Source organism: Drosophila miranda, chromosome XL (assembly GCF_003369915.1).
Source record: "Drosophila miranda strain MSH22 chromosome XL, D.miranda_PacBio2.1, whole genome shotgun sequence".
Taxonomy (NCBI): domain Eukaryota; kingdom Metazoa; phylum Arthropoda; class Insecta; order Diptera; family Drosophilidae; genus Drosophila; species Drosophila miranda.
This window is the reverse complement of record NC_046673.1, coordinates 728770-1008712: the sequence shown is the minus strand read 5'-3', so window position 1 is coordinate 1008712 and position 279943 is coordinate 728770. Positions and strand designations below refer to the sequence as shown.

Here is a 279943-nt window from a genome sequence, read left to right as displayed (position 1 = left end):
CACCTAGAATATTTGTCATAAGGTGGCAGGAGGATAGAAATATGTACCTATGTACATACATATATTATAATATCTAAAAATAAAGTCGAATTGGGGAAATCATACTTTTTAAAGGTGAAGTTAATGAAGATGTCTTCATGGAGATAATAATCATATATGTACATATGTATGTAGACTATACAGACTTATGTATACCATAGGCGAAATAAGCTTTACTGTTCGGAGGGTGTACGATTACATATTGGGGTAAGTGTGTGCTTGTGTGTATCCGTTTTGGCACCCTCGTCGCGACAAGGCAATATTATAAAGGGCCAAAGCGGGCAAACAATACAAACGATGACTGTGAAGAGCGGCGTAGTGAAGAGGTGGGTGCGATGGAGGAGGTTTTGTGCGAAGGGACTGGGGAGTGCTTGTTTGTAGTTAGTGGTTAGTGGCGGAGGGTTGTCATTTCTGTGTCCCTCAAACCGGGAAGCAATTAAGCAGGGATTATGCTAAAGAGACGGGAGAGGTGCTCCCGGTCGACCAAGTGGGCTGGGTGGGGTGGGGTGTGGTGTGATGTTGTGATCTTTGGGCATTGCTATTAACTTAGCCAGAGAAAACCTGGCTTACCGAAATTTCGACTATGATCTTATTTCTTGAGCTGTAAGAAACCGATAAAGCTGCAGTTCTTCACGTGCGTATTATCTCTAGAAAACCCAAACATTATCCTTACAGTCGTGCTTCTTCGAGTCTTACGTTAGCACTCAAACTTTATCGGCGTAGCATTCCATACTATATTTCACTCAATTCATTTTGGGCATCGTTTGGATTGGATTTGGTTGCCGGTTTTTTGGCCCTTCATGCAGACCTCTTGTATGAACTACATTCACACATACATACATACATATGTATGCATGTTAATGCAACAATATTTAGATAACCTTTTACATACAGTAATAATTTTCATAGTCTGACAAAAAACTGCTACGGAGGGTATCTGGCTTTTGGGGAATTTTACTATACAGTGTACACTGTAAATGTGTATGTATATATGTATGTATGTATGTACATATGCCTGTATTGAAACCAAGGATAATCTCTCGGCGCTTCTCTCCACCTATCTATGTATGTGTATGTGTCTTCTTCTCCTTATTTATTTACTTCTCATTCTGCTTCTTCTTACATGCGCAGCTGTTCCCGTTTAGTCAATTGTCAATCACAGGTAGTCAAGACACAGCACGCACACACACACATGGAGTGGCACAATCGTCAGCTGTTATCACTGCACTGCACTGAATTGCAAGAGACACGCAGGAAAAGAACAGAACGTAAGGTAACATGGAATTTAGCGGTGACAGTGGGGGGGAGACAATGCAACAACTGCTATGGCAAGATCAGACATCGCTCTGCTTCTCGCTCAGACAGGCACTCGGAAGTGGTTGTGCCGAACCGATCCCAGCCTCGCAACAAGCACACAACTGGGAAAGGTAAGACAAAAGAGAGCAGTAAAGCATCGGTCTCGAAGCGAAGAGCGCCTTCCGCATGAAGAGAGTCGATAAGTAAGAGAGTGCGCCTAGACGAAACATGAGGAGCGAGCAGCGACTACGGCTGCGGCAGAGGCTGTGTGTGTTCAACGTCAAAAATTTTAAATGCTATCAGCTGTCACAAATTCATACAGCTGCTGCATGCAGCCAGCATCTCACTCTCCATCTCGCAGTCTATCCCTCTCGCTATCCATCTCTCCCTGCTCCACACAATCTCCTCCTCTTGGCACACACAGGCACAAAGTGTCATTGCCGCTGTGGTCACTCTGGGGGGTTGCTCAGAAACCAATCGTGGAAAAACGCATTTTGTTTCATTTGCCGACTCTGACGCTAAGGCAGACAGCGACGTCGGCGCAGACGCTGACGCTTCTTATCGCCGTTGATAAAATCATTTTCAGCTTGTGATTTTTTAATTGAAAATCCCTTTCGAACCAGCCCAAAAATGTAGTAAATACTTCACCTTTGATACGATATCGCTTAGATTTCGGTTTGTATTTTCGGGTAAAAGGAATTTTTTGGTGTACGGGAAACGCGGAGCGTAGTAGGGTGTAGTGTAGGGAAATGCTCGATCAAAACAAATGCTTTTTCGACCATGTCTCCCCAAAGAGAGAAGTCTTACTTTATGAAGGTCCACAATTTCGGCCCCATTAAATAGTCTCTCAGGTGTAATACGAAAACACATGGTAAATACTTTTGCACATAGTATGCTTATCTAGTGGATAAAATCATTATCGTCGGATGACTATTTACATCACAGTAAATAGCAGCCACAAGAACGAGTGCATAAAAGTTTAAGTAAATACATATGTATGTACATACATTAGAGTGTCCCTTATATGGGGGAAAATTTTTTTATACCCGATACTCAAAATGAGTATTGGGGTATATTAGATTTGTGGTAAAAGTGGATGTGTGTAACGTCCAAAAGGAATCGTTTCCGACCCCATAAAGTATATATATTCTTGATCATCATCAATAGCCGAGTCGATTGAGCCCTGTCTGTCTGTCCGTCTGTCCGTCTGTCCGTCCGTCCGTCTGTCCGTCTGTCCGTCCCCTTCAGCGCCTAGTGCTCAAAGACTATAAGAGCGAGAGCAACGATGTTTTGGATCCAGACTTCTGTGATATGTCACTGCTACAAGAATATTTCAAAACTTTGCCCCGCCCACTTCCGCCCCCACAAAGGGCGAAAATATGTGGCATCCACAATTTCGACGATACGAGAAAACTAAAAACGCAGAATCGTAGAAGATGACTATATCTTCTAGAGTGCAAGGTCTGAACCAGATCGTACAATTATTATAGCCAGAATCAAGAAAACAATTTCATTTTTTCTCGCCCTGTCTCTCTCTAACACACACGTAGCATAGCCGGCTTTGCTTAGAGTAAAACATTAGCGCCTAGATCTCAGAGACTATAAAAGCTGGAACAACCAAATTTGGTATCCACACTCCTAATATATCGGACCGAGACGAGTTTGTTTCAAAATTTCGCCACACCCCCTTCCGCCCCCGCAAAGGATGAAAATCTGGGGATATTCACAAATCTCAGAGACTATTAAGGCTAGAGTAACCAAATTTGGTATCCGCACTCCTGTTAGATCTCACTATAAAACGTATATCTCAAAATTTCGCCCCACCCCCTTCCGCCAACACAAAGGACGAAAATCTGTTGCATCCACAATATTGAGGATACGAGAAAACTAAAAACGCAGAATCATAGATAATGATCATATATATCAGGTTGCTGAATCTGGATCAGATCAGATCATTTTTATAGCCAATAGAAACAAATCAATTTGCACTGGCTACGCAGCACCCGACGTCCCGCTCAGACTGATTTTCTGTCTCTCTCGCACGCACTCCTTGTCGTGTCGTTTAATATTAGCGGCGTCTGTCGGAGGAGAGCCATACTGACTTAGTATCGGGTATAATTGTAGAGTTGCGGTCTCCGCAGCAACTCACAACGTTCCCCCTCGTTTTTTTTCGATTCATATTTTTTTTCATTTGCCTTAAAGTATATGTGTTTTAAATATTATTTGAAAATTTTTTCATTAACCCATGCCGAATCACACTCAAAGTTTTACATATGTGAAAGGCTTTTGAGATATTTTACTTAGTAACCGATTTTTCATATAAAATAAATTATAGGTAAAATTTTAATCAGTTCTAACATTTTATTGGGAATATTTTCTTTTTAAAGTCTCCTTTTTACAATCCGGGTACATTTTTCTATGTTCCTGAACGCAACGTAACAAAAACTGTTTATGTTCCTCATCCACTGTTAGACGCCCGTGAAAGTTTTGCATCAATTTCACAGCTCTTTCTGCTGTATCATTTACTGCCTTAGGTAATGAAAGACTCTTCTTGCTTTTTAAGTAAGATGGGTTACTGTTCCATGATGAAGGGCACAGTCTGTCATAAATTTTAAGGCGATCAAATGATGTCCTACTTTTATAGATATAAAATCGTCCATATGTTTGTCTAAAATGGAAAGAAAACAAGAAATTACATATTTGAGTTAATAATTGAAGTTTCTAATATTACTTACCAAAAAGTGCACCGTTAAGATCTTCCATCGATGGTACATATCGTTTTTCTAAGCTGGTTCTATTTTGTTTAGTCAAATTTGTGACCATTCTTTCCTTTACATCAAATGTAACGTCTTCATCAAAAAGTGAGAGTACCGATATTTCATCATGTAGATACCATAAATGATGACAAAATTTCTTTAAAGCTGCTTTTGCTATAGCTTCATCAATAGTTTCATATTCGTTCAAGGATTTTAAAAAACATAAATCCTGATACGGTGCTTTCACAGCCGAGGAACTTTCCATTTCCATTATTTCCATTGCTTCGGAATGGGCAATATCAAACAAATTGTCCAAAGTTTGAACAAAATTCTCTCGACGGGATCTCTGATACTTTTTTAGCATCTTTTTGAAGGTCTCTTCAAGCTTGATGTAAGCATAGTAGCTTCTTTACACAGTTAGGCAAAGATTTTGTGGGTATTCTTGCTTTTTCCCAAAAGATAATGCATTTGCGAAGCGCCAGATTAGCACTTTCATTTGTTGTCATTTTTACTTCACGCGTATTGTAGAACAGAACCGCAAGCACTTGGCGATTCGACGTAAGTTTTGCGCCAACAATTTGATGATTTATATCACCAACTAGAAAAATTTGCGCTTTGGAGCTGCGTAACACTTGAGCCATTGTTAAAAATATTATATTGTGTTTTATTACTTGGTAAACGCTTTGCCGCCAAAAACACAAAAGTAACGGGTTCTGCCATATGTTTAATGAACAGAGATGCCACATTGCTTTATAAAAACCCAAGTATTCGTTGTGATTTAAATTTAACCTTTTTGTTATATATGTATGTTATATAGTATATTTAAAACATATACTTTTAAATGTATATATGTAGATGTTTTATATATTATATTTAGTCAAACAAGGGATACAAATTAAATTTACAAATTTACAAATTAAATTAAACGTAGAAAAAAGAGCCCAATTTGTAATTGCTAATAGAGACGGCCACTTAATTGATATTGTTTTCAAAACATAGTCTAAATATATTGTAAAAAACCAAACCAAATAAAAATACCTCACTTATGGAAATCGGCTGTTTTTTTTAAAAGTTATTCGATGTTCCCATACCGTACTAAAAGATGGTAAGTTAAGTTGGTTTAGCAACAAATTGGTAGGGGGGAAAAAGCTCCCTCCGGCGTATTCCCAAAGGTTTATATACATACATACATTTATACATACATACATATGTATGTATGAACAACACTTTTTCGGAAACCCTCAATGCATAAATTCAAATCGCTTATTAAAATAGTAGACAACATTCTGAAATCTTGTTTATACAAAATTTGTTTGCTTGCACATACATACATACATATGTACATACGTAAGTATGTATTTGCACTAACCCTAACACCGTGAAATTCATAGTTAAGTCAATTTGTACCCACAGATACACATTTCTCGTTAACTTTCTGGACAAAACCTTTCGACTAGAAAACAGAGTGTCAAAAGTTTGTATATACCCGGTACTCAAATAGGGAATATTCGATTTGGGTAGATTTACATACATAAGTATGTACATATGTATGTAACAACCCGAAGGAAGCCTTTCCGACCCCATTAAGAGTACATGAAAACATAAGTATGTATGTATGTATGTGGATACATATTTGTATGCTGTTGTTTAGCTACTCCCAAAATCAAAGAGCTGCCTTAAATGATTTAGTTTCCCTTTTGCTCAAACTTTTGCTTTTAATTAGAGTTTATTTTTACACACAACTTACTACACTTCCGGACTTATAGGAACCTAAGGCAAAGATAAAAAATGGGGAGAAGGGAAGAAAGATGTCCATCCAAGACACTGAACAACATTTTTTCCATTTGTTATTGGACAAATCGTATGATTAGGGACAGGGATAGGGGTAGGGATTGGGTGCTATATGTACATACATATGTACATATGTATATGACAATTAAGTCGTATGTACATTCATACATATGTGCATACATATACATACATATGTATGCGTTTCTTAAAGTGCGATCAGGAATAGATACGATTACACATGTACATACATATGTATGTACATGTCAAGAAACTCTTTACACACTGAAAATAAATTTAATTTTTTGACTAGATAAGAAAATAATGGCCTTTGATTCAAATTTATCAAATTTTTTAATTCATAACAATTCAGTGATTAATTAAAAAGTAGTAAATAGGTAACTTAAACGAGGGGGAACGTTGTGAGTTGCTGCGGACACCGCAACTCTACAGTTTTACCCGATACTTAGTCAGTATGGCTCTCCTCCGGCAGACGCCGCTAATATTAAACGACACGACAAAGAGTGCGTGCGAGAGAGACAGAAAATCAGTCTGAGCGTGACGTCGGGCGCTGCGCGGCCACTGCAAATTGATTTCTTGCTTTTGGCTACAAAAATGATCCGATCTGATCCAGATTCAGCAGTCTGATAGATATGGTCATTATCTATGATTCTGCGTTTTTAGTTTTCTCGAATCTGCAATAGAGTATTGGGGTATATTAGATTTGTGGTAAAAGTGGATGTGTGTAACGTCCAGAAGGAATCGTTTCCGACCCCATAAAGTATATATATTCTTGATCATCATCAATAGCCGAGTCGATTGAGCCCTGTCTGTCTGTCCGTCTGTCCGTCTGTCCGTCCGTCCGTCTGTCCGTCTGTCCGTCCCCTTCAGCGCCTAGTGCTCAAAGACTATAAGAGCTAGAGCAACGATGTTTTGGATCCAGACTTCTGTGATATGTCACTGCTACAAAAATATTTCAAAACTTCACCCCGCCCACTTCCGCCCCCACAAAGGACGAAAATCTGTGGCATTCACAATTTTAAAGATATGAGAAAACCAAAAACGTAGAATTGTAGAGAATGACCATATCTTTAAGACTGCGGAATCTGAATTGGATCGTATTATTATTATAGCCAGCATCAAGAAAACAATTTCATTCTTTCTCGCCCTGTCTCTCTCTAACACACACGTAGCATAGAGCACGTAGCAAAAATCTCAGAGACTATTAAGGCTAGAGTAACCAAATTTGGTATCCGCACTTCTGTTAGATCTTACTATAAAACGTGTATCTCAAAATTTCGCCCCACCCCCTTCCGCCCACACAAAGGACGAAAATCTGTTGCATCCACAATATTGCAGATTCGAGAAAACTAAAAACGCAGAATCATAGATAATGACCATATCTATCAGACTGCTGAATCTGGATCAGATCGGATCATTTTTGTAGCCAAAAGCAAGAAATCAATTTGCAGTGGCCGCGCAGCGCCCGACGTCACGCTCAGACTGATTTTCTGTCTCTCTCGCTCGCACTCTTTGTCGTGTCATTTAATATTAGCGGCGTCTGCCGGAGGAGAGTTATACTGACTTAGTATCGGGTATAACCGTAGAGTTGCGGTGTCCGCAGCAACTCACAACGTTCCCCCTCGTTATTGTTGCCCCCAACGACAAATGATAAGACCTTCCTTTTCTTTAATCGAATTTCTCTTTATTCGTAATTATATTAGGGCTTAGGGCTAGATGCTACAATTCAGCTTATCTATGGATCTCCACCACGCGTGGGCTCTCGTCGGGTGTGGCAGCGTTGAGGCTAATGATTGGGGCAGTTTGACCTCCGCTATTGCTTTGGCCCGCCACGCAAATCCGCACTCTACGTCTCGCACTCCCCTCTTAGCTTCCGCCGGCAACTGTGGATCACCTCTTAACTTAGACTCACTCTGGGGGCAGGCGGGGCCTGTCTTCCTGTTGCTATTCACTTCACTGCACTTCTTCGAACCGTACCGGGTATCACTCTTACGTTTCGGCGGGGTTTCAACGTGCGCGCGCGATCACTTCTCCACGGAAAAAGAGACCCGCTTCGTCGCCGCAGCCTCCTTTTATAGCCCCTTGACGGGCCCCGGCTCGGCGTTGGTAGTTTTCCATCGCCGTCTCCTGGTTTCCACGGCCTTTGTAACGGGGCCTGGCCGGTGGCGTGATCCCATGCCCATATTTGGTCATGCGTCGGATCGCTGCCGGCCCGATCCCGCCGTCTCCTCTGCCTCTCGCGTTTCTCTCTCTCCGAGAGCGGGACACTTCTCCTCTCGGGGCCCTTGGCCTCTTCGCCGCATCCGGATATCCGTGGGTATCTGGGCTGACCTTCGCCTTATCCAGCCAGCCATCAGCCTTTATCCGACCGTCCCACCGCCTTTATCCGGCTATGCTTTGGTCGAATTCGGCCTGTGGGAACCGCGGTTCCTCACATTCTTTATTCAATATTCATTGAATAATAAAATTGCTTCATTTAAAAGTTAACCAATCGAGCTGAAATTTTAGGCGATGAATTATATTTTAATATTCCAAATCATCAAAAAGATTCAATCCGATAAGAGCGATATCTAGTATAGCTGTCATAGGAACCATTGGCCAAATATCCAACTTTGACCTCAAAGGTCTCATGGGCTAAAAATGTTCCTTTTGACTGAAAAATAAATAATTGTAAAGTTATAGGTCGATTCGACAACTTTTTGAGGTGAAGACTTTAGTTGAAAGTTGAAAAATACTATTTGTTTGCCAATGGCAGCTAAGCTATACATATATCAAATACAAATCGCTCTGATCAGATTGCATTTTGTTCATGTTTTCGAACATTAAAGTATGCTCCGGTTTTTTATACCCGATACTCAAAATGAGTATTGGGGTATATTAGATTTGTGGTAAAAGTGGATGTGTGTAACGTCCAGAAGGAATCGTTTCCGACCCCATAAAGTATATATATTCTTGATCAGCATCAATAGCCGAGTCGATTGAGCCCTGTCTGTCTGTCCGTCTGTCCGTCTGTCCGTCCGTCCGTCCGTCCGTCTGTCCGTCTGTCCGTCCCCTTCAGCGCCTAGTGCTCAAAGACTATAAGAGCTAGAGCAACGATGTTTTGGATCCAGACTTCTGTGATATGTCACTGCTACAAAAATATTTCAAAACTTCGCCCCGCCCACTTCCGCCCCCACAAAGGACGAAAATCTGTGGCATCCACATTTTTAAAGATACGATAAAACCAAAAACGCAGAATCGTAGAGGATGACAATATGTTCTAGAGTGTAAAATCTCAACCAGATCGTATAATTATTATAGCCAGAATCAAGAAAACAATTTCATTCTTTCTCGCTCTGTCTCTCTCTAACACACAGGTTTCATGGTCGGCTTTGCCAATTGCAAAATATGAGTTCAAGGATCTCAGAACCTATAAGAGCCAGGGCAACCAAATTTGGTATCCACACTCCTGTGATATCGGACCTTGACCGTTTTGTGTTCAAATTTCGCCACACCCCCTTCCGCCCCCGCAAAGAACGAAAATCTGGGGCATCCACAAATCTCAGAGACTATTAAGGCTAGAGTAACCAAATTTGGTATCCGCACTTCTGTTAGATCTCACTATAAAACGTATATCTCAGAATTTCGCCTCACCCCCTTCCGCCCCCACAAAGGACGAAAATCTGTTGCATCCACAATATTGCACATTCGAGAAAACTAAAAACGCAGAATCATAGATAACGACCATATCTATCAGACTGCTGAATCTGGATCAGATCGGATCATTTTTGTAGCCAAAAGCAAGAAATCAATTTGCAGTGGCCGCGCAGCGCCCGACGTCACGCTCAGACTGATTTTCTGTCTCTCTCGCACGCACTCTTTGTCGTGTCATTTAATATTAGCGGCGTCTGCCGGAGGAGAGCCATACTGACTAAGTATCGGGTAAAACTGTAGAGTTGCGTCGTCCGCAGCAACTCACAACGTTCCCCCTCGTTTTTTTAATTTTACTGTTTGGCATCCATCGTGTTCTCTATAAATGCTATATTGCCCACTCCCCGGCTAGAGATATACCCCCAAAATCATTGCCGAAACTTTTCCAAGCTTTACAGTCGGAATGAAGTTTCGGTTATCCAACCGACGAAAGCTGCGGTTTTTTTTGTGCAACTCTGGAAGAGTACTTATGACGTAGAATGGCCTGGCGTACTGTTTCGTGTGACACAAGCAAGTCAAGTCAAAATTTCGCAACCAAATCAAAGGCAATGCAAAATTAGGGCAGCACTGAGCAACGCCAAAAGCAGTTTACGGTAAAGTCACTTTTTTCTAAGAACGAGATCAAAACAGAGCTCGAAAACGAAATGTGTAAAGAGTTTCTTGACAGTGTCAGAAATGAGTAATCATTGTTTTTGTTGATTTGTAGTTACCTATTTATAGTTTTGTTATTTTTATACCCGATACTCAAAATGAGTATTGGGGTATGTTAGATTTGTGGTGAAAATGGATGTGTGTAACGTCCAGAAGGAATCGTTTCCGACCCCATAAAGTATATATATTCTTGATCAGCATCAATAGCCGAGTCGATTGAGCCCTGTCTGTCTGTCCGTCCGTCCTTCTGTCCGTCTGTCCGTCCCCTTCAGCGCCTAGTGCTCAAAGAATATAAAAGCTAGAGTAACGACGTTTTATATCCGGACTTCTGTGATATGTCACTGTTACAAGAATATTTCAAAACCTCGCCCCGCCCACTTCCTCCCCCACAAAGGACGAAAATCTGTGGCATCCACATTTTTAAGATACGATAAAACCAAAAACGCAGAATCGTAGAGAATGACCATATCTTTTAGACTGCAGAATCTGAATTGGATCGATTTATTATAATAGCCAGCATCAAGAAAACAATTTCATTTTTTCTCGCCCTGTCTCTCTCTAACACACACGTAGCATAGGCGGCTTTGCTTAGAGTAAAACATTAGCGCCTAGATCTCAGAGACTATAAAAGCTGGAACAACCAAATTTGGTATCCACACTCCTAATATATCGGACCGAGACGAGTTTGTTTCAAAATTTCGCCACACCCCCTTCCGCCCCCGCAAAGGATGAAAATCTGGGGATATTCACAAATCTCAGAGACTATTAAGGCTAGAGTAACCAAATTTGGTATCCGCATTCCTGTTAGATCTCACTTTAAAACGTATATTTCAAAATTTCGCCCACCCCCTTCCGCCCCCACAAAGGAAGAAAATCTGTTGCATCCACAATATTGAGGATACGAGAAAACTAAAAACGCAGAATCATAGATAATGATCATATATATCAGATTGCTGAATCTGGATCAGATCAGATCATTTTTATAGCCAAAAGGAACAAATCAACACGCTCAGACTAATTTTCTGTCTCTCTCGCACGCACTCTTTGTCGTGTCGTTCAATATTAGCGGCGTTTGCCGGAGGAGAGCCATACTGACTTAGTATCGGGTATAACTGTAGAGTTGCGGTGTCCGCTGAAACTCACAACGTTCCCCCTCGTTTTTTTTACAAACTACTTTATAATTATTCACTGAATCGTTATGAGTTAAAAAAATTTGATAAATTTAAATCAAAGGCCATTATTTTCTTATCCAAAGTTAAAAAATTAAATTTATTTTCAGTGTGTAAAGAGTTGCTTGACATACTGTATGTCCGCCCAAGAGAGCTGTGCACCAAAGCAAGCTGCCCGTTCAGAGTGCAGTGGAGCTGGAGATGTAGCAAACACTCAGCATGCATTAAAAGCTTCCCGTTCGCACTAAATCAATTGAAATGCTTGTAAATAATATCACCAGCCATGTCCACAAATTCTAAGCATCACACATACATATGTACATATGCATATGTACTATGTACTCGTACATGCACTACTTACCCGGGACGGTACACAGGACGCACTTAAACTAATTAATCCCCGTGATTTCCGGGCAACCAGATGGTACGGGGTACGGGGGGGAAAATGGAAAACGGTAGGGGAGGGTGATTGAATAAGTGCGTGTGCGTGTTGGTGGTAGAAAAAAGTCCTGAGTGTTATGTTAGACGAAAGCAAACGCCCTGTAAGTGCAATCCATCTAAAACTAGAGCAACAAGAATCACAATGGGTATCAGTAAAGGCAGATACATACATCCGGATGGGGAGCATACGATTTACAAATGTAGATACCCTGGAAAATTCATCTATCCAATACCCGCCAGAATGTGATAGGGAAAGTCCAGTCAAGAGTATGTATCCTCCTTAGGGTACAATTCTTCCGCCAGATACCCAATATTTTGCGCGAAATTTGCTGCAGAAAGTATACCCCTTCCTCCTCCTCCTCCTCCACATTTTGTTGGTTCACGGGTGCAATGATAATGATGGTGATGATAAGGAGAGGCTGCCTGCTGCTGCTGCACCGATTTTGTTCTATGGCAGAGGGGCTTAGCTCTCACACTCTCTCACACTGAGTCCCAAGGCTCTAATTGCGTTTTATATTGGCTTTGACGAGCAGGCGGAAGGATAGGCGGACAGCCTTCAGTGTCGCAGAGTTGACGACGACATCTCCCGTTGCTTCCAGGTCATTATACTGCGTTGTTGGTAGTCGTGTCCTCACAAATGCGTTGTCGTCAGAGCAGAACCGCATTAGGGATGTGAGCGCGTGCGGGAGGGAGAGAGCCTGCGCTCGTTAGAAAGGGATGCCGTGGAAATGTACCCGCATGGGGAGTCCCCATTGGGGATTCGCTGCAAATTGATTCGATTAGATAAATGTTTACGAACCGATCCTGGCTTATCCGAAAGGAATCGGAAGATTAGAAGAGTCTGATGATGATCGGGATCTGAATCTAAATACAGTTATGGGAGATTGAGTTGCTAAAGTTGTTACTGTGACCTAGTGGACTTCAAATTAGTAGAATTCCATTTTGCTGGACGTCGAACTGCAAGGGTATTTCTGCATACACACATGTGGCGAGCACATGTGGATACATGTTTATCACTTTTCACTTTAAGCGCCTGTAAAATCTTTAAAAATGAATCAATCCTGGTGATTTTTATTTTAAAGGTTCTTTAATTTAGTGAGAATGACAAAAGACAATAATTTTAATTCAAACAGATCCTTTTCCTTAAGAGATTTTAATTTGTTCAAAAAATGAGCATGTATCCACTTTTGCACGTTTAAAATTTTTTACTTTAATAATTTTAAAAAAATATTTGTTCCAAAGGGCTTTAGCTTTTATCATATTCCGAATAAGTATTGGCATACTCTCGACTAAATTTAGTCGACTTCACGACTCCCAAAGACGGGAGGACCCAATCCCTTTGGTGCAGACTCGTACTTTTCCAATGTTTTTTAAACAGAGCCCATCGATTTTCAATGGGATTTAGATCTGGGCTATTGAGCAGGCCACTGGATTAAGTGAAAACTCGAGTTATTGGGACGATTTTTCACGAATTTAGCCTTGTGCGTCGGGCTACCGTCTTGCTATAAAGTGATCTCGGATGTGGGGAAGACACATTTCTCTATAAAATTTGACAAAATGGGTTCCTAAATATGAAAATAATATTCTTTCTTCATTATTCCATCGATTTTAACCAATTGAAGAACGTTCCATGATTGGACGCTCTGCGTACGATCGGCCTGACACCGGCAGATAGCCAGAGAAAACCTGCCCTCTCTCACAAAAAGTGGCTGCGCATCTTATATTTAGCGAGGAGCATAGGAACTGGACCACGGAAGATTGTAAGAAGGTAATTGGGTCAGATATACCAAAATAAATAGTTTTAAGTCTGATCGAAATGAAAACTACTGATACCGCTCATGTGGAAAGCTGAAAAATCATCAGGTCAAGGAAACAATAAAGCATGGACGAGAAAGCCTGACGGTGTAGGGCTGCTACACTTGGTGGAACGTTCTTCAATTGGTTAAAATCGATGGAATAATGAAGAAAGAATATTATTTTCATATTTAGGAACCCATTTTGTCAAATTTTATAGAGAAATGTGTCTTCCCCACATCCGAGATCACTTTATAGCAAGACGGTAGCCCGACGCACAAGGCTAAATTCGTGAAAAATCGTCCCAATAACTCGAGTTTTCACTTAATCCAGTGGCCTGCTCAATAGCCCAGATCTAAATCCCATTGAAAATCGATGGGCTCTGTTTAAAAAACATTGGAAAAGTACGAGTCTGCACCAAAGGGATTGGGTCCTCCCGTCTTTGGGAGTCGTGAAGTCGACTAAATTTAGTCGAGAGTATGCCAATACTTATTCGGAATATGATAAAAGCTAAAGCCCTTTGGAACAAATATTTTTTTAAAATTATTAAAGTAAAAAATTTTAAACGTGCAAAAGTGGATACATGCTCATTTTTTGAACAAATTAAAATCTCTTAAGGAAAAGGATCTCTTTGAATTAAAATTATTGTCTTTTGTCATTCTCACTAAATTAAAGAATCTTTAAAAAACGAGGGGGAACGTTGTGAGTTGCTGCGGACACCGCAACTCTACATTTATACCCGATACTAAGTCAGTATGGCTCTCCTCCGGCAGACGCCGCTAATCTTAAACGACACGACAAAGAGTGCGTGCGAGAGAGACAGAAAATCAGTCTGAGCGGGACGTCGGGCGCTGCGTAGCCAGTGCAAATTGATTTGTTCCTTTTGGCTATAAAAATGATCTGATCTGATCCAGATTCAGCAATCTGATAGATATGATCATTATCTATGATTCTGCGTTTTTAGTTTTCTCGTTTCCTCAATATTGTGGATGCAACAGATTTTCGTCCTTTGTGGGGGCGGAAGGGGGTGGGGCGAAATTTTGAGATATACGTTTTATAGTGAGATCTAACAGGAGTGCGGATACCAAATTTGGTTACTCTAGCCTTAATAGTCTCTGAGATTTCTGAATATCCCCAGATTTTCATCCTTTGCGGGGGCGGAAGGGGGTGTGGCGAAATTTTGAAACAAACTCGTCTCGGTCCGATATATTAGGAGTGTGGATACCAAATTTGGTTGCTCTAGCTTTTATAGTCTCTGAGATCTAGGCGCTAATGTTTTACTCTAAGCAAAGCCGGATATGCTACGTGTGTGTTAGAGAGAGACAGGGCGAGAAAAAATGAAATTGTTTTCTTGATTCTGGCTATAATAATTCTACGATCTGGTTCAGATTTTGCACTCTAGAAGATATAGTCATCTTCTACGATTCTGCGTTTTTAGTTTTCTCGTATCGTCGAAATTGTGGTTGCCACAGATTTTCGCTCTTTGTGGGGGCGGAAGTGGGCGGGGCAAAGTTTTGAAATATTGTTGTAGCAGTCACATATCACAGAAGTCTGGATCCAAAACATCGTTGCTCTAGCTCTTATAGTCTTTGAGCACTAGGCGCTGAAGGGGACGGACAGACGGACGGACGGACAGACGGACAGACGGACGGACGGACAGACGGACAGACAGACATGGCTCAGTCGACTCGGCTATTGATGCTGATCAAGAATATATATACTTTATGGGGTCGGAAACGATTCCTTCTGGACGTTACACACATCCACTTTTACCACAAATCTAATATACCCCAATACTCATTTTGAGTATCGGGTATAAAAATCGAGTTCGTCGGCAAGGTTATTGTTTGTGCAACTCCTTCGGCTCTTCTCTCAAATCCTCTTCTCCATCCACTGGCGTACCATTTCTCACCCATCCATTCAGTCATCCGTCCTGGCCTGCGACACCTCTTGTTGGCCTTTGCAGGGGAAAACATGTCCCGGCAGGCATACACATACATACATATTCCACGTACATATTCCGCTGCGAGGTCTGTCGAGCGGGTCGTGTCGGTTCGCTTTCAAATTGAAATACTCAAAATATGGATGTAATTATTGCCACCCTTAAGTGGTGATGGGAATAACAAATCCGATAAGTTTTCTGTTCTTCTCATCTCTCCTCCTCCTCTTTCCTTATTCCTTATAGTTTCTTATATCCTTGCGGTAGGTATTTTAAGTTTTACGTGTTTTTTGCGGCGCAGAGGAGGGTTTGATTTACATTCATATGATTTATACTTACATTGTGCTATGCCGCTTCGCATGCTTATTAGTAGTCAAACGATACTCAAGAAGATTATTGGGGTATATTAGATTTGGGTGGAAGTGGATGTGTGCAACACCCAGAAGGAAGCTATTCCGACCCTTTTAAGTATATGTATACATGCATAATTCCTGATCACCATCGATAGCCGCGTCGCTATACATAGTCATGTCTGGCTGTCCGTCTGTCCGTCTGTCCATCCCTCTGTCCCGATGAGTGCCTAGATCTCAGAGACTACAAGAGCTAGAGCAACCTTATTTTACAATATATCCAGACTGTTGTAATATCACAATGTTGCAAGCGTATTTCTAAATCGCGCGCCGCCCCCTTTCGACAACACAAAGGCCAAAAATCTGTGCCATCCACAATTTTAAAGATACTAGCAAACCGCAGAATCATAGAGAATGACCATATTTACCAGTCTGCCAGATTACCAGATCTGGATCAGATCGGATCGGATCGGATCAATTTTATAGCCAGAAGGAAAAATGAAATTTGCAGTGGCTACGAAATGCCTTTCACGCGCTTGTTCATTCTTTCTCTCTCTGTCACACACTCTGCCTGGTGCAGTGTGCGACCTCTGGCGCAGGGGGGACCATGCTGACTGAGCATCGGGTATAAATCACAAAGTTTCCTCTCGTTTTTATACCCGATACTCAAAATGAGTATTGGGGTATATTAGATTTGTGGTAAAAGTGGATGTGTGTAACGTCCAGAAGGAATCGTTTCCGACCCCATAAAGTATATATATTCTTGATCAGCATCAATAGCCGAGTCGATTGAGCCATGTCTGGCTGTCCGTCTGTCCGTCCGTCCGTCTGTCCGTCTGTCCGTCCCCTTCAGCGCCTAGTGCTCAAAGACTATAAGAGCTAGAGCAACGATGTTTTGTATCCAGACTTCTGTGATATGTCACTGCTACAAAAATATTTCAAAACTTCGCCCCCACAAAGAACGAAAATCTGTGGCATCCACATTTTTAAAGATACGATAAAACCAAAAACGCAGAATCGTAGAGGATGACTATATGTTTTAGAATGTAAGATTTCAACCAGATCGTATAATTATTATAGCCAGAATCAAGAAAACAATTTCATTCTTTCTCGCTCTGTCTCTCTCTAACACACAGGTTTCATGGTCGGTTTTGTCAATTGCAAAATATGAGTTCAAGGATCTCAGAACCTATAAGAGCCATAGCAACCAAATTTGGTATCCACACTCCTGTGATATCGGACCTTGACCGTTTTGTGTTCAAATTTCGCCACACCCCCTTCCGCCCCCGCAAAGAACGAAAATCTGGGGCATCCACAAATCTCAGAGACTATTAAGGCTAGAGTAACCAAATTTGGTATCCGCACTTCTGTTAGATCTCACTATAAAACGTATATCTCAGAATTTCGCCTCACCCCCTTCCGCCCCCACAAAGGACGAAAATCTGTTGCATCCACAATATTGCACATTCGAGAAAACTAAAAACGCAGAATCATAGATAACGACCATATCTATCAGATTGCTGAATCTGGACCAGATCAGATAATTTTTATAGCCAAAAGGAACAAATCAATTTGCAGTGGCTACGCAGCGCCCGACGTCACGCTCAGACTGATTTTCTGTCTCTCTCGCACGCACTCTTTGCCGTGTCGTTTAATATTAGCGGCGTCTGCCGGAGGAGAGCTATACTGACTTAGTATCGGGTATAACTGTAGAGTTGCGGTGTCCGCAGCAACTCACAACGTTCCCCCTCGTTTTAATTTACGTTGCATATTTTCTTAAAGTTTATTTTTGTTATTAAGCATGTGATGTGATTTTTGAATAGATCCCCCTTTTCACCAAGGCCCAATGCAAATTATTGAAAAGATTGTTATCTTTATAGACAACATAGAATATTTAGTTGAAATGGATCTAGATAGGATATATTTTGACTTTTCAAGTCTAAAGCTTAATTTGGTAGAAAGTGACTTAAAATGAAAATTTCGAGTCAAATTTCTACGCAACGAATTGTTTGAAAGCAATCAAATAGATAATATCCACCCTTACATCGTGCCAATGTATTACCAGAGAGCAACATGAGTTTTAGCCGAAAATGGTTTTGGAGAGACTCTGTCCTATGACTTTTACCTGAATCATCTGTGGTCGAGGAGATAATATTAGAAGAAAACATGGTGTTAAAAATACTCAAACTGAATATTTGCTGATTTTAATATGTTTTCACTTCAAAGCTAATGTAATTATGCCTTTTCATTAAATTCGTCAATTAAGTTTCAAAAGGCTTAGAAAATAATATCGGGACAGTATAACATATTCTTTCATATAAAAAATGTGTTTTTGCCACTCAATTTGCAGAGTCTTTCAATCTTGTAACCCAAGCTCAAAGACCACTTCTGTTTTTTGGTAACGTAACGCCAGATCATATTTTGGATATATTTATCTTTAGAAACGTACGTTCGATTGTTGCTAAATATAGGGCTACTCGATTACTATGCAAAAAGGAAGACCACGTTTAAAAAATTTGAAATTTTTTGTATTATTTTTTTTTTTAACATTATGACGTACTGCAACGCATTGTAAGTTTACGCCAGAATGAAAATTTCCATATACATATGTACATACAATTGTACATATGATTTTCATAGTTCAACTGTATGTACATACATCGTCATGTACGAGTCATTTTTAGAAATAGCTTTCCCAAGTAGTTATGTTACAGGACTTCATACGACACGACCGAACATAAGTAATAGTATATGTATGTGTGTATGTGTATATATGTACATGCATATGTACATAAGTATGTATGTATGTGCATAGGTTTCTGGCTCTACCTTTGGTAGGGTCGACATTTCTTGACTTCTGTGTCGATACTCAGGCACCCCCTCCCCCCGGCGGGCACACAATTCGTGTTTATTTCCATATTCGTATCCCCCCTCTGCTTCTGCCCCAATCCCCGAACTTGTGGTGCGTTTGTCATCTCCTCACACCGTTTCCTCTTCTTGTTACTCCTTCTCGGCTCTACGTGCATACTTTCGCCCTTAGATTATCTTTTGTGAAACGAGATCTTTAGACCGAAACAGAATTCCACACGTCAAATTGATTTTCATTTATTTTATTTACAAAATAAGAAAGAAAACAAATAACGTAAAATAAGGCGAATTATGCATGTAAATATGTACATATGTATGTATGTACATATGTACGAGTATGTACGTATGCATATGCATGTGTATATGGAAAGAAATGGTTATGGTTAGAAATGTCAGGCGACACGTTTGCGTATGGTATGTCGGCAACTGGGTGCGTGTGCGTGCGTGTCGAGCCATGTACTTTGCTATTCGTCCTCCCATCCCTCCCGGGCACAGGCCACACTCAGACGCGCACACACACGCGTGGCGTATGCATGTAAAACTCTCTTGCGGCAACGGCCTCCCTCCATCTCGTCTTCACACCGAGAGGCGGAATCAATCAGCAGAAGAGGTGGGAGAGCGGGTTCGGTGCTCTCGTTATCTTTGAGAAAACTAAAAGATTATTGGGATTAGCCTTGTCGCATGTGTGAGCTCGTCTTAGTTCTTGATGTGTCTTAAACCTCTTCTCCTTTCAGCTTTTCTTGTTGTTGCTCTGGCAATGATTCTTCTCCCGCCATACGGGGTCTGAGGGTTAGTACATACATACATACATATGTACGAATGTATGCACACACTACCATGCATACGTACATTTCCGACACCCTAAAATATGGTAGAAGTATGCATTCGTTTAACCCCTTAAAACCAAACCTATTTTCAATCTAAAGTCAAGATTTCTATGGGATGGGTCATAATTCTCCACATTCTCATTCACATTCCTCGAAACCTCAACTGACTGATATTTTAACTCCAGGCCGCAATAAAAAAGCCGTTATTAACATTAGCATCTATGTTAGAAAACTAAAGGTGAATTTGATCTTTGAATTATGCTTATTGGAAAAGTTTTACAAGACGTGAAAGAATTCACATAAGCGTGTACTTCTTTTTTTGGCCAGTAGTGTATGTACTATATGTATCTACATATGTACCTTGCACTACGATCCATCGATGCATCATTGATGTCAACGTAATTGGCCCTGATGACAATGGCGATGACATTAGCCTGGAGAGGTCCTACGGCATAGGCCTAGCACTCATTCGAGTAGATGTTCATATAAACGATATAACATGCACACATTAAGTCAGTTGGATTTTCAAAACAGTTATTTCAAAACAATGCTCTCGGTAGATCAGCGATGGGCAGTGCACTTGTCCAAAAACAACGAAGGGGAACGTTGGGAGTTCCTGCTCCGACAGAAACTCTACATTTATACCCGATACTTAGTCCGTATGGATCTCCTCCGCCAAACGGCGCTAACATTGAACGAACGAGGGGGAACGTTGTGAGTTGCTGCGGACACCGCAACTCTACATTTATACCCGATACTTGGTCAGTATGGCTCTTCTCCGGCAGACGCCGCTAATATTAAACGACACGACAAAGAGTGCGTGCGAGAGAGACAGAAAATCAGTCTGAGCGTGACGTCGGGCGCTGCGTAGCCACTGCAAATTAATATCTTGCTTTTGGCTACAAAAATGATCCGATCCAGATCTGATCCAGATTCAGCAATCTGATAGATATAGTCATTATCTATGATTCTGCGTTTTTAGTTTTCTCGTATCCTCAATATTGTGGATGCAACAGATTTTCGTCCTTTGTGGGGGCGGAAGGGGGTGAGGCGAAATTCTGAGATATACGTTTTATAGTGAGATCTAACAGAAGTGCGGATACCAAATTTGGTTACTCTAGCCTTAATGGTCTCTGAGATTTGTGGATGCCCCAGATTTTCGTCCTTTGCGGGGGCGGAAGGGGGTGTGGCGAAATTTGGACACGAAACGGTCAAGGTCCGATATCACAGGAGTGTGGATACCAAATTTGGTTGCTCTGGCTCTTATAGGTTCTGAGATCCTTGAACTCATATTTTGCAATTGGCAAAACAGACCATGAAACCTGTGTGTTAGAGAGAGACAGAGCGAGAGAGAATGAAATTGTTTTCTTGATTCTGGCTATAATAATTATACGATCTGGTTGAGATTTTACTCTCTAGAACATATAGTCATCCTCTACGATTCTGCGTTTTTGGTTTTATCGTATCTTTAAAAATGGGGATGCCACAGATTTTCGTCCTTTGTGGGGGCGGAAGTGGGCGGGGCAAAGTTTTGAAATATTTTTGTAGCAGTGACATATCACAGAAGTCTGGATCCAAAACATCGTTGCTCTAGCTCTTATAGTCTTTGAGCACTAGGCGCTGAAGGGGACGGTCAGACGGACGGACGGACGGACAGACGGACAGACAGACAGGGCTCAATCGACTCGGCTATTGATGCTGATCAAGAATATATATACTTTATGGGGTCGGAAAAGATTCCTTCTGGACGTTACACAAATCTAATATACCCCAATACTCATTTTGAGTATCGGGTATAAAAAGAGTGCAGAGAGAGAGACAGAAAATCAGTCAGAACGTGTCGTCGGGCGCTGCGTAGCCACTGCAAATTGATTTGTTTCTTTTGGTTATAATAATGATGCGATCTTATTCAGATTTGGCAATCTGGTAGATATTGTCATTCTCTGTGATTGTGCATTTCTAATTTTCTCGTATCCACAGATTTTTGTCGATTTTCGTTACACATAAGTGTAACAGTGACATTTCACAGAAGTGTGGATACAAAATGTCGTTGCTCTGGCTCTTATACATGGTCTTTGAGCACTAGGTCATAGTGACGCTCAGACAGACATGGCTAAATCTACTCGGTCATTGATGATCAACAATATATATATGGGGTCGGTCCACTTCCACTTTCACTATAAATCTAAAATACACCTATGTATACTCATTTTGCGTATCGGGTATAAAAACAAATACCAAATACCCGCCAAAATATGTACATATGTACATACATATGTACCTGCTCGACTCTAGGCGTCTGAGGCGTCTGAGGCGGCAGAGGCAACTCGATGAAAGGGTGGCAAGATGGAGTACTGCTGGATTATGAGTACTGCATTATGAGCTGATCAAGTTGGGAAAGCTCGGCAACGCCCCCATTCAGCGTATTTTGAATTGGCTCTCACAAAACGCAGGCGATACTAGTTATTACTCGAGCGATTGTGGAGACTGTCGTTCGATGGCAACTGATCAAGGGATCAAGGGATCAAGGCACCAAGGGATGATAGGGGACGCTGCGAATGCCGCCCGAATGAAGGTATTCCGCAGAAGCGAGCGGCAGAGCAGGGTGGCAACATATGAGGAACGGAACGGAATGGAACGGAGCGTAAAGAACCATTGTCCCTGCGAAGCAATGTCTTGCGGCCGTTCCGCAGACACTCGGAGCTGCTTACGATTCTTCACGTTTCTAGGCGTTTTTTAGTTATTGTTAGTTAATAGCTAATTATATATCAGTTCATTTCTCTTAAGGATCATTTTATAACGGAAAAAAATACAGATGTACATGTAATGAAAAAAAAGACTACAGAGTATAGAGTGAGTAAACTTACTGCCCATTGTTTTTGTCACAAGCCATGGCGACCTGTATATTAATTAAGACCTGGTCTTATCCCTCATTTCTAAGATCTACATACATACTATACTGGCACGATGCCCCACAGTTTAAGCTATCTCTATATCCCAATTTATAGCAGCATATGTACATATGTATGTACATGTACATACATATGTACAGGCATGTGTTTTTATGTATCAGAGTAGCGACCACAGAGTATATTGTAGTCGACTATTCCTCCTTCGCTATAATAATAATAATGTTCTGGTTTTTTCTGTTACACTTCTCCTGTTCTGCTGCTCCTGCTGTTGCCTTGATGGCTCTCCTCATCTTTGTTCCCCTTTGTTGCTCTGACTGTGAGTGCGAATGAGAGATTTTGATGGCAACAATCCCATTCCTATTCCCTTTCCCTTTCCCATTCCCATCACCATAGCAACTTGTTGGCCTTTGCCTGTAAACAGACAGACACGCAAACATACATAGACTCACTATATTTACGTACGAACACTCGAACACACACATGCAAATGTGAGAGTTTAGGTTGTTCCTGTCTTTCAGCTGCTCAAAGATTGTTAAATATCAAAGGAAACCTCCACTGGAGGAAAGGAACTGTGTTTTCCCTGCTCCCATTGAAGAAACAATTTTGTTTTTGTATACAGACATATGTACATATATGTATATGTACATACATACATACATTTTAGGTGTAGGGTGAAGTGTGACCGGGGACGGGTGCGATTGAGACGAGTAAAAACCATTTGGTGTGAGGTTATTGGTTCTGGGATAATGGGTCCGAAGATCCCTGGATCTTTCCATAAGTAAGCTTCCCCCTCAGCGTAAGGCAATAAGCTCTTATATTTGTCAGGTCTAACACTCATAGAAACTACTTGCTTTGAATCTGTGCTCGCCCAAAGGAAATAAGCTGCGGAAGGCAAGGGGCAATGTAAAAGTATTAATTCCAGCAAAGAGCGCAGCTGCGCGAAAGCGCGGCCAACCTGTCCTTGCATTGGTTTCAAAACTGTTGGCTCTGTGAATGTCCAGAACACTCTAAATATTGTACATACAAATATGTATGTACAAATACCTTTCGTACTCTAGAAGCGCTGGGCAATCGGCCTGAGCACAAGGATATTCTGGAGGGCGATATTGATTCCAGTTTTAATTGTATATTAAAAGTCACCTGAATAAAATCATTTGTGGGAAAAACTTTATGGATTAATCCTTTCATCGACCCCAGTAAGTTGTCGTTGTACTCATATCCATCTATCGCTTTCCATTCCATTCCTACCCCTATATTAGTGCTCTTCTGACTCCATTCTGTTTCTTTCCATTATCCTCGACTTGGTCCCTGCAGGCTCAGATTCAATTCATCGCCAATGCCATCATCATTCATCCGTCCTGCCCGCTACGCCCCCTGGGAACGGACTGACGACGGTCCCACATGTGTGGGACATATTTCGCTGAAAAACTAATTTGCTAAAATTGAATTCATTTTTGGGAATGATTAAACTCTGCCACAGTCAATCAAGCCCTGCCTTTTTTATAGACTTTCGGCTCCTAAAATTTGATTATAATGAATTATGGTTCTCCTTTATAGATCCGGTTTTTTATACCCGATACTCAAAATGAGGATATGTGCAACGTCCAGCAGGAAGCGTTTCCGACCCCATAAAGTGTACCAATTCTTCATCAGCATCAATAGCCGAATCAATTGAGCCATGTCTGTCCCTCCTTCGCTATGAGCGCCTAGTGCTCAAAGACTATAAGAGCTAGAGAAACGACATTTTGCATCCAGACTTCTGATAATTCACTGTTACAAGTTTATTTAAAAATTTTGCCCCACCTTCCTTCCTTCCTTTCCGCCCCCCAAGGACGAAAATCATAGAGAATGACCATATCTACAAGATTGCCGAATCTGGATCAGATCGGATCCTTTTAAAAACTAAAAGGAACAAATCTATTTGCAGACACGTTCTCACTGGCTTTCTGTCTCTCTCGCACGCACTCTTTGTCGTTCCATGTTAGCGCCGTTTGGCGGAGGAGAGCCATACTAACTAAGTATCTGGTATAGATGTAGAGTTGCGGTCGAGGGAAAGAGGGAAGCCAAATTTTTTGAAATCCGCAAGTCCGAAAAGCTGATTAGTCCAGTTATCAATGGGCTTTTCAAATTTTTAGCCTAAGCATACCCTCTGGAAAATTCATAATGAATCAGGAACAGCTGAGCTACATTTTTATACCCGATACTCAAAATGAGTATTGGGGTATATTAGATTTGTGGTGAAAATGGATGTGTGTAACGTCCAGAAGGAATCGTTTCCGACCCCATAAAGTATATATATTCTGGATCAGCATCAATAGCCGAGTCGATTGAGCCATGTCTGTCTGTCCGTCCGTCCGTCCGTCCGTCTGTCCGTCTGTCCGTCCCCTTCATCGCCTAGTGCTCAAAGACTATAAGAGCTAGAGCAACGATGTTTTGGATCCAGACTTCTGTGATATGTCACTGCTACAAAAATATTTCAAAACTTCGCCCCGCCCACTTCCGCCCCCACAAAAGACGAAAATCTGTGGCATCCTCAATTTTAAAGATATGAGAAAACCAAAAACGCAGAATCGTAGAAAATTACCATATCTTTTAGACTGCGGAATTTGAATAAGATCGTATTATTATTATAGCCAGCATCAAGAACACAATTTCATTTTTTCTCGCCCTGTCTCTCTCTAACACACACGTAGCATAGGCGGCTTTGCTTAGAGTAAAACATTAGCGCCTAGATCTCAGAGACTACAAAAGCTAGAGCAACCAAATTTGGTATCCACACTCCTAATATATCGGACCGAGACGAGTTTGTTTCAAAATTTCGCCACACCCCCTTCCGCCCCCGCAAAGGACGAAAATCTGGGGATATTCACAAATCTCAAAGACTATTAACGCTAGAGTAACCAAATTTAGTATCCGCACTCCTGTTAGATCTCACTATAAAACGTATATCTCAAAATTTCGCCCCACCCCCTTCCGCTCCCACAAAGGACGAAAATCTGTTGCATCCACAATATTGCATATTCGAGAAAACTAAAAACGCAGAATCATAGATAACGACGATATCTATCAGATTGCTGAATCTGGATCAGATCGGATCAGTTTTGTAGCCAAAAGCAAGAAATCAATTTGCAGTGGCCGCGCAGCGCCCGACGTCACGCTCAGACTGATTTTCTGTCTCTCTCGCACGCACTCTTTGTCGTGTCGTTTAATATTAGCGGCGTCTGCCGGAGGGGAGCCATACTGACTTAGTATCGGGTATAACTGTAGAGTTGCGGTGTCCGCTGCAACTCACAACGTTCCCCCTCGTTTTTCCTGTTTTACATTTTTATTTGTATTGAGCGATGTTTAAGGTTGGTAAAAATAGATTTTTTTTCAGATCAAATAACTCCTGATTTTCTTCAGTAGTGTTAGCACAGCTCTCACACACCCATGCCCATGGCCTTGGCAACAAAGGGTCCTTCAAGTAGAATTAGTTTTTTCGATGGAAGTGTGTGAGAGAATCAGTCGGCACTGCTCTTTCTTTTGGCAGGCGTGTTGCTGTCAATCTGCTTATTTTTAATGTGTTGGCCGCTCTACATACAATACTGCTCTTTCTACATTAAGCAGAAAGAGACCCAGGGGTAGGACTGCCATTTTAGCTTTTTTAAGGCTGTATGCATATATATACATAGGTATATGTACCTCTTTCGTTCTGAATAGAATAGTTGATAGCATGAAGGCGATACAATTTATTCACTATGTTCGGAGCACAAAGACTACGAAAGTAAGTTTTGGGCAGTTTTGGAAAAACCACAACAACAACGAGCCCCTTGCACTAATTGCGATTATCTCTCCCTTCCCTGCGGTACTGGCGGTGGCGATTGAACTTGACCATGCCCGAACTACCTACTCCGCTGGTTCGTACATTTGTTCCATCGGTACAAAGCAGCCCGACGGTGAGCACGCGAAAACTATACTGCTCTGCCGCTGCTCTGTTTTCCGTTAGCATAGTGCTAGGGCAGAGCAAGTGTCGTGCAATGAAGTGGAAATGTGGAGGAAATAGTAGTATTAGTTGTAGAAATAGTAGTTGAGAAAAGAAGATGTTTTTTTTATATACGAATACCTGTAATAATAAAACCATTAATACAAAAATAGTAAAACTTACATATATATTCTTTAAGGAAACTACTAAATCCAAATAAGTAAAAATAATAATGAAATTGTGAACTGTGAGAGTTTTTAACGAGGGAGAACGTTGTGAGTTGCTGCGGAGACCGCAACTCTACATTTATACCCGATACTTAGTCAGTATGGCTTTCCTCCGGCAGACGCCGCTAATATTAAACGACACGAAAAACGCACGCACCCTTGTGCGAGAGAGACAGAAAATCAGTCTGAGCGTGACGTCGGGCACTGCGTAGCCACTGCAAATTGATTTGTTGCTTTTGACTATACAAATTATGCGATCAGATCCAGATTCCGCAACCGGATAGATATGGTCATTCTCAATGATTGTGCATTTTTATTTTTCTTGTATCTTCAATATTGTGGATGCCACAGATTTTCGTCCTTTGTGGGGGCGGAAGGAGGTGGGGCGAAATTTTGGGATATACGTTTTATAGTGAGATCTAACAGGAGTGCGGATACTAAATTTGGTTGTTCTTGCCTTAATAGTCTGAGATTTGTAGATGCCCTAGACTTTCGTCGTTTGCGGGGGCCGAAGGGGGTGTGGCGAAACTTTCAAACTAACTCGTCAAGGTCTGATATCAGAGTGTGTGGATCAAAAATTTGGTTGCTCCAGCTTTTATAGTCTCTGAGATCTAGGAACTCATATTTTGCAATAGGCAAGGCTGACCATGAAACCTGTGTGTTAGAGAGAGACAGAGCGAGAGAGAATGAAATTGTTTTCTTGATTCTGGCTATAATAATTATACGATTCAGATTTGGTTCAGATTTTGCATTCTAAAAGATACAGTCATTCTCTACGATTGTGAGTTTTCAGTTTTTTCGTATCTTTGAAATTGTGGATGCCACTATGACAATGTGTTTCTTCCATCGTCCTTCTGGACGTTGCACACATCCATTTTCACCACAAATCTAATATACACCTATACTCATTTTGAGTATCGGGTATAAACCCTCTACGAGTAGTACTGGCGGTGGCGATTGGCCATGCCCGAACTACTGATTTGGCTGGTTCCTACATGGGTACTTCCCGAACTAACCCTATGGTAAACGAGCGCCGAACCACTCAAAGACGAGACAAAAAAATGTTGCTCTGTATGCTTTACAACCCACCGCGCACCAGCCGCCGAAGTAGATCGGTTGGGATGAAACGTCTCACCAGTAGACGAAGAAACGAAAAAGGATGAGAGCAAAATGAAGAGAGCAGGTAGCTAAAAATGATGCTGTCCTGCTCTTCTCCTTCTCCTTTCCCATCCCTTTTCTGTTTTCGGTCATTGCATTGCTGGAATGTTCTTTTGCGTTTGGCGTTTGTGCAAATCAGTGCGGCTCACCAAGTGATTATAATTATTCAAATTTAAACAGTAAGGCAAAGCAATTAATTAAAAATGTATAGCAAACGGCATTTGCGTAGGCTTAATAAAAACGAGGGGGAACGTTGTGAGTTGCTGCGGAGACCGCAACTCTACAGTTATACCCGATACTTAGTCAGTATGGCTCTCCTCCGGCAGACGCCGCTAATATTAAACGACACGACAAGGAGTGCGTGCGAAAGAGACAGAAAATCAGTCTGAGCGTGACGTCGGGGGCTGCGTAGCCAGTGCAAATTGATTTGTTCCTTTTGGCTATAAAAATGATCTGATCTGATCCAGATTCAGCATTCTGATAGATATGGTCATTATCTATAATTCTGCGTTTTTAGTTTTCTCGAATGTGCAATATTGTGGATGCAACAGATTTTCGTCCTTTGTGGGGGCGGAAAAGGGTGGGGCGAAATTTTGAGATATACGTTTTATAGTGAGATCTAACAGAAGTGCGGATACCAAATTTGGTTACTCTAGCCTTAATAGTCTCTGAGATTTGTGGATGCCCCAGATTTTCGTCCTTTGCAGGGGCGGAAGGGGGTGTGGCGAAATTTGGACACGAAACGGTCAAGGTCCGATATCACAGGAGTGTGGATAACAAATTTGGTTGCTCTGGCTCTTATGGGTTCTGAGATCCTTGAACTCATATTTTGCAATTGGCAAAACAGACCATGAAACCTGTGTGTTAGAGAGAGACAGAGCGAGAAAGAATGAAATTGTTTTCTTGATTCTGGCTATAATAATTATACGATCTGGTTGAGATTTTACACTCTAGAACATATAGTCATCCTCTACGATTCTGCGTTTTTGGTTTTATCGTATCTTTAAAAATGTGGATGCCACAGATTTTCGTCCTTTGTGGGGGCGGAAGTGGGCGGGGCGAAGTTTAGAAATATTTTTGTAGCAGTGACATATCACAGAAGTCTGGATCCAAAACATCGGTGCTCTAGCTCTTATAGTCTTTGAGCACTAGGCGCTGAAGGGGACGGACGGACGGACGGACGGACGGACGGACGGACAGACAGACGGACAGACAGACAGGGCTCAATCGACTCGGCTATTGATGCTGATCAAGAATATATATACTTTATGGGGTCGGAAACGATTCCTTCTGGACGTTACACACATCCACTTTTACCACAAATCTAATATACCCCAATACTCATTTTGAGTATCGGGTATAAAAAGACAAATATGCAGCCAAGCCTAATCGTGCTAGCGGAGAAACAGTGTCGTGCAGCAAAATAGGAGAGGAAATCGAAGTTAAGGAAAATGACATTGAAATTATAAATGTAGCATTCACTTTCACCGCAAGTGGTTAGTCCTTAAATATATATTACAAAATTCAAGTACACCGAAATGATCAAAATTGTACATTTCAAAGAAAAAACCAAATTGCAATTGTGCTGGTTTGGTGACTGCTGCTGTGGAGCGCCTTGAGGCCTCAGTGACTGCTGCTGTGGAGCGCCTAGAGGGAACGATGACTGCCCTTCTACCTGAAATGAGCACTTTGCGGAGTATGATTTCTATTAACTTGAAATATGAACTATGAACCAAATTGTACATTGGTTTTCAGCTCAACAAAATAAATCTATTCAACAAATGCCTGTGCTGGTTGAAGCAGTCGCAGAGCAGGCTGGCACGTTAAAAAGTCTAGGAAGGCAGCACGGACAGGGGCAAACAGTCGCCAAATATTTCCCTGTTTTAACAGACCAGGGACCTACAGAGCTGGACATGCAAATAAACAGCACAAATAGAGATATATACGTAAGTATGTTTGAAATTACAATTTCATTGCCCATTTGAAAGTGTTCTTTTTACAGATTGATGCAATAAGGAAAATGTTATTACCGAGCGGCGTTTCAAAATATTTTAAAAATTTTTTGGCCAATTAAGTTGTGTTGGCATATAACGTGGCTGCAAGGCAAGTTTGCTCTAAAAAATTTAAAGAAGTTTTATGGAGTTTTGATTGGTAGGCTATTTTGTTTTTTGGTTGTTATACCCGATACTCAAAATGAGTATTGGGGTATATTAGATTTGTGGTGAAAATGGATGTGTGTAACGTCCAGAAGGAATCGTTTCCGACCCCATAAAGTATATATATTCTTGATCAGCATCAATAGCCGAGTCGATTGAGCCATGTCTGTCTGTCCGTCCGTCCGTCTGTCCGTCTGTCCGTCCCCTTTAGCGCCTAGTGCTCAAAGACTATAAGAGCTAGAGCAACAAAGTTTTGGATCCAGACTTCTGTGATATGTCACTGTTACAAGTATATTTCGAAACTTTGCCCCGCCCACTTCCACCCCCACAAAGGGCGAAAATCTGTGGCATCCACAAATTCAAAGATACGAGAAAACTGAAAACGCAGAATCGTAGAAGATGACTATATCTTGTAGAGTGCAAAATCTGAACCAGATCGTATAATTATTATAGCCAGAATCAAAAAAACAATTTCATTCTTTCTCTCTCTGTCTCTCTCTAACACACAGGTTTCATGGTCGGTTTTGCCAATTGCAAAATATGAGTTCAAGAATCTCAGAACCTATAAGAGCCAGAGCAACCAAATTTGGTATCCACACTCCTGTGATATCGGACCTTGACCGTTTTGTGTCAAAATTTCGTCACACCCCCTTCCGCCCCCGCAAAGGACGAAAATCTGAGGCATCAACAAATCTCAGAGACTATTAAGGCTTGAGTTACCAAATTTGGTATACACACTCCTTTTAGATCTCACTATAAAACGTATATCTCAAAATTTCGCCCCACCCCCTTCCGCCCACACAAAGGACGAAAATCTGTTGCATCCACAATATTGCAGTTTCTATCCGGTTGCGGAATCTGGATCAGATCGGATAATTTGTACATTCAAAAGCAACAAATCAATTTGCAGTGGCTACGCAGCGCCCGACGTCACGCTTAGACTGATTTTCTGTCTCTCTCGCACAAGATTGCGTGCGTTTTTCGTGTCGTTTAATATTAGCGGCGACTGCCGGAGGAAAGCCATACTGACTAATTATCGGGTATAAATGTAGAGTTGCGGTCTCCGCAGCAACTCACAACGTTCCCCCTCGTTTTGTATGCCTATTATATCTGTATTATATATTTATAGATGCCATAACTGTAGATACAGGGACTGGATCAGCTGAAGTCCAGCTTAGGAAGCCTCTTCAGCTGCAAAAAAACGTTATTTTAAATTTAGTTAATTTAGTAAATTTAAAAATTAAAATGAAAAATATAATACAAGAAAAAAATTAGAAATATGAAATGAAATTCAGATTGATAACCAACTACCCATTTCACTAGCTACTAGACGACCCATATCACTAGTTCGGGGGTAAACGATGTGGTGTCGCTGGTCCCCATGTCCTAGGACATTGCGGGTAAAAATGGAAATGATGAAAAGCATTGTTAAGGGTAAGTAAAGAAAGTACCCCTGGTCTGTTAGTGAGTGGTGATATCACCACCTCCGAACTAGTTCCCAGTGCTGCTGGGAAAAGAGAGCGCGTTGAGTCAATTTGCCGCCTTGTATAATGCCATCATGAGCGGGCTCACTCTCGCACACACACACATATGAAGCTCAGGGAGCTTATACGGGAGAGAAATGAAATGAAAGACTCCACGCAGGTCAGTGAAGCAGAAGGAGGAGCATAGCACGTCCAGGAAGCACGACCAGGTGGACTACTACCTCACACAAGCGCTGAGCGGAAATCAGGCAGAAGACGCACAACATGTCCTCTTCGAGTGCTACAGTGTCACGCCACAGATTCTATCACTATAGTGATAGTGAGATATAGTAAAGCTATAGCCTCAGACGGTGGGCAAGGATCAGCGCCGAGCCTTTTTGAAGAGCGTTTTGGCACTTGCCGCGGCTCACAACTCTCCCGCTCGTTTTGACTTCTCATCAGATGCTCTGCGCTTGCCCACAATTGTACAAATTGTTTAAAAACGTATATGTACATACATACATATGTATGTACATATGGAGTTAATAAATTTGCGGAACTTATTTGGATTCCTTAGGGTCAATGTGTTATGGCCATGGCATCCAGCACATTATGAACCATTTTTTCTGAAAATTTAGCGCACTGAAACACTCAAACACCCAATTTGGCAATTCGCTTCGATCAGTTGTGCCTAGGAAAGGATTAAACTAAGTTATTTCAAAAACTTGACTATGTTTTAGTAATAAAAAAATAATACGCTGCAGCTTAATTCTGACGCCAAATGAATACATGCTTAGGATGTGGCAGTGTTGATTGAAAAATGATAGCACTCTTTTTTATTTGTGGGCTATGGCAACAACCACACGAAATTTTAAAATAAACGAGGGGGAACGTTGTGAGTTGCTGCGGACACCGCAACTCTACGGTTATACCCGATACTAAGTCAGTATGGCTCTCCTCCGGCAGACGCCGCTAATATTAAACGACACGACAAAGAGTGCGTGCGAGAGAGACAGAAAATCAGTCTGAGCGTGACGTCGGGCGCTGCGTAGCCAGTGCAAATTGATTTGTTCCTTTTGGCTATAAAAATGATCTGATCTGATCCAGATTCAGCAATCTGATATATATGATCATTATCTATGATTCTGCGTGTTTAGTTTTCTCGTATCCTCAATATTGTGGATGCAACAGATTTTCGTCCTTTGTGGGGGCGGAAGGGGGTGGGGCGAAATTTTGAGATATACGTTTTATAGTGAGATCTAACAGGAGTGCGGATACCAAATTTGGTTACTCTAGCCTTAATAGTCTCTGAGATTTGTGAATATCCCCAGATTTTCATCCTTTGCGGGGGCGGAAGGGGGTGTGGCGAAATTTGGACACGAAACGGGCAAGGTCCGATATCACAGGAGTGTGGATACCAAATTTGGTTGCTCTGGCTCTTATAGGTTCTGATATCCTTGAACTCATATTTTGCAATTGGCAAAGCCGACCATGAAACCTGTGTGTTAGAGAGAGAGAGACAGAGCGAGAAAGAATGAAATTGTTTTCTTGATTCTGGCTATAATAATTATACGATCTGGTTGAGATTTTACACTCTAGAACATATTGTCATCCTCTACGAATCTGCGTTTTTGGTTTTATCGTATCTTTAAAAATGTGGATGCCACAGATTTTCGTCCTTTGTGGAGGCGGAAGTGGGCGGGGCGAAGTTTTGAAATATTTTTGTAGCAGTGACATATCACAGAAGTCTGGATCCAAAACATCGTTGCTCTAGATCTTATAGTCTTTGAGCACTAGGCGCTGAAGGGGACGGACGGACGGACGGACAGACGGACAGACAGACAGGGCTCAATCGACTCGGCTATTGATGCTGATCAAGAATATATATACTTTATGGGGTCGGAAACGATTCCTTCTGGACGTTACACACATCCACTTTTACCACAAATCTAATATACCCCAATACTCATTTTGAGTATCGGGTATAAAAAACAAACACTCGATCACTCACATACACAAACAGAGAGAGAGAGAGAGAGAGAGCCAGGGAGAATTTCTGCTTTGGAAAGATGAAAAAAATGTCCACGCTCCAAAAAGGCAAAAAGGAGGCAAGCGAAATGAGCCATACTAAGCAAAAATATTTGTGTGTTTCCTTCACGCAATTTGTTTTACCGTTTTACCGAGCCAGCCATTGATGTGGGGCAATCGTAGGGAGGGCAGATGCGTGTGAGGGATTGACCTGATGTTTTTCATCGGGCTGGAAAATGGAATACCTTAGGGGAACATTAATTGCGGCACTTTTTGGATATATTTACAATGTCATACAATATATATGTGTCCGAGAAAATGACCATCATGCTAAAGCATATTAAAAGTCAATAAGAACAGCTTGCCATATACTTTTGCCCCGATATTATCATTCAAATTTATTGAAAACTTCACGAATTGACATATAATTTAATTAACTGTGATGTAACTTTTTGACTTAAACTTTTTTAACTTTAAAACAAAAGACGAAAATTAACTTTTTCGGTAATTTTATAGTCATGTTTTCCTTCACTGTTATCTCTTATAATATAACTATAAACTACCGAAAAATACAGAAAAATTTAGCTTTAGGTGATTTTAATAGTTTTAACATAGAAGTCAGTGAAATGATGTGTCTATTAGTAGAATTTGTTTTGTTCCAACAGATATATTAAATAATATTGGGACAAAAGTATTCGAATTTTAGTTTTCTGGTCTCGCTGAATCCTTCCATGGCCATTTCCATGAAAGTAGAGGGGTTATGAATCTTCATATGGTATTGGTTTTGGCATAAAGCTTTTTTACCCTTGCAGGAGATATAATAAAACTGAGGAGAAGTTTGTAGCGCAAATATCAGAGCCCATAGCCTTGTACATCTTTGTACCGTAATATCATTTAAACCATTTAAACAATACATTCAATATCTGTTGTAGTAAATAAAAATTGATATTTTGTTTCAAGCAAATTCAAGTTTTGTAAATTTATTGATTAAAAAATTTGTACATATATATACATGTGTATACTCAATTCTGGATCTATTTTGTATTCGGAATTTTGCTAGTTCTTCTCGGACATCCAAGCCAAGCCAAGGTCTCTCAATGTGATCGCGGGACAAGCGGGGCGGGCGCCAAATTTCCAAGGAGGGTTATTAGCTTTAAAAAATATTTATTTTCAAGATTTTGAGATTGCTTGGGTTTAGCTCGGTGGCATGTGGCATGTGTCATGGATATTTGGTTACTTGGCGAAAGTACGTTTGGGTAAGATAGCAAGTCATTCTTTATCTTAACCAATAACCAAAATATGTCTGCAATCTGCACAGCGAAAGATCAATTCCGAATTGATTCTTCAAGGGAAAATTTGAGTAGTCGAAGAATCACGGAATTTATGGGGCTTTTTATGCGACATCTTGCCCAACGCACAATTGTAAGGATTTCTAGATTCAATCGAAAAATACACTTTTGTTGTCAAAATGTAGGCAGTTGACATATGCAAACGAATTGAAATATTTACGGCGTAGCAACAGGTTTTCCATCAAAAGCTCTTCAATATATCGTCAAGAGAACTGTAACATGTATCGTGCTGCTTCACAAAGTAGGTTCAACAATTTTGAAAAGTAAACCGCTTTATTTTTCCAACTAACCTACCGATGCTGATGAAATAATTTGTGCATTGTATATTGATTGATCGTTAATGAAGCAGAAGGTTTACGGACTTTCTTTTTAGAAACAAAAATAGTACATATATGTACTATCAGAGAGGGGACATGTAGCGATGCCGATGGCCAGGTGCAGGATTTTTTTTCAAGAAATTTTCGAGCTAAGCGTGAACAGGCGATGGCAACAAACTATCACCTGTAGAACTTGACGAGCAAAATGGCCTTTAAAGGGGGATTGTTCTCTCTCTCTCTCTCTACTAGTTCAAAGCTAAGCTGATTATATAAATATTAATTAGACAATTAAATATAACTGTATAACTACTTTGACTTTATTCCCGATCAATCCTACTCAAAGAGAAGGAAAGTACACACATACTGTTTGAGTACCGGGTGTAAAGACCAATGGGAACGGGAACGCTGTTATTTAAATGCCATGTGAGACTAAATTCCCGATGAAATTAGCCGTGCCGCTTGCAGAGGATTGCAAATACTCTCCACGAAAGTTAAGCCCAGTTGAAAGTTTGAAATTTGGGAAAACTTGCCGCTAAACTATACGAACTCGGCTATTGATCAATTATATGGACTCTCGTATGCGATAAAAGCTAAATGTGCCACAATATAATGATGCAGTGAGGATTCTAAAAAAATTTTGCATCAAAAAGTAAATTTTGAAAGGTGGTGAGTGCTTTATGGGCTACAGGCCACTACATAAATGTACGCGAAATTAAAATATGAAATGGATTTCCTGAATATATGTACATACATACAAACAAACAAACATATATATATTATATACATAAATGGTACAATGAAACAATGGTACGGTTACAATTAACTTTGTTATAACGGGACTTTCTGCTTATTTCTAGACAATTTCGGATTCATTTAATTGGCTCGCGTCGGCATCTTCGAAGCAGCCCATATCGGCCCTGTACAAGATTCGATTGATTTGGAACTGAACCGTGTGCTTGGTGCGCGTGGAATAGTTTCCAAACTTGTTACCCAGATATTGAAGAAAGAAGGCGTCGTCTCCAGACAGTGTCGGGGACGGTCGGAGAGCTACAGAGGAAGTCCTCGGAGCAGAAGCAGATGCAAAGGGTGTACTGGTCATCGTCATGGCTGCTGTAATGGGCGGCTGTGACTGGTTCAGTGATTGTGAGTAACGCATCTTATCGTGATCGATCAGTTGGTCGCCTTCCACTTCCACTACATCCGGCACCTCCGACTTTCCAATGAAGATGCTCTCGAACTGGTCATTGGAGAGCCGGCTACTAGAGGCCTGCTCATCCTCGTCGCCCGTTTCCATGGTGGTGGTCATTATTGTGGCAGGGTCCTGCAATGAATTTAAAACGAAGAGATCAATAAACTGATGATATCCTGAGGGAATTATAAAGTAGAGTTTTCCGATATACGATACACATGGATAAAGGACATATATGTTGCCACGGTTGCACCACGTCGGAAGGACTTCGTCAGCCGCAGGATCTGCTCCATCAGTTTGTGTCCTGTAACGACTCGTAGTCGCTCATCTCTACTCTGCTCGCGACACATGCATATATACATATGTAAATTTATCGGCCCACTGTATATTTTTGAACTAAAAAAAAACTTTATCCGGTGCAACATGTTCGATGCGATTTCTCTTAAAATTAAATTTAACGAGGGGGAACGTTGTGAGTTGCTGCGGAGACCGCAACTCTACATTTATACCCGATAATTAGTCAGTATGGCTCTCCTCCGGCAGTCGCCGCTAATATTAAACGACACGAAAAACGCACGCAATCTTGTGCGAGAGAGACAGAAAATCAGTCTGAGCGTGACGTCGGGCGCTGCGTAGCCACTGTAAATTGATTTGTTCCTTTTGGCTATAAAAATGATCTGATCTGATTCAGCAGATTCAGCAATCTGATAAATATGATCCTTATCTATGATTCTGCGTTTTTAGTTTTCTCGAATCTGCAATATTGTGGATGCAACAGATTTTCGTCTTTTGTGGGGGCGGAATGGGGTGGGGCGAAATTTTGAGATATACGTTTTATAGTGAGATCTAACAGGAGTGCGGATACCAAATTTTGTTGCTCCAGCCATAATAGTTTTTGAGATTTGTGGATGCCCCAGATTTTCGTCCTTTGCGGAGGCGGAAGGGGGTGTGGCGAAATTTTGACACGAAACGGTCAAGGTCATATATCACAGGAGTGTGGATACCAAATTTGGTTGCTCTAGCTCTTATAGGTTCTGAGATCCTTGAACTCACATTTTGCAATAGGCAAAACCGACCATGAAACCTGTGTGTTAGAGAGAGACAGAGCGAGAAAGAATGAAATTTGTTTCTTGATTCTGGCTATAATAATTATACGATCTGGTTCAGAATTTACACTCTAGAACATATAGTCTTGTATCTTGTATCTTTGAAATTGTGGATGCCACAGATTTTCGCTCTTTGTGTGGCGGAAGGGGGTGGGACGACATTTTTAAATAAACCTGTAACAGCGAATAACCAGAAGTCTGGAAGTAAAATGTCATTGCTCTAGATCTTTTAGTCTCTGAGCACTAGGCGCTCATAGGGATGGACGGACAGACATGGCTCAATCGACTCGGTTATTGATGCTGATATACATATGTATGTATGTACATACATATATACTTTATGGGGTCGGAAACACAAATTTTATACGTGCTCTTTTTGAGTATCGGGTATAATAAAATATTAAAAAATTGTAAAGCCCCAAATCTATGAGAACAGTCGGTTGGGTTCACAGCGAAAAAAGTTCAATTTTGTTGTTCGGTGTCTTACCATTTTGATCATTAGTTTTTTTGCTTCGGACGAGAACTGAAACATGGACGACAACGGCATGGCAGAGGCCTCATCAGCCTCAGCATTGTCATCGGAATTGGCCAGCGACTGGTTCAGGCGATTGTGGCGCAATCGCCTCATCTCCATGAGGGCCGCGTATGTGTGGTGGTGCCTCCGTTTAAGATGGCGCATAAGGTTCTCCGAATGCTTGCCGGCCATGTCGAAAAGGCACTGCAGGCAGGTGCTCTTCCGTGTTTCCTCGTTGTATACGAAGTATTTATTAACGGGGTTCGAGTACTTTTTTGGCATTTTATCGGGGAAAAACGGGCGACGTATTGCGTTCTACCCGACGTTGCGTTCGAATAATAAATAAAGCAGTCTCAGCCAAGCAAAACCAAAAACCACACACACACACACACACGAGCACAGATACGAGAAGAGAGCAGAAAACAGCGTAAACCAGAAACAGAACCGAACCGAACCGAAACTAATTTGCCTTTCGCTCGTGCTCTGAGAGCGGTTCAGAGAGCGGTTCAGAGAACGACGAAACACATGGACATGGGACGACGCACGACATATGTATGTATGTACAAATAAAGTAAACTGGTTTGAAACGGTTTCGGTCTGTCGGGACTGTGTGCGAAACACTAATCAGATCTTGTTGTTGTCGTAGAGGTTTATACTTGGTTTGCGTCGGTTTTTACTCTCGTTTTATGACACTTCGCGACTTTCGTTGCCCCCGCCTTGGTTCTATCTACCTCATCATACGCACAGCTCAAGAGAATATTCTATTCGCATGTTTGAGAATCGAAATTTAGTATGTAAGTATGTACAGTACGTATGTAAAGTAGTTTAAGAAGATGTGAGCTCCGCCCTGACAGGATTATGTATGTACATATATACATAGTTATTATGTACCGATTCCATATTTAGTATACATACATACATATGTACATATGTATTGAAATCCCTTTTTATAATATTATAATACTCAATATAGTTCCTGCAGAACTTCAACTTCATTCCTAAAGAGCATACATACATATGTACAAATGCATTTACATACATGCATACGTACGATATGATATCTTATAGCTGAAATATAGCTAAAGAAGTAACGCTACATAGTACATATGTACATATGTACATATTTACTTCTTTTTGTTCTTTGGTTTCGTTTAGCATGACACAGCTGCGCTAGGTTTACGTTAATAAACCATGAATATTGTGCGAGAGTATTAAAAGAGGAAGTTTACTTACTATAGTTAGATCCGCTTTTTTTCGACTGCGATTCAAGTGCTTCCTATTCTCGGCTGGAGGAGTGTACGACGGCCGATCCGGTATGTGCTGGGGGTGATAATTCTTGTAGTGACGCCGCACATTGCCCGAGAGGAAGATGAGTGTCTTGTCGCAGATCCGGCAACGGCAACGCCTTCCATCCGGCTGCAAATTAACCAGAGTTCGTGTGTCCATAATCGGTGTTCGTCCCATCTTTGATACCTCTGTAACTAAAACAAAAACAATTATTAATGACGTTTTTGTACCTCTTTAAATATATCAAAACTTTTTACATATCGAAACTAAGGTAAATGTTTAATATTTAGCTTTGTTACAAGCGTGTCGGTTCGTAAGATTATTTTTATTATCCTTTATTATTTATTTAAAAAAACACCTGTCCGCCTCTGTGTATATGTATATCCAATATTGTAATTGGCTTATATACAAAAATAAAAAAAATTTTTGTAGTAGGGGTGGCAAGCTTCTTGCAAAGTTTCATAATACTTTATTTATTTCAAAGAGTATGTATAGCAATGGAAAAACTGTACTTTCCGACAAGAAAGTTTTATTTAATTGTTAAATGTTCCTATGACGCCTATAGTGTACATATTCGTATGTATGTATATGCATGCGTAAACAATTATACAATGTGGTGGTTAAGTAAAATTAAAATTTAATTACAAAAATGTATCAGAAAAATCATACAATTTTAAATGGTTCTTATCAATTATTGGTTCTTTCTAGGGTTAACTGTTGATCAGCAACGTCAACACAAATTAACTCCACACAAAGCGAGGGCAATAAGTACAGTTTCGATTGCACTGCGAGAGAGCGAGTGTGAGAGGGGCATTTCACTCAAAGTGCGACTCGTTTGGTGCATTGGAAAAATTACGCGTGCCTTTTGAATTAGTGTCTGTCTTCGTTTCTTATGTCTGTGATTGTTATTTATTATTTTCACACGGGTTTCAAATTTAAACCAACCTGATTTTTTGGTCTGTCCGGTTGGTCCTGTGTCTTGGGGTCGTGGCAAGACGACTTCTGGATGCAGGCGCTGGTAATGCCGCTTGATGTTGCTCCGCAAGCAGCCAGCGAGGGTCCTATCGCAAAGCACGCAGCGGCAAAAGTTCTTATCGGGGAATATTACCACCAAGTTGGTTACGTCAATGGTGCGCGGACGTCCCATTTGTTAGTCGCAGAGTTAAGTTTCACAAGTGAACTAAACGCGAACTCGAACGCGAATGAAAACGCCCCAAACGGAACGAGTAAAACGAGACGAAACGAACGCCGGTACGAAACACCCGGTCACTCTCTTTCGAGGCTCTCTTTGTTGTCGGCCTCTCTTCCAGCGAGGTGGAACGATGGAAACTTTTTCGAGCACGTGTGTGAAATCTGAGTGGCTTTCTGTTCAAACGAGTTTTCTTATGCTCTCCGTTTGAAAAACGCGAGAGGCTCTAGTGCCAGAGAATAGGCTCCGAATGGCAACGCAGTTTTTATTGCTATTTTTCACAGAAAGAAACACAGCCTAACGATTTAAATGATATATTCGCGAATATTTCGAGCAGCTCGTGAAAACATGACGTATAGGCGGTTTAAAATGAGGAAATATGTACATATGTATTTATAACGCGGTTAAAGTCTACATGCTCATACTACTATCTGCGTGGATTAGTGTGTGTTGTGAAACTGTAGATGGCACGCTGTTGCAGTTCAGATTAAATTGGTCGTATTCTCTTCGGGCTCTTCTTCTCTTTTGCACACAGTCACACACACACACACACATAAACAAATACAAATAGACATCCACTTCACTCTTGAATTCGTACCCTTAAACCTTAAAAACGTACATATCAAAGAGAAGTATGAAATGAAACGAGAAGGGAGGGTCGCAGCTGATGATTGATACTCTTGCAGATCGATTGTTCTTATTTCAGAACGCACTGCGCGCCATAAGGTGAGTATATGTACATACATACATACATACATATGTATGTATATTCGCCTATTTCTTAAAATTATATTTTAATCATCTTAACTGAAACTGAACTGAAAAGATTCCGTGAAATATTATTTGTTGAGGGCGAGCAGCAAATTCCCAAATGGCAACGGATTCAAATGGCAATGCTGTGGTAATCCTTCACGAATTCTTTTGATGACAAGGTGGCTAAATGTACATAGATAATATAGCAACTATTTGAGCATTATATACATATGTATGTACATATGTACAGAGGCATGCTCAGAAAAGAGATATTTCTGCATACTGGATATCTCATGTTCCATTCCGAGCAGAAACTTTAGCGTTTGCATCGATCAAACTTGAATTTTCAAAATCAGTTGGTAAAAAGCAGATACTAAAATGGTTGATTATTTTAGTCAGATTAGAGGCCAAATATATTGCTCTCTGGTAATACATTGGCACGATGTAAGACGTTCATTTTATCTATTTGATTGCTTTTAAAAAATTCGTGGCGTATTAATTTGACTCGAAATTTTCTGATTTAATTTTAAGTCACTTCCTACCAAATTAATCTTCAAAAAGTCAAAATATATTATTTCCGGGCTCCTGTTTTACGAGGGCTGCTATCAAGGCCTAGGTCACTTTTATCCTGAGAGAAATAATTGATCAATAAAAATCGCAAAAAGTTACGAATCGACTGTAAAATCGAACTGATTGATCGAACGGCTTTCACAAATCGTAAGATTCTTACGATTCAAAAACAGTTGCTAATGAGCTTGTAATTTCAATATGAATTGCACATAGTACCTACGTAAGTAAAAATTTGTATGAGCGGGGAAGGTAGAGACGGCCGCCAAGCTCGCTCGGAGCCCAGCACACTTAGGCCGGTTTCGGCCCGTTGTGATCCCATGAGCGGGGAAAAAATATACAAATATTTGCTGATGCTCTAATTGTATATTTATATAATTGGAATTTTTTGTATAACTTAATATATTTAATAAATTTGTTTCTACTGTCACCTCAAATAAATCTCAAAACAACAACAAATTGAAAATTCCCTTTGCCAGATAAAATATCGGTATCAATAGTTGGCAAGGGTTGGCAAGTAAATGTAAACTCCGTATTAGTTATTTGAAGTATTTACAAAATATTATGCGAGGTACGCAAAGCTTGCAAGTACATTCAATGCAGCAGGACCCCCAACTAGGCAGCCATCCTCTACCCGGATGGAAGGCAAGTATTTCAAGTTTACATTACGAATGTTATTAAAGTTCGCTTTTTTTTAAAGGTATGGTCGGACTGAAAATTTTAGTAAGCAAGAAGCTAGCCCGAAACGAGCAGGATGAAAAGAGTACAGGAGGCGGGACACACTCCCAAATGGCTATACAACCCATCGAGGACGAGTTTATGCGGCCTTTCTGAGATGGTAAGTAGAATAGGCGGCTTAGCTTTCGGGACAACACCAAAGCAAGAGGCAGAAATCCTCAAAGTATCGCCGTTGTCTCCGATGTCTATGACCCTGCTTGGTGATGAATTGGAGGCGGAACCAAAAGCGAAACGTGCTCGGCTGTCTACTCCTCATTCTAGTTTTAAAAATCTCTGCTCTCTAAACAGAAACTTTTATTCAGTTTCCTCCGAAAGTAAATCATCTGCGATTGGCGACTCAAGTCGGCAGATACTGTGCAAGGCGAAGCAAACCTAATAATAATAATAATAAATAATATAAACATAAAACATAAAATAATTATTAACATAATAATGCTGAATAAAGAAATCAAGGCAAGATCCTGGAAGGGTGCTGCCAATAGCCAATATGTATATCCATATTGCAATTGCAAACTAAAAAAAAATAAGAAGGGAAACGTTGTGAGTTGCTGCTACGGTCGCAACTCTACATTTAGAGCCGATACTCTCTCAGTATGGCTCCTCTCCGCCAGAGGTCGCACACATTCCACTACAAAGAGTGTGTGAGAGAGACAGAAAATAAGTAAGCGCGTAAACGGCATGCGTAGCCACTGAAAAATGACTTGTTCCTTCTGGCTATAATAATAATCTGATCTGATCCCCATTCGGCAGTCTGTTAGATATGGTCATTCTCTAAGATTCTGCGTTTTTGGTTTTCTCGTATCTTCCAAATTGTCGATGGGAGATTTTCGTCATTTGTGGGGGCGTGAATCAGTGTGAAATCACAGGATACAAAATTTCGCTGTTCTACTTATATTCTCTGAGAACAAGACATTAAACAAGACGAACGGATGGATGGACGGACGGACGGACAGTCGGATAGACAGACATGGCTGTATCGGCTCAGCTATTGCTGCTGATCAATAATATATATACTTTATGGTGTCGGAAACGCTTCCTTCTGGGCGTTACACACATCCAGTTTCCGCACAAATTTAATATACCCCTATACTCTTTTTGATCACCGGGAATAAAAATGAATACTTCATTATAAACACATCGTACATTTAAATAATAATTTTGCGCCTTACCACCATGGCATTTAAGCTAAAATGCCATGCCCCTTCCTATTAAAGAATATGGGTTCATTCATGGACGGTATTTAGTCCGGATGTGCGTTCCACCTACACAGACAATAGTGCTAGGCAGTTGCTAATTAAAAAAAAAAATTAGTAAAGTAAAGTAAAAAAGTAATGCTTTGCAGCAACGTCCCAAACGCTTCCCAGCTCCTCCCAACGACCTCCGACCTTTAGCAATTGTTTACTGGTAAGGGCCGGCCATTGGCAAGGTAACGTAAAACAACTGAAAGTTGGGTTGCATTGGAAAGAATCGAAATGATTCCAAAAATCAAAGCAATGGTTTTATGTGTGTTTTACAAGCTGTATTTATTGCTATCATTGTTTAGTATAGTTTTCTCTGAAGCAACAAAAGTTGACATTGATTTTATTGATAAAATGGGCAATCCAACATTTTTTAATGAACTATGTTTCATGGTTCTTTTTTAATGGAATTTCAGAGTTTACATTCAAAAGAGTGTAGATTTATTTATTTTTGTATTTAGTTAGTTAAGTTAATTACTTAATTGCTAATAATGGCTTAAGAACTAACTATAAATACAAGAGTGTATGAAAGAATAGAATTTAAAAATTTTCTAATTTTAGGTGATTATAAATATTAAGTGCTATAATCTTAAGGGATAGTTCAGGGGATAAGGTATGACAAGGTGAGTTATAATTAAAGGTTCATGTTCACCTGCATAGGGGTAATCGGTAAGGCCCAAAAGTAAGGGTAGGTCTAGATGGAACGGCAAAGTCAATCTGCCTCAAGAGAGTTTGGGAGTCAACAATCCCGAGAAGGAGTTTATGCACGCACATTACTCCATAAAATGAAGGTGCAATGGTGCAATGAAGGCAGGTCTCTAAGTCCCAGCTTAGATTGCTTTTGCACTGATTCCATAACACCCTGCTGCTCTTTATACTGCGGGCTCCGCACACAAGAAGAATACTCCAATATCGGAAGCACTAGCGCGATGTAGAGTTGTTTGGTCACATACGGGTCGTCAAACTCCTTGGACCATGGCTTGATGAACGCTAAAACTCCCATTGCTTTATTACCAGTTATAGCTATATGGCTGTTAAAACACAATTCTTGTTTTTCGTTTCCAAGGACTCCAAGGGCATTTGAACTCGAAATTCGATCCGGAACTTGATTTCCTCGATGGCATGAAACAAAATGTGGAGCGCGACGGTAAAATGTTATACGATTGCATTTAGAAAGGTTCAGAAAAAGATGATTAGTTGAACACCACAATAGTAGTTCATTTAGGTCCAGTTGAAGCCGTGTGTGCAAGTACCAATCGGAGTGAGGCAGACAGATTTTAGCATCATCAGCAAACATTAGTGTAGTAGAGTATGTTATAGCTTGAGGAAGGTCATTCACAAATAAAACGAGGGGGAACGTTGTGAGTTGCTGCGGACACCGCAACTCTACGGTTATACCCGATACTAAGTCAGTATGGCTCTCCTCCGGCAGACGCCGCTAATATTAAACGACACGACAAAGAGTGCGTGCGAGAGAGACAGAAAGACAGTCTGAGCGTGACGTCGGGCGCTGCGTAGCCACTGCAAATTGATTTGTTCCTATTGGCTATAAAAATGATCTGATCTGATCCAGATTCAGCAATCTGATAGATATGGTCATTATCTATGATTCTGCGTTTTTAGTTTTCTCGTATCCTCAATATTGTGGATGCAACAGATTTTCGTCCTTTGTGGGGGCGGAAGGGGGTGGGGCGAAATTTTGAGATATACGTTTTATAGTGAGATCTAACAGAAGTGCGGATACCAAATTTGGTTACTCTAGCCTTAATAGTCTCTGAGATTTGTGAATATCCCCAGATTTTCATCCTTTGCGGGGGCGGAAGGGGGTGTGGCGAAATTTTGAAACAAACTCGTCTCGGTCCGATAAATTAGGAGTGTGGATACCAAATTTGGTTGCTCTAGCTTTTGTAGTCTCTGAGATCTTGGCGCTAATGTTTTACTCTAAGCAAAGCCGCCTATGCTACGTGTGTGTTAGAGAGAGACAGGGCGAGAAAAAATGAAATTGTTTTCTTGATGCTGGCTATAATAATTATACGATTTGGTTCAGATTTTGCACTCTAGAAGATATAGTCATCTTCTACGATTCTGCGTATCGTCGAAATTGTGGATGCCACAGGTTTTCGTCCTTTGTGGAGGCGGAAGTGGGCGGGGCGAAGTTTTGAAATATTTTTGTAGCAGTGACATATCACAGAAGTCTGGATCCAAAACATCGTTGCTCTAGATCTTATAGTCTTTGAGCACTAGGCGCTGAAGGGGACGGACGGACGGACGGACGGACGGACGGACGGACGGACGGACGGACGGACGGACAGACGGACAGACAGACAGGGCTCAATCGACTCGGCTATTGATGCTGATCAAAAATATATATACTTTATGGGGTCGGAAACGATTCCTTCTGGACGTTACACACATCCACTTTTACCACAAATCTAATATACCCCAATACTCATTTTGAGTATCGGGTATAAAAAACAAACACTCGATCACTCACATACACAAACAGAGAGAGAGAGAGCCAGGGAGAATTTCTGCTTTGGAAAGATGAAAAAAATGTCCACGCTCCAAAAAGGCAAAAAGGAGGCAAGCGAAATGAGCCATACTAAGCAAAAATATTTGTGTGTTTCCTTCACGCAATTTGTTTTACCGTTTTACCGAGCCAGCCATTGATGTGGGGCAATCGTAGGGAGGGCAGATGCGTGTGAGGGATTGACCTGATGTTTTTCATCGGGCTGGAAAATGGAATACCTTAGGGGAACATTAATTGCGGCACTTTTTGGATATATTTACAATGTCATACAATATATATGTGTCCGAGAAAATGACCATCATGCTAAAGCATATTAAAAGTCAATAAGAACAGCTTGCCATATACTTTTGCCCCGATATTATCATTCAAATTTATTGAAAACTTCACGAATTGACATATAATTTAATTAACTGTGATGTAACTTTTTGACTTAAACTTTTTTAACTTTAAAACAAAAGACGAAAATTAACTTTTTCGGTAATTTTATAGTCATGTTTTCCTTCACTGTTATCTCTTATAATATAACTATAAACTACCGAAAAATACAGAAAAATTTAGCTTTAGGTGATTTTAATAGTTTTAACATAGAAGTCAGTGAAATGATGTGTCTATTAGTAGAATTTGTTTTGTTCCAACAGATATATTAAATAATATTGGGACAAAAGTATTCGAATTTTAGTTTTCTGGTCTCGCTGAATCCTTCCATGGCCATTTCCATGAAAGTAGAGGGGTTATGAATCTTCATATGGTATTGGTTTTGGCATAAAGCTTTTTTACCCTTGCAGGAGATATAATAAAACTGAGGAGAAGTTTGTAGCGCAAATATCAGAGCCCATAGCCTTGTACATCTTTGTACCGTAATATCATTTAAACCATTTAAACAATACATTCAATATCTGTTGTAGTAAATAAAAATTGATATTTTGTTTCAAGCAAATTCAAGTTTTGTAAATTTATTGATTAAAAAATTTGTACATATATATACATGTGTATACTCAATTCTGGATCTATTTTGTATTCGGAATTTTGCTAGTTCTTCTCGGACATCCAAGCCAAGCCAAGGTCTCTCAATGTGATCGCGGGACAAGCGGGGCGGGCGCCAAATTTCCAAGGAGGGTTATTAGCTTTAAAAAATATTTATTTTCAAGATTTTGAGATTGCTTGGGTTTAGCTCGGTGGCATGTGGCATGTGTCATGGATATTTGGTTACTTGGCGAAAGTACGTTTGGGTAAGATAGCAAGTCATTCTTTATCTTAACCAATAACCAAAATATGTCTGCAATCTGCACAGCGAAAGATCAATTCCGAATTGATTCTTCAAGGGAAAATTTGAGTAGTCGAAGAATCACGGAATTTATGGGGCTTTTTATGCGACATCTTGCCCAACGCACAATTGTAAGGATTTCTAGATTCAATCGAAAAATACACTTTTGTTGTCAAAATGTAGGCAGTTGACATATGCAAACGAATTGAAATATTTACGGCGTAGCAACAGGTTTTCCATCAAAAGCTCTTCAATATATCGTCAAGAGAACTGTAACATGTATCGTGCTGCTTCACAAAGTAGGTTCAACAATTTTGAAAAGTAAACCGCTTTATTTTTCCAACTAACCTACCGATGCTGATGAAATAATTTGTGCATTGTATATTGATTGATCGTTAATGAAGCAGAAGGTTTACGGACTTTCTTTTTAGAAACAAAAATAGTACATATATGTACTATCAGAGAGGGGACATGTAGCGATGCCGATGGCCAGGTGCAGGATTTTTTTTCAAGAAATTTTCGAGCTAAGCGTGAACAGGCGATGGCAACAAACTATCACCTGTAGAACTTGACGAGCAAAATGGCCTTTAAAGGGGGATTGTTCTCTCTCTCTCTCTCTACTAGTTCAAAGCTAAGCTGATTATATAAATATTAATTAGACAATTAAATATAACTGTATAACTACTTTGACTTTATTCCCGATCAATCCTACTCAAAGAGAAGGAAAGTACACACATACTGTTTGAGTACCGGGTGTAAAGACCAATGGGAACGGGAACGCTGTTATTTAAATGCCATGTGAGACTAAATTCCCGATGAAATTAGCCGTGCCGCTTGCAGAGGATTGCAAATACTCTCCACGAAAGTTAAGCCCAGTTGAAAGTTTGAAATTTGGGAAAACTTGCCGCTAAACTATACGAACTCGGCTATTGATCAATTATATGGACTCTCGTATGCGATAAAAGCTAAATGTGCCACAATATAATGATGCAGTGAGGATTCTAAAAAAATTTTGCATCAAAAAGTAAATTTTGAAAGGTGGTGAGTGCTTTATGGGCTACAGGCCACTACATAAATGTACGCGAAATTAAAATATGAAATGGATTTCCTGAATATATGTACATACATACAAACAAACAAACATATATATATTATATACATAAATGGTACAATGAAACAATGGTACGGTTACAATTAACTTTGTTATAACGGGACTTTCTGCTTATTTCTAGACAATTTCGGATTCATTTAATTGGCTCGCGTCGGCATCTTCGAAGCAGCCCATATCGGCCCTGTACAAGATTCGATTGATTTGGAACTGAACCGTGTGCTTGGTGCGCGTGGAATAGTTTCCAAACTTGTTACCCAGATATTGAAGAAAGAAGGCGTCGTCTCCAGACAGTGTCGGGGACGGTCGGAGAGCTACAGAGGAAGTCCTCGGAGCAGAAGCAGATGCAAAGGGTGTACTGGTCATCGTCATGGCTGCTGTAATGGGCGGCTGTGACTGGTTCAGTGATTGTGAGTAACGCATCTTATCGTGATCGATCAGTTGGTCGCCTTCCACTTCCACTACATCCGGCTCCTCCGACTTTCCAATGAAGATGCTCTCGAACTGGTCATTGGAGAGCCGGCTACTAGAGGCCTTCTCATCCTCGTCGCTCGTTTCCATGGTGGTGGTCATTATTGTGGCAGGGTCCTGCAATGAATTTAAAACGAAGAGATCAATAAACTGATGATATCCTGAGGGAATTATAAAGTAGAGTTTTCCGATATACGATACACATGGATAAAGGACATATATGTTGCCACGGTTGCACCACGTCGGAAGGACTTCGTCAGCCGCAGGATCTGCTCCATCAGTTTGTGTCCTGTAACGACTCGTAGTCGCTCATCTCTACTCTGCTCGCGACACATGCATATATACATATGTAAATTTATCGGCCCACTGTATATTTTTGAACTAAAAAAAAACTTTATCCGGTGCAACATGTTCGATGCGATTTCTCTTAAAATTAAATTTAACGAGGGGGAACGTTGTGAGTTGCTGCGGAGACCGCAACTCTACATTTATACCCGATAATTAGTCAGTATGGCTCTCCTCCGGCAGTCGCCGCTAATATTGAACCACACGACAAAGAGTGCGTGCGAGAGAGACAGAAAATCAGTCTGAGCGTGACGTCGGGCGCTGCGTAGCCACTGTAAATTGATTTGTTCCTTTTGGCTATAAAAATGATCTGATCTGATCCAGATTCAGCAATCTGATAAATATGATCCTTATCTATGATTCTGCGTTTTTAGTTTTCTCGAATCTGCAATATTGTGGATGCAACAGATTTTCGTCTTTTGTGGGGGCGGAAAGGGGTGGGGCGAAATTTTGAGATATACGTTTTATAGTGAGATCTAACAGGAGTGCGGATACCAAATTTTGTTGCTCCAGCCATAATAGTTTTTGAGATTTGTGGATGCCCCAGATTTTCGTCCTTTGCGGAGGCGGAAGGGGGTGTGGCGAAATTTTGACACGAAACGGTCAAGGTCATATATCACAGGAGTGTGGATACCAAATTTGGTTGCTCTAGCTCTTATAGGTTCTGAGATCCTTGAACTCACATTTTGCAATAGGCAAAACCGACCATGAAACCTGTGTGTTAGAGAGAGACAGAGCGAGAAAGAATGAAATTTGTTTCTTGATTCTGGCTATAATAATTATACGTTCTGGTTCAGAATTTACACTCTAGAACATATAGTCATCCTCTACGATTCTGCGTTTTCAGTTTTCTTGTATCTTTGAAATTGTGGATGCCACAGATTTTCGCTCTTTGTGTGGCGGAAGGGGGTGGGACGACATTTTTAAATAAACCTGTAACAGCGAATAACCAGAAGTCTGGAAGTAAAATGTCATTGCTCTAGATCTTTTAGTCTCTGAGCACTAGGCGCTCATAGGGATGGACGGACAGACATGGCTCAATCGACTCGGTTATTGATGCTGATATACATATGTATGTATGTACATATGTACATATATACTTTATGGGGTCGGAAACACAAATTTTATACGTGCTCTTTTTGAGTATCGGGTATAATAAAATATTAAAAAATTGTAAAGCCCCAAATCTATGAGAACAGTCGGTTGGGTTCACAGCGAAAAAAGTTCAATTTTGTTGTTCGGTGTCTTACCATTCTGATCATTAGTTTTTTTGCTTCGGACGAGAACTGAAACATGGACGACAACGGCATGGCAGAGGCCTCATCAGCCTCAGCATTGTCATCGGAATTGGCCAGCGACTGGTTCAGGCGATTGTGGCGCAATCGCCTCATCTCCATGAGGGCCGCGTATGTGTGGTGGTGCCTCCGTTTAAGATGGCGCATAAGGTTCTCCGAATGCTTGCCGGCCATGTCGAAAAGGCACTGCAGGCAGGTGCTCTTCCGTGTTTCCTCGTTGTATACGAAGTATTTATTAACGGGGTTCGAGTACTTTTTTGGCATTTTATCGGGGAAAAACGGGCGACGTATTGCGTTCTACCCGACGTTGCGTTCGAATAATAAATAAAGCAGTCTCAGCCAAGCAAAACCAAAAACCACACACACACACACACACACGAGCACAGATACGAGAAGAGAGCAGAAAACAGCGTAAACCAGAAACAGAACCGAACCGAACCGAAACTAATTTGCCTTTCGCTCGTGCTCTGAGAGCGGTTCAGAGAGCGGTTCAGAGAACGACGAAACACATGGACATGGGACGACGCACGACATATGTATGTATGTACAAATAAAGTAAACTGGTTTGAAACGGTTTCGGTCTGTCGGGACTGTGTGCGAAACACTAATCAGATCTTGTTGTTGTCGTAGAGGTTTATACTTGGTTTGCGTCGGTTTTTACTCTCGTTTTATGACACTTCGCGACTTTCGTTGCCCCCGCCTTGGTTCTATCTACCTCATCATACGCACAGCTCAAGAGAATATTCTATTCGCATGTTTGAGAATCGAAATTTAGTATGTAAGTATGTACAGTACGTATGTAAAGTAGTTTAAGAAGATGTGAGCTCCGCCCTGACAGGATTATGTATGTACATATATACATAGTTATTATGTACCGATTCCATATTTAGTATACATACATACATATGTACATATGTATTGAAATCCCTTTTTATAATATTATAATACTCAATATAGTTCCTGCAGAACTTCAACTTCATTCCTAAAGAGCATACATACATATGTACAAATGCATTTACATACATGCATACGTACGATATGATATCTTATAGCTGAAATATAGCTAACGAAGTAACGCTACATAGTACATATGTACATATGTACATATTTACTTCTTTTTGTTCTTTGGTTTCGTTTAGCATGACACAGCTGCGCTAGGTTTACGTTAATAAACCATGAATATTGTGCGAGAGTATTAAAAGAGGAAGTTTACTTACTATAGTTAGATCCGCTTTTTTTCGACTGCGATTCAAGTGCTTCCTATTCTCGGCTGGAGGAGTGTACGACGGCCGATCCGGTATGTGCTGGGGGTGATAATTCTTGTAGTGACGCCGCACATTGCCCGAGAGGAAGATGAGTGTCTTGTCGCAGATCCGGCAACGGCAACGCCTTCCATCCGGCTGCAAATTAACCAGAGTTCGTGTGTCCATAATCGGTGTTCGTCCCATCTTTGATACCTCTGTAACTAAAACAAAAACAATTATTAATGACGTTTTTGTACCTCTTTAAATATATCAAAACTTTTTACATATCGAAACTAAGGTAAATGTTTAATATTTAGCTTTGTTACAAGCGTGTCGGTTCGTAAGATTATTTTTATTATCCTTTATTATTTATTTAAAAAAACACCTGTCCGCCTCTGTGTATATGTATATCCAATATTGTAATTGGCTTATATACAAAAATAAAAAAAATTTTTGTAGTAGGGGTGGCAAGCTTCTTGCAAAGTTTCATAATACTTTCTTTATTTCAAAGAGTATGTATAGCAATGGAAAAACTGTACTTTCCGACAAGAAAGTTTTATTTAATTGTTAAATGTTCCTATGACGCCTATAGTGTACATATTCGTATGTATGTATATGCATGCGTAAACAATTATACAATGTGGTGGTTAAGTAAAATTAAAATTTAATTACAAAAATGTATCAGAAAAATCATACAATTTTAAATGGTTCTTATCAATTATTGGTTCTTTCTAGGGTTAACTGTTGATCAGCAACGTCAACACAAATTAACTCCACACAAAGCGAGGGCAATAAGTACAGTTTCGATTGCACTGCGAGAGAGCGAGTGTGAGAGGGGCATTTCACTCAAAGTGCGACTCGTTTGGTGCATTGGAAAAATTACGCGTGCCTTTTGAATTAGTGTCTGTCTTCGTTTCTTATGTCTGTGATTGTTATTTATTATTTTCACACGGGTTTCAAATTTAAACCAACCTGATTTTTTGGTCTGTCCGGTTGGTCCTGTGTCTTGGGGTCGTGGCAAGACGACTTCTGGATGCAGGCGCTGGTAATGCCGCTTGATGTTGCTCCGCAAGCAGCCAGCGAGGGTCCTATCGCAAAGCACGCAGCGGCAAAAGTTCTTATCGGGGAATATTACCACCAAGTTGGTTACGTCAATGGTGCGCGGACGTCCCATTTGTTAGTCGCAGAGTTAAGTTTCACAAGTGAACTAAACGCGAACTCGAACGCGAATGAAAACGCCCCAAACGGAACGAGTAAAACGAGACGAAACGAACGCCGGTACGAAACACCCGGTCACTCTCTTTCGAGGCTCTCTTTGTTGTCGGCCTCTCTTCCAGCGAGGTGGAACGATGGAAACTTTTTCGAGCACGTGTGTGAAATCTGAGTGGCTTTCTGTTCAAACGAGTTTTCTTATGCTCTCCGTTTGAAAAACGCGAGAGGCTCTAGTGCCAGAGAATAGGCTCCGAATGGCAACGCAGTTTTTATTGCTATTTTTCACAGAAAGAAACACAGCCTAACGATTTAAATGATATATTCGCGAATATTTCGAGCAGCTCGTGAAAACATGACGTATAGGCGGTTTAAAATGAGGAAATATGTACATATGTATTTATAACGCGGTTAAAGTCTACATGCTCATACTACTATCTGCGTGGATTAGTGTGTGTTGTGAAACTGTAGATGGCACGCTGTTGCAGTTCAGATTAAATTGGTCGTATTCTCTTCGGGCTCTTCTTCTCTTTTGCACACAGTCACACACACACACACACATAAACAAATACAAATAGACATCCACTTCACTCTTGAATTCGTACCCTTAAACCTTAAAAACGTACATATCAAAGAGAAGTATGAAATGAAACGAGAAGGGAGGGTCGCAGCTGATGATTGATACTCTTGCAGATCGATTGTTCTTATTTCAGAACGCACTGCGCGCCATAAGGTGAGTATATGTACATACATACATACATACATATGTATGTATATTCGCCTATTTCTTAAAATTATATTTTAATCATCTTAACTGAAACTGAACTGAAAAGATTCCGTGAAATATTATTTGTTGAGGGCGAGCAGCAAATTCCCAAATGGCAACGGATTCAAATGGCAATGCTGTGGCAATCCTTCACGAATTCTTTTGATGACAAGGTGGCTAAATGTACATAGATAATATAGCAACTATTTGAGCATTATATACATATGTATGTACATATGTACAGAGGCATGCTCAGAAAAGAGATATTTCTGCATACTGGATATCTCATGTTCCATTCCGAGCAGAAACTTTAGCGTTTGCATCGATCAAACTTGAATTTTCAAAATCAGTTGGTAAAAAGCCGATACTAAAATGGTTGATTATTTTAGTCAGATTAGAGGCCAAATATATTGCTCTCTGGTAATACATTGGCACGATGTAAGACGTTCATTTTATCTATTTGATTGCTTTTAAAAAATTCGTGGCGTATTAATTTGACTCGAAATTTTCTGATTTAATTTTAAGTCACTTCCTACCAAATTAATCTTCAAAAAGTCAAAATATATTATTTCCGGGCTCCTGTTTTACGAGGGCTGCTATCAAGGCCTAGGTCACTTTTATCCTGAGAGAAATAATTGATCAATAAAAATCGCAAAAAGTTACGAATCGACTGTAAAATCGAACTGATTGATCGAACGGCTTTCACAAATCGTAAGATTCTTACGATTCAAAAACAGTTGCTAATGAGCTTGTAATTTCAATATGAATTGCACATAGTACCTACGTAAGTAAAAATTTGTATGAGCGGGGAAGGTAGAGACGGCCGCCAAGCTCGCTCGGAGCCCAGCACACTTAGGCCGGTTTCGGCCCGTTGTGATCCCATGAGCGGGGAAAAAATATACAAATATTTGCTGATGCTCTAATTGTATATTTATATAATTGGAATTTTTTGTATAACTTAATATATTTAATAAATTTGTTTCTACTGTCACCTCAAATAAATCTCAAAACAACAGCAAATTGAAAATTCCCTTTGCCAGATAAAATATCGGTATCAATAGTTGGCAAGGGTTGGCAAGTAAATGTAAACTCCGTATTAGTTATTTGAAGTATTTACAAAATATTATGCGAGGTACGCAAAGCTTGCAAGTACATTCAATGCAGCAGGACCCCCAACTAGGCAGCCATCCTCTACCCGGATGGAAGGCAAGTATTTCAAGTTTACATTACGAATGTTATTAAAGTTCGCTTTTTTTTAAAGGTATGGTCAGACTGAAAATTTTAGTAAGCAAGAAGCTAGCCCGAAACGAGCAGGATGAAAAGAGTACAGGAGGCGGGACACACTCCCAAATGGCTATACAACCCATCGAGGACGAGTTTATGCGGCCTTTCTGAGATGGTAAGTAGAATAGGCGGCTTAGCTTTCGGGACAACACCAAAGCAAGAGGCAGAAATCCTCAAAGTATCGCCGTTGTCTCCGATGTCTATGACCCTGCTTGGTGATGAATTGGAGGCGGAACCAAAAGCGAAACGTGCTCGGCTGTCTACTCCTCATTCTAGTTTTAAAAATCTCTGCTCTCTAAACAGAAACTTTTATTCAGTTTCCTCCGAAAGTAAATCATCTGCGATTGGCGACTCAAGTCGGCAGATACTGTGCAAGGCGAAGCAAACCTAATAATAATAATAATAAATAATATAAACATAAAACATAAAATAATTATTAACATAATAATGCTGAATAAAGAAATCAAGGCAAGATCCTGGAAGGGTGCTGCCAATAGCCAATATGTATATCCATATTGCAATTGCAAACTAAAAAAAAATAAGAAGGGAAACGTTGTGAGTTGCTGCTACGGTCGCAACTCTACATTTAGAGCCGATACTCTCTCAGTATGGCTCCTCTCCGCCAGAGGTCGCACACATTCCACTACAAAGAGTGTGTGAGAGAGACAGAAAATAAGTAAGCGCGTAAACGGCATGCGTAGCCACTGAAAAATGACTTGTTCCTTCTGGCTATAATAATAATCTGATCTGATCCCCATTCGGCAGTCTGTTAGATATGGTCATTCTCTAAGATTCTGCGTTTTTGGTTTTCTCGTATCTTCCAAATTGTCGATGGGAGATTTTCGTCATTTGTGGGGGCGTGAATCAGTGTGAAATCACAGGATACAAAATTTCGCTGTTCTACTTATATTCTCTGAGAACAAGACATTAAACAAGACGAACGGATGGATGGACGGACGGACGGACAGTCGGATAGACAGACATGGCTGTATCGGCTCAGCTATTGCTGCTGATCAATAATATATATACTTTATGGTGTCGGAAACGCTTCCTTCTGGGCGTTACACACATCCAGTTTCCGCACAAATTTAATATACCCCTATACTCTTTTTGATCACCGGGAATAAAAATGAATACTTCATTATAAACACATCGTACATTTAAATAATAATTTTGCGCCTTACCACCATGGCATTTAAGCTAAAATGCCATGCCCCTTCCTATTAAAGAATATGGGTTCATTCATGGACGGTATTTAGTCCGGATGTGCGTTCCACCTACACAGACAATAGTGCTAGGCAGTTGCTAATTAAAAAAAAAAATTAGTAAAGTAAAGTAAAAAAGTAATGCTTTGCAGCAACGTCCCAAACGCTTCCCAGCTCCTCCCAACGACCTCCGACCTTTAGCAATTGTTTACTGGTAAGGGCCGGCCATTGGCAAGGTAACGTAAAACAACTGAAAGTTGGGTTGCATTGGAAAGAATCGAAATGATTCCAAAAATCAAAGCAATGGTTTTATGTGTGTTTTACAAGCTGTATTTATTGCTATCATTGTTTAGTATAGTTTTCTCTGAAGCAACAAAAGTTGACATTGATTTTATTGATAAAATGGGCAATCCAACATTTTTTAATGAACTATGTTTCATGGTTCTTTTTTAATGGAATTTCAGAGTTTACATTCAAAAGAGTGTAGATTTATTTATTTTTGTATTTAGTTAGTTAAGTTAATTACTTAATTGCTAATAATGGCTTAAGAACTAACTATAAATACAAGAGTGTATGAAAGAATAGAATTTAAAAATTTTCTAATTTTAGGTGATTATAAATATTAAGTGCTATAATCTTAAGGGATAGTTCAGGGGATAAGGTATGACAAGGTGAGTTATAATTAAAGGTTCATGTTCACCTGCATAGGGGTAATCGGTAAGGCCCAAAAGTAAGGGTAGGTCTAGATGGAACGGCAAAGTCAATCTGCCTCAAGAGAGTTTGGGAGTCAACAATCCCGAGAAGGAGTTTATGCACGCACATTACTCCATAAAATGTTCTGCAATGGTGCAATGAAGGCAGGTCTCTAAGTCCCAGCTTAGATTGCTTTTGCACTGATTCCATAACACCCTGCTGCTCTTTATACTGCGGGCTCCGCACACAAGAAGAATACTCCAATATCGGAAGCACTAGCGCGATGTAGAGTTGTTTGGTCACATACGGGTCGTCAAACTCCTTGGACCATGGCTTGATGAACGCTAAAACTCCCATTGCTTTATTACCAGTTATAGCTATATGGCTGTTAAAACACAATTCTTGTTTTTCGTTTCCAAGGACTCCAAGGGCATTTGAACTCGAAATTCGATCCGGAACTTGATTTCCTCGATGGCATGAAACAAAATGTGGAGCGCGACGGTAAAATGTCATACGTTTGCATTTAGAAAGGTTCAGAAAAAGATGATTAGTTGAACACCACAATAGTAGTTCATTTAGGTCCAGTTGAAGCCGTGTGTGCAAGTACCAATCGGAGTGAGGCAAACAGATTTTAGCATCATCAGCATACATTAGTGTAGTAGAGTATGTTATAGCTTGAGGAAGGTCATTCACAAATAAAACGAGGGGGAACGTTGTGAGTTGCTGCGGACACCGCAACTCTACGGTTATACCCGATACTAAGTCAGTATGGCTCTCCTCCGGCAGACGCCGCTAATATTAAACGACACGACAAAGAGTGCGTGCGAGAGAGACAGAAAATCAGTCTGAGCGGGACGTCGGGCGCTGCGTAGCCAGTGCAAATTGATTTGTTCCTTTTGGGTATAAAAATGATCCGATCTTATCCAGATTCAGCAATCTGATAGATATGGTCATTATCTATGATTCTGCGTTTTTAGTTTTCTCGTATCCTCAATATTGTGGATGCAACAGATTTTCGTCCTTTGTGGGGGCGGAAGTGGGCGGGGCGAAGTTTTGAAATATTTTTGTAGCAGTGACATATCACAGAAGTCTGGATCCAAAACATCGTTGCTCTAGCTCTTATAGTCTTTGAGCACTAGGCGCTGAAGGGGACGGACAGACGGACGGACGGACAGACGGACAGACGGACAGACGGACAGACAGACAGACAGACAGGGCCCAATCGACTCGGCTATTGATGCTGATCAAGAATATATATACTTTATGGGGTCGGAAACGATTCCTTCTGGACGTTACACACATCCACTTTTACCACAAATCTAATATACCCCAATACTCATTTTGAGTATCGGGTATAACGAGGGGGAACGTTGTGAGTTGCTGCGGACACCGCAACTCTACATTTATACCCGATACTAAGTCAGTATGGCTCTCCTCCGGCAGACGCCGCTAATCTTAAACGACACGACAAAGAGTGCGTGCGAGAGAGACAGAAAATCAGTCTGAGCGGGACGTCGGGCGCTGCGTAGCCAGTGCAAATTGATTTGTTCCTTTTGGGTATAAAAATGATCCGATCTTATCCAGATTCAGCAGTCTGATAGATATGGTCATTATCTATGATTCTGCGTTTTTAGTTTTCTCGTATCCTCAATATTGTGGATGCAACAGATTTTCGTTCTTTGTGGGGGCGAAAGGGGGTGGGGCGAAATTTTGAGATATACATTTTATAGTGAGATCTAACAGGAGTGCGGATAAAAAATTTGGTTACTCTAGCCTTAATAGTCTCTGAGATTTGTGAATATCCCCAGATTTTCATCCTATGCGGGGGCGGAAGGGGGTGTGGCGAAATTTTGAAACAAACTCGTCTCGGTCCGATATATTAGGAGTGTGGATACCAAATTTGGTTGCTCTAGCTTTTATAGTCTCTGAGATCTAGGCGCTAATGTTTTACTCTAAGCAAAGCCGGCTATGCTACGTGTGTGTTAGAGAGAGACAGGGCGCGAAAAAATGAAATTGTTTTCTTGATGCTGGCTATAATAATTATACGATTTGGTTCAGATTTTGCACTCTAGAAGATATAGTCATCTTCTACGATTCTGCGTATCGTCGAAATTGTGGATGCCACAGGTTTTCGTCCTTTGTGGAGGCGGAAGTGGGCGGGGCGAAGTTTTGAAATATTTTTGTAGCAGTGACATATCACAGAAGTCTGGATCCAAAACATCGTTGCTCTAGATCTTATAGTCTTTGAGCACTAGGCGCTGAAGGGGACGGACAGACGGACGGACGGACAGACGGACAGACGGACAGACGGACAGACAGACAGACAGACAGGGCCCAATCGACTCGGCTATTGATGCTGATCAAGAATATATATACTTTATGGGGTCGGAAACGATTCCTTCTGGACGTTGCACACATCCACTTTTACCACAAATCTAATATACCCCAATACTCATTTTGAGTATCGGGTATAACGAGGGGGAACGTTGTGAGTTGCTGCGGACACCGCAACTCTACAGTTATACCCGATACTAAGTCAGTATGGCTCTCCTGCGGCAGACGCCGCTAATCTTAAACGACACGACAAAGAGTGCGTGCGAGAGAGACAGAAAATCAGTCTGAGCGGGACGTCGGGCGCTGCGTAGCCAGTGCAAATTGATTTGTTCCTTTTGGGTATAAAAATGATCCGATCTTATCCAGATTCAGCAGTCTGATAGATATGGTCATTATCTATGATTCTGCGTTTTTAGTTTTCTCGAATCTGCAATATTGTGGATGCAACAGATTTTCGTCCTTTGTGGGGGCGGAAGGGGGTGGGGCGAAATTCTGAGATATACGTTTTGTAGTGAGATCTAACAGAAGTGCGGATACCAAATTTGGTTACTCTAGCCTTAATAGTCTCTGAGATTTGTGGATGCCCCAGATTTTCGTCCTTTGCGGGGGCGGAAGGGGGTGTGGCGAAATTTGGACACGAAACGGTCAAGGTCCGATATCACAGGAGTGTGGATACCAAATTTGGTTGCCCTGGCTCTTATAGGTTCTGAGATCCTTGAACTCATATTTTGCAATTGGCAAAGCCGACCATGAAACCTGTGTGTTAGAGAGAGACAGAGCGAGAAAGAATGAAATTGTTTTCTTGATTCTGGCTATAATAATTATACGATCTGGTTGAGATTTTACACTCTAGAACATATTGTCATCCTCTACGATTCTGCGTTTTTGGTTTTATCGTATCTTTAAAAATGTGGATGCCACAGATTTTCGTCCTTTGTGGGGGCGGAAGTGGGCGGGGCGAAGTTTTGAAATATTTTTGTAGCAGTGACATATCACAGAAGTCTGGATCCAAAACATCGTTGCTCTAGCTCTTATAGTCTTTGAGCACTAGGCGCTGAAGGGGACGGACAGACGGACAGACGGACGGACGGACGGACGGACAGACGGACAGACGGACAGACAGACAGGGCTCAATCGACTCGGCTATTGATGCTGATCAAGAATATATATACTTTATGGGGTCGGAAACGATTCCTTCTGGACGTTACACACATCCACTTTTACCACAAATCTAATATACCCCAATACTCATTTTGAGTATCGGGTATAAAAAACCGGAGCATACTTTAATGTTCGAAAACATGAACAAAATGCAATCTGATCAGAGCGATTTGTATTTGATATATGTATAGCTTAGCTGCCATTGGCAAACAAATAGTATTTTTCAACTTTCAACTAAAGTCTTCACCTCAAAAAGTTGTCGAATCGACCTATAACTTTACAATTATTTATTTTTCAGTCAAAAGGAACATTTTTAGCCCATGAGACCTTTGAGGTCAAAGTTGGATATTTGGCCAATGGTTCCTATGACAGCTATACTAGATATCGCTCTTATCGGATTGAATCTTTTTGATGATTTGGAATATTAAAATATAATTCATCGCCTAAAATTTCAGCTCGATTGGTTAACTTTTAAATGAAGCAATTTTATTATTCAATGAATATTGAATAAAGAATGTGAGGAACCGCGGTTCCCACAGGCCGAATTCGACCAAAGCATAGCCGGATAAAGGCGGTGGGACGGTCGGATAAAGGCTGATGGCTGGCTGGATAAGGCGAAGGTCAGCCCAGATACCCACGGATATCCGGATGCGGCGAAGAGGCCAAGGGCCCCGAGAGGAGAAGTGTCCCGCTCTCGGAGAGAGAGAAACGCGAGAGGCAGAGGAGACGGCGGGATCGGGCCGGCAGCGATCCGACGCATGACCAAATATGGGCATGGGATCACGCCACCGGCCAGGCCCCGTTACAAAGGCCGTGGAAACCAGGAGACGGCGATGGAAAACTACCAACGCCGAGCCGGGGCCCGTCAAGGGGCTATAAAAGGAGGCTGCGGCGACGAAGCGGGTCTCTTTTTCCGTGGAGAAGTGATCGCGCGCGCACGTTGAAACCCCGCCAAAACGTAAGAGTGATACCCGGTACGGTTCGAAGAAGTGCAGTGAAGTGAATAGCAACAGGAAGACAGGCCCCGCCTGCCCCAGAGTGAGTCTAAGTTAAGAGGTGATCCACAGTTGCCGGCGGAAGCTAAGAGGGGAGTGCGAGACGTAGAGTGCGGATTTGCGTGGCGGGCCAAAGCAATAGCGGAGGTCAAACTGCCCCAATCATTAGCCTCAATCAGCCACACCCGACGAGAGCCCACGCGTGGTGGAGATCCATAGATAAGCTGAATTGTAGCATCTAGCCCTAAGCCCTAATATAATTACGAATAAAGAGAAATTCGATTAAAGAAAAGGAAGGTCTTATCATTTGTCGTTGGGGGCAACAATAACGAGGGGGAACGTTGTGAGTTGCTGCGGACACCGCAACTCTACGGTTATACCCGATACTAAGTCAGTATAACTCTCCTCCGGCAGACGCCGCTAATATTAAATGACACGACAAAGAGTGCGTGCGAGAGAGACAGAAAATCAGTCTGAGCGTCACTTCGGGCGCTGCGTAGCCAGTGCAAATTGATTTGTTCCTTTTGCCTATAAAAATGATCTGATCTGATCCAGATTCAGCAATCTGATAGATATGGTCATTATCTATGATTCTGCGTTTTTAGTTTTCTCGAATGTGCAATATTGTGGATGCAACAGATTTTCGTCCTTTGTGGGGGCGGAAAAGGGTGGGGCGAAATTCTGAGATATACGTTTTGTAGTGAGATCTAACAGAAGTGCGGATACCAAATTTGGTTACTCTAGCCTTAATAGTCTCTGAGATTTGTGGATGCCCCAGATTTTCGTCCTTTGCGGGGGCGGAAGGGGGTGTGGCGAAATTTGGACACGAAACGGTCAAGGTCCGATATCACAGGAGTGTGGATACCAAATTTGGTTGCCCTGGCTCTTATAGGTTCTGAGATCCTTGAACTCATATTTTGCAATTGGCAAAGCCGACCATGAAACCTGTGTGTTAGAGAGAGACAGAGCGAGAAAGAATGAAATTGTTTTCTTGATTCTGGCTATAATAATTATACGATCTGGTTGAGATTTTACACTCTAGAACATATTGTCATCCTCTACGATTCTGCGTTTTTGGTTTTATCATATCTTGAAAAATGTGGATGCCACAGATTTTCGTCCTTTGTGGAGGCGGAAGCGGGCGGGGCGAAGATTTGAAATATTTTTGTAGCAGTGACATATCACAGAAGTCTGGATCCAAAACATCGTTGCTCTAGATCTTATAGTCTTTGAGCACTAGGCGCTGAAGGGGACGGACGGACGGACGGACGGACGGACGGACAGACGGACGGACGGACAGACAGACAGGGCTCAATCGACTCGGCTATTGATGCTGATCAAAAATATATATACTTTATGGGGTCGGAAACGATTCCTTCTGGACGTTACACACATCCACTTTTACCACAAATCTAATATACCCCAATACTCATTTTGAGTATCGGGTATAAAAATACGTTGCGACGAATCGGCCGACCGCTGAGCGAGCCCAGCAAACTCAAGCGAACCAAGAAGCTGGTTCGTTACAACTGGCGCCCAACGTGGGGCCTACAACGACAAATATTAGGACAAAGGGAGGAGAAATATAGACGAGAGAATGGGGAAGGGACAATGGATCCACCGGTTGAGAAAGGAGGAGCTTGTCCAATGCGGCCACGCCTTCGGCGTGCGGCTGGAGGGCACAGTGGACGAAATGAGAAGAACATTTAAGGAGTGGATGAGGGAACACGAGGATGAGTCGGAGTGGGCCGATCTGATTGAGGTATGGGAGTGTCGGGCGGACAGGTCCTCGCCGACACCCCGGGCGGACGACAAACAAGCCGCGTACGAGCACCTGGCACCCCCACCCGGCGCAGCCGCGGCGGCGCTGTGGAGGTCCCCAGTCGACATACAGAGAGAATTGATCGCGAGTCTCTCAGTGCCAATACCGGAACTCTCGCACACAGGGACGCCTAGCAGGCCCCGCCGCCAAGGAAGGGATCGAAGCCGAGAGACCGAAAGAGGGAGAACCGAACCAGCCACCATACGGCCAGCACACCTGGACTACGCTAGAGTGGCGAAACAGGTGAGAGAGTGGTCGTTCCGGTTCGACGGGACGACGAAGCCTCTCGAGTTCTTGGAGCAGGTCGAGTGGTCCGCCGAGACGTACGGTCTGGATCCGGATCTGATCCCAAGGGCGATGCCGGAGCTGCTAAAAGGGCGCGCGCTGATGTGGTTCGTGGCGAACAATCGACAGTGGAGAACGTGGAAAGAGTTCTCGTCCAGCTTCCAGGCTTACTTTCTGCCGCGGGGATATTTTGAGAAGTTGCTGCAGGAAGTGTTTCTGCGGAAACAGAAATGGGGCGAGCCATTCAAAGAGTATATGGTAGAGATGCAGACACTTATGCGACCCCTGAAATGTCCCCAAGAGGAGCAAACGGAGCTGATTCGTGAGAATAGCATGCCCGATCTGAGAGCGTATATGAGGCCGCACCGGTGCAAGGACCTCGACACCATGATGGAACTGGCAGACGAGTTCGAGGCGTTGGAGAGGGACCGCCTAGAGTTCCAACGGGAGAATCCAACCGTGAAAGCCCGGGCAGCGAATCCCTTCCACAAGCCAGCCGAGACGACGGCATGTCGGCGATGCAAAGACGGCCCGCTGGACGGAGCAGCACGGGAGGAAAGGGGAGCGCGTGTCCTTATGACGACACCGACCAACGGCAATATCGAGAACGGATATGTCAAGAATCCGGCCCAGGCGTGCCGAAGGTGTGGGAGCGCGGATCATTGGAGCCGGGAGTGCAACGGCCGACCTCTCACCTACTGCTGGAGATGCGGAAAAGTGGGCATCTCGGCATGGCAGTGCTGCAGGAAGACGGGAAACCCCGACCCACGCCGCGGAGGGCCGTGCCAGGGTCGCAAGAAACGGTCCCTCAAGCCTAGTCGGCAGGCTGACCAGCGAGGAGGAACAGTTATCCGCAGTAGTGGAGGTCGCGGGCATGGAGCTGCAAGCCACGGTGGATACAGGAGCTACCAGCAGTTTCGTGAGCCGCGAGCTGGCGGACCGACTAAAAGGTGAAGGCCGGGAGGCGGCGGCAAGGAAAAGGGTGAGGTTGGCGGATGGCCAATGCCAGGAGGTCACGTGCCAGATTGATCCTTTGGGAACAAGGAGATCCCAATGGTGCTACTCGTATTGCCGGGTGTGATTGATGAGTTAGTGTTGGGATGGGATTTTCTCCGCGCGGTCGGGGCAGTGGTGACCTGTGCAGGGCACAGGGTGGTGATCCCTGCCCAAGATCGGGAACGAGGAGACCAGGAGGAAAGACTGTCCGTGGCGAAGGCCGAAGCTGGAGACACGGCTCCGGAGTCCGACAACGAAACGGACACGACCCTAAGAGAGGCCGCCAGAGGGGTGTCAGCGGGCATGAGGCAGAATGAGGGGGCGAGGGAAGAGCCAGTGGAGGACTTCCTAGCCTGAGAGTTGGAGGCATTTTCCAAGATCGAGGGGGTGTCTAATGTGGCGGTGCACACAATCACCATGAGTGACCCGCAACCGATTAAGCAAAGATATTACCCGAAGAACCCCAAAATGCAGGCCGAGATTAACCAGAAAGTGGACGAACTATTATTAATGGGATGCATAGAGCCGTCAAAGAGCCCTTACAGTTCGCCTATAGTGATGGTAAAGAAGAACGAGGGGGAACGTTGTGAGTTGCTGCGGACACCGCAACTCTACAGTTATACCCGATACTAAGTCAGTATGGCTCTCCTCCGGCAGACGCCGCTAATATTGAACCACACGACAAAGAGTGCGTGCGAGAGAGACAGAAAATCAGTCTGAGCGTGACGTCGGGCGCTGCGTAGCCACTGCAAATTGATTTGTTCCTATTGGCTATAAAAATGATCTGATCTGATCCAGATTCAGCAGTCTGATAGATATGGTCATTATCTATGATTCTGCGTTTTTAGTTTTCTCGAATGTGCAATATTGTGGATGCAACAGATTTTCGTCTTTTGTGGGGGCGGAAGGGGGTGGGGCGAAATTCTGAGATATACGTTTTGTAGTGAGATCTAACAGAAGTGCGGATACCAAATTTGGTTACTCTAGCTTTAATAGTCTCTGAGATTTGTGGATGCCCCAGATTTTCGTCCTTTGCGGGGGCGGAAGGGGGTGTGGCGAAATTTGGACACGAAACGGTCAAGGTCCGATATCACAGGAGTGTGGATACCAAATTTGGTTGCTCTGGCTCTTATAGGTTCTGAGATCCTTGAACTCATATTTTGCAATTGACAATACCGACCATGAAACCTGTGTGTTAGAGAGAGACAGAGCGAGAAAGAATGAAATTGTTTTCTTGATTCTGGCTATAATCATTATACGATCTGGTTCAGATTTTGCACTGTAGAAGATATGGTCATCCTCACCGATTCTGCGTTTTTCGTTTTATCGTATCTTTAAAAATGTGGATGCCACAGATTTTCGTCCTTTGTGGGGGCGGAAGTGGGCGGGGCGAAGTTTTGAAATATTTTTGTAGCAGTGACATATCACAGAAGTCTGGATCCAAAACATCGTTGCTCTAGCTCTTATAGTCTTTGAGCACTAGGCGCTGAAGGGGACGGACGGACGGACGGACGGACGGACGGACGGACGGACAGACGGACAGACGGACAGACAGACAGGGCTCAATCGACTCGGCTATTGATGCTGATCAAGAATATATATACTTTATGGGGTCGGAAACGATTCCTTCTGGACGTTACACACATCCACTTTTACCACAAATCTAATATACCCCAATACTCATTTTGAGTATCGGGTATAAAAAACCGGAGCATACTTTAATGTTCGAAAACATGAACAAAATGCAATCTGATCAGAGCGATTTGTATTTGATATATGTATAGCTTAGCTGCCATTGGCAAACAAATAGTATTTTTCAACTTTCAACTAAAGTCTTCACCTCAAAAAGTTGTCGAATCGACCTATAACTTTACAATTATTTATTTTTCAGTCAAAAGGAACATTTTTAGCCCATGAGACCTTTGAGGTCAAAGTTGGATATTTGGCCAATGGTTCCTATGACAGCTATACTAGATATCGCTCTTATCGGATTGAATCTTTTTGATGATTTGGAATATTAAAATATAATTCATCGCCTAAAATTTCAGCTCGATTGGTTAACTTTTAAATGAAGCAATTTTATTATTCAATGAATATTGAATAAAGAATGTGAGGAACCGCGGTTCCCACAGGCCGAATTCGACCAAAGCATAGCCGGATAAAGGCGGTGGGACGGTCGGATAAAGGCTGATGGCTGGCTGGATAAGGCGAAGGTCAGCCCAGATACCCACGGATATCCGGATGCGGCGAAGAGGCCAAGGGCCCCGAGAGGAGAAGTGTCCCGCTCTCGGAGAGAGAGAAACGCGAGAGGCAGAGGAGACGGCGGGATCGGGCCGGCAGCGATCCGACGCATGACCAAATATGGGCATGGGATCACGCCACCGGCCAGGCCCCGTTACAAAGGCCGTGGAAACCAGGAGACGGCGATGGAAAACTACCAACGCCGAGCCGGGGCCCGTCAAGGGGCTATAAAAGGAGGCTGCGGCGACGAAGCGGGTCTCTTTTTCCGTGGAGAAGTGATCGCGCGCGCACGTTGAAACCCCGCCAAAACGTAAGAGTGATACCCGGTACGGTTCGAAGAAGTGCAGTGAAGTGAATAGCAACAGGAAGACAGGCCCCGCCTGCCCCAGAGTGAGTCTAAGTTAAGAGGTGATCCACAGTTGCCGGCGGAAGCTAAGAGGGGAGTGCGAGACGTAGAGTGCGGATTTGCGTGGCGGGCCAAAGCAATAGCGGAGGTCAAACTGCCCCAATCATTAGCCTCAATCAGCCACACCCGACGAGAGCCCACGCGTGGTGGAGATCCATAGATAAGCTGAATTGTAGCATCTAGCCCTAAGCCCTAATATAATTACGAATAAAGAGAAATTCGATTAAAGAAAAGGAAGGTCTTATCATTTGTCGTTGGGGGCAACAATAACGAGGGGGAACGTTGTGAGTTGCTGCGGACACCGCAACTCTACGGTTATACCCGATACTAAGTCAGTATAACTCTCCTCCGGCAGACGCCGCTAATATTAAATGACACGACAAAGAGTGCGTGCGAGAGAGACAGAAAATCAGTCTGAGCGTCACTTCGGGCGCTGCGTAGCCAGTGCAAATTGATTTGTTCCTTTTGCCTATAAAAATGATCTGATCTGATCCAGATTCAGCAATCTGATAGATATGGTCATTATCTATGATTCTGCGTTTTTAGTTTTCTCGAATGTGCAATATTGTGGATGCAACAGATTTTCGTCCTTTGTGGGGGCGGAAAAGGGTGGGGCGAAATTCTGAGATATACGTTTTGTAGTGAGATCTAACAGAAGTGCGGATACCAAATTTGGTTACTCTAGCCTTAATAGTCTCTGAGATTTGTGGATGCCCCAGATTTTCGTCCTTTGCGGGGGCGGAAGGGGGTGTGGCGAAATTTGGACACGAAACGGTCAAGGTCCGATATCACAGGAGTGTGGATACCAAATTTGGTTGCCCTGGCTCTTATAGGTTCTGAGATCCTTGAACTCATATTTTGCAATTGGCAAAGCCGACCATGAAACCTGTGTGTTAGAGAGAGACAGAGCGAGAAAGAATGAAATTGTTTTCTTGATTCTGGCTATAATAATTATACGATCTGGTTGAGATTTTACACTCTAGAACATATTGTCATCCTCTACGATTCTGCGTTTTTGGTTTTATCATATCTTGAAAAATGTGGATGCCACAGATTTTCGTCCTTTGTGGAGGCGGAAGCGGGCGGGGCGAAGATTTGAAATATTTTTGTAGCAGTGACATATCACAGAAGTCTGGATCCAAAACATCGTTGCTCTAGATCTTATAGTCTTTGAGCACTAGGCGCTGAAGGGGACGGACGGACGGACGGACGGACGGACGGACAGACGGACGGACGGACAGACAGACAGGGCTCAATCGACTCGGCTATTGATGCTGATCAAAAATATATATACTTTATGGGGTCGGAAACGATTCCTTCTGGACGTTACACACATCCACTTTTACCACAAATCTAATATACCCCAATACTCATTTTGAGTATCGGGTATAAAAATACGTTGCGACGAATCGGCCGACCGCTGAGCGAGCCCAGCAAACTCAAGCGAACCAAGAAGCTGGTTCGTTACAACTGGCGCCCAACGTGGGGCCTACAACGACAAATATTAGGACAAAGGGAGGAGAAATATAGACGAGAGAATGGGGAAGGGACAATGGATCCACCGGTTGAGAAAGGAGGAGCTTGTCCAATGCGGCCACGCCTTCGGCGTGCGGCTGGAGGGCACAGTGGACGAAATGAGAAGAACATTTAAGGAGTGGATGAGGGAACACGAGGATGAGTCGGAGTGGGCCGATCTGATTGAGGTATGGGAGTGTCGGGCGGACAGGTCCTCGCCGACACCCCGGGCGGACGACAAACAAGCCGCGTACGAGCACCTGGCACCCCCACCCGGCGCAGCCGCGGCGGCGCTGTGGAGGTCCCCAGTCGACATACAGAGAGAATTGATCGCGAGTCTCTCAGTGCCAATACCGGAACTCTCGCACACAGGGACGCCTAGCAGGCCCCGCCGCCAAGGAAGGGATCGAAGCCGAGAGACCGAAAGAGGGAGAACCGAACCAGCCACCATACGGCCAGCACACCTGGACTACGCTAGAGTGGCGAAACAGGTGAGAGAGTGGTCGTTCCGGTTCGACGGGACGACGAAGCCTCTCGAGTTCTTGGAGCAGGTCGAGTGGTCCGCCGAGACGTACGGTCTGGATCCGGATCTGATCCCAAGGGCGATGCCGGAGCTGCTAAAAGGGCGCGCGCTGATGTGGTTCGTGGCGAACAATCGACAGTGGAGAACGTGGAAAGAGTTCTCGTCCAGCTTCCAGGCTTACTTTCTGCCGCGGGGATATTTTGAGAAGTTGCTGCAGGAAGTGTTTCTGCGGAAACAGAAATGGGGCGAGCCATTCAAAGAGTATATGGTAGAGATGCAGACACTTATGCGACCCCTGAAATGTCCCCAAGAGGAGCAAACGGAGCTGATTCGTGAGAATAGCATGCCCGATCTGAGAGCGTATATGAGGCCGCACCGGTGCAAGGACCTCGACACCATGATGGAACTGGCAGACGAGTTCGAGGCGTTGGAGAGGGACCGCCTAGAGTTCCAACGGGAGAATCCAACCGTGAAAGCCCGGGCAGCGAATCCCTTCCACAAGCCAGCCGAGACGACGGCATGTCGGCGATGCAAAGACGGCCCGCTGGACGGAGCAGCACGGGAGGAAAGGGGAGCGCGTGTCCTTATGACGACACCGACCAACGGCAATATCGAGAACGGATATGTCAAGAATCCGGCGCAGGCGTGCCGAAGGTGTGGGAGCGCGGATCATTGGAGCCGGGAGTGCAACGGCCGACCTCTCACCTACTGCTGGAGATGCGGAAAAGTGGGCATCTCGGCATGGCAGTGCTGCAGGAAGACGGGAAACCCCGACCCACGCCGCGGAGGGCCGTGCCAGGGTCGCAAGAAACGGTCCCTCAAGCCTAGTCGGCAGGCTGACCAGCGAGGAGGAACAGTTATCCGCAGTAGTGGAGGTCGCGGGCATGGAGCTGCAAGCCACGGTGGATACAGGAGCTACCAGCAGTTTCGTGAGCCGCGAGCTGGCGGACCGACTAAAAGGTGAAGGCCGGGAGGCGGCGGCAAGGAAAAGGGTGAGGTTGGCGGATGGCCAATGCCAGGAGGTCACGTGCCAGATTGATCCTTTGGGAACAAGGAGATCCCAATGGTGCTACTCGTATTGCCGGGTGTGATTGATGAGTTAGTGTTGGGATGGGATTTTCTCCGCGCGGTCGGGGCAGTGGTGACCTGTGCAGGGCACAGGGTGGTGATCCCTGCCCAAGATCGGGAACGAGGAGACCAGGAGGAAAGACTGTCCGTGGCGAAGGCCGAAGCTGGAGACACGGCTCCGGAGTCCGACAACGAAACGGACACGACCCTAAGAGAGGCCGCCAGAGGGGTGTCAGCGGGCATGAGGCAGAATGAGGGGGCGAGGGAAGAGCCAGTGGAGGACTTCCTAGCCTGAGAGTTGGAGGCATTTTCCAAGATCGAGGGGGTGTCTAATGTGGCGGTGCACACAATCACCATGAGTGACCCGCAACCGATTAAGCAAAGATATTACCCGAAGAACCCCAAAATGCAGGCCGAGATTAACCAGAAAGTGGACGAACTATTATTAATGGGATGCATAGAGCCGTCAAAGAGCCCTTACAGTTCGCCTATAGTGATGGTAAAGAAGAACGAGGGGAACGTTGTGAGTTGCTGCGGACACCGCAACTCTACAGTTATACCCGATACTAAGTCAGTATGGCTCTCCTCCGGCAGACGCCGCTAATATTGAACCACACGACAAAGAGTGCGTGCGAGAGAGACAGAAAATCAGTCTGAGCGTGACGTCGGGCGCTGCGTAGCCACTGCAAATTGATTTGTTCCTATTGGCTATAAAAATGATCTGATCTGATCCAGATTCAGCAGTCTGATAGATATGGTCATTATCTATGATTCTGCGTTTTTAGTTTTCTCGAATGTGCAATATTGTGGATGCAACAGATTTTCGTCTTTTGTGGGGGCGGAAGGGGGTGGGGCGAAATTCTGAGATATACGTTTTGTAGTGAGATCTAACAGAAGTGCGGATACCAAATTTGGTTACTCTAGCTTTAATAGTCTCTGAGATTTGTGGATGCCCCAGATTTTCGTCCTTTGCGGGGGCGGAAGGGGGTGTGGCGAAATTTGGACACGAAACGGTCAAGGTCCGATATCACAGGAGTGTGGATACCAAATTTGGTTGCTCTGGCTCTTATAGGTTCTGAGATCCTTGAACTCATATTTTGCAATTGACAATACCGACCATGAAACCTGTGTGTTAGAGAGAGACAGAGCGAGAAAGAATGAAATTGTTTTCTTGATTCTGGCTATAATCATTATACGATCTGGTTCAGATTTTGCACTGTAGAAGATATGGTCATCCTCACCGATTCTGCGTTTTTCGTTTTATCGTATCTTTAAAAATGTGGATGCCACAGATTTTCGTCCTTTGTGGGGGCGGAAGTGGGCGGGGCGAAGTTTTGAAATATTTTTGTAGCAGTGACATATCACAGAAGTCTGGATCCAAAACATCGTTGCTCTAGCTCTTATAGTCTTTGAGCACTAGGCGCTGAAGGGGACGGACGGACGGACGGACGGACGGACGGACGGACGGACGGACGGACAGACGGACGGACGGACGGACGGACGGACAGACAGACAGGGCTCAATCGACTCGGCTATTGATGCTGATCAAGAATATATATACTTTATGGGGTCGGAAACGATTCCTTCTGGACATTACACACATCCACTTTTACCACAAATCTAATATACCCCAATACTCATTTTGAGTATCGGGTATAAAAATGGCAAATGGAGATTGTGCGTGGACTTTCGTCAAGTTAACGCGAGATCAGTAAAGGACGCGTACCCAATGCCCAGGATCGATTACATCCTCGATCAACTGCGGGAAGCGAAATTCATAAGTAGCCTAGATCTGAAGGATGGATATTGGCAGATCCCCCTGGCCGAGAGCAGCCGGCCGATCACGGCGTTCACGGTGCCCGGAATTGGGCTATACCAATGGAAGGTGATGCCGCTTGGGTTACACTCCGCGTCGGCCACCTTTCAACGGGCGTTAGACCAAGTGATTGGGCCAGAAATGATGCCGCACGCGTTCGCGTACCAGGATGACATAGTGGTCATCGGGCGAACAGAGGAAGAACACCGAAGAAACCTGGAAGAGGTGTTTCGACGGCTGCGCTTGGCTAACCTGCGGCTGAACGCAGACAAGTGCGAGTTCTTTAGGAAAGAGCTGCGGTATCTGGGCCACAAGGTGACCGGCGAGGGGATATGTACAGACCCCGAGAAAGTCGCAGCCATAGCCGAACTGAAACCGCCGACAAATGTCAAGGAGCTGAGACAGTACTTGGGAGTGGCCTCATGGTACCGGAGGTTCGTGCCCGACTTCGCCACCCTCGTGCAGCCCCTGACCGGGCTCCTCAAGAAGAAGACGGAATGGGTCTGGACACAAGAACGGCAAGAAGCGTTCGAGGAGGTGAAAAGACGACTAGTGGCGGACCCCGTGCTGGCGTGCCCCGACTTCTCGAAGAAGTTCATTCTGCAGACAGACGCCAGTGATTACGGGCTGGGTGCGATTCTCACGCAGGAGACGGAAAGGGGCGAACGGGTAATATCATATGCTAGCAGGACGCTAAATGGACCCGAAAGGAACTATTCGGCGACCGAGAAAGAATGTCTGGCCATTGTATGGGCCATCCGCCGGTTGAGGCCATACTTGGAAGGATATCGCTTCAAGGTGGTCACGGACCACATGGCTCTGAAATGGCTAAATAGCATAGAAAGTCCGTCGGGAAGAGTGGCGAGATGGGCATTAGAGCTACAGCAGTACGACTTTGAAGTCGCGTACAGGAAAGGACAGCTCAACGTGGTAGCCGACGCACTCTCCCGACAACCGGTGGAGGAGCGAGGCCGTCGGATAAGAAATGAGGAGGGAACACAACCAGTAGGCGAGCCGCCCTGCAAGTGGTTAGAGGGCATGGTAGAAAAGATCAGAAAAGAATCCCCGAAGTACCCCGACTATGTGGAGAAGGGGGGAAACTTGTACCGGCACATTCCTCACCGGGCAGGGAGCGAAGAAGTCGCCTCGTGGAAGTTATGTGTGCCGAAATATGCCCGAGAAAGGGTTTTAAAGGAAAGCCACGATAGCCCGGAAGCAGGCCACGCCGGCGGAAGGAGAACCGCGGCACGGGTGGCGGCAAGATATTACTGGCCAGGGATGTACAGGGACGTGAGGGCCTACGTGCGGAAGTGCGAACTATGTCTTCGTTTTAAGCCAAGTCAGCTACAAGCGGCAGGAGAAATGTTGACACAGGTGCCGGAAGAACCATGGGCAACGGTATGCGCCGACTTTGTGGGTCCTCTGCCGAGGTCGAAACATGGGAACTCGATGCTGTTGGTGCTGGTGGATCGATTCTCCAAGTGGACCGAGTTGGTGCCGCTGAGGAAGGCCACAGCAGAGGCACTAATAAAGGCCTGTCGAGAGCGCATAATAGCCCGTTTTGGGGCGCCCAAAGTCTTCATTACGGACAATGGGGTGCAGTTTGCAAGCAGGGCATTTACAAGATTCCTGGAGCAGCTAGGAGTTCGCCACCAGTTTACGGCGCCATATACGCCGCAAGAGAATCCGACAGATCGAACGAACAGAACGGTAAAGACCATGATAGCTCAGTTCACCGAGGGTGATCAAAGGTGTTGGGACGAAAAATGGCCGGAGCTAATGCTGGCCATGAATTCGGGAGTGTCGGATACAACGGGATATTCACCGGCGTTCGTGGTGCAAGGAAGGGAACCCCGGCTGCCAAAGGCCCTATATGACGAGGAGACGGTAGGCACGGGACAAGGCACAGAGACGCCGGATGAAAATGCGAAGAAATTAAAGGAGCTGTTTCAGTTGGTTCGACGCAACTTGGAAAGGGCAGCCCAGGATCAGGCCAGGCATTACAACCTGAGAAGAAGACCGTGGAGACCCAAAGTGGGAGAGGTCGTGTGGGCCAAACAGCACCACCTTTCCAATGCAGCGGAGGGATTCGCCGCGAAGCTGGCACCAAGGTACGATGGGCCATACCAGATAGCGGACTTTATATCCCCGGTTATCTGCAACCTAAGAAAGGAGGGCGACAGGAAGAAGAGAACGGCACACATACGAGATCTGAAACCCCAAACCGAGGAGCGAGAGACACAGGGGTGAAGGAGAATGGCTGTAATAGGTCGCCCTAAAGGGTCACGCAGGCCCAGGAACGGTAGAGTGCAAGAAGAAAGGAAAACGAGGGGGAACGTTGTGAGTTACTGCGGACACCGCAACTCTACAGTTATACCCGATACTAAGTCAGTATGGCTCTCCTCCGGCAGACGCCGCTAATATTAAACGACACGACAAAGAGTGCGTGCGAGAGAGACAGAAAATCAGTCTGATCGTGACGTCGGGGGCTGCGTAGCCAGTGCAAATTGATTTGTTCCTTTTGGCTATAAAAATGATCTAATCTGATCCAGATTCAGCAATCTGATAGATATGATCATTATTTATGATTCTGCGTTTTTAGTTTTCTCGTATCCTCAATATTGTGGATGCAACAGATTTTCGTCCTTTGTGGGGGCGGAAGAGCGTGGGGCGAAATTTTGAGATATACGTTTTATAGTGACATCTTAAAGGAGTGTGTGTACCAAATTTGGTAACTCTAGCCTTAATAGTCTCTGAGATTTGTGGATGCCCCAGATTTTCGTCCTTTGCGGGGGCGGAAGGGGGTGTGGCGAAATTTTGACACAAAATGGTCAAGGTCCGATATCACAGGAGTGTAGATACCAAATTTGGTTGCTCTGGCTCTTATAGGTTCTGAGATCCTTGAACTCATATTTTGCAATTGGCGAAACCGACCATGAAACCTGTGTGTTAGAGAGAGACAGAGCGAGAAAGAATGAAATTGTTTTCTTGATTCTGGCTATAATAATTATACGATCTGATTGAGATTTTACGATCTAGAACATATAGTCATCTTCTACGATTCTGCGTTTTTAGTTTTCTCGTATCGTCGAAATTGTGGATGCCACAGATTTTCGCTCTTTGTGGGGGCGGAAGTGGGCGGGGCAAAGTTTTGAAATATTCTTGTTGCAGTGACATATCACAGAAGTCTGGATCCAAAACATCGTTGCTCTAGCTCTTATAGTCTTTGAGCACTAGGCGCTGAATGGGACGGACGGACGGACAGACGGACAGACGGACGGACGGACAGACGGACAGACAGACATGGCTCAATCGACTCGGCTATTGATGCTGATCAAAAATATATATACTTTATGGGGTCGGAAACGATTCCTTCTGGACGTTACACACATCCACTTTTACCACAAATCTAATATACCCCAATACTCATTTTGAGTATCGGGTATAATAAAACGAGAAGAGGAAAAGCTCAGCAAACCTGAACAGGAAACGCGTCACCCAAAGCTGGGAGGCGAATCCAGGGTCGGGGAGTGTAATCTCAGACAGCGGATGACCAGGAAAAACCCAGGGGCCAGGCTCACGCCTCAACGCGGACTCACGGGGCAACTACGAGCGTCGGGCCGGAACGACGGGTGCCGCTCATGCGTGGACTACCGGGCGAGGAGTCGGATGATCCTCGGGTCCGAGCCACTGTGTAAGGGAGACACCTGTCAAAAGAGTCCGGCCGGTGGCGCATAGGAGTTGCCCTGGGATGTGAGCCCAAGATTCCAGCCCGGGCGGAGGGTCGGAGGACCCATTGTTCACGAGCGGAATCGCGGCAAGCGGCCCGCATTGAGGGCAGAGGGCGAGCTGGAAAGGGAGAAAGGGTTGAGTAAAAGTCATCCGGGTCGGGAGAACTCACCCAGGCCAAGGAGGGTCCGAGCAGCACGGGATGAAGAAGACAGGTCGGCGGTGGCATGTAAGAATAAATAGCAATTTACATAACAAATAAAAATAAATAATTAGCAATCCATTAATCCATTAAATAGCAATTAAAATAAACAAAAACGAGGGGGAACGTTGTGAGTTGCTGCGGAGAACGCAATTCTACAGTTATACCCGATACTAAGTCAGTATGGCTCTCCTCCGGCAGACGCCGCTAATATTAAACGACACGACAAGGAGTGCGTGCGAGAGAGACAGAGAATCAGTCTGATCGTGACTTCGGGGGCTGCGTAGCCAGTGCAAATTGATTTGTTCCTATTGGCTATAAAAATGATCTGATCTGATCCAGATTCAGCAATCTGATAGATATGGTCATTATCTATGATTCTGCGTTTTTAGTTTTCTCGAATGTGCAATATTGTGTATGCAACAGATTTTCGTCCTTTGTGGGGGCGGAAAAGGGTGGGGCGAAATTCTGAGATATACGTTTTATAGTGAGATCTAACAGAAGTGCGGATACCAAATTTGGTTACTCTAGCCTTAATAGTCTCTGAGATTTGTGGATGCAACAGATTTTCGTCCTTTGTGTGGGCGGAAGGGGGTGTGGCGAAATTTTGAGATACACGTTTTATAGTAAGGTCTAACTGGAGTGCGAATACCAAATTTGGTTACTCTAGCCTTAATAGTCTCTGAGATTTTTGAATATCCCCAGATTTTCGTCCTTTGCGGGGGCTGAAGGGGGTGTGGCGAAATTTTGAAACAATCTCGTCTCGGTCCGATATATTAGGAGTGTGGATACCAAATTTGGTTGCTCTAGCTTTTGTAGTCTAATCTAGGCGCTAATGTTTTACTCTAAGCAAAGCCGCCTATGCTACGTGTGTGTTAGAGAGAGACAGGGCGAGAAAAAATGAAATTGTTTTCTTGATGCTGGCTATAATAATAATACGATCCAATTCAGATTCCGCAGTCTTAAAGATATGGTCATTCTCTACAATTCTACGTTTTTGGTTTTCTCATATCTATAAAATTGTGGATGCCACAGATTTTCGTCCTTTGTGGGGGCGGAAGTGGGCGGGGCGAAGTTTTGAAATATTTTTGTAGCAGTGACATATCACAGAAGTCTGGATCCAAAACATCGTTGCTCTAGCTCTTATAGTCTTTGAGCACTAGGCGCTGAAGGGGACGGACAGACGGACAGACGGACGGACGGACAGACAGACAGGGCTCAATCGATGCTGATCAAGAATATATATACTTTATGGGGTCGGAAACGATTCCTTCTGGACGTTACACACATCCGCTTTTACCACAAATCTAATATACCCCAGTACTCATTTTGAGTATCGGGTATAAAAAGGGATAAGGCGAAATCGGATAGAGAGCGGAGAGCGCGACGGCACTCACACAACCAGGGCAAAGATGCCGTTAGAGAGCGCGGCCGGCAGAGAGACGAGGCTGAGGGCCATGAGTACAAACGCAACAACCGTTAGAACCAGGCAAGAGAGACCGAAACACGGAGCACCGGCACCGGTAGAGGGAACGATTGGTAATGCAACGCGTGTATATAGGCGGGTGGAAAACGGAACAACGAACACTTGAAGGTAATTATCACCAGAAAGAACGCAAGAAAAAGTAGCAAGAATAAAAGATGGAGATGAAACGCGGGCTCAACCACGAGGATGGCAGGAAGAAGATGGAGGATATTAGGGCCTTCCTGGAGGAGCAACAGGCGATCGTGGGAGAAGGGGGCTATCGCGCCGGTACTTCTCGTCAGCGACGGGCGTCTTTGCTCTCGCGTAGCGACGAGGAGGATTGGTGCGATGGCTCCCAGTTCCTTCAGCTGCTGGCCTCGCCGTTGGTGTCACCGGCGCCATCGGGGCACGACTCGGTGTCGCCGACGGTGTCATCGGATGAGGGCGCCGAGGAGGGCGACGATGCACCGACGGCCCGCGCGCGCCAACCGCTCAAGAGAAGGCCAGGTGGAGACGGCAGCAAGGGGCGGAGCCGGAGACGAGGAATGGAAGGCCGCTGACCCTGCGCGACAAAATCGAGGCGGTGAGGCGGAGATTTCAGGAGGCGACGCCGGAGGAGAAGCGCCGGATGCACCGAGTGCTGGAGAGGGCGCGGGCGATCAGGCGGCGGAGGGACGAGCGGATGGAGGCGCGGCGGCGACAGGCGGAAAGAGCCGCCAGTACGGAGGAGCACGGCCAAGAGAGCGACGAGGCGCCGCCACCCCCACCATTCCGGGTGGTGCTGTCGCCGATGCAGCCCCGGACCGACGAGGCGGAGACCGAGGGAACGCAGCCCCAGGCCACGGGCAAGCAGGCTACGAACCCCGAGGCCGAGTGGCAGCGGCGGCTGCAGCAGGCCGAGGAGGAGGAGGGCGAGCTGTGGCAGCCTACGCCACCGGCCGAGGATGACGAGGGCCTCGAGAGGCGGCAGCCGCAGGCCGAGGAGGAGCAGCACCAGCAGCAGCAGCAGCAGCAGCACCAGCAGCACCAGCAGCACCAGCAGCAGCAGCACTAGCAGCCGCATCACCAGCAGCAGGGGCAGGAGCAGTGGCAGCAGCAACCACAGTGGAGGGGACCGGAGGCGGCCGTAATGGGACCGTACGTATCGCAGGAGGTGCGGACCGCCGTGCGCCAGGGGATGGTGTGGCACCACCAGACCCTGCACATCACGTGGGCCTCGGGGCCCGCCCCGAGCGAAGCCCAGCCAGAGGCCGGCGCCCGGGTGTGGGAGGAGAGTCCACGCGGCAGCAACAACAGGGACCCGCGGAGGAGGGACCCCAAACCCGCCCCCACGACCTCAAAAAAAAAAAAAAAAAAAAAAAAAACAGTTGTAACGAACCAGCTTCTTGGTTCGCTTGAGTTTGCTGGGCTCGCTCAGCGGTCGGCCGATTCGTCGCAACGTATTTTTATTGTTGCCCCCAACGACAAATGATAAGATCTTCCTTTTCTTTAATCGAATTTCTCTTTATTCGTAATTATATTAGGGCTTAGGGCTAGATGCTACAATTCAGCTTATCTATGGATCTCCACCACGCGTGGGCTCTCCTCGGGTGTGGCAGCGTTGAGGCTAATGATTGGGGCAGTTTGACCTCCGCTATTGCTTTGGCCCGCCACGCAAATCCGCACTCTACGTCTCGCACTCCCCTCTTAGCTTCCGCCGGCAACTGTGGATCACCTCTTAACTTAGACTCACTCTGGGGGCAGGCGGGGCCTGTCTTCCTGTTGCTATTCACTTCACTGCACTTCTTCGAACCGTACCGGGTATCACTCTTACGTTTCGGCGGGGTTTCAACGTGCGCGCGCGATCACTTCTCCACGGAAAAAGAGACCCGCTTCGTCGCCGCAGCCTCCTTTTATAGCCCCTTGACGGGCCCCGGCTCGGCGTTGGTAGTTTTCCATCGCCGTCTCCTGGTTTCCACGGCCTTCGTAACGGGGCCTGGCCGGTGGCGTGATCCCATGCCCATATTTGGTCATGCGTCGGATCGCTGCCGGCCCGATCCCGCCGTCTCCTCTGCCTCTCGCGTTTCTCTCTCTCCGAGAGCGGGACACTTCTCCTCTCGGGGCCCTTGGCCTCTTCGCCGCATCCGGATATCCGTGGGTATCTGGGCTGACCTTCGCCTTATCCAGCCAGCCATCAGCCTTTATCCGACCGTCCCACCGCCTTTATCCGGCTATGCTTTGGTCGAATTCGGCCTGTGGGAACCGCGGTTCCTCACAAGAACAAAAATTCTTTCTTATCGGTCTTCACATATGTATTTGTTTTTTTTGGTGACTCTGCGTTTAAGAAAAAAATTTTAATTTGTATAAATTAGGCGTGCGTTATTTTAGAGAAATATAATAGATACAAACTTAATATGTCTGAACTTCAGTCATCTTTACTCTTAAAGAAACAATTGGCTGAACTAAACAAGAATCCAGTGTATCATGAAAATTATACATTCCGCTAATAATAAGTCCTAATAATTGGTCCACCTGATACGCTTTATGAAGGAGGCTTTTTTAAAGCACATCTTTATTTCCCCAAAGAATATCCTTTGCGTCCACCTCGAATGAAGCTCGTCACAAAAATTTGGCACCCTAATATTGAAAAAACGGAGACGTCTGCATTTCAATTTTACACGAGCCGGGAGATAATAAGTGGGGATACGAAAAAGCATCTGAGCGCTGGTTACTCGTGCATACAGTGGAAACTATCTTGATATCAGTGATATCAATGTTGGCTGATCCCAACGATGAGTCTGCAGCAAATGTAGATGCCGCCAAAGAATGGCGAGAGTCTTATCATGACTTTAAACGGAAAGTAGCTCGCTGTGTCCGAAAAAGTCAAGAGGAGTGCTCGTAGAAAGGGGATTTGCCCTATATTTGTATATTTATATTAAAAATTTGATACATTAAAAAGAATAACTAGCATTTGCTTTTGCGACGTTTATCAACTTCTGAAACTAATCTTCATTTTTGGTTAGTATTCGGTTATAGTCTTGCATAAGCACGTTCGGCTGTATCATTAACCACTTTTAAGTGTCTTAATATTTTTAAAGCATTTTGAAAATCTTCATTACTATGACATTCTGACATTAATACTCTGCACGTGTAATTGCACATTAGTCTGAAAAGTTGAATGTTGACTTTTTATTGTTGGCTTAAATATTAATCAATTGAACTGATATTACATGGCCTGGGTTATATTTTAATATTCTAGATCACAAAAAAAAATTCAATCCGATCAGAACGATATATAGTATATGTAGCTGCAATAGGAACCATTGGCCAAATATCGTATTTTCCAACTTTGACCTCAAGTCGGCAACTCTAAACGTGCTCAAATCGGGCTGAACAGTTATATTATACTGTTTTATACCAAAAGAAATTACACATGCCCTGAGACCTTCGATTCCGACCCTTTCTTTTTCGCCCATTCAAACAAGCCCAACCCTAATAACATACATATATGTACTGTACTTATATTTTAACTGCAGATGTGATAGGTTTTAGGCGTTTGAAAATAGTTTTAATGTGCTTTTTTTATGCTCATTGATTCACTTTTTTTTGTTCCCCTTGTTCCGTTATGTTAAATTTTAGTTTTTAACATTTATTTCATTCCATTTAAGTGGGTTTCATTCTTCATGCTCTAGAAAACAAACGCACTCTTTGGGGCTGAGTGACTGACGAGATGGGACTGCTCTGGCGCCTTCAAAACACTCCGCCATATGCGAGATGAATCTACGTGGCCAACTCTTAGTTGTGTGGGTGGAATTTTCCTATCGGTTTTTGTTTTTCGAGCTTCTTTTGGGGTTGAATGTATCCTTATATGACTTCTGTTGACTCGCCTGTTCCTTTTCCCCGCCCTCTCTCTCTTTGAAGACTGTTTGGAAAAGTCCTCCGAACACTGTTTTGCCTTACAACCCCGTGAGCAAATGCCTGGGACCAGTGTGGGGTTGGGCTGTTCTGGGTTGAGTTCTGAAAGATTTAGCTGATGTTCTAAGGATTCTAAGAATGAAAACTGGTGAACCGTCCCAGCCTGGACTTTAAACCCAAAGCCGGCTAATTTTGTCTGGTGTCATTTATCCTTCCACTGTGCTCTCACCTTCTGCTGCACTTCTGTTTTGACCCAGACATGTTATGTTATGGCCCATCTTCCAGTTTGTCCGTTGTCAAAAACCCCTTGCGTTGTGTACTTAAGGACAATTGCTCTTCTGGAAAACTTTTAACAATATTAGTGTTCATATTTTCCGAGGCTAATGAAGAAAATTTGAAATGCCGTTTCCTATATCGTTCAAGTGCGTGCACGAAAAATAATGCTCCACTGACATGTTCAATCGGACAACTTCCAGACTGAGACTTTTCACAGTCATATTGAAACGTTCCAGAACCTAGTAGTCCATATTCCAACAACATCAAATTCCCAAACACCTATCCGACAGCACGGCACTTTTTAAGTTCAGTATAGTGCAAACAGTTGACGAGAGAGGTCGGTCCAAAATATAGAAATTTATTTGTTCTTTTGAAAAATCGAAAACAAAAACAAGAAAATTAAAGCTGTTCTAAGGCTAAGCTACTGTCATAAACAGTCATTGTGCGGGATTCCGTAATGGCCCAAGTGGGAAAACTCAACCAGTGGCTTCGGCAATCATTTTCGAGTCTGAAGCGGGTCTTTCAGGGAGATCTTTTTATCAAGGGAAGAGTGCACGGGCCTCTGCCTCCGACTAAGGTAGGTGACACAGCTCTTATCTTTACGCAAAAAAGATTTCCAATGGGCTATATCCCAAAACAGATCAAGAATCAAACGCCATCGGGAGAAGGAAAGACCAGCCCCGAAGACAAAGAGCCCACAGTACCAATCCAAGGAAGATCGTTTTTCCAAAATCTGTTTCGCAAGCCCAACGCGGATTCGGTGGCCGTCGAGACGGCGGTTGAAAAAGCCATGCCTTTTCCCCGAATGAGTCGGGTTATACCACCTTGCCGACAGGATTTCGAGGTGCTTTCTACCCCAAAACAGGATTCGATTGATAAATCGTCATCGACAAATGCCAAGGACGATACGGTCACGATAGCACCAGTATCTTCAGTAGACCTTTTGGTGGATTTCTTCGATACGAAATACGGCAAACGAGCTGTCCAACGAGATTCAATGGAAATCACAACTACAACAGCATTAACAAATAGTCCGCATCCAGAAATGTGGGATCGCAGGCTTCGGTTGAAAGCGATTGCTCAGTCAAACAACATCTGTTTGTCGAAAGAATTGCCGAAGAAAGACGGATTAGAGCAGGAAACCCTGGATGACAATGGGAAGCCCTCGAAAGCTAGGTTTTGTCGAACCATCTACTACAAGCGGCTCGGCCCCAAGCCATAGGTCGCTAGCAGTGATATCCAAATTCCAGTAAAAAATAATTTTTAAAACAGAGTAGCCCTGAACTGGGCTAGAAATTTGTTCTTTTATCTTCCATTTTTCGTTTTAAAATATTTTCTTTTTGGTTTCAATTGAAGAAGAGTAACTTTACAGTAAGAAGTAACAGTAGGAAACTGATGGGCCCCGTAAGGAAACTGTCAGAAAATCCCCAACCGTCGATTGCGGTAAGCGATGATAACTGCAATGGAAGTGGTTGTTCCCGACAAGCAAACAAAAAAAGTCTACATCAACGAAGATGATGAAGATTCATAGGCAGTTGACCAGAAGGAGACCGATCTCCTACAATGCTGCGTTCTACCGAGGAGCAATAGAAGATGTGTAGAGTTAAACAACTATTAAATATGTGAAATTCAATCAAAGCTCTTGTAGTGGTCAGCTATTAAGTATTGCACTATCTTTCTGTCTATGGCGTCTCCAAGGAATGCTCGAAGGTATTCCCTTCTGTGTCTGATTTGCACCATCATTAAAATCCTCATCGTCAGCGTTTGTAATCTAATTTGTAGTCATCATCCTCGTGACCCCCATTCAGCTCAGTCCAGACCGAATGTGTGGGAATGGGTAGTGGTGCTTTTCAAAGGTCGAATAGCATGACAGGAACGAACGAGCACGGGGATAGCAGAGTGTTATGCATTTTGCATGACCCCAACCCTCATCCGAACCCCAACTCAAACCGAACCCAAGCCTTGACAATCTCCTTGAATGCCACTCCGAATGGCTGTCCCGTTTTGTGTGCTATAAAACCAACAATGGAGGCGTCAAATGAAGAGTGGCAGATAGTGTCCTGACATAGGATATTCTCTATGAACTCGATATGAGGTTGTCTAGGAAAGTTTTTTCAAGTGGTTCCGTTTCGGTTTCGGGAGAGGAAATTGAAATGGAAATAAACTGGGTAATCAATAACACCACCATTCGAACTCTCATTCGAACAACTGAGTTTGGGAGAAGGCAGTGGAAAAGCTCAGTTCAAGGAGAAGAGGTTTCAAAGTAGACCATAACGAGCATATACACAAGAGTCTCAAATGCATACAGTACATGAGAAGTAAGCATATATTTACGATTATTTATACGTATAAACAAATATCAGATGGATGTGTCCATAACAAAGTGGGCATTTTCCTAGAAGGATTTCTCGCATGCGCATGTTTATTTTTACAAAGTGCAATTAGAGCGTAATTTAAATTAGTGGAATATACTAAGTGTATGTGTACTCTATGTGGTTGTAGATGCTGGTGCTTTTCTGGATGCTGCTACTGCTGGTGCTGCTGCTGGTGCTGGTGGTGAACAGTATCTGGATGCTGGTGCAATATTTATGTATGCAACTGTACGGTACGCCTAGCTTGAAAGGGTATCTGGTGGTTAGTACTAGTGATGGATTTCTCATTCAGTTTTCACTTTCAGGGGGAGCGCAGTACTGCTTGAGTTCCGTGTAGTTGCACGGACGGCTGCAACAATCGTGGGTGGGACCGTTCTGCAGTGGTCTGTAGAATATCTCGTCGGGGGAGAGGCGCTTGTTGCGACGCCCAAAGCTGTTGGCTGTTCGGGGGTAAACGCATTGATTATTTTATCTGTATGGAACTTTCAGGGGTGTCGGTATCGCGACATGTCGGTGGGAACTTATAGAAACTTACGATAGGCATCGGCCAGCGAGCGAGTGCGATTTCTGCAGATAAGTTGTATGGACTCGGCTAGGATGTCGGCACAGCGCGTGCGCACCCCACCATCATCGGTGGTCACAGGACTCGCCTCGGTCAGGGGGCTGCCAGACAGCGTCAGGCCCAGCATGACTGCAGCCAGCACTACGATAACTTTAGATGTTGGCACTGCGAGAATCATCTGCAACGAAAGAAGGGTTAGGTTAGGGATTCTTGAAAAAGTTTTCTCAAGGGTTCTCTATGCTTCTATCCATCTCCAGTATAAATTTATTTAAGGAATATTAAAGCGAATGTATGGTACATTAACAAAGTCATATTAACGATTGCTAGATGTTAAGACAACTCGTAATGTGCAGCTTTCGAGATTTAACTATGGAAGTTTGGCTTACACCTGTTTTATCTGTATTTTTCAAATTTGTTATCTGTAACGCTTTTCCGGATACCCTTACATATATCGCACGGTACCACCCGCCTCTGGGTCTGTGCGATGGGACTCCGGCTCCTCGTTTATCAGTGTCAAATATTACTATATTTTTAATTCAGATCCCATTCGATTGTGGTTTTGTTTTTGTCTTCGCTGGGTCTAGTGCTGGCGCTGGGGCCTGAGTTGACGCTGGGGATGGCCAGGAAATATTTACATAAGCTTCAGTGTTTAAAAATAAACCTCCAGTCTGCTTCTGAATCGGCTTATCATTTGGAACATGAGTTCTTTTTATACACAATCAGTAAAGGGAGTGTGTGAGCCAAGGGAGAGAAGCGGGCGAGAGGCATGCCCCATGTGGCTTTGTTTTTGTTTGCTTTTGAGAATCAGCTTCCAGCCGCCAGAGCCGACCCTATATATAGTATGTGGTTCAATGTTTTCCACTTCTTTCGCGTTCGCGTATACTGCACCGAGTGGGAAATAAACAAGAGGCGATCGGTCATCCTGTGACAGAGCTATCGTATTGCTGCACCCAACCACTCGCATATACTCGCAGCATTGGAATTTTCGATTGCTTGTTCGGCTGAATTGATCTCGGCTCGAACGATCCATTTCGGTTGAATTGAATTTTGATAAGCTTGTCGGAAAAGATAAGTGTTTCTCGAATATCAAGAGTTTATAGCAAATGGATCCAAAAGGGTTTTAATTCATCCTTAGTATGGGATCATTTTCCAAGAATTTTTCCAACGATTGATTATAAGAAAACTCGCTTGAGTCTCTTAGGGATCAATTTGGTTTGATTGCCGCTTAAGACAGTCTCTGCTGCTTATTTTATTGACAGATTGAAGATATTTAAGGTAAGATTTAAAAAAGTTCCTTGAAGGAATTGTTAGCCCGGCCAAACTAAACTAAGTTTTGTTTAACCTAAGATAAGAATTGAATTTAGCTGTTGTACTGAGGAATAAAACCCAGATGATAATAGCACTTGCCCTTTATATTGCACAATAGAGTGGTAAGCTTAAGAATGTATTAAAGTATTAAGTATCAATTCCTGAAATTAAAGTCTCCCCTATAAAACTAAGGCTGGACGGCACTACTCACGTTTGCATGCTTGCGTGTCCCGGGCGTAGAAAGAGTATATTCTAGTTGTCTGGGCCTTGCTTTGTGTTGTTATGTACGCAGATATATGTATGTGTTGTGGATATACGTAGGACATATGTGTATATATTGTATTTTGTGTATATGCGTGCACTCTCTTGAGTTCTGTCGTATTATCACTTGCCTAAGGAACTTTCTTTTTGGTAATTTGCATATTAATTCTTTTGCAATCACACCGTTTCAAAATCACATTCAATTGACGAAAACAAAACAAAAAGCAACAAAAATCGTTAACACTAACGTTTATCTTTTTGGGGGAGTTCCCTCTGTGGCATGGGGCTTAGTGAGGGGTGAGCGGTTGTATTACGTGCACAAAAAAACAAACGAAAATAGTTGTGGGAAGCTTTCCGCTTGTGCGGAAAGAACACAATTGTGCACCGAAGCGGATCGACAGGGATCTGAGTTGTCTTTCAATGAGTTATCGGGATCGATAGGCGATTGGTGCGAGTGTCTGTGCTGCGGCTGGGGCAATCGAACTGCACTGGGGGGGTGACGCGTGCTTTTGCTTGGGCTGCTGCTGGTGTGCTCGAGTGCTTCAGCTGCAGTTGTTGTTGCATCTCGTGTGGCGTCGTGTCCCTGAGCAGAATTCGATTCGAGTGCGAATTGCGGCCGACGCAGATGTTGCCGTTGGCGCTGACGCGATTCAAGCGCTAACGTTGCGGCTGGGCTTGAAGTTGGATGTGAAATTGGTTTTGGATGTAGAATGTGGAACGTGGAATCTCGAAAGTAGAGCGTGCCTTGGCCGGCCCGAGCCAACTGAATGTCCGGCCGCTGAGTGATGTTCTATGCTCGATATTCGATTGCTCGTCATGTGCACTCTCTTAGCCTCTCCTCTCGCTCTGCCAACTCACGCTCCTCGCATTTTGTGATGGCTCCGTTTCGTTATATCTGTGCCTCTGTTTCCCTGTAAGGCCCGTAAGCTGCGCCTGCTCGGTTCGCACCGTTTGCTTCGTTCGTTCCCTTGCACCCTTTGGCGTTGCCGCAGATTTTGGGCTATCACTATCCTTATAAACAGCCAGCGCGCTTCTGTGGAATAAATAGCTGATAATCGCGCGCGACACTTACGAAAGCGGAATTCGAATCGAAACTGTTTTACACTTCTCTCTGATCTGCAGGCTGTTTCTCTCCTCTCCTGCTCTCAATGGGTTTGTTTGCCCGAGTTTGTGGTTGTGTGCCTGTGGAATTGTTGTTTATTTTTAGACATCAGTGTGCTAAAATTAGACTGCGACTGGAAGCTGTTTGCGCTGGCGCTGCTCTGCTGCTGTTTGACGGTTATCTCTCTTTGTCTCACTCGTTTACGCTCGCTCTCTCTCCCTGTCGCTCTCGCTCGCTAGTTTGGCCACTTCCTGCCGCTTGCTTTGCTGTTTCTTTCATACACCCACTTCCACTCCATCCAATTGAGTGTGTGTGTGTGTGTTTCAGTTGTTCGAAGCTAACACTGCACCAAAAAATAAATGTTCGAATGTTACACTGCCTGCCACTTAGTGTGATCCAATTGTTCAAAGCCCCTCAGTGACTTGAATTAAGTGAGTGTGCTCGAGGCTTAGACTGCCTCAAATTGAAAGTATTCTAATTTTCTGTGTCTCTCACTTCCGGTTCTTCTGCTGCACTTCGTTTCACTTTCGTTGCACATTCGCCTGATTTCCAGTAAGCTCCGCACTGCCTTTTGTGTGGAATCGGTTCGCGTTTGAGAGATCTGATCGGATTGCTCACGTTCTTCGTTGTTTCACAGCCAAATTGAAAAAGAACCGTTTAAGTGCGGCCAGCGCTTCGCGAAGCCGAAGCCCCGCTCTTGCCGTCGTCGGCAAATCGTATTCGTTCCATTCGTTCGCGATCGGGTGTGCTTCTTGTAAACGGTACTCGAGGAGTCCAAGGTATACTCTATTTGTGGAGATGCATGCAGCAGGCAGAGGGAAAACTTATGCACACACACATGTACATATGTATGAGCACATATTTTGTATCACCACAATCATCACAGTTACAGTTTAGAGCTTCCACAGGAATACAATTTATCGTCTACACTTACCTAGGCATCGAAAATAAATAGCCACCTGAGGTACGAGCGATTCGACTGTGATACTGAAAATCAATCACGAATCATTATGATCGTTAAATTCTAACAGCATGAATGGGATCAAAATCAATGGGATCCGACATATGTATGTATATAGTACATACATAGTACATACATATGTACATAAGTAGCTCGTTCATATAGTATGTATGTACATATGTATGTATGTACACATGAACATATGTACTTACGTATGTATTTACGTTGACGGGGTATCACTTGGTTCGTAATAGAGCGAACATTCGTAACGCATATACATATGCAGTTACAGTTACACTGCTTCCGGGCCTATGGGTGTCAGTGCACGTGAAAGCCACGTCCAGGGAAGGGGCCAAGCGGAACCAGGTTTTTAACGTAGAGACGCATGTTTTGGTACAAAGACCCTATAAAGTAAACAAAACTTATGAAAGAAAACAAATGTCTGGCCGTGACACATCCATCCAATCAACTTTGGGTCACTGTGGGGGCCACTGTGTGTGCGGGACTGTGTGTGTTCGGCATTAAGTACGGCCGGGTACACTGACAATAATATTCACGAGATTGCCTTTGAGCAAAAGTACATAGTAGTATTTATGTGTGCGTGCCTGTGTGCGTGCACATGTGCGTGTGTGCGTTATCTGGCTGAGAGTGACAAATGCAAACAGCAATAGCAACAAAAACAGAAGCAAATAGAGTGGATCCATCCGAACAACATCTTCCCTCCCGATGATATGGCAACGTTCGTACGTGTAGGTCGTAATTGCCACATTTTGGTTAATGGGTATTGTTATTTTTACCTCTTCTGAAGGGATCTACTTAACTCAAAAACCATTATAAAGTATAGATCATCGGTATCGATCAAAGCAGTTTGTTGTATTATAGATACATATTTATCACATCCATTTATTTATTACATTCCATTTTTGAAACTATCTGGCTGCAACTTTTCCGGGGTGCAGTTCAAGATTTCGGTGAATGGAACAACTACATACATACAAAACTGTCCTGATGGCCAGGCCAGTAAATCCTAAAAGCTTCTGGCTGAAGCTTGATTATTCCTCACTGACTTTGCAATAATTACTATTTAAAATTAAAACGAAATCCCTATTTAATCGAACTGGACTGTGAACTGCAGTTCTTTCCGATGAGACTGGTAGGGGAGTGGAAGTGGGAGTGCGTCTGTACTGTACGAGATGATTACAGATAATTGGCATGGGCATTCCCTCCTGACGGTCTGGTCTGGTCCTTGGTCTAGGGTTATGGCATCTGGCTCGAGTCCCAAGTGTATACCCTACATATTCTATGGGCGATCTGGGGTCTTGGGCTGGGTGAGATAATGCCTGTCGATAAGAGTTGTTGATGTTTTTGTTGCTTGTCGTTGGCGCTGCCGTGACTGCGACTGCGACTCCGAGTGCAGCGTGGAGAAGGCGGCGGAGCAGTAGCAGGAGATGATGAAGAACGGAAACCAATGGGGCAGCGGCAGCCCAGTCGGAGGGCGTGGGGCGTAACGCTGTGAAAAAACCGTAAACAACGACAACGTGTATTCGACGTGATCTAGTTTCGAATCGAAATAAAAGATCCCTATTTTTAGCATTAATCTCTCTCGCGAGGAAAACAACAGAGAGCGAACGAGAGATGCTCCATTCTAAGTCATCTAGAGAGATAAGCCGTCTTGAGATCTGTCACTTCACTTTGATGGGAATAGGGATGGGGATGGTGCCAGAGTGGAGGATTGCTTGGAGGAGAGCTGGTAGGCGGGATGATGCCATACGCAATGCGGTGCAAAGTCCAAGGTGGGAAGGCCCATACGGAGGAGGCAACGCCGCGTCAGGGTCAACGGATGATTGGTCGATAAGCGGATTTATCGATCAAAACTAAACAATATCGATAGAAGAGTACCTGAATTACGAACACAGTATACATATATAAATGAATCGATTAATCGATAAAGCCCCGCTGTATTCGATTACCGTTCGTAGGTTGTATCACAAGTTTAATACAATATCGAATGTTTGAGAGCCAACACAACGCCATGGTGAAGGCCGATGGTGGCATCGAAGGCCGTCTGTGTACCATATCGATGACTTGCGAATTATCGATAGCCAACACAACGATGCGATCACGATGAAAAGCTGAGCTTCCTTGGTTTTTTCCTCTATTCAGGCATGCCCCAGCGCCTGGCGATAAGCCACTTGTGGGAGGCGGAGGCCCCACCGAGCTGGACTCCTCATCTACTTCTCCCTTGCCACCCAGAATCCCCCACCCAATGGAGGATCGATCGAGCAAATATTGTTTACTTGTGCTAAAATTGGATCTCCATTGATTGACATGTGCGGCAGGCGGGCGCCAACAACAATCCAGCTCAGACGCAGATTATTGACCCAGAAGCGTGGAGGAGGTGATGGCTCAGCCTCTGTTGCTGGCTCTGCCTCTTGCTCTGCTGGTGTTTGTTGTTGATGAAAAGCGTAGACATCGGCGACAACAGTCCACAATCTTAATTATAGAAACAGAAACAGAAACAACAGCAAAAACCTATCGGATTCCCATTAGAGCAAACTGAACTTTGCAATTAAGTTGCAAGTTCCATGAAATTGAATGGAAATACCTCAAAGTAAATGGAGTGCAGTGCTCATCGGAGTTCAGTTGGGTAGCTGAAACCCTACATATGATTTTGAATTTGATCAGAGGAAAGTACATATATTCGGATGGATAGAGGAGTATGTGTTATGAATTTACTTTGAAAAATAATCCCCACGCAAGTATCTAAATACAACATGTTTTTCTGAAACGCTATTGGAACAACCAACATAAATATTTTAATATTTAATTTAAACAAAAAAATGTATAGAACCTCATATAATTAAATAAATATAGGTAATAAAATACTATCCGTTTTTATGTATTTAAGAAATACATAGTATTTCAGTAAATAAATGTGTAATACCCATTCCAGACCCCACTTGAGTTTAAGTACAGTGCTTTATGGACCACTTCGTACCGTCACAGAATTCGCCCCTAATAGATCTTAGATCCTCACCTTTGTACGAGCATTCCGATTCCGACTCAATATTTGCGAATATTTTCACGCGAGCGATACGAACAAACAGCACCAAATTATCGCCCGATGTCAATAAACTGTTCCAATCGACCCACAACGCGACCTGTCCCCAACAACAACAGGATGGAGATATATGTATGTACATACATATGTATGTAGATGCTGCGAGCATAGACCACCAACGGGCATAGACACACATTTTTCTGGGTCCAAATGGCTTTGAACTACTCGGCCTGACGTGGGTGGTGTGAAATGTAATGGAATCGACTCAGGCTGAGGCTGAGCCTGTAGATTGGGATGGGGCGGGGACGCCAATGAACTGCAATCGGTTAAGAGACCTCAAGGGCAATGTCTGGCCCAAAAAACAGTCAAAAAGCTGCAGCCAGAGAGAGAGAGAGAGTGTGGTTGGAAGAGCAAGCGAAGAGAGTTATCAATTTAGTCAGAGAAAGCTAAAAACAGTGATGACAAACCTTTCCAAGTGAATTTAAGGTATTCCAAGTCGTTCCAAGTCCAACTTAATCCTTGGAAAAATCCCAATCCCAGAAAACGTTCACAACGTTCCCGCTCGTTTTATCTGAATAGCACAAAAGAACAGGTTGCATTCAAGACAAAATTACTCATCATTTAACAGATAATAACCATTTGTATATATATAGGGTATTCAGGATTCATTCTGCGAAAAATGTATCGATTCGAATTGCTGTTGGTTCGCGTGCCAAAAGTGCTCGCTGGAATCAGTGACCCAGAATCGGAACTGCCATGCCCATCTCTAATCTCTACCGACTGCGGCCGATGGCTCCGCTCGGTCTCCGACGAGGCTTGGGCTGGAATTTGGGGGCCTGGACTGGACTGGGGACTTGTCTGGACTCTGTCTGGGCGAGACGTTGCCTTGAGCACGCCCACTACGCGGCCACCCCTCAGGGCCGTTGCACTTTTGCTTTGTGTGGGGCTTCGTGTGGCAGAGAGCGGGTGCGTGTGTCCTGTTGACCTTTCATTTCTCGGCTAGCACTTCCATTTCCAATGAAGCCCACACGCACTGATTTCGCCGCGTCAGCAGCCCAGCGATTCCACAGCGAACCACTTGAGTGGCGCGTGGACTCGAGCTGTAAACAGAATCGACTATATAATATTTATATGCATATCTGGGCTTCCATGTGTGCGATTAGGAGCACGATTTCAAATAAATGTATAAATCAATAAAAAGTAAAAAACAATAGCCGCATTTCCATCGAATTCATCAATAATTTAAGAAAAACGCTAATGTGGCAGATCTGATTTACACAAAAGGATTTATAGAGGGAAAATGTAATATACATGCGGCGGATACAGTGCGTTTCATAGTATGAAATGCCGAATGCAGCGAGTTTTGGATAAGAAGTTTGATTGAACATTCATCTCATTGAACATTTCATCTCGTAATAAAATAGATCGAGGGTTTCCCTTGATTAAATACATACGTACATACATATGTATGTAGGTGCTAAATAATAATAATAATGTTTTCATTTATTAAGCTTAATGAAGCATATGTACATACATATGTATGTATGTATTCGTTTGCATTAAATGCCCTTATGCACACTCAAACTACATATGTATATAATGCCGCGAGCCCATTTTCTAAGCAGTATGCTTAGTCGAAATAATAATTCATTAAAATTAATTTTCCCGCGATTAGCTCGGCAGAGTGCTGCCTCAATCCCAGGATGGGAGCAAAACCAGGGGTTAGGTTAGCCTTCGATAGCAATTCCTAGTTGCCAAATAACAAATAAATGAGATCATGGGGTTCATGTCAATTGTAATCAATACTTTTCGTGCTGAATTTAATATAGAACAATTATTTTTTGTTATTTAATCTTGGCATCGCTGGTGGTACATCGATTTGCGATACCTCTGTTGTCTCCTCTCTTTCTGCTAAACGTCTTTTGAATTTTAAGCTAGTTTCTTAATTGGTGAAAGATTTTTGAAATGTGTGTAATCATGGGAAATTTTTGTTGAAGAGTGTAGATCGATCCCCGAGCTGCACATGAATATGGTTTCTTAATTTGTCGTCAAGTGTATTTAATCACGGGAAATTTTCGTTACCAATACCGATACCACCGACCAGCACAACCGAGCAGCATATGGATAGATTTTTTTCTAGTTAACGGCTGGTGGGGGTGGTGGTGGTGGTGGTCGAACATTGGAGGGACCATAGCCTGGCTGATTCCCAGCATTGAAGACGTCTATGGTCAGATTTTTGACCAAAAACTGTGCCACAAAGTCTGCGGAACTACGAGTACCTTGAATGTCGTTTACATTGAAAGCTTCTGCCTCCAGTGTCTCTAGGGCCAGCCACACTAAGGGCTGGCTGACGGGCTCGTCGATTCCAATGCGCGGCAGAGTGAAGTTGCACCGGCGGCGGATCACCGCGTAACCTCCCCCGTAACGCTGAAGGAAGAACCCCTCATCTGGCTCCGATTCGCTCAAGTCTGGACGGGAAATGGAGATGGATGATGACAGAGAGCTATAGTCACGACCCATTTTCTTACCTGGATCCTGCTCGGCTTGGGGCTGGTGAAAGTTTGGCTCGACTCGGTCTAACAGATTGGCCAGATTCTGTCGTACGGCCATTTCAAAGGCTATCATTCGAGGGTGTCGCGAGAAATGGCGGAACCGGGGATAAACGTTGCCGCTCCGGCTCTGGCGGCGTATCCCCCAGCGAGCTCGAATCTGTCGCGCAGATTGGGCTTGAGCCAGGTTCTGGTTCTGAGCCTCGTCTTCTGTGCTTACGCTGACTGCACTGGGTGACCACAGTGACAGAAGTGCTCGGATCATGTGGTCGGCGAATCTAATAGGGCCCCGTTTTGAAAAAATAAACTTTATTTTTAGAGAGAACGAAAAACAAGGAAACGGAAGATAGTAACACGAAAGAAAGCAGTTATATTACAATGGAGACCGCCTATCCAATGGCTCCTGTGTACATCAAATTTGACTTTCCATTCAAATCAAATACTAGTCCGGTCCGTTAAACTGACCAAACATGTCCGTACCCAGGCTAACTAGCAAGTCGGACAGAAAAAGGCCACGACAAGCATGCCCGGATGTGTCGTGTTGATATTCCCTAATAATTTTGGCATATTCACCCTGAGCGACTGTCCGAATGTCTCCTGCTTTCGGTTTTTAGTTGCTCAGCCTGAATGGTCCCTTGCAGGGACAATTTTCGCCGAACAACCTTCTTTATCTGCTCCAGCTCCTGAATATGCACACCACGTACATTTCCCGGTGGGTTCACCTGGAATGGGCAACATTCGGCATACCTTAGGGAAAGGATATTATAGAATTGAGGAAATTTTTGTCATGCAAGGATTCAATGAATGCCGAAACTAGTCAGTTGTCTGTTTTAAAGCTATTTCAACGAAATTTTGCAGTTTATGGTCTTCTTACAGCAACCAAGACTGGGTATCAGGTTCGAGAATTATATACAGAAAACAGATTAAATGCATTAATGTGTCAAAAACATGAGAATCTGTAAAAAAGAGATTATTAACCACGATTCAAAGCAGCTTGGAAAACAGTATTTTAATATTATATTAACGAAATAGGGTATACCCATAATACCGGCTGACAAGAAGCAAGTCTTCAAATACCAGCAGCATGTAGGAAATTACGTGACATTCAACATTTCCCGTTCAGACTCAATTACGTTTTATGTTTTGAACTTTTTGTTCAAGCCTTATTTGAGACGCAATCAAATTAAAAGGAGACCCTAAAACTAGCATGTCTTGTAGAAAATTGATTCATCAATCGGATAAAAGTATGTGTTCAGGGCTGAGGGTCCTGGCTAGATAGTAGTAATATTAAATCAAATATCAATATAGAGGAATATGATTTCCGATCATGGACAGAGAACAATTGGCCCTTGAAGAGTTTTACCGCAGGTTAGGTGTAAGATATCGTGGTAATTTTTTAAGCAAAGATAAAGCATAGGATGGACCTACATGAGTAAATTCTTATTATTTTCGAGTTTAACTCAATTTGTTATCCTGTTTATATAAAGGGGGTTAAAGTGGTCCAAGTTCATTTCTCATCGGTATATTTACGGTGTATTTTGAAAATGAGACGTATTTTGGTTTATTTCTGAGGATCAGACGATTTGATCGTTATATTATACATATATTATAAATTTGATCACGTACGGTATTAAGTCCGCGGTCACTGCCAGTTTAGACACCATGTCTACCGATCCCAAAGTGCAAATTTTATACCTTACGTGGTATTTTGTAGTGTCTTACAGTATTTTTTAAGACGCGTTATAGACTAAACCTCTTGTCCAATGCAACAATGTAGAAATCGTGTAGAAATGAAATTTAGAGCCATATCCCAGGCCACATTGAAGAAAAATTTGTGATCAGCATCGAATTTTTTAAAAAATGTCTGAAAAAGGTGAGATGTGCGTAACAGGTTTTCATGTTTTTATATATATAAAAAAAAACACCCTTCAGGTGTCGCTTTTGTTAATTACGTGAAAATGTAATTTATATGTAACCAATGTGTAGTTAGCGTGTAGTAACCATGTAAGTAAATTTATTTAGTGTACATTTTTGTGACCGTTTTTATTTAAGCCTTATACATTTCGGTATATTTCTGAAGGTCAGACCGTATATTTGATTGATAAGTCCGCGGTCACACTGCTAGCCACAGCTGATGGAGCGAACGAAGCGGCAAATGCAAAACAAAAACAAACAAAAAACCTATAAAAGCAGCAAGGAACATATCAATCCATATATACTTACATATATTATTAATTGGCTCCAAGTGTCTTGTCTTGTTTGTTTCCATTTGATCCATAGAGTAATCTATCAATGGGTATGTAAGTAAACTATAACTAAATAAATGCTGTAGAGATGTAGGTATAGGTACATATATGTATGTATGTACATACATACATATAAGCTAAAGTGTGTGTTTTACTACGTGCTCACTTGTAGCAGACTGTTTATCTGCAACGTGCCATCGAAGTCACAAATTTAGATAACTTTAGGCTCTTTGTTAGACTGTCATGAGAAGTCAAAGCTTGAAGGAGTTTGCTTGAATGAAAAATGGAACCGGAATTATGGAATTGAATTATAAAATGTATTATGGTTCCGAGTCTTTTATTCCTTTAAATTCCGAAGGAATGGACAAAAATTATCATAGAAATATGTACATATGTATAAAGAAACTTACAGGAATTTGTAGTATTCTATTATAATATCCTCTGTAATACCACTCGAACTGGGAAAACCGGGGGAAACCACACAATGTTGGTGGCTATAGTAAAAAATCTACAATTTCCTCTACCTTATTGTCGGGTCTGATAGATCGTTTATGATGCAATACATATACCGGCGATTTTGTGTTTGCCACAGTAAGCTCTGGCAACAGGTGAACTACTACATGCTGCGGCAAGCTGCATTCCATGAAGGTTGCCCCTCAGTGGCAAGCCATTCCAAATGGAAACCAGTATGGAGCGGTGTAAAAGGCTTTGTGGTGTGGTAGGTGTGGCGGGGCATGGAGTGGAGGGGTTTTTTATATTGTTTGGTTGTGTGGCTATGTGCTTGTGTGGTGGGGCGTGGTTCGTGTAAAGGAGGTTCAAGAGATTTGCCTGGAAGTGAAATGCGACTGCGGCAAGGCCGAGTCGTTTCGTTAGTCGCACAAAGTCACATAAAAACCTGGTCGAGAGTGGAGCACTCACACACACACTCAAACGCAATGCATGTTTTACACATGTGCGAACATGTTTGCATGTCTGTACGCTTGCGTGTGCGTCGAACCCGGCTACGATAGAGCCCCAATCGTTCCACTATCGAAGTTGTGCGGCATACGCGGTTCGCAGTCCACGCTCGACGGACGTGCTTGTTATCTCTCTCTCTGTCTCTCTCTCTCTCTGTTTCTCTTAACCAACGTTCTTGCTCTTGCCTCGAACATCGTAAATACATCGCACAGCCGCCTGGTGTATGTCGCCTGTTGCCTGTCACCTATTGCCCATCCACACCAATCGTCATCTCATTTTTATCTTTTTGGCGAACCTGTTGCACGCTCTCCCTACCCACTCGTTTGCCGAATTTTGTTGTTGTTTTGTTTGTTCGTGGTTCTCTGCATGTGAACTGGACCAAGGAGTGGATGTCGCTGAAGTGAAGAGAGGTGAGTAGAAGAGACAGCGCATAAACAAATCCAGATGAGCGACCACACAAAAATGAGTGCAAGCCCGTACATTCATATCTGTATTTGCAAAATATATCAGAAACCACTCGAATTTAGGCGGTTTTCGAGCAGCGGCTATCAAGAATCATTTCCCAACCACAAAAAAAACCCTAATGACTCATCTGCCAAATCGAGCAAAAATTTTAAGTTTCAACAAGTTTTCAACAAATACAAATGTACATATGTACATACATGAATATATATGTAAGTACTTATACAAATTTATCTCTGCATTTGTATGTACTATAATCAACTGATAATGATTGTGCGCCGCTTAAATAATAAGTTACGCTAGAAGTTAAACAAAGGAAGGCCTTGAGCATAGCATGTATTAATTATAAACTGCACTTTCAGGTGGCAACCCTATTATCGTCAAGCTCTGAACTTGACCAAAACGAGCATTCTAAGGCACACCGTAGCCGTCCAGCACAAAATCCAAGCCAGATTCCCCCCGCTATTTAGCTTGAAAATTGACCCCAAAAACGAACATCAAAGGCACTTGCAGCTCCACTGCCACCAGCTCATGCACACAATGGGATCTATTAACTGCAAGGAGTACAACACAACAGGAAATGTCACGCCCAAAAAGGAACAATCGACAGGTACATATGTACATAGCTACTAACAGTTTGAATTATGAAACCGATGGTTTTGGCACCCTTGCAGACCAAACTACTGTTTAAATATACGATATACAGAAGTGTACACTGCGAGGTCCAAAATCCAAAAATTAATTATCTTTAAAAAAATTCTCTCCAAAGGAGTAGTTCTTTGATTGAATGTTCTGTTCACGGATATGCACATATGTATGTATACCAAAAGGATCAAGAATATACATATCTTTAAATGCATATATGTACATACGTATGTTTGTATGTATGTACCTATATATATACATAAAAGCATGTGTATTCAAGAATATATGCAAATTGTGATAAGTGTATACATATATGGTACTGCACTATCTATCCTTGTATATGCATATGTACAATATGTATATACAGAAATATGTAAATATGTTCATATGTATATCCAATCTTGCCGACCATGACGGGGAAAAATTGGCTTTGTGTTTGTCATGTTCCTTTCTCCACTCACACAAGGCCTGATTGAGCTGATTCGAAACCGGCAAGACAAAAATGGTCTCAATGGAATGAGTGGCCCAATAGAGAGAGCAACTTTTTCTTCTTTTCTGCCTTTCCCATAAACGATTTGCGGTCTCCAGCTGTTAGTCACTGTTATCGGCATTCGGAAAGGCTTACGCTGTAGCCCGCGACGTCAGCGGTCGTCATTTGTGATATTCGCCTACCAGCTGACGGTCCGGTCCCCCCCCAAGAAGGGCTCTCAGCAGAAAAACCAATAGCTTTTTGCTAATCCTTGAACTACAAAAACAGAACTCGTTTTGCTCGTGTGTGTCCAATAGTTTTCTGTAAGATATTTGTCATTGTTCTCGTACAATAATTATTGTTTGCTTCTCTTGTTGTTTTCGGTGTTACAATTGTCTACAATTTCTTGTTGCCATTTGAGTCATGCTGGTTAGACAAGGCCAACCGGTTTGTGCGGGGCAGCAGCCAGTTTGCTTGTGTGTGTGGTGTGTGCGAGCGTGTCCGAAGAAAACACAATCCGAAATAATTCCTAATTATAAATTATACATTGGCAAATCAAAGGGTGAAAAGGGGTTGGGCTAGAAGATAATAGAGGAGAAGCTATTGAGCTAGTGCGCAGATTCAGATGTTGGAAGACTATAAAATCCTCTCAATATGGACGCGTAAAAAAGTGGGAAAAAAGGGAGTTCTTGGACATTCCCCGGTAACAAAGTACAAATGTACAGTGCATGAAACACGTTAACGATCACAAATTTTTTACACGCAACGCAGAGAATCACTCAGCTCACAATAGCATTTGGTAATATTTTCAGTCGACTGAAACCTGGATGCCTGTAGGATTCCCTTTGTTGATATGGTTATATCATATCATCGTTCCCCCAATAAAACCCGGACAAGCGTGGGCCCAAATTAGTGTCGAATCATGGACGAGTAATCAAATTGCGAGCGACTTTATTGCTTGGGCGATACATCAGATATATCTTGTCTGTACTCGTAATCGTACTCGTAATATGTACATTAGCAGGTTACTCCCGATAAGACGATAAGAGGAATACGAGAAGAGTACGACCATATTTGAGTGCAACAATTGATGTTGAACACAAAAACTTACAGGTGTTTTTGTTAGTTTCTCACTCTCTTTTTGTTGTTGTTGATGACGTAGCAAAGTGTGGCGGGGCGATGACAGTGGAGTAGTTTAGATGAGTCAGTGGTGGTGTGGCGAATCATGGGGGTCATGTCCGTTGCCAAGCTCCACTCTGTTGTGGTCAGGAAAATTCTGGCAATTAGGCACCTGCACCCCCCCAATACAAAATCCATAAGATTATCTATACGTATTGATCCTAATGCTTCTTTGGGCTCTTCGTCGTGGACAAGAGTTCCAGTCGCCTGATGGCATCGTCCAGAAATTTCCGCTGCTCTTGCAGCTGCGGCAAGAGCTCCTCGGCGGTCAGCGCCTGAAGCTTGGCGGATGACCCCGTTCCAGATCCAGATCCCGAGGTGGATTTCTCCCACTCGGACCAACGGTTGCGGAGGCCAGCGGTTGAAGGTCGAAGCATGTCCAGGACGCGTTTGATTATGGAGGGACTTCCCTGCTGCTGCTGATTCTGGTGCTGCCCCGGCTGCCCCTTGTGGTCGTGTCCGTTGTCAGTGGCGATGCTGCCCTGTGGAAACTCCGGCATTGTAAGCAGCGGTGTCCAAAAGAACGAACCGAGACCGGAGGAAGCCGGGGTGGCTGGTGGAATACTGCTGGTCGTGTGACTGTCCAGCTGCTTGCCTAGCTGCGTGCCAAAGCGTCCGTCCAGACGCTCCAGATGATGCTTGAGGTCGTCCAGCTTGTGCTGCAGATGCTCAAAGTCGGCGGTCAGATTGATGGCCAGCCGCTGGGTACTGGTGCTCTCCTGCGATGGGCTATAGTTGGAGCTTGCCTCTTCAACTCCACGGGTAGCCTCTAGGTGGTCGATTTGCACCCGCAGTTCCTGATCCCGTAAGAAAAGATCGTCGAGCAGCAGCTGCGTTTCCGTGCCCAGCGGCTGCTCTATGTAGATGCGCTCGATCTCCCCCAAAAGCCTTTCCCGGTGACTGCGAAGCGATTTTAATTCCAGTTGCTGCACAGGATCGGAGGATGAGGACAGACCGAGACCCAAGGCCAGCAGGGCCATAAGGGCGATGACGAGTTCTGAACACAAGCAAGACATTTTTGAGACTGAGGAATCGATCCCATCCGCTTTCTACCTGAGCATCTAGTATAGCAGGCGAGAGCTACTGACTTTCCCCCATGCCCTACCCTACCCTACCCTTTCCCATTTTTGAGTTGGAAACTGGAAAACTAGAAAATTTTTTAAGTGCTTCATTTCTGAACAGATCTGTTATCTGCTATCGTTAATTTTGTCTTCCATCTAACTCTTACCATTTCTTTTGTGTCTGTGTCTCGTGTCTCTTAGGTGGCGCCGTGGGTTCCTATCAGTCCAAGTGCACCAGAAGCAGCAGCATCAGCAAAGATACGAATATGCCAGCCATTCAGATACCAGATATCGTCGATTATACGGACCCCGTGGCCGTGTGCAATGCGTCCGACCTGAAGGAGAACGAGATGAAGCAGGTGGACTTCGACGAAGACACGCGCGTTCTTCTGGTCAAACAAAACGGTCGCCTGCAGGCGGTCGGCGCCAAGTGCACCCATTACGGGGCTCCGCTTAACACTGGCGCCCTCGGTCAGGGCCGTGTGCGCTGCCCCTGGCATGGGGCCTGCTTCGACCTGGAGACGGGCGACATTGAGGACTTTCCCGGCCTCGACTCGCTGCCCTGCTTCAACGTGGAGGTTAGCTCCGAGGGAAAGGTGATGCTGCGGGCTAAGCGGTCCGATCTGGCGAAGAGTAAGCGGGTTAAGAACATGGTCGCGCGCAAGCCGGAGGATCAGCGCTGCTTCATTGTGGTTGGTGGCGGACCCTCGGGTGCCGTTTGCGTGGAAACGCTGCGTCAAGAGGGCTTCACCGGCCGCCTGATTCTCGTGAGCCGCGAGAACTACTTGCCCTACGATCGCATCAAGATCTCCAAGTCCATGAACCTAGACATCGAGCAGCTAAGGTTCCGCGATGAGGAGTTCTACAAGCAGCACGACATCGAGGTGTGGCTCGGCGTCGGAGCGAGCAAGCTGGACACGGCTCAGAAGGAGCTGCACTGCACAAATGGCTATGTGGTGAAGTACGATAAGATCTACATTGCCACTGGCTGCTCCTCCTTTAAGCCCCCCATTCCGGGTGTTAATCTGAATAACGTGAAGACCATCCGTGAGCTGGACGACACAAAGAGCATCATCGCAGCGGTCACCGAGGAGACTCGCGTTGTATGTCTAGGTGCCAGCTTCATTGCCTTGGAGGCGGCCGCTGCGCTCGTCTCGAAGGTGGCCAGCGTGACCGTGGTGGGCCGTGACAAAGTGCCCCTAAAGGCTGCCTTCGGAGAGCAGATAGGACAGCGGGTGACCCAGCTTTTCGAGGATAACAAAGTTACCATGCGTATGGAGAGCGGTATTACCGAGATCATTGGCGATGACGATGGCAAGGTGGTGGAGGTGCAGCTGGCAGACGAGTCGCGCATACCGTGCGATCTCCTCATCTTGGGCACCGGCTCCACGCTCAACACCCAGTTTCTGGCCAAGTCCGGCGTGCGAATAAATAGAAATGGCTCTGTGGACGTCACCGACTTCCTGGAGTCGAATGTTCCCGATGTGTATGTGGGCGGCGACATTGCCAATGCTCACATCCATGGGCTGGCCCACGATCGCGTTAACATTGGCCATTACCAGCTGGCACAGTACCATGGACGCATCGCTGCCATCAACATGTGCGGCTCCGTGAAGAAGCTGGAGGCCGTTCCTTTCTTCTTCACCATGATATTTGGCAAAGGCTTCCGCTACGCCGGCCACGGCTCCTACAAGGAGGTCATCATCGACGGCAGTCTCGAGGATCTCAAGTTCGTGGCCTACTTCGTCAACGAGGCCGATACGGTTACGGCTGTGGCGTCGGTTGGCCGCGATCCCATTGTGGCTCAGTTCTCTGAGCTGATCTCGCAGGGCAAGTGCCTGGGTCGCGGCCACATCGAGAATGCCGAGAACCGTGAGGCCTGGACGGGCAAGCTCCTGGAGCCGCTGCCTCTGGTGCGCTAGAGGTAAAGCAGATAGAAACAGGTTTCAGCGCCTAAAAGCTCTCTGGAGTCCTCCGCTGGCCTCTGCCGGTGCCTGTGGCATGCAACTGCAAGCTACAAGAGAGTTTGTCTTTATATTTTCTATGCAATCGTTGATGTATTCAGTATGTCTTTACATACATACGTACACACATATGTATGTTCTGGAGTTACGCATAATTTGTTGAGTTTTGTACACTACCGCCCATTGGCTGGGCCCAGGATCAATCAGATCACTCTTGCCTTGCTTGATCAAAGCGAACATGTAACCACCAGTGTCAGTGTAGATTCATATACATATTTTAATATCCACCCCATTTGATACTCGTAAACACCGCCACCCATTGTAACCCAATCTACCTGATGTAAGTTCGAATTTGAAATTCCAAAATGAAACTATTAAATGCAATATAAACGCAACAAAATTGGAAATGGCAATGGCCGGTTGTCTAGTGATGAGGAGATATGCCTACAGGCCTTAGGAGAGACGCTGGTGAAGTGCAATCAATCTTTAGGCCACTGTCTGCAAACCCAGGACCAAATGATGGACCGCGGCACTCATGCAGATCGGGGAGCAGGAGCTATGTAACTGCTGGAACTCCTTAAGCCGAACGACGAGTTGGTTTGTATACAGACCCATTGAAAGCGTAAATGCACGATTTAGTGTAATCCCTCTTAGCAGACAGTGGAAGGGACAAATCGCAGCAGTCTGCGAAGGTAATTTGTTTCAGATAAGGACGATTGTTGGACATCGATCATTGTGGATGGTATGGTATTTAAAATCGGCGCTAGTTAAGGATAGTGTCTCATCGATATCAATAGTTTGGTTTGTTCGCTGCAAATATCGATAGTTGAGCTACTATCGCCCACGACATGGCAACGCTGGTTTTCAAATATAAAATAGGTGGCAACTGTTTATGCGGAGCCTGTGTGAAAGAAAAATTGCAATTTTTTCCAATTCACACACACACACACGCAAATCACAAAAAAAAGAAAAACAGGCGAAAAACGCCCAATAAATTCGTGTCGGCAGAAGAAGTGCGGCAGTAGAAAGTACATCACCAAACTCCAACCGAAACGGGCACCAGCGAGAGCCAAGCAAAGCACTACACTGCAACTGGACGGACGGAGCCACAGCGACATTCCAGCTGAGCTGCGACCGAGCACCCCAAGAAGAGGAGGCCAATTTACGTTTATCAATTATGAATTTTCTGGGCTTTGGCCAGTCAGCCGAGATAGAGATTGTCTTCGATGGCGCCGAACACAAGACTGCCGAGGTCAAGGGTGAGGACGGCAAGGTGGAGAAAATGTTGCTCTTCTACGACGGCGAAACAGTGTCCGGCAAGGTGAGAGCGGTAGCGTGAGCACAGGCAGGCATTGCGAATAGGCGGTTGTGCAAATGCGGAGGCGTTGCCCCTTCCATTTACGCCGCTGCAAAGGCGCCTTGCCTTTATCGGCATTGCTTCTTCACTCACTCACTAACTAACTCAATTCGTTGCTCTTTCCACTATCTGTATTTCTGTGTCGTTTTCCGCTCTGTCGCTCGTGGCATCATTTAGGTTAACGTGACGCTGAAGAAGCCAGGCAGCAAGCTGGAGCATCAGGGCATCAAGATCGAGTTCATCGGACAGATTGAGCTGTTCTACGACCGGGGCACCCATCACGAGTTTAAGTGCCTGGCCAAGGCACTGGCGCGTCCCGGTGATCTCATCCAAAATAACAGCTACCCGTTCGACTTTCCTAACGTGGAGAAGCAGTTTGAGGTGTATGCCGGGTCCAATGTAAGGCTGCGCTACTTCTTGCGGGCGACCATCGTGCGTCGAATCAGCGACATCACCCGTGAGGTGGACATCGCCGTTCACACGCTATCCAGCTACCCGGAGATGAACAACCCCATAAAAATGGAGGTGGGCATCGAGGACTGTCTACACATTGAGTTCGAGTACAACAAGAGCAAGTACCACTTGCGAGACACAATCATCGGGAAGATCTACTTCCTGCTCGTTCGCATCAAGATCAAGCATATGGAGATAGCGATCATCAAACGCGAGTCTACCGGGACCGGCCCGAACATGTTCAACGAAAACGAAACCATCGCCAAGTACGAAATCATGGATGGGGCGCCGGTCAAAGGTGAGAGCATACCCATCCGGGTCTTTCTCGCCGGCTACAATCTCACGCCCACCATGCGCGACATTAACAAGAAGTTCTCCGTCAAGTATTTTCTAAACCTGGTGCTGATGGACACTGAGGATCGTCGCTACTTTAAGCAGCAGGAGATCACCCTGTGGCGCAAGGCGGACATTCCCCGCTACCACGTCGCCCAGCATCAGCAGCAGCAACACCAGCAGCATCAGCACGTACCGCTGCATGCGCCGCCACATCTGGTGAGTGGTCCGGCGGCACCAACAGTCGCCCCCTCACTCATCAGCACCAGTACGGACAGCGGCGAGGGTGCGGCCATAGGCGGATCCGGCAGTGGCATTGGCGTGGGTGTCGGGGTGGCTAGCACCGAATCGAAAATGGGTCTTTTCACCAGGGAGAGCCCCAACCAGGAGTTTAGCCAGCAGCAGCTCGACTCTCCACTGCCCAACTCACCGCCGTTGACGCCGTTGAACGAGAGCCCGGCCGAAAGGGAGCTCCGAGGGGAGCCAACGTCAACGCCTACTCCGGCGGCTGCATCTGATCCAATTTCAGTTTCGGTAGCGGTTTCAGCTTCAGCGACATCAGCGCCAGGGCCAGAACGAGGGATGGGCGATGGCGCCGCAGCGGCCACCACAAGTGCCTCGCCCATTGCCATGCTGTCCAGCTCGCCGCCGCCACTCCCCTTGCAGCTTCCCCGTTCGGATGGAGGTACGGAAACAGCGCCGCAGGATGCCGCAGGAGATGAGCTGGATCAGGATGCCGTAGCCACTAACGATGCCAGGGTCACGTCTCCGGCGGCTGCGAAAAAGGTTAGCGCTACGCTTCTGGCCGCCGATTGAGAAATATGCGTGGATGGATTGCCACGCACTGGATCGGATCGGGCTGGGAGTCGGGATCGGAGTCGTACTCAGCTTGTAGTGGAATGGAGGAGCAGGCAGAACTGTTTACGTATATAATTATATACAACAGAAGTAGATCACCGACAGCGGCAGCGGCAACAACACCAACAAAATAAGCATACATCTATTTTTTTAAAGTTAATTTAAAATTGTTACAAAATGTTTTATCATTTACCAAATCAACAAAAATAATCAAACGAGAAGCGAAGCATAGGAAAAGGAGACCCAGACAAAAGCGTAGAAAGAAAGAATGAAATGAAGCCTCGTAGCTGCATACATATGTATATCCATTCTCTATCGACGTTAGAGATAAATTCTATTCGTATTATTGCTTAAATTATGATGTGGAGGAGAGATTAGCGCTTGTTGACAGACAGATCCCCAAACCTCCATAGCACCCATCCCATACGCCATCCACACCCCTCCCTATTCATGGATCCCAATAACTGATCATTCCCCCACAGTTCCCACAGCGTTATGAGCGCTTGGAAAATCTGATTTTTCAATTTGAGACATGAAAGTGCTTTCTAAAAGTGAAAATCCTTGAAATTGTGCATTAAAGTAAATCAAAGAGACGAACTCTAATACAAATATCAACAACACACTTGCAATAAATTTATAGTCGGATATTGGGAGCTGCTGGGTGGACGAGGAGAAGGAATCTGAGAGCGGCGAAATTAAAAAAAATGTTACATGCCTTGCATATGTACATAACACAGTTCATATACATAATATACACGAAATATACACATAAATATATATATATATATATACATTGAAATACAATTTATCGAAATAAAAAGGACACCAAGAGCTCTAAGCACGAAATAGACAGAGACAAGACAAGAACATAATGTATTCTACATATGTACATATGCATGTACAAGCAGATGTCTGTTCCGGCGTGCTTTGGAGAAAGCGTTTCATCGCCATTAGCTTTGGGAGTAAAATTGTAGGTAAACCCAATAGGGATGATCCAAATAATCTAGGTTTCACATCTGTTCCTTTATAATATCTGCCTTAAAATATCCTGTGATTCGGTGCACTTCAGAAAGAATTTAAAAATATAAACCTCTCAAGAAAATGAAAGATGTAAATCATGTGAAAACTTCTCCAGGAACAAAGGGAACAGTCGCCACAGTCAGCGGAACACTTCATTTAACCAGGAGGAACAATGTACCACCATACACATAAGCTCCTCGCTGCGCTAGCGGCCGATGCCAGGGTAATTACATAATTTTCACATACACATAATCTATATTTACTTTATAATTAATTTAATGCATCTTGAGGTTGAAACAAGTCGATTTTCAGCTAGTCCCAGGTCTCTTTGACCTTCAGGTGGTTCAGACGCTCTTCGATGGTCACATGCGGCTTCATTTTGCGCATCGTCTGCTCATCTGTCCACTTGGCAACCAGTTTATCGCGTTTCTGCAGCTCCTTGGCATGACCAGATGATTGCTCCTACAGAGTTTCAAATGAAAAGAGAGTGAGATTGTGTGTTGCTGTGAATGGGAATAGGAGGCTGTTCACTCACCAGTGTCAGGTAGGGATGCCGCAGCAGGAACATAATGTGCTCCTGTCGCTCGTATTCCCGGGTGAGCGTGTCCATGGCTTGCTTGCTAACCGGCTTTACAAGACGGCGCTTTCCGCGGAATATGTGGCCCGGCACAGTTTTCTTAAAAAAGTTTATCAGTGTCAGTTGCATTATGAGGGATACTTCGAGTTTTTCAGCTTTTTCCTGGGGAAAATGCAGCACGTTAATTTATTTTGCACAAGTTCATTAAACAGCTGATGGGTCTATCGGTCTATCGATTTATATCATTTCCAACGAAATGTTCATAACATGGGTACTAATTGCAATAAAAGATGAATAATTTATTACATAAATTTTTTTGTTTGTTTTTTTTTTTGTCAAATCGGTTTTTTTTTATATTATTAATGAAATTGAATTGTCAAGCATCTGAGAGTACACTTACAGCACTGAGCCGATAGCGATAATCATAAGAAGTAGTAGTCGGGCAATCGCCGGCTGGTTATAGTAGCATTACAAAACCATGCAGCAAGCTGCTGAAATGGCTATTTAGTTGCCTTTAACGTACATCAAGCAACGTCGATTTGAAAAAAATGAACTTTGCACGCGTTCGACTCGAGAAGCTGATCCTGAGGAGCCTTCGCCAGCCACAACGTCACTTTCAGACGCAATGGCAAAGCCATCGGTGGATGACCACAATCACTAAACCGCTAGCCGCAGCAGCAGTTGCAGAGGAAACAGACGCTGCCACAAAGAAGTCCCAATCAGCCACAATCCAGGGTCAAGCTCCAAGTGTGAAGCCAATGCCTTTGGTGGAAGAGCGACTGGAGTCGATACTGTCGCCCATTAGGACGCGCATAATGCGCAAAAAGCGCCTGGCCACTGACGAGCTGTCTGCCCTAGGATTCCTCAACACGCGCGGCTATACCACGGCTGAAGAGTACAATCTGGAGGCATTGCAGGTTGCCCTCAAGGAACAAAATCTTTATGAGACAAAGCGTTTCTTTTCCACGGACAACTTGGATGTGGAGCAGAACGTGCTGTTCGTGGCGGCCAAGTACCCAACAGGACAGCAGCCGCGCGAGATATTCTTCTTTCGCGAGGGGTCCGTTGTGTTCTGGAACTGCAGCGACATCGAGATGAACAACGTGCTGAATTTTCTGCGATCTTTCGAGCGAGAGTCGTACGTGAGTGCCCTGGTTCACGGGGAGAGCGAAGTGATGCCCTACACCTATATCCCGTCAACGGCCGTCGACGTCGAAGGCGACCTGGTGGCGGAGAGCAGCGACTTCAACGCCACCTCTCGCGCCTTTTTCCAGAAAGGCAAATTCTTCGTGACGGGCGACAGAGACAGTTTCTTGTACAAGTACACATTCTCCAATGCGATGGCCCAGTCGATCAAGCTGGGCATGTGGGAGGCGACGCTGGACCGCTACATCGACTCGATTGAGCACTTGACGGAGGACCTTAAGCGTGGCCGACGGCTGCGCATATCCCGGGCGGCCATGCTGCGCAAGACGGGCGAGCTGTTCGCCTTGCGCCACGTGATCAACCTGTCGTCGGATCTACTGGATGCTCCCGATTTTTACTGGGACAGGGAAGAACTTGAGGGACTCTATCTGCAGGTGTGCTCCTACTTTAGCATTTCGCGCCGCACCAAGGTGATGAATGAGAAGATCAGCCACTGCGTGGAGCTAGCCGAGCTGGTCTCTCACAATCTCAATGACGCCCACCACATCAGACTCGAGTGGATGATCATAATCCTGATTATGGTAGAGGTGGGGTTTGAAATTTTGCATTTCATTAGCGACAAGGGCGAAAAGCAGGAATCCTTGGAAATTGTGCCCCTCTCCAACCAGTTAGTTCCTAAATAGCGTTTATGTTGATTGAAATACACAAATCTGTTGTTTTTTAATATCTTATACGTATTTAGGCTAAAATAAAAATATGTTAAATTTAATTAACAGTCCTTTCCTTTCTATCGATAAGTTGCTTGCCGAGTACCTTTTCAACACTGCCTATCGATACAGAGTGCTGAGTGACTCGGTTTCGTTTTCTTCAGTAGTTCTTTCTGAAAGTCGCGAATTGCCAATATAAAAATAAACATATTAAAGTCAACCAAATAATTGTATTTTTCCATAGTGCACTTGCTGTTTTCTATATGTTAATTATTCAAACATAGGGAAGACTGTAAAAGAACCATATTCAATCACACGCCCGCGGCTTAAAGAACCAGTCCTTCGAACAGTTCCGAACCAGCTGAGCCAGCTCTGAATTTTGGCGGCATTTGTGCGCAGTAAGGAAAGGCAAGGAGAGATTATGGAAAACGCACTCTTTGCCAATGTGCAAAAGCTCTACGATCACAGGCTTTACGAGTCCGTCATCCCAGCGGTAAGGACGAGTGCAGCCTCATCCTTGAAAAATCATTTATTCTTTTCATTTTCATTTGCTTGTGAATCCTCAGGCAAGCCTTTTGAACACATTGCTGCAGAACGATCGCAATGTGGCTACGCTGGAGATGGAATACCAGGTAATGCTCTACTTGGCCAATGCCCACTACAAAGAGCGTCACTTTCGCTTGGCCTACCAGCAGCTGGAGTCTGTGCTGCACACACGCCGCACCATGCTCCGCTATAAGAGCGCTTGCCTGACGGCCATCGAGATTATGAACAATCAGTTCACAGACGTGGAGCTGCGCTACCGACTGGCTGTATGCTACAAAGAAGTGGGGGAGCCGGGTAAGGCTATTAGCACTCTTCTGGCATTGTCAGCAAAAATGCGCACGCCGCGCATCAACATGCTGCTGGGCCGGCTGCACCACCACGCCTCAGCGGGAAGTAAGGGCAAGGCCGACGCCGTTATGGCCTACAAGGATGTACTCAAGGAGTGCCCCATGTCGCTGAAATCCATCGAGGCCCTGCTTGAGCTAGGCGTCGATGGCATCGAGGTCAATTCGCTGGTAATGAATGGTAAGTGCACTGTTGCAATCCAATCCCTATAATCCACTCCATTCCTATGGACAATATTCGTTCCTACCTCAGCTGCCTCTGCTCCCCGGAACATCGAGTGGCTGAGCACCTGGATCAAAGCGCTGGCCCAGATGTACGGCTGCAAGCATCTGGAAGCGGCCAAGACCTTTCAGCAGCTAAACGATTCCACCAGGCTCCGCAGAAACGAGCATCTGCTAGTGGAGATCGGGCGGTGCCTGTACTACTACGGCCACAATATCCAGGCAGAGCAGTTCCTAAGCACAGCGGTCATGGCCTATCCCTATAATATGGAGGCTATCAGCCTGCTGGCTGTCGTGTATGAGCTCAACGAGCAGAGCGCCATAGAGCAGGAGAAGCTATTCACCCAGGTGAGCTCCGATCGGGAGTTCAGCCCGGCCCATTGGTTCGTCCACGGCCAGAAGATGTACAGCGACGCCAAGTACCAGCGGGGTCTCACTTTTGTCGAGCGCTGTCTCGATATGGATCCGCGTCACGTCGAGGGCCATTTGCTGCGGGGCAATCTTTTCATTTCATTGCAGCGGTACCGTGAGGCTATTGAAGCGTTCCGCAACGCACAGGGACTGGCCCCATATCGCTTCGAAGTCTACAAGGGGCTGTTCCATTGCTATGTGGCCCAAAAGCGGTTCAAGGAGGCGCAGACCATGTGCGTCTGGGCTATACGCAGCTTCCGCACCTCACCGCGCAGCTACACGGTGAGTGGAGGAGGAACAGGATCCCATCCATATCGAATCTGAATCACGTTTATTGTGTGTACCATTCACTCATTTACAGATGTTTGGACGAACGCTCTTCCACTCAACCAATCCGGCGGCCAAACGGAGTGCCAGAAAGTTTGTGGAGAAAGCGCTGAAGATCGATTCCAGCTACACTCCGGCCGTGGCCCTGATGGCCGAGATCTGCCAGTATGAGGGCGCCACCAAGGCGGCCATAAAGCTGCTGGAGAAGCAGGTGATCAACTATCCGAATCAGAATCTCTACACCCTCTTAGGCGACATATTGCGTATCGAAAAGGAGCCGATCAAGGCGCTGGACTACTACTATAGGGCCCTGAGGTAAGCAGGAAAAAGGAAAGCGATCTAGATTGATATGTAATGGATTTCACTTCTAGCGTGGACTCCAATTGCGTGCGGGCCATAAATGGAATTAACTCTCTTAAGATGGGCGGCTCTATAGGAGCCAAAGGAGAAGGCACAGCCACAGAGCCAGGCAGAGGAGATGGAAGCAATGGAATGGCCACGCCCACGCCCAGCGGCACCCCCCACCAGGAGTGGCAGAGCGTGAACTGCGATGAACCCCTGGAGATGTCGTCCGTGTCTGGGGCAACCCACGGAAATAGCGAAGCGGCTGCCATGTCGGAGCCCCTTTGGCAAGATGCCGATATAGAGATGCTCAACAACGAGTGATCAAACACCTCACCCACATCCTAAACAACTAATTAAGCATTTATTTCCTAATGTTAATCATTTATTTTTGAGCTGTAATATTAAGATTTAAGAAATTATTTCATTGTAAGCCCACTCAGGAAATGACCAGTGTTTTGAATTTGCGCTTCGTTTTGCGCGCCTGTCACTTCGCTCGTGTCACTTCGAACTAGTTCCAGTTGCGAAAGATCACTTTAGCACACTTGCAAATGGTGAAATTACTTATTAGGTGGTGTCTTCACCAAATCTTCTCTCTTTGGAGGACCATCATATGTCAGTCGTCGCGAACGATTTGTTTCATTGTTTTCTTCTTAGACTCGTAAACATAAAATGATAAAAAGAGAATACGCTTTGCTATACGACAATATGCTATTATAATGTGTTTTGACTTATTTTGTTTTATTTATTAGCGAAAATAAACAATAACAAACGAAGAGTGCAGAGTGTAAAACTTTCTCTTTCTCCGAGAAAGCCGAGAGAACGCTGAAAAAGTGGATAGTCCTCACCATGATGAAATTATCCATATTTTTATTAATAGATGTACACCTTACCACAGCGGAGGACACCACCTTTAAGTAATTTCTGCATGGTGGTGTCGTCCGCTTTAATGAGAATCATCCATAAGCAAATGATAATACAATAGTAGAGCAAAGCATATTCTTTTCATTGTCTTCTGTTAACGAGTTTTGTCGTAAACAATTTAAAAGTCTTGAGGAAGATCTGGGAGATCCCGCAGAAAATTCTGGTGGGACGTTTTCATTGTATGAACTGCCATAACTATATAATATATGGCTAGTGGCTCAAACAATGAATGAAAAGTCGCGGGTATGATCTCTAACGATATGATAAAACAGAAAAATTATGTCGATTTGCCCTGAACTCAGAAAAGTAGTTCCGCTGATGATTAGAAAAAATATCACCAAATATATATCGATATATTGATATATCGATATAGTGATAATCAATTTATATTTACTAAATCATCGCGCCAAAAGTCAGTTGTTTATCAACGTCGTTCACCTCTGCATGCCGTTTCCACTATGCGCCCGACTTGCCAACGGCATTTTTTGTGTTAATTTTTTGTAGTTTTTTTTTTGGCAAAAATACCTGCCACCGTGCAAACGAAATAATTTCAAAGCAGTTATTCCGATTTAGTTGAAAAATCGAGTTAAAATCTACACAGTCGTAGGCGCTAAACGCTTTCTGAATGAATATGAGCCCGAAATATGAATTCTAAAATCGAAATCCCCACGATTCTTGTGCATGTTAAAACAATATACGGTACACTATTGATGTAAATTAATATGACTTAATTTTATTCGGTTTTGACAGCAGTGTTTTTGTAGTTCTTGATCGTGTGAAAGTTCGCTCAGAAAAGCAAACTACTCAGCTACTCAGGATCGCCTTCCAGAGATCGGATAGATAGTATTAAAGGTTGGTTCAGTTCTTGAAAAACTTTGTACTTTTATTTTACAATAATTTTTTACAGTATTATTCATTTCCGCTCCGAATGGCATCAGTCTAACGGTTCACTTTACCCTTATCGAAGTTTGTATAGGGTTTTATACTTTCCCCATAGGCTTGCGACTATACTTAACCCGCTTCATCAGTAAAATACTTACTTACATATACCATGTACGATTACCAATAAAGTCTTAGTGAAGAAGAGGTAATGATTTAACAACTAAAAACTCTTAAAAAGCTTAATTTCAATACATTTTGTCAGTGTTGTGATAAAGTGGACCAAAATCGTATTCCATATCATGCAATCAAAAGAACAATAGAACTGTCCGATGTTATGCCTTATCAGTTACGTTTAGTTACTACTAACTACTATCAGTTACTATTTCGCATTTTCAACGCAACGAAGGCGAATGGAGAACCAGAGCGACTCACATGTTTGATGTGATTGAAACGAAAGCTACGAGTATATTGCGATTAGTTGGCCTTTTTTTGGTCGATAAGGAAATTATCAGAAGAGAGCAGAAAAGCTACGCTCAGCATCGGTTGCTTGGGGCACACGCATAAGAATACTCCAGAGATTACAGGGCACAATCTGGACGCAGTAGAGTTTGTTGTAGTGTCGGGACTGTGCCTCAATAGCAGCATCGACTGCAAGCGAAGCAATATGCAAATAATGCTTTTATCAGCCATAACAGAAACGCTCTATCTGCATACAAGCACTTGATGATTGGCTTGCTTGCTCTAATATACATATGTACATATGTACTCTTGCTGGAGTATGCTGAATTTTCCCTATAGCTACTTTTAACTCAGAAATGGAAGTGTTTCCAACATCATCAAGTACATATGTATATAGGTTTTTATGTAAAATATTCCCTTAGTTAATAGCCGCCAAAAGATAATTCAAACAAAAACGTACCAAACTAGATATGTACTAAATATGTATGTACATACAATATCATATATGTACATATGTACATATGTAGATTCCATACAAATGATCGGTGCCCAAGGGTATCAAAAGCTTCGGCGTTCAGAGACACCCATCCCTTTTTTGGTTCTTTACTTTCGTTTCAATTTCCCTAACGAGTTCGTGTGTGAATTTCGTAGAACTTGGCGGATACGCAGATTCGTCATGTCAACAAGAATGGTGTGGTAGAGGTTGTATGTAGAGTCTACATTGTCTTTGGGCTCTGCTTATTTGGGCTGTGTTGTGGGGTGACTCGTGCGACGGGGGTTCCAGGAAATTGAATGATGAATAAATTAAAATCTGCTGCATGCCATAAATTTACTACTCCCGCTCATTCGCTTATCGCTCGCCCCTCAAGATTTTTGTTTGTTAATTGAAAGCAATAATCCATAAAACAGGACAGGATCCAACATATACATATGTGTTCATACATACATACATATGTACATACATGAATACGCATATGCATGTACGGATGTCTGTGGCTATGTGTGTTTGCATTTGTGTGTCAAGAAAAAAATTACAGCTGTTTACGCCTGTTGGCCGCTCTCAAAGAGAGCGCAGAGAGGAATCGGGTGAACGAGTGCGAGCCGCCACATGAGAGCAAGACCTCCATTGCAGTTTCGTTGAAATTTGATTTGAAACAAAGTTAATGCGTGAAACTGATAATAAGAGAGACCTTCCGCTGCACTCTTCCACAGTGGAACGAATTCACTGATAAGTGCATACACATATGTATAGTCATATGCATGTGTACGCACAAACATCTGGAGGAAAGAGCTGGGTCCCACAGTCCCGCTACTTCCATATGCTTCGCAGGGCGCATGCGCTTTCTGTTCAAAACACCTCCCAAGCCCTTCTCTCCAGCAGAGCGGGTTTATGGATAACAATAATATTGAGGAAGAGTCCCAAAATCAATGAACAGTGGTTGTCGCAGTGAACCCACTAAATAAAGTGTCAACATTTGGTGATAATCTTATACTGCCTGTTAGGGATTCGATTCACACGGTCCGCCAAAGAGTAGTTCAGGAAAGAAAATAAGTAAAATAATAAATATGTACATATGTATGTACATACATAGGTACTCGTAGGTAGATACTTTAGAACGCCAATAAAGAATTACACCCACTAGAGGTCTCACTTTTCGTGATCTAAAGTTATGCTTTGTGATTCATACGTACATATGTATGTACATATGTACATATGTTTGGTTTAAAGTGCTCATTTTCTATCACTTTGTGTTCGCCATTGCCTTTGCCATACACTCCTTCTATTTCGCTGTCGAACTTTGGGAATCTAATTATTCCTGTTCCATATGGGAATTATTATAATTACCTTTTTTGTCCATATGTATGTATATTTGTCCAGTCAACTGCTGATGTAGCATTACCTCTTCTTCAGTTGAATCTGAAAGTTAAATCCATAGTTAGTTAGTTTTTCACATTAATTTTCAGACCAACGAATTAGCTTGATCACTTAGTTAGTGAGGCTTAGTTTCATTTGGAAGTAGGCACTCCTTTCGATCCTCTGGGAACAGTGAGAAAGTCTTCAAATTTACTTGGTCGCACATCCCAGGTGCTCCACTTTGTGCCCACACTGTGGGCCCCAACTATTCCGAGAGTGCTCTCTGCAGCTCCGGGCTCAGGACTTGCGCGGAAGCTGAAAAGAAGAACATTTGCAGACCAAGAGCAGGAACAGCAGCAGCAACCCTCTGTTCGGCGTGGCTGAGATGTCGCCGTCAGTCATATGGTCTCCTCGTGCTGCCGTGTAGCGGATTCTCGGAGTCGCTGTATTGCGGTACTTCGTTTCGCGCGGTCCACGTCCTGGGCGCATTTCCACTTAAACGGCGGATTCCTTTTACCTTTCAGTGTCGGCTTTTGGTTCTTCTACGGCTTTCGGTTTTTTGTTTTTATTTTACTTCTCTGCCATGTGCTTTTTTTCTTGTGCTCTGGTGTGAATGGGCAATAACAGACTCTGACTGCGCTGCAACTACTCCTCCAGCTCAAGTTTTTTACAGTTTTTTTTTGCACATACATATACCGTTTTAATAACGTGCTTCCTTGTCTGGTGTCCGAATTTCGGAACCACTGCCGACGCTGTCACTGTCGCACTCGCTGTTTCTACGGCTGCCACCGCAGCCACCTCTGTCGCTGTTCGGGTCGCGTGCAGAAAAGTAAGCGCAGAATAAACCATAAATATTAGTGCAGTTTTTTTTTGTGTATGTGTGTGTGTGTGTGTGTGTGTGTGTGTGTGTGTGTGTGTGTGTGTGCAGGGTGTGTGCGTATGGAGGGTGGCAACCATCGATTTGCGTGTCGCTCAGCCAAAACACAGCCGCATTCAAAAATCAAAATCAAATCAAAGCTAACGGGAACACAAAAGAAATCAAATGCCAGAAATGCGATTTTCCTTGATGGAAATGTGAGAGATAGAGAAAGAGACAGCGCGAGAGTGCTCATTCAAAAAAAATACAATGTAAATATTTGTATTATTATTGGCCAGAGTAACTACTCATACATACATATGTATATATCTATGTATATGTATCTCGTGTGTCCTCTTTGTCGGAATTTGCAGAACAGGCCATAGTTTTCGTGTGTGGCGTGTCCAAAGGAGAAGGTTTCTATACCGTATACCCCAGAAGAGGGCATAATGAGGGAGAGAGAATGAACCAGCTCCAACTATGTATATAAAGTCAGTAAAGAGAGACGGTAGCTGTGCGCTACTATCTGGACTACTGGACAAGCGCCAAAAGATGGATAGTTGGCTACAAAAACTCCGACTGTCCTTAGTCTCCAAAACATATACGGATAGCCCCATATAATGCTCTTCCATGTTATGCTATTGGTCGGTACAAACACTTAATTATAATTCCACATACAACAGTACCCTGATAACAGCCTCACCAATCTCCAATTAACTAAGAACCCTGGCAAAAATTACTCGAGCTGAAGTTTATTGGAAGTTTCCCCTTACAACCAGACGGATAAATGACAAATCAGAAATGACGAGGCTTTAAATATTTATGTGCATACACTCATATGCATATAGTAGATTACAGATGTATGTCTTGCATTTATAGACACGATAATGAGATAAGAATGATGATACATACATGTAGAACTTTACAACCGTATCAATAAGGAAGCCAATCCATGAACAAAGAACGATACTCCGGTTTCTGCGGAAAGAGACAAGATAACAACGGGGCTTGCAGGGAAACTATAGAAATATAACTACCTAACTATATAATGGTACTAGCGAACACTAGGATCACTCTCAAAGAATATAGAGGTAGCCTTAAAATGAGATTCAGTATACAGAGTCCCCAACTATAGAATGCAACACTGCTGAGCCTTCAAATACATTTGTCAGGTGCCTAATAAATTTTCTTTCTTAAAGACTTTTGGTCATGTCATCTTGGGATGAATAGCACTCTATAAAAGGGCTCCTGCCATACGAAAATGAGATTTCTTTTGTTGGCGATTCTATTTGGAGGCCTTTTAGGGAGAATTCCCATGAGTCAGATCCCGAGTATAGCCTACCTGCCACCCAACAACGAGCACCACTTTTGATGTGTTTTTGCCAGTCACGTCAGCTGTTTCGTGGCAGAGAGAGGTCTGACCTTGATGACCGCATGCGCGGGCATTCGTCACGCACTCCTTGCGTCCTCCCCCTTGCTGCGAGGGGAGGGAGGTCAGCGCAATGAGTGCAATGTGGCATTCTCGTTTGTTGCATTGACCTTGCCCAATTCCCAAGTACCTGAGGTTTGCAGCAGCATCTTGGAAAGTTCTTAAGAACCGTGGGTTCTTTCGTGGGAAAATCATCGAGCGAGCCACCAACGCAGACGGTTTCGTCAATTTACTGTTTTGTTTTTACTCCACGGCCCCTGGGAGGCGGTCTATGATATTTGAGTCACTCCTGGGGACACCGTTTACCAACTTAATAACGTCTAGTATCTTCAAATGAGGGACACGGGCACGGGCACACCCAACGGTGAGGATTGGTCTTTCGGAGGAGTTTCATTCTGTTTCGTGTGATGTGTTTTGTTTTCCTATTGGGGCAAAATTTCGTGTTTGATTATTATTATTTTGTTGTTCTCTTTTACACTTCCGCTTGTCAGACATTTGTCAGCTTTTAGCTTATTGCCAACTTCTGTACCCACCGATGCCACTCTCTGTCTACCGCTCTCTACGTCGATGTCTATTTGTACTTCTACATACAGATATATGTGAGATTGCGAAAAAACCTACACCGAATCTGAATGGGAATAGGAATCTGAATTTGAATGGGAGACTGAAACTGGGACCAAGTGTGGTCCGTCTGGTCGGTCTGGACCGTCTGTAGAGCCCACCTTTGGCGGCGGGCCTCTCGGGCGGGTTTTAGTTGTTTCTTTTCGCTCATTTCATCGCATATTTACGTAGGCCATTCGAGCCAAGTTAACGCCTTTATTTATTGACTTATTTGTTTAGACCACCACCTACCTCTCTAACATTTTCTCCACCATTCTCTCCACCATTCGGTATGGAGGGGTACAGTGCGGTGCGTGTGTGTCGCTCACTCACGTTTCTATGACAAAAAAGCAAATAAAACTCCATTTACCGTTTTCCTACTTACGTTTCTGATGATGTCACATACTCGCCACACTGCCCCGCCGTCACATTGCATTATGGAGTCATATATTACCATAGTACTATAGTACCATGTTCCCGACCATCAAAGATCTATCCATCATCTATGTACATGTCGTTTTTCATTCTCAATTTCCTTTCAGCTGGGGAAAATCATCAGAGAAGAAAAGGAAACCGGAAAACGAAGATATTCGAGAGAAACCAATACATGATATCGGTAAGTTTATAGAGTTATTGGTGGGGTTACTATTATCTCTAATTCTCGACCTCGATATTCTTTCTTCGTCCTATGAAGTAAATATTGGCAGGCTTTCTTTCGATTTTCCCCAAGATTTACTGAACAAGGAGCACCCCTTCGTCCAGTCCATCTTTTAAATGTCTTATTCTATAGAACACGAATCCTCCAACAGTTCCTTCCTGAACACCACAAGAAGATCTGCCGCGATCTAGAAAGAAAAGCGCAAACCGCACTAATCACTTTGGTTCTGGGAAAGCGTTTCGCTATCGTGGCATGAATCATGCCGTTTTGTGGCATCGTGCTCGTATCTTGGCCGTGATAAAAATACAAGTGGTTTCGTCATACTAGACCTAGATGACGGCGACGCGACGACGCCTCTTTCTACTATAAACCAAATATTTTTGGGGGATTATGTCGTAGGTCAGGGAATCATAATGTGCGACTGAAATGCCAGTTCGTTCGAGTGGCTATAAATGGGCAGAGCGCCAAAAGAAAAAGAAATGCGTGACTCACATTCGCAGATGACGGACTGCATTTTAGGTTTCACTTAACGAGAGTTATGTTTATCGCCTCAATTTGCATGCAGTAGCGAGCAGAGCCCACAGCAAACGCTTGTCGAACCGATAAGTTGGGAAAAACGTGGCGCAAAATTAATTCACTGACCGCCATAAGGGGACAATCGATCAATTGATCGATCGATAAATGGTTAGATGGGTCCGGAGCACAGCTAGACTGACCATTTCACCCACTGTGCGGGTGCGGAGGCCGGGAAGTGGATTCGTCATAGCCAGAGACACCTGTCTTCTCTCAGTACGAGTAAATTTCAATATAATTTATGATTATCCACTGCACGATCGAATGGCTCCCAGTTGCTCCGCCCGAAATGGGTAGCAGAAGTGACGCACAGTGAAGTGCCACCCCCACGTGTATCCACGAGTACTTCCATTCGGACAGTTTATCTATTTATATCGAGAGAGCGTGTGTGAGAAGAGTGTGTGTTTGGTGATCGCCAAAGGGTCACGAAAACGAACAGGGAGAATAAGAATCAATCATTGATCAGTTGACAGTTGATCAAATAGTGTCGGATCGGATAGTGTCGAACAGTATCGGCTGGAAGAACTATGATAAACAGAGACTGATGCCTGTAGGACTATCACAGTTTTTAGAACGAACATAATTTTTCATAATAAAACAAGAGACGAGGGGGAACGTTGTGAGTTGCTGCTACGGCCGCAACTCTACATTTATACCCGACACTTAGTCAGTATGGCTCTCCTCCGCCACACGGCGCTAACATTGAACGACAAAGAGGGCGTACGAGAGAGACAGAAAATTAGTCAGAGCGTGTCGTCGGGCGCTGCGTGGCCACCGCAGATTGATTTGTTCCTTTTGGTTATAATAATGATTCGATCTGATCCAGATTCGACAATCTGGTAGATATGGTCATTCTCTTTGATAGTGTGTTGTTAGTTTTCTCGAATCTGCAATATTGTGGATGAAACAGATTTTGTGGGGGCGGAAGTGGGCGGGGCGAAGTTTTGAAATATTCTCGTAGCAGTGACATATCACAGAAGTCTGGATCCAAACCATCATTGCTCTAGCTCCTATAGTCTTTGAGCACTAGGCGCACATAGGGACGGACGGACAGACGGACAGACAGACATGGCTCAATCGACTCGGCTATTGATGCTGATCAAGAATATATATACTTTATGGGGTCGGAAACGCATCACTCTGGACGTTACACACATCCACTTTCACAACAAATCTAATATACCCACTTCCCAGGTGGAACCTAATGATATGTGTTTTATCTTCTGGAAGATATTTGATACATGTGTTGTACAGATCAAATGCAGAACCATCGGTCTGGAATATATAATCACTGAATATTATTAGCAGATAGTCTTTATTCTTTATTTTATGGCCCTGATAAGTGGAATATTATTACTCTACTCAATATTCTTAGGATTCGATAGTCGTTTGTCTCGTGCTTGTCGCAGCCCCCTCACACATTTCAAATTATTTCACACAGAGACAGATCCAAGCTGGTCTCATCTCCATCAATTTCTTTTGTGTATTTTGTTTTTTTGCGTACGAAATTTGCTGGCTGGTCAGCTGATATGTTGAAGCTTTGTGGTCATGAACCCCAATTGAAGTTGCCCTTTTATTTGTTTATTAATTGCTGAACCCGAACTCCGGGCCACGCATGTGCCGTGCTGCCTCGCCAGCGCTTTATGGATGATGTGGCTCCACTCCCGTCGACGACTGCATGTTTGGCCCGCATGTGGGTTGTGGGAGAAGTGAAACCATTGCCGACGCTGAGGATGTTTATCCCTGATGACAATGAAATGCTAAAGTTTCACTTGGTGCTACAGCCGCATGTGAAGCCCCAACCGCTTTAACCGAGCGCCGTGTGCCATGCGATTTGATCTAGTGGTCCACGAGACAGAGATTCCACAGATTTCCTCAAGCAATGAAAGCAAAGACTTTAAAGATCATATGATCCATGGTCGGTGCACTGAAGATGAATATTTATACTCCTTCCTTACGGCTATAGTAGCTGTCTCTAATCTTTTGAGTGATATCCTGTGTAAAGCTATTTCCTCTTTTTCTTTATCCAGAAACTACCAAGACTCTTGGTACATACCAAGTGTACATAGCGAGAATCTCCCAGATAATTTTACTGATCCGCCCAATCCTTGAACCGACTGATCTTCGAGTTGTACATATATGTATGTATCTGAGTAGATCATCAGTAGATCAGCGATCATTGCCTGACCTTTTACGAGTATACCCCTTTGCACTGGCAGCACGTTTCGCTGTACAAATTCCCCACAAGTGAAGGCACACAGTCGTTACGTTGATGAAACGAATGGAAAATCAGAGATAAGACAACTTTCTGCAATTAAGAACAATTCATCTCTGGAATATCCACAGTTCTGATCCAAAATTTAATAGATCCGGTCCGATCCCATCCGATCGGATCTCAGATTTGGCATAGCTTTGCGGCTGATATTTTCCTATCGCAAAGCAGGCGTGAACTCATTGCTAATGTGATGGTTATTCTTTTTGCCCAGCCACGAGCATTATTATCGAATTAACGCGACGATTCACAGGCCGGGCCCATTATTTACTATTTACCAGTGGAGTGGAGTTGGAAGTGGAGAGGAGTTGGCGGGTGCGGATTGGCAGAAGAAGATTAAATGCTCTCGACGATTGTCGCCTATTAACGAAATCAACTCGGATGCGGGCCGATAGTCTGTTGGCCCTAATCAAAAATGTATTTATGAGATACGGCGACACACAAACACTCACACGTCTGTGTGAATATCTACAGAGTATGTATTTGTTTGTGTACTGCTTTGTGGGTCAGGGGTACAAGCGGCGCGTACTTGAATTTCATTACATTTAATGGCATTTAGTCATCAAGGGATTTTCGGTGTGTGTTTTTGTTTTTATTTTTGTATTTGTATTTGTATTTGTATTTGTGTGTTTCTGGTTGGTTTTTGGTTTCTGTTGATGTTGTGTGTTCCACGAAGAGATCGCTTCGGATGCTCGACGGAATGATGACTGATGGCGACAAGCAAACGATCGAGTGTCCGACTGTGATCAATGATCAATGATCAGTGGATCTGCGAATGCCAAATGGTTGCGCAGGCGCACCACCATCCCACAGATGAACCAAAAACCTGATATGCTGCAAAGGTGAAGACAAATTGGGCAGCTTACATCATGGACTAGTGCTCGTGTACTCTCATTACACAATGTGTTTTGTGTGTTTTTGGCATAGCCAAAAATATGAATCGCGCAAAGGCTGGCAGCGGGCAATTAAGAATTTTTGTCTTTAGCTTTGGCTTGGCCTTTAGTTTTGAGTTTTTGTTTGTGCCTGGGTGGGCGCGAGTGTGTGCTTTGCGCTTTGTGGCTCATTAAGTGGCTCAATTGGTAAAACTGTTGGCCGGAACAAGCCGAAACCCAAGACAAGAAAACATTCGAGTAAACTTAAGCCAAGAATCATTATGTCAATGTCAGATGTCTCTCCTCTCTCCATTTGTCTAATTTGTTGTCTGATTACCACATGCCTCATGCCTCGCCTCATGCCCCATGCGCCAGACACAGACACAGACCCAGACACACACACAGACACAGAGACCACTGCACTTGAGACTCCACTCCGATTCCATTTTTCGGGGATTTTGCAATCTCCCCGCTTGAGTGTGTCAAGTGTCGGTTCGGCTCTGTTCTCCTTTTCAGGTTGCACGGAATACCCATTCTATTACCCATTTTTCTCTGATCTCGAGTGATATCTCTGATTTGGCTGATCATTTGCGAAAAAGATCACCGGCAGACGCTGACATTCCTATGACTTGGCTCTCCTCCACTCCCGAAACTATCGATCGTCCAGGATGCCGTCTCATACGATCTTATGCGATCCCATGCGGTGTCTGAAACTGTGTGTGTATTTCTTTAATTACTATTATTATCTTGTGTGCATTGTTGTGACCAAATTTACCTGTGGGGCTATATGGAAACGATCACCTAACCGGAGGGTATATATTTTCGTGTGCTGCGTGTTCATCATTCCCCTGATTGGCTGATGTGCTCGTAAAATCGTAATAGCGTAAGAGCGTGCCTCGTGCCTTGTGCCCCACCTCCCCCATAAGCAGAGATCATGCAACTTTTATGATCGCTTTAATTCGTTGCTCCTCTGCTCTCTACTCTCCTATGCCCTGGAGCTGGAGCTGAAGCTGCAGCTGGAGCTGGATGGATAGATACCTTGATTGGCCGAACATTAGATGGATAATTTAATTTAAACTATTTATGGATATTTTATGGGGTGTGATTTACATTTGACCAACTTTCCATTTGACAAATTAAACTTAAGCAAACGACGACGACTTCTGCTGCTGCCCCTCAACCTTAGTGGGTTTCAATGAATGAAATTCCGCCTAACGATGTGACGAATGATGGGAAGATCGCAGAGTGCGTTGCGGAGAACACTGAAGGAGAAGAGGAAAGAATGCAGGGAGATGAGAGTATACTCCTCCTTGGTGGAGACTGGCTGACTGGAACTCTGACATGGGATCGAACCAACTTCCGGTCTGTGTTCAGGCTTGTGTCGTTATCTATCGGGCAAAAGCCACAAGGCAAACACAGACCATATGGTGACATGAATCAAAGCCAAATAACTGGAGACCAGTCACAGTCCCAGTCCCAGTCCCAGTACTAGATATAATTACCGGCAACATGCGAGTGTGTCCCTAACCAAAGAGCTATTTTGTTATCTTATCCACTGTGTTTACGTACGACTTTGGTTCGATTTTGATTTGGGATTGCGTTTGGTTCATTGGGGAAGTGTTTACCAGGCGACGACAACGACGACTGCTCCGCAATAAATGCGGATACGAGAACGCGAACGCGAACGAGAACGTGAACGAGTTTAAATACCGAGTTTAGAGAACGAGAACAGAGTTTACGAGTTCATATAGCCAGATGTGTGTGGATACATATATAAATGAACAAATGTACAAGTGAGTACCTAATTTTTGACTCTGCTTTCCTCATCATTTGCAAAGAGTTTAAACAAAAAATAACAACTTTATTTCTAGCTGTTTCTGTATCTGAATCTGTGTATGTTTTTTATTGTGTTTACACTTGACTCCATCATGCTGCCGATGCTGCCTGGGATTGCGATTGCGATGGGAATGAAAATGGGGATTGGATCGTGTTGAAAAGTCTTTGCAATTAGCACGCTTTCAGCGCATACCAAGCACACACTATTGGGTCAAGGTTAGTAGCCCACCCCATCCACAGCCTCATCCTACGGATACAGCTATAGCACCGCCTAGACCCAGCCCCGACTAGCCCCGACCAGCCCTAGTCCGTGCCCATCAGCAGCCATCAGCCACCAATCTATCCATCTATAAAGATGCATATGTATGTATGTTTCTATCTATCTATTCATCCATGAGTGTTTCTGTTTTTGTATTGGTTTCTTTCATGCATTTCTTGTATCTTGATGCGCTCGTGGCCGTAAACACACGGCAAACAACTTCATCCGTAGAGGCACTGAATGTGACGATCGAGAGTCGAGATCCAACAAGACAAGACAAGACGTTGTCCCCGGCTTCGTTTTGTGGCCCCTGTGTGTGTGTGTTTCTAATAGAAATATATATATATATATATATATATATATATATATATATCCGATACTCAAAATGAGTATAGGGGTATATTAGATTTGTTGTGAAAGTGGATGTGTGTAACGTCCAGAAGGAATCGTTTCCGACCCCATAAAGTATGTATGTATATTCTTCAGCATCAGCATCAATAGCCGAGTCGATTGAGCCATGTCTGTCTGTCCGTCCGTCCGTCCGTCTGTCCGTCCGTCTGTCCGTCCCTATGAGCGCCTAGTGCTCAAAGACTATAGGAGCGAGAGCAATGATGGTTTGGATCCAGACTTCTGTGATATGTCACTGCTACGAGAATATTTCAAAACTTTGCCCCGCCCACTTCCGCCCCCACAAAATCTGTTGCATTCACAATATTGCAGATTCGAGAAAACTAAAAACGCACAATCATAGAGAATGACCATATCTATCCGGTTGGTGAATCTGGATCAGATCGGATCATTTCTACGCGGCGCCCGACGACACGTTCTTACTGATTTTCTGGCGCTCCCGCACGCACTTTTTGCCGTTCAATGTTAGCGCCGTGTGGCGGAGGAGAGCCATACTGACTAAGTGTTGGGTATAAATGTAGAGTTGCGGCCATAGCAGCAACTCACAACGTTCCTCTCGTTTTTTTTTCAGGTCATTGATGGCCAGAAAATGAGCGAAAAACCGCCAGAAATGTGGATAGGGATGATGATATGTTTACGCTTAAGCGTCTGGATTCCCAAAGAATCTGTAGGAGAACATGCACCGTTTTAATGTACCCCTATATATCTGGCCCCATCTGAGATGGTTCAATGTCTTAGCCACAGTTCCTAGCCTAGCAGTACGTTCACTCGCAGATTTCCCATTGCGACCAAAAGATTATGTTCTTTTTCGTGTCATGCGAAACTAATGTGTACAGCGAACCAACGTCATTCGCATCATCGCATCAACGAGTGTTCACAGTAACACACCACAGTAACATACCACTTAACTGTTATGCCATATGTAATAGTATCTTAGAACTATACCCTATACTCAAAAAGAGTATGGATGTGTGCTGTATTCTTGATCAGCATTAATAGCCGAGTCGCAGAGACTGAAGATAAACTGAAAAAGCTAAAGAGCTGAGAATTATACAGAATGAATAATAATAATCAGATCCGATCCATATTCGACAATCTGGTAGATTTGGATCAGATCGAGGAATCTGAATCAAATCTTATTATTATTATAGCCAAAATAAACAAACCATACTTACATACTGAGTTCGAGTACAGGCGTAGAGTCGCGGCCGTTTTAAAAACGAAGGCCATTTCGTACGCAGTTGGGCTTTTCTTCCGATGTTTCTTCTTAATTATCTCTGGGTTAGGATAATAGCTTGGCTCTCAATTCCATTCAATTGATTTGAATTTATTCAAGAGAGAGAGAGAGAGAGAGAGAGAGAGAGAGAGAGAGAGAGAGAGAGAGAGTGAGAGAGAGGGAGAGCGCTGTGCGATACCCTAATTCGAAGAGAACGAAGACAACTGAGAGAGGGAAATGAGGATGGAAGTGGATGTGGAAGTTGAAGACAAAGTCGCAGTCGCAGACGCAGTCGAAGGCCTAACCCCCATAAAATTGAATGTGAATGGCAATTCTCTCAAGATGCATTTATACTATATACTTTTGAAATCTATATGTATATACAATATATAGGGATATAGATAAGCATTTATGTACATACATATGTACATATGTGCATCAACCCCCCTATTTGGACGGAGGTGCCCCTACTTTGCCCTCTTCCACTTTCATCTTTTGTATGCTCGACAGTTCCTCGGTTGCCTGGTTGCCTGGTTGCCTGGTTCCCTGACTCCCGGGTTCCTTTTCTGCTCTTGTGACGTTAATTAGAACGATGCACATCTGAACATAGTGGCTGCTGCTACCGGGGGGACTGCCGCCGGGTGGATGGGGAGTTGTAGTAGGGGCCAGGAACCAGCACCAGAAGTAGAAGCAGCAGCAGCAGTCGCAGCAGCGGCTGCTGTTGGATTAACGGCACACGTGTCCGCGTCTTGTGCTGATTTATTACCTTTCAGCACCAACCAAAAGAATTTTCCCTTTTCTTCTTGATGATTTTGTTCTTTATTTTACACATTTACATTTTCGATTTGATGCCCTCTCTCTCTCTGTCTCTGTCCTTGGAGCCCAGTGCATATGCTTGACCAAGTAGGGGAGTAGGTATGAATGTACCTACATACATGTATGCATACTTGTGCCTATTTGAATGACTTAAAGAGTATTCTAGTATATATCAAAGATGCGGTTAGATATCCTTACACCAAACAGAGTTCATTTCAAGCCCGTTCCGTGGGAGTACTCGACAGAGCCGAATGCTATATCACGTATTCAACTTTCTTTGTCATTCTCTTCTTTCAGATTCCCTGAAACTCCTTCATAGAGTCAATTGCAGTAAAAGGGTATACACCAGTCGGCGTGGCGCGGCTCTGCTCCTTTCTTTCTCGCTCGTTTCTAATGAATCGCATGTCAAAAAAACGATGCAGCAGACATCGTTCAGTGCTCTCCTTGTCTCTGTCTCTCACTCTCATCCTCACTCTCACTCTCACTCTCTCAGACTCTCCCTCTCCCTCCTTCGGGGCGGCGGCGTCGGCCCCGCTCGAATTCCTTCTTCCTCTCTGGTGGTGGTGCATTCCTTTCGTGCCAAAATAAAATGAAATAAAATACAACTTTTGTTGAAAGGTGGCACCCGGGGAGATGGCAGGAGCAGGAACTTCAGCAGTGGCTGGGGCGGGGAAGGGGAAGGTGATCCACTGAAGCGCAAAGTAGAAATTGCTTTGCCCTGGAAAATGTCGGCACACGCACTGACACAAAGCCACACAGACACACATTCACAGGAAAATATTTTCCAACTGAGCAGACTATGCAGTTTATTGGTTTTCACTTTTCAGCCCTTAAGCAGTGCCCCTCTGCCACCCCACCTATCAATCCTGCCCATACGAGGGCATCGCATCTCACTCCATTGCATTCCTTTCCCTCCCACCTCATCTCACGTCTCGGGTACATGCGTACCCCTTCCGTCTTTGTACATATCCACATACATATGTACATACATATACATGTATCTATGTAGTTGTTGCGATTTCAATTTCAATTTCAATTGTATTTATGAGGACTGCGGTATTGGGAGCCTTGTTGTTCCTCTTCGCTCCCACACGGAACTACCGGAAATGATCGTTTGACGCCTTTTCGCTGTGCCCGTCACTTGTCTGCCCACCCCGGTTTTCGGTTTCGGACCCAGCATAGCGGATTTTCTGGTAATTCTGAAATTATAGAGAATTTAGTACGGAACAATCCGTGGTAGATCTCTTGCCGCGAATTGGATACTACGAGGACTCATACGAGTACATATGTATATCGAATCCGTTCTCTATGTACTATGTATGTATTTACATGTGTACATACATATGTATGAATATTCTATAGATTCCAAAAGATACAGATAACAGACACAGATAACTCTTGCAAGTCCACTCTTATGCTGCAATGATACTTGATCAGTTGACTTGATGCCAGAATCGTTGCCGACCCCATAAAGTACTGCACTCCTGCATTACTGAACAGCATCAATGGCATAGCCGACAGACAAGTATTCGACACAGATCCATAGCCATATCCGTTTGTTCGGCTTGTTTACGGCCTAGTTCTCAGACACTGTAAGCCCGAAGACGCAGATTCATAAAAAAATGATCGAAGCTAGTAAGCTTCCAGAAGATCACTGCAATCGGATAATTATTAACGCCGGAATGGAGATTGGAGCCCGTGACTCTCACTCTCTCTCTCTCTCTCTCTCTCTCTCTCTCTCTCTCGCTCACACACATACACACACACACACACACACACACACACAGTATCAGTGTATGTGTGTGTGTATATATATCGAATTGATGCATATGCATGTACATTGTACATAAATATATTTATAGAGCATGTACCAGGTATCCTAGGGTCGCGGCACGAGTGCGTGATTGATAATAATTGAGATTAAATGGGAGGATGTTCGCCATCTCTGATTCGAGCATCGATTGGCTGCTGCTGCTGCTGCTGTGGCCGCCAACTGGCGTCGGCCAAGTCTTGTTGGCCCTGAATGTGCCGAATGCCATTTGGCTTCAAAATCATTTACTAAAACAATTTGAATTTTTAAAGACTCCAACTTTGACAGCGTAAGGGGTCTGGGGTCTGGGGTCTGGGGTCTGGGGTCTGCAGTGCGTTTTTACATTAAGTAACAAGGTGAGCGGCCGGCTGCGGGGTGACCGCTTTTGGGATAAGTAATGGGCTAATGTCGGTTTGTTGTCGCAGATTTGTTTAATTACGAGTCTGCGCCCCGTCGAGGTGGTGGGTGTTCGTGCAGCGAGGTGCGGTACGGTGCAGGGTTTGCGGTATTGGAGGGGCGGTACGGTGGTGGGGCGGTGGTGCGGTATGGTGGGTTAGCTGCTTCAAATTCGTTGCGCATTCGCAGCAGCAACAACAAGTTGCAACAACTGTCAATGTCGTTGCAGCAACAACTATGAGCCACCTTTGACAAAATGCCGACACTTTACTTCCCCTACCCTTCCCCTCGCGAATATTGCCGGTTTAAGCTGGTCTGAAATCCCCATGTTTTTCGATTCGATTCAAATTGCAAAAAATCAACATACTGAAAGTGAATTAAACACACACACGCACACACAGACACATAAACATATACATACACCAGATATACAAAGATAATATGTGCAAATATAAAATACAGTGCAAACTGTCCTCAGCGAACACCCAGGTTTATAGTTAAATGTACATAGGTACAAAAACAGTTAATTCTCGTACGTATGTACATATGTATGTACATATGTTCAATATGCACATTCAATGAACAAAGTCGAAAGAAAGATTGTTCCAATGGCAGATGCATACATACATATGTTCATACATATGTATGTACAACGTACAATGCACATACAAAGAAATGTGTCCGGTCGCTTATGGGAAATTTCTACAGCGAATGCCCGCCAACTTAGCTCCGTCCACAAGTCAAGTGGCAACGCAGTAATTCGTTTTACCTGAAGAAACTAAGTATATTTATTTGTTATTTGTTTATTTGGGCTTGTACTCTGCGGCAGAGTGCGCAGAGTGAAGTCATCTAATGATAATTTCTGGTTTCTGATCTCTGATCTCGGATTTCTGATTTCTGATCTCTGATCTCTGACGATCGTTTACTGTGTGTGCGGCCTGTTCCCGATGTCCAGATGTCCGCTCAACGGACCAACCACTGTACCATCGTTCAGATTTATGCTTGTTATCAATATAAAAAGCATTTTTCCTTCTGCTTCTTCCAATCGCATTTGCATTGGCGCATAAAATTTGCATAAATAATTCCATTTGTGCGACGGCAAGTGAATAATATTCACAGCAGCAACAGCAAAAGCAGTGGCAGCGGCAGCGGCAATAGCGACTCAACATTAAAGTGAGTGCAATAAAAGTGATATGCAGCACCTCTCGTCAGTCCCCACAAGATACCCTGCCCTGCTAGATGTAGTAGTTCATGTAGTGGGCCCCCGTTGCAGTGGCAGTGGCAGCGACTCCATCCGGTTGCAGTGGCATTGGGCAAGGCTCTCAGGTGTGTTTGTGTCTTCATTTTGGGTGGAGGCAAACGTTGACAGATATCGAATTGGGGGTGGGAGTGCTGTACTATGGAGGTGACCCGACGATGAGTCCCAGAAAAGTGTCAGACACTGCCTCAAAAGCGAAGACACAAGATGCGAGAACATTCCCATGGGGAAGATCTACCTGCACTCCCTTCAGTTGTCATTGGACTCTTTATGGACCCTCTCCTTTCTATGATACTTGCATTTTAATTAATTCGCAACGCGGAGTAGGAAGCATTTCCGACCCCAAAAATGCTATCTATAGCAGTGCGAACGAAGCATCGCGATGTGCACTGTGTACACTTATGTATGTATGTGTGTACATGTGTACACATGTATGTACATATGTTTGTATATATGGGAGGAAAAGTCATCCCTTCTAATATAAAAAATTATATTTTTGAAATGTATATTGCTTAATGATACCTACTAATGAAAGAAATTTTTTTAGAATTTTTTTATATTTGGTTATTATTAACATACACTTTCAAGTTAATGAAAATCAGAAAACCGTAAAGAACAATACATTTTTGGCAACTTGCATGCCGAAACCTTAACCAAAAACATATGTACATACTCGTATGCTACCCTTAAGGGCTCACAGCTGACTGAAAAACGATGAAATATTAAGAAACGAGGGGGAACGTTGTGAGTTGCTGCGGACACCGCAACTCTACAGTTATACCCGATACTAAGTCAGTATGGCTCTCCTCCGGCAGACGCCGCTAATATTAAACGACACGACAAGGAGTGCGTGCGAAAGAGACAGAAAATCAGTCTGAGCGTGACGTCGGGCGCTCTGATCCAGATTCAGCAATCTGATAGATATGGTCATTATCTATGATTCTGCGTTTTTAGTTTTCTCGAATGTGCAATATTGTGGATGCAACAGATTTTCGTCTTTTGTGGGGGCGGAAGGGGGTGGGGCGAAATTCTGAGATATACGTTTTATAGTGAGATCTAACAGAAATGCGGATACCAAATTTGGTTACTCTAGCCTTAATAGTTTCTGAGATTTGTGGATGCCCCAGATTTCCGTCCTTTGCATGGGCGGAAGGGGGTCTGGCGAAATTTGGACACGAAACGGTCAAGGTCCAATATCACAGGAGTCTGGATACCAAATTTAGTTGCTCTGGCTCTTATAGGTTCTGAGATCCTTGAACTCATATTTTGCAATTGGCAAAACCGACCATGAAACCTGTGTGTTAGAGAGAGACAGAGCGAGAAAGAATGAAATTGTTTTCTTGATTGGCTGGCTAGATTAATTATATGATCTGGTTGAGATTTTACACTCTAGAACATACAGTCATCCTCTACGATTCTGCGATTTTGGTTTTTTCGTATCTTTAAAAATTTGGATGCCACAGATTTTCGTCCTTTGTGGGGGCGGAAGTGGGCGGGTCGAAGTTTTGAAATATTTTTGTAGCAGTGACATATCACAGAAGTCTGGATCCAAAACATCGTTGCTCTAGATCTTATAGTCTTTGAGCACTAGGCGCTGAAGGGGACGGACGGACGGACGGACGGACGGACGGACAGACGGACAGACGGACAGACAGACAGGGCTCAATCGACTCGGCTATTGATGCTGATCAAGAATATATATACTTTATGGGGTCGGAAACGATTCCTTCTGGACGTTACACACATCCACTTTTACCACAAATCTAATATACCCCAATACTCATTTTGAGTATCGGGTATAAAAAGGGTCGATAGTCTCAGCAGTGTATTGTTAATCCAATCCAAGAAGAAAGGCCAATGTTTTTTATACTTCAAAGAAACTCTATACTTCAAGATCTCCTGGCTTGTGCTAGGACTTACATAGTCCGCAAGATTGTTCTTTGTCAGCTGCTGCACACCGTTTCTACCGCTTCAGCTTTGAGGCAGGGCAATATTTTCTTTATTACTTCTTGTCCCTCAATTTTGGAACTGCGTTGACTATCTAAACAATTTCGTCAAAACTGCCATTCACACGAGAGCGCGGAGTGTGACTTATTTCATATCCCTTCCTTCCGCAGCTTGCTTCCCGCAACCCATCCCCATTTTCTCTCTCCCTCCTTGCCCTTCGATCTGCTATGCAAATGAACAGTACCTTTTCCCCACTCCTACCCCTCCGCAGCCCACCAAGGGTCACGCCTCATTTCGAGGGCATTGCGAATTCTTTTTATTCACGTTTATAGCTGCGCAATTCGTTTGGCCCATTCCAATTCCCGGGAACGAGATTACTCCACAAGAAGAGAAATGCTCTACCAGTTAACTACCCCTTCGCGTGGATTCATATAATATATAAGGCAGTATAGACATAAGCACATATGTAAGTGTATATACATATGTACTATATAAGTGCATTGTACACACATACTCATGTATTCATGTATTTTTAATATCCATAGCAATATTCATCTGGGCAGTCGCCGAGTGCTTCTGTGGCTCCGGCAATTAATCGATTAGCCAGCCGGCTGCCAGCACATTCATTTCGCATTTCTTCCATTCAGAGTCGACTTTCCCCTCCAGAGCGCTCCGGCCCCCGTCCGGATAGTGGCGCCGACACTGTTGTCGCCTCTCCTGTCACTGCATTAACGATCGCCCGGCAATTAGCCAGTGAAATATGACGGAACAATATGATACTCGTAATAATGCACTGGGCGTTGGTCAGCGAATATGGATATGGTGGTGGTGCCTGTGCCTGTGCCTGTACCCAGTACTCGGAGAATGCGCGTTTTGCATGCGAATGCCAAATGATCGAATGCTCGACTTCCTGAGTGCCTGACTGCCTGACTGCCTGATGGCCAACGCGGAACTGCCAAGTCGTATCTATGGTAGCGAATGCCAAAGATCGAACTGGAGCAGAAGCGGAAATCGTTTGCAGGAAGAACCTCCGAATTGAGAAGATCTGCCATAGACCTATTCCTCTATTGTGGATCACTTAGCAAACTACTCAAACAGCTCTCCTTTGCAAATACCGTGTGCATATGTTTGTTTTCTATAGTTTTCTATAGAATTCGTCAATCGGACGTGAAACCAAACGGAGATCAGGATTAAAGTGCAAATTGTGCCCGGTTAGCGTGGTGATCATGTCAATTGATATGGCTACAAATGGTTTGGTTGCAATCTCCAAGTGAGATTGATGATCAAGCTCCGTTAAGTGACAGCGATTGTCAAACGGATATTGTGTGATTGTGTATATATTGCGTGTCTCTAATTGGAGCCCTGAAACAGTGATCTAATTATGGCCACTAATTGCTCTCCTCTCCACAAGTTCATGTCGCTCGGAGTAATCGGAGTGTGTGTCAAAGTTGAGATGATAATGCGATCATCTTGTATAATGATCGTGCAAAGGATTCGACTTTGGTCCGCGCCGAAGACCTCATCAAAACCTAATTGATTTTTTTCCTACCTTCTACCCTTGTGGCCCTCTCCCCCCTCCACCCGCCTCCCCATATGCTCACCTGCTGTGTTTTTTATGTTTTCATTTCTCGGAAGGGGGGGAGGGGGGGTTGGCTCTTTTTTACATTTTTCAAATCCCCTTGAAATTTAAATTTCGAAATGGAAATCGAACTGAAACTGAAACTGAAACTGAAACTGGCCCAAGATCTGTATGTGTTTGGTGTTTGTGGATCTGTTGTGCTGTTTCAATGTTCGGTCGCTCATTGGTCTAGGCCATTTGTTTTGGGCCATTTGACAAGCTCTTCGGCATTCACATTCACACTGTCGCTCGCTGTTTGATTGCTGGATCATTATCACCTTGGCTCTGGGGGTTAACGATGATTACGATCATCATCATCATCATCGGATCGATTTTGGGGTCTCAGCCAAAGCCAGCACTCTAATCAATTTTAATTGCTCTAACTCCCCTAACGCAACGGGCGAGTACTCCTCCTTGAGGGCCCAGTCGTAAATTAATTGATAACGTTTCGCACAAAATCGAATATAAATTCATTTTCAAATTCGTCGTTTACACAACTATTGAAGTGCGCACATGCGCATGCTTATCACTTGTCTCTGTTTCTGTATTTGTATCTCGCTAGCTGTGCCCGGCTTCCCTCTGACCCTGGCCAATCGGTTTTTCACTGGAACTCCCAAAGATCGCCGATGGCCGATGGCCGATGGCCGATTGCCGATTGCCGATCGCTGTTTGTGTTTGTGCTTGTGTGCTTCCTTTGACTAAAAAAAAGAAACAACACTAATTAATAGTTCTAAATTTGACACAAAAATATATCACAGAGGCCTCAGAGGAGGCCGAGCAAGAGACAGAGGCAGAGCGGGAGACAGAAACAGAGATACAGAAATGGAGGTGGAGACAGAGGAAGAGACTGCAGTCAGAGATGAAAGACCTCTTATATAATATTTGTGTGCGTTGTCTCGGTTTGCTTTGGAGCCACAAGGTTAGCCATAAATAGCCCTGGGAATGAGACTCCAAAATGGCACAGGCGGAGCCGCGACGTGGCTTGGTGACGATCATGCGAGGGGATCGGATCATTGACAACTGCTACTGGCAGTTGGGGGCAGAGAGAGGCTGAGAGAGTATATATGTATGTACATATATATGAATGTACACTGAGAGAAAATTGGCATCGTAAGGAGAAGCATACCCAAATTTAAATGAAACTCAAATTGAGTATAGGGGTATATTAGATTTTTGGTGAATTTGGATGTGTGTAACGTCCAGAAGGAAGCGTTTCTGACCCCATAAAGTATGTATATTCTTGATCAGCATCAAAAGCCAAGTCAATTGAGCCTTGTCTGTCTGTCCGTCCGTCCGTCTGTCCGTCCGTCTGTCCGTCCGTCTGTCCGTCCCTATGAGCGCCTAGTGCTCAGAGACTATAAGAGCTAGAGCAACGAAATTTCCTATCCAGACTTCTGTAATATGTCACTATTACAAATGTATTTCAAAATTTCGGCCCGCTCCCACAAAGGACGAAAATTTGTGGCATCCACAATTTTAGAGATACGAGAAAACCAAAAACGCAGAACCGTAGAGAATGATAATATCTTCTAGACTGCAGATCGTATCGTATCATTAGTGAAATTATCTTTGCCCAGAGCCATATAAACAATTCATAAACAATGCAGATCCACTGAGGTTGCGATTGTTGCCAATTGAAGTTCAAACTACTTTAAACCCGCCATTAGGACGTGAAATGTCGTCCGCTATGGTAAAATAATTAAGGTATGAAAAATAATTAATATAAATATGAAACATAAGAATATTAAAAATGTATGTTTCCATATTCATGTCAAAATGTAAGCGAAACCACTTTTATTTGAATATTTGCACTCTCTGCCCAAGTAAAATGTCATTAATAAATAAATCCAAGTGCAGGGAGGCAAGTTCCTTAGGGACGTTCGAATAATGTTGATCTTTTGGGGTCCTAGAAAAACAGTAGAGCTAAAGGACTCCGGATGTATGTACATCTCCCGTTACCTGTGGGTGTCCGTTTAAAAGAGCTTTTACTGAGCTTTGATGTTCGCTAGAATATATTTTATATCTGGTGTGATCGGATCGGATCGGGTCACCCCCGCATAGACGATTATTTAAGCCCGAAGATGCATGTGTTTCGACGGTTAATGATGATCAATGGAACTAATAAACAACAACAGTCGACAACAAAACGCCCAACACTCATGCCGGAAATTGTTGGACGTGTTTATGCCACAATTTCAAGTTGTTAAGCCACGCACAGACGACAGACAATGCGTCAGACGAATACGACAAGAACAACAACAACCACTACGGCAACGAAAACTGAGCTGCGCGACTTGCGTGCCAAAACAGATGCACAGATGCACAGATACACAGATACACAGATGCCCAGATACACAGATACTTGCATAGAGAATGAGAAGGAGAAAGAGAGGAACAACCGTTACAGCCCCCTAAGAAGAAGACCTATAGACAAGGGTTTTCTTCATACCTCTGCCTCTCTCCATCCACTCCGTCTGCACTCAGGTGCGATTTCTAGAAAGCGAAACTATCTCACAGATGCTACTCCCATACACATACATAAATCATACACACAAACATAGGCATCTGTACGTATCTGTATGTAAGATCGGCCTCTGCCGGTGACTCGTCCTCTGCCTCGCTCACGCACCCCACTCAAAGGGGAGTGAAGTGATCAGAACTGAACTCGATTCGAGTTCTCCATTCATAAATTCTTCATTCAGATTTGGCACGTTCGGTTCGGTTCGGATCGAATTGGATCTGCAGATCACGTGCCTGCTATCAACCAGATCGAATAAAGTCTGTACGGACTGTGCTAAAGAGTGGAGTGTACAGTCGAAAGTGGGGAGTGGGGAGTACTCTCGTACTCGTATGAAGTTGGTAGTTGGTTGAACCGATTCGGAATAACGTGGTCAGGCTCACGATCGAATTGAGTTTATGGAGGTGGCACGTTGACATCAACGCCTCAAACTCCACCGCCCAGGCCCAGACCTCAACCGTCAGCCCCCAGCCCACAGCCCTCAGACCCCTGTTGGCCTCTTCCTGAGTCCAATTCAAAGTCCAAGTCAAACTCGATGTCGAAGTTTGGTTTGTTTTCCTGGTCGTTCGATGCATAAATTGGATTGATCCATTGCCGTGCGTGCTGCATATCAATTATTCGAGTGTATTCCCCCCAAAGAAGTTCTCTGGGACCAACCTACCTACAGTGCGTCTCGCCACTGTACGACATGTAGGTTTGGCATTTTGGAACGATGAAAGAGCCAGCTAAGCAACTTCTGAACAATAGGTCAATATCTAGAATCCGTTCTACATATGCTACGAGTACTATATTATTCCACCTCTTAGATATGGAGCTCCAGTCAATAAACTCCACCTTGTTTGATATCCGATCTGTAATGTTCCATAGGTAAATATGTATATATGTACATACATATGTAGCTCCCAGAGAACTCCATCCCCTAAGATGTGCTCCAGTTGAGGTCCATACCCTGTTCACCGTGGCCTGGTTCGGTTCCTCCGCGGACGCATTGTGCGTTTTGGCCAGTTGGCACTGACCTCGTGACACTGTTGCTCATATGCTCAGATGGTCGGATGGTCGAATGGGATTGGCTCAGATGGCTGGCAGCAATCAGGCCGTAAATGGTTAATTAACAACAACGCGTAACTCTCACCTGGCCAAAGCCGCAAACATAGGAATGGAAATGGAGGTGGAGACAGAGAAAGAGACAGAGGCTTATGGACATTCTCCAATTATGTGCAGGGGTCCAGATCCACCTCAAGTTCCCCTTCGAGTTCAAGTTCTAGATCTAGTTCTAAGTTTAGTTCTAGTTTCATTTGTGTGTCTGGTCTGGTCTGGTCTGGTCGGGTCTGGTCTAGTCTGGGAATTTGCTCTTGCTGTTGGACTCGGTTTCCATTTCAATCTTGATGACTTTTGTTCCTGGGTTCTGTTTGTTGTATTTTCTGTTCTCTGACATTGTCACTGGAGATGAAGATGTGGCAATTGTGTCACACCTCTTGGCCACCAATGCTCTTGTCTTGTCTTCGGTCGGTTGGCCAATGTCAATTGTCATTAGATAGTCGTCTCCCCCCTCCTCAGAACAGACAGCTCCCACCATCCCAGAGGCAATGGTCACGCGCTGCCAATTCAGCCGCTGATGGGAGCCCAGTTCTGACTGTAACCCTAATCGCATTACTGGGACATTGTCCTAAATAAAGTTTAGATTAAAAGCCCGTGAGCGTCATCGGGAGCTGTGGATTTGAGTCCTTTTTTTATATGAATGTATATGTATGTATGTATATACAAGTACATATGTGTATATATGTACGTGTTTCGAACAGAATAAATTGATTCTAAACTGAAAAGAAGATACGATTACAAAGGCACATACGAGTATGTATGTATGTACATGTAAACTATGTATACTATACATGTGTTCGCTTTCGGGAGGTTAGATAATACATATGTACATATGTACCGAACGGATCGAACAGATTTCTTCATAAAAACTGAAAAATTACCTTATTTTGGATTCTTAGAAAAGGTCTCTCGCCATCACCTCCACCTTCTTACCTCCCACCCTTCTTCACCCTTTGGAGATGGCGACGGCATTAAGCCTGATTAGGCCGCACTTCAGCAAAAGGCAAAGCCCAAGCTGGCTCGGACCGGACCGGATCGGATCGGATCCGATCGGACCGTCCAGAAAGAAAGCAACAGCAACAGCAACAATAACGAGAGGGAAAAAACGTTAAGTGACGGCGAGGCGACCAAAGAAAACAAAAGGAAACCCGACACAAGTTCAAGGTCAAGAGCAGAGCAAAAGCTGCGCTTAACACACACACACACACACACACACACACACGCGCGCGTACACAGGCAAACGGAAGATGGCAAGCGAAGGAGAGAGTAGGTGCCAGGAGAGCAGGAAAGCGGGAGGGGGTCAGTGGCTAACTGGCTGGAGATGTGCAGATGCGTGAGGAGAGAAGTTCGCAGTGAGCAGCAGCAACAGCAGCAACAGCAGCGCCGTCACCATAACGACAAAAAAGGAAGGTTAGCTTCGAAGGTCGAACCCTTTGATACGCTTTGATACTCTTGCAGTTCCTTCATTGAAGTCATATAAAATGCATTTTTCTCTGCGTTGGTTATATACTTATCTGCGTTTCCAAGATGTACATAGTCCGAATCATGATACCCTCTGCAAGGGTATAAAGACAATAAATGAAATAACTGAGAAAAGCAGACAAAAGCAGCATAGCATCTTGGAAGACAAGCCGGTAGCAGCGCAGTCGTCGTCATCATCGACGTTGCTTCTTTGTGGCCATGGTGAATGAAAGTCAGAAAAAGACTGAACGACAGAAAGACATAAACACAGTCAGGCGAGGCTGCGAGGCCGAGACGAACATTAGAAGTGGCGAGGTAGAAAAATGCTTGCAGTCGCTGGCTTTGTTCCTCTGCTGCGCACACTTCGCAAAACAGCGAATCCAACGGAAGAAAAGTTATTTACATTACTTCAAAAAGCGAAAAATTGTAATTTAATTTTAAATAATAATGAGCTTAGGCTAATGTAAGGATTGTGATGTTATTATTATTAATTTTTTTTTTTTAATTCAAAAAGTAAAAAAAGTCATTGATTTTTATGTTTTATTTATAGATACATATAAAACAAAACATTTTAAATTAAAAATATTATTCCTTATTTTTCTGAGTCTGAACTATATGTTAATATCTTCGATATGACCTGTTGTGAAACGTTCCCGGATATTGTGCTAATCCAAAAATTTCGCGAAGACAATTGACCAAATCAGAAAAAAAAGAAAACAAAATTATAGTTGAATCCAAAAGTTGCACTCCAAGAAAGTGTAACATGAGTTGATTGATTCCGATTTCAATATTATGCCGCGCCTTTTAATTACAACAACTACGCTCCAGCCACCGATTATATTTTGTTTTTATTAACACACGTTCAAGTTAATAAAGATCAAAATAGCTGTAAAGAACCATCAATTTTTGGCAACTTGCAAGCCGAAACCTTAAGAGTGCAAAAGTTTTAATGATGCGCCTACAAAAACATACATATGTACATACTACACTACTGGCCAAAAAAATTAGTACATCGGTGTCGTGCTAGTTTGTTATGGAATAGCTCGAATTTTTGTAAATGTATGGATGCCAATTGTTTATATTGTACATACTCGTACGCTACCCTTAAGGGCTCACAGCTGACCGAATAACGATGAAATATATTTCATAACATTTTCGATAGCCTAAATATTGTATTGGTAATCGAATCCAAGCAAAAAATCTTGAAGTATTTTATTTTTCAAAATTTGACTCTTCTTCCGCTAGAGCTACTGTTTGCCCAGTGTGCTGCGGTCTTCTACTGCTTTTCTCCTAGTCGGCTCTGCCTCCTGCTCTCTGCTGCTCGACAGTGTACACGCCTAAACTCTGCAGCTGTACCACGCTCTGCCGCTCTCCTTGTATGCCCTTCCCTCTCCAACCTACTAATTCTAGTTCTAATTCTATTAGTATTACGTCGCTGGCAGCGTTTGCAGATACATACATATGTACATATACATATGTATATACATACATATGTATGTATGTATGTATGAAGACCCATCCACTAGAATAGTTTCTATGGTGGGTATTTAACTCTTTGATAGTGCAAAAAACTTTCAGGCAGCTACTCAATGTAATCTCCCCCATTGACTAATGGACATCACCTGATTAGCACCTGATTTCTAAGCCGTTGGATTTGTGGTGGACTTCCACTACAGTTACGTTCTCTCTCTGCGACTATCTTTGGGTAGGTAATTGCAGTGGCCGCTGCAGGCGAACGCAAGCCTACTCCCCTCTCTCTCTATGTATGTCTCTGTCGCTCTCACCTCTGAGGCAACCCACAGTGCGCGATTCCGATGACGACGCACATGATTTTGAGTTCGAGTCTCAGGCTGTAAGCTAGGTACTATTGCGATACCCTTGAGGAGGGTATTCTGATAAATTTTTAGACTTTTCGTTATGCTACACTAAAAATATACATACATATGTACACATATGTACATATGTATATGTTCATATGTACATAGTACGAACACACACATATGTATGTACGTACATATGTACGACATATGATCTGATCACAAATCTCTTTATAGAAACTTGCTTGTTTATGCAGCTAATTTTATCTAACAAACTGAAGTTCAATGTGATCTACCAATGTGATATGTATGTATGTACAATGTATTTCAGTGAAATGTAACCAAACCCCGTAGTGATGAGGTCTGTGAGGGTATGTTATGGAGAGCTTCGATCCGTACAGCTTTTAGAGCTGCCACCGTCGAGGTCGTTGTCGATGCCGTTTTTGTTGTTTTTGTCATTTAAAGTCTAATCAAAACATTTGAAGTTACTTAAGAAACCTACGCAGACTTAAGTTGCGTTTCTTGTTTCGAGCTCGAATTCGAATTCTTAACTTGTCGCAGCTTTGTCTTTGTTCGCGTCTGTCTGTCTCACTGCCTCTCTCTGTCTGTCTCCGCTGCTGCTGCTTCTGTTGTTGCTCTGTCCCTGTCCGTATTCTTTTTTGTTTTTCTGCTGCTGTTTGCTGTTACAGTCGAAGGCAAAATACATGGTAAATTAGGTTTCTGCGACATTTATGTATGTATGTACATACATACATACATATGTACATATGTATGTATGAGCGAGCGGAAACGCTCTCAGCCGCGGCAAAGGCCGCGGCTCCACATTTATACTGGCAAACTGATTTGTTCATTCTGGCTTTACATGATCCAGATCCGGCGATCTAGTACATATAGCCATTCTGTATAATTTTGCTTTTTTCAATGATTTTAAAATGTCCTCTACTCTACTGAGAATCGAAAAACCGTTCGTGTCAAATTTTAGAATCTAATGATCGAAAAATATACATACATATGACTTTTAACCAAGGAAAATTATCATAATTGTATAGTTTCCTAGTTTCATTAGGGTTAAACAAAAGACACAAATCAATATACTTTGAGACTTTTACAAGATAGCCGTTAAAGTTGATCTCTATATGATTAAATACAAATTAAAGCCATTGGTCTTTAGAAGTTTACAGAGCTTCTTCTTTAATCTGATCTTCCCAAGAGTTATGGACTATGTACATATGTATGTATGTACATTATACAATGTAGATATGTAAATACCTTTCATACTCCTGGGATACCGCGTCTGAAAAAAACCGATATACGTGGGCCTAAGTTTGGTGTTTATTCTTGGTTTTATTTTTTTCAAATGATACAACAGCTCCGAAGGTTACCACATGGCTGTGCGAGTTGAAGTTTGATCTACTTAGGGCCAGACATGAAAAAGAGCGACTTCTTTCACTGATACTTGTATACATTTTGTATTTGTTTTGGGCTGAATTGCCTCTGTTTTTCAGCTCCCTGGGTGAGTCAGTTTTGTGTGAACTTTAGTTTTGGCGCCGTGCCAATAGATTGCCGTACTCCCTATTAGTCAGCCGCAACCCCACTCCCACTTCCACTGCACTCCAATATAGTGGAGCTAGTCCAAGGTCGTCGTCCTCTTACACACGCTTCTCACACCATCAAACGCCCAGAGCCAGCGACATCAGGAACATCAGGGACATCAGGGACATCGCCATCACCCATTCTTACGAGTAAATGCAATTATAGAAATACATATGTATGTATGTACCTATGTACATACGAGTACATACGGGACGGGTACATACATATGTATGTATGTACATATGTAAGTGTATAAATATACTTACAGTGAAAGCTCGCGGAGACGACCACTCGTCCAAGGCTTTTGTCCATCTACGAGAGGTGGTAGAGGAGAGATATGCGCTATCCATTGGCTTGATCAATAATTGATTCATACGAAAATCTGTCTGATAACTTTTTCTGTGATTTCACACTGAAATGATCACTAGGAAGGGATCTGGATCTGTTCTGTGCACGACGAAAGCTTTTAAAATGCGTTTCTTTGTTTTTAAAACATATTGACTCAAAATGAACAAAGGGAGATGATGTCCACTCAATATAACTATCCATCCAGCTGGCTTTTACTGTTCAGTTCTTCGGTAGCAAACTACAAAATGGCGTTGCCTGTTGTCCTTTTGTGTCCGTCTCTCTATTGATTTAGATGTGAACGTCTAAATGAGAGACAAAGCTGGGACATAAATTCGCCAAGTGCATTTACCCTACTCGTAATGCGCGGCCTAGAGATGGTGAGAGGCTGAGGGTGAGGGTGAGAGTTTGGCATTTATGGTGACGATGACAGTGATGGTGATGCCTGGTGCCTGATGGTTGATGGTTGATGGTTGATGCTTGGTGTTGCAAATGTGGCATAGGGGTATCTTCTAGGAGATAGGAGATGATGACAATGCCAGAAAGAGAGAGAGAGAGAGAGAGAAAGAGAGAGTCTTTCCATATGGCAATGCATCCAGAGACAAAAGAGGAGGAGCTGCAGATGCAGATGGGGGAGCTATAAAAGGAGCCAAACAATCATGTGTTTGCATGCAAAGAAGAGACTGGGAGACTGGGGGACGTGGAGAGGGAACTCCATTCAAGTGATGTTACCATTGTTGGCTCAATGGCTGAAAATGGATAGATAATAAATTGTGAAAAAACCTTTTGCACTTGAACGAGATTTGAAATTGTTGCTCCATTGGATGGGGAGCACTCGTACACATATGGAGAGCTGCATCCAGGGGAATGGTCCACGGTCCATGGTTCATGGGTGATTTTCGTTGTTGTTGTGTTCGACACTGAAATTTCTGACAAATGCGAGTGCATCAAGTTCAGGCCTGGCCCCGCTGTGCCACGGAGTCATGGAGCCAGTGCTAGACGTGTGTGTGTGTGTGTGTGTGTGTGTGTGTGTGTGTGTGTGTGTGTGTGTGTGTGTGTGTGTGTGTGTGTGTTTATAGGGTGTGGGGTGGGAATGTTGCTGCTCGAAATGAAATCGTTTCGATTGTCGCTTCAAGTGTCATTGAACGTTTGGGTGGCAAGAAAAGGGTGATACATACATATGAGTGGGGACGCGAGAAGGGGGTGTGAAAGATGTGGAATGGAATGGAGTGGAGTTGAGTGCAATAACTCTCACACTTGAAACCAAATGCGACCTGCATTTCTTTCTCATTGGATCTATCGCGGATATCGATACCCCCACCCCAAAGCGCCCCAAACAACCCCACCCAACAGCACCCATCCAATGCTTCAATGCATTGTGAAACTATATCGCATTGCCGCATGGCCACACTACAACGATCCCCAACTCTATCTCGGACATGTCATTTGTAATTGTTAATTGAAAAAGTTAACAGCAGCGGAAAAAAAAATTGAATTCGTGGCTTCTATAACATATTTTCCATGCGCTCTCTCGATCACTTTTACTGTCATTTAGAAATTCACACTTTTCGAGGTGTAAATGGAAATGGAAGTGGAAATAGAGGAAAGCCAGCATTCAGCAGGGCATGCCGTTGTTCGCTCGCCAAAACTTTCGCTTAGGGCTAAAGGGGGCCAAGAGGTGAGAGCGGAGGAAAGCCCGATCAAATCAGAGAACAGTATGCGGAATAAAGACCAATCAATGAAGACAAGCAGTAAGAAAAGAAGGAATCTACAGGAGGAATAGAGTAAGGAAAAGTGAATGGAATGAAATATGTAAGCAAACTGCAGAAAAGTCTTCTGTGTTTGAAATGACTAATCGATTCGGCTAAACGATTTACACTTAAAGGATCTAGATAGGGATTCTGCTGCCCCTCGATGCTGACCGATGTCAGAAGTTGTTGAATGCTTCCTATGTTGAATACAGATCTTAGACTTTAGAAAACGCTTTAGAAATACATATGAAACGTAACATACCAAATCAATACATATGAGTATCCTGTGGTGATTATGTCTTTGACCATCAGGGGGCATCATCATTATCAGCAGCATATAGGCCTGCTATCGGCTGGTAAGGCCTCCAATAGGTTAGATAAGGGACAGATAAGTCTATATAATGACGGAAGAAACGAGAGAGTCCGCATACAATGTACAAATGTATGTATATGTATATACATATGTATGTACATATGTAGACAGTATTAGGTATAGGCTATAGCCAGTGGGAGTGACGCTGCAGTGGCGGCAATCGACAATCGCCGAAAACATTTTGAGGCGTATGCAATTACCAGAGGAGCTGGAATTGGAATTGGAATTGGAATGGAAATGGGACGGGCCTTATAAGCGAAATGATGTCGACGCATCCTCTGCTGTTTTTACGTTTTGGTGTTTTTGGATTTTTTAATTAAATTCACTTTCAAAAATACCGCTAATCAGTTGAACAAAAGGCCAGCGAACATTTGCATATTTGTTTGTCTCGAATGAAAATGGCAACAAAGTAAAGAAATATCCCAGCAAAAAACAAAGCACTGCGATGTCTTTTCACTCATTCTCCCCATCCCCCCGTCCCCCCATCCCCCCACAACACCAACACCCCCACCACAGCCCAGCCCAGCAGGAGGCGTGGCTGGGAATAGATTGATCGATCTAGGCAAACAAATACGAATATACCGTGAACCCGTACATATGGTATGTATATTTTGCAAGTCTATGAAAGTGAAATTCCAGCAACCCCGTCCGCGAGATGAGATGCGGATTTGTCAGGCCCCTGAGGGGTCCAGCTACAATTTCCAATCAGCTGACTCCATTCCGCCACTGACGACCATTCATCGATTCCCCATCATCATCAATGGCACCAAATTAGTCAATACTTAGTCAATACACACGGAGTTGGTAGTCGGCTCAACGGATCCATTCGCGGATCGCGAATCTGTTGGGAGAGCTCATTTCGTACACGTATGTACATATGTAAGCGGTTCGCGTTAATTAAGACCAATCTCATCGGGAGTGAGTGTTACGCAAGGGCCTAATGTGGTTACAACCAAAGCGAAGCTGTGCAAGACCCAAACGTAAAACACACGCTGGGAAGCAAATTCGAAGGCTATTCAATTTACTGGCACCTCCACTTGCAGGTTCTGGCTGAGGCCGTTCGCTTATGGGAAACTTACACAGCAAATCGACGCCATCCGCGTTATTCGACGAATAACTTGCCGAATCTGCCGAATCTAATGAATCAGTGGTATTAGTCGTTTGATGTGTTTCCATTGACTTGGAGGACTTGGAGGAGCTACTTTCCATAACCATCTTTTGGCATGCCTTAGGGTTAATTTATACATAATATAATATTTACACATATTTCCTCATCTTTGCCATACATATTTCCTGATATTTGCCATTTTCCATTCAATATACGAGTGTTCTTCGCAAAATATGCCCCAATTGTCTCCAAGTTCTTTCCTCATGTTTTCCCCGACAATATTTGATTTGTGTATTAAAAATGGTTTTTAACAAAAATTTTCTCAAAAGTAGCCTGCATTTCTATAGACCTCCTCTTATAAGTGAAATTCTTGTTCTCCTGCCATGGGAGACCGCGTTAAGTAGGGCCTAATCTCCCCTCCAGAGACTGTCGAACCTGTTCTCTCTTTTCCGCCACGCCTGATCAGTGTCTGCTCAACCGGGGAGATTTCTTCTCCTTCTCTTTCGACCTGGCCAAGGTTAATCCTTTCGGAACATCTTTATGCAACGATAAACGATAAACGCTTAGATAAGCCATGCGTTTTATGACTATTCCGCCAAGGGCCGTGCCATGGCCTTGTGGGCCCCAGCACCTACCTTTTTGAATGAGATTCAACGATTCACCGACTCAACGTTGGACTCCCATAATGGGAATGGGAATGGGAATGGGAATGGTGAGACAGACGACATTAATCTCGTCGAGCTGTTCCCGGCTGAAGTTCACAGTTCAATTGCGTTTACCGCTAATTAGTGGCCGGAATTGGAATTGCAATTGGAATTGTAAGTGCGACTTGCAGCTGCAGCTGCGGCTGCAGTTGGGGCACGTCGCACGGAACTGGCGTGTGAGCCATTAACCTGGCACCCAATAGCTAGCCACCTTTAAGCCATGTCTTGAGGTTGCTGCCGTGTCTGGGTATGGGGTATGGGGCATGGGGCATGGGGCATGGGGCATGGGGCATGGGGCATGGGGCATGGGGCACAGGGCATTGGGCATGGGATATGGGGTATGAGGCATTGGGTATGGGTCTCTTGCTGTTGGTTTTGTTGGGGCTTTTTCAAGTAACCGACGACTGCCGCAAGTCACTTTTATGTTTTATTTATTGATTTTATTTGTATAGCTTTTGCAGTTGTTGCTGCCCCTGTTGCTGCCGCTGTTTCTGTTGCTGGCGGCAATGTTATTGTTGCTGCGGTTTTGCGTCCCATAATTATGTCAGCTGCAGTGGCACAGTCATAAATTTTCGCTCTTTTTCCGCTGTTTTCATGTGGGGGGGGTAGGGTGGAGTGGAGTGGAGTGGAGTGGAGTGGGGCATAACAGTATGGTATATAAAGTACTACGGGTAAAATGTCTGCAAAATATTTGAAATTTATGATCTACTTGATGCCAAATTGATTTCATATCATACAAATGTACCTATGTACATATGTACGTACATATATGTACACATACGGTATCATGTTATTGGGATTGGGGGGGGATCAAGATTTGCAGGTGTCACCCAAAAGAACACATTCTAATGTCAGACTTATCTCTATCTCTTTGCAGAAGCTAAAATATCCCAAATATCCGAAATATCAGAACAATCCGAGCCGAATCGAGCCGCGATGCTCTGGCATCCACTGAATAACGAGAATCCTACGTAACTCTGCAGAAACCGCAGCCAAAGCGAAAGCCAAAGCGAAAGCCAAACACCAACAGCAGTTCCCATTTGAAAGTGAAACGGAAGAGGATACGAGAGGATACGAGGTGCCGCAGTAGGGGGATACCATATCCCGAGCCCACACAACAAATCACACACCACACACCACACACACACACAAACAAAACACACCATGGCCATGTTGGAGGCACGGCCGTACAGGCCCTTCAAGTCCAGCGAGGAGTATCTGGAGGCCATGAAGGAGGATCTGGCCGAGTGGCTGAGCACTCTCTATCCCGAGCTAAGCATCAATGCCGAGAACTTTATGGATCGCCTCGACACGGGCGTGGCTCTCTGCAAGGTAAGTCGCAAGTCATCAGAGTGTCGGGGTGTCGGGGTGCAGTGAGGTGCAGCGAGGTGCAGCGCGGGACCGTAAAATACAACTCACACTTTTCAAAGTGCTAAAAGCCCAACGGATTTCCATTTCATCTTTTATGCTTTTTATGCTTCCATCACTAAAAAGCTTCTTATTCACCTCCCCCAGACTCCACTCCACTCCACTGCACTCCAGGAAGCGGGAAACGGGGTCACTGGGGGTTCATTGAGCCTTCAGTTGCTCTGCCTTTGCATTCGCATTTGCATTTGGCCCATTGCTGGGGCATCCTTGCGAATGGAAATGAGCCATTAAATGGGTGTGCGGCTTTGTGGGTGACACAGATGGCATTAACTCAAGCAGAAATGCAAAAAATGTCTAAGGGAACAGGCAGGCGGACAAATGGTTGTGGAAAGAGTCCAACAAATGCACAGAAAAATTGAGAGAACCGATCCATGAACTATTCCTGAAGGAGTTTCTCGGAGAAATCAGTTACCAAATCTATCTTCGGGACGGTCCGGTATTAGACAACATAACCGCATAACCGCATAACCGCATAACCGCATAACCGCACGACCCCCTCATTCTTTGACGACTGTCTGGTGCTGATGCCGAGATGCCGATCCCGATATGTCGCTGGAGAAGAAGGAACAGATTGAATCGTCCTGGGATATGAGGGTAAGGGCATCGGCTCTGTCCACGGAGAAGCACGCATCAAGTATGGGAACCCGAACCGCGGAAGCCACTGAACTTGGTGCATGCCCAGTCGGAGATCGTCCGGACTGGTCCGAAGCGTAAAAGAACGAGGGGGAACGTTGTGAGTTGCTGCGGACACCGCAACTGTCTGTCCGTCCCCTTCAGCGCCTAGTGCTCAAAGACTATAAGAGCTAGAACAACGATGTTTTGGATCCAGACTTCTGTGATATGATATGTCACTGCTACAAAAATATTTCAAAACTTCGCCCCGCCCACTTCCGCCCCCACAAAGGACGAAAATCTGTGGCATTCACAATTTTAAAGATATGAGAAAACCAAAAACGTAGAATTGTAGAGAATGACCATATCTTTAAGACTGCGGAATCTGAATTGGATCGTATTATTATTATAGCCAGCATCAAGAAAACAATTTCATTTTTTCTCGCCCTGTCTCTCTCTAACACACACGTAGCATAGGCGGCTTTGCTTAGAGTAAAACATTAGCGCCTAGATCTCAGAGACTATAAAAGCTAGAGCAACCAAATTTGGTATCCACACTCCTAATATATCGGACCGAGACGAGTTTGTTTCAAAATTTCGCCACACCCCCTTCCGCCCCCGCAAAGGACGAAAATCTGGGGATATTCAAAAATCTCAGAGACTATTAAGGCTAGAGTAACCAAATTTGGTATCCGCACTCCTGTTAGATCTTACTATAAAACGTGTATCTCAAAATTTCGCCCCACCCCCTTCCGCCCACACAAAGGACGAAAATCTGTTGCATCCACAATATTGCACATTCGAGAAAACTAAACACGCAGAATCATAGATAATGATCATATATATCAGATTGCTGAATCTGGATCAGATCAGATCATTTTTATAGCCAATAGGAACAAATCAATTTGCAGTGGCTACGCAGCGCGCGACGTCACGCTCAGACTGATTTTCTGTCTCTCTCGCACGCACTCTTTGTCGTGTCGTTTAATATTAGCGGCGTCTGCCGGAGGAGAGCCATACTGACTTAGTATCGGGTATAACCGTAGAGTTGCGGTGTCCGCAGCAACTCACAACGTTCCCCCTCGTTTCGGTTTGGCTTGGTGTGGTTTGATTTGGTTTCGATTGGTTTGGTTGGGTGGCACATGCCATAAGCACAACTCCTGCCCTGCCCTGCCCTGCCCTGCACTCCACTGCACTGCACTGCACTGCACTGCACTGCACTGCACTGCTTTGCCGTGCCCCCTGTGATTGCGGTGCTGAGTGGCGCCAGTAGCACCAAACATCGTCACGCTGGAGGCCAATAGCAAGACCTCAACCCGTAGAAAATTTGTCTTTACTTGTTGTTGGCGATGTTGCAGTTGTTGTCAGACAGACGTTGTGGATTTTTATCGGCAACGAGATCGTAGCAGCAGCAGCCGAAGCAGCCTCATCGTGTGGTTGCCCCCTTTGGGGTCTCCTGCTGGGAGGCAGCATTGTTGTGGCAGATGCCGCCTCGATGGTTTCTGGTTTTTCTTATACTTTTCGGATTGTGCTTCGTCTGGGTCCGCCGTTCGTTCCTCGAAAATAAAAGAGCGGTAAGAGTGTAAGAGCTGCGATGTCATTGCATCTCCGTCTGTGGCCGGGGAGGGACCATGGCAGAACATTGAAGATTGCCAGAATGGCCATCAATTAGTGTTCGCCGGTGTCGTCGAAGTCGTCGAAGTCGTCGAAGTCGTCGGAGATCCGTTCCTGATGGCAGAAAGAGTGTTTTTCTGTTGCTCTCTTGATCTGTGTTTGTGTCGAGCTCTGTATTCTCTTTCCAAGGCTCATATACAATTATTGGATTTGCTCCGGATAATGGATAATAGATAATAGTTTCCTCTATGAAGTACATATATATGTACATACATATATACAGACATGCATATGTTCGATAATATGTTCATACACGCTAGAGCCCTACATGAACCGGCATTCGGTATTTGGCATTTGGTATTCGGTATTCGCTTCGTTCGGTACGTTAGAATGAACGATTCAGCTTTCCCACAACCTCGAACCGCAGGTATCGTCCTTTTTACTGTGTCATATGCGAAATCTTCGGTTTTTTTCTCCATTTCTCTCCATTTGATTTTCTGGTAGAGAGAACGAGAAAGCAACGCACAAGCTTGCTAGTTTTGTATCTCTCCTTCTGCCTGAAAATATGTATTTACACTGAAAAAAAACAATTTTCAGATATCTGTAGCAAGAGAAGGTTTAGCTCGCACTCGGTTTTTAGTGATTCGGGGTGATCCGAATATGACCGAAGGCAGAATCCGTTATGATCGAACGCATTAAAGGGGCACGCATCATTTTCCTTTAAGTATACATATGTATTTCATACAAATGTTATACATACTCAAGGTATACCTGTTTAAATCCAGATCAACTGGATTTAATACTTTCAACTTAGACATGGGTGTGTTGCTTTTTACCTCGCCATTTTTCTCTGAGTATACTCGCTCATCCCTTCGACCAGGACTCTATGGCGAACGTCTGGTGGCCACCACTGAAGCTCTCCGCTGCCACTGCCGCTGCCGCTGCCGCCGTTGTCTGTGCTGCGCCCCGGACGAGTGCTCGATATGGTGATGGATATGCGTGCAGCATAATCATAAAGTCGCTTTGATCTTCTGTCTGTGCTGTCTTGAAATAAATGAAATGACTCAGACTCAGGGCATACACGGGCATACAGTGGCATTTTACGTAAGGTACACACGGGCAGCGGGACAGACCGGGAACTGTTCGGCGGAGCTGGGGCTGCCGGAAATGTCATAAGCGTAAATATAATTTTTGATAATTGTGTGTGTCGCGAAGCGTTAATTGAACTTTAATTGAAACTCTACGACAGATCCGAGAGCTGCAGAAAGGAGCGCGAACATGGGTGGAGTCGGGGCAGAAGCAAATCTCCTTGAACGGTCGGCAGTTCAGATACAGCGATCTGATGTCTTCATCATCTGGACAAGACCCGTAATTTCGTCTAGATGGCCACATCATCATCACCATCTCCACCATCTAGCACTCAACTCCACTGCGACTGCTTGGGCGGCTGGTTCTACGCGCCCGGAGGCCAATTAGCCAAAGGAGATCGTTAGTCGTCTCTGACGGTCATTAGCGAATTGTCTTAACGATCTGTACAACCAATTGCCTGCCAATTTATCTAGTTAATTATACGAATTTTCTATAGTTAGAATAGCCGTCTTCCTCCGTCCATTCGAACTGAATATGAATACGAATACGAATATGAATGTGAATATGACATTCGTCCAGCCTGTACCCGCCACCTCAAGATGATTGTTGGTTTCTGTTTCTCTTTTGGTTTTTTTTTCTTCGGTATTTTGTTTGGCTTTCGTCGTCGGCGACTAATTGAATTTGATAAAAAGCCAGCGAATGCTTTTAATTGACCAAACACTCACTCACACACTCGCCAATTATCCGTTGATAACCGAACGGGGGCAGATAATGCGTTTCCACAGTCCCAGCTATTCGCTTCGATTAAATAACGCTTATGTGGAGTGGAGTGGAGTGCGCTCCACTTCCGCAAGTCGAATGCCGACTGCCGAAAGCCACTCCATTTCCGTCTCCGTCTCCGTGTCCGTGTCCATGTCCGCACACACAACACACTATGGTGCACAATGGTCTTTGCAAGTTCTCCTTCTAATCAAGCAATGAACCCAATTGAAGCCAACAGCACTTCGAGGCGTTTCGAAGCCTCGGAGCTCAACTCACGCATCCAGGAGTCAGCTCCCCCATTTCCATCTACCGAAGCTTGCAGCGCAGCAGCCGCAGCTGGTGGCATGGTGGCAGCAAGGAACGGACACGTGAGGTCAGCTGGCAGTTGAGGTCGGTAGCTGCCACAAAATCCTTCTCGGCAGAGGAGGTTAGCTCACCCATTTTCATCTTCGGCAGCGCGGGTCGCAGCAGGCACAGACGAATTCGTGGTCGGACCATGCCACGCAATCTTCCGGCAGACAGCTCTTCCTCAAGCAGCTCCAGCCCGAACTCCTGCGTCCGCGAAAAAGCGTCAAAGGGTCAGGATCCACGAAGAGATGCTCCCATTTCAGCAAATTGTCCAGGACGAGGAGACCTACCGCAGGCGTTGCGGCATAAGCCTCCAGCGCATCGGCAGCTCTTGTCATAAGCCGCTGCCCCAACCGTTGAGGTAAATTCTGGAAACGCCCTTCAGCGGGCACATGCGCGGAATACTGGAGCAACGCGGCGTGAGCCTGTAGAGCCAAGAGCCTGGAGCCAATCCTGGCTGTCATCCAGCATATCCTGGCCCAGCTCCCTCAATAGACGATCGCTTTAATCCTCGTGCCCGTCCGCGACACGATCCTGAAAGTACCAAAGACGGTGAGTGCCTACGCCGCCCCATGAAATTCGCACCATTTGCTTGATCACGACCGAGGAGAGCAAGACGCAGCTGTACGATGATCAGGCAGGCTGCGCTCTGATGGTGAGCACTCCCTAGGACCTGATCTGCGGCCTGGAGGACCACCGCTTCAAAGTAAACCTGGACCGATCAACCTATCCTGTGGTGAACGGAGCTGACCGCATGCTGGTTTCGGGATTCGGAGACCAGCTGTCTCGCATCATCGCCCAGGCAGGCGACGACGCGCAGATGCTCTTTTGGACGGTAGACTGGTCACCTGAGAGAACGGTCATCGATAAACCCGGTAACATCCTTATCCATACTGAAAGCCAGAGTCACGTCAACTATCTAGGCCTGTCGGGGCCTCCACGGCGGCAAGGGCCAGTTTGGGCGGGAGCAGGCCCTTCGCGACCTTCGCGACCTTCGCACCAAACAGTTCACTATCCTCGTGGTTACCCACATCAGGTGGCGCGGATTCGAGCTTCCGTCCTTCAAGTTTGTCTTCAACTACGACTTTATATGTATTAGATCTCTCGCTCTCACTGCATGCTTTTCCCATGCAGCTGTGTCTGTTTTTGCAGCTATTCTGTCAGCAAAGCTACTAGGAACACTAGCTTCGTTAGAGATGCTACCATGCTTGAGACGTACACAAAGAACCCCACAGCTTACGGGTATATGGGACAGCTTATGTGTATATAATGACCGACGGACTCATGTAGTCTTCTGTGTGTGTCCATTGGCGAGTCTTTCGGTACAGTACACTTGTAGTTGTTAAGTATATTAGAGACAGAAAAAGAATATATACAGCATACAGCAATCTATGCATAGATTGCATATGTACACATATGTATCTACAACATCATGTCATACAAGTGCCAAGGAAACTGAAAGTTTCTGAAGGATCTAAACGTTTTTTTCTTTAGCTGGGCTTCTGCCGAGTCTACAGATGTACGTGCATACGTAAATACGTACCAATGTACATATGTACATACCTACCTATGTATGTATGTTTTAGCAGTGCGATATGCTGCTGCAGAATCATTGATATCTGGCTCGTATCATCGCTCATTGCCTACTGTCCGGTTAATATATGTATGTATGTGAATGTATATACATACATATGTAGGTCACGTCAACCCTGCTCCATTGATTGCTGAAGTTATTTGGCTGTTGTGCGAAAGCAAATGGAAATGAATCAAAATTCATTAGTGCTGAATTTATTGTGTGATCGAATATCTCTCTCTGATCTATCGGGTTGGCTGATTGCGCTGCAAAGGAGTGTATATCGCTCGTATATCGCTGCCCAATCGCTGCTCAATCGCTTTCCGAGTGGCCAGTGTTCAACACAGGTGGCTGACAGCACAGGGGCCACAGCTGGACTGGGGCTGGGACTGGGACTGGGACTGGGACTGGGACTAGGAGTGGGAGTGAGACTGTGACTGTGGCTGGAGGTGAGGCCAGGCCATGTCCAATCCGATTTTGACTTTATTAACGCTGCAATTTGTAGCGACCACTGGCAGTCCGGACGGGAACGGCAGTCAGAGTCAGAGACAGAGACAGAGACAGAGCCAGAGCCAGAGACAAAATTCAAAAACTCCAAGCGATTATTATTTTTTGCTGCGCGTGCTGGCCCCAGCAATCCCCCCACAAATTGTATGCTAATCGCTTGGACCTGGACCAAGCAGACCCAGCCAATTGGCTGCTGTCTGAAGTGGACCTCGGCCTGGACCTGGACCTGGACCTGGACATGGACCCGATGTGTCAGTCTGGGCGGGGCGGGGCGGTGCGGTTGTCGGGAAGTGTGTCTGATTTATGGAGTGTCGCTGACTATTTTGAGCTCTTCGGGGCGCTTGTCCGGGAGTTGGAAAAAGCCCATTCTAGGGGCGGGAGAGCGTGACCAGGACTCGCCGAAGCACTCACGATCTATGCATGTTCCATAAGGCGAATCAATTTCTAAATTTATAATTGCCTCTGCCTATAAGCGGCAAGGTCAGTGGAAAAGCGGTTCTAGGAGAAGTCTAGTCTGCGTCATTCAGTCAGCACCAAAACGGAAATCAATAGAACAATCGTTTAATCGATCAACAGAGTGACTCATCGCTGACAAGTCTGCTCTGGCCACACTCCATTTGCTTTCACCGACCAATCCACAATCCGTAATTTGCAATCCGCGGGGCTGAAACGGAACCATGGAGATTAAGAGCCATGTACTCCATGTACTACTCCATAGACCACTACAAATGCCAGTCGCTTGGAGGTGGATGTGGAACTTAAAACTTGGACTTGGACTTGGACTTGGACTTCAAAAGGCCAGACCGCCTCCTCCCAGGTCGCCTGTTCCCACGCAACTTTGATGCGTGCCTGATGAACGCCGGTGATGCCACCATTTGTCGACGGTCAACAGCCAGTGCCAAAACGGTAACGATGGCAACAAAGGTACCAAAGCATTTCGCATCCACAAATATTGCGAATCGAAAAGCCAAATATGAAAAACCGCACAGCAAACACCAACAGAAACCAGAGAAACTGCGGCCCGTCCGTGTGGATTGTCGTGTCAACATCGTCAATGTGCCAGGTCCAGGCCCCAAATCACAAAACGCAAAGCCCCAAAGACAAGCCAAGCCAAGCCAAGCCTAGCCAAGCCAAGATCTTGGAGTCACGTTTGTTTAATAAAATTAATATTTACATATGTTCCGTATTTACACACAACAAATGCTCCACTCCAACCCAACGACGACAATGACGATGCCTCCGTTTTGTTTGGCCAAAAGTGGACAAATAGCCAAATAGACTCGGCCAGATCCAGACTCGGCATGGCCAGGCAATTTGCACGATCCGAGCGGAGATCCCCAGTTAGCCACCGCCAGCACGCACCATAACTCGTCCGTGATGATATCTCTCTCTGTCTGTCGGTAAAGGCGGTTTCGTGATCAGAGATCCGTGATCCGTGATCCGTGATCCGTGATCCATTGGAGAAACTTAAAAGGAGCCAGAAATGAGGTAACTGTGATGCATTCAATGCCTGATTTGGTAAAGGACAAGCATAGTGGCGCCGGCTTACTATTTTGCACTGCTCATCAGCATTAGTGATCACTCTGCACCAAAATTGGAGCAATTTAAATCGTGATCTGATCCAGAAGTCAACTGTGAAGACTATTGGGATTATCTGTTCTACATCAAATGAACATCATTCTGAGCCATATCTGCGAGATTGAGGATTACAATTTGCACAGTATCTACGTTTGCACAGTTTTCTTCAGTTTTCAGCTGTTCGATGACTATCACATCGAATGCAAATCGTTCACGATTACTTTCCCTGATTATAAAGATATAAAGCTTCAGTATACATAAGCTGAACAAAATAATGATCTCAGTTCTGAGATAAGAACTACTATAGCTGTGTCGGACTCAATACGAATCATTCACCTTTTAAGATTAAGACGTACACTGGTAAATCGATGCTGAGAGTCACCGTAATGTACGAAATGGACGCTAATGGATCTGGTAACCAAGATCTGAGATCTAAGTATCTAAGCCATAAACTCGACAATTATTCCACCGTTGCTCTATTTTTTTGATGTTGGTATTTTGGCTATTCCAAACAGGAAACACACCAAATCGGACAAGCGCGACAAACAGATCTCGACATTTGTGGCTTGTTCTGGCTCTGACTCTGATTCGGGTCTATTTCGATGTACGAGTATTTCTATTTCTGTTTCGGTTTCGGTTTGGGTTTCTTTATCTCCATCTGTAAATCCATCTGCATCTGTATCTGTACCTCTTGATGTTGTTTCTGGTGCTGTGCAAGTATTGTGTCAGTCTCGCTCTTACTTTGGGGGCAAATACTTACTCGAGCACATGGACAGACTCCAATTTGGCCACAGTCTAAATTCAAGTTTATAACTAAATATGCGCCAACTAATAGGTACAACTCATTGTTGGTCCGTCTGGTGCTGGTGCTTGCCTGGGACTAGGGGTGGTGGGGTCTCTCTCTCTCTCTCTCTCGCTCTCTCTCTCTCTCTCTCACTCTCTCTCTCTCTCTCTCTCTCTCTCGCTCTCTCTATCTCTCTGTGTGTCTCCGGCTAACCTCGATTGCGTTTGCCACATTTTTAACAACTTCACCCACATTCAAAATTCGTTTTGGCTTTGGCCCCAGCAACAACGACAACAACAACGAGAACAGCAACAACACCACAACCAGTTCAGCTTGGTTCGGTTCAGCTTTTGGTTTTGGCATCGAATTTTTTGCCAGCTTCGGCGATAGCCAAATAGCCATCTAACTATAGAAAGACTTCTGCTCTGGTTATTGTTATAGCCAAACTGCAACGCCTTATTAGCCCTGGAAGGGTACGAATACGTGTAAGATCTACAGCCGTTGTTAAAGCTAATGGTTTCCGCAGCAGATTTATGTGCAAGCATACTGTAGTTATATTTCATCCATATGATAATGACAAAGGCAATAACACTAAAACTTGTAAAATTGTGTGAAAACATCTTTTGAATTATCCAAATTACATTTGATAACCATTCTTGCGGCTTTTAATAGACTTAACTTCACAAATGAAGTTGGCTTCATAGTTGGCAAAACGGTTGGTGCTGGTCAAGAAAATATGTCGGTATATATATGTATGTATATGTATTATATACATACATATGTACGTGTGTAAATATGTAAGTACTTAATAGGGTAATACAATAATAAGGTTATATCGAACAACACATCAGTTGCGGAGCTAATCAGCTTTGGGCTACTCGAATTTCAAGAACACACTTCGATTTCCCATCGAATGACTTATCCTATTTATGCCATGAGCTTAAATACCATTTCCAAGCGCGTTCGCTCCGAACCAAGCGCATGTTTCCGTTCCTGTTTTCGCCCGCAATCGTCATCGGTGATCGCATTCTGAGTGATCTCATCGAGACCTATCGATGCTGCTGATCGAATCGCCTCTCCAATGGTCCCATGGTCGCAGAGGTTTCCCACACACCGAAAGAGTTGGGATGTCGACAGAGCAACAAACTTTTGGGCAAAATATAAATACTCGTAGATAACAGCAACAGCAACAGCAACAGCAGCAGCAGCATACACACTAACAAAAAAGCCTTCTATGGGCATTATGGAAATACCGTTAATCGTCGCCCGGCCAAGATCAGAAGACCTCCGAGCAGGTGAGCGATAGTCGCTCTCAGATCGATGGATCGATCATTGTGGTTAATGTTGTTGTTGAGGCTGTTTCGCTTGTGCAGAAATCATTTGCAAGCGAATACACTGATCGATCTATCATTGCCAAAGCCAAATACGATTATGCATTGTGTATTGTGTACATAGTACATACATAGTATGTATTTAGGCATGTATGATGTGGGTAGAGGAAGTCGTTGCCGCTGAGAACCTTGAACCCAGGAGAGACAACAGACACAAAACACAAAAGAAACGTTGGAAATATGATTTTGAATGGGATTTTTTGATTGAGCTCTGAGCGGAGTGGGACGGCAGGCCCCGAGTGGAGCTGAACTCAGCTGAACCGAACCGAACTTAGATGAGAACGGAGCTGAGAGCCTCAAGCAGAGAGCTGCTTAGAGCCAAAAGCGGAAACCAAAAAGCGGAGTTGCTTTGTGGGACTAATCGATGAAGGCAGTCATTGACAATGCAAAAACAGTTGGAAATCCGCTTACCAGAGCGCACAATTTCTGTGTGTTTGTGTAATTGCACAAATCAACTTTTGTTCGTTATTTACTTATTTCAGTTTGGCCTATTGTATACCCTTGCAGAGAGTATTATGATTTTTACAACATGTGTGCAAAGCCCTCTAAGGGCTCGCGCACACTATAGCTGAAAGCGGAGCTGAAATCGGCGCCGAAATCAGAGCTGAAAGCTCAGCTGATCTGAGAGCTTTTTTCAGGCAGAATCAGCTTGCAGGTGCGTACATTGTCGGCTGATCTGATTGCTGAAAGCTAAAAGCCACTGCGAATTAATATTACATTTTTCAATTATTATTTATTTTGTATAATAATAAACATTGTGATGTCTTTCGAGCGTTTACTGTACTTGGGGACATAGTATATTATATTTATTATTGACATATGAAAATGGTAATAATAAAACTTTTTTGCCCAATTTATCGCCTTCCAGAAATGATAGAAATAAAACTATTATCCAAATGTTTTGAATAATCCCGCTTATTCCCCAGCTTCATCGCTTAACAATGTTTCGCCCATTTTCGATCACTTATGAACCAATACACTTGAACAAAATCAGCAATCAGCTTGCTGAAAAAACAAACATGCTTGATCGATCAAACTAAGCTGAGCTGATTTCAGCGAGCTTTTTCAGCTTTCAGCTCAGCTCAGTCTGCAATGTGCGCACTTGCACCGGTGCAGTGTGTTTGTTTTTTCAGAGCTTATAAATCAGCTATCAGCTCCGATTTCAGCTCCGCTTTCAGCTATAGTGTGCGCGAGCCCTTAGACCCCTCAAAGGGGTACCTTACCCGTTTCTCGGACAGTATACATATGTACATGCACACAGCATACAGCACGCAGAATACATACATGTACATGTATGTACATGTACATGTACATATGTATGTATATGCAATCATATGACTTATACAATATATTCCTGCACTCCGTCTATGCTCTTTCCACCTTTCCACATTACGTTGTTTCTCCGTTATATCGTTGGAAGAGACACCAACGAAGTACCATCCTACCATTAAATCTCGCTCCCTCCGCCATGGGGTGCCACAGGACAATGAAGACTGCGAGAGGGAGGTACATATTTATGTAACGGACATACAAATCTGGGAGACCAAGAAGGATATCAAAAATTTCAGCACCTTCTTGACTTGAATTTGTTTGTGCATTTTATCTATTTATGTTGTTGTGTTTTGTCGGCGCGCTTTTATTTTGTTTTTTGCTTTTTTTTTTTAATTTATTTGGCTTTTTGCGTAACTAAAACAATTTCTTTTGCACTGACAGCGTCGCTGTCGCTGCCTCTGTCGGCCCGGCCCCTCTACAGCGCCCGCGCTTACGACTCAGCCGTTACGGTTATAATGCGACAGAGCTTTTTTGCAATTGCTTTTAGCAGTCATGTAATGTTATTAACGCCATATTGACACACATTTTGCAGCAGGGCAGGCATGTTGGTAGGCAGACCAAACTGCAAGAGGGGGCCCGAAATCTAAGCTAATTGCGTGACGGCAAACGCAACGCAGCCAGAGAGCAGAGTGCCTGCACTTGCAAGCCTCTCCTCCCAAGCAGACGCCTCTGCCCTCGCATAGACTTCTTCCTTGCGCGTTTTCTTCCTCTGCCATCTGCCCGTCTGCCCATCCATCATACATCGCATCAACGTCACGTACACGCGACGTGGGTGGCGTGGCCAGATTGAGTGGCGGTGGCCCACAGGGCGACCCACTTTCGTCGTCTCTCTGGCCCTTGCTCTCGCGCAACGCGAAAGAAGAAGGAATACTAATATGAGGAAGCGAGGTTCAAGGGGAGAAGCATGAGAAGCAGCCGAGAAAGAGCAAGAGCAAGAGCAGGAGCTAAAGAGCGAGGCTAAAGTCACGTTATTTGCTTCAACACTTGACTCTGAATATGCGGATGCGGATTCGAATGCGGATATGCATACGGCTTGCCGATTGGAAGATTTGGGGACTGGGACATGGACATGGAAAGCTTTAAGTTCTTTGGCATTTATTTGCTGGCGATATAGCGCCTCTCCATTGATCCATTACCATTAGCGTCCATAAAAAACCACTGGCACGTGCCACACTGTTGATGCAAGAAAGTTATGATGTCATAATACCCATTTGCACCCTCTCCTCCCCCAACCTGCACTCTCCATCCTCAAGCATCAGTCGAATTTCGAAAGTGAAAAGGTGATGTTGCCACTGTGGGGGGATTATCAAATATGCATTTTCGTCCGTCCGTCCGTCTGTCTGTCTGTTTCGGTCTGTCTGCCGCTGTCTATGCATTTTTCAGAAGAAGACACAACAAAAATTTGATGGTGCTCCTCTCACACGAAGACACAGTGACACGAACACACAGATACAGCTACAGATTCAGATACAAATGCAGATAGACCAAGCAGGGCTTCAGTTCTAAGCGAAGCTACGATGCGCTGCGCTGCTACTCTGCTGTGTTGCTGCCAGCGATCAAAGTGAAACGAAACCAAGGTTTAACAGAGAAGGATTACTAGCTTCGAGTGTCGAAGAATTTGATACCCTTGCATGTAAATCGGTTAGGCGTCTTCCTGTATGTTGGCCACTTCTGCAAAAGCATCAGAAATAGTAAAAAGCTAGGAGGCAATCAAAAAACTGGGTCGAATACGCTTCCTTTTTGTGGCAAAGCATAATACCCATAATACTCTCTGTAAGGGTATGATAATGCTGTTCGTGGGCAGCGCAGCGCAGAAGCAAAAGATGATGATGGGGGGAGATGCATTTAACGCCTCTGGGTAGCCAAAATGTATCGTGGGCGTCGCTGTCCCCGTTGCCGTTGCCGTTGCCGTTGCCGTCGTTGCTCACCTGGCATGATAAGAGCCCAAGATGATGGAGAGGGAGAAGAGGAATAAGAGGAAGAACCATCGAATGAAAAGATCGACGCAACGATACCCTAACCCTAACGTACATAGGTCCGCGAGAAATGGAAAACCGACTGAAACATTTAGTTCCCTTTCTTTGTGGCTCGAACTGATATGCCTATTTACAATTAGTCTACCTCTGTCATACCCATGCACTCCTTAGTCATTTCGCAGCAACGGCAGAAACGTCGGCAGAAGAGCAGCGTCATGCACGCTGGTTGCTTTTGCTACTGCTGCTGCTGCTGCTGATGTGGCTATTGCTGTTGCTATTGCTGGGAATGCCCTTGTTTGGGGCTAGGGTATTATGGAAAGGTGAAACAATAAACACCAAATAAAGCATTTGTCAGATATCCATAAAAAAAGCAGCGGGAAGGAGAGGCAGAAATAATAATATTGTTTAAATATTAAATTATTACAACAAAATGTGCATAAATGAATATGGAATGATGCAAATGGAAATGGAAATGGAAATGCATGACACGTCGAGACACGATTACTGCTTGCGCTAGCAGCAGCGCAGTGCAGCGCATCGTATCGCCTCGAATATGGGATTCGAGCTTGGGGGATCTCCGATGGCGGATGATATTACCTCAAACGTCAAATGTGCCAATGGCGAATTGTTGTGGCAGTGTGGTACGAAGGGGTTAGAGACAGGCAGTACGAGACTAAGTGGGTGAAAACTTCTCAAAACTAAAGTAAGCTGTGAAGGGGCTAAGGGGCTAAGTGGTAGTCTCCAGATTCCTGAAAGGCGGTAAAGCGATAAAGGATGCGAGTTCCACAGAAAATATGTATGTACATATGTTATGACTGATGAATTCTCTCCCATCTCTAGAGTGCAATAGGTGAGGGTACGCCTGACATATTTCCATACAGCAAAATTCGTTTCTCAATTTATGAACATACAGAACATGGCCGCGTTAATACTAGAAGAAGGATGTGGATGTGCACCCTCTTGATGTGTACTGTACTATTGCACATATTTACATACATGTACATATGTACATAAGTGAGCGGTTAAACGAAGAGAAAAACGAGGGGGAACGTTGTGAGTTGCTGCGGACACCGCAACTCTACAGTTATACCCGATACTAAGTCAGTATGGCTCTCCTCCGGCAGACGCCGCTAATATTAAACGACACGACAAGGAGTGCGTGCGAGAGAGATAGAAAATCAGTCTGAGCGTGACGTCGGGTGCTGCGTAGCCAGTGCAAATTGATTTGTTCCTTTTGGCTATAAAAATGATCTGATCTGATCCAGATTCAGCAATCTGATATATATGATCGTTATCTATGATTCTGCGTTTTTAGTTTTCTCGTATCCTCAATATTGTGGATGCAACAGATTTTCGTCCTTTGTGTGGGCGGAAGGGGGTGGGGCGAAATTTTGAGATATACGTTTTATAGTGAGATCTAACAGGAGTGCGGATACCAAATTTGGTTACTCAAGCCTTAATAGTCTCTGAGAATTGTTGATGCCTCAGATTTTCGTCCTTTGCGGGGGCGGAAGGGGGTGTGTCGAAATTTTGACACAAAACATCTTAAGGTCCGACATCACAGGAGTGTGGATACCGAATTTGGTTGCTCTGGCTTTTATAGGTTCTGAGATCCTTGAACTCATATTTTGCAATTGGCAAAACCGACCATGAAACCTGTGTGTTAGAGAGAGACAGAGCGAGAAAGAATGAAATTGTTTTCTTGATTCTGGCTATAATAATTATACGATCTGGTTCAGATTTTGCACTCTACAAGATATAGTCATCTTCTACGATTCTGCGTTTTTAGTTTTCTCGTATCGTCGAATTTGTGGATGCCACAGATTTTCGCCCTTTGTGGGGGTGGAAGTGGGCGGGGCGAAGTTTTGAAATATTTTTGTAGCAGTGACATATCACAGAAGTCTGGATCCAAAACATCGTTGCTCTAGCTCTTATAGTCTTTGAGCACTAGGCGCTGAAGGGGACGGACAGACGGACGGACGGACAGACGGACGGACGGACAGACAGACAGGGCTCAATCGACTCGGCTATTGATGCTGATCAAGAATATATATACTTTATGGGGTCGGAAACGATTCCTTCTGGACGTTACACACTTCCACTTTTACCACAAATCTAATATACCCCAATACTCATTTTGAGTATCGGGTATAACAAAAAACCTGTCGAAATATCGTCTCAACGCTGATCGTTTAACGACCGTTGGGGTCTGTGGATCGGGGCTGTGGGGGACACGGGCCTGGGACAGCCTAAAAATGTCGTGCTAAATTCTTAGGAAGCTTAAAAATAACAATTTTCTAGTTTTGTATTTTTGTCTTGACTTTCACTCGCGCCGCTCGCTGAAATTGGGTGCTGCTCATTGGGTATTTCTGCTCCTCGTTGTTGCAGCACGCGAACTATGTGCGGCAGGCGGCTGTGGACTATTTGGCCCGGCGACAGGCGCGCAACAAATCGATGACACGCTCGATGACATCCGGCCTGGCCGGTCCGATCCTGGCCCAGGGCAACATCCACTACCTGCCGGCGGCTAAAAGCGGTACCTTCTTTGCTCGCGACAATGTCTCCAACTTCATAACTTGGTGCAGGTAAGTGGTTCATCCCCAACGGCAATCGATTCTTCTATAACTCAATCGATAATTCCTGCAGAAAGAGCCTCAAGATAATCGAATGCCTGCTGTTTGAAACGGACGATCTGATCATGCGCAAGAATGAGAAGCACGTGATCCTCTGCCTCCTGGAGGTGGCACGACGAGGTGCCAAGTTTGGTACGTCATCTAGGGATTCGATTCACATTATCCCCCATCCTTATCACATGGTCTCCTCTCTCTTCCAACAGGAATGCTGGCCCCCATGCTGGTGCAGATGGAGCGACAAATCGATCGGGAGATCGCCGCCGATATCAAGGCCAATGGCGCCAACTCCTCGGACAGCGGGACACAGACGGAGGCAATCGCCTACAGCTCGACGATTAGCAACACGGCCACATCCACAACAATAACGACAACGACAGTGGGCTCGGAGACGGATCTATACGATGACAGCGATGACTCGGAGAATGAAGATGATGCCGATGAGAATCCAATGCTGATGTACGGTCCCCAGCCCCAGATAGTCACCAACGATCTGAAAAGCCTCGATGAGATGGTGAGTGAGACCGACTACCTATGTATGTTACTCGTATCTGTACCTTTACCTTTTTTTGTCCTTTCTTCAACATTTGTTTACAAGACATTCTTACAACACGATACGCTGGAAAAAGTCTGGCCGTATAACCAACTGAGTTTCTAAAAGCAAGAATCATTGTGTTTCTGTTTCCGGATTGCCAACAAGTGGTCTAATTCTTATATCGTTGTGATTTTCTCACTCAATCCTTTCTGTTTCGTTATAAAGTGATTCAGTTCAATTTAATTAAATTCAATTCAAGATCTGAACCCTTCGCAGACAGAGCGACATTTTGCTTGTATTCCTTTGTAGAGCTTATCAAGAGCTTTAATTGTAGCATGATTCAGTGAACAGAAGTCTATATCGGGATCTCGCTTCGAGTATTAGCTATGTACATTAGTTTCCTGTTTGGTGCCTTTGGGTTTTCTGTGGCAGGGCTATCTATGGGTGTGTATATGTCTGTACGTTCCTCAAGTGTCCAAGTCCCAGTTCCAGTTCCAGTGCCAGTGCCAGTGCCAGTGCCAGTGCCAGTGTCCACTTCTTTGGGGTTTCTCTTTTTGATTGTACATACATATGTACATTTCGTTCATGGCCCAACTCACGATTGTTTTGCCTTCGTAGTGACCGCTGTCGTTGTTGCCACTTTTCTTAAGACCATTTTCAGCCATGGCTGAGTTTCCATTTAGGAACTTGGCCCAAAAGCAGCTAAACCGAAACCAAAGTCAAATGCAACCCAAACGAAAACCAATCTAAGGCAACCTGGAGTGGGATTTGGTTAGGTGTCTGTCGGACACATTGTAGGGGATAGGATGCCAATTTAGGGGGGAGCAAAGTATCTCCTATTTCCGCCAATCCGACCGTGCGGCATGGAGGCATTGCGGCAGTCCGTCTGCCATGTTGAGATGTCAAATTAATTTGACAAGATGTTCCCCAATGGCGTCGTCGCTGACGATGTGCCAACAACTATTACAGCAATTGCAATAGTCAATGTAATTGCAAGTGTGACGACAGCGCCAGCATCACCAACAGCAGGAGGATGGTGATAAATGAGGGGAGGGTGGATAGATGGTAGGGGATAGATGCAGGATAGACGCAATGGAAATCAGCGACGTCCAGACTAATGAAAGCCATGCAAACATTTCCTCACGCCGCCAGCAATAGCAGCAGCAACATCTAGCAAAGATCGACAGCTGGGGGATGGATAGATGGTCTTGGCGTGGACATGGACATGAAGCAGCGCCACAAGCTGTCCGGGCGATCCTCCATCCTCTCGACTCGATCATGGCAGAGTCAGCCAATATATTTGTGCAGCAGCCAGAGCCGCAATATCGGAGGTAGCCACAGCAGCCAAATCAGCAAATAGCCTCAACAACTTGTCGAAAATCAAATGATGTGCCACCAACAGCATCAGCAGCAGCAGCAGCAGCAGCAGCAGCAGCAGCAGCAGCAGCAGCAGCAGTAACAACCACCACCAACAGCAGCCACTACCGAGGAAAAGAAAGAGGGAGAAAAGGGAAGCAACCACGATCATTTGTCGGCTCGAAGCTGGAGACTCAGACTGAGGCTTTGGCACGTCCGCATAGCTGTCTGTCCCTGGCCTGTTGTCTGCTGTCTGTGGCAGGCAGTTGCTGCCGTGGATGCTTGTGGCATGCGATTTATGGTTAGCCCAGGACCACATCGCCCCATCGCCATGGCCAGCTAATCTCGTATGCGTCAGAGTCACGCCGATCCTCGATCTCTGGCAGAGATGCGAGATTCCCTCCCGATTCCGGTATCCCCCACGGCCGAAAGATTTATTGTCAGCAGCTCCACCTAAGCACGCATTCAGAGCTGCCGAAGGAGATGCAAAAGTTCAAAGGTGCAAATGCGTTGCCCTCCCTCTCTATCCCCTGTACTCTGTCCTCTAACCCGCCCATCCATCTGTTTGGTCTTGCAACAAACTACAGTAGCAATGGGCTCGAGGAAAGAGTTGGAGCCAGGATCCAGACCTCAGAGTCCAGAGTCAGAGCCCAGAGTTGGAGTTTGAGTGGAAGTCGGAGTCGGGCCAAGTCGTCATTTGTTGTTTGTCCGCTGCCGCCAGTTGGGACGGACAGAGTCGTCAGTTCGGGCTGATGCTGATACTGATGCTGAAGCCCAGGCTGGGGCTGAAGCACAGTCTGGCTCCCATGGACTGCTTGGCTCTCCCTAGGGCTAGGGCAGCCCCTCTGCTGCCTCTCCGGATCATTTGTTGGTTGGACAATGGCAGCGCGTGAATTTATGCAGTGGAAAACTATTTGGTGACCCCGATGCTCGTCGACGCTCGTCGCTGGATCAGCGTCAGCTTCAGCCGCGCACACAGTATCAGCATCAGCTCCAACTGCAATAGTCGGTCGCCAGTCAGTCAGGGAGTCAGTCCGACTACTGGGGTCAGGCTTATGCAATGCCGGGTGTTAGCGTCGGCCCACGAAGGTTGCTGGGTGGCAGGCAGGATGGCAGGGCAGGCCAGAAAGACTCGATTTACGGTACAGTGCCACCCAGAACTTTACGGTTTACGGATATCGAATTGGCTCATCGTATTAGAGCTCATCTTTAGATCATGGTATGGCAACGATGATAACGATCAGTTATCACAGCCCAGGGTCATATCGACAGAGATACCCTATAGAGCAAGTAATGTTCTCCTTGCTAGACCAGTTTACTGATATGGATTATCATGCATCAGGCATGATATCGCTGCGATAAACATATGTATGAACAAAATCATAAACATAAAACATAAACACATAGACACATGCGCAGCGATAACTGATCAAAGAACATCAAATTATCGAATATATGTACATATGTACATATGTATGTATGTATGTACCAAAGCAGACCTCGCACAGAACGGTTGACACTTTCGGGGTGTCCGAAAAAAACACTCACATTTACGGACACATGGAGAAAAGAAAAGAGACAGAGAAGACCCGATCAAATCTGTTTTTGCCTAACTCGCTCTTCGCTCAAGCAAAGCCTGATTTTACATGTTTCTTTTGTTACTGTTGTTCATTGACCATTTTGTCGCGAGCGAAAGAAAAAGGTGTCTTTTGCGTCTGTATGCGTGCCCGTGAGTGTGGTGCCTATGGCAACGATTACTTGCCTACATATGTACATATGCATGTATGTACATATGTATGTAAATGAAAAACACATAACCAACTAATAACCAAAAATATGCAGAAAATTAAACACACAACGCAGAAACTTTTTCTGTGAGCGCTTGATCAAAAGTGTCTCTTTAAGTTGTTGTGAGACACGACCGCGTGTTGGCTCATCCGAAAACACGAAACAGATAACACAAGCGAAGAGGCAAAAAATGTTCTGCACAGTGAGAGAGGTACATACATATGTACATACATACATACACACATATGTACATACATATTGCGCGTGCTGTTTTTCTGTTTTGTCAGTGACCAGACAGCAAAGAAGAAAATGTTGACCGTTGTTGGCGAACTATCCCTATCCCTATCCCTATCCCTACCCCTATCGCATATTGTACATTGTATGTATGTATGTACATGTACATATGTACATACATATGTACATATGTATGTATATCTTTAATTTTATTTTTATTTTTTATTATCTGGCTTTCCTAGTGCTACAAGTTAATTAGAGCACTATTCACTAGATGTCACATTGGTTTTGTTTGGGTCAAACTAATCTTATCTGATTATATAATCTTTTCTAATTTAGGATTACATACATATGTATGTACATATACATATGTATATTACATTCTTTATTATTAATTATAGGTAATTTTTACTATTATTTTATTTGATCTCAATTAGGTTTTGAGATGTACAGTTTCTTAATCTACTATAATATGGGCTATTAACTGTATACATATATTTGATTCCTTTGCAGGTTAGAGATCTGGTAGAGAAATGCACATGCCCCTCGCAGTTTCCCATGGTCCGGGTGTCCGAGGGCAAGTATCGCATCGGCGACACCAAAGTACTCATCTTTGTGCGGGTGAGTATTCGTTGGCGGCTGGAATGCGAGGAATACAGAGGGAGAATCGCTTATGTTCGCGTGCCACTTTCAGATACTGCGCTCCCATGTGATGGTGCGCGTGGGAGGCGGATGGGATACCCTGGCCCACTACCTGGATAAGCACGACCCCTGCCGCTGCCGGGCCCAGCACCGCAGCTCGGTGGCCGCCCGCCTCATCCCCCGACAGTCTCCCAACCACAATCCGAGTAACGGCATCGAGCTGCACAAGGCTCAGGTGATATTCGAGCGGTAAGGGATTCGGATTTTGTAGTCCCTTCTCTCCTCTAGATCCAATGATATTTACTCCCTTTCACTCCACTCCCTTTCTCAGGTCACCGACCGCTGCGCGACGCGTCTTCAACAGTCCAAACTGTAACGGAGGAGGAGCTGGAGGAGCAACAGCAGCCACAGCGGCAACAGCAGTGGGAATGGGAATTGGACTGGGAGCTGCACAAGGCCAGGCCCAACAGAATGGCAACAGTCTCTCCCCAAATTCAGGAAAGTACCGGAGTCGAAGTCCGACACCGCAGCTTAAATTCATCAACGGTATCCAAAGCAACGGAATCGTGGCAGTCAGTGGCTCCTCCACCACGGCCGTTGTTCCAGAGCAACAGCTGCTGGGCTCCCCTGGCCTGACCAGGCGCTCCATGTCACCAAGTCCCCGGCGGCTGATCGACATGCGGAAGAAGCAGAGCTCCCTGGACTCATACAGCAGCGGACCTAAGTCGCTGCCAGGCGGCTGCAGCTGCTCCCTGGAGGATTCCGGCTTGGGAGGGGGGGCGGTGACTGCCCCTTCATCTGGAGGAGTGCTTGGCGGGGGACAGTCCGTCCCGGAGCAGGGCAACTCAAGCAAGTTTGAGAATATCAGCGACAACGGAAGCGAGATCAGCGACGAAGGCTACCGAAGCCTGGGGGTAAACCAGTCGAGTGCCCAGAAGCGCGAGTCCCTGCACAGTCAGGCCTCGATGGAAGACGCTGAAACCAATGGTGAGTCCACAACCGCTCCTTCCTTGATTCCCCTCTAAGCTACGAATTCCCTTCCGCAGCGCGTCTCGATCAGACGTCCAGCGACTCACAGATCTCGCCTTCGGAAGAGCCCCCGGAGAAGGCGGCTACGGATATACTAGAGGAAGAGGACCTCAATGGGCAGGAGCTTGACGCGGATGCGGACGTGGACGTGGAGCAAGACTACTCTGTGTGCGATGGCCCCCAGTCGCTGCCGGCCATCCTCCGTCTGCCGACGATGGCGGACAAGTTCGAGCAGTCGGGTGTATTCATCACCGACGATGAGATTACCGTGGACATGGCCAAGAGCCCGCCCTCCCCCAAGCTGGAGATCCAGCAGACCCCGGCGCTGCTCAGTAAAATTCCCCGCTCACCTTTGGCTCAGCGCCGGCGCAGCATCGACAACAGCACCTGCGGCGGCGCCGGCGGCAGCCTCCAGGATCTGAGCTTCCGCTCCTCCGCCGGACCACCCATCGGCTTCAGCCGCAAGCAGCCCGTGTACCGCTCCATGCGCAGCCGCACCACGGTGGCGTCCACGCCCACGACCGTGCCTTCGCCACGCGCCTCTCGGCAGGCCTCGCATCTACCAACGGTACGGGATGTGACCAACACATGGAGCGGACGCACTACAGCTGCCCCCAACAGCTGCAAGAGACGGCCACAGTGCACTCCAGAAAGCTTTGTGGCCCCAGCTCCGTTTGAGCGGTGCGGTAAGGGGCGATCGTCCCAGATCCTCTACGACAGCAATGGGAGGAGGGTGCGCGGCGGATGCACTAGCTCCCTGACCACGTCGCCAGTAAAGAACCATGCCTCGTCCCCGCTGGCGCAGCAGCTGCTCGAGGCGGCCAGCAGTGCCAAGAACGATGCCCAGATCCTCGAGAAGATGAAGACTCTCCTCTCCCGATATGCGGCCAGCAATCAAACCAGTTCTGGGACAGTAGTAGTAGCCGGAGTCGTAGCCGCAGTGGGAGCTGTGAAAACCAGTTCCAATGGCAAGAAGACGCCCATGTACGAGGACTTTACCACAGCGTGGGTTCACAGCAACGGCAACCTGGAGCGCTCCGAGAGCTGCTCGCCCCCGGCCAAGGCTCGTTCCAAGCGGAGCTCCGCCGCCAGCTCGTGCGAGAGCAATCACTCCACCACTGTGGAGGGAGCGGGAGCGGGAGCGGGAGCGGGAGCTGTAGCAGCCAGCGTGGTCTCGCCCAGACGGGAGCGCGGCATGTCCAAAATCCCGGCTCCGGTGCGCCATCATACAGAGCTTTACTAGCGCCCGACGACGCAAAGCGTCCGCGCCCGTTCAATCGCCTCCAGCGCCAGCGCCAAGGTCCGACTGCTTCCGAGCGTTTTCTAAAAACCTCCCAAACAATAACCAGGCGATATGATGCGAAGCAGTATAGTGGCGTGGGATGGAAAAGAAAAGAAAATGAAATGAAAGAAAGGATTGGGTTGGGTTTGGGGTTAGTAGATAAATTAGGTTAAAGCCAAGCTGGAATTGTCGCTGCTGCTGTGCGTGTGTGTGTTTTTGTGGGTGCAGAGCAGAGTAGAGGATGGGAGTGAAACGGAAATCAGAACAGGAACCTAATCTGCGAAATCAGAATTTGGGATGGTCGGAGGGCTCCATGTTCCGCTCGGGAATACTAACCCAAAGTGAAATCAATTTGCAGGCCATAGAATACATAGAGTTTCCAAGCTACGATCAGGATAAGAATCAGAATAAATCAATTATAGGGCAAAACTTACTGCATCATTTACAGGCTGGGCACAATGTTTACACCCGGCCCATTTTCAAATCGAGCCACAGAGCCCCAAATCAGCAAAGCTATCCCCATATTCCTTATAATACACACTCTCTTCTACGTATATATACATACATATATAGTATGTACATATACTCGTACGCAACATACTCGTATGTTGCATTCTAAAGCCCTATAATCCTTGAACTCTAATCAGACACCTATAAACTTTCTCTCTCTCTATCTATCTCTCTTTATGTCTTTATCTTTCTGTATGAATCGGATTCGATCTGTGCTGAAATGGGATCTAAAATATATGCGTACAACAATTAATACAAAGAAAATACAAGACTCGAGTAAAGTTTTAAAAAAAATGTTGGTCTAGAAATAGCAGGAACTTTTAAAAATATCCAAAAACAAACATAAAAGCAGCAAATTGTATCGAATATATCTACAGAGCAAATGCAAATACCATATAGAGAACGCATACATAGTTTTCTAGAAATTTTTAAAGGAGGTATCGATCCAAAAAGGAGCAGGCAATTCAATCTTCTAACTCGTAGATTCGTAGGGACACAAAAAGCAACATCTATTTTTATACGCTAGCAGAGGATCTTGTGATCCTCAGATCGATAGATCATTGTGTGAGTGTTGTGGCAAGCCGAAATTTTTTGGAAAACTCAACTTTTACAGAATAAATTCACATAATTACATATAGACACACATTCACATGCGGATGCAGGTCCGACATAAAAAACGTGGACCTTTGGCCTGTCGAACACACAGAAAACTCTTCCACACCACACCAAACCACACCAGACCACACCACAAACACGCACACCTGTACATTGCGTTTCAAGAATTTACGGTACTTGCTTAGTCTTCTTAACTAAAACTTCTTAACTTAATCCTTCCGGAAATTTGTTTAGCAGAGATCGGCACATTCTTTCATATTTGAAACGCTTTGTATCTACACACATGCACATGCACACTCGCATAGATATGCATGCATACATAGATACAAACCAAAACTTAACAAACGGTCACAAAATGTACATATGTACAATGACAACTAAATCTGTAGCTTTCATGGAAGGGAAGAGAGTATCGGAGAGCGGATAAAGATAAGGATACGATTTGGAAGGATAGCATAATTTTCAGACCCCCAGGAATTATATCAAACAAAACACATACATACATATGCACATGATTTTTGTTTTTGTTTTAGCTATAGCAAAGTTGACTTGTAGCTTACAACATTGTACCTATGACATTAACAATATAGATTTTAATTGTGTTTGTCTATTACCCACATATGTATCTACTTGTTGTATAGTTCGTATGTACTCGGATAATCGGCCTTAACATTCACTCAAAATTGGTTTGTTTTCCATTGTCCCCGTTTGGCTTATGATGCGTTCTTCAGCTTTGTAATGGACACCAAATTAATTTGAAAGCATTGATACTAATTCACGTACTATAGGATCTAGGGGCGCGCGATAGCGCGAGCAGCGAATCACTACCAAACTAATGAGTAATCTTTTAACAAAGAGCAAACTAACAATTTAATTGTTTCAACACTCACACACCATACACACATAACAAATAGAGATTTGGCTGATCGATCCCCGGGTGTACAAGTAATTATAGAAGAGAATGTGGCAATCTGGTGGGAGGAAGGGAGGCAAATGCACCCCGGGGCGTTTGGGCATTATTTTGGGCAAGAGCCCTATACTATATGTATGTATGTACATACGAGTATATTTACTATAATGATATATCCCAGAACATATAAAATGTATTTAAAATACAGTTAACGTGTAATTATCAATTCATTTCGAAAGCAAACTAACTATTACAAATGGAATAGATTAGACCACGAGAGTATACTCTAGCGAACAGCAGCATAATAGATTTTAAACACAAGAATTTAATTAATAAACGCCTATATACAATTATATAAACCAACAGCCAAGCCAAGTCTTTCACTCCAAATGCACAGCGCAATTCCTGAACTTAATTCCCACTCTGGTACTTTATTTATCCTCAAATTGTAAGTATAAGAATGTACATACTATTATGCATCTGCGAAAAGTAGTGCCCTCTATATATACTCTATGTATGTACATATCAAAGTCGCACTTGCAGCAGTTCGAAAATATAGTATATATGCAATTTATTGGAGTTCGAACCGGGAGTGGAGCAGAGTCTTGCGGAACAATGGACAAACGACAGGTTTGGATGCAGACTTAAAGGTCGCCGAATGCGTCGAGGCCTCCGCCAATCTCCTTGCCCATGCGCGACTTTTCCTGACTCTCGGTCCAGGCCTTGGCAATCATCTGCTTGGTCTTGGAGTCACCGTCGTTATACATTTTTTTCATGATGTTGACCAACGCTGACTCCGGATTCTCGGTGTCCTTGCTCATTTCAGTATCTTGCTTCTGCTTAAGGCGCTTCTGAATAGAGGTGAGCACATCCCAGTTTACGCCCTCCTCGGCTTTCTTCAGATAGATGGCTACCATGTCGGTCTTGATCTTGCGATAGCTCTTATCTACATCTATCGCGTGCAGCAGATTGTTCACGGACAGACCAAAGTCTTTACCGCTAAGGTCGCACACATGGAGCTGCAGCGAGGTCTCGGTGTAGTTGACAGTGACGGACTCTTCGGTGCAGCCCTGTACGCCATTCAGTGTGATGAAGAGTTTGACAAATTTGGCACTCTGGTCCCACCCGTAGTCAGTGAGCTCATGCAGATATCTTTGGGGGAGGAGAGAAATCAGCAGTAGAAATAGCTTGTCTCAAATTGAGTCCTACCTTTTAGCATCGCTTGAACTAGACGACTGGCGCTCTGCGGCGAGGCGTGCCTTCATCTCCAGGTTGACAATCTCGCGCTCCGCCTCTGCCTTTCCTGTAGTGAGAACACCTTTGATGCGGGCGCTTTTCGTCTGTTCCAGCAAAGCAGCAAATTCGGCTACATCGGACTTAAGCTATTTTTACGGGTAAAACCGAATGAGAGATAATTTTACTCGGAAAACAGATGATGACTAAAGATTTATTTACCTGTTCCATCGACATCGCACAATTTTTTTGATATTGCTTTACTTAAGAATAATTTTAAATTTTTTCGGAAATTTCGAGTAAATTTACTGACGCCGGCGCCGTCTTGTTTAGAATGTACTATAAAATGACAAAAGCCTCATAAAGCACATTGGCTCTCATCGATTAATATCGTTTGTATTCGTTTATATCGATTGAGGCAGAGATATTTTTAGTATATTCAGTTTTAGAAAAGTTGGCAGCTCTCCGTCTTATACTAAAGTAACGGCACTCTTCCAGTTGTGCCAATACTAAGTGTATGTCGCGTTAATAAAAAGGTTAAATTGTGTTCACATTGTGGTTTTTGTAAAATATGAGCCTGGAAGACGAGAGCTTTCCCGCCGACGAGCTGTTCGAACAGCTTAACAGTGCGAGCATAGGTGCTTCACGCCAGTTCAAGAGCCAATTTGGCGAACACGATCAGCCAGAGGCATTTGAGCGCAATCCCGCGCCATTTTTAACCAGCGATTGCTCTGATGAGAGTTCGTTCATCGATGCCGCCAACAAGAGCGCCAAGACCTGTGTCAGTGACCCGGTGGGCCTTGACCAGTGTGAAGAAGAGGAAGAGGTAGAAAAAGGTAAGCAATCACATTCCTAATCACCTAGCGTTCCCACTTATCGTTGAGGTTAATGCAGATTTTGAGGATTCTGCCCTAGCGAACGGTAATTCCGAACTTCAGATAAAAAGCGCCCGGAGCAGCAAGTCTGTCTCCTACCAGGACATTCACTCGGCGCACACAAAACGGCGCTACAAACACGTGACTAGCAAAGTGGCAAAGTACATAGCGGATATCCATGCCCAGGACCAACAGCGTCGCAATGCGACCAAGAAGTTCCAGCGCCACAGCTCCATGCCGGAGTATTTGACGCCCACAGCCAGAGAGCGCGGAGCCCACTTCAGTGTAGACGAGCTGCACAATCTGGACGAGTCTCTGGATAACAGCACTGCGGGAAACATAACTGATGCCAAAACCCCCAACGGCAGCTACGAGCGCCTGCTCAGCGAGAATGAGCGCCTGCAGAATGACAAAGAGGACCTGAAGTCCTACAGCGACTATCTGCAGACCAAGCTGGACGAGAAGGCAATGGAGAACATGCAGCTGCGGCGAAACTTTGACGTCTTGCGCACCGATCTGACCGACTGCAAAGAGAAGTTGAAACGCAATCAAAGTTACTCGCTTCGTTCCCTCAACTTCTGTCCGCCCGCGAGCGTCCCTAAGGCCACACAAACCGGCCACGAATTACTCTCCCATGCCCCGAACATATCTCGACTATCGAACATGGTCGCCATTGCAGATAGCGGAACGCCGCTTCCCGGCTCCAATACGAACAATCTCACCTACGATAGCAGTGCCGGTTCCATTGAGGTGGCCCTGCTGAGCGTGGCACCCGCCGCCCGCCAGCCCAATGCCGGAAAACCGAAGAAAAACATCCAGCCGCTCTCGCTGGACTTCAGCAACGACAGCACCCAAGCAGAGCCTAATGGAAATGGTGCGTACTCTCGAAATGCATTCCAACCTTTCTATTTTGTCTCTTAACTCTTCCTGCCAGGCACCGCCTCCACTGGCCTTTCATCCTCCCGAGCCATCACCTCCAGACGGGGCGCGGCCCCCAACAACTCTGAGAGCAGTCACCCAAGCAGCAACGACTCTGCCATCGAGGTTGAAGCCCTCGATTTGCGCTCACCGTACCATCGCCAGCCCCAAGGCAGCATCTACCCGCCGATGCAAGATTGGGGTCACAGTGACGGCATCTATTTTTTCGACAAGCGCAACAGCCGCGTCATCGAAGTGAGGTCTATTAATGTAAGTCAAAGTTCCAATCCAGAGCAAAATTCCGGAACAAGTGAGACCAACCTTTTGAACCAGTCCCACGTGCAGTTCAGGCACAAGAGAACTTCGATGGGCACTCGCATGCTACGCCTTCTTGGGCCTTGTGTCCGCTGCACAGACACGAACCAATCGGTCAACGCCAGCAGTGCCACCTACACCATTGGCATGCCATTGCTACGCGAGGAATACAGCGGTCGACACACCGACCGCTGATCTATATACATATATACTAAATTATGTGTCGATCACTAAAAATTTGTCTGGCTTTCGTTTTAATTATTGTATCAAAATTTATTATTTTATTTTGCGTTAAGTATGGTATCCTTAATGTACCCCTCGAGAGTCTCCTGTCATCTATAATATGTGTGTGTATGTATGTAATCCAAGTTAAAACCCCAGGCTAAATATATGTGTATTTTTGAATATTTTTAAAGATATTTACTACGAGTTGGTAGTCCAGAATAATCGATAACATCATCAGCTGGCGCGCCTGGCATTTATCGATAACCGATAAGTGCGAAATGCAAAGGCAAGCGAATTCTGCTCGGGGTCGTCGTAGAAAATACGTAAAAACGAAAGTCAGACGAGCCTCCTACGCTGCGCAAATTAATTAGATAATACGCAAAGTGTGGTAGATGTTTTCAGTCTTTCAATCGCAGAAAATCGGCCAAAACCAAACGCTACCAAGTCGCGGGCGAGGCGCCACCGCTGAAGAAGACTGAGCAGTGAAGGGCGGCCCAGGCGGCAGCCCAAGCTGGGGACGGCGGCGACAACAATAGGAAGTTGAAACAGAACCAAATCCCGAGACTAGACAAGTAAGTAGGCGTTGGAAAATTTTACCGCACGGCAGGCAGCCCGAGGTACGTCAGTTGCAGTTGAAGCACTCGACAATTCTCGACAACAAAAATTTTCAGTATATAAATATCTAGAGCACAACAGAGATCGTTCTCTCGACAATTCTTGGGAAAACGGTAGCTCTGGACGTCGCAATCACGAACGCACACACACGCGTCAAACAAACGCTCACGCTCGCAGGGAGTCGTTCTGAAAAAGCTCGTCTCATTTCGCCCCATGGACCAAGCCGATGAACAGAAACAGCAACAGTCCACTATTGCCACAATAAAATACTCCCAGCCCAGCTCCAGACCTATCAGTTGAACCCTGCAATGGCGGAGCGCTTCATCAACGAGCCGATGGCTGTGCACCAGCAGCATGCCCAGCACAACCGCAAATCAAAGCATAACACAATCCAGTTTTATACTGGTAACAGTCCCCTTCTCCTCGTTAGCGGTGGCGTTGGTATTCACGCCAGGCAAGCGACTCGCCTGGACACGCCGGCCAGAGTCAGAAACCCAGTGACAAAGCTGCAGAAGCAGCTCAGCCACAGCACCAACGGTAATGATAGCGGGCTAGCCGTGGGTTCTGTCCATAGCCAGCCCCTTGTAAAACCCACTGTGGAGCAAAACGGAGCGCCCATTGTGGAGCAGCAGTTGCCGTCTGCAGAGGCAGCAGGAGCAGTAGTGGGAGCCGTAGATGCCGCAGAAGCCGCACCACCATCAGGAACGGAACTCGATATAGCCACAGGAGCCAGATTGATGAAGCTGCGTAACAAAAGCGAAGGTATGTACGACGAAGCTACCTCTTTGCCAGCATTTTTGTGGGATTGCGAAGGAAGAGTTTAGTGCGCATTTCCGAATCTATTGCGTGCGGTGCGTTTTCAACGTGCGAATGGGTAGCACCTGTAGAATGTGTGTAGCTCTTGATTAAAAACCCCTACTCTTATTTCTCCCTCCCCCACAGATGCCATCACTGACTTGCTAACGCGCATCCCGGACGTGGGCCATCTGTTTGACGTACAGAGCCGGATAGGCAACGGCACCTTTAGCACCGTACTGCTGGCCACGCTCAAGCGAGAGGCGAATCTTCCGGAGAGCATGCGGCGCAAGTTCGCCATCAAGCACCACATACCCACCAGCCATCCCGACCGGATTATGAAGGAGCTCCAGTGCATGACCAAAATGGGGTAGGTTCCAACAGAGTCGCCACCCCGCCACAAACACCCAACACCGACGTAGTATCCACATACGTAGAGATATATGTATACCCGTAGCGTGGCTCTGCCACACAGTGGTGTGGTGGGTTTGTGTTCGTTTTCGTCCTCGTTTGCGTCAGAAGTCGCTAACGTATCTGACGTCAGCCGGTAACCGGCAGCCGCCGCTTCGCTATCTACGAACGAACAGACGAACAAACGCACGAACGAGCCAGCGATGAAACGAAAGAACGTTTATTGCACTTGCACTTGCACACACCATTCACGTGCTCATTTACAGTTTAAGTGCTGTCACTCTGTGTCTGTCTGTCTATCCGCCCTCGCCTCAGCGGTTTCTCTCGCTCTAATGACGATTGGGTCGTGCTAGTGTCAAAAAATTATGAATCAAATAAATTGATGGACACATTTGCATATCCTCGGCTTTAAACAGCCGCTTATCGATTCAATAACTGCGAGCAGCAGCAGCAGTTGCTTTGAGATTAGATTAGACACAACGTTTCGATGGCTGTTAGCCGACACATACCCAATCCGTTCCATACCACTTTAAACCGCCTGGCGCAAGAGTATCTCGCTAACGGCTGGTCGGGTAAGCTGACCCAATATACCAATACCGCTCATTGAGAGCGCACTAGTTGAGAGTGTGGACAAGAGAGAGAGTGGTCGCGTGGGTGAACAGCAGAGATGACGTTGAGATGACTCCAACCGCAGTCCGGCCGCATACATATACTTGTACATACTTGCATGACATTAGCCGGCTGCCTCCTCATTTTCCTCTCGAAGCAGACGACCCTCGGCGATTTTTGTCTATTCAAGCAATTTGCGCAAGTTCCGTAGCCCAATTGCGTCACATCGACGATAATTATGACCAGTCATGCCGATTGCTCGCGTATTCTCATCGCTCATCGCTGTGTGACGTCGACACGCTATCACAGACTGGCACGCTGAGAGGAGTCGGGGAGAGTGTTTGTTTGGTTGTGTGTGGGCGGTTTTTTTTTGTTATGTGCATGCAAACAGATCCAGATCAAAGGGTCCTAGGGTGCTAGATCTATAGATTGGATAGCCCCTAATCTACTGTTATCTCCCTCTTTTTCATTGACAGCGGAATGGACAACGTCGTCGGAATCCACTGTTGCATGCGATGTGACGCCTCAGCCGCCTTCGTGATGCCATACATGCCGCACGACCGATTCCATGACTTCTACACCAAAATGGACGTGTCAGAGATTCGGCTGTACATGCGCAACCTGCTGGTGGCCCTGCGCCACGTCCACAAATTCAACGTCATCCACCGGGATGTAAAGCCCAGCAACTTCCTGTACAACCGGCGTCGCCGCGAGTTTCTTCTAGTGGACTTTGGGCTGGCCCAACATGTCAATCCTCCGGTCTCGGCCCCGGGCACGGCCGTAGGACAGCAGGAGCAGCGCAGCCGCCACACTGGAGGGGCTGGTGGTCCGCACAGCAAGCGCTTCAGAGACAGGGAGACGGAGGCACTGCAGACAACAGTTGCTGCTGCTATAGCGGTGGCCGCAGCCGATGCCGGCCTGGGGGGAGCAGTTAAGCGCATGCGGCTGAACGAGGAGGGCGGCTGGAGCAAGATGCCGCTTAAGCCGGTCAACGAGATTGCCCATGCCCAGAATGAGTCGAAAGAGGTTGTCCCTCAGGCATCAGAGACACAGCTTTCCACTCAGAACATCCACCAGCAACAACAGCACATGCAACCGGACCAGACTACAAGTACGGGCACAGGCACCGCAAGCACAGGCAGCAAGTACAACACAAACCGAAGCGCCACTGGATCCACAAACAGTGCCAAGTGCTTCTGCTTCGCCAACCCGTCGGTGTGCCTCAACTGTCTTATGAAGAAGGAGGTGCACGCCTCGCGGGCTGGCACTCCTGGCTACCGTCCACCCGAGGTGCTGCTCAAGTATGCGGACCAGACCACGGCCGTGGATGTGTGGTCCGTCGGCGTAATCTTTCTCTCGCTCATGTCATCGGTTTATCCGTTTTTCAAGGCACCCAACGACTACATAGCCCTGGCTGAGATAGTCACCATCTTCGGAGACCAGGAAATACGCAAGACGGCCTTGGCCCTGGAACGCATGGTCACCCTCAGCCAGCGTTCCCGTCCGCTTAACCTACGCAAACTCTGCCTGCGGTTCCGCAACCGAGCCATCTTCAGCGATGCAAAGATGCTGAAGAAGTACGAGGCACCCGACGGTCAGTGCGAGGTCTGCAAGAACTGTGACCAGTACTTTTTCAACTGCCTGTGTGAGGAGAGTGATTATGTGACCGAACCGCTGGAGCCTTACGAGGTCTTCCCCGCCTCCGCCTACGACCTGCTGGAGCGCCTTCTCGAGGTCAATCCGCACAAGCGCATCACCGCCGCCGAGGCCCTGCAGCATTCTTTCTTCAACTGTCTGGGCCAAAGCCAGTGCACACAGTCGGGTGGTGATGAGCAAGTCGCCAACACGCCCCGCAAGGGCCGCACCGCTTCCACTAGGCAGATGACGCGTCGCCGTTTTGCCAATAAAGCCGTCTCAATGGGAATACAGCCGCTGCAGCAGCTGGAGATAGAGCAGCAGCTGCTGTATCCCGCCAAATTGGAGGAGCTCCAGACGGTGCTCAATAAGCTATAAAGCTAGTCGTTCCCTGCACATTGTATATAGACTATACATCTCTTTCAAATCACCATACAATATCTGTACATACACCAACCATCTCAGCTTGTTCGCTGTCCAGGGCGCGCATCTAGAACAAGCACCTCAGCCCCACATCCGCCGCCCCCGGCCACATATACTTACCTCAAATTTGCTTCTCATTTAAATTTGATGAGTTTATCGTCCATCATATACTCAAAAAAATGAAACCAAAAAGAAAGTATGCATACTATACATGTATATTTATAGCAGTGTTAACCATGAAAAATAGGAGAAAAAAAATACCAAAAATTGAAAAGGATAAGAGAGAAAAGTGAAAAATACTGTAAAGGAATACAATAAATATAATATGAAGTTTATTTTATACATATGTATATGTAGTAGCAGAACCTTTGCATCACCCGTGATCACCTATAGTCTGCAATCTCCTCTTCTTGATGCTCACGCACTCACCATTCGGATGGAACTCTGTTCTATTACGTGTACATACATATGTATATGTAAATTTGGTTCATAGTTCGAATAGTTATAAATTACCCATCTATGTACATATGTATATCGAAACGACTTATAAACGGAGCTACATGCATACATATATGCAGAAGAGAATATATTTATACGATGCGATTGTACCGCTCAAAATGTAACAACAATTTAATCCAATCCCAGTTGGGTTGTATTTAATATCTCGTCTCAACGGGTTCATATTTATTACATTTTATCAATAGCTTAGGTTTGCTAAGTTTCCATCTTTTCGGGTCTGCTGCGCGTCGCCCTGGCCGGATTTGTGGCTGGTGTCGAATCGGTGTCTGTCGTTTTCACTTTCTCCTCAACTTTGATGCGTTTTCCGGCGATGACTTCCTCCTTTGTGGGCTGTGTTTCTATGCCCCGCTTCTTGGCCTTCTGAAAGCTGCCGCGACCTGCGGCACGCTCAGATTCCTCTATGCTATACGGTTCTATTTCAAGGGCCTTGAGGCGCCGCTTGTGAACTTTGGTGCGAAAATGTCCCTGCATGGCTGTGTCGTCAATGAAGTACTTGGCGCAGTGCACACAGTAGAACTGGGCAAAGCCTGGCTTCTCCAAGTCAACGTTTTGATTGATTAGCTCGCCGCTGCGGGTGCGAAGATCGTCATCGATTTGGTCCAGATCGCGACGGCGGTTTCGCACGCGCCAGCGACGCTGCAGGTGCGTATCACCATAGTGCATCTTCTTACGCTTCGTTACCATTCCCATAATGAGGCTTTTTTATTCACTTCTTGCAGTGCGAAACAGATCTTTGCTTTGTCTTCGTTCTGGACTGCACGTGTTTTTGTTATTGCCTGCTCGTATGAACAATAACAGATGCTAGGGGTGAACTAAAAAGTGCGAAAGGCCCGTAAAAGTATTAGAACAATTATGATATAAGATAACGACTTAATGTGTATGTTATTCGCACCTGCTGGCGAATAAACGTTTTCTCTAAATTACTACGCAAAAATATTCGACCGCTACTTGCTGGCGATGAAAGGAGCACGATAACGCTGGTATATCGATAGATCGATGCAGCGGTTTGGTCACACTGCGATTGCAGCTGTTTTATATATTAATTTATTTTAAATTCACTATACCACCAAAAAATAATCTTTTTGAAGATGCACCTAAACAAAATTGGCAATTACTTTTCAATTGTGTTTTGCTGCAGCATTCATTTATCATCCCATTGCAGATCTTTGTGTGTCATTTTTTAGTGCCACTTTGTGCAGTAAGTATCGCGGTTTTGAATAATAAAACACATGTTCGCAATTTATTCATCAACAATCGTACGAACAAGTTGTCTGCGGGCGGACGTCGTGCGCAGATTGTTTTATCAAAACGGCAAATACAAGTAAGCCATTACAGTAGGATAAAAAAAAGAGCTGGACAATTGCAGCAGCTTGATTATGTGCAAGCAATTCTTGATCCATCGATACGCACACAAAGGCAGTGTATCTTACACGCAAATATTTATGTGATTAAATAACACAAATGTGAGCCTGTATTCGTGGAAATAGCTCGCGTTTTTGTAATAATTATCGTAACTAAATGGATGTTGTCGCAGGGTGCTAACGGGGGCGTTGTCATCTAGTGGAAATCGCGATGCTGCCGAACCAATTTCTGTGATGGCTGCTATTGCCTGTGTTCCATCCAATGGAATCCAAAGCTTAGTATGTGTCCATACATACACATATTTACATTTATGTTAAACGATGAAATGATATGTGCATAGAGCTGGAAATATACTGGAACGCTGCTGCACTAGTCTCGCACGGGTCGTTGCGAGGCGGCATTGTTCTGCTCACATTTTATTGCTGACGACGGACGTAGTTTGTGGATTTTGTTAATTGTTGATATTGTTTTAGCCACACATTCCGCTGAATCGATTCATTGATGCCGGCTTTCTCGCAGAATTCGCAGCATTAAAACAACATCCCGAATTTCACACCAGCTGCTGTAAGTATAGCAACAACAACAACAGTTACAATTACACCAAAACTCTTATCGATAATCAAAGACCGAACGGAACGCTTGCATGCCGATTACGTCTATCAGTTCTGACGATCATTTTATCAGTGATTCGCCATTGAACCGTTATGCGTACAACTACACACGCATGCGTGCGCTTGTGTGTAGGGTTTCGTTTCCTCTGATTGATTTCAATTTTTGATCGCAACTCACTGTAACATAACATTCTCGCCCTCCTTCTCGTTTCCCTTTTCCCTGCTGCTCCATACGCATCGACAGAAAATAATCGCTGCAGCTGCTCTGTCTCTGCTCTTTTGCTTCTGCCTTGTCTCTGTCTCATTTTATCTTTATGCTCGATTCCATGACATTTTGTAAAGCGACTGCAACGGTACAATAGATCAAATGTGTATGTATTGTGCAGGGTTTTATGATATGGAAATAAAGTTTTTATACATATCTTCATTTGTATGTACATACATACATATGTACGATTGTAAGATTGTCTGAATCTTGCAGCATTCATTCATTTACACTGCCAGCAGCTGACGCAACGCTGATAGTACCAGGGGATGGAACTAGTTGGTAGTACAGATACATGAAAGCGAGAGTCTGCGAGGGAATGAGCAACCGGTTTCGCCCGTCTCTATCTCCGTTTGTTAAACTTATTGCAATATCTATGGAGCTGGACCCCAACAAAGTGCAGCTCTACGAATATATGTATTTCAAGTAGCCAATTATGCTTGTTCTCTTTTGGTGTGCGCTGAATTTTCCAATCCGGATACCGTCAAAGCTCCCTTTCTTTCTCTGACAGTCAATTTCCCTTTAATTTTGCGGTCTTTGTCTGGGCCAAATCGAAAGCAAACCAAACCAAACGACACAATCCAATCCAATCCAACCAGTTCGGCCAGTCAACGGACAACAGCATTCCCCAACAGATCACATACAAATAATCAAAGCAATATCAACGCTTTCAAAGCCCGCCTCCAAAGTGCAATTGTCAGTTCCATTGCGCTCCATTAAGATTTCACCAGCAAGAATCTCTATATTTCAGCTGAGATTGAAACGGGTTTTCCCCATTTGATCTCTTCTTACGCTCGTCTACAATCTAATTATAGAAGTATGAGCGAAAGAGAGAGAGGGATTTCTAAGTACGTGGCTGTCACTTCTCTGGAATCGTAATTTTCCGTGTATGTTGCATGCTGGATCTAGATCTTTTAACGATCTTCTACTCATTTCGAGATTATTAGCATGGAGCCTTGATTGGAACCGCCACTTCCTGCACGCGCGATATCAGCCAGCTTTGCGGTAAACTTACACTCCCGGCCCTGTCATCATTCCAATCAGATATCTTCCAGTGTCTGCGGTGGTCTCGGAAATTTTGATTTTCCACTGATTGCGGCAGGGCCAAGCCTTATCACAGTTTCTGCCGTTGCTTCTACTGCTGCTCTGATATGGAGGCACCACAGCCGCAGGCCTCAGATAAACAGACAGCCAAATAATTTGGTGAACCGCAATGAAAAATACTCGTAAAATAAAAAGAGTTCCGAGTCGAGAATCACTCGTCTCAACTTCTGTGTCTGTTTCTGTTCCGTGCTGCCATTTCAAGACAAGAGCATAAGCACTTCGATTCGTTGCTCGGGCGGACTGAAGAAACGGCTGGAACTGGAAGTGCCTTCCAAGCGGTGAGCAGGTATAGGATTCTCTGTCTCTCTTCATCTTCCGCTATGCGTTCGTAGGCGGGTCGGAGCAAGTTTAAGAAACTCGAGGCCAAAAGCTGGGTCACCCTGCATCTCCCGTCGGGAGGTACTTGGAGTTATGTCAGACACTTCCATTTACATTCCATTTCGCCTCGGGGGTGAATGGGAATTGGGAAAAGGAATGGGGAATGAAGGCAGTCACTAACAAAAGATTGCCTTTCTAATTGGAATTTGACTGCATGCGATTTAGGTTGGATCGACAGACACGTGTCGTGTCGAATTTTATAATGGCAAAATAATTCAGGTACGCAACTTTCTCTCACGTTCCGCAGACAATAAGCGCAGATCAACGATACTCCACAATCAGAGCCACATCAAAAATGGACCACGCCCATCACACTGCACCCAATGTTGGTAAGTACTCGGTAACTCGGCACTCGCGGGACCCAGAGATCTCCATGGTAAGGTAATCGCTTGTTCCGACAGATCATTCCCTGCACCACGACCACGCTGGCATGCACCATGATCAAAGTGGGATGGACAGCAGCATCAGCCCCACCACCACTACCACCGATTCCACGACCCACGACATGCATGCGGGACACCATCATAGTGGCGGCGGTGGAGGCACGGTCACTGGCATGGAGCACATGATGTCCATGGCGGTAAGCAACGAAAACACACATCCCGTGTTATGCCTTGACACTCTGATTGATCTCTCTCTCGATCTGCTTTGGATAGTTCCACTTTGCCTACAACGAGACGATCCTCTTCTCCTGGTGGCACATCGATACGGTCTCCGGCCTGATTGGGTCGATGATCGCCATCTTCCTACTGGCCCTGCTGTACGAGGGGCTCAAGTACTACCGCGAGTATCTGTTCTGGAAGACGTATAACCTGCTCGAGTACCGCCCGGTGACGGGTCCCCAGCGCAATCCGGAGGCGCCGCGACTTCCCTCCGCAGCGGCGGCTGCCCCATCCCCAGTGCAGTGAGTACTATCCCGGGATTGGCTTCCGTGTTCCGTTGCTCGTTCTATAAATATATTTTTTCTCTCCCGGGAATACCCCCGGGGGAGCGTTCCCCCAATGGTTTTCGCATGCTTGACCTTTGTGCCCTGCTTAGTGGCCTCTGTTCCTGTACTTGTAAATATTAATTTTAATGCTTTCTTCTTCTTTCTCGTTTTCGTTGCCGTTATCGTTACCGTTACCGTTAAACTGTTACCGTTTTGCTCCCGCTCACCGCTCTTGTGTGTACCATCCATCCGCATTCGCATCTCCATTATCCGCTCCATCTGCATCTGCATACGACCACGCGCCGCCGTTCACCATTTGTAAATTCGATCCGCAAAACACGCTCATTCCGACCGCTTTCCCATTAAACGTAATCGCTGATTGAATTGATATATTGTATTCCGAATCTGTATCTGTATCCGAACCTGCATCTGTTTACTTGATCCGCTAACCCGCATCTGAATTCGAATCCGTATGCGAATCTGTAACTGTGCCACGCTTCAATGGATCTTTTAGATACGTTGGCGAAGTTGTGCACAAGCAACCGTAAGTATCGCTGTTTCAGCCCTTTTCCAGTGCAATTCTGTAAATCTTTAATGCTACCATCTAAGTTTATTATATATCGTATTACCCAGAGCTCTGTTTTCACATTTCACGTCTGGTGCTGACTCAAACGTCTGTCCGATTGTATTGTCGATAGTCTGCACTTCATCGGAATTGCACTGATGCCTGACTGAGCGTAACTGTTTCTATCCCAGTTGATTAGGCCCGCTCGTATCGGGTGTCACTTCTGCCACAGATTGGATCAATATAAGTAGTACATATTATGTACATATGTAAAGTGCACTCAGTAGAATTCGACTGTACGATACCTCAACCAAAGCAAAAGAGGCCAACCTTAAACGTAGCCTCAACCCTAGTCTAGTGTAGGTTAGCTTAACACCGATACACAAGGACGAACTGAACCCGCTGGAAGAGCTGTTCTGTTCCGTTCTGTGCCATTCCCTTCCGTTTCGTTTTGTTTTTGTTTCTGTTTCAGTTTTCTCGTGTCATCCTGAGCTACTCTTTATACTCCTGTCCTATCCTTCCATTTTGATATATCTGGTATCTGACTACGACTATCTTTTCCATAGACCCTCGATGCTCTCGGTCAACCATCTCTACCAGACGCTGCTTCACATCCTGCAGGTGACGCTCTCCTTCTTGCTCATGCTGATCTTCATGATGTACAACGTCTGGCTCTGCCTGATGGTGGTGCTGGGCGCGGCTGTGGGCTACTTTCTCTTCTGCTGGAAGAAGTCCGTCATCGTGGATGTGACCGAGCACTGTCACTAGCAGCGGATCAGCCTGGATCGAGGCAGTCTCCGGTGTCGAACTCAGGAGGAGGAGTTGCCCGCAACCTAGTTGGATCGATGGTGCAAGGCGGGAAGGCCCGGGAGCTCACACATACCCATAAAGACACTCACGCCCTACGCCCTCTCCTGTTCTCCTGCTCCTTGCAACTACTCTTTAGGTATTAGTCGAACTTTAGCAAGAGCTTGACCCCAGCCCAGGGCTGGCCAACACATTGTTCAAAACTGCCGCACTCTTTCCCCTGGAAAGAGACAACTGTAAAATTGAATGGAAACTCAAAACTAAACTTAACATTTATTCAGCGCAAACACTTCCGAAGAGGATTTAAATAGATGTAAAGATTAAGTTGAAAATTGAAAAAAATTGAACAAACTTTACGGAACAAGAATTTAGAAAGCGAAGTGTAAAAACTGTAGCGCGAACCCAAGGCAATAATTGTTGGAGAATTCAGTCGATATTTGCTCGAAAAAAAAGCACATACACAGATATTTCATAAACTGTCCAATCGCAGGATTGGATCGCCCCCAAAACAAATATTTTTTATCAATCTTATTATACCATTTTGTATGCATATTATACTATTATGACCTTCTTATTATTTGGTAATAAAATCTATTTTTTTTTTATACAATTTTGGTTCTTTTTGGTTCGGTAACCTAAAAGACATTTTGTAAAACTATGTATGTAAAAGTATCGTTTAAAAAATATCCACAATATGAGGAGAGATGTAGATGGCTATGATTGGTTTTTGTCAAAGAGAGTGTTTCAGAGCTCTAAAGCTAGAGGAAATCCAATACCTATAAGCGCGACAGGGTGTCCTTGGCATTATTTGCGCACGAAACAATGCTCACCGACACCAAATCTACCCAAATTGTACATTCAAAGTTCAATTATGTCGTTGCGCTGCCACCAGTTCGACTAGAAAGCCAAACTAGATTGCATAATTCTCTCGTTCACTCTTAGCTTGAACTTGAAGTCTGGTGGAATAAGACCATAAACTATAAATTTATTGTACATATTAAATATCTGATTGAGCCAAATAATACCTATTCGATGACTTGGTCAATGCGCAACATTATTGAATTCAATTTTTCGCTAACTACTACGACTCCGTAATGGACCTTTAACGATATGAAACGTACTGTATTGCATACAGTCTTGCATACACCATCCTCGTATAATATGCACATACATAGGTATGCATGCACGTACAATATGTACATATATATGTAGTTTTGTACATCCCGCCGTTGATGATCGGTGTGCATATGTATGTACCCACGTACATTGTAGATATTGAATATAAAGCAAATACATACGGTGAATAATGGCAAATACAATTTATAAATATGATTCTTATTATTAATATGTATTAAATTTACCAATTTACCATTCATATGAATATACAAAAAAAAAATATACTAAAAATAATATTTAAAAAAAAGAAAGGAAAACTGGCATTCGATGCGGGAAAACCTGGAAATGAGAGGACGAAAAGAAAACAACAGATTGGGGACCTTTTCGGGATTTGCTTTGATCTTTATTAGAAAATTATTGCGAGTCTCACTATTTAGAATGTTGTATCCTTACTCATAGCGTACGTAAATCATACTTAAAAACATCTTTACATGACTACAGGCTTTCGATCGATAGATAGATAAATAATTATGATTCGTTAGGCTCTACAAAATTGTCCTGAAAAAAAACTTGATCTTTCCTCTAAGGACAGGAATATGACTGCGCTTTGCCACGGAAGGGTGGGCTGGGGGTGGGGGACTCAATTGAATTGATTGGTTTTCTAATTCATCGTAACCGAAATGGGAAAAAGTAGTTAGGTATGAAAAAGGCATTCGCAAGCTCTCCAGATCGGGGAGGCCGGAAAGGAAGGGGCTTTCAGCCTATAGACTCACTCCATAATGAGATCGTGGATCATGGGGTTCCGGATCCGACTGTGAAGGCTGCTCGTTAGGAATAGGAACACAAAGTCAAATATGTACATGCATACATACATATATGTGCATGATCCTTATATATGTGTGTATCTAAAGATGTGTGTATCTATATATGTTTTGAATTAAGAGTTAAAGGGTGGTCCCAATAGACAGAGAGACTGACGGACTGGAGATGCGTGGTAAGGATCAGTGAACGGGGTCAGAGTCGAGGGCTATAGATAGTTATAGATGAGAGAAAAAGAAATTCACCTCGTATGTCTCAAGCCTAATAAAGTTCTACGCGAGTCTCTCTTCCGGGATCAGAGAATGGTGGATCGTTGGTCGTAGATTGCAGAGTATGTTCTGTTCATAGCGCATATTCAATATGTAGATAGTGCGACGCGCTGCCTTGTCTGTCGTGAAGAAACATTTATGTGGGGGAGGTGTGGCATAGAAGTTACCTGGTTGGTTCTTCTTTCTATCTATATATATATATATATATCTTTCTCTCTATTGACCACAGATCCACATCCAAAGCCAGATCCAGAGTATTCCGAATGTTCCGGCTCCTGGAATGTTTGAGAAAGAGTTGTGTGAATCGAGGTGAGCATTTGATCAGCGATTGATAATAAGGGTTGTAGATTGGAAAATTGGATTGGAGACATAATCGATCAGTTATATATTTAAATATATATATATATATATATATATATATATTATATATCTATAATATTTAATATATATATACACGAACTTGATATATATATATATATATATGTGCGCGTGTGTGTGTGTGTGTGTGTCGGGACGGACACAAAAAGATGAAACTCTGAAGGCTTTACAGCTATGGGGTACGGTATGAGGGGCAAGATCAAATCTGATGGTTCTTTTCTGATCACGCACACACACACATTGGTATACATACATACACAATATGTAAATACACTTGTACACTTGGATGTCTTTTGCAATTATTTACTTTTCAAGAGCATTAACATTTGGTATTATTATATTATCGAGGTCTGGGGTCAGTCACAATTTACCTGTGGATGAGTGTGGGGGAAAACTTGAGCATACGATACATACATACATATGTATATACGATTACATATGTATATGTATGTATATGGCACTCTGGATATGGTACACATAAAGGATGTTTGCTTTCCCTTTTTCCTGCTCTGTTTCTGTCTCTGTCGCTGTCGCTGTCGCTCTGCACTGTTCGCTTTCTCCCTCTGCCTACCATCGCACGCATTGGGGCACGACGCTTTATTGATTCATTAGATTTTCATTTTCATTTGCATTTCATTGGATTGGGTTTGATTTGATGTGATTCGTCAGTGCAATTACCTCGTGTTTTGGTGTTCTTCTAACGATCCCACCCTTTTTGAGGGAATACTTTTCTTAGGGATGCTTGGGTATAAGTATCTGGAACCATGGGGCGGATTGATGGGGCTCTTAGATTAGTTGCACTCTTTGGGATGGAGAGCACAAACACAACGGCATTAAGGGAAGAACAAATATGAAGCATCAGGTGCTAAGAATGTATACATAAGCCGGCAAGCCGAAGTATTCTCTCGAGTACCCTTTCCAAATGGATGTGAACATGCGATAATAAGTAATCGGATGGTATGGAATAGAATCGAATGGTATGGCACCCTATCAAAGGGTTCTGGTTCGGGCTCGGGTTCTGTTTCGGTTTGAATACGTTCAGGAAAGGGCATCAAGGGCACACATGAATGTCCACAAATGTTCGGTCTCTCATTAATCTGCTTGTGCGTCTCCTGCTCCCAAGGAAGGGGACTACGACTACATACCTCCGAGGGACGACGACCCACACAATGCTCCATATTCAGTTCTATCACATGCAATACGATTCTCTATATATATATATACATATATATATTATATAAATATATATGTATGTATTTATTTATACATATACATATGTACATTCATATGTGTGTGCGTGTGTTTGCGGTGGAGTGGAGTGGGGATTGCATGATATGCGTGGGTGGGTAGGTGTGTTGATCTGTATCTGTTGGGTTAGTTAAGCGCAAAATAGAGATAACGGAATGGCTTGGTAAATACCTGTTTCAGTTACGGCTATGGTTTCGGCCAAAAGTCAGCCAAACATCCTAAATACTTGATGTACTTTATGTATCTGTCTGCTGAGCACTCTTTCTGTCACATACAAGGCATAGAGATTACACCTACTGTCCGCTACAAACAGATGCCCTCTCAACTAACTAACTAAATCCTTAAACTATTCTCTTTCAGAAATCAGTTAAACATAGTCCCCGTTTTTCAACCCATGATATTTGGATCTGGAATTGTCCGCCAAAGATTTATCTGAGTGTATCAAAAGGTATCCATGGTTAAATTTATTCTTTTTTTGTACGATCTGATAAGTATATGATCACCATTACCAACCTATGTCAATATAAATTATTCGTAGGTATAGAGTTCAGACTGGAAGGAAGTACATATAAAATCTACATATATACAAAATATTCATAACTCAAGTGTCTCTCTATTTCTATATATGTAAATATGTATGTACATGCATACATAGTTTTGTAGTTTTATGTATGATCAAACTAGGAATGTTCCTCTCTGGAAAATTGTATCTGTAATTCAATATTGAATGAACAAATGTATAAGGATATACGGATAGCTTAAGTATAATCTCCATCCGTTTCTGTACAATTCCCAATTCCCATTTGATCAACAGTGAAAATAGTGAATCTATCGATTGGGACAGCTCAGGAAATTATCGTCTCTATCCTTTCGAAATCTATACTGAAAATACAAGCTCAGTTCGGTATTTGTCTTCACAATTCAGCACATCATACAAAAGGCTAACCCTACACTCTCCATAGAGACTTCCTATAGTGCTCAAGGCCCCTTTTTCTACATTTCTCTGCGGGGTATTCGGAGTGGGGAAATGTTGTGTGTTTGTATTTCGTCCGTCTGCGCGATCTTTGTTTCTGGATCTGGTTCAGGTTCAGTTTCACAATGGAGAGTTGAGAGGTACAAGTTATTTTGGTATGCGTACACAGGAATCATTTATATGTAAACAATATAGAGCTTGTGGTATGTCTACGGTGTGAAGTGATAAAGTACGGTATGGTACGGTACGGTGCGGTACGGTGGGTGACTCACCTTATTTACCTTGCTCTGGCAAGGATCTTATCTCGCCTGCCAGCTGCACTCTCATTCACTCTGATTCTGTTTCTTTTTTTACTGTTCTGATACATATTACTTGAAATTTTGTTAATTATTTTTGGAGTACCTCGATGGTGTTGTTCGTTCTTCGGTTTCGGTTTCTCTTTCGGGTTGGGTTGCGGTTGCAGCAGCGATGAGGAAGGGACGAAGACTCAGGCACATTGCCAGGTGCTTGTTGTGGATGCGTGGATACGTTGGGTACATTGGGTTAGCTACAAGGATCGCGGATACGGCTGAGCTCGTGTTGCTTCGGCTTCTGGCCTAGAGTTTCAGCTTAAGCGCTAGCCATCTTATCGTTTTTGGTCTCTAGTAGCGACTGCGGCTGCGACTACGAGCGTGCCGCTCGCGGCTCTCTTGCCGATAGTGGCTATGACTGTGGTTGTGCTGTCTGCTACGGTTGTTGTTGTTGCTATTGCTGCCGTTGCGCGAGTATGTGTGGCCGTGGTGCGACTTGTGGTGATCTGAAAACAATTCGATATTCAGTTGTGCCAGCCAGCGCAAATACAAATACATAGAGCAAGCTTAAACTCTGCTCGAGCCAGCGTGGGAGCCGCCCGCTTACTTACGATGTCGCCTGTCTGAGGTCTGGCGGCTCTGCACATAGTCACGACTGCGCTCCCGATATTCGCGCGGCTCGCTGATGGACAGCCATCGGGAAAAAAGAGACAGAACAGAATAATGATTAGCTCTATAGCAAGCCGAACAGTCAGAGCTGAATCTGGTTACCGTCTATTGTCGTATGAGTTAAAGCGCTGGCCCCGACCCTCGCGCCGTCTTCGTTCCTCCTGCTCGCGTTCCTGCTCGCGCTCCTGGTCGCGCTCCTTCTGCCGCTCGTCGTTGATTTCGGCCACCGCGTTGCGCACCTTAGAGTATCCCAGGTGTTGCTTGCCCATCAGATGGTCTTCAATTCGCTGCTGAGCATCGCCCACAATCAGAAAGGCACCGCAAATCTCGCACACCTTCATTTGCTTCTCGGGCAGGGCTTCGTGTGACCAATTTGACTGAGACTTGTTGTCTGTATTGTCCGACTTCTCCTCCCCATCTGCTCCTGATCCAGGGCCTGCTTTACATCCAGTGGTTTCTAGGTCCACTTCGGTTGGGGAGGCTGCTGCTGGTGCTACTACTGCTGCTTCGCCGGCCAAATCAATGGGGGCTGGGTTTATTGTTCTAGTTGGAGTTGGGGCTTGTGTGCTGTCGTGGATCACTGGGACATCGCAGAAGCTTGTTCTTGGACTGTGTATGGGATCGTCCGCACTGGACGGGTCCGGGGCGATCATCTTGCTGCTTGCCTTTCGGCTGGCATCGTACTGCTGCAGAAGCTGCTCCTTCTCTTCTTTGACCTCCTCGCAGAGCGTCATCAGATCCTGGGCCTGGTCAACGTCACCGCGGATACCAGCCTCTTCGGCTTCCGCCAGCAGCTTGTTAATGCGGGCATTCAGGGTGTTCAACTGGTCCTGATGCTTGCTCAATTGCAGCGTCGGTGGCGGGTGATCTCGCTGCATTAGTTGCAGACGCTGCTTACCCTTCTGAATCTTCCGGTCCACGTCGTGTAGCATCACGTTGCAGAAGCGAAGAAACTCATCCTCGTACTGGCGCTTCCGTGCCGGACGCGCCTCCTCGTACAGGTGCTTGGCCTCCTCGTCGTGAATGCGGGCGCAGGGACCGAGATCGGCCCGTGTGTTGATGAAGAGATCGTGCGGGCAGAACTTCACGTTGTAAAACTGACAAAACTGCAATTTGTGCATATGTAGAAGGAAGAAGTTTGCAAGGTCAGGCAGCCCCACCAAATACATATCGGATATACATATGTATACATATGTGAGGGGACGACTGGATATGATATTGTAGCCGGAAGCAAAGAAGAACAGCCATAACACGAATGCGAGTGGATATTCTCATGCCGCTGGCAGCGCATACTCACCTCTGGATCCTCCCAGTTCACCTTGAGTCCTGCCTCCGATGGATGCAGGTTCCGATTGCGGCCCATTAGCTCATCGAGCATTTGTCTGGCAGCGTCCACCATTTTCGGTATCTTCGCTGGCGGCGGACAGGGCCAATGGGCGGGGAGGGGGCGGGTGGCGTCACAATAGTTTAAGTACTTGGGGCAGGTAATGTGGCCTCCGTTTCAATTGGACCGAAAGATGTGATCTTCCCTCGCGCTGCACAATATAATCAAGTTTTTATCGAAGAATCAATAAATTTGACGTCTGACCCTCAAAATATACCAAAATATACTGTCTCATTTTAAAAATATACCGTAAATATACTAACGAATTCAAGTTATATTATACAGATTCTCCGTTTTTGATATTCCGTTGAATATTTCTAGCTAGATAGAACCCACAGCCCTGCCTACATAATTTTATCCGATTAGTGAATCAATTTTCAACTTGACTGACTTATTTTAAATACTTGATTTTATTGGATTTTGTCTTACAAAAGGTTTTAGCGAAAAGGGTCCAACAAATAAAACGTAATACAACTCAAGAGAAAAATCGTTCCTATTGCTCAATTTTGATATTCTGTTGAATAATACTGGCTAACTAAGACCCTTAGCTCTGCCTAAATATTTTTAAGCCATTGATGAATAAATTTTCTACAAGAATTTGACGCCTTCGTTAGTTTGGCCCTCAGTGTGGCAGCCTCGTGAGCGGCCAACAGCAAATTTCGTGCGCGTAACAGCACGCAAGTGGCGGCGCTGCCACCCCTTGCGTATGTCAAAACGAGCCAAACGCAATTGTCAGAAAACGGCGCCAAAATTGGCAAAAACTCGCAGCGGCTAGTATTGATTATAGCATCGAAGCTTATCGCATCGTTTGAATTTGGTTTATCTTGGATTATTGAGAGTTACAGGGCTAAGATTTCAGTAGAACCATGGATGTTGCAGATGCACAAATCGGTCAGTTACGCGTCAAAGATGATGTGGGCATACGCACCCAGAAGCTCTTTCAAGACTTCCTCGAGGAGTTCAAGGAGAATGGCGAAATCAAGTACACTCGTCCCGCCGCAAATCTGGAGTCGCCCGATCGCTGCACCCTTGAGGTGAGCTTTGAGGATGTGGAGAAGTACGACCAGAACCTAGCCACGGCTATCATCGAGGAGTACTACCACGTCTACCCGTTCCTCTGCCAGTCGGTCTCCAACTACGTGAAGGATCGCATTGGCCTCAAAACAAACAAGGACTGCTATGTGGCCTTCACGGAGGTGCCGACTCGTCACAAGGTGCGTGATCTGACTACTTCGAAGATCGGCACCCTCATCCGCATCTCCGGTCAAGTGGTGCGAACGCATCCCGTCCACCCGGAGCTCGTCTCGGGCACCTTCATGTGCCTGGACTGCCAAACTGAAATCCGTAACGTGGAGCAGCAGTTCAAATTCACCAATCCCACCATCTGCCGAAATCCCGTGTGCTCTAACCGCCGCCGTTTCATGCTCGATGTAGAGAAGAGCCTGTTTCTCGACTTTCAAAAGATCCGTATCCAGGAGACACAGGCGGAGCTTCCCCGCGGCTGCATTCCGCGTGCAGTTGAGATTATTTTGCGCTCAGAACTGGTGGAGACCGTCCAGGCTGGCGATCGCTACGACTTCACCGGCACTCTCATCGTGGTACCCGATGTCAGTGTGCTGGCAATGCCCGGAACCAGGGCCGAGTCCGGCTCCCGCCACAAGCCCGGCGAGGGCATGGAGGGAGTCACCGGATTGAAGGCCCTGGGTATGCGCGAGCTCAACTATCGCATGGCCTTCCTGGCCTGCAGCGTCCAGGCAACCACGGCGCGCTTCGGCGGCACAGATCTTCCCATGTCTGAGGTCACCGCCGAAGACATGAAGAAGCAGATGACGGACGCCGAGTGGCATAAGATCTACGAGATGTCCAAGGATCGCAACCTGTACCAGAACCTCATCACCTGCCTCTTCCCCTCCATTTACGGCAACGACGAAGTGAAGCGGGGCATTTTGCTACAGCTGTTCGGGGGCGTAGCCAAGACCACCATAGAGAAGACCTCGCTCCGTGGCGACGTCAACGTCTGCATTGTCGGCGATCCCAGCACGGCCAAGTCGCAGTTCCTCAAGCAGGTGTCGGACTTCTCGCCACGCGCCATTTACACTTCGGGGAAGGCCTCATCGGCGGCAGGTCTCACGGCCGCGGTGGTGCGCGACGAAGAAAGCTTCGACTTTGTGATCGAGGCGGGCGCCCTGATGTTGGCCGACAACGGCATCTGTTGCATCGACGAATTTGACAAGATGGACCTGCGCGACCAGGTGGCCATACATGAGGCCATGGAGCAGCAGACGATCTCGATTGCCCGCGCCGGAGTCCGGGCCACACTGAATGCCCGCACATCGATCCTGGCCGCTGCCAATCCTATCAATGGCCGCTACGACCGTTCCAAGAGCCTACAGCAGAACATCCAGCTGTCGGCTCCGATCATGTCTCGCTTCGATTTGTTCTTCATTCTGGTCGACGAGTGTAACGAGGTGGTGGACTATGCCATTGCTCGGAAGATTGTGGACCTCCACTCGAACATAGAAGAATCTGTAGAGCGGGCATACAGCCGCGAGGAGGTACTGCGCTACGTGACCTTCGCTCGCCAGTTCAAGCCGATCATCGGCCAGGAGGCCGGCAAAATGCTGGTGGAGAACTACGGCCATCTGCGCCAGCGTGATACGGGCACCGCCGGCCGTAGCACCTGGCGTATCACCGTCCGCCAGCTGGAGTCAATGATCCGGCTGAGCGAGGCCATGGCCAAGCTGGAGTGCTCGAATCGAGTGCTGGAGCGACACGTCAAGGAGGCCTTCCGTTTGCTGAACAAGTCTATTATCCGCGTGGAGCAGCCCGACATCCACTTGGACGATGACGATGATCTGGACGTGGACGATGGAATTCAGGATGATATTGACATGGAGAACAACGGGGCTGCGGCCAACACAGAAACCGATACCTTAGACACTTCGGGCGCCAGCACTGTCCAGAAGAAGAAGTTTACCCTCTCTTTCGAGGACTATAAGAACCTATCCACCATGCTGGTGCTGCACATGCGTGGCGAAGAAGCCCGCTGCGAGGTTGAGGGCAGCGACTCTGGCATGAAGCGTAGTGATGTAGTCACCTGGTACCTGGAACAGGTCGCCGACCAGATCGAGTCAGAGGACGAGCTCATCTCGCGTAAGAACCTCATCGAAAAGTTGATCGATCGCCTCATCTACCACGACCAGGTAATCATTCCCCTTAAGACATCCAACCTGTCCAGTTTCAAAGGGCCGGCAGAGGAGCAAGTGGACAATGATCCCCTCCTAGTGGTCCATCCCAACTACGTCGTCGATTAATTCTCTCCACAAACATCCATTATACTCCTATTTAGTTTTTAGGATTATGTTTTCTCTTTCGTGTTTGAAAGTTTTTTTTTGACCCATTCCTTATATATGGATTTATCTAGCTCTGTAAGTTATTCTGAAAAACACTGTTAAGTTTAGCTCAAAGTTTTCACGATGTCATCGATCATCACTGATCGTCCTGGGTCATACAGCGTGGTCTAATTAAAAACCAATTTTTGTTTCTGCCTAATAAACGTTCACCGACAATTAATATTCGATCGCATCGCTAGTTTCCATGGAAACATGCGTACTCATACATTCGTACTCCGATTGGTTTTTCAGTTTAATTTTACAGATGAATGGATAAATTGTCTATGAAGTAGAAAGGACTAAGCACCGCAAAGCCGGCGATCGGGTGAGTAGATCTCCCAAACAGTTACTTCTCAAAGGTGTAGTGCTTGACACCATCACCCGGGTATTGCTTGGCTGCCACAGGACGATACATTTTCTTGTCCTCCAGCCAGTAGTAGAGGGCCAGGCAGCCGGACATGACGCCCACAAAGCTTAAGACGTAGTACGAGGTGCTATAGCGCGGCTTCTCTGCCTGTGAGTAGCGGTCTTCGCTATACAAGTCATGATCCGCCGAGATCTGGAAAAGGAAAAAGGGAAATATATAGATTTGATCAATGTTTTCATGTTACTGTGACTACTTACGGGCTCATGGAGGTTGCGCTTGTGCTCGGGATAATCCCAGGGATAGTAGCTATCCTTATTCTCCACACCTAGGCCGCCGCCAACCTTCGGATAGTCGCCATAGCCCAAACCATCGTCGGCATAGGGCTTGTATTCTTCGGGCAGAAGATAATACTTCTTAGCGGCTGCCTCGCGCTCCTTCTCTGTCTTTGGGAAGGGGGCTGGCTTGTAGTCCTTGTTCCATCCAGCCACTTATGAAATTAGAACGGATATAAGGCTGTAGTCTTTTACAGCATTCAAACGTTACGTAAACAAAACAGAATGCCGAACCCACAGATGGTCATATTTATCGGCCTACGGAAAACTTACTGCTGCGCACCACCTGGCTGGCCAGAGCAGGATTGGCCACACACAATTTCCGTGCCAAAAACACAGACTTCACAAACGTCAACATTACGAGCTCGTTTAAAAAATTTGAAGTTTTTCTCTTTCCTACAGCGATTGGAACAGCAGACTCAGCTGTGCTGGTGATGGGATTCGTGCGATAGGTCTCTGCGTGCTGTAGATGAGCCCTTGCTGATATGCTCGTATGATCTTGTGTGGAATTGTTATCGAATTGGTTGGAGTGCAGCAACAGAGAAACGATAAATAATAATTTGCCGTATATGTATCTTTTGTTTTGTTATGTTATAACATTTTGGTACAAATTAACAATAATGTTAACCCTGTTTTAGTGATCGAATTTGACTGTTTAGTTTGTGACATGCTTAATGTTTTTTGCATTGAAGTGCCCAGCTGAAAATTCAAACTTAGACTGGAGTACTGGCTTGGACTATTTTTATATCCGGTCCTCAAAGCGTTCAGGGGTATATTAAATTCGAGGAAAAGTATATAACACGCAGAAGGAAGCTTTTTTCACCCGATATAGTATATATATTCTTGATCACCGACTCAGCCCAGTCGATATAACCCTGTCTATCTGTCCGCCTTCTTTGTGTCCTAGTCTTCAGAGATTATAAGAGCTAGATACACCGGATTTCATCCTGAAACAAGTATGTTTCACTGCTGCCAGTTGAGCATCTTTCAGGCTAGATCTGGCATTTTAAAAATTGAAATATCTTATAAAATGTACAAATAGCTTATAATTTCTTGTGAACACGAACTTTGTTCGGATTCTGCATTCTGTTCATTTTTTGTCAATTTTTCATAGACAATAGCCGATGATATGGAAATAATGTTATTGGAAACAAAATTATTTATGCTATTTTTGGGCTGTATTTAGTCTTAGCTTATTTATTTTCGGTTTTAGCCACTTTTGGTATATTTTTTTCGTATCTAGCTTATATTGACTCTGCAATTCTGGCAGCACTAGTATATTTTAAACTTTTAACGTGTCAACTTCTTATTTTTGAAGCCATAGCGTTTTAAAGATATATAGACATTTTTTTATATCTGGCCTCACTGCCATAACTTCAATTGTAGTCGGAATACGACCACAAAAGCCTAGAGAAACGACATTCCTCATACAAAATGTAAACAAATGTACCCAAACGAAATGTGATGGCGAAAAGTTCGCTTGCCTTTTTACACACCACAGTTCAAACGTATATACTTTTCCATAAATAAATTAAAAACTTATTAGATTTTAATATCATATCGATAGTCGCCAACACTATCGGCATATAACACCCGCGCACTGTGTTTTTTTGTTGTGGTTGGCTCATCCGAAGAAGCAGCAGCAACACCTGGGGAGGCGAAAGTGATAAAGAAGCGGCAATATTTTCAAAAATATTAAACATTAACTATATTTGAAAAGATGGTTCTACCTTTACTACAGCGCTCCACACTTCGCGGCGTGCAACAGTTAGCCCAGCCATGGTCCGCAACTGCCTTCAGCCTGAGAATGGTAAGGATCCGATGGGTTGACCCATTAGCATGTCGTGCTGCATACCCGCTTATGTAATTTTGCTGGCCAAAAAGCTGTCCAAAAGCCAACCATAGCGCTGGTAGAGAGTAATCCGAAATTGTGGGTGGAAATCTGCCATCACAGAAAAAAAAACTTACCAGCGTTTCGTAATCACCTCTGATAAAATTGAAGTTGCTCCCTCCAGACCCTGGAATAATCGCACAAATGTAGAAGTTTGACGAAAACAGTTTCCCAACTGGAAACGTTCTGCCACTTGTGGATTGCATATACTTTCTATCCTATAGAAGTGTAACAGTAGTGCTTATACTCCCATTTCAGTGCAGTCGGTCTAGGTCCCAATTTGAATAAATGCTGACAACCTTATGTAGTCAGTTCTCTTGGACTCCGATTGGCATATTGATTTTACCGACTAACAACTTTTTCGCTCTATGGCTCTTTCCACTGTTTCGCACTTGAAAATAAAAAAAAGCTACAAGAAATAGTGAAACGAGTTATAAGCGAGAGAACAATTTTTCGCTGACAATTCTAGTTTCGGAAATTTAATACAATGCAAACCGGTTAATTTTATATTTGAAAGTAATCTAGTGGCGACACATGATATACCCTCGTTGTTCCATGTGTTCCACACGCGATACTCCTGATACCTGTAATTGATAATGGAGCACTTAAGCATAGTGCACACACGCACACACCCATACCCAAGCAAATATGTATAAGTAGATGCAAGTGTGAATTTTATGAGCAAAAGTAAAGACTCAGCTGATTAGCAAAGCGCCCCATGCCGGGCAGAGTCCCCAATCGCCACCACCACCCGTCGAGCACCTTCCTTCTATTCCATGCCTGCGCACTGGTTGAGCGCGCGCTCTGTCTGGAATTTCGCGCTGCGACAAGGTTTTATGGTCCCACCTTATCTGCTCTCAGCCAGTAGGAACAACATATCAGCACCAGCAGCAGCAGCAATCACAGCTAATTATAATCCAGTGCTCACCATTTGAGTTAAGCAACTTATCTCCTTCATAATGGTCAGAGCAGCCTGCCTTTCCTCAGAATTCATCCACTGTTACTGACGTCAGAGTACACTTGTATTCTTTCCACTCCTTCCAGGCCTCCCAGGAGTTCCGCGTGGAAAGCGATACGTTTGGAGAGCTGAAGGTGCCGGCGGACAAGTACTATGGCGCCCAAACGATGCGCTCTCAGATCAACTTCCCCATTGGCGGGACCACAGAGCGTATGCCGGTAGGTCTTAAACCTTCTCTCTCATTGTTCCACTATAATTCTCTATACCAATTCACAGAAACCTGTGGTGCAGGCAATGGGCATCCTAAAGAAGGCCGCAGCCGAAGTGAACAAGGAATTCGGCCTGGACACCAAGGTGAGCGAGGCCATCTCCAAGGCCGCCGATGATGTGATTTCGGGCAAGCTCTACGACGACCACTTCCCCCTAGTGATCTGGCAGACAGGCTCCGGCACCCAGAGTAACATGAATGTCAACGAGGTGAGTCTCAAGGCCGATCTTTTTCCATTTGAAATGCCTATAGACTAGTGGTCCACACCAATACAATAACATTGTTCCGTTTGCTGTGGGTACACAACAGGCAAAACGGAACAACAGACAATGGAAAAATGTTATTTTAGTGGTCCCGACGACTCTCTTACACTGTAAGTGTAGCAGCTGCTTGGCATTTTCCTATCCTCACGAAGTGCGGCCGTGGTCGTGGCCGTGCCCGTGCTTACCACTGCTATAGACCATGGATGACTCTTCTCCCGCAGGTGATCAGCAATCGCGCCATTGAGCTGCTGGGTGGCAAGCTGGGATCCAAGACTCCAGTGCATCCAAACGACCATGTGAACAAGTCGCAGAGCTCCAATGATACCTTTCCCACGGCTATCCACATCTCTGTGGCCTTGGAGCTGAACAACAACCTGAAGCCAGCCATCAAGACACTGCACGACGCATTGGCCGCCAAGTCGAAAGAGTTCAAGGACATCATCAAGATCGGTCGCACCCACACCATGGACGCTGTCCCACTGACGCTCGGCCAGGAATTCAGCGGTTATGCCCAGCAGCTGGCCTACGCCCGAGAGCGCATCGATGCCTGCCTGCCGCGCGTCTATGAGTTGGCACTCGGCGGCACAGCCGTCGGCACTGGCCTTAACACCCGCAAGGGATTCGCCGAGAAGTGCGCCGCCAAGATCGCCCAGCTGACCAGCCTGCCCTTCGTGACGGCGCCCAACAAATTCGAGGCTCTGGCCGCCCGCGACGCCATGGTGGAGGTGCATGGGGTACTTAACACGATTGCCGTGAGCCTCATGAAGATTGCCAACGACATCCGATTCCTGGGCTCCGGTCCACGCTGTGGCCTGGGGGAGCTCTCCCTGCCCGAAAACGAGCCCGGCAGTTCCATTATGCCTGGAAAGGTGAATCCCACGCAGTGCGAGTCCCTCACAATGTTGTCTGCCCAAGTCATGGGCAACCAGGTGGCCGTAACAATCGGTGGTGCCAACGGACACTTCGAGCTGAATGTGTTCAAGCCCCTAATAGTGTCAAATGTGCTACGCTCTATTCGCCTGCTTTGTAAGTAGAAGGAGATCTTTTTCCAATATTCTGCTAATGCGAGTACGATGTCCATCCATTTCAGCTGACGGCAGTCGCACCTTCACCGCCAATTGCGTGAACGGCATCCAGGCCAATCGCGACAACATTGCCAAGATCATGAACGAGTCCCTGATGTTGGTGACGGCCCTCAACCCGCACATCGGTTACGACAAGGCGGCCAAGATCGCTAAGACGGCGCACAAGAATGGAACCACCCTCAAGGAGGAGTCTATAAACCTGGGCTACCTCACCGAGCAGCAGTTCAACGACTGGGTAAAGCCCGAAGAAATGCTCGGACCCAAGTAGGCGCTGCTTGCAAGTGTCTAAAATTCGTGAATGCTTATCCGCTTGGCCAGTCGGAATATATCGGTTGTCGAGTTCACATTGAAATTTCTTGAAAAAAATTGAGATTGTAAAAACCTAAAATGTCGCTTCTTTCCCGCATTCTGGTGGCCAGCAAGTCCTACTCCCGCGGCCTCAGGGTAACCGCGAGAATCTGTGGCAAGGACGTATGTTCAAAAAAAAATTAATTGCGATTTGGTTAAGACTTGTTGGGATTTCAGGCAAAAAAGGGCAATTCCAAGGAGGGAAAGTTCCGGATGGAGAAGGACACCTTTGGGGAGCTAAAGGTGCCTGCCGAAATGTTGTTCGGCGCACAGACGATGCGCTCCAAGATCAACTTTCCCATTGGCGACATTGGCGAGCGCATGCCGGTAGCTATGACCACCCCTCCAGACCTCGACACCTAACCTTTCGCCTCTCGCCTTGGGCCGATCCACAGATGCCAGTGATACAGGCCATGGGTATACTTAAGAAGGCCTGTGCTGAGGTAAACAAGGATTACGGCCTGGACGGCAAAATATCGGACGCCGTCTCCTGTGCTTGTGACGACGTCATCTCGGGAAAGTTCTACAAGCGAGGTCACTTCCCGCTGGTCATTTGGCAGACCGGCTCCGGCACCCAGACCAACATGAATACAAACGAGGTGACCACATATCATCTGTAGGCAGCGCCCTGATTAGCCATAACTTGCGCTCCTTGCCCCCGTAGGTCATCAGTAACGCAGCCATTAAGGCGATGGGCGGCGAGCTGGGTTCTAAGAAGCCAGTACATCCTAATGACCATGTAAACAAGTCGCAGAGCTCCAACGACACCTTTCCGGCTGCCATCCACATCAGCGTGGGGATGGAACTAAACGAGCGCCTCATACCATCGTTGACTCATTTGCGGGATGCTCTTAAGTGCAAGTCTGAGGACTTCAAGGACATCATCAAAATTGGGCGTACCCATCTGATGGACGCTGTGCCTCTGACCCTGGGTCAGGAGTTCAGCGGCTACGCCCAGCAGCTAAGCTATGGCTTAGACAGAATCAACGGCTGTCTGCCGCGCGTCTACGAGCTGGCCCTTGGCGGCACAGCTGTTGGCACTGGTCTCAATACCCACAAGGGATTCGCCGAGAAGGTATCCAAGCGCATTGCCGACCTCACATGCCTTCCCTTCGTGAAGGCTCCGAACTTCTTCGAGGCTCTCGGCGCTCGCGATGCCATGGTAGAGGTGCACGGAGTACTTAACACGATTGCTGTCAGCTTAATGAAGATAGCCAATGATATCCGCCTGCTGGGCTCGGGTCCGCGCTGCGGTCTGGGCGAACTCATGCTGCCGGAGAATGAGCCGGGCAGCTCGATTATGCCTGGCAAGGTTAATCCCACTCAGTGCGAGTCCATTACCATGATCTGTGCCCAGGTTATGGGCAACCAGGTGGCTGTCTCCATCGGTGGTGCCACCGGACACTTTGAGCTGAATGTCTTTAAGCCGCTGATCGTGTCCAATGTTCTACGCTCCATACGTTTGCTGGGTAAGTGAGGATTAGTGAGTACTAAGGGGGCATCCAACTCATATGTACTCCGCTTTTGTTTGTAGCCGATGGAAGCAAGAATTTCAGCAAGAACTGCGTTGAGGGCATCAAACCGAACAATGAGCGCATTGCGAAGATCATGAACGAGTCCCTGATGTTAGTGACGGCTCTCAATCCACACATTGGCTATGACAAAGCGGCCGCAATTGCCAAGACTGCACACAAGAACGGAACCACCCTGAAGGAGGAGGCCATTAAGGCTGGAGTCACCGAGGAGCAGTTCAAGGAGTGGGTCGATCCGAAGAAGATGCTAGGCCCCAAATAGTTTTCATTTATTCACATTAAACTTATCCGTTAGCTCCAATAAAACTCAATTGCAATCGATACTTGCCTTGTATCATCACTATATCATTCATGGTCGATAGATAATGCAGCCCTGGTACTGCCAGCGACAGCTGTGTTTGTAAGTTTTTCTTTGTTTTTCCAGCTTGGAGGAGATCCCAAATCCGAAAGAATCTGGAAAAAAAATAAATAAAACCCAGTCTCTTCTGCATTGGCAGCATCGTTTGTCCACCCTGTGCACCGATTCAATGACCGTGCTAGAACCGACTTTAGTGCTGGATTCGATTATCTAACGACAATATCGATGTATTAGGAATTTGGCTTTGACTTATTTGCTTTCGACCAGATTCACAGTGATTCGTGTACAAGTAGGCACAACAACAGATTTTTCAGGCAGGCAAGGGGATTCGGAAATTAACAGTCCAACTAAAAAGCAAATTCTATCTAGCACCACACCATAATTAAATTTCAAAAACCTGTTTCACCCCCCCAAGTTGATTACCTTTCCCAACCAATTTTCGTTATTGCAATTGGTTTATTTTACGACGTAAAAACAAAAAACACAACCACACTCACTCCAGACTGCAAAAACTGTTTGCAGACGAGCGATATCGATCACACACAACCTTTATATGAGCAGCAGTGCCACTACTACCGCACCCTAAATAAAATAAAACGAAAGGAAGGCAGTGTGGTGCGAGGAGGCAAACAGAAACACGGACGCCCACACCCCCGAAGGCGTAAAATAAAAGGTGAGCTCATACCAGTGGATATCAAATTTTCAACCGATCTCATACATTGCTGTTCGCAGTCAGTAATACGGCCGTAGGGAAAAATGTCTGTGAGACTGTTGACCGTGCGACTGATCAAACATGGTCGCTACATTCTGCGCAGCTACTGTCATCGTGAGATACACGCCAACATTTTGGAACCAAACCCCTTGAAAACACGCAGTAAGCGAGGCTTTCCCCTACCATCCTCCTCCGCCAATGTAGCCCGGGTAAGCCGAATAGTACGGAGCGAACTTTCAAGCATAATGGCAACCCATTATATCCATTGCAGAATTCACCGCAGCAGGTGGTCAGATCAGCTCCACCGCCGGCCAGTGTCTTGCCTCGCAATGGCGTCCCTCCCGCTGGGAGTGGACTGTTTCGCTTTGGGCAGCATGCACGCAAGCTTTTCATCGACAACATTTTGAGTCGCGTGACCACAAACTACTCTGAGGAGCTGCGCAAGCGAGCCACTCGTAAACTATTCTATGGAGACTCAGCTCCGTTCTTTGCTCTAATTGGAGTGAGCCTCGCCACCGGATCAGGGGTGCTCAGCAAGGAGGATGAGCTCGAGGGCGTTTGTTGGGAGATACGCGAGGCTGCAAGCCGCCTGCAGACTGCATGGAACAAGGACGATATTTCCGAGACCCTCAACAGCAACTTCACTATCGACGACCTCGAAGTAGGAGCGCCCATAGCCAAAGGTTGTGCGGCAGTTGTCTACGCGGCTAACTTCAAGAAAGGCCAAAATATACCTGTCTCAGATCTTGGCAATCCGGAAGTGCCCCAAATTACATCAGCGCATTCTGCAGCAAGTGCATCGACTACCTGGCGCCATGAGATGATGTCGCCACTACAAAATATGTCCCGGTTTGTGCATAACTTTGGCGGCTCTGTGGACAGCATCTTAACCTATAGCCAACCCTCGGCGGCGACCGATTTTGTGGGTGCTCTGAAGCGAGAACAGGAGCGAGAGTCCGTCCCAGAGGATCACTTTCAGCCAGCAGGCTTGTCCCCTGGCTACAATATGGTAAATCCCGAAAATATCTCGAATCTGACCTGCATTGAATCCTTTTAATCTTTTTCCACAACAGAGCCCACTGGTGGATACCAAACTGGAAAGCTCCATCAACACCTATCCGCTGGCTCTCAAGATGATGTTCAACTACGACATCCAGAGCAACGCCCTGTCCATACTCCGCGCTATGTATAAGGAGACGGTACCGGCCCGCCAACGGCGCATGAACACGGCAGCTGAGGAGTGGGAGCGCCTGCTGCAGAGCCAGACACTTGTGCTGCCTCCGCACCCGAATATCGTGTGCATGTTCGGCTTCTTCTGCGACGAGGTGCGCAACTTTCCCGACGGTCATCTGCTTTACCCGATCGCCCAGCCACAACGGATTAATCCACAGGGCTATGGCCGGAACATGTCCCTGTATTTGCTCATGAAGCGCTACGACCATAGCCTACGCGGCCTGCTCGATAACCAGGATTTGAGCACACGCACTCGCATCCTGCTGCTGGCGCAAATGTTGGAGGCTGTCACCCACCTCAACCGCCACGGGGTGGCCCATCGCGATCTAAAGTCTGACAATGTGCTTATCGAGCTTCAAGATGACGAGTCGCCCGTGCTGGTTCTATCCGACTTTGGCTGCTGCTTGGCGGATAAGGTCCATGGCCTGAGGCTGCCCTATGTTTCTCACGACGTCGACAAGGGCGGAAATGCTGCATTGATGGCGCCAGAGATTTTTAACATGATGCCAGGTCCGTTTGCGGTGCTAAACTATGGCAAAGCCGATCTGTGGGCCTGCGGTGCCCTGGCCTACGAGATATTCGGTATGCGTAATCCTTTTTACTCAAGCAGCGGCGGCCTCGCACACGAGCGCGGGGAGCTCACGTATTCGCTGCGGAACAGCGACTACAAGCAGGAGCAGCTGCCGCCTATGAGCGATGCGTGCCCGCCGTTGCTTCAACAGCTGGTCTACAACATCCTCAATCCCAACCCGTCGAAACGGGTCAGTCCGGACATTGCAGCGAACGTGGTCCAGCTCTTTCTTTGGGCTCCCTCGAACTGGCTCAAGGCCGGGGGCCTGCCCAACAGTTCCGAGGTGAGTTTGTCTCGGTCTCTTGCTCAATCACTCAACCGGAAGTGATTATCGGTCTTTCTTCACTCTTGCAGATTCTACAATGGCTGCTCTCGCTCACCACGAAGATAATGTGTGAGGGACGCCCCTGCCTGAGCGCTGGAAGCACTAAGACGACCGGCGGCACCATTGGAGCCAGTACGAACGGACGGAGAGCCTACGTGGAGTATTTGCTGATCTGCAGCTTCCTGGCGCGCGCGCGCCTGCGTCGCATTCGCGGAGCACTTAACTGGATCCAGAACGTGGTGGCCCCGTAGGCCCGCCCCGTACACAGATGTTTCGTTTACTTGTTACTCTGATAAAATCAAATGGAAAAGCGTGTGATACCTATATTTTACATATGTATTTATAAACAATTCGAAATTAACCGCACTACCACAAACTATTCTACTGGTCGTCCATCCCCAAGCTGGTGATCAGGCCCATCAGGTCCTGGCTTTGGTTGAGAAACATTTTTATCTCGGTAAAGTTCTTTCGACGAGGACTCATGTCAATTAGGTTGATATGACCGCCATTGCACTGAACTGTCACAGATCGATTGCCGCCAAAATCGAACATATAGAGAGTCTTGCAGTCCGCGTCTCGTATGGGCATTAAGGTGCAGCCAATGTTATGGAGGTTCTGCACTATGCAGGCGTAGGCGTCCTCCACATTTCTTTCTTTACCTGAGAAGCAGACAGTGGATATTGTATGGGGTTTATATGATAATGTTGTCCCTGGAACCTACCCAATGAATCTATGCGCATTTGGAGCGCTTGTTCTTCCAGCTTTGCTTCCTGTTGATCTTTGCTCAGCTTCAAGTTGCGCTCGTTTAGGGCTGTGGCTGACTGTGGCCAGGACTTGGCTTGCTCAATGCTCTCGATGGTATCATCTACAAATTTTATAATATGCTGGTGGGCCCCTTGGATGCTGTTTAGCTCCTGCTTTAGAGATTTTGTGTTGATATCTTTCATTTTTAATTATCAGTGTTGGGTCGTTCATGAACGAACGAAGAAAAAGGAACTATTCACTGGAGTGAACGGAATGAATAACTTATCGATATTTTTTGTTCATGAATGAATATGATATTCCTCGATATTTTTATTCGGTATAGAATTAATAGCTTGCTAGCACCCTCAGCACTGAAAAAAAAATTGTATCCGATACATTTTTGTATCAGTTTTATTCAATACTATTACATTTTTAGGTAATCACTTTTATTATATTAGTTTTAGCATGTATTTAAACAAAAAAGGAATAAATGGGATGAGATTGTCACGGAGGCACCTAATCAGTTCCCATCGATAAAAAAGCGAAATTATCGAAATGTAAACACAATTAAAATTTATTTGTTTAATCCGTCTGGGAACAGCCAAGATCAAAGCTGCTCACGCACATTTTGTGATCATAGAACGAGCAGGTGGCCATGTGCATTAGTCCATCGCCCTCGGATAGACTCGGATTCCAGTCTGCGCCATAACATATGCTCGAATGTTCGTCGTATGTGCCCAGCATCGTTACTGCCGAATTCTCCAGGTCGAGTTGAACGACACTAAAGTTCTTGTACATGCAGGCGGCCAGGATGATATCCGTTCGATTGGGGTGCGGCTTGAGGCGCCAGATTCCACCCCCCAGATTCACTTCGGCCAGCGAGCGCTTCATCACGCGCGTGTCAAAGACACGCAGCTGTTCATCATAGCTGCCCGTGAGTAGTTGGTAATCTTGCTTCGGATGGCTGAGCAGGCAGGTAACGCCTGCCTGGTGCGCCCTGTTCGTCCACACAAGCTGCTCCGTGCGCAAATCACGGGCCTGGAGGAGGCAATCGTCGCCACCACTGTACACGCGATGCGGTGTCCAGCGGTCAAAAACACAAGTCCAGGCCTCAAAGCTGTGTGCATTCCATGCGCTGAGGACGAACAGTTTTTCCTGCGGGGTGTAGCGCAAAAGGTTGATGTTTCCTTTCGAGTCCGAGACTACCAGCTGCAATTCATCTCCATCGCGTTGCCAGTCCAAGGCCAGGGCCAGTGGAGCCTCAGCAGTTGGCTCCGCAGCTGTCAGACCTAAGCACGTGCGTCTTTGCAGTTGCTTTTCATCCGACAGCAGCTCGTAGATTTCTACCTCCCCCAAGGCGTTGGCTGTGGCCAGAAGTGGGCTACTGTCGCTGCTCCACGCTGGCAACCACTTCATATCCAGAATTGCCGCCGTCTCAATACTCTGCACCCGCTCTAGTGCTCCGCTCCCTGCGTCAAAATGGTAAAGGTAAACGCGTCCCTTGCGGGGCCGGTTCTTGGTGGTGACTTTGTTCTCCTCCGCTTCAACCAGCTGGTAGGTTCCGCAAGCAAAGTAGGCATGGTGACCATCCTGAGCACACCACTCCACGGAATCAGCCGAGTAGTTTGTATCCACGCTGTGCAATGTTCTGAACCTGGCCATTTTAGGGTCGGCAAGACTTTGAATCGATTGCGATTTTCTTACGGCTATCGATAGACCCCATACACCCAGCATTTCAAAAATATGCATTTCTTATTATATTTATTTGTATTTGTTGCTAATTTAAAAAAATTAATAACACAGTCACACAAAAAAAAGTGTGGTGCGCGGCTGACCAGAGTACCATACCCCCACATATTTTGGTGCGCTGAACACGTCAGGCTATTTTTTCCAACCTTAAAGAAAAAAAAAAATTTTATCGAAATATGATGGAAATTATTTGATCAGATTTGATTGAAACACGTTTTTCTGGGGTTTTTGGGGTCGATAATTATGAATTTAAAGTCAGACAAAAATTTAAAGTGGTGGATCCAATATGGCCGGGTTCACTTCAAGCGAATAGCTCTCCGACCTTGCGACATCTACATCTATATAGATCTTTTGAAGAGAAAAGCACTCTCGAAACAAGAAAACTGACATCAAATTCGAAATCAGCGACCCCAAAAAACCACCGAGTAACGAGTTTCCAGCGAATCTAATGAATTTTTCAACTATTTTGCCACCATATTTTGACCATATTGGTTGGAGGTAAGAACAAAAAGAACCTGGCGTGATGGAGCAAATCTGACGTTGGATTCGTGTTTAGCGCACCAAAATACGTGGGGGTATGGTACTCTAGTCAGCCGCGCACGACACCTTTTTGTGGGTCTGTGTAATTAATACATAAATCTACTTAGTGATCTGGTTACGCACTACATACTCTGGATTAGGATTAGTTGATCTCTCTTCACATTAAGTTGTGCTGTGTTATCGGACAGCACCGTTTCTCTCTCGATAGTCGTGACGGTAGGGCGCGCTGCTCCTCCATGCTTACATTTCTTGAGGGGATCCCTCTCTATATCGGCTCTGCTTTCGGGGGCCTTACAATTTTCTTGTGCTTGAGAGAGGATGGTGGGTAAATGGTAATTGTGGGGTATGCTTAAACCAAAACCAAGCATCCTTTGGTAAACATATCCTTTCTAACCTAAAAGTAGACACAGCTGCCACTCGTCTTCCCAGTCCCTCCCACTTTTTACACGGACAAACACAAAATTCCACAACGCAGAAAAAAAAACACTCTTATTCCTAGCTATAGACACTTTTTCGGATACGGATTTCTCCGTACTGGGGAGCCCTATGGACCTAGCGATCAACTGGTTGCGCAAACCTTAACTTGGATTGCCAGGCACACTGCACTTCTAATCGATCGCTTTTCTAGCGATTCATGGCGCACCTATTGCGCCTCCTCGACTCTCATTTGGTTTTCATCACGATGATCGGCTCGAGTATCTTCAGCATGTCGTTGTTTTCGGGTGCCCCGGTGCCATTGCCACCACCGCCCCCAGCATTGGATCCCCCACCGGACGCAGAACCTCCTACTGTCACTCCTGTACCTCCGCTGGCAGCGGCATACTCCTTGACAGTCTGCAGCTTGCTGTAACCTTGCTGGTGCTGTCCGAGTGTCACCAGGCGGTGCTGCTGGTTAAGCACGATGGCCTCATGATGGGGGTGCTGCTGGAGGTTGCCGGCAATCTGGTGGATCTCGTGCTGCTGCAGCTGAAGCGACGCAAGCTCGTCGTTGGAGCCATCGCCGTCCAGCTGCGAGTCTGACTTGACCACGGTCACGAAACTGTCGCCGGAACCAACGCCTACGCCGTCATCCGTCTCGTAAAGCTGTTCCGAGGTCTCCTCCTCCGTCTTGGCCCGGAACTCGGCGCTGGCGGAGCTGCTGCGCGGCGTGTGGCTGCGCATTCGTCGCATTCTAGCGTACTCGGCCTGCTTGGAGAGCCGCTCCTTACGCTCATCGTTGTTTTCTGTGGCCCGAATTTGCGCTCGCTTCAACCGTGCCCGCTCGCTCAATTTCTGTAGCCGCACGGCTCGCTGTTCCGGCGTCTCGTTTGCCCGTACCGCCCGCTGATGGGCTGCCATCTTGTCCAGCCGTAGGCGCTTTTCATCCTCTGTCTCGTACTTGTTGGGTCCGCTGCGTCGTGGCGTGCCAGGCGACCTGTTGTCTCCATCCGCCGTGGAATGTACATGTATATGGCCCTGTGATCCTCCAAGATCCTGCTGCTGAGTCGGCTGGGAGAGGGGCCGGCCCCGTCTTGGAGTGGTGCTCAGCTGGGGGACAGCGAGCATCTGGTTTAGCTCGTGCTCCAGCAGGGTGTTTACCTTTAGCTGCTCCTCGCCGCCCGAGTGGCTCACCATTACGTTCTTTCTCGGCCTTCCACGACCAACCGTCGCCACGATCTGCTCCTGCGGCTGCTGGGGTTGCTGCTGCTGATGGCCCAGGCTTGTGACGGTCAGCGTGGGATTGGTGGAGGTTGCCGTGAGTATGTTGTACTGGCCCGTCGAAGTGGGACTGCTCCCGCCGCTGGCACTGGTAAAGTGGACCGGTGTGAAGGGCGGCGGCACTGCGCTCGGCCCGATTCCCAGCTGGAAGCCATTGTGGTACATGGGGTAGTAGGCGGTAGTGGTGGTGGTCCCACCGGCTCCCCCCGCTGACACCGACCCCACCCCGGCCGCGCTAACGTTCGACGTCGTCACGGTGGTGCTTGCTGTGCTGGTGTTGCTGGGAAAGGTGGCCAGGTAGGGGAACTGGTTGTAGAGGGGCGTTGCTTGTCCCGCCGACTTGAGGACCTTCTGCTGCTGGTCGCCCCCGCCGGTGGTCATGATTACCTTGGCCTCGTTCTGTCCCAGACTAACAGACCTGCTGTTGTCGCTGGTCCCGCTCGTTCCAGCGGAGGACACCGTTACCGTTCCAGCTGTTGCATTGTTGCCGTTGGCCGACTGCGAATTGTTGTGAGATTGTCGGTGCGAGTGAGGTGGTACAATAGACGGAGAGGGGGAAAGAGATAGAAAGTGAGGTTAGATCAGCTGCCTTCATGACTGGTTGGTAAACGAGAACGAATGAATGAGAAAGAGAGATGGTAATGATATTGACGACGATGAAGCAGTGCACACACACACACACACACGCCAGCGCAAAGCTAACAACGGTAGAGATCAACCGTTAGAAAAGCATTAAAAGGACATTTCGCCGGAATTTCTTCTTTCCTTCGTGAAATTTAAAATCGAATTAAAAGACACTTTTTTTAGATTTGGTTCTTGTTGGTAAAACGTTTCTTGATTTTTTCCATTTTCATTACATCTCTTCTACATTATCTACACTCTAAATTGTTAATTAATTAATTTTAGACTGATCTTACAACCACTCTCCCACCGGTCAGAGTTTATGTTTTTGTGCATGTGTGTGTTCTCGTGTGTTAGGGGAAACCGAACAAAAATTATTTGAAAAAGTAACGGACAACAATTTAAAAACATCAACAAAACGAATAAAAGTGTCAAGTTGGCGTGGTTCGAAATGGGTCATTGGCCCATTCCTATTAAGGAACAAAAACAAAGCAGCTCTGACTCCTGAGGCAGCTCTGCTTGTCCGGGTTTCTGTCTTTCTCGGTCTGTTTGTCGTGTATTGTGTCTGTGTCCATACTGAGACAAAGCTTACGAGCTCGAGCTCGAGCTCGAACTCGAACTCAAATTCAATTTCGATCTTTGACAGTTGCTTGTGGAGTGCGTTGCAGTGTGTGTGTGTGGAGAGTTATCGATGACGGTATCGATCTACCCGATCTCTGCTATGGCTGCTGCATACGCACCTGAAGTTCCTGCTTCTTGGCGTACTTGTGCGGATATAGTTCCAGCGGTCCGGAAGCAATGCTGAAGTGCGGTACGTGCGCCTGCAGCAGCTTAGGTCCCTTGCCCGGGTCCTCGCCGTAAATCTGCTGAACGAATATGCTTCCCTGATCGCCGCCACTCTCTAAGAGAGTGGCCGTCACCTGCTGCTGCTGCTGGCCGGCGATAGCGTACCGCTGCTGCACCTGCTGCTGCTGTTGCAGCTGTTGCTGCTGCGCCTGCTGTTGGAGCTGCTGCTGTTGTTGTTGGGGGGTCTGAGGCTCCTGCTTGAGTTGCATGGGTGGACGAGTGAGACCATGGGCGATGAACATGCCCTGACCGTTAAACGCCTCATAGGTGATGGCCGAGATCGAGTGCTGCATCTGCTGCAGGTCCTCTGAGACAGCCTGGGGCGTGCTGGCGCTGCTTCCGGGTCCTGCTCCAGTTCCGGGTGCGGGCGTGCTCGATGCCTGAGGGGCGGATACCGTCGTAACGTTTGCCTGGTTTAAATTAATATTATGTTCATTATTACAATTGGCTGCCGCCGCTGCGGCGGCTGCTGCTGCTGCAACAGCCAACACCTGCTGTTGCTGCTGTTGTTGTTGCTGCTGCTGCTGGGCGGTCGTCGTTGCCGTTGACGATGAGGAGGACGTCGTCGTAACCACCACCGACGACACTGCACCGTGCACATGCTTCAATATCTTTTTCTTTTCTCTGACCTTTTTGGCGTAGTCGTTCAGCTTTCTCAGTCTTTCCTTGCGCTCCTCCGGTGACTCGTTGGCGATCCGCTGGCGCGCCCGGGCCGCCATCTCGGCCAGCCGCTGTTTTCGCTGATCGGACGACTCGCTGGCTCGGTACATGCGCATCCGCTCGGCCAGCTTGCACAGCCGCTTTGACCGCTGGTCGGGCGACTCCATGGCCCGACGCAACCGCTGTCGCGCCGCATTTCTTACCAACCGCATCGCACGCTCGATCTCCGACTCGTTCTGACGTCTCTGCCGGTTCGCCTCCGCATTGCGCAGCAGCCGTTTCCGGTACTCGTCTTCGCTCTCTCGCTGTCGTCGCTCGCGCATCCTCTCAGCATTTCTGGCCAGGCGGCGCTGGCGGGCCTCGGGGCTCTCGTTCCAGCGCTGTTGATGCGTCGATGTCCCGGTGACTGAGGCGGAGCTGGCACTCGACGTGGGCCCTAACGGCGTAGGCGGCGGCTGTTGTTTCAATGAAAGGGGCTGCTGGTGTGTGTAGGCGGTGGGTAAACTGAGTTGCAGCTGCTGATGCTGGAACTGCAGCTGATCCTGCTGCTGCTGGAGATGATGCTGCTGCTGTTGTTGGAACTGCTGCTGCTGATGATGCTGCTGCTGTTGTTGCTGAACGTGCTGCTGTTGCTGCTGCTGCTGCTGCTGCTGTAGCTGTTGCTGGTGATGGGTGGAGAGGGGTACCAACAGCGCTGAGGGATGCTCGATGAGTAGGCGTGCATTGGGTCCATTGATAGCCAGCACATGGGTGGCGTACTGCTGCTGCTGCTGCTGGGGATGCTGCTGCTGCTGTTGGTGATGGTCAAGTGTGGGCTCTATTTTTATCCCATTGGGATCTGGTTCCATTATTGGTCAAAGCCGGAACAACAATCGAAATTGTCGTCTCCCTGGTCAACAGTGCTTTTGATGGTGCGGCTCCTGGCAGATGTATCTGGACTTGGATTTGGATTTTGGTTTGATCTTCTCGCGACTGCTCCTGAGATGCCTCATCTAACGGCCGTAACTTGGTGAGTCGCTTTTTCTCTCTCACTCTCTCTCTCTCTGTCTCACTTTATCTATCTATATCTTTTGTGCTCTACTTCTTTCTCTGTTTGTTTTGTTTGCCGTTTCCGATTTTTTTCGTTATATAAAGAAATATGTGTGCGTCCACGCTCTCTCTCGGTTTTCTACGCTTCGCTCTGCCAGCCAGTTGTTGATTTCTCTTTCCGCTTCTTCCACCTCTTTTGCGCATTTGCCTCCTCCGCCTGTCAATCAATTCGCAATACCTTTCGAAACGATGATCGTCCTCCTCCTCATTCTTTACTTCCAATAAGATCTATCGTTGCAGCACATGCAAATATGACCAGAATAGAAAATATATCATTCATAGGGAAATAAAGCTTTGTAGGCAGACGGGTTTTCGTCTGCGCTAACTTGATTGCGCACCTTTTCCACCCAGCGTCGACTTCCGATTTTGCGTAATTTCACTGTGAATGTTTGCTAGGCGCGCGCGCCTTTTTGTGCGATAATTGGTATATTTTGGATCTTTTTGGTTTTTCTTTCCGCTTCTTTCTTTTTTACTACTAGTTAGTGCATGCCGCGGATGCTTCTTCTTGTTCGATTGGCGCCGCCGCTGACTGCCAGTGACTTCCAATCCAAGTGGTGGGGCTTCCAGTACTTCCAATCGATTTTTCACATGATTATGTGTATATGTACAGCCGCACACACACACACATACACTCCCCCATGCGCATATACACTATCAACTGGCGTGTGCACTGGTGTGTGTGTTTTTTTTTTCTGTCTATTTTGCATGTGTTTCAAATACTAAAATGTATTCTGCGAGTTTCCACTGATTTTAGTATTACTTTAATAAAAGAACAACTCAAGCGTTCTCTTGTTCACTCATAGATGATTGGTTTTGACTGACGATTGGGCCTGTCGGCATTTCATCTATAAAATTGCACATCTGCTGGGGCTCTCGGACGCCCAGAACTCTTCATTACTAGCTTTATGCAGGGCCGTCTCTTTTTCACATTTCGCGTTGCACACGGCTTACGATTATTGAAACATTTTTGGTATACTTTTGGATCGTGTAACAACAACGGAGTGAAAAACGCGCAAAATTTCCGGCTAGAACGCGCAGTCAAATACAGCGCTGCGTCAACACAACACATATCAAAAGATGACCACAATTGGATGGGAGTGTGTGTGCTCGTGTCAGTGAGTATGAGTGTCACGATACGACGATCTGGCAGCTCCATTCCAGCCAAACGAAACGAAACGCAACGCAGATATCGAATAATGGCTATCGATAGATTGGCGCGCTAAGATTCACTAAGCTTGTCGCTCACCACTGTGTCGCAATCTTACGATTCTATTGCTTATTTAATTTTCTATTTCATTATAAAAGATTGTGCCACCATAACCCCACCGCAAGCATCATTTTCAAAATGGTTAATTGCAAAACGCTGCATTTAAAAATTGTGAATGCAATTTTATTCAAATACATATATTCGTTTTTTTCTCATTTCTCTTTTTTGTTATTCTCAGTTTTCTTTTTCTTCGTGTTTGTGTTCTTTTGAGTGTATATTGCATATGACAATACGCAAAAATGTATTTATTCTTAAGTTTACATCAAAACAATTGCTAAAAATATTAAACCACAGAAAAACAAGGAAAAAAATTGAAATTTCGACTAGAGCTTAATTGTTACCTTTATTAATAATATAATATTAATTTATCATTGTTTTTATATGTTATTATTGCAATTTTCTTCAGTTTAGAGGAAACTTACATTATTTTTGTTTTTTTCTGAGAACTTGGGTTTTTTTGCATTGTGGGAGAGGGTGTGTTTGTGGATGATGTGGAAGGATTGCGTGCTATAACAAAAATTGCGTTATACATAATGCCTGGCAACAGATCGTTTGTACATCTGTGTGTATCCACATTTGCCCCAGTCAAGTGTGTATGCATATGCGGTCCTTATGTGCCTGTCAATGTCCGTTTTGGGTAACATGGTTACACACCACAACACACATATGGGGGTTGGCTCTTCTGTTGGCGTCTCAAGCGCCAGGGTGCGTCATGAGTGTTACGGTGTGCCAAAGTGAATGAGAAGTAACGCATGAAAAGATGGGACTCCACTAGTGTTCCTCTAGTCGGTTAATGGTTACAAATTCGTATGAAGGATAATTCTTACACAGCTGAAATTGATTGGCATGTTTGTAACCACCATGTATTGCTTTACCTTATTACAGCTCGATCAGATCAATATATCAGTCTGAATAACGAAATATAGTTTTGTCTCTCACCCCCTGTTAGAAATATAGAAGACTAGGAGTTTACACTAATATGGCGGGGACACTTGTTGCCCTTGCCCTCCTGCCTCTTGAGCCCACCTTTGGACGACATCCTGCCCGATTGCCATTCTCAAATATTTATGTACAGTTACAGTGAGGAGCCCTAATCTGTAGCCTTGGGCCCCCATCTCACTCGCTTGCACACGAAATTTCCCTTCACACATGCATATACATATGTGTAAGCTGGTATCTCTCTCGCTGTCGCTGACATTGTGGGGTTGAAGCCGCTGGCTCCCTTCTGGATTTTCTGTGCGTGCTTGTGTGAGTGAGTTTGTGAGCTTTTGAGTGACGTGAACATACATTTATGTATATGTATGCATGGGTATGTGCGTGTGTGGCTTTGTGTTTATGTGTGTACACAGATAAGTATGGATGTATATATATATGTATTTATATATTGTACGAATATAATGCATGCATTATAAAAATACTTTACTTTGCTTTACTTTATACTTTTTACTTTACTTCATGTTAAATGTTAACTTAAAAAAAAATTGCCGGCCCTATATCTAAATGTGCCACCGTCGTATTCCATATTCTGATCCTGCCGTCCGGCTCTGCTTTCTCACTTTCCTTTTGGATTTATAACTGGTTTCTGGTCTCGCTTCTAATCCTGGTTTACTCTCGCTCTACATACATATGTATACAATATATATAATTTATAGATGTCTAAAACGAAGCCGACGATCTTCTACAGCACTGCCTCCGCTCACATCATTTCTCTATCTCTTTCCTTCCAACTACTTATCTTTCTTTGTTTTTTTTTGTCTGGAGCCAGCTCCAAAGGTTTGCCGCGCACTGCTTGCACCGCTTTTACACAGCTTGTCCCACTTCTCTTGCACTGCTTCCCCAGCTGATCCTCTCCAGACCTGTCTGTCTGCCTATGTGTGTGTCTGTGTGTGTATCTTTGTGTGTGTAGTGTTAGTAGCCCTTTAGCCGATCCGCTAGCGGTGGCTTTATGACCTTAGGAGCGCTGGCCCTCGCCACCCGCATCCGCTCCGCTGCCTTGGCCAGCCGCTTTTTCCGCTCGTCTGACGTCTCGCTTGCCCGTCGCAGACGCTGTCTGGCGGCGTTCTTCATCAGTCTTAGGGTTCTTTGTACTTCGTTTTCGTTCTGGCGACGGACGCGATTCGCCTCGGCATTCTTGGCCAACCGGAGGCGGTACTCCGCCTCCGACTCCTTTGAGCGCTTGTCCCGCATCCGAGCCGCGTTCCGTTCCAGGCGTCGCTCACGCGCCTCGATCGATTCGTTGCTGCGCCGACGGGCTGCCTTTTGGGCACGCGACGATTGCGACTGATGGGCACCGCCAACGCCGAGTCCGACTCCAAGGATCCCACCACCACCACCACCGCCACCACTTGGGCCGCCGACAACGACAACTCCCGTGGAGAGATGATGGTGCAGGGGATGCGGCGCTTGCTGGTGCTGCCCGCCAACGTTCTGTTCCTGCGAATGCTGCTGTTGCTGGTGGGGATTGCCCGCCTGCTGCTGCTGGAAGGTATTCTCTAAGTTCAGGACAGCCGTAACGCTAGCAACGCTGTTCCCCGCCGAGCCCGAACCGGATCCCGCGCCCGCTCCTGGAGCAGTGCCCGCACCGCTCCCACTCCCAGCTGTGGCAGGGACGGATACGGAGACCGAGGTTGTGGCAGAGGCTGAGGCTGCGGCGGCCGCTGCGGTTGTGCTGTAGTTGTTGTACTCTATGAGGCCCCGGTTCGAGGGGTAGAGATGGTGCATGGGACTCTCATAGCTGAGGTACTCCGGTTTGATGAAGAAGGGGTCGCGAGCGGTAAGCGGCGCCGTCGGCGAGTTGAGGAAGTACAAACGGCTATGGTGGTCTGTGGTTATGCTCCCTCCGCCTCCCACACCCGCGGACATCGAGGGATTGTGCGCTGGGCCGCGACTCTTCCGTTGCGTCGTTGGGGATTGGATTTGATTCGATTGGATAGCGATGACAATGTTGGCGCTCTCAGTTCCTGATTCCGGTCACGCTCCCAGCTGCCAGCTGCTGAGATTTATTTCGTTTCTTCGTGTTAGATTTAGCGAATTTTTATGCCGATTTGTGGTCGCGTTTTTGGAAAGCACAATTAACTGGCTAAAAAAATGTGGCGAGTAAACAACAAAAGCGATATATGTAACTAATCAATATGGAAAAAAACTTCCAAATTCTGGTTGGAAGTGCACCTTCCACGACACTTTCGGCTCTGGCCTGCGCGCTGTAGACACACACACACACACCAGCACGCATGCACAGTATTCGCGTGGAAGTTGTGTTGGCGCTCGGTGTGGTGGGCGCTTCCAGCCGAGCCAGGGTGGGGAGCTTTCCACTGGTCAAAATATCGTTACAGCCGGCACAAGAGGCATAGGGCTGCAAAATACAACGTGGCAGCGCTGGCACACGGCGCAAAACTATCACTGGTTTCTATTGAACTTGAAGGCGCTGTTATCGTTAGTGCTCGTGGTGCGCATACATATTTTCAGAATATTACAAAAAGGTAGTAGACTCAAGCAAAGACCTAGCGGAATGAAATTTAACATGCAAAAGTTCAGAACAGAGATCAAGCTGGATATATTATATTATTTATTAATATTATTTAATATTTAATATTATTTATATTAATAAATAAACGGGAATAGGTTGCACATTTCATCACGATGGTTCGTCAGAAGTCGGAAAAACTCGCGGATGAGAGTACTGCCTGGTCTGCACTTTGGTATTTAGATCTAGGGTAAGGAGGAATCATTAACGATCTGTCACCCGCACTTCCATCTGTGGAAGTGCGATAAAACTGTTCACGTGGTAACAGGTTCTGGTACGGTTATGTCTCTGTAATGGATGCTGGATAATTTTGGTCGGGCGGAGAGAAGAAAACTCTTAGTGAAATTACCCCAATCCAAAGTGACAAGGGGCCGAGGGGGTGCTTGGTCGCCAGTATGTGGACTATGGAGTCTGAAAGATATGGAAAACCAAGGACCGCGTGGCCACTCCGACATGAATCACTGCGGCCTCAAAGCCAGTAAAGCCCTTGTTTCAAGACAAGAAACGCAAATTGTACACAGCTGGTATCTCTTTACAGAATGCAGCCAAGCTAGGCAAACAGCAAAACAAGGGTATCGGCGGAGAAACCCTCCACGCTAATCAAGCAGGCCAAGCGGACTGAACCCAGCTTTTTCTAGAAGGCAGCCACCATCACCGAAAATTATTTGAAATATCAGGTAACCAACACAAACTTAAAACATTCATAGCCAAAAGCAGGCTACTTTAAAAGCTAAGCCAGTTTGAGGTTAACAAAAACTTTGAAAGTCTTGCGAATAACATTCAACGAGAAATAAAAGCTGCTACTTATGAAATTAAAAACAAATATCCACTGGACAGCGTAGAGGATCCCGAGAAGATCGTGATCATTTAAAGCACTGTCCGGGTGCCCTCAACTTGGCGAAATGTGTTTAGAATGACGTCCCGGCAGGTCCGCTTCTGGGACAACTAAAAAACGGCTAGGACATTACACTCTGCTGTTTATAACATATGGCCTTACCGGTCTCCATGCCTAATGTACGGCGGACTCAATAAACATGTAGCACATAAATAAAATTCTACGTATTTTATTTATATTTGTATCTAAGACAGATGTGGGAACGGGAGTTTGACGTGTGACGGTGGTACTGGCTCCACCCTTTGTCACTCCATTTGATTTCCGCACAAGCAAAAAATTAAAACTTGTTTTTTTTTTTAAAACAACGTAAAAAGTTCAAGAAATCTAAAATTTTGGTATCGATTAATTTTTAACTTGTATCGATTTCAGCTAAGAAAATCAGCTGATTTTTTTACATCTTATCGATTTCAGTTGAGATAATCGGACTGATTTTCTTGCCAGCATGTTTAGCTCACATACCTTGCAAATTTTTTACTTTTCATAGTATTTTCTAGTACTTTCCAGTATATTTTAAGACGCGATATGGACTCATGCTCTTGTCCAATGCACCAATGTAGTAACCGTGTAGAAATGCCACTTAGAGCCATGTCCCAGGCTTCATCGAATACTAGTTCGCGATCAGCATCGAATTCCTGATCGTTTGCCATCAAAATCAAAATTTTTTGAAAAATGGAAAAAAAGCCATGTCAAAAAGTGGATAACGGATGTTTTTCATAATGGCGCTTCCATGGGGCTTATATGAAAAAACGGGCAAAAAAGTTTGAAACATTTCCACATCAGGTGTCACCTTTGGTAATTACATAAAAATTTAGTTAATATGTAGCGAATGTGTAGTTAGCGTGAAGTTCCCATGTAAGGAAATTCATTTCGTAGAAATTATTCTTGACCTTATTGGTTGCTTAAACCTTATTTTTGAAGCAATGCAATAAAAATTAACATTTAAATTTAACCAGTCTTATAGGAAATTGATTTGACAATCGGATTAAATTATGAGTTGAGAGCTGAGGGTTCTTGCTAACTATTAATATTAAAACAAATATCAAAAACGAGGAATATAATGCAACTTGAATAAAAATAATTCGTCAGTATATTTACGGTATATTTTGAAATTTGTGACGTAGTTCGGTATATTTCTGAGGGTCAGACTGGCTGACATCCAAGAATTAATTGACCGTCGTGAGCGCGTTACGTTACGCGCTTGTTAACGTTTGTTTGTGTTACTTTACTGCGGCTGCTGGTCGCAGGTAGCGTAGTTTACATTTACCTTTGCTTCTGTCTACTGGCGCGGCTCCATTAAAAGCAATAACTAAAATTAGACTAGTAACAACAGCAATAAGTGTGTTTCATGCTGCCGGAGTGCACTGTTTTAGCGGTTGCACATGCACTTTCATACACTAATGCGGCAATTATAACGGTGTGTTAGCAGCGCGCGTGTGACGGGATTTCAGTCCCTGGGAGTTTCCCCTGTCGTCTGTTCCGTTCCTGTTCTTTTTGTTTGTTTTTTGGCAGTGCGCTTTTACCGTTAGCCGAAAAATTCAATTCTAAGAAAAGGCAAAGGAAAAGCTGAGAAAAATCAGTAAAAAAGTGTGAGTAAGAAGAGCGAGTAAGGAAACGAACAAATATGAATAGCAAAACGTAACGAAGAACGGTTCTTTGACAAGCATTTATACAAGCATATAGCATAGTTTTCTATCCACACACAACCACACACATAATGACAGAGACGCTCCTAAAACGACGAACAATAAAAAGTACTAATAAATACAATTTTACACATTCCATTTTTTTTTTATTCTGTTTTGTGTGAAAACTATAAGATAGAGAGAGAGAGAGAGAGAGAGAACCAACGGCAAATAACAAAAATCATAGACTACGAACAACGAATCAGAAGACGAAAGGCAGAGGAAGAAGCCGAGTAAAGATAAATGCAAAGCTATTTCAACTAAATAAAGGTATGTGCGTCTTTATTATTATTAACTATACAACACACACACACACACACACACACATGTACATATATGTATTACGAAGAGAGAGGGAGAGGGAATACAGAGATGGCTGTATATCATTATTAGTTTAACTCTTCAATTTATGATTGTTATTATTATGGCTTTGGGCTCTCTCACTCATTCATTCGCTCGCTCCTTGGGCTGCTCTCATTGCCACCCACCCCTCCCTGGCCCGCGTTGCCTGACATTCCGTTTCTCTGCTTTCAGCACATGCTGTTAGCTCTCTCTCCCCCTGTGCTGACCCTCTCTTATTCCACGGCTATCTGTCTCTGCCTTTGTGAGTTCTTGTTGCTTTTCCTATTAACTACTATGTATGTTCACTTGAGAGCACTGGAATAGTTACGTTAAATCAGTGCGTTAACTTTATATGAAATCATGTGTTTGCAAAAACATGTGTGTGTGTGTGTGTGTGCGTGTGAATGATTACGATTTTGATACCCTTTAAAAGGGCTACTACCACTTTCACACCATTTTAGCTACCAAAAAATGTAAGAATATTTTACATACAATTTAGCTTGCTAAATCGAAATCCAAAATCAGACCGAATGTAATGAAATAAATCTTCGGAAGCCTTAAAAATGTTTTACTATAATAAAAACAGAATCAGAAACTTTTTCTAAATAAAAGACTGTCGTTAGAGTGCCTTAAGACACGTCTTAGACCATCGAGTGTTAGGTTGCATCGCATAAATAAATTTATAATCTAGATAATTTAGAAAAAACTCTACCGAACTTGCAATTAAATGTGAATCTTTACAAAATCTCCATGATTAAAACAAATTGAAAAATAGGTCTCTTAAAGGAAAACTAAAATGTGTGTGTTTAAAAACTAATTCGCGAACTACATGTTTGATCAAAATTTGATCGAAATCGTATCGTATTATAACAAAAGCCCCCGCAGAAACAATATTACTCCATTTTCAATCTAAACAACTCGGATAAATTTGAACAACCGCGACTATGGCTACAAAACTATCTACTATAATCTCCACTTTGAACCAGACATTTAGAAATAAGTACTCCCCTTAAAACGGGATTTAGCCTAGCGTATGTTAAGCTTCAGTGCGATCTTTCATCGAAAACAGTCTTTCCTTATGGTTAAATACGATTCCCATGAGAATGTTTAAGATACTCGAATACTTACATATTTAAGAGCAATTGTATCCGTACCTGTGTGCGTGCGGGTGTTTATTATTCTTTCGTATTTGAACAGCCTCTTGATAAAATAGAGAACAACAAGCACATGCAATGTACAGTCGCTTATGTTAAATATACAATGCATATGCACATACATACATATGCATGCTTATATCTGTAATTGTAAGTGCCTTTTTGCATGTGTTTGTGCTTTGTGTGCTTAGTACATACATACGTATGTAGTATATACATAGGTACATACATGAATTGAATAAAGTGAAATTTTCTATGGTATTGTTAGCAGAAATTTCTACACTTTTAAAATTTTCACGATCGCTTGGCAATGAATCGTAGTAGAAACAAGGCATTCACAAAAACCATTACTGATCACAGTTCAGTTTTAAGTTGAGTTTTCGATTTGATACCGATACCTTCACTGAACTCACTTATGCAACTGAATAGGCGCTGATTGAGGGGCTGAATACAGCGATAGGGTCAGTATTTCCGCGATCAAGTCAAGCTAAATTAATTATCTCTAGATGGAAGATATTCCGACGAATGTTTTTCTAATTATGTTTCCCACATTTATTATAAGATATAAGCCCTAGTACTCAGAAAACCTAAACAACATGACATAAGACAACATTTCTGTTTTTTGCTAGCTAGATTTTTTAGCAAGCGAAATTTCGCGACCTAGTTCTAAGGTAAGATAAATAAAATTACGAATAATACTAGAAAACAACCGATGGTGTTCCGCTTTGAACGACCGAAAGGTATAAATATATCTATGTATATTGTACCTTTCGCTAGCGAACTGGCAGGCACAACCAAAACCAAGTCTAACAAGCCAGGATGCCGTCCAAAAATATTTAATAATGAAGACAAATTGACTTTTATTAAAGCAGTCTAAAGTAAATGAATAGAGATAAAAACGTGTTGGTTCCACTTCTCTTCAGACTTTATTTGTAAACAAACACAGAACATTGTAATAAACTGCCGCCAGCGAAATATGAAAATGCAGTAGAATCCGGCTATAACGACACTCAAGGGACCGACGATTTTACGTCGTTATACCCGGAAGACGCTCTAACCAAAAGAGGAGCAAAATAAAATAATTTCATAAAAAGTTGTATACATATGTATAATGCATATTCATAAGCATAATATAACAAGATTAATTTCTATATGGGGTCTTTCTTTTTATTCTTAGTTTAAACAATCAATAATTTTTGATTGTTTAGCAGTAGTTTTTGATATATAAAAACAGTAGCGCACGGCATTATTTAAACGAGACATGCTATGCGTTAACCTCTCGTCATTAAAATTTTAATGGATTCAGAATTTCTGCAGGCTTTAATGCCTCCAAACCGGTAGGTGCTGACACATCTTCATTTTGATCTTCGACGTTGCCGTCGCTGTCCTGTCCGTTATCTAATATATTTTTAACAATATTGTCTTCGGAAGGTTCCTCACAAAACGCCACAGCATTGTCAATAAGAACATATTCAGCCAGTTCTTCCTTTGAAATCGTTGCCGATCACTGATATATGCATATGTATTAAGCGGATGCTCTTTCATATACGTTTGCTTGGGGGCCAACCAAGTCATCGAATTTTCGTCGCTATGACCGGACGCACTCTATAAGCAGAGTCGTTATAACCGGATTCTTCTGTACTTACATCACATTTCGCCAGCGAAAAATGTATCTTGTCTGAGTCTGAGGGTTTATGCCTAGACGCCTTTACCATTCCATTCCAACTGCTATTCTTCTCCTTATCCAACTTCTTTGAACTGAAAAGTCTTGGTAACATTTAGAAAGATCTTTGGTCGCATTCAAGCCCCTGCAGTGTCAGTGGTGGTGAGCGCTCGAGAAAGATAGAAACGCCATCTGAACACATGATATTTGCAGAACTTTTCTTGATCGCACAGCAGCAAATCTGTTACGCAATCGATGAAGACCTTACCATTACAGTTCCAGTGTCTAGATACTTACATATATGTATATGATCTGATCCTGATTCGGCTTGACTTTCTAGTACCGAGTACCGCGTACCGAGTACCGGTTTCTCCCGAGAGAAACCCTTCCCAAGGCGTTCCATTCTATTCCATTACTGATTCTGATCCGTCTGCTTGCCAATCCAGTGTATATAAAAGTTCAAGACTTCTTTACGCTGCAGTTATTGTCATGCTTGCCTTCCCAGTTGTGAGGAACACCTGTGAGGGAATTCCGTATCCAGCACTGTTCCTGATCCTCCTGTTGATCCCTTCGCCCCTCTAACACTCCAGCTCTTGTGGCTGGCATTTGAAAAAAAGGCAGCAGACAGATGTCAACCCATGTTGGTCACGCGTTGCATATATTTGCTAACATTACAATATCCCATTTCCCCGCCTCCGTATACTCGTACCATAAACCATATCCCATTTCCAAGCCCTCGGCATCAGAAACAACGGTAATGCTGTTCCCGCACACACACTTGAAGGTAGAGAGAGCGGAGAGCGGTATTCATATGTAACTATGCGAGAGTACCACTAAATGCAGATCTCTATAAAAGCTTAAAAATAGTAAAAAAAAAAAGGTGCAAAATAAGTAGTAGAAAAAGTAGAGAAGTAACATTGTTGGTGCTTTTGGTTTTTGTTCGCTGCTTGCATTCGAACCACAATAAATGCTACATGTGCAAGCACACTCGAACACCATCTCACACAAGCACAGATTCATATATATGTACATATATGCTTATGTATGTATGAGGCAAGCAACAATCCATAATAATCTTCTCGTAATTTATAGTCCAAGACAATTTATGTAATTTACAAATACCAAAAACGAAAGAGACGGCAATGAAAGTCTAACAGCAAGCACCGAACGACGACTGGGAGCCGAACAAGAGCGAATGCAACGCCGTTTGCTGGTGGTGGTGGTGGTGGTGTTGGTGGTGGTAGTGCTGCTGCTGCTGCTGCTGCTGCCGCTGGTACTAGCGATAATAACAATAACGAAAAATGCAATAAAACGAGAGAAACAACAGCGCAACGGACACACGGCAATAGCAATAACAGCTTCAACGTACTAAATAAACAATTCAACAAATTTGATCCAAGGCAAACACACACAAACACACGCAGATAAAAATGCATACGAAGAGAAAAATATGTATGGGCATATGTACACAAACATACATATGTACATATGTACGTATGTCTATGTGCGAGCAGAGGAAAAAATGAATAAATATACGACAACTGTAAGTTCAGCAACAGAAATAACTACTGCAGCTAGGCAGCAGCGCTGCGACTGCATAAGCAACCTGCAAGCAGTGCACAAACAAAACGTCAAACAGCGACTGCTTGGACTGCGTAGCGGCGGCGGCGGCGCGTATACAGAAAATGTCGTTTCTTTCGTAGATTTTATTCGTTATTGTTATTGCTATTTTTGCTTTTGTGTTGTTTGCTTCAGTCTTGTGAACGCCTAAAATAACGAAGAAGTTGTTTTAAAGGTATGACTAGTTGATACCCTCTATAATATCCAGATGGTTGGAAGAAAAGCGGTTCTTATAACTTTAGGCAATTTTGCGAAAGAAGAGCGAAATGGAGTACTAGTAACTGTTTTATGTAAAAGCTTATACTTTTCCGAGCTTTTTGATATTTTAAGTTCTTGATTGAATTTAAAATCGGTAGCTTACGTCTAGAAAAGCACTAAAGTGAAGAAAACAGCCAAAGGATCAAAACTTTAATTTCAGAAGGCCGGACCTATGCTAAGGTGTGGCAAATTGTCTGTTGTTAAAACAAAAATGATTAGCAATGCTTTAAAAGATTTCCCCAGTTCTAGTAAAACGACTGGTTCGTGAGAGCAAGGAGGACTAAAAAAGGATCTTAAAAAATCGTCGAGTAGCAGGAAAGTTAGATCTTGTTTACAAGAACGTAAAATGGGCCAAAGAAAAATGGAGAAACATCCTGTGGTCCGACAAGAGGCAAAATTTATTTTTTGGTGGAAAAGCGTCTTGTTCTTATGAGAAACGACTACCGAATGCAGATTACAACCCCCTGACTCACATGTAAAATCATTAGACATGGAAAAGCAAGCATAATCGTATCGGCTTGATTTTCGTACTAGGAGGTGATCCAATACATGGCACAGACCCATTATGGAACAAAATGCTTATGGTAATATCTAAGAAACAGTGATGCTGCCTAATGCGGAGTACGAAATGAAGTTGCTTTGTGTCGTCCAGCACGAAAATTACGCAAAACAATTTAGAAAGAAAGCTCGAAAGTGGTTCGAGAACAATTCACTTAATGTAATGGGTTGGCCTGTTCAGTCTCCAGACTTGACCCCACTGCTAATATTTTGGGTCAAGTTAAAAAATATGTTGCTAATGCGAAACCAAAGCACAACGACGATCTTTGGGGTATCCTGCATGTTCGGGGATCAATATCCCAATGGAAATATGCGGAAATTAGGTGCGCTTTAATGCCGAGATGTTGAGCTGCTGTTGTTGCTGACAAAGGCTTTGCAACAAATTGGCGCTTTTTTTGTTGCTGCCCAAATTTTTGATAGTTGATTTTTGGAGTTGGCAAATCGTACCAGTGCTCTGGGATACGATAAATTATAGCATAAAGTTTATATATGTATTAGTCTTAGCAACGTTCACTAGAACCATTGCTTAAACAAAATCCATCATCGGCGCAGCTGTATGTGTACGACACACATGGATAGCTTTTGCGGAACTATGTAAATACCACAAACGTCCATAATTATTATGTACATCACCTTCCTGGCAAATCTGTATTCGTCCATTTCCAGCTGTCAACTGGAAAAATGACGATAAAAAGAAGCCAAGCTTATTACCATAAATAAATTAATTTACATATAAAAAATCAGTTAAACAACAGTATATACACATATACACATATTTACATAAATAGATGTACATATGTATATATGCATATGTATATGGCTCAACAGCTGAGAATTTAGCTTAAAAAAAACTAGTTTCCGATTGCTTTAATGCAATCCAGTTGGATTCAAAATGTATGATATAGCAGAGCTGTATGTTCTCTGGAATTTACTCAGTCTGTAAGTGCAATATGAAGTAATTCATTTCAGTAGATGGAGGAGGATTCGGGTGTGTGCGTGTGTGCCCATACACCTTTTGGTACCCCGCATATGAGAATCGTCTATAAAAGACTCGAGAAAATGTACAACTTGAACCCATAAACTCGCACACACATACAGTCTCGTACACAGATACAGCGGTAATTGCATTTATTGCACGTGCTCGCCCTCTCTTTCTGGCTCTTAACCTCTCTTTGCTCTCACCTCGCCTTAGTCTTTCTGTATTTCTCTCAGTTGAGCCAAGAACGAAATGTAAAGCGATACAAATTTTCTGAAGTTGGAAGCTTTTCTATGCAGCAGTCCGTCCCGCCTGCCGATTCTTTCCTTTCGACCGTACCACAAACCAGGCATCCCCTGCTCCAGCGCCCGACCCCATTGGCTATCAATCAAGCAGCGAACTTTTGCGGTAAGAGTGAAAGAGAGAGAAAGATGGGGAGCTATCTTTTTCCAGCAAAGTTCTACTTTTGCCAACGCGCGAGTGTGACGGGACGAAGGGAGAGAGAAAGGGAGCACAGTGCATCATGCTGCATATGAAACTTGTCTTGTCTTGTTCCTACCAGCCCACTCGTTCATGTTCTGCTTCTTTTGCGTTATGCTTTCTGCTGCTGCTTGCGCCTGCTTGCTTTCATGGCTTGCATCTTTGGCTTATCTTGTACGGGTCTGCCATTTCCACAGCCAAGTTTTTCATCTAGTTTTTGGCTTTCGTTTTGCTTCACGTAGCATTTTTTCTTGGTTCCAGTTCTGTGTGCTGTGCATCGCGCGCTCTCCCTCTCTCCGCCCACACGCATCTCTATTTGTGGAAGCGGTTGGTTAACTTTAGTTCTGGCTTCTCTATTGAAGATATTCCCTAACCCCATCGTCGTTCTCAGCATCATCGTCATCAGTTTTATCTTGAAAATTAGTTTGTCAGCTTTATGCGGACAAATTTCCTCATCTGGTTCTCCTTGTACGCACTTCTGCTGTTTGTTTATTCGTTTCTTCTCCAGAAATTGTATTAATTTAAAAATGTTTGTTTATTTATTTCGCAATCTCCCCAAACCGAAAAAAATCCATCCCCTTATTTTAAATTATACATATGATTGAACATACATACATATGTATGTATAATTTACTTGTGTGTATAATTTAATTTTGCAGTCATTATTAGATGCTCGTTCATAAATACAATTGAATCTTGGGATACATCTGGAAATCGATTCGTCAGACTGGTTTTGTGTCCTGGAAATAGAGAAGTACATATTTATATATGTATGTACTTATATGTATGTACACACGTACGTGTGTGTGTGTGCTTGTGTGCATTTCCTCACACAGATCCACAGAAAAACAACTATAATCACGCGTTCCTTTATGAGCCTGTGTGTGTCTTCTTCCGGAGTTATTGTGTTATTGCAAGTACACGTAAAATTATTGTTCACGTCGCACATTGTCGTGAGCTTGTAATTACCGGGTCGCCTCGCCCCCGGAACCAGCCGGGCAACTGAACTATCCCCTCACCCATCTATCCCTCTACCTTAGTTTTCCGGCCATTCCATCATCTTCCCACAGCACACGACAAAGCCTCAAAATGTAATACTTTTGAATATATGTACATACATACTAACATACATACACACATACATATGTATGTATAAAAATATGTACATACAAGATGTATTAAGGTTTATGAGAGATATTGTTTGTACGTACGTATGTACGTACATGTATCTCCACATGAAGAGCGATTCTTTGGGAGCACTCTTATTGCATAATCAGTTGGCTGTATAGCAATCGGGCTCTTATCACGCCTGCAGTTTCTCTTTATTTCTTCTCGTGATTAATAAGCTGAATTGAAGAATTCATTCCAACTGGTACGCTTTTAGAAGCTTAATAGAAAGTTTGAGGGACTTAAAACTGATTTTAAGGTGGAATTGCTTCTCAAACCAATATATGTATGCATGTACGTACTATGTATGTATGTATGTGCATGTACATACTGATGTTTAAATCAATCATTCCACTGCTTCCATTGCTGTGAGACCAGATATAACAGAGAGAAGTACATACATATATCCTCTAGTTTGGATTTGTTAGAAAAATTATATTTTGAAGATACGATATTTCTACCTTGGTCGAAATCAGCTCTTCGAGTGATACCACTGTGGAGATAATTAATTGTTTTGCTTCATGATATCTCTATATTAGAGCCTAGTGTTCTAACTGATTCTCATACCAATTCTCTGATGTTTAGAGATATCTATGTCCATAGTATGTATGTATATAGTGATAGAGTATCTTAGATAACAATATGCACGATATTCCCTTAGAACATTACATAATTATTCACAAAAATGTCTGAAACTTCTCGCTCGCGCTTTAAACTACTGCAACCCATTAAAAATCGGTTGAAATTCCACGCAATAATTGAATTTGATTAAAATCAGAGATACATTGAAAGTAATAAAGACATAAAGCCCACATTAGCCCACCGCCTTAGAATGCATGCTTATTTAAAAAAATAAACTGCGTGGCCACTTATTCGCCAATTGACAGAGCTGACAGCTAGAGAACTGAATACAGTTGAAATGGTGAAGTGAAAAAATCAAGGTTTGTGCTTGAACACTTAAACTGTTATTCCAATACAACCCAATACAGTTTCCCCATAAATGTCATATTAGGCCGATTAATTTGAATTTGTTGGGCATGGCCAGGGCCGGGTGCAGTGCACTGCAGTGCAGTGCTCAAGCAGGGCATGCAAGTGCCCTGCTTCCCCTACTGCTTCATCGTGGATGTGCGCAGCTCTTGCTCAAAGCATTCCTTTGCTTCTTTTTTTTTTATTTGGAATACTTTCTAAGTCAACGACAGCATTTCGAATTTTATCTAGCACTCTCGCACACACATACACACCAAGATACACAGGCACACACATTCACACAGATACTGAGTAAACATTGTCATCCGCGCTCTGCGAAAAATGTTGCTCAAACTCTTCTATTCTGCTTCTTCAGCATGTTCTTGTTCTTCTGCTAGTTTTCTGTGTGCCTCTTTCTCTCTCTCTCTCTCTGTGTGTATTCTATTCCATTCTCGTCCGCAAATATTCTCACAAATATTACTGCCACCCTCAAATAGCCCCTCCCCACCCCTCCCACTTACACCCCATGACTGCTGTGTTAGTTCGTGCGGTGTATAAATCTTTTGTGGAACTGTACAATAGCTAAAATAATCATAAAAAAGAAAAAAAAACTGTTATTTCTTTAAGTCCGTCTGTATGCGAGTGTGAGTCGGTTCGGTTCGTAGGTAAACCAACAAAAGCAGTGCACATTCCTATACATATATGTACATTTATGTATGTACATTCTATGTACGTATGCATCTGTACATGTAGCTATGCATGAATATGTGGGATAGTAAGTGTAAGTATGTAGCGTGTATTTGCTTTTCTTGTCGACTTGCTTCTTCTTCTGCTTGCTCTTACTGCTTTTGTTGTTGCTGTGGTTCTCTTTAATAGTCGTAGAGTCGTTCGCTGTCGTCGGCTCTCTGCTTCGGCGGCTCGTCGTGGGGTTGGTTCGTTGCTGCTGCTGCGCTGCTGCCGCCACTGCGACTGCGGCTGCGGCTTTGACTTAAACACTCGGTATCTACATATACCTCTCTCTTTTGCTCTTTGAATTTTTAGTTTTGTTCTACCCTTTCCGAGCGTATTATAACTTTCAGCAAATGTTTGCAACGGCGAGAAGGAATTGCATATGCGATTATTTAAACATGAAAGCTATAGACCCCAGCTGCAAACACCAATCATTCACATACATATGTATGTATGCACGTACGTACACACATGCACGTACATTCATATTACCATAGATACATACACACATATGTAAATATATACATACATCCGTACATATGTACACACATACATATATACATATGTATGTCATATGTTTGGTTAATAACATCAGAAAAGTTAATTCGAATTATTTGTTACATTCATAGAAACGATTGGTCTGCAAGGGCATCAAAAGCTTCGACCTCCAAGACTGAGCGTTTTTGTTGTTTTTTATTTTTTCTGGAAAATTTAAGCAAAAGCAAAAAGTCTCGAGTTTCTTGACTTTTCTGCTGTGCCACCTCCTCTCTCTATAACGTGCTGTAGTTCTCTTTCTGCTGTGCTTTTCCTCTCTTGCCTACGCACTGGGGCCTCTCCATCTTTCTATCTCTCCTTCTCTCATAAGTCATGTATTTTTTACCTCTTGAGGTTGTTGTTGTCCTTGTTTTTGGTGTATTTCCTCATACATACATATGTGTAAAACCGCGAATGCGCGACGTTTGGATCTCCTTCCCTTCCATTCCTTGCGTCTCTTTCCGCGCGCACCCATTGTCTCTTGTTTATATGTTTATATGGGTTCAATTTTATTTAATTTTATTTTAAACTTTAAACAATGTCTGGCTCTGGCTGGGACCATGTCGGTGCCTGTGACTTGGAATGGTAATTGATAGTGTGAAGAGTGGTGGTGGGGTTTTAGGTTTGTGGGGCAGGGATAGTCGATCCATATGCGGGCCACTTACAAACCTGGAACCTATTCATATGTATGCATACATAGTATGTATCTGTGTGTGGATTATGTTTTTGCTTGGTTTTTTGTATTCGGTGCGGTACGGCCGCTCACACAGAGGTGTGTTGTGGTGAGGTGTGCTACAATGGTGAGGTATAGTGAGGCAGGGAAAGCAGTGTGGAGTGTGTAGTGGGCGGAGGAGGGCAAACGGGAGTGTTGCAAGAAGTAGACTCGTTGTTCAAATATGTATTGCAAATTGGTTCCAGTTTCCACGGCCCTCTCTCCCTCCTTCCTTAATTCCTTGCTTTTTCTTGCCTTTTCTACTTCTTCTTCACCCTTTTTCCATACAGATTGCGTTTGCAAAGAGATCGTTCGCAAGAGATCAAAACAGAAAAGGAAAAAAGATTTCAATTTTCCAACTCATGTGCCTGCGATATGTACATACATGCATACATATGTATGTATGTATGTATGTATGTACATAGTACGAACAAATGCATGCACATGTACGCATTGCCCATCCCTCCTAGAGCCGCTTTCCGCACCGTTCCACTATTTTTGTAACTGGTTGTGAATTTTTGCATTCCTGAACTTGAATTGCATTTGGAATTTGTTCCACGCACATTTCCATTTCCGTTCATTCACCTTTTACGCTTTATGAAAAGAGAGAGATAGAGAGCTTTGGAAGAATGGATGGAGAATCAGAAGACATGGTTGAGCGGAAGGACGGGTATACATACATATGTAGGTGGTTAAGTGTGGCGCATCGTACGTAATGGAAACAACAATCGTATGAGAAGCTTGTAATGGAAGGTAAACATCGATAGTTCGATGAGTTGTTTTATATTTTGTTCCTTTGGAAGGACAATCGTAATAGAATCGGCGCGAATATGGGAGCAGAAGATGGAAGGATAATATGATTAAGGAACGCTGTTAATGAATAAGAAAGGTCGAAGGACGTTCTGGATATAGAATAGAAGGATGAATACGTACATATGTATGTATGTATGTATGATTATAGTTCGATAACTTGTTAGGAATAATTGATCGCTTTCATTCCAATTTCATCGATTGACAAAGTTTACTTGATTTTCCAACTACATACATATGTATGTACATACATACATATGTATGTAGTTTCTCCACTCCCTCTCACCACAAAAAATCACATTTTGTAGACGGAGAGAGAGAGAGGGAGAGGACCAGAGACAATGAATTATCGTTCTTTTATGTGCTTTGTGTTACCTTCTTCCGCTCTCCGAACCCCCCTACCCTTCTCTGGTTATTTCTCATAGATATATGTACATACATACATACATATGTATGTGTGTAGAGTTTTATTTCATTTCGTTTCGTTACGATTTTTGTTCTATTATTATTTGTTTGTGTCTCTCTCTCTCTGTCATTGTATGTCTTTCTGTGTGTGTGCGTGTGTGTGTGTGAATGTTATTTTTTAGTTTCGACTTGTTTTCTTTTGTGTAATTTTATTTTCGTGTTCGTGGTATATCTGTTTGATAGTGTGTGTATCAAGTTCATAAACTTTTTGTATGCGGCAACAGCAGTAAGAATTGCTTTTTGTTGTTTCTGGAATGAACACAATAAATACATACATATGTCCAAATGTGTGTACGAGTGTACATTTCTACGTATGTATGTGTGTATGAGTGTATGTATGTATGCAGGCACTCGGGGAGTGTAGGGGAGTAAAAGAGAAGCAGCAACTATTGTGGTTGTCACTGTTCTGTGAATGTTTGTACAAATGTATAATGTACACATGTATGTATGTATATGTTCATGTTCCTTAGTTGTTAACTTTTTATTTAGTTTTCTTGTGCGTTTTGTGTTTCCATCTTTCTTCAAAGTAAGCTCCATTCCCTCCCTTTGCCCCTTTAAGCTCCATATCATATTCTGTTTTGTGCACACTTTTTTTTCGTTTCATTATTAATAAATAGTTTTCTTTCGTTTCAGTTTACAATCCACTGCCAGGCAATTCAGTCGGGGACCATTGGCTCCATCAATCTGTTCTTCTGCAACACTTGTTGCTCTTCTCCTTACCAACGAAACCACGCAGTATCGTGCGGAGAGAGGCGTCTGGAGCGTGAGGGTGACAACTCTGACATGCATTGGGCTGGAAGCTGTTCACACTCAACTCTTCCGCTCGAACAGCTGACGACGACAACACCAGCAGTATCAGCATCCATCTGAGAAGGAGAAGGAACTGCAGACTGGGAGTGGAGTGCCTTCAACATGGACGACGAGCTATGTCGTATCTGCATCGGCTCCCACGCGAGCGGCAGTCCCATGAAAATGATTTCAATATTCGGCGAGGACTCGCTCTGGCAGAAGATAACCACAATAGCCGACGTCCAGGTGAGAGCGGAGTAGAATTATCTGCTTGTCTCTTTGGGCTTAACTGAGACAGCGCTTCTAGTAGCTTGAGGGGGTAGTGAAACGGAATCTGTGAGATGTTACAAATTCAGCCAGTTTTCTTTGTCGCTATTTGATCGGCAAGGGCCTAAATTCTATACTCTTTGAGTATCAGGTACCAAAGGCTCTTCAGTTTACTATTGTGTTACTAATTGCATTAAGTATATAAATTAGTATTAAATAATTATTACATCTTTTTCAAGCTGATTATTACGCATATCAAGTCACATTTTTAGCCGCTTTCTATACCCGGTACTAGAAGAGTTTAGGGATATATGTATGTATACTAACTTTGTGGCGGATATGTGTAACACCCAGAAAGAAACGTTTCCAATCCCATAAATGTATGCATATATATGTACATATGTACAGTGACGAGCACATGTGGATACATGTTTATCACTTTTCAGTTTAAACGCGAGAAAACAAAAAACGCAGAATCGTAGAGAATGACTATATCTTCCAGACTGCACGATCTGAGCTAGATCATATAATTATTATAGCTAGAATGATGAAAACAATTTCATTCTTTCTCGCTCTGTCTCTCTCTAACACACGTTTCATGGTCGGCTTTGCCTATTGCAAAAAGTGAGCGTCTAGATCTCAGAGACAATAAGAACTAGAGCAACCAAATTTGGTATCCACAATCCTATGTTATCGAACCTGCACAAGTGTATTTCAAAATTTCGCCCCACCCTCTTCCGCCCCCACACAGGACGAAAATGTGTGGCATCCACAAAATTGAAGAGACGAGAAAACTAAAAACGCACATTTAAAAGAATGACCGTATCTACCAGATTACCAAATCTAGATCAGTTCGTACCATTTTTATAGCCAAAAGGTACAAATCAATTTGCAGTGGCTACGCAGCGCCCGACGACATGTTCAGACACGTTTTCTGTCTCTCCCGCACGCACACATTGTCGCTCAATGTAGCCATACTGACTATGTATGTATCGGGTATAAATGTAGAGTTGCGGTCGCAGCAGCAACTCGCAACGTTCCCCCTCGTTGTTTTCATAGATTCTTTCATTTAGTGAGAAAGAAAAAAGAGAATAATTTCAATTCGAAGAGAGCCTTTTCCTTAAGAGATTTTATTTTTTTCGAAAAAAGTTCATGTATCCACTTTTGCACGTTTCAAATTTTGTTATTTTCATTATTTTTTTTTAAATATTTGTTCCAAAGGACCTTAGCTTTTATCACATTCCGAATATGTTTTGGCATACTCTCGACTAAAGGTATCATGCGCCACTCCGACTTCACGCGCTCCCAAAGACTCACCCAATCCCTTTGGTGCAGACTCGTACTTTTCCAATGTTTTTTAAACAGAGCCCATCGATTTTCAATGGGATTTAACATGTTAAGTTATGTTAAGTGAAAACTCGAGTTGTTGGGACGATTTTTCACGAATTTAGCCTTGTGCGTCGGGCTACCCTCTTGCTATAAAGTGATCTCGGATGTGGGGAAGACACATTTGTCTATAAAATTTGACAAAATGGGTTCCTAAATATGAAGATAATATTCTTTCTTCATTATTCCATCGATTTTAACCAATTGGAGAACGTACTAAATTTAGTCGAGAGTATGCCAATACTTATTCGGAATATGATAAAAGCTAAGGCCCTTTGGAACAAATATTTTTAAAAAATTATTAAAGTAAACAAATTTGAAACGTGCAAAAGTGGATACATGCTATTTTTTTGAACAAATTAAAATCTCTTGAGGAAAAGGATCTCTTTGAATTGAAATCGTTGTCTTTTTATACCCGATACTCAAAATGAGTATTGGGGTATATTAGATTTGTGGTGAAAATGGATGTGTGTAACGTCCAGAAGGAATCGTTTCCGACCCCATAAAGTATATATATTCTTGGTCAGCATCAATAGCCGAGTCGATTGAGCCCTGTCTGTCTGTCCGTCTGTCCGTCCGTCCGTCTGTCCGTCCCTATTAGCGCGTAGTGCTCAAAGACTATAAGAGCTAGAGCAACGATGTTTTGGATCCAGACTTCTGTGATATGTCACTGATACAAAAATATTTCAAAACTTCGCCCCGCCCAATTCCGCCCCCACAAAGGACGAAAATCTTTGGCATCCACAATTTTGACGATAGGAGAAAACTAAAAACGCACAATCATAGAGAATGGCCATATCTACCAGATTGCCGAATCTTGCCGAATCCGAATAAGATCGGATTATTATTGTAGCCAAAAGTAGAAAATCAATTTGCAGTGGCTACGCAGCGCCCGTCGACACGTTCCGACTGATTCCGTATAAATGTAGAGTTGCGGTCGCAGCAGCAACTCACACTCTAACGTGCCAGCACAGTGCGCTTTAAAGTTGTGCGTATACCATAGGCTAGGGTAAGAGGCCGAAATTATGTAGTCGGCTACGACTGTGTCTTCCTCTGTCGCTAGTCCCACAGCGAGCCCCAAAATTCGCACTTACATTCTCTGCATTAAGGGCATACGTATGCACGTATGTATGTACTAATATATGTATGTATGTACGATATGTATGTGCATATGTATATATGAATATGGATTGTGTACGTGCGTAACCCAAGATTATGTGCAATAAAAATGTCTCACCTTCGTGGAATATCAAAATCCAAAGAAAACCAAATACTGGGAAGTTATTTACAAGCTGTGTTTATTATTCATTCATATTAGTTTTCACATGTGCATGTGCACATTTGTACATACATACATACATATGTGTGCACATACATATGTACATACATATGTACATAGTTTGGCATCAGTTTTCATGGCTTGTATTTTCTTACGCTGTACTCTTCCCACCCTCGTTCGCACTCCCCCAACCGCAGCTTTTGGTCATTCTTGTGTATTTGTTCGTTTCGGTTTCAGTTTCGGTTTGGGTTGGCTTCGATTTCGTCTTTGCTTATTTTATAGAATTGTCTGTTTTTATACCCGATACTCAAAATGAGTATACATAGGGGTATATTAGATTTATTTTTTATACCCGATACTCAAAATGAGTATTGGGGTATATTAGATTTGTGGTGAAAATGGATTTGTGTAACGTCCAGAAGGAATCGTTTCCGACCCCATAAAGTATATATATTCTTGATCAGCATCAATAGCCGAGTCGATTGAGCCCTGTCTGTCTGTCCGTCCGTCCGTCTGTCCGTCTGTCCGTCCCCTTCAGCGCCTAGTGCTCAAAGACTATAAGAGCTAGAGCAACGATGTTTTAGATCCAGACTTCTGTGATATGTCACTGCAACAAAAATATTTCAAAACTTCGCCCCGCCCACTTCCGCCCCCACAAAGGACGAAAATCTGTGGCATCCACAATTTTAAAGATATGAGAAAACCAATAACGTAGAATTGTAAAGAATGACCATATCTTTAAGACTGCGGAATCTGAATTGGATCGTATTATTATTATAGCCAGCATCAAGAAAACAATTTCATTTTTTCTCGCCCTGTCTCTCTCTAACACACACGTAGCATAGCTTTGCTTAGAGTAAAACATTAGCGCCTAGATCTCAGAGACTACAAAAGCTAGAGCAACCAAATTTGGTATCCACACTCCTAATATATCGGACCGAGACGAGTTTGTTTCAAAATTTCGCCACACCCCCTTCCGCCCCCGCAAAGGACGAAAATCTGGGGATATTCAAAAATCTCAGAGACTATTAAGGCTAGAGTAACCAAATTTAGTATCCGCACTTCTGTTAGATTTCACTATAAAACGTATATCTCAGAATTTCGCCCCACCCCCTTCCGCCCCCACAAAGGATGAAAATCTGGTGCATCCACAATATTGCACATTCGAGAAAACCAAAAACGCAGAATCATAGATAACCACCATATCTATCAGATTGCTGAATTTGGATCAGATCAGATAATTTTTATAGCCAATAGGAACAAATCAATTTGCACTGGCTACGCAGCGCCCGACGTCACGCTCAGACTGATTTTCTGTCCCTCTCGCACGCACTCTTTGTCGTGTCGTTTAATATTAGCGGCGTCTGCCGGAGGAGAGCCATACTGACTTAGTATCGGGTATAACCGTAGAGTTGCGGTGTCCGCAGCAACTCACAACGTTCCCCCTCGTTCCAATTAGTTTTATTTATTAAAAATTATTATTAATTATTGTCTAAGGATGCCAGAGCTTTGTATTTTTTGTCCCTTGCGCCCTTTTGAAAATAGCTATTCTTAATATTGTGAATAGCCTTCCTGATCACTTTATCTGCTGGCTCGTTGGGTATTTTCATCTTCACCGCCGCTGAAATAATATGGATATATTATATATTATATATATGTACAATTACTATTAATTTGGTTCAATTGTGTTTGTAGTGGGGCGGATCGAGGTTAAGTTATCCAACGGCGAGGTGTATGTTCCAGCTTAAACTCCTAGCAGTCGTCACAGAAAGGAAAGGCCGATGGGTTTCGTTGTGTATATATATATATATTGTTCATGTAGTTATTGGGTATTCGCGCGGTATGTCGACAGGTTGAAGCGGAAGTGAAAACGTAACTAACTAACTCTATGCCTTATGATGCTTTTGCTGCCGTGAGCGCCGAGTGGATCGTGGATTGTGGATCCGAGCGCCCCTCCGAGCGCGCGAGAGCGAGTTGGGACCGGGGCGCACGGAGTTGGCACAGTGCGCGGAAATTGTTTACTGCTGGCCTGAACATCCTCCTCCCCCCCCCTTGCAGGATTGAAAAGTATAATGGGGTGGCCTATGGCCGATTCATCCAAAAAAAAAACGCTCTGGACTTGACAAGGACGTCGACTCAGTGTCGCTCCACGGTCGGATAGGCGTGAGGATGCGCAAAACGGGGGTTGCTCTTGAGGAATCTGTGGATGGCGCCGTGGGTCCTACGACGGGGCGGCTCGCGGGGAGACGAGTGTGTCGTTCGTCGTGAGCCGATGTAGATGGCGACGGTACAGTCGCGGCTGAGCGGGCTGGACGACGAGGGCGGCGTTTGGCATGGTTCGATTTAGATGGCGACGATGCTCCCGAGGCTGAGCGGGCTGGACGACGAGACGTGGGTACGTGGAGTAGCGTGTGGTTGTTCTTGCCGGAGTGTTGGTGAGCCAGGCAGTTCCCGCAATACTGGTTGATAAGGACAGCTCGGAGTCTCTCTCCGGGGCTCGGGAGAAGAAATTGGTGGTAGCGGATGGACCCCTTGGCAGATTCGGCACCGGTAGGAGCCAATTTCCCGAGCACGTCGGTTCTCCCTGGTGCGGTTGGCGCGGGGACGTGGGGCCATATCTGGGTGCGGAGAACTAAGTTGAAATAAAGGCGTCGAAGACACATTAGTAACGATCTTGGAACGGGTGAGAGGCACATTTAAGACATTGGAAATTGACGCCCGGTTACATAGTCTGGTGAGGCTATGTTGATCTAAGGACGGATTCACCTTCGAGTTCAGGCTTGAATTCGGACCGGAGCGTAGAGCTTTCATACAGTGCATATTTTGGAAATATTTCCGTCGGTCAGGAGACCGTTCGAGAACTTCTGCGGAGGGAGCTGGAAGGAAATTACTGTCGTAAAAAGACCCCGAGTCTTCTACCAGTGTGATAGGTCGTCTGGAAATTTGACTCGAGAACGATGAGATTTGATTCATCACCTGAGGCACTGGACCTGTGAGTACCCAGCCGAAAATGGTCTCCTGCCCGAGGAGAGAGCCACAGATGTTGGCCAGTGAGCCACTTAACTGAATGTACGGAAGGATATCCGCTCCAATCAGGACATCTATTTGTGAACTCTCATAGAAGGTCGGATCCGCCCATGAAAGGTTCGGCAGGTCTCTCAAGAACCCTTGCGAGATCGGATGCGATGGAATATTCGCGGCCAATTATGGAATAACGTAGGCTGTGGCATTTAGTTGTAAGCCCGGCTTAGTCGGAGAACGGATGGAAAAACTGCAGAGCTTCTTTGACTGAGCGGATACGACATTATTTAGGCCGGAGACCTGTGCCTGGATACGTTTGAATGGCAATTTGATCATGTCCACAAGACGTTCTGTAATGAACAAAGCCTCTGAGCCAGAGTCGATCAGAGCGCGGGCGTGGAAAGTTTTTCCCAGGTGGCAAATATTAATGATGGCCGTGCCTAGGAGGACAGCACTCGTGGCGGAGGCGAAATACGACTGAACGTTTGGCTGGGCTTCGGAAGAACTTGGATTTTGCACTCTTGGTACTCGTAGATGTAGCTCGGGCCACGCTGAGGAATTTTGTGCCGTTGTGGAAATCGCCTCGCTGGAGTTTGCTGGATTGCTACGGTGTAGAAGCGTATGGTGCCGGTCTCCACAAATTATACAATTGTGGGCGCTTTGGCATGCTCGTATCTGGTGGCCCCTTGCAAAGCAGTTCAAACAAAGCTGCTTTTGCTTAATGTAGTCGGAGCGAGCGCCAGCGGGCATTTGAAGGAAGTAAGGGCATAACCGGATTGGATGATACTCTTTGGAGCAGAGATCACACGTGCTCCTCGTTTGATTCACTGTGGTCTCGAACGAGTGGGCACTCCTAGGATAAGGACTTCCTTGAGACCGAAACGGATTGCTTCTCGAATTGTCTGAAGTGCGTATGCTCGCCCTGGAGTGGGCCTGAGTCTCCATGCCTGGATGGTCGTCCTCGGTCACTTCGAGAGACAGGTACCGCTCCGCCAGGAACTTGTCCATGGCGTGCCAGGTGGGAATTTCGGACTTGTGCGTCACGGATTGCTCCCAAAGCTCTAAGGTCGTCTTTGGCAGCTTAGCGGAAATGAGGTACACTAAAACTCCGTCAGCGAAAACGCTGTCTGTGGAGACCTCGGAATGGGTGAGTGTCGTGAGGCACTTGTGGACGGCCCTCTGGAGCTCTTTTAGCGCTGCTGCTGACTCGGTACGGATTTGGGGCAGACTGAAAAGGATCTTCAGCTGGGCCTTGAGTATCAGCCTCTTGTTTTGGAAACGCTCACGGAGGGCGTTCCATGCGGACGCGAAACCCTCGTTCGTTAGTGGAGCCTGTGCCACTATGTCGTGGGCTTCACCGCTGGTCTTTTTGTTGAGGTGGAACAGTTTTTCCACTGGAGCCAACCTTGGGTTTTCTATGTAGATGGCGGTGAACAGGTCTCGGAACGTGGGCCACTGCTGGTAGTCCCCACTGAAAACTTCAGTGTCACATGGAGGGAGGCGGCAACCGCCGGAAGTCGGCACTTGAACGGCCAGTTGCGGCGTGTGAGGGACAGTCGGAGGCCCGAGCTGATCGTTCAGTTCGGCCAGGCATTGCGCGTAGACCGCGTAGCAGTCATCGTACATCTCTTGGATATCAGCTACACCCTCTGGACCCTCTGGCGAACTCCGCGTCCACCTTTGCCCACAGGCTTCGGAGTTGTTCTCGATGGACTTGGGAGAGCGAGCGGGTTGGTGTGCTAGCATCTGGAGCGCTGAGCTTCTGGTCGAAGCGGGTCAGTCTGCTTGCAGCCAAGGCAAACTTAGACTGTGCGGAACTGGCGGCCATAGTGCTAGGAGCCGTGCGAGGGACTCCCGAGGGGAGCAACAAATCCTCGAAGGCATGTGGTGCGTGAGCCCTGGACGTGGTCGGACCTCGCTCAGCTGGGGCCGGACGGGAAGATGTGGGCGTAGTGACTGAGCCATTGGAGCTGGGTGGATGGGTAAAACTCAGCGAACTCACCCGCTTAAACTTCTTGCGAGATTTCTTCTCAACAGTGGGCATGTTTTGCTGATGGATCTGCGATAACGCGTGTTAGAGTCGCAAAGGTAGGTGAGCGGAAATGGTGACGTGGAAATTCAGAACTACGAACCGTGGATATGTGGTTTTGGTGGAATTTATTGCGAGTATTTAAATTATGGAAATAGTACACCGTGGCCGGAATATATAGATATAAATACTACGATCAACAAACAAATGTCTAACCAAGAACGAAAATTGAGGATGGACGATAATATTGAGGAACGAGGTACCAATATACCAATGTATAGAGTCGGTTGAAAACAATATACTCTCGAAATGCAGGGTAGCGCGTCACTTGGCGTTCCGTTACGGTCAAGCGCGGCACCGAAAAATATTCTCCCAACAACTACAACGCAGGCAAACGGTGGAGAAGCGAAAGCGAAAAGAAAAACGAAAAGAATGCACCGCTGCTGCTGCTTGTATGTGTGTATGTATGGCTGTAAGTGCTATGTACCGCGGCTTGGGTTGAAGAGATGTCAAACAACGGGTAAAACGGTGGATAACCGTATATACAATATGTATATTATATAGATGTGCAAGAATATGCTAATTTAAGATGCGTACGTATAGATATGTAAGATAAATACATATGTATGTGCCGTATGTATGGATCGTTATTTTGTTGGTAGTGTAATTAGTTAAATAAGGAGGCGCAGTGATTTGTTATTTTATTTCCTTATAAAACCGACAAACTATGGAACGTTGAGCATGCACGGAATAAAAAACAAAAATAATTGCAAGAATATGCCTTTATGTTTGTTGCCAGCCGCTTGGATTGCGTTGCGATGTGTACATACATACATGTATGTATGTATGTTAGCAACGAAAGCTCAGCTGGTAGCTGGGAGAGGTAAGAATATTATTTACACTGGATCGGAAGCTGAACGCAGGAGTTAGCTCGGATCAAATTAAACCTTTGGAGAAGTAGGAGGCCACAACCGTTGGCAGAACGAGGTATGGTTTAATTTGGAGCTAGAGCGAGAAATAAATACATATGTACATACACACTTGATCATAATAATAGGTACACGTTGAAACTTTTCATTAATAATTAGTTTTATCGTACTTTAAGTGTTGAAAACAAAATTTTTTTTGGTATGTTTTTTTTTTTTCAATGTATTGCAGTTCCGTGACAAAAAAAATGAAACAGGGAAACCGCCGAATAACAGAGCTTTAAGCGATATTGCGAGTTGACATCACATTTTGGCTGATCAAAATAATAGGTACAGTGTCAGTAAATTTTGAATATCAAGTGAATAATTTGGAAATTCTTGGCTTTTTGGCAATTAAACATCCATTTCATTTAACTACAGTCTAAATATAAGCAAATAATAATTTTTTTTTTACAAGAATAGGCCGAAAGTCTTATTGTACATCCCAATTGGCTCTTAGTCTGAAAAAAGAAGGCCAATCTCTTCGGGCCATTGCTAAATTAATGAAAAGGTTTCATAATTTTGTTGAAATGCTTTAAAAATAAAAACCTAGTCAGGAAACTCGCGGAAAGCCACAGAAAACAACCATAACACGTGACCACTACATACTTTTCTTTGAGGAATAAGGACCCATTTAAGTCGTCAAAGGCTATTGTATCAGAAATTGCACTAGAAGTTAGTGCTCCAACGATCCGTAGACGGCTACAACAAGCCAGCCTTCCAAGGAGAATAGAAAGAAAGGTCTAACTTACGCGTCAAAAAAATTTAGCCATGGGGCAAACTTTTGCTAAAGATCATAAAGACTGCGCAGGATGCGCCGGAGAGAAAAAGTGGAGAAGCCTTTTATGGAGCGACGAAACTAAAATAAATTTATTAGGGAATGAATGTGAAAGCAATGTAGGAAGCCTTAAAAGAAAGAATTTTGATCCATGTTTCACAAAAAAATTTGTCAAACATGGAGGTGCCAGTTAAAGATATGGGGCTGCTCATCCTGGTACGGCGTAGGTCCATTTTTCCTGACAACGAACAGAATGGACGCTGAGCAATACAAACCCAGATTGCAGACAGTTATGCTATCTTATGCTGAAGAAAACATGAGTTTCCATTGGGTATTTAAGTAATATAACGACCCAAGGCACACATCCAAGCTTTTGACCAAATTTTGTGAGGACCAAACAATAGACGTTTTAAAGTGGCTTCTTAAATTTTCCGACTTAAATCCAATCGAAAACTTGTGGGCAGATTTACGAAACAAAATTAGCTAAGTTTTCATTTTCAAATAATCAAAAATTATGCGAGGGCATCCAAAAATTGTGGTATGAGACACCTGCCAGACGCTTATTAAAAGTACGCCAAAAATAATTATAAAGGTGACAAAAAATAAAGGTGGATACATCGGATATTAACCATCAAATCCCATTTAGGCAACAAAAAAATAATAATAACCAGTTAACAAACTTTTTTCATAACAATACTTGAAGTGTACTTATTATTTTGAACAGCATGATATTGACTGTGATGTACAAATGGATCTATTTTCTTTTATAACATTATCTTATAATATAATCAAGTTTATTTGATTGAAAACAGATACTTAAGGAATAATTGAGAACTAATTTTAAGTTTAATATATTGCATAAAACCGTTTTCTGTTATGTTAAAGTTTACGTAGATGTGTGTACCTATTATTATGATCAAGTGTGTATATACATATGTATGTACATATGCCACGGGAAATCGGACTGGGATGGAAAACTCGCACAAAATCACTGCCCTGTTGTTAGGCACAATCGAAGAGTACTTATCTTGAACTTGGAGCGATCCGCCGATGCTGGCTGGGGTGAGCTTTTCCTTATCTCGAAGGACCAATGTTTGTAGTGGGGCGGATCGAGGTTAAATTATCCAACGGCGAGGTGTATGTTCCAGCTTAAACTCCTAGCAGTCGTCACAGAAAGGAAAGGCCGATGGGTTTCGTTGTGTATATATATATATATTGTTCATGTAGTTATTGGGTATTCGCGCGGTATGTCGACAGGTTGAAGCGGGGGTGAAAACGTAACTAACTAACTCTATGCCTTATGATGCTTTTGCTGCCGTGAGCGCCGAGTGGATCGTGGATTGTGGATCCGAGCGCCCCTCCGAGCGCGCGAGAGCGAGTTGGGACCGGGGCGCACGGAGTTGGCACAGTGCGCGGAAATTGTTTACTGCTGGCCTGAACAAATTGTATAAATAGAACGAATTTGTTCGATTTTTAAAACGGTTGTTTGTTTCAATAAAAACAACAATGTTCACTGTAGGTCAGCGGTGGGCTGTTCATTTCCTCCAACAACAAAAACAAAACACGCGCAAAAAAATGTACCTGCTGGAGCCAAGCCGCACAAATAAGGGTTACTTTTTGTTGCTTTTCTTTTGTTGTTTGCTCAAAAATTGCAATTTCGTGCCCACCGCAAATTATAACAATTTAATTCGCTAATACGGATTAACATTCTATTTCTTTATTCTTCTTTTATTCCCGAGCATACGAGAAGAATAAATTATAATGTGAATGCAGCGAACCATTAATATAATTTGAACACAGTTTTTTCACAAATTTGACTTTTTATACAATTGAGATTTTCTTTATTTACCACGCGCGCACACATATTATTAATTATTTAAACACTGCACTTACCTGATAATAATAAAATTCACAGCACTTTCGCTTCGTTTGCGCACAATTTGACGATTGCAAATAGCAAATGCAAAGCGAAGAAAGAAAAAGAGTTCTGTCGACGCAGGCGCAAAGACGAAAAGATAAAACGAAGTTCTCTGCTACTGCGCACGGTCGGCAGAACCGAATTACGTTCGGTACGCGCGGAAAATAAAGAAACAAAAGAAACGAGGGGGAACGTTGTGAGTTGCTGCGGACGCCGCAACTCTACACTTATAGCCGATACTTAATCAGAATGGCTCTCCTCCGGCAGACGCCGCTAATATTAAACGACACGACAAAGAGTGCGTGCGAGAGAGACAGAAAATCAGTCTGAGCGTGACGTCGGGCGCTGCGTAGCCACTGCAAATTGATTTGTTCCTTTTGGCTATAAAAATTATCTGATCTGATCCAAATTCAGCAATCTGATAGATATGGTGGTTATCTATGATTCTGCGTTTTTGGTTTTCTCGAATGTGCAATATTGTGGATGCACCAGATTTTCATCCTTTGTGGGGGCGGAAGGGGGTGGGGCGAAATTCTGAGATATACGTTTTATAGTGAAATCTAACAGAAATGCGGATACTAAATTTGGTTACTCTAGCCTTAATAGTCTCTGAGATTTGTGGATGCCCCAGATTTTCGTCCTTTGCGGGGGCGGAAGGGGGTGTGGCGAAATTTAGACACGAAACGGTCAAGGTCCGATATCACAGGAGTGTGGATACCAAATTTGGTTGCTCTGGCTCTTATAGGTTCTGAGATCCTTGAACTCATATTTTGCAATTGGCAAAACCGACCATGAAACCTGTGTGTTAGAGAGAGACAGAGCGAGAAATAATGAAATTGTTTTCTTGATTCTGGCTATAATAATTATACGATCTGGTTGAGATCTTACACTCTAGAACATATAGTCATCCTCTACGATTCTGCGTTTTTGGTTTTATCGTATCTTTAAAAATGTGGATGCCACAGATTTTCGTCCTTTGTGGGGGCGGAAGTGGGCGGGGCGAAGTTTTGAAATATTTTTGTAGCAGTGACATATTACAGAAGTCTGGATCCAAAACATCGTTGCTCTAGCTCTTATAGTCATTGAGCACTAGGCGCTGAAGGGGACGGACAGACGGACGGACGGACAGACGGACAGACAGACAGACAGACAGGGCTCAATCGACTCGGCTATTGATGCTGATCAAGAATATATATACTTTATGGGGTCGGAAACGATTCCTTTTGGACGTTACACACATCCACTTTTACCACAAATCTAATATACCCCAATACTCATTTTGAGTATCGGGTATAAAAACGAAGGGTTCGATTTGGCTGGCGGCAACGCCTAGATGACATTGTAGATGACATTCGTCATCGCTCACTGCTGGTACTGCAGGGTTACGTGCTAATACATACATACATATATACACACATGCATGCACACATACGTATGTAGAGTTGCGGCGAAATAATTACACTCTTAGGTTGAACAGTTTTATTGTTAGAAAACATGGTCACTATCCAACACTTGGTGCACTTTTCTTCAATATAAAGAAGGTTTACATGTCTTCTCTCTGCGAGCAGTGCGTTTACTCCAATGTCAGTTTACAATTCTAACGGATCTTATTAATTTAGCCAATTTTCCGAGGAAGCTCCAAAATGAAACGCTAACAAAAAAAGCACTAACAAATTACAACCTTAACTTGTCGGAGCTTTTTGATATTTTAAGTTCTTGCAATTTTGCTAGAAAGTTGCAAAATATAAGTAGAGTAGGGTCCGGTTATAAGGACACTCAAGGGACCGACGATATACCCGGAAGACGCTCTAACCGAAAGGAGAAAACAAATCTTTGTTGTTGTATAAGTTTTTAAAAAGAAACAAAATTTGTTTAATCAAAAAATAAAAATTAAAATGTGACAAATTTAATTCAATAACATGTTTTTTTTTTTCATAAAAACTCGTCTACATATACATAATTCATAATATAACAAGATTAATTTCTATGTGTGGTTTTTCTCTTTATTCTTATTTTAAATAATCAGTAATTTTTGATTGCTTAGCAGTAGTTTTTGACATATAAAAACAATCGCGCACAGCATTATTTAAACGTGATATGCTGTGCATTAAGCTTTCGTCATTAAAATTTGAATGGAATCTATTCAAAATTTGTGCAGCCTTAAATCGCCAAATCATTGTCAATAAGAACATATTCATCCAGTTCTTCTTTTGAAATGGGTGCCGATAATTGATAAATACATACATACATACATTTCTGACATCGTCGCTTAATGCTTAATTTTTTTGGCACTATTTCGCTGTATTTTTTTTCGGCACGTCGCAATAGCCGGTTGAATTGTGGAAAATATCGTCGGTATAAGCGGTTTGTCGCTAAAAGCGGAGACGTACTAAGCGAAGGCTTAGTATATAATTTTGTATGGGGACCAACCAAGTCATCGAATTTTCGTCGCTATGACCAGACGGACGCTATAAGCAGAGTCGTTATAGCCGGACTCTACTGTAGTTATGCGTCGTGGAAAGCACAGTAGTGAAGAAAAAAGCCAAAAGGCTCAAAACTTTAATTTTAAGAGACAACACCTATTCTAAGGTGGTGCCAATTGTCGGTTGTTCTCATAAAATGATTTGCAATGCTTTGAAATATGTTACCAATAAGAAACGAGTGCAAAAAAGACCGCAATATTCCCATTTCTGGTAAAAAAAAAGGATCTGGAAAAGTTGGTACCAAGCAAGTACCAGCAAAGTTAAATTTTGCTTACAAGAAAATAAATTGAGCGCCCGTAGTCTGAGGAAATTTCATTTTTGAAAGAAAAATGGAGAAACATCCTGTGGTCCGACGTAAGGTAACTTTTTATACCCGATACCGATAAATGAGTATTGGAATATATTAGATTTGTGGTGAAAGTGGATGTGTGTAACGTCCAGAAGGAATCGTTTCCGACCCCATAAAGTATATATATTCTTGATCAGTATCAATAGACGAGTCGATAAAGCCCTGTCTGTCCGTCCGTCCGTCTGTCCGTCCCTATCAGCGCCTAGTGCTCAAAGACTATAAGAGCTAGAGCAACGACGTTTTATATCCGGACTTCTGTGATATGTCACTGCTACAAGTATATTTCAAAACTTTGCCCCGCCCACTTCCGCCCCCACAAAGGGCGAAAATCTGTGGCATCCACAAATTCAAAGATACGAGAAAACTGAAAACGCAGAATCGTAAAGGATGACCATATGTTCTAGAGTGTAAAACTGAACCAGATCGTATAATTATTATAGCCAGCATCAAGAAAACAATTTCATTCTTTCTCGCTCTGTCTCTCTCTAACACACAGGTTTCATGGTCGGCTTTGCCAATTGCAAAATATGAGTTCAAGGATCTCAGAACCTATAAGAGCCAGAGCAACCAAATTTGGTATCCACACTCCTGTGATATCGGACCTTGACAGTTTCGTGTCCAAATTTCGCCACACCCCCTTCCGCCCCCGCAAAGGACGAAAATCTGGGGCATCCACAAATCTCAGAGACTATTAAGACTAGAGTAACCAAATTTAGTATCCGCATTTCTGTTAGATTTCACTATAAAACGTATATCTCAGAATTTCGCCCCACCCCCTTCCGCCCCCACAAAGGATGAAAATCTGGTGCATCCACAATATTGCACATTCGAGAAAACCAAAAACGCAGAATCATAGATAACCACCATATCTATCAGATTGCTGAATTTGGATCAGATCAGATAATTTTTATAGCCAAAAGGAACAAATCAATTTGCAGTGGCTACGCAGCGCCCGACGTCACGCTCAGACTGATTTTCTGTCTCTCTCGCACGCACTCTTTGTCGTGTCGTTTAATATTAGCGGCGTCTGCCGGAGGAGAGCCATTCTGATTAAGTATCGGCTATAAGTGTAGAGTTGCGGCGTCCGCAGCAACTCACAACGATACTTAGTCAATATGGCTCTCCTCCGCCAGAAGGCGGAATAGAGACAAAACATCAGTCAGAACGTGTCGGGCGCTGCGTAGCCACTGAAAATGTATGTGCTCCTTTTGCTTAAAACAATGATCATTCTCTAAAATTATGCATTTTTATCCGTGTTTTCCTGTATCTTCAAAATTGTGGGGGCCACTGATTTTCATCCTTAGTGGGGGCGGAATGGTTTGGGTTGAAATTTTGAAATATACGTTTTATAGTGAGATCTAACAGAAGTGCGGATACCAAATTTGGTTACTCTAGCCTTGATAGTCTCTGAGATTTGTGGATGCCCCAGATTTTCGTCCTTTGCGGAGGAGGAAGGGGGTGTGGCGAAATTTTAAAACTAAGTTGTCCAGGTCCGATATCACAGGAGTGTGGATCAAAATTTGGTTGCTCTAGCTCTTATAGTCTCTGAGATCTAGGCGCTCACTTTTTGCAATAGGCAAAACCGACCATGAAGCGTATGTTTAAGAGAGAGACAGAGCGAGAGAGAATGACATTGTTTTCTTGTTTCTGGCTATAATAATTATACGATCTGGTTCAGATTTTTCGTTCTAGAAGATATGGTCATCCTCTACGATTCGGCGTTTTCTGTTTTCTCATATCTTTAAAATTGTGGATGCCACAGATTTTCGCCCTTTGTGGGGGCGGAAGTGGGCGGGGCAAAGTTTTGAAATATACTTGTAGCAGTGTCATATCACAGAAGACCGGATATAAAATGTCGTTCCTCTAGCTCTTGTAGTCTTTGAGCACTAGCCGCTGATAGGGACGGACAGACGGACATGCGGACAGACGGACAGACAGACAGGGCTCAATGGATTGATGCTGATCAAGAATGTATATACTTTATGGGGTCGGAAACGATTCCTTCTGGACGTTACACACTTCCATTTTCACCACAAACCTTATATACTCGTACGCCCATACTCTTTTTGAGTATCGGGAATAAAAATAAAATTTTCACAAAAAATGCTTTACATGATTATCATTAAACAAAACAAATTTCAAAAGTATATCTTTTTTATCTTAGAAGCTATCACTTTAGGTTAGGTTGACCCGGACGGCCCTCAGAGGGGCCCCACATAGGCCAGTATGGCCCTTAGTTGTCCGGATAGGGGGGGGTATGAACCGTCGCGGCAGTGTTTAGGGGATTTTGAAGTCCTCGAGGATCGAGGTATTTTTCGCATAGGCCAGTAGCTGCTGTGGCGTCCTCTTGGAGGCATCTTCCATTGATGCCAGTACTGGCGCGCCCAGGTACTTCCTCCTTGCCCTTAAGAGAGCAGGACAGTTGCAGATGAGATGTTCCAGGGTTTCGGTTGCTCGTCACATTTACTACAACTGTCTCTGTTTGTGATGCCTAGCTTTGTTGCATGCGCCGCAGCCAGGCAATGGACCGTTAGTATTCCCACTAGTAATCTGCAGTCCTTCCGTGGTAGGTGCAGCAGGTAGTGGCTGAGTTTATCATTGCGGTCGTTGCACATGATTTTCGAGGTTCTGCAGGCGGTGGTACTCCTCCACCTACTTTCGGTTTGTGATCCGGCCTGCTTTTCTAGATCGCTTTGCAGCGTTCTAAGGGAGACAGGCACGTTCTCGGTTCTCGTATTTGCCAGCCCGACGCCTTCCTTAGCTAGTACGTCCGCCGTCTTGTTTCCTTCGATGCCCTGGTGGCTGGGAATCCAGTAGATCCGCACTGACTTTGTCGTGCTTAGGGTATCTAGTGCCTCCCTGCTCGCCAAGATATTTCTGAAACTGACTGCGGACGACTGCATGGATCTTATCGCCGCTTGGCTGTCGACGAATAGGTTGACCGCATTGTGTGCTCTTTCAGTGAGAAGAGCGACCTCTGCTGCTTTCCTGATGGCAAAAACCTCTGCCTGGAATATGCTGCAATGGTCCGGTAGCTTATATGACCTTATCTCAGGGTCTGTACAGTATAGGCCCGCTCCTACTCCTCCGTCCATCTTGGAGCCGTCCGTATATATATTGAGGTGCTCAGTTTGGTCTCTTCCGATTTTCCAGTCTTCAGGTCCCAAAGATGCGGTTGTTTTTACGTCGAGGCATGTTTGGTGGGTCATGTAATCAGTTGATCTGGTCATTTCCCTTCCAATTGAACTATGCCCGTATTCTTGTGGCGACATATTTCCTGAAGCGATGAGGCGTTGTGCTGCCTTTCCTGCAGTCAGACGGGCGTGGATGTCTAGGGGTTCGATTCCAAGTAGGGTTTCGAGTGCTTTTGTTGGGGTTGACCTCAGCGCCCCTGTAATACAGAGCAGAGCCTGTCGCTGAGTCCTTTCCATAAGCTTATGATACGTTTTCTTTCCAGTAGCTTGCCACCACTCTAAGACTCCATACAGCAGAGTTGGTCGCACCACCGAGATGTAAATCCAATGCATCAGAGCCGGAGACAGGCCCCATGTGCTGCTGAGCATCTTCTTGGATGCATAAAGCGCAATGGTGGCCTTCTTCACCCTTTCCAATTCATTGGGTTTCCATGCCAGTTTACTATCCAGTACTGTGCCCAGGTATTTGACTGGTGTTTTTGGGGTTAGCCTAGTTTGATTAATCTTCGGGGGGGTCCATATCGGTACCTTGTACCTCTTGGTAAAGAGGATGAGGTCCGTCTTGTCCGCGTTGATACTGAGTCCTACTTCTTCCGCCCACTCGCGTATCTCCCTGAGTGTACGTTCCATTAGTGAGCTGAGGGTCGATGGGCAAACACCCGTAATAAGTATGCTTATGTCGTCCGCATAAGCTGTTATTTTTGGGGCCTTCCTTTCGTATCTCTTGATGAGTTCGTCGACCACCAGATTCCACAGGAGGGGCGACAGGACTCCACCCTGGGGTGTGCCTCTGTGTGCCTCTTTCACCATGGAAGCGGTGCCCCACTCTGATTGCACCCGTCTGCAACCTAGGAGGTTCCTTATCCACAGGTTGATTGCTGGGTGTGTATTAGTCGCTATCAGGCAATTTGTTATTGCTTCCGTAGCCACGTTGTTGAATGCTCCGGAGATGTCCACGAATACTCCCAGTGCATACTTTTTATTGTGAAGGGCTTTCTCAATGGTAGCTACTACCGAGTGTAGTGCGGTCTCCACCGATTTCCCTTTAGTATAGGCATGCTGGTTGGTTGACATCAGTCCCCCTACCTCATTCCTGATGTGTAAGTCCAGCAGCTTTTCTAGTGTTTTTAATATAAAGGAGGTAAGGCTTATCGGTCTATAGTTCTTGGGACTCGCATGGCTGCACTTTCCTGCCTTTGGGAGGAAGACAACTCTCGAGGTTCTCCATTGGATAGGGATATAGCCAGTACTTATACAAGCTGTGAATATTGCGGAGAGCCATGGGGTAATCGCCTCTTTGGTCACCTGCATCATGGCTGAGAATACCCCGTCAAGTCCTGGTGCTTTTGTGCCCGCAAAGGAGTCTATTGCCCAGTGGATTCGCTTAGTGGTTAATAGATCTGTTGGGCGGTGTTGTTCCTCGGTTGCTAGGTCCTGGTGCTCTTTGGCATCAGCGACCTCGGTGCAACCAGGGAAATGTTCCTCCATTAGTGCTGTTAGGGCTTCATCACTGCCCTCTGTCCACTGTCCGTCATCTAGCTTTAATTGGCTTTGTATGGTAGGCTGCTTAGAGAGCAGCTTCCGTAGCCGTGCGGTTTCTGGTACTTTCTCGATGTTGGAGCAGAAGGTCCTCCACGAGTTCCGTTGTGCTTTACGTATTTCCTTCTTGTAGCTCCTGAGTAGGAGTCTGTATTCCTCATAGACGATCCCTTCGTTCGCTTGTTTGGCGATCTTAAAGAATTCCTTGAGGTTGTCCCTTTGAAGAGAGAGATCCCGGCTCCACCAGAGTGGCTTGGACCTCTTCTTCGTCCTCGAGGGTTTGCACGATGTGTGGTAGGCGTCCAGTAACGCGTTGGATAGGGTCTCTAGAGACTTCTCTATGCCCTCCGCGGATTTCACTGTGCCCGGACTCGCGAGCTTCGAAGTAGCTGTCTTTTTAAACTTTTCCCAGTTTGTATTCCGGGGGTTTCTATAGACTGTAACCTTCGAAGAATGTTTGAAGTCGCACTTAAACTGAATGTACTTGTGATCTGAGAAGGAGGGTCTTTCAAGGACCCTCCAGCTAGATACCGTAGTACTGTTTCCCGTTGCAAGTGTTAGGTCTAGCACGTTGGATGAGGTCGGACCTACGAAGGTGTGCTCCTCCGCGACGTTTGCTATGTATAGATTAGTTGCTAGTATAAATTGATGTCGGTGCTTCCCCACACATTGTGGTGGGCATTGGCGTCCGTCCCGATGACGAGTTGATAGTTTTTGGTGCCGGCTTCTGTCACCAGGCTCCTGAGTTCGTCGGGTGGTGCGGGTCTGTCGTGAGCCATGTAGCAGGAAGCCACCAGAAGGCGCTTTTCCTCACTTTCCAGCATCACAACCGTCAGGTCATCCGTGCTGTAATGACACATAAGGTAAGCATGGATTCCCTTTCGTACGAGTACGACGGTTCTGTTCCTGCTTACCGATGTTGTGTAGAACAGGTTGTGATTTGAGGACTTTAGTCCGGCCACTGAATTGCCTGTCGCAATCCAGGGCTCCTGGACTAGAGCTATGTCGGCGAGCCCTTGCTCCATGGCGATGAGGAGCTCCGCCGACGCTACCTTGCTTTTATGCAAGTTGAGCTGCAGCACACTCAGCATGGGTGGCTGGCTCACTTGCACCCGACGGGTTGACTACTAGCGTCAGGTCACCGTCTTCAAGCGCAAGACCCTGGGCGGCCTCCACGATGGACTCGAGACCTAAGTCCTTTTCCACCTCGCCTACCTGCAGGGTATGCGCGTCCTTGTCCTCAGGGTGGCGCTTTTTGAGGCGCAGGTAGACGCTACCCATGCCCCACGCCATCTTCCCGAACTTGGGATACAGCAGATCCTCTGCCTCCTTGTTTATCTGGAGGATCACACATTGGCCCCCCTCGTTGGGTAGTGGGCTACCAATGTGTAGGATCCTCCAATCGGTCGTTGGCACGTCCGCGTTTTGCCGCTGAAGGAGCTTCAGCGCTCGGTCCCCCTGGATTGTGATGGGGAAGAGTACCTTCGCCTTAGGCTTGGACGGGATAAGCTCCCGGTCCACAACCTCCAGCTTGGCCCCCTCCCACATCGCCTCCAGTTGGCAGACCGTACGCGTCAGCCACCTTAGGGTTGGATCGTCGTTGCACTTTAGGATCTTAACCCCATTTAGCCACCTAGCACCATCAACGTGGGCATTGGGGCCGCGGGGTCTTCCTCCATGTGTGCAAACAGTGCGTCGACGAGACGCGCGTGCACCAGCTTCCACTGTGCCGCTGACATCTTGCCGTTTTCCTCGCTCCGGACGATGAGTGCCACGATGAAATTTCGATTGGTCACATCACTGACCTTCGCTTTCGGTTTCGCTGGCTTCTTGGCCACTTTCGGTGGAGGGGCTCTTGGGCCCGCGTTGCCGCTTGCTCGCCGGAGTGTCTTTAATGGCACTCTCAGTCGAGCGTTGCCTCTTGGTGGCCATCATCTCCTCCACCTTATTGGCATATTCGCCATTCGACGCCCTCATCTGTGGCATCTGAGCGTAATGATAGCGTAAAGCTATCACTTTAATTGCGCCAGATTATACCCGACACTCAGTCAGTATGGGTCCCCGTCCGCCAAAGGGTCCACAAATTGCACTACGAAGAGTGGGTGAGAGGGAAACAGAGAATGAGTAAGCGGCGTGGCCACGCTACATAGCCACTGAAATTCAATTCTTTCCGTCTGGCTATAATAATGATCCGATCTGGTTCAGATTCTGCAGTCAGGAAGATATGGTCATTCACTATGATTCTGGTTTCTTTTGACTTTCTCGTAGCTTCAAATTGTGGGTACCACTGATTTTTGTCCTTTATGGGGGAGGTAGAAGGCGTTGCAAAATTGTGAAACAAACTTGATTCAGTGTGAAATGTGAATTGTGAAATGTGATAACATTTCGTTGCTCTAGCTCTTATAGGCACTAAGAACATGGCGTCAAACAAATCTAGTATACCCCTATACCCCTCTTTTTAGTATCGGGGTCGGGAAATTGGTTCGAGAACAACTCACTTAATATAATGGATTGGTCTGTTCAGTCCTCAAATTGGAAGCCCATTGCAAACATTTGGGGGAAGTTAAAAAATATGGTACTAATGCGAATCCAAAGAACAATAAATATCTTTGGGGTATCCTGCATGATTCGTGGCTCAATATCCCAATAGCCCAATATCCCGTAAGATGCGAACATCAGATGAATCGATTTTTCTTTTTTGTTGCCGCCTTAGTTTCTGAATAAATCCTTTTCATTTGAAATATTTTCATCTGAAGTCCGCAATACATACCAATGCTTGCAGATACGTTAACTTAAGCCTTAAAGTTTTTACATAGATCCGTTCGCAAAACTGCATAAAAACCGTTGTTTAATCAGAAACCATCAATACAGACACGTTTGTATTCTGGTACAATTTTTTCGCCGCAGCTGTACATGTTCCGTGTGGTATGGGTTTGTTAGAGAAAGGGAGTGGCGGAGTGTCCCTTGTCCTGAATGTGAATGGAGTCGCTCCCAGTTTGTATATTTGTGGTTTTCATTCTTATGAAAATTGCATCACTATTTGCATTCAGGCATTCTTCTTGGGAGACCCGCCAAGGTCTGGTCTGTAAGCCGTTTCACTTTGGAATATTTAAATTAATTCGAATTAATTCTTTGATTTATTTTAAAGATCACTAAGAACGACACGTTGCCGCAGCAGGTCTGCGTAGACTGCGCCAAGACCGCGATCTCGGCCTACCTGTTCAAGAAGAAGTGCGAGGATGCGGACAGATTTTACCGTCAGCAACTGTTACTGAAGAAGATCCACGGTGTGGAGAAGCGGGAGACGGGAAGAGAAACTAGGAAAGATGCTGCCAGCGGGGACCGGGCCAAGAGCAGAGGCTGCAGCACTGCCAGCAGCAGTGGCACCGCCAGTGGCACCGCCAGTGGCAGTACTACCGGTAGCGGAAGCAGCTCCTCCAGTACCAGCTCCGACGATGACGAAGAGGAGGACAACGACAACGCAAATGCAAATGCCAATCCCAGTCCCAATCCCAATGGCAATGACAATGATAATGGGAGCGTAGCTGGAGACGCGGGGTCGCGTCTACAGAATGGTCATGGAGATGCCATCAGTGGGCACCTGGTCGAAGATCCCATTGATGAGGATGAGGAGCATGGGGAACAGCAGTTGGACCTGGATGATGGGCAAAGGTCTCTGTTCGATGACGAGCAGCAGGATCAGTCTGGCATCGAACTCAGCAATGGGGTGGCACTGGCGGATGGCGAAGAGGATTTGGAGGTGATGACCCATGAAGAGTCACCCGACCATGCCGACGATGGCGAGATACCCGTCCACGACGGCCACTCCAAGGAGCCGTTCGACTTCAACTCCATTCGCCTGATGCAGGAGTATATGCAGCACCAGATGAACAAGTTCCCTAACGGTGGCGCGGGTTTGCCTGGCCACGATCTAGATCTCGACCACCAGCTCGAGGTGAATGAGGATGACGATGACGAGGAGATGACACTGCCCCTGATTCCAGAAATCGAGCTAATTACGCCCGGCGATGATTCTATGATCGGCCCAGACGGCGCCGACCACTCAGAGGCCATTGTGGCGGCCAATGAGGCTGGACAGGTAATGCGCGTGCAAGGATTCCAGTGTCCGCACTGCTACCAGACCTTCGACATGAAGCAGATCCTTAAGGCGCATATGCAGAGTGTCCACGGCGCTCCGGGGCCCGTCTACGAGTGCAGCAATTGCCGCAAGACCTACTTCTACAAGCGATTCCTGGAGAAACACATCCGACGCGGTCGCTGCGTGAAGAAGCGGCGCAACCAAACGTAAGTGGCAGCCATGTGCTGGTATTCGAATTCGAATTCTTATCATAATCTGCGTCTCTCTCTGGTTTCAGTCGGCCCATGCAATGTTCGGACTGCCATGTCCTCTTTCCCACGGGCCACCATCTGGGCTGGCACAAGCGCACCGGCTGTCCCTCCAAGGCGGCCAAGATGTTAGTGGTTCTCCAATCGCCTGTGCTAACTGTACTGACTCCCGTTTTCCCTTGTACCCGCAGGCCCCTGCAGCAGCTCTTTAAGCAGAACATTGTGCAGTTTAACAACTTCCCCAAGCGGGTCCCAGCCTCTGGAGGTGGAGCAGGAGCAGGAGCAGGGGCTGCACGCAAGCCAACGGCTCCGGATCTTCACGTGAACAATCGCAAGTGAGTGGGAGGATTACTAATTACTAATCTGTACACACAGCTTCCACTGTCATTCCCTGACTATCATTTTTCGCTACCTTTCAGGCTGGGCTTGGTTAACAAGCGGAAGGGTCGTACCCGTATTAAGCTAGACGCCAAGAAGATCGCCCTGGCCAAGCAGCTGATCCTGCGCGAGGCCACCACCACGGTGATCGCCAACGAGCTGAACATCTCGCGCACTTTTGCCTGGCGTCTGCGCAAGAGCCTCGTTAACGGAGTCAGTCTGCACGAGCGTGTGGTGGACCAGGCCGCTGAAGAGCAGCTCCATCAACAGCAGCAGCATATCCAGGCGCTCCAGCAACATCAGCAACAGGAACAGGCTGCAGTCGCCGCGGCAGCTGCAACCGCGGTAGCAGCTGAGCGGGAGCGGGAGCATCAGCATCAGCATCTGAGTTTGCCCTTTGGCCACCTCGGCCTGGGCCTAATCAAGGAGGAACGGCAGGACAGCGAGGACGAGGAGCAGCAGCAGCTCCACCTCCAGCATCAGCACCAACTCCACAGCTCGCTGGCCTTGGGCGACGAGTGCGGGGCGGATGAAATTGGTGCAGAGGAAACAGCCGGCTACATGGGCGACGAGGATGCCGTGTGCAGCCTGCTCCACAATGGCTATGATATGCGTGGTCAGCTGGAAGACCCCGATCCCGACTCTGATCCCGTCGAGCACGACCCCTACGAGGCAAACGAGAACGAGCGTCATCCTAATGCGGGCGAGGCCAACTCCGTGTCGCCCCCGCCTCCACCGTTGGCCCCGGCTCCAGTCCAGGTGCCAGTGCATGTGCCCTCGCGACCCACTGTCGAGGTGTACAAGCGTTTGCTGGCCGAGTCGCAGCACTTTCCACACATCGTCAACACCCAGCAGTTACAGCTACACCAGCAGCAACAGCATCGGGAGCAGCTACAGCATCAGCAAAAGCCAGCCCACAATGGAGGAATGCCGATGCTCACCCGCTATCCGCCCGCCGTCATGTAAGTCACAATTTTGCATCTGGAGCATAAGATGAGATGAGCGCGCAGGAAGAAGTAAGAACAAATGTTGAGGAATGAAAAGCATGCGTGCAGATGAGAAACAATGAGCTCGACTAGGGGAAGTAAATATATATAGGATACAAATATATATAATAGACATATATAGAGAGAAGTAGAAGACAAGCAAACAGTAGCAGTAGCAGAACCAAGCAGAGCAAACCGTGCTCTGCATCTCTGTAAAAGCAGCTCAAGGAAGAAGTGCAGGAAAACCAAAAAGTTATCGCCAAAAAGAGAGACCTAAAGCAATGAACGTCCCCCAGCTTAATTATGCCTTTTTATACCCGATACTCAAAATGAGTATTGGGGTATATTAGATTTGTGGTGAAAGTGGATGTGTGTAACGTCCAAAAGGAATCGTTTCCGACCCCATAAAGTATATATATTCTTAATCAGCATCAATAGCCGAGTCGATTGAGCCCTGTCTGTCTGTCTGTCTGTCCGTCTGTCCGTCTGTCCGTCCGTCCGTCCGTCTGTCCGTCCCCTTCAGCGCCTAGTGCTCAAAGACTATAAGAGCTAGAGCAACGATGTTTCGGATCCAGACTTCTGTGATATGTCACTCCTACAAAAATATTTCAAAACTTCGCCCCGCCCACTTCCGCCCCCACAAAGGACGAAAATCTGTGGCATCCACATTTTTAAAGATACGATAAAACCAAAAACGCAGAATCGTAGAGAATGACCATATCTTTTAGACTGCAGAATCTAAATTGGATCGTATTATTATTATAGCCAGCATCAAGAAAACAATTTCATTTTTTCTCGCCCTGTCTCTCTCTAACACACACGTAGCATAGGCGGCTTTGCTTAGAGAAAAACATTAGCGCCTAGATCTCAGAGACTATAAAAGCTAGAGCAACCAAATTTGGTATCCACACTCCTAATATATCAGACCGAGACGAGTTTGCTTCAAAATTTCGCCACACCCCCTTCCGCCCCCGCAAAGGATGCAAATCTGGGGATATTCACAAATCTCAGAGAGTATTAAGGCTAGAGTAACCAAATTTAGTGCCCGCACTCCTGTTAGATCTCACTATTAAACGTATATCTCAAAATTTCGCCCCACCCCCTTCCGCCCACACAAAGGACGAAAATCTGTTGCATCCACAATATTGCAGATTCGAGAAAACTAAAAACGCAGAATCATAGATAATGACCATATCTATCAAGTTGCTGACTCTGGATCAGATCAGATCATTTTTATAGCCAAAAGGAACAAATCAATTTGCACTGGCTACGCAGCGCCCGACGTCACGCTCAGACTGATTTTCTGTCTCTCTCGCACAAGATTGCGTGCGTTTGTCGTGTCGTTTAATAATAGCGGCGTCTGCCGGAGGAGAGCCATACTGACTTAGTATCGGGTATAACCGTAGAGTTGCGGTGTCCGCAGCAACTTACAACGTTCCCCCTCGTTGTTATTGTTATAATTGACAAAATGGAATTAAATACATCTTGAATTTGCGACAGCACAATTAATGACAGCATAATTAATATACAAAATTAGTTGAGGTGACTTTAAAAACAAACAAACATTTTAAGAACCAGACCTTGTGGGTTATGCTTTTTATACCCGTCGCTCAAGGAGAACAGGGGTATATTCGATTCATGAATGTGTATGTAAAGTACATACATACATATGTACATGAATATTCTTGATTCGATATAGCCATGTCTGTCACCTGCACTGTCCACCGAAAAAACGCAGTCATAGGGAATTATTGCAGAGTTTTCATATTAGATCGGATCAATATTGAAGCCAGCATGAAGAAAATAAAATAATATATCGCAATCAATATAACACGCAATGAAACACGCAACGAGTTCCTTGTGACCTTGAGACTGAGAAGGGCATCTGATGGCTCTACTTTGTGGCAGCGGGAAATCGGATGAAGATTTCTTATAGAATATGTACATGTTTGTGTTTTTCACGATGAAACAAACGAGCTGTGAGTTGTAAAACACAGATCAAGGAGTTATAGTCTGAATTTGTATTCAGAATAAAAAGTAGAAAGCTGCAGTTTCCTGCTAGAGACAACCATCTTCTGCCGAAAACAATGAGGTTTAATATACAGTCAGCAGTACAAATTAAATACTAGTCGCAAGAAAGAGAAGAAGATTGCAAGATATACATTATTGTCACACATTTTCATCCACTAAAAATCGAATATACATACATATGTACTCCTACACTCTTCGAGTACCGGGTATAAAAAGTACTGGTTGTAATACGAAGAAACTCTTCGATGCTAAAACTGCTTATTGTTTCTATTCATTATAAAATGTATATACCTATAATCAATATCTTCCGTATAATTAAAATGTTCCTCTTCCCGGTGCAGCCATGCCCTTCCCGTGAACCTCTCCCTACGTTCCATGGCCCACATGAACAGCAACGAGAGGTGAGAGAACAGTCCAGTTCCCGTAAGGGACTCCCGCTAATAGATCCTCTCTCCATCCCCGCAGCAATGGCAGCAACAGCAGCAACAACACCGTCGCCGTCCCAGCGCCCCATCCAGGCGCGTCTGCAACGCCAGCGTCAGCGGCTGGTTCTGGTTCTGCGAAGAAGCCACGCAAGCCGAACGTCTTCATCGATGACGAGAAGTACGCCATGGCCAAGCTTCTTGTGGCCCAGAACTCGTCGACTATGGAGATAGCCCGAGCGCTCAACGTATCGCAGATGACGGCCTGGAAGGTGCGCGATGCAATACTAAAGGGCGTGCCCCTTTCCTATCGCAACAAGCGCACCGAAGGACGCCATTCAGCGCTAGGCGACGATGCGCGTCAAACGGATGTGGCATCCGCCAAGGAGCAGCATGCCCAGCAGTTGGTCCAGGAGCAGGAACTACAGCAGGTACACCAGCATCAACAGGCACTGCAGCAGGCAGAGCAAGAGCGGCAGGAGCGTCAGAAGGGGCTGCAGCAGGAAATGCAGCGACAACAACAGCAGCAGCTTGAGCAGATGGAGCGCATTAAGCAGCAGCGCCAACGGCAGGAGCAGATCCGCCAGCAACAGCAGCAGCAACAGCAACAGTTGCGTCATCAGACGCCAGCGGACACATCACACTTTCAACAGCAGCCCCCACAGCAGCCCCCACAGCAGCCTCAACAGCAGCAGCCACAGCTGCCGCCACTGAAGCTTCCGCTTCCGCGTCGCCGCCTGAAGGCTGCCGAACGGGAGCTTCGGGATAAGAATATCACCCGGGAGATACTCGAACTGATCGAAGAGGATAGCAACATCCAGTACTGGAAAGTTTCAGCCCGCCTGGCCGAAAAAGGCATCAACATTTCGCCATCATCCGTCTGCCAGAAGCTCAAGTCGATGGGTATTCATCGTCGCTGGAAGCCAGGCGACAAGCCCTCCATGCTGGCCATCAGCCAGATAAAAGCGGCCACAGTTGCAGCGGCGCTTGCCGTCGGAGGAGTGGGAATGGGCGTGGGTGCCAGCAGTGGAGTGAGTAGCAGCCACAGCTTTGTCGGAGTCGATGATGGATACGAGCAGCAGCAGTTCGATATGGGCGGACCACATTTTCTCAGTGCCTTCACGCGCTGAATGAATAGAGCACAGGCGCAATGTCACCCCCCGGCACCTCCTGGCGTTCTCTGTACACAGGCACAACTGCACTGCGCCGCATAGTTTTAGGTATTATAAATCTTGGATAGATCGGCACAATTTGTATTTTTTATAAAGTATTTGAGGGAGAGATGGAGGATCGCTCTCTGTAATATAAAATTGTATTCAATATGAGATATACATAGATATATATACGTGTAGATGTATAGGTAGAACTAGATATATATCAAAAATATATGGTAAGCATTCCTAGAATGTCGCGCAACCACTAATCAATCCACACACAGCCACACTTATGCACATAGCGTGTTCATTCCAGGAAAACCATTTCCGCGGTCCATGTGTTTTTCCAGGCATCTCCCTCTTGTACAGAGGGACACACATTTAGTTGTTAGTTTTGGTCACATATTATTTATATTCATTGATTGCATATCGCAGTTTGTGGGAAATGGATTCAAAGATTCAAATATTGCCCATTTATCAGTGGATTTCACCTACGCACGTATGCAAATTATTCAGCACTGAACTTTAATTTAGTTAAATTAATGTATAAAACAACTAAACGAAAGACAAACAACAGCAGAACAACAGGAAACAGAACAAAGCAAATGAAAGCCGAACAAACAGCATCAAGAGACAAGAGTAGTAGAGAGTTATATAACGGGCAACACGAGAAAGCTAGCAACATAAGTGCAATTATAACAAAAATAACACTAAACTAAAGATAGGAACACAGATATATGTATCTTCAAGATAATAACCAGGATGAGAACAGTAAAAAGCGAGGGAGGAAGGTAAAGAGAAGAGGATAGTCAATACAAATTCAAAACTTTCGCTAACTCAAAACATATATCAAATTCGTTCGAAAAACATAATTCTATGTCAAATCTATGTACGAATCAGTTATCGGTGATTAATGTGAATTGCAACCTTATGCGATGGCCATCACTAACTAACGTGCACTGCTTGCTTTACGGTCGTATGAAAATAGACTTAGCTGTGTGTCTTATCTGAAAGACAGAGATAGTTTTACGGGAAAAGTTTGCAGTGAGAGCGAGAGAAATATATGCGTTAGTTTGGATTTTAGTTGATCTGGTGGCACAGCGGCAGAAATGGTAGACTGTTATACTTTTGCAGATATAAGTTGGCTTAAAAAACGGATTGACCGGCTTTAAGACATCGTTTGGGCATACGATTTTAACCGTTATTAGCGTTTTTTCTCATGATATCTGTCTTTCGGATAAGACAGCTAGCTAAGTCTAATGTCATACAAGCATTATTGTGAACAACAAATCTACTAGTACGACAAACAAAATTAGTTGTAGTCGATAAAAATGATTAAAATTTCATTATTAATATCAATCAAAGTGAAATGATAAAAGTCATGCTCGTTTTTATACGTTGGATAAACAAAACATGATTGACATTTGTGCGTTTGATTGGTCTAACATATTGAACATATTGTTAATTTAATTCAAAATTGTTCTTCTTTCCAATTAAGCAAATTTTCAAGCTTATACATACATACATACACATGGATATTTTGTTCCTCTGATGAAAGGCATGCCACCTCCTCATATTTAGGTCAAAAATGTATGAAACAATATACTGCAGAATGTCATTAACTATTCGTGAGCAGTTACAAAAATTTCAAATTAAAAAAAAAACATTCTAAAAATCGATGTCGATGTTACATGTTATAAAACTATTTTTCCAAGTGTGCAGGCAATATAAAAACGCCTTTAAAAATTTCCCTACTTTCGGCATTTACGTTGTTTGAAATTACAAATTAGACCGAAAAAGTGAAGTGACCGAAGTGTGAACTACTCGACCAGGTCTACGATTTATACTATGCTGTAGGTCACATGAAAAGTACAAAAGCCGTGTAGCACGCAGTCGAATCAGAAACACTTCCGAAAATATATTCAAATCAACTGCACTAACCTGTGTGAGAATTCCCCATTAAGCAATAAGCTATTTTCATGAAATGATGGAATTTAGTGAACATGTGTAATCTCTAAACTGAATTCTTTACTACCGGAATAATATATAGCAGTATTGCCTATTGTATTTGTGTATTTCCACTTTTGGAATAGTGCAATTTGAGTAGAGCACATTTATAAGAACTGATTTGCTGGAAGGATTATCTTTATACGATACCATACAATAACTGTGATTAAGATTGATTTGATTTGTATAAATTATGAATTGATAAAATTTGAATGGACTACACATTGTTTGACCGTCTTAAAGTGCGACTTAAATATCTACTAGCTCGCAAAGAACAGCACTCAATAAAAAGAATTGTTAAAGCCATTGCTTAGTAGGGATATACGTATGAATGATCTCATACGTGCTCTTTCTTTGCCCCCTCATCGAAGAAGACAGAATGACAATGTTAATATTTATAGGCAATTAGGAGTAAATAGAGTAAAACCACCAGAAAAGAACAAAGCGAAACAAGAGTCGTTGAAGGAAAGGAGCAAAAGGATAGAACAGATTATCTATTATATTATATTATAATTATATAATATTATTATAGCAAAGCGTAACAATTATACATTTTCAAGATTACATAAGAGAGAGGGAGAGAGAGAGAGAGAGGGAGAGAGGGAGACAGGGAGAGAGGGAGAGAAAGAGATTTATGTTGACATATTTTTGTACAACTATTTTAAATTGTAATTGCTTTTAGGACAGCCATTAGCAATAAATCAATCAATCAATCAAGATCAATGAATGATTCCCTCCCACACATACATGCATACACATTTTGTATTTCCTATATACAGTCTGTATTTATACATGAATATGTCTATAAAAACCACTACACATAACATCTACATTTATGTGCAACTAAATTATTAAATAAAGTATACTTCGTTTTTTTTTCTTATTATGTATATTGATTAACGGAAGGAAGCCTTTAAAATTATGACTATGCAAAAGTTTAAACTTTAATAAATAATAAATAGTCTAAAGGTATATGAATACATACATACATAAATTTGATGTATTTATATGTTTACAATCAAGTATATTTAAGGATCCACTGGAAGCACCATCAACAAATAGAACTGACGTGCCTATTTAGCGATTAAATCATACACATACCCCTAAACACATACAAAAAACCCCATGCCGAGAAACACTGATATAATGCATTACAATTCATTCCAAAATGTCATACAAATGAAATGAAAAAAAAAAATATATTTGTACACATAAATCTTGCAGAATATATATATATATGATGAAACATGCCTCTATATATACTTATATATATTTTTTTATTAAATATTCCATTTGACAAGATTTGCGTTTTGCTTGGACCAAAAATGGTGACCCCCAATGTAAACCCCTAATCAGGCCCCTCAGATCGGAAATCCCTCGAATTGGACCACAGGATATTCTTAATTGAATGCCGATTCATACATACATATGTACGTATGTATTTGAAGACTGGCTAAAAATGTATTAGTAAACTTTATATACACACATCCATTTTCACCACAAATCTTATATACCCCAATACTCATTTTGAGTATCGGGTATAATTAAGATATCTCTTAAATTACGCTTGTTATTAATTTAATGCCACTAGATTGGCCGTTTCGCCCACTGTGCGTCGGACAGAAATTTGAGTCGAATGAGCAGGCCAACGCCTCCACGGATGCCTACTTTGCAGACTTCGAGAAAACGTATTTTTCAGATGGGTTAAAAGAGTTGGAGCATCTCTGGGTCAAGTGTATCGACCTAAAAGGAGACTATGTTGATAAATAAATTGCCACTTTTCCAAAATTTTCCTTTTGTATGCTAAGTACCTTTCAGATCACCCTCGTATAGCTTGCTTCCTCTCGGTTCTTATCGTCCCTGAACCCATAGGGGGAATCCAGAACGGTAATGGTAACTAACATCGCATCCGCATTCCAATTGGGATTTTATAGGATTAAATATTGGTAGTTTTGATCGTTTTCCATATCTACTCAAATATAAGGGAGACTTCAAACATTTATATCCTGAGGCTATTTCTCTCCGCTGCGGGCCCAGGAGAAATCCCCTTTGGGAAACCCACATTAACATACCCGAATTTATCCGCTTTTCCATTGGGACTCTCTATGGCGGGGATTTCAGGGAGTTTTCGATTCAAAGAGACAGAGTGCTTAGTGGCTCCGTTAGTCAATCGGTTCCCACATACTGATGAGACATTGGCGAATGAGTGGATCGATTATGTGATGTGGTCTGAGCGAAGCTTAGAGTAGAGACAGATTCTGATGAGTAATTGCATATTCACGAGTATACTTGAGCTTTTATCTTACGGATTCCTTGATAATTAGCATTTTCCTCCACGTTCCACAGGCATAGCGTTCACCATGCCTCTCTCACTTTCTTGTTATGTGTATTATTCTCTCATGATTCGCATATGATTAAGAGGGGTTTTCCAGCTGATGTCATGCATATAATTCCAGATGCCCTAACCCAAAATGAGTGTACCTTGATTGCTGCACCTCGTATACAATATAATTTCTATATATTTCAAAGGTAACCAGGACAATCTAGGGAAGTCAGATGGAAAAAGGAATTAGCTATACATAGACATTTTTTTAGCAAGAAATAATGTATACAAGCTATTATTATCGAATAAAAATGATTAAGTTGTATAGAAAAGTTTTTCCAAGACTATTTTTCAAGCGGTTTTTCAATGCCTGGATATTTCTTCGTGGTTAACAATTAAAAATGAATTTTAAAATTTCAGGAATAATGTACATTGTTTATATGCATGTGTGTACGTAAACTTCAACTTGGGAACTACAACAGCAGGCAATGCTTAAAATGCGTTCCCCGTGGCGTGGCGTATGAGTGTATTTCATTGGGACTTTTTGCTGCGTGTTTTTCACACGTTTGTGGCTGAGAGGAAAAATCTTTTATCGTTTTATAAATTTTTAATACGTTACCTATGGCTACCTTTCCATGGGTGTCAGGGTATTCAAGTTTCTGATATCTAGCTTGACGAGCTTCTCCGGCCCATTGAGTAATTAATAGGTCGCTGATTCTGTATGGTATGCCCCTGATATTGTTGTCTATATAAAACCCCCAGATCTCCCACCCCATCAAATGAAATGCCTGAGAGCCTCTCTGAGGGGCTGAAACGATGACGACAATACCCATCATCGATGCGATCCACTCCGTTCCAGACAATGGGCAGCTATGAGAAGATTCTATAAAATGAAATGCGATGAACGGATCCACGATTAGTTAGCTTCATCAAGTTAGGCAGAACAGAACTGAGCGGAATCAAAAGAGCGGAACCGGAACACCAACTGAAACTGAAATAAAAACTTCAATGAGGCACTGGAAGCTACTCGGCTGCTGGGTGCTGATCCTGGCCATCTGCGTGGGTCTCGTCCAGCCCTCTCTGCTCCAGCTTAAAAAGAAGATCCTATTTGGCCATGGCGGCGGTGGTGGTGGCCTTGGAGGAGGTGGAGGCTGGGGCGGTGGCGGTGGCTGGGGAGGAGGCGGCGGACAGAAGTGGGGCGGGGGTCATGGAGGAGGCGGCCAAGGCGGTGCCAGCACCATCGATGTCTATGTGGTAAAGCCAATCTACAGCGGCGGTGGTGGCCACGGAGGAGGCGGCGGACAGCAGTGGGGCAGTGGCGGCAATGGCGGCGGGGGTCATAATGGAGGAGGAGGAGGATACCCCAGTGGTGGCGGAGGAGGCTTCCACAATGGTGGGGGCGGAGGAGGAGGAGGAGGAAGTGGAGCCTATGCCAGCAGCAGCGCAAACAGCTACAGTTACGGAGGAGGCGGCGGAGCTAACAACGGCGGCTGCAACTCGTGCGGCGGAGGAGGTGGTGGCGGAGGCAGCAATGCCTATGCCAAGGCCTCGGCCAATGCCTACGCAGGCAGCTGGTAGAATTTATAAATGATGATTCAGAGTTAGGGCCAGGATTCAGGCCGGTAAAACTCTTCTCTCTTTTTTTTTGCCTAATTTGTAAGGTTGTTGAGAATAAAGGCATCAAAAAGCGAAGTGAAAATGAAAAGAATAAAAAAAACGAGGGGGAACGTTGTGAGTTGCTGCGGACACCGCAACTCTACAGTTATGCCCGATACTAAGTCAGTATGGCTCTCCTCCGGCAGACGACGCTATTATTAAACGACACGACAAACGCACGCAATCTTGTGTGAGAGAGACAGAAAATCAGTCTGAGCGTGACGTCGGGCGCTGCGTAGCCAGTGCAAATTGAGTTGTTCCTTTTGGCTATAAAAATGATCTGATCTGATCCAGATTCAGCAATCTGATAGATATGGTCGTTATCTATGATTCTGCGTTTTTAGTTTTCTCGAATCTGCAATATTGTGGATGCGCCAGATTTTCGTCCTTTGCGGGGGTGGAAGGGGGTGTGGCGAAATTTTGACACAAAAAGGTCAAGGTCCGATATCACAGGAGTGTGGATACCAAATTTGGTTGCTCTAGCTCTAATGGGTTCTGAGATCCTTGAACTCATATTTTGCAATTGGCAAAACCGACCAAGAAACCTGTGTGATAGAGAGAGACAGAGCGAGAAAGAATGAAATTGTTTTCTTGATTCTGGCTATAATAATTATACGATCTTGTTCAGATTTTGCACTCTAGAAGATATAGTCATATTCTACGATTCTGCGTTTTTAGTTTTCTCGTATCGTCGAAATTGTGGATGCCACAGATTTTCGCTCTTTGTGGGGGCGGAAGTGGGCGGGGCAAAGTTTTGAAATATTTTTGTAACAGTGACATATCACAGAAGTCTGGATCCAAAACGTTGCTCTAGCTCTTATAGTCTTTGAGCACTAGGCGCTGAAGGGGACGGACGGACGGACGGACGGACGGACGGACAGACGGACAGACAGACAGGGCTCAATCGACTCGGCTATTGATGCTGATCAAGAATATATATACTTTATGGGGTCGGAAACGATTCCTTCTGGACGTTACACACATCCATTTTCACCACAAATCTAATATACCCCAATACTCATTTTGAGTATCGGGTATAAAAAGAAACGAGGGGGAACGTTGTGAGTTGCTGCGGACACCGCAACTCTACGGTTATACCCGATACTAAGTCAGTATGGCTCTCCTCCGGCAGACGCCGCTAATATTAAACGACACGACAAAGAGTGCGTGCGAGAGAGACAGAAAATCAGTCTGAGCGTGACGTCGGGCGCTGCGTAGCCACTGCAAATTGATTTGTTCCTATTGGCTATAAAAATGATCTGATCTGATCCAGATTCAGCAATCTGATAGATATGGTCATTATCTATGATTCTGCGTTTTTAGTTTTCTCGAATGTGCAATATTGTGGATGCAACAGATTTTCGTCCTTTGTGTGGGCGGAAGGGGGTGGGGCGAAATTTTGAGATATACGTTTTATAGTAAGATCTAACAGAAGTGCGGATACCAAATTTGGTTACTCTAGCCTTAATAGTCTCTAAAATTTTTGAATATCCCCAGATTTTCGTCCTTTGCGGGGGCGGAAGGGGTGTGGCGAAATTTTGAAACAAACTCGTCTCGGTCCGATATATTAGGAGTGTGGATACCAAATTTGGTTGCTCTAGCTTTTATAGTCTCTGAGATCTAGGCGCTAATGTTTTACTCTAAGCAAAGCCGCCTATGCTACGTGTGTGTTAGAGAGAGACAGGGCGAGAAAAAATGAAATTGTTTTCTTGATGCTGGCTATAATAATAATACGATCCAATTCAGATTCCGCAGTCTTTAAGATATGGTCATTCTCTACAGTTCTACGTTTTTGGTTTTCTCATATCTTTAAAATTGTGAATGCCACAGATTTTCGTCCTTTGTGGGGGCGGAAGTGGGCGGGGCGAAGTTTTGAAATATTTTTGTAGCAGTGACATATCATATCACAGAAGTCTGGATCCAAAACATCGTTGCTCTAGCTCTTATAGTCTTTGAGCACTAGGCGCTGAAGGGGACGGACAGACGGACGGACGGACAGACGGACAGGGCTCAATCGACTCGGCTATTGATGCTGATCAAGAATATATATACTTTATGGGGTCGGAAACGATTCCTTCTGGACGTTACACACATCCACTTTTACCACAAATCTAATATACCCCAATACTCATTTTGAGTATCGGGTATAAAAATAGCTGCAATGTAAGTTGAATAGTCGCGCAATTTCTTTTAAATTTCCAAAAACTGATCAAATGCATTGAGTTTTGTAGGGTAAAACGATTCACATCGATCAAGGGACAAAAAACGAGCGGGAATGTTGTGGGCCGCGGCAAGGACCGCAGATCTACTTTTATACCTTCAACCACTAACCATACAGCATACATACAGTCAGTTTATACACCGAACATGTCACACAGCGAACACACTAAATCTGAACCCACCCAGCAGTACAGGGGACTAGTTCGGAGGTGGTGATTCAGCAATCTCATTGATACGGTCATTCTCTATGATTGTGCGTTTTTAGTTTTCTTGTATTTTCAATATTGTGGATGCCACAGATTTTCGTCCTTTGTGGGGGCGGAAGTGGGCGGGGCGAAGTTTTGAAGTGTTCTTGTAGCAGTGACATATCACAGAAGTCTGGATCCAAAACATCGTGGCTCTAGCTCTTATAGTCTTTGAGCACTAGGCGCTAATAGGAACGGACAGACGGACAGACAGACAGGGCTCAATCGACTCGGCTATTGATGCTGATCAAGAATATATATACTTTATGGGGTCGGAAACGATTCCTTCTGGACGTTACACACATCCACTTTCACCACAAATCTAATACACCCCAATACTCATTTTGAGTATCTGAATCTTAATTGGATCGTATCATTATTATAGCCAGCATCAAGAAAACAATTTCATTTTGTCTCGACCTGTCTCTCTCTAACACACACGTAGCATAGCCGGCTTTGCTTGGCGTAAAACACTAGCGCCTAGATCTCAGAGACTATAAAAGCTAGAGCAACCAAATTTTTGATCCACCTCCTTGATTACCTCCTGAGATATCGGACCTTGACGAGTTTGTTTCCCCGCAAAGGACGAAAATCTGGCGCATCCACAATATTGCAGATTCGAGAAAACTAAAAACGCAGAATCATAGATAACGACCATATCTATCAGATTGCTGAATCTGGATCAGATCAGATAATTTTTATAGCCAAAAGGAACAACTCAATTTGCACTGGCTACGCAGCGCCCGACGTCACGCTCAGACTGATTTTCTGTCTCTCTCGCACAAGATTGCGTGCGTTTGTCGTGTCGTTTAATAATAGCGGCGTCTGCCGGAGGAGAGCCATACTTACTAAGTATCGGGTATAAATGTAGAGTTGCGGTGTCCGCAGCAACTTATAACGTTCCCCCTCGTTTAAAATAGACATGGCTGACATAGGCTGAAACAATTTGAGTATGCACATCTTGTGTCAGCTTAAGGTCGGGAATTTTTAATTGGCTTTTAATTTCTTTGAGCTTCTTGAATCTTGGATGAGGTGCGATTGAAAGATTCTACAATTCACACTGTCAATTGGTCTTAGTGGGCAAAACATGCAATATGGGGTAAATTTCCTGATTTTATCGCTGATGCGGTATTGGCAGAATTGTCTGACGCAATTGCAGTAATTTTATTTTAAATTTCCCAATCAGCTGAAACATTCTGTAGGAAAGAACAAAGAGTTACAGCTGTGTAACTCTCATTGGTGAGCGATGTCCATCCATCAGTTGAGACAAACTCCAGATGCAGAGCCAATATTCTTTTTTTTTTGGCCATTAACTCACTGTGTATATTTTGAAGTAGCACATTAGACAGGCCACTTATATCCAGGGCAATTTGAAACGTCCTCTATCAGCTTCTTAAAATCCGGTTCCTCCACGATCCGGAGAGCATGATAGCCTTTGGAAATCATTCGCACTAGCTGTTTGTCTAATTGCTCACTTTTACGCGCTGTCGGTGGCTTCTGAACAAATGCAGCTATTTTTTGTTGCAATGTTGTGGTGGCAGAATAACTGGATTCAGGCTTCAGTACCTCCACTTCCTTGTCGTTCAATTGTAGCGAGAGAAGCTGGGTGTCTCAACTTCAAATGCCTTGTCAAACTGCTCTGCGAACCTCCGGCCATACTCACCTCCGACTTGCAGTAATTGCACTTTGCCTTTTTCTCATCTATAGCGTCGAAGTGATTCCATAAATCAATAAACTTAAGTTTAAGCGACATTTTAAAACAGTTTTTTTTGCCTTTAAACTGTCTTGACAGAGTCCTACACAACAAAATGTGAAAGTGTTGCCATACCAGCTCAAAAATAGCGAAAAAAAACGAAATGAGCAAAACGAAAAGAGCTGCCATACCAGTTCAAACACAGCGAACATGAGGAACAAAAACAAACGATGAACAAAAAAGAACGATGAACAAAAAGGAATGTTGAACGAAAAAGAACAAATAAGTTCTTTTTTGTTCATTCTTTCATGAACGACCCAACACTAGCCTCCAGTATATTTGAATGTATGGCTGCACACGAATTGTGACGAACTTTGCGTGCTTTTATGGTGTTGCTGGCCGCTAGAACTGACATTTGTGTTTGGTTTTTACATATACATATGTAACTTATTTAAAAGAAAAAAATTGCATATTTCTATCCTTATTTTAGACATCCTTATCCTTATTTAGACAGTTGGGACTCGCGTCTAAATTTTTTCTAGGCAAATTACCATCGGAAAGCTCGCGATATACATATGTCCGTACATATTAACCAATTCAATATATGTACAAGATTCCCTTTGAGTATGACCTACATAAATTGATCAGTTCGATGAAAAAACGGCTCCAGCATGTAGTCAATGCTAAGGGGAGACAAATGAAATATTAAAATAAGTTAAATATATTAAATAGTCACAAAGAATTTTGAATTTATAAAATGAAAATACTTTGTGTAAACAGTTTCTTGACAGTGTCAAAATGTAAGTAATTATTGTTTTTGTTGTTTTGTAAGTTACCTATTTATATTTTTGTTATTCTTTTTTCACAAACTACTTTATAGTTAATCCCTAAATTGTTATGAATTAAAAACATTTGATAAATTTGAATCAAAGGCCATTATTTTCTTATCCAAAGTAAAAAAATTAAATTTATTTTCAGTGTGTAAAGAGTTTCTTGACATACTTTATGTACCGTGTATACAAATAATAGAAGATGAGAAGTAGTGTTGGGTAAGCATTGCTCTCTTTGATGAACATGTACACTTGTTCTTTTTTAGTAAGTGAGTCAATGTTCCAGTCCCACCTGAACGATAGGTGGCCAGGGCTGAGGGCGACGCGCCATCTAGCGGAAGTCCAGGGAGGCTCGATGGTGTATGGTGACATCGGGGGGAGCTGGAGCCGTTACTGGGGATATAAGGAAGAGAATAGGATTAGTTATATGTATTAGTAAGGGGAAAAGGGATAAATAGGAGTGAAAATATTAGAAAACGTGGATTGGATTATGGAAATCGTGGAGCGTGGACGGAGTAACGTCGAAACTTGAAATTTTGTGCTTTAAACAGAAAGTTTGAAGTGAGTACAGAAAAGGCGGGCGATAAAATAGGTTGTAATGCAGAAAATTTTACTAACAGCCGGCAAGGAATATAGCCACCAGAACCGGGCCAGAAGGTTTCCTGGAGAGGGACACTGGAGTTCGAGAAAGTCGACTGCAGAGAAGAAGACTGCCCAACGGAACCTGAGTGAGTTCGTTCCAGTTGCGCGTGTGTGAGCCAAGTAGCGCGAGACGTGTGAAGGGGGAGGGTGAAAGAGGGCGATTTAGCTGCCAGGGCGATTCTAGCCACACCGCACGATCGTTGCATCGCCTTCCAGTGCGTGCCACACGTTTGGTCTCATTCACCAAGTAAAAACCCCGAAACCCTATTCACACACACACACACGCGCACACGTATACACGGACCTATGTATATAAATTTAGGGCTGACCGGCCACGGCCAGCGATCGCCCGCGTCGTTTGAACTTAAAGGAAAAAAAAACATAATCCGCACCCCAAACACCGTTCCACATTAAATGTTATTTTGTTCCGTGTGTTGTCTTTTATTTAGTATTTAATATTAGAGTAAACCGTTTAACGTAAAATCTTGGCCATTGAACTAAATATGTAAAAACACCAACACCTTTCACGAACCTAAATCTGCGATCAGCTGTTCAGTGCCAGAAGATTAACCCTTAGTGGGTGACGCGGGGGTCCCATCAGTCCACCGTATTTGGTCGAGCGATTTGTGGAAAAATATTGTTTATTGTTTATGTCCCGGGGACCCTTAACAAGAGCTCTTGGTAGGTTAAGTCTCCGTAGGGGCCCGAGTTAAATTAACTCCCGTAAAACTGGATCCACTCATCTACACATATTCCATTACGTATGGGTGAGGGTATCCCTGTTGGTTGAGCGAAATTTCAGCAGTTATTTCCTTGTTTGCCTTTGTGTCGAACGTTTTGGTTTTTCTTAGTGGTTAGTGATAATTTTGAGTATAGCTATTTATTAATGAGAAAGATGAAATTGTCAATTTATAATTATTAAAGCTTGGATTTATACTGAAGCATGAGGCCGTAAATTTAAAATAGAGGGAGGACGCGTGGCGTAAGCCATGGATTAGGCCAGCCGTTACCGTTCCAGCAGAGGGTGGCCAAAATGAACGTTGTGTTTGGTCACAGGTAGGGCGGGCGCGCGAAGTGATAACACCCAAGCTTCACCCACTTGATAGCCGTCTGTTTATGATTTTCTTTGTCTTTAGGTTGTTGTTAGTTTTGATGTCCCGAGAAGTAGTATGTCTCCTTTTTTGTCTACATTTGGCGGGCAAGGGGAACTACCCAGCCCTGGGGTCGACAGCTAGCCGGCATTGCCCTCTGGGAAACAAGCCAAGTGTAACATCAACTCAATTATTTTGCTCACTTGTTCACTTAGATTGCTTAGTTGCTCACTTAGATTGCTTTGTTGCTCACTGTTCACGCACAGATCACTAAGCTCCACAGATTTTGACACAAATAAAATACGTTACATTTCAATTTTAATCAAACATTTATAACTAAAAAAAAAAAAATTGCAATGATTCCAAATTTTACTATACTTTCGAAGTATCGAATGTAGAAATTAGCGACGTACTGAACTTTCAATTTTCAGTTTGGCCGGTAATACAAAAAGTGTGAAGTAAAAGCAAATATGAGCAACAGCTGCCAAAACGCAAAATGCCCTTTGAGAAGCAAAATTGCGCAAAAAGTGAGTAGAGAACAAGTGAACAACAAAGAAAAAGTGAGGAACAAAAAACAAGTGAGCAAAAAAGAACAAGTGCGCAACAAAGAACAAGTGAGCAAAAAAACACAAGTGAGCAAAAAAACACAAGTGAACAAAAAAGAACAGTTTGGAAGGAACATGTTCAGTTGCTCACTTAAGTGGACAACTCTTTTTTGTTCACTCATTCATGAGCAACACAACACTAATGAGAAGTCAGAGAAGGTGAACAATTAGAAGGTCTACCCTCTATTTTTTTTTAATTTTGTATCCAAATAACTAAAAAAAATTATTTTGG

General features: G+C 44.5%; 28 protein-coding genes, 6 long non-coding RNA genes and 1 pseudogene across 62 annotated transcripts; 17 read left to right on the top strand and 18 right to left on the bottom strand.

Moving 5' to 3' along the window:
* Nucleotides 1–3671: 3671 nt before the first annotated feature.
* Nucleotides 3672–4744, bottom strand: LOC117186019. Its single transcript, XR_004471182.1, has 2 exons — nucleotides 4071–4744; nucleotides 3672–4003 (listed from the first exon to the last, which is right to left on the bottom strand). It is a non-coding gene; the product is annotated as an uncharacterized LOC117186019 (long non-coding RNA).
* Nucleotides 4745–29234: 24490 nt separating this feature from the next.
* On the top strand, nucleotides 29235–30065 carry LOC117192417. Its single transcript, XR_004474331.1, has 3 exons — nucleotides 29235–29583; nucleotides 29643–29833; nucleotides 29890–30065. It is a non-coding gene; the product is annotated as an uncharacterized LOC117192417 (long non-coding RNA).
* Nucleotides 30066–34482: 4417 nt separating this feature from the next.
* LOC108159997 lies at nucleotides 34483–40585 on the bottom strand. 2 transcript variants are annotated; one of them, XM_033389760.1, is made up of 3 exons: nucleotides 40242–40585; nucleotides 39243–39490; nucleotides 34483–36521 (listed from the first exon to the last, which is right to left on the bottom strand). In XM_033389760.1, exons 1-3 carry the CDS (start codon nucleotides 40441–40443, stop codon nucleotides 36054–36056), a joined length of 918 nt encoding a protein of 305 aa, XP_033245651.1. In that variant the 5' UTR covers nucleotides 40444–40585; the 3' UTR covers nucleotides 34483–36053. The 2 variants fall into 2 exon arrangements, with proteins under 2 accessions (XP_033245651.1, XP_033245653.1); XM_033389762.1 differs by lacking the exons at nucleotides 39243–39490; nucleotides 40242–40585 and adding an exon at nucleotides 37983–38421.
* Nucleotides 40586–47232: 6647 nt separating this feature from the next.
* On the bottom strand, nucleotides 47233–53364 carry LOC117187331. 2 transcript variants are annotated; one of them, XM_033389745.1, is made up of 3 exons: nucleotides 53011–53364; nucleotides 52012–52259; nucleotides 47233–49271 (listed from the first exon to the last, which is right to left on the bottom strand). In XM_033389745.1, the coding sequence occupies exons 1-3, from the start codon at nucleotides 53210–53212 to the stop codon at nucleotides 48804–48806; spliced, it is 918 nt and encodes a 305-aa protein (XP_033245636.1). In that variant the 5' UTR covers nucleotides 53213–53364; the 3' UTR covers nucleotides 47233–48803. The 2 variants fall into 2 exon arrangements, with proteins under 2 accessions (XP_033245636.1, XP_033245637.1); XM_033389746.1 differs by lacking the exons at nucleotides 52012–52259; nucleotides 53011–53364 and adding an exon at nucleotides 50750–51190.
* Nucleotides 53365–80070: 26706 nt separating this feature from the next.
* LOC108165254 lies at nucleotides 80071–80698 on the top strand (annotated as a pseudogene).
* Nucleotides 80699–82219: 1521 nt separating this feature from the next.
* Nucleotides 82220–83693, top strand: LOC108165176. Its single transcript, XM_017301247.2, has 2 exons — nucleotides 82220–82500; nucleotides 82564–83693. Exons 1-2 carry the CDS (start codon nucleotides 82381–82383, stop codon nucleotides 83143–83145), a joined length of 702 nt encoding a protein of 233 aa, XP_017156736.1. The 5' UTR covers nucleotides 82220–82380; the 3' UTR covers nucleotides 83146–83693.
* A 533-nt stretch (nucleotides 83694–84226) lies between these two features.
* Nucleotides 84227–88178, bottom strand: LOC108164895 (probable insulin-like peptide 6). The gene is made up of 3 exons (XM_017300862.2): nucleotides 86377–88178; nucleotides 84831–85035; nucleotides 84227–84735 (listed from the first exon to the last, which is right to left on the bottom strand). Exons 2-3 carry the CDS (start codon nucleotides 85033–85035, stop codon nucleotides 84584–84586), a joined length of 357 nt encoding a protein of 118 aa, XP_017156351.1. The 5' UTR covers nucleotides 86377–88178; the 3' UTR covers nucleotides 84227–84583.
* Nucleotides 88179–93339: 5161 nt separating this feature from the next.
* LOC108165167 lies at nucleotides 93340–95778 on the bottom strand. 4 transcript variants are annotated; one of them, XM_017301241.2, is made up of 4 exons: nucleotides 95726–95778; nucleotides 94673–94846; nucleotides 94079–94377; nucleotides 93340–94018 (listed from the first exon to the last, which is right to left on the bottom strand). In XM_017301241.2, exons 1-4 carry the CDS (start codon nucleotides 95761–95763, stop codon nucleotides 93687–93689), a joined length of 843 nt encoding a protein of 280 aa, XP_017156730.2. In that variant the 5' UTR covers nucleotides 95764–95778; the 3' UTR covers nucleotides 93340–93686. The 4 variants fall into 4 exon arrangements, with proteins under 4 accessions (XP_017156730.2, XP_033255245.1, XP_033255236.1 ...); XM_033399354.1 differs by having other exon boundaries at nucleotides 94673–94821; nucleotides 95726–95754; XM_033399345.1 differs by lacking the exon at nucleotides 94673–94846.
* Nucleotides 95779–96307: 529 nt separating this feature from the next.
* LOC108158674 (apoptosis-inducing factor 3) lies at nucleotides 96308–103489 on the top strand. Of its 4 annotated transcripts, none has more exons than XM_033390866.1 (3): nucleotides 96308–96395; nucleotides 98127–98374; nucleotides 101320–103489. In XM_033390866.1, the coding sequence occupies exons 2-3, from the start codon at nucleotides 98296–98298 to the stop codon at nucleotides 103038–103040; spliced, it is 1800 nt and encodes a 599-aa protein (XP_033246757.1). In that variant the 5' UTR covers nucleotides 96308–96395; nucleotides 98127–98295; the 3' UTR covers nucleotides 103041–103489. The 4 variants fall into 4 exon arrangements, with proteins under 4 accessions (XP_033246757.1, XP_017146682.1, XP_033246753.1 ...); XM_017291193.2 differs by having other exon boundaries at nucleotides 96312–96399; XM_033390862.1 differs by lacking the exon at nucleotides 96308–96395 and adding an exon at nucleotides 97387–97712.
* LOC117187938 lies at nucleotides 96323–97168 on the bottom strand. 2 transcript variants are annotated; one of them, XR_004472393.1, is made up of 3 exons: nucleotides 96756–97168; nucleotides 96476–96616; nucleotides 96323–96385 (listed from the first exon to the last, which is right to left on the bottom strand). It is a non-coding gene; the product is annotated as an uncharacterized LOC117187938 (long non-coding RNA). The 2 variants fall into 2 exon arrangements; XR_004472392.1 differs by having other exon boundaries at nucleotides 96512–96616.
* Nucleotides 99804–101181, bottom strand: LOC108158699. Its single transcript, XM_017291239.2, has one exon. It carries the CDS (start codon nucleotides 101071–101073, stop codon nucleotides 100219–100221), a length of 855 nt encoding a protein of 284 aa, XP_017146728.1. The 5' UTR covers nucleotides 101074–101181; the 3' UTR covers nucleotides 99804–100218.
* Nucleotides 103490–103951: 462 nt separating the features above from the next.
* LOC108158690 (vacuolar protein sorting-associated protein 26) lies at nucleotides 103952–106705 on the top strand. The gene is made up of 2 exons (XM_017291227.2): nucleotides 103952–104403; nucleotides 104617–106705. Exons 1-2 carry the CDS (start codon nucleotides 104260–104262, stop codon nucleotides 106039–106041), a joined length of 1569 nt encoding a protein of 522 aa, XP_017146716.1. The 5' UTR covers nucleotides 103952–104259; the 3' UTR covers nucleotides 106042–106705.
* Nucleotides 106706–107087: 382 nt separating this feature from the next.
* Nucleotides 107088–107914, bottom strand: LOC108158707 (ribosomal protein 63, mitochondrial). The gene is made up of 2 exons (XM_017291251.2): nucleotides 107639–107914; nucleotides 107088–107565 (listed from the first exon to the last, which is right to left on the bottom strand). Exons 1-2 carry the CDS (start codon nucleotides 107807–107809, stop codon nucleotides 107416–107418), a joined length of 321 nt encoding a protein of 106 aa, XP_017146740.1. The 5' UTR covers nucleotides 107810–107914; the 3' UTR covers nucleotides 107088–107415.
* A 166-nt stretch (nucleotides 107915–108080) lies between these two features.
* LOC108164047 (required for meiotic nuclear division protein 1 homolog) lies at nucleotides 108081–109595 on the top strand. The gene has a single exon (XM_017299628.2). The coding sequence runs from the start codon at nucleotides 108229–108231 to the stop codon at nucleotides 109507–109509; it is 1281 nt and encodes a 426-aa protein (XP_017155117.1). The 5' UTR covers nucleotides 108081–108228; the 3' UTR covers nucleotides 109510–109595.
* An 83-nt stretch (nucleotides 109596–109678) lies between these two features.
* Nucleotides 109679–112439, top strand: LOC108164036 (anaphase-promoting complex subunit 7). The gene is made up of 5 exons (XM_017299617.2): nucleotides 109679–110026; nucleotides 110100–110604; nucleotides 110677–111338; nucleotides 111418–111698; nucleotides 111755–112439. The coding sequence occupies exons 1-5, from the start codon at nucleotides 109955–109957 to the stop codon at nucleotides 112047–112049; spliced, it is 1815 nt and encodes a 604-aa protein (XP_017155106.1). The 5' UTR covers nucleotides 109679–109954; the 3' UTR covers nucleotides 112050–112439.
* Nucleotides 112440–113060: 621 nt separating this feature from the next.
* LOC108152708 (GAS2-like protein pickled eggs) lies at nucleotides 113061–174325 on the top strand. 4 transcript variants are annotated; one of them, XM_017282244.2, is made up of 11 exons: nucleotides 113061–113361; nucleotides 113414–113501; nucleotides 119273–119346; nucleotides 148315–148769; nucleotides 164820–165016; nucleotides 165078–165196; nucleotides 165268–165575; nucleotides 169488–169595; nucleotides 169669–169865; nucleotides 169948–170603; nucleotides 170663–174325. In XM_017282244.2, exons 4-11 carry the CDS (start codon nucleotides 148602–148604, stop codon nucleotides 171886–171888), a joined length of 2979 nt encoding a protein of 992 aa, XP_017137733.1. In that variant the 5' UTR covers nucleotides 113061–113361; nucleotides 113414–113501; nucleotides 119273–119346; nucleotides 148315–148601; the 3' UTR covers nucleotides 171889–174325. The 4 variants fall into 4 exon arrangements, with proteins under 4 accessions (XP_017137733.1, XP_033246718.1, XP_033246721.1 ...); XM_033390827.1 differs by lacking the exons at nucleotides 113061–113361; nucleotides 113414–113501 and adding an exon at nucleotides 116266–116674; XM_033390830.1 differs by lacking the exons at nucleotides 113061–113361; nucleotides 113414–113501; nucleotides 119273–119346 and adding an exon at nucleotides 124993–125157.
* LOC117187941 lies at nucleotides 150527–159980 on the top strand. Its single transcript, XR_004472394.1, has 2 exons — nucleotides 150527–152269; nucleotides 152341–159980. It is a non-coding gene; the product is annotated as an uncharacterized LOC117187941 (long non-coding RNA).
* A 39-nt stretch (nucleotides 174326–174364) lies between the features above and the next one.
* LOC108152748 (calcyclin-binding protein) lies at nucleotides 174365–175533 on the bottom strand. The gene is made up of 3 exons (XM_017282306.2): nucleotides 175418–175533; nucleotides 175172–175344; nucleotides 174365–175114 (listed from the first exon to the last, which is right to left on the bottom strand). Exons 1-3 carry the CDS (start codon nucleotides 175430–175432, stop codon nucleotides 174607–174609), a joined length of 696 nt encoding a protein of 231 aa, XP_017137795.1. The 5' UTR covers nucleotides 175433–175533; the 3' UTR covers nucleotides 174365–174606.
* A 140-nt stretch (nucleotides 175534–175673) lies between these two features.
* LOC108152741 (protein swallow) lies at nucleotides 175674–177708 on the top strand. 2 transcript variants are annotated; one of them, XM_033390883.1, is made up of 3 exons: nucleotides 175674–176031; nucleotides 176111–176944; nucleotides 177005–177708. In XM_033390883.1, the coding sequence occupies exons 1-3, from the start codon at nucleotides 175767–175769 to the stop codon at nucleotides 177496–177498; spliced, it is 1593 nt and encodes a 530-aa protein (XP_033246774.1). In that variant the 5' UTR covers nucleotides 175674–175766; the 3' UTR covers nucleotides 177499–177708. The 2 variants fall into 2 exon arrangements, with proteins under 2 accessions (XP_033246774.1, XP_017137782.1); XM_017282293.2 differs by having other exon boundaries at nucleotides 176090–176944.
* An 87-nt stretch (nucleotides 177709–177795) lies between these two features.
* Nucleotides 177796–182351, top strand: LOC108152724 (cell division cycle 7-related protein kinase). Of its 4 annotated transcripts, none has more exons than XM_017282280.2 (4): nucleotides 177796–178100; nucleotides 178215–178905; nucleotides 179086–179308; nucleotides 180435–182351. In XM_017282280.2, exons 2-4 carry the CDS (start codon nucleotides 178452–178454, stop codon nucleotides 181969–181971), a joined length of 2214 nt encoding a protein of 737 aa, XP_017137769.1. In that variant the 5' UTR covers nucleotides 177796–178100; nucleotides 178215–178451; the 3' UTR covers nucleotides 181972–182351. The 4 variants fall into 4 exon arrangements, with proteins under 4 accessions (XP_017137769.1, XP_017137753.1, XP_017137762.1 ...); XM_017282264.2 differs by having other exon boundaries at nucleotides 178200–178905; XM_017282273.2 differs by having other exon boundaries at nucleotides 177796–178145; nucleotides 178200–178905.
* Nucleotides 182352–182585: 234 nt separating this feature from the next.
* LOC108152774 (zinc finger protein 593 homolog) lies at nucleotides 182586–183537 on the bottom strand. The gene is made up of 2 exons (XM_017282358.2): nucleotides 183428–183537; nucleotides 182586–183347 (listed from the first exon to the last, which is right to left on the bottom strand). Exon 2 carries the CDS (start codon nucleotides 183223–183225, stop codon nucleotides 182731–182733), a length of 495 nt encoding a protein of 164 aa, XP_017137847.1. The 5' UTR covers nucleotides 183226–183347; nucleotides 183428–183537; the 3' UTR covers nucleotides 182586–182730.
* Nucleotides 183538–183596: 59 nt separating this feature from the next.
* Nucleotides 183597–189165, top strand: LOC108152755 (high affinity copper uptake protein 1). 5 transcript variants are annotated; one of them, XM_033390903.1, is made up of 7 exons: nucleotides 183597–183733; nucleotides 184371–184461; nucleotides 186503–186584; nucleotides 186657–186835; nucleotides 186912–187159; nucleotides 187698–187727; nucleotides 188315–189165. In XM_033390903.1, the coding sequence occupies exons 3-7, from the start codon at nucleotides 186551–186553 to the stop codon at nucleotides 188514–188516; spliced, it is 693 nt and encodes a 230-aa protein (XP_033246794.1). In that variant the 5' UTR covers nucleotides 183597–183733; nucleotides 184371–184461; nucleotides 186503–186550; the 3' UTR covers nucleotides 188517–189165. The 5 variants fall into 5 exon arrangements, with proteins under 5 accessions (XP_033246794.1, XP_033246787.1, XP_017137834.1 ...); XM_033390896.1 differs by lacking the exon at nucleotides 183597–183733 and adding an exon at nucleotides 183750–183856; XM_033390897.1 differs by lacking the exon at nucleotides 183597–183733 and adding an exon at nucleotides 184003–184175.
* Nucleotides 189166–190048: 883 nt separating this feature from the next.
* On the bottom strand, nucleotides 190049–195892 carry LOC108152790 (luc7-like protein 3). Of its 2 annotated transcripts, XR_001774852.2 has the most exons (5): nucleotides 195615–195892; nucleotides 194420–195423; nucleotides 194260–194330; nucleotides 193631–194154; nucleotides 190049–191034 (listed from the first exon to the last, which is right to left on the bottom strand). XR_001774852.2 is itself a non-coding variant. In XM_017282380.2 (4 exons), the coding sequence occupies exons 1-4, from the start codon at nucleotides 195714–195716 to the stop codon at nucleotides 194000–194002; spliced, it is 1332 nt and encodes a 443-aa protein (XP_017137869.1). In that variant the 5' UTR covers nucleotides 195717–195892; the 3' UTR covers nucleotides 192827–193999. The 2 variants fall into 2 exon arrangements, 1 of the variants encoding a protein (XP_017137869.1); XM_017282380.2 differs by lacking the exon at nucleotides 190049–191034 and having other exon boundaries at nucleotides 192827–194154.
* Nucleotides 195893–196405: 513 nt separating this feature from the next.
* Nucleotides 196406–199274, top strand: LOC108162406 (DNA replication licensing factor Mcm6). Its single transcript, XM_017297135.2, has one exon. The coding sequence runs from the start codon at nucleotides 196568–196570 to the stop codon at nucleotides 199013–199015; it is 2448 nt and encodes an 815-aa protein (XP_017152624.1). The 5' UTR covers nucleotides 196406–196567; the 3' UTR covers nucleotides 199016–199274.
* A 54-nt stretch (nucleotides 199275–199328) lies between these two features.
* Nucleotides 199329–200254, bottom strand: LOC108162416 (NADH dehydrogenase [ubiquinone] 1 beta subcomplex subunit 8, mitochondrial). Its single transcript, XM_017297146.2, has 3 exons — nucleotides 200066–200254; nucleotides 199718–199947; nucleotides 199329–199652 (listed from the first exon to the last, which is right to left on the bottom strand). Exons 1-3 carry the CDS (start codon nucleotides 200148–200150, stop codon nucleotides 199440–199442), a joined length of 528 nt encoding a protein of 175 aa, XP_017152635.1. The 5' UTR covers nucleotides 200151–200254; the 3' UTR covers nucleotides 199329–199439.
* Nucleotides 200255–201406: 1152 nt separating this feature from the next.
* Nucleotides 201407–204645, top strand: LOC108154788 (fumarate hydratase, mitochondrial). Of its 2 annotated transcripts, none has more exons than XM_017285177.2 (5): nucleotides 201407–201602; nucleotides 202728–202859; nucleotides 202918–203118; nucleotides 203394–204198; nucleotides 204263–204645. In XM_017285177.2, the coding sequence occupies exons 1-5, from the start codon at nucleotides 201513–201515 to the stop codon at nucleotides 204523–204525; spliced, it is 1491 nt and encodes a 496-aa protein (XP_017140666.1). In that variant the 5' UTR covers nucleotides 201407–201512; the 3' UTR covers nucleotides 204526–204645. The 2 variants fall into 2 exon arrangements, with proteins under 2 accessions (XP_017140666.1, XP_017140674.1); XM_017285185.2 differs by lacking the exon at nucleotides 201407–201602 and adding an exon at nucleotides 202570–202645.
* Nucleotides 204623–206460, top strand: LOC108154778 (probable fumarate hydratase, mitochondrial). Its single transcript, XM_033390801.1, has 5 exons — nucleotides 204623–204728; nucleotides 204783–204932; nucleotides 205001–205204; nucleotides 205270–206074; nucleotides 206140–206460. Exons 1-5 carry the CDS (start codon nucleotides 204645–204647, stop codon nucleotides 206397–206399), a joined length of 1503 nt encoding a protein of 500 aa, XP_033246692.1. The 5' UTR covers nucleotides 204623–204644; the 3' UTR covers nucleotides 206400–206460.
* Nucleotides 206461–206552: 92 nt separating this feature from the next.
* LOC108154768 lies at nucleotides 206553–209702 on the top strand. The gene is made up of 6 exons (XM_017285154.2): nucleotides 206553–206784; nucleotides 207018–207168; nucleotides 207228–207416; nucleotides 207479–208216; nucleotides 208281–209294; nucleotides 209366–209702. The coding sequence occupies exons 3-6, from the start codon at nucleotides 207252–207254 to the stop codon at nucleotides 209585–209587; spliced, it is 2139 nt and encodes a 712-aa protein (XP_017140643.1). The 5' UTR covers nucleotides 206553–206784; nucleotides 207018–207168; nucleotides 207228–207251; the 3' UTR covers nucleotides 209588–209702.
* Nucleotides 209635–210334, bottom strand: LOC108154807. The gene is made up of 2 exons (XM_017285210.2): nucleotides 210058–210334; nucleotides 209635–209995 (listed from the first exon to the last, which is right to left on the bottom strand). Exons 1-2 carry the CDS (start codon nucleotides 210281–210283, stop codon nucleotides 209718–209720), a joined length of 504 nt encoding a protein of 167 aa, XP_017140699.1. The 5' UTR covers nucleotides 210284–210334; the 3' UTR covers nucleotides 209635–209717.
* A 170-nt stretch (nucleotides 210335–210504) lies between these two features.
* LOC108154799 (diphthine methyltransferase) lies at nucleotides 210505–211781 on the bottom strand. Its single transcript, XM_017285198.2, has one exon. The coding sequence runs from the start codon at nucleotides 211740–211742 to the stop codon at nucleotides 210663–210665; it is 1080 nt and encodes a 359-aa protein (XP_017140687.1). The 5' UTR covers nucleotides 211743–211781; the 3' UTR covers nucleotides 210505–210662.
* Nucleotides 211782–211824: 43 nt separating this feature from the next.
* On the bottom strand, nucleotides 211825–218397 carry LOC108154755 (AF4/FMR2 family member 4). 2 transcript variants are annotated; one of them, XM_017285143.2, is made up of 4 exons: nucleotides 217622–218397; nucleotides 216164–217511; nucleotides 215429–215944; nucleotides 211825–214565 (listed from the first exon to the last, which is right to left on the bottom strand). In XM_017285143.2, exons 2-4 carry the CDS (start codon nucleotides 217040–217042, stop codon nucleotides 213033–213035), a joined length of 2928 nt encoding a protein of 975 aa, XP_017140632.1. In that variant the 5' UTR covers nucleotides 217043–217511; nucleotides 217622–218397; the 3' UTR covers nucleotides 211825–213032. The 2 variants fall into 2 exon arrangements, with proteins under 2 accessions (XP_017140632.1, XP_017140622.1); XM_017285133.2 differs by having other exon boundaries at nucleotides 215429–217511.
* A 254-nt stretch (nucleotides 218398–218651) lies between these two features.
* Nucleotides 218652–221786, bottom strand: LOC108154823 (transcription factor Maf). The gene has a single exon (XM_017285228.2). The coding sequence runs from the start codon at nucleotides 221410–221412 to the stop codon at nucleotides 220459–220461; it is 954 nt and encodes a 317-aa protein (XP_017140717.1). The 5' UTR covers nucleotides 221413–221786; the 3' UTR covers nucleotides 218652–220458.
* A 2339-nt stretch (nucleotides 221787–224125) lies between these two features.
* LOC108151114 lies at nucleotides 224126–266951 on the top strand. 3 transcript variants are annotated; one of them, XM_017279524.2, is made up of 9 exons: nucleotides 224126–224554; nucleotides 224790–224920; nucleotides 237718–238119; nucleotides 260230–261386; nucleotides 261458–261556; nucleotides 261620–261763; nucleotides 261848–262768; nucleotides 265165–265224; nucleotides 265289–266375. In XM_017279524.2, the coding sequence occupies exons 3-9, from the start codon at nucleotides 237997–237999 to the stop codon at nucleotides 266373–266375; spliced, it is 3591 nt and encodes a 1196-aa protein (XP_017135013.1). In that variant the 5' UTR covers nucleotides 224126–224554; nucleotides 224790–224920; nucleotides 237718–237996. The 3 variants fall into 3 exon arrangements, with proteins under 3 accessions (XP_017135013.1, XP_017135023.1, XP_033250201.1); XM_017279534.2 differs by having other exon boundaries at nucleotides 224786–224920; XM_033394310.1 differs by having other exon boundaries at nucleotides 224126–224920; nucleotides 265289–266951.
* LOC117189270 lies at nucleotides 242255–249774 on the bottom strand. Its single transcript, XR_004473349.1, has 2 exons — nucleotides 249492–249774; nucleotides 242255–242426 (listed from the first exon to the last, which is right to left on the bottom strand). It is a non-coding gene; the product is annotated as an uncharacterized LOC117189270 (long non-coding RNA).
* A 677-nt stretch (nucleotides 266952–267628) lies between the features above and the next one.
* Nucleotides 267629–276666, bottom strand: LOC108165079. Of its 4 annotated transcripts, none has more exons than XR_001775937.2 (5): nucleotides 276514–276666; nucleotides 270713–270949; nucleotides 270479–270645; nucleotides 270218–270375; nucleotides 267629–270149 (listed from the first exon to the last, which is right to left on the bottom strand). It is a non-coding gene; the product is annotated as an uncharacterized LOC108165079 (long non-coding RNA). The 4 variants fall into 4 exon arrangements; XR_001775938.2 differs by having other exon boundaries at nucleotides 270479–270635; XR_001775936.2 differs by having other exon boundaries at nucleotides 267629–270160; nucleotides 270479–270949.
* Between the last annotated feature and the right edge of the window lie 3277 nt (nucleotides 276667–279943).

Coding starts and splice junctions, on each gene's coding strand:
- LOC108162406 (XM_017297135.2), top strand. CDS start 196,568: ATGGATGTTGCAGATGCACAAATCGGTCAGTTACGCGTCAAAGATGAT.
- LOC108154799 (XM_017285198.2), bottom strand. CDS start 211,742: ATGGCCAGGTTCAGAACATTGCACAGCGTGGATACAAACTACTCGGCT.
- LOC108154807 (XM_017285210.2), bottom strand. CDS start 210,283: ATGAAAGATATCAACACAAAATCTCTAAAGCAGGAGCTAAACAGCATC. Junction 209,996..210,057: donor AATGCGCATAGATTCATTGG/GTAGGTTCCAGG, acceptor TCTGCTTCTCAG/GTAAAGAAAGAAATGTGGAG.
- LOC108154778 (XM_033390801.1), top strand. CDS start 204,645: ATGTCGCTTCTTTCCCGCATTCTGGTGGCCAGCAAGTCCTACTCCCGC. Junction 204,729..204,782: donor CGAGAATCTGTGGCAAGGAC/GTATGTTCAAAA, acceptor TTGGGATTTCAG/GCAAAAAAGGGCAATTCCAA. Junction 206,075..206,139: donor ACGCTCCATACGTTTGCTGG/GTAAGTGAGGAT, acceptor TTTTGTTTGTAG/CCGATGGAAGCAAGAATTTC.
- LOC108152748 (XM_017282306.2), bottom strand. Junction 175,115..175,171: donor AGTTCAAGCGATGCTAAAAG/GTAGGACTCAAT, acceptor CCTCCCCCAAAG/ATATCTGCATGAGCTCACTG.
- LOC108164047 (XM_017299628.2), top strand. CDS start 108,229: ATGAACTTTGCACGCGTTCGACTCGAGAAGCTGATCCTGAGGAGCCTT.
- LOC108152790 (XM_017282380.2), bottom strand. CDS start 195,716: ATGGTGGACGCTGCCAGACAAATGCTCGATGAGCTAATGGGCCGCAAT. Junction 194,331..194,419: donor AACTCATACGACAATAGACG/GTAACCAGATTC, acceptor GCTGTCCATCAG/CGAGCCGCGCGAATATCGGG. Junction 194,155..194,259: donor GACCTCAGACAGGCGACATC/GTAAGTAAGCGG, acceptor AATTGTTTTCAG/ATCACCACAAGTCGCACCAC.
- LOC108154788 (XM_017285177.2), top strand. CDS start 201,513: ATGGTTCTACCTTTACTACAGCGCTCCACACTTCGCGGCGTGCAACAG. Junction 202,860..202,917: donor GGACCACAGAGCGTATGCCG/GTAGGTCTTAAA, acceptor ACCAATTCACAG/AAACCTGTGGTGCAGGCAAT. Junction 204,199..204,262: donor ACGCTCTATTCGCCTGCTTT/GTAAGTAGAAGG, acceptor CATCCATTTCAG/CTGACGGCAGTCGCACCTTC.
- LOC108159997 (XM_033389760.1), bottom strand. CDS start 40,443: ATGGGACGTCCGCGCACCATTGACGTAACCAACTTGGTGGTAATATTC. Junction 39,491..40,241: donor CGGACAGACCAAAAAATCAG/GTTGGTTTAAAT, acceptor TTTTTGTTTTAG/TTACAGAGGTATCAAAGATG. Junction 36,522..39,242: donor AAAAAGCGGATCTAACTATA/GTAAGTAAACTT, acceptor AATTCATTGCAG/GACCCTGCCACAATAATGAC.
- LOC108154768 (XM_017285154.2), top strand. CDS start 207,252: ATGTCTGTGAGACTGTTGACCGTGCGACTGATCAAACATGGTCGCTAC. Junction 207,417..207,478: donor CCTCCGCCAATGTAGCCCGG/GTAAGCCGAATA, acceptor TATCCATTGCAG/AATTCACCGCAGCAGGTGGT. Junction 209,295..209,365: donor GCCTGCCCAACAGTTCCGAG/GTGAGTTTGTCT, acceptor TCACTCTTGCAG/ATTCTACAATGGCTGCTCTC.
- LOC108162416 (XM_017297146.2), bottom strand. CDS start 200,150: ATGTTGACGTTTGTGAAGTCTGTGTTTTTGGCACGGAAATTGTGTGTG. Junction 199,948..200,065: donor CAGCCAGGTGGTGCGCAGCA/GTAAGTTTTCCG, acceptor TAATTTCATAAG/TGGCTGGATGGAACAAGGAC. Junction 199,653..199,717: donor AGCGCAACCTCCATGAGCCC/GTAAGTAGTCAC, acceptor TTCCTTTTCCAG/ATCTCGGCGGATCATGACTT.
- LOC108152741 (XM_017282293.2), top strand. CDS start 175,767: ATGAGCCTGGAAGACGAGAGCTTTCCCGCCGACGAGCTGTTCGAACAG. Junction 176,032..176,089: donor AGAGGAAGAGGTAGAAAAAG/GTAAGCAATCAC, acceptor AGGTTAATGCAG/ATTTTGAGGATTCTGCCCTA. Junction 176,945..177,004: donor AGCAGAGCCTAATGGAAATG/GTGCGTACTCTC, acceptor TCTTCCTGCCAG/GCACCGCCTCCACTGGCCTT.
- LOC108165167 (XM_017301241.2), bottom strand. CDS start 95,763: ATGGTGTCTAAACTGGCAGTGACCGCGGACTTAATACC. Junction 94,847..95,725: donor GTGACCGCGGACTTAATACC/GTACGTGATCAA, acceptor CCTTTCCCTAAG/GTATGCCGAATGTTGCCCAT. Junction 94,019..94,078: donor CCAAGCCGAGCAGGATCCAG/GTAAGAAAATGG, acceptor TTTCCCGTCCAG/ACTTGAGCGAATCGGAGCCA.
- LOC108164895 (XM_017300862.2), bottom strand. CDS start 85,035: ATGATTCTCGCAGTGCCAACATCTAAAGTTATCGTAGTGCTGGCTGCA. Junction 84,736..84,830: donor CTCGCTGGCCGATGCCTATC/GTAAGTTTCTAT, acceptor ACCCCCGAACAG/CCAACAGCTTTGGGCGTCGC.
- LOC108158707 (XM_017291251.2), bottom strand. CDS start 107,809: ATGCAACTGACACTGATAAACTTTTTTAAGAAAACTGTGCCGGGCCAC. Junction 107,566..107,638: donor GGCATCCCTACCTGACACTG/GTGAGTGAACAG, acceptor GAAACTCTGTAG/GAGCAATCATCTGGTCATGC.
- LOC108151114 (XM_033394310.1), top strand. CDS start 237,997: ATGGACGACGAGCTATGTCGTATCTGCATCGGCTCCCACGCGAGCGGC. Junction 261,387..261,457: donor AAGAAGCGGCGCAACCAAAC/GTAAGTGGCAGC, acceptor CTCTGGTTTCAG/TCGGCCCATGCAATGTTCGG. Junction 261,557..261,619: donor CCCTCCAAGGCGGCCAAGAT/GTTAGTGGTTCT, acceptor TTGTACCCGCAG/GCCCCTGCAGCAGCTCTTTA.
- LOC108152774 (XM_017282358.2), bottom strand. CDS start 183,225: ATGGGAATGGTAACGAAGCGTAAGAAGATGCACTATGGTGATACGCAC.
- LOC108164036 (XM_017299617.2), top strand. CDS start 109,955: ATGGAAAACGCACTCTTTGCCAATGTGCAAAAGCTCTACGATCACAGG. Junction 110,605..110,676: donor CAATTCGCTGGTAATGAATG/GTAAGTGCACTG, acceptor TTCCTACCTCAG/CTGCCTCTGCTCCCCGGAAC. Junction 111,699..111,754: donor TACTACTATAGGGCCCTGAG/GTAAGCAGGAAA, acceptor TTTCACTTCTAG/CGTGGACTCCAATTGCGTGC.
- LOC108152724 (XM_017282280.2), top strand. CDS start 178,452: ATGGCGGAGCGCTTCATCAACGAGCCGATGGCTGTGCACCAGCAGCAT. Junction 178,906..179,085: donor GCTGCGTAACAAAAGCGAAG/GTATGTACGACG, acceptor CCTCCCCCACAG/ATGCCATCACTGACTTGCTA. Junction 179,309..180,434: donor CAGTGCATGACCAAAATGGG/GTAGGTTCCAAC, acceptor TTTCATTGACAG/CGGAATGGACAACGTCGTCG.
- LOC108165176 (XM_017301247.2), top strand. CDS start 82,381: ATGGCCCAAGTGGGAAAACTCAACCAGTGGCTTCGGCAATCATTTTCG. Junction 82,501..82,563: donor GGCCTCTGCCTCCGACTAAG/GTAGGTGACACA, acceptor ATCCCAAAACAG/ATCAAGAATCAAACGCCATC.
- LOC108158674 (XM_017291193.2), top strand. Junction 98,375..101,319: donor CAAAAAGGAACAATCGACAG/GTACATATGTAC, acceptor CGTGTCTCTTAG/GTGGCGCCGTGGGTTCCTAT.
- LOC117187331 (XM_033389745.1), bottom strand. CDS start 53,212: ATGGGACGTCCGCGCACCATTGACGTAACCAACTTGGTGGTAATATTC. Junction 52,260..53,010: donor CGGACAGACCAAAAAATCAG/GTTGGTTTAAAT, acceptor TTTTTGTTTTAG/TTACAGAGGTATCAAAGATG. Junction 49,272..52,011: donor AAAAAGCGGATCTAACTATA/GTAAGTAAACTT, acceptor AATTCATTGCAG/GACCCTGCCACAATAATGAC.
- LOC108152708 (XM_017282244.2), top strand. CDS start 148,602: ATGGCCATGTTGGAGGCACGGCCGTACAGGCCCTTCAAGTCCAGCGAG. Junction 148,770..164,819: donor CGGGCGTGGCTCTCTGCAAG/GTAAGTCGCAAG, acceptor TCGTTGTTGCAG/CACGCGAACTATGTGCGGCA. Junction 165,576..169,487: donor TGAAAAGCCTCGATGAGATG/GTGAGTGAGACC, acceptor ATTCCTTTGCAG/GTTAGAGATCTGGTAGAGAA.
- LOC108154755 (XM_017285133.2), bottom strand. CDS start 217,042: ATGGAACCAGATCCCAATGGGATAAAAATAGAGCCCACACTTGACCAT. Junction 214,566..215,428: donor CCAAGAAGCAGGAACTTCAG/GTGCGTATGCAG, acceptor AACAATTCGCAG/TCGGCCAACGGCAACAATGC.
- LOC108154823 (XM_017285228.2), bottom strand. CDS start 221,412: ATGTCCGCGGGTGTGGGAGGCGGAGGGAGCATAACCACAGACCACCAT.
- LOC108152755 (XM_033390903.1), top strand. CDS start 186,551: ATGGACCACGCCCATCACACTGCACCCAATGTTG. Junction 187,160..187,697: donor GCTGCCCCATCCCCAGTGCA/GTGAGTACTATC, acceptor TGGATCTTTTAG/ATACGTTGGCGAAGTTGTGC. Junction 187,728..188,314: donor GAAGTTGTGCACAAGCAACC/GTAAGTATCGCT, acceptor TCTTTTCCATAG/ACCCTCGATGCTCTCGGTCA.
- LOC108158690 (XM_017291227.2), top strand. CDS start 104,260: ATGAATTTTCTGGGCTTTGGCCAGTCAGCCGAGATAGAGATTGTCTTC. Junction 104,404..104,616: donor GCGAAACAGTGTCCGGCAAG/GTGAGAGCGGTA, acceptor GGCATCATTTAG/GTTAACGTGACGCTGAAGAA.
- LOC108158699 (XM_017291239.2), bottom strand. CDS start 101,073: ATGTCTTGCTTGTGTTCAGAACTCGTCATCGCCCTTATGGCCCTGCTG.